The sequence below is a fragment of the Stomoxys calcitrans genome, chromosome 2 (genome assembly GCF_963082655.1).
Source record: "Stomoxys calcitrans chromosome 2, idStoCalc2.1, whole genome shotgun sequence".
NCBI lineage: Eukaryota > Metazoa > Arthropoda > Insecta > Diptera > Muscidae > Stomoxys > Stomoxys calcitrans.
The window spans coordinates 29,017,394-29,222,261 of NC_081553.1; the positions used below are offsets into that span (position 1 = coordinate 29,017,394).

The 204,868-nt window shown below is 34.5% G+C and overlaps 1 protein-coding gene across 8 annotated transcripts; it reads right to left on the reverse strand.

Annotated features, from left to right (window-relative positions):
• Positions 1-7,956: 7,956 nt before the first annotated feature.
• LOC106082599 (protein held out wings) lies at positions 7,957-167,033 on the reverse strand. Of its 8 annotated transcripts, XM_059362258.1 has the most exons (10): positions 166,892-167,033; positions 166,492-166,603; positions 164,487-165,101; positions 75,681-75,814; positions 39,616-39,732; positions 30,121-30,261; positions 29,027-29,129; positions 28,461-28,772; positions 17,592-18,225; positions 7,959-9,306 (listed from the first exon to the last, which is right to left on the reverse strand). In XM_059362258.1, exons 3-9 carry the CDS (start codon positions 164,716-164,718, stop codon positions 18,122-18,124), a joined length of 1,143 nt encoding a protein of 380 aa, XP_059218241.1. In that variant the 5' UTR covers positions 164,719-165,101; positions 166,492-166,603; positions 166,892-167,033; the 3' UTR covers positions 7,959-9,306; positions 17,592-18,121. The 8 variants fall into 8 exon arrangements, with proteins under 8 accessions (XP_059218244.1, XP_059218242.1, XP_059218241.1 ...); XM_059362259.1 differs by lacking the exon at positions 166,892-167,033 and having other exon boundaries at positions 7,958-9,306; positions 17,592-18,222; positions 166,492-166,862; XM_013245221.2 differs by lacking the exon at positions 166,492-166,603 and having other exon boundaries at positions 164,487-165,098.
• Between the last annotated feature and the right edge of the window lie 37,835 nt (positions 167,034-204,868).

A 204,868-nucleotide genomic window follows, 5' to 3' on the forward strand; every position in this document is an offset into this window, starting at 1 on the left:
AAAATGCATTAACTTTCTTTTAAAAAATCCGCAATTACTTTTTGGGCAACCCAATAATACCCTACACCACCTGGTGTACGTAGTACTTTTTATATATAGAACTTCCTACTGAAATATCAAATAGAATTCAAGATTTTTCTGCGATAGGACAGCAAATTTTGATTTCCACATCCTTAAAAGGCCATATCGGATAAAAGATTATAGGGGAGTTATATCGAAACCTGTGCCAACTTTGATGACACATACGTCAAATAGAATATCTCTCGCCCTATATTGTAGAGATGTGACCAAAGTTGTGACTTTTACTGCCTTAACAGTCCATATCGGATAAAATATTTACATTGGAGCTATATCTAAATCCGGACCGATTTTGAAGAAATTTTGCGCTCTCATTGGAACGTCAATTAAAAGGTTTTAAGCAAAATCGAACGAAAATTGTGGTTTCTACAGCCTTAAAAGGCCATATCGGATGTAAGAGATAAATGGGAGCTATGTCTTAATGTAGACCGATTTATATGAAATCTTGCACTCGCATTGGGACTTTAAATAAAACAACTCACGCTAAATTTTGTAGAAATCGGGCCAAAATTGTGCTTACTATAGTCTTTAAAGACCAAATCGGATGAAAGATATATATGGGAGGTATATCTAAATCTGAACAGATTTTTATGAAATGTTGCAAACATATGAAGACGTCAAATAAAGCACATCACTCCAAATTCGGTAGAGATCGGACCAAAGTTGTGGCTGCTACGGCTTTAAAACTCGATATCGGATAAAAGATATATATAGGTGCTATATCTAAATTTGCACCGATTTTAATGAAATTTTGCAGTCCGATTGAAACTTCAAAGAAAACAATTCGTGAAAAATTTTGTAAAAGTCCTACTAAAATTGTGGCTGCTATAGCCATAAAATTCCATATCAGATGAAAGTTATATGGGAGCTATATCTAAATCTGAACCGATTTTAGCGAAATGCTTTTTGCACACAAATGAGGATGTTGAATAAAACACCCATGCCAAATTTTGTAAAGATCGGACCAAAATTGTGGCTTCTACAGCCTTAAAATTCCATATCGGATGAAAGATATATATAGGAGCTATATGTAAATCTGAACCGATTTTGATAAAAGGCGTCAAATAAAGCACCTCACGCCAAATCTTGTAGAGATCGGACCAAAATTGTGGCTTCTACAGCCTTATATGGCTTCTACATATCGGATGAAATATATATATGGGAGCTATATCTAAATCTGATCCGATTTTGTCCAAAATCAATGGCATTCGTCCTAGGGCCAAAAAAGAGACAAGTGCAAAATTTCACAACAATCGAATAATAAATGCGACCTGTAACTTGATCACAAGAATACATGGACAGACAGACGGACATAGCTAAATCGAATCAGGAAGTGATTCTGAGTCGATCGGCATACTAATCAATTAATCTAGCTCTTCTCCTTCTTAGCGTTGCAAACAAATGCACAAACTTATAATACCCTGCACCACAGTGGTGGTGTAGGGTATAAAAATTATTTACAAGAAAAAAATTTATATAAAAAGCTATTTGCCAAAATCTCTTCTTTCAAAAAAAAAAATTTTGTTTATTTCAAATCATAACAACAACTTTAAAGTCCACATTATTTTTCAAACGCAAGAACCTGAATGCATTTTCCATTACCAAGGTTTTTTTCGCAAAAAAAAAATCAAATACCTATTCAGGGATGGTACTTAGCAAGTAACAGACATTTTTACATTTTCTCAGAGATTAAAGCACACCGTACTGAATAATGAACTGTTGTCATTCAATTGTTAAAAATACACACTTCTAAAAATGAATGTAACCACGGTAATTGGGTTTATTTTTATTTCGTCTTGATGCCTTGATTGTTTTAAATTTGAACCCTCACAAGACTTCTTGTTTGCTTATTAACTCTTTCCACGAATAAACCACCATTGTCCTTGAACTTTAGATTTTAACCCCACATCTACTCAGTGACTCAATTGCTTTGAATTCTATTTCACTGTGTACGTGAGTTAAGGATATGCATAACAACACCGTTGGCCAGAAACAAAAAATCCCTCCACTATCCCCAACAAGTTTTTGACGGCCATTAAAGATGTGACGCAGTAGCGCGGAAAAGGATTAGAGCAATTAAATGTAAATGAAAGAGTCCTGAATAAGTAAAAGCAAATGGTACTACATGGTAATAATTATAAAACTAATGAAAAATAATAAAATATTTTTTTAGCAAACAAATTTTTATGATAAAAATTTGGTAAAGACATTTTTAAAAAACAATTTCATAAAGAAATTTAAACAAAAAAAAAAATTATAGGAAAAATTTCGTCAAGAAATTTGTATAGATTAGATTCGATTTGCGATGGACGAAGGACTATATATTATTATGGACTTTTTACTTGTAGAGCTGGCAAACTACCGATAATCTCAACCTTCGATATTTTCGAATGTTTTAATAATAAATATCGATAGTAACGACACTATCGTTAATTTCCTATCACCTATATTTCATACTAAAATGGGAAGTTAAAATCAGGAGATCGATTTATATAGAAGCAATATCAATGCAGAGACCAAAAAAAACATGATTAATAAAGTCAGTTGGAAGTCATGGGAGAAATCATTGTACAAAATGTTAGCCTAATCAGATGAAAATTCCGCCCTCTATAGGCACAATGTATCTTAAAGGATGCATTGAGTGTCGGATTGTTTATTTTTGTTTAATTTGCAAAAAATTTACCATTTGCGATAGTATCAATCGGAACAAGTAAAAAGGAGTAAAGTTCGGCCGGGCCGAATTTTGGATACCCACCACCCCCTGTATATATGTAAACCACCTTTCGTTATAATGCGGTGAAAATGCATAATTTATGCCCTCATAGCAGCTATATCGAAATATGGTCCGATTTGGACCAAATTCGACATGGATATTGAGTGCTCTAATAAGTACCAGTCATTGCTCAATTTTGAAGAAAAAAATTGGTCTTTTTAGTAGCCATATTCAAATATAGACCAATCTGAACCATATACAACACAGATGTCGAAAAGCCTAACATAAGTCACTGTGTCAAATTTCAGCGAAATCGGAATATAAATGCGCCTTTTAGGGGACCAAGACTTTAAATCGAGAAATCGATTTATGTGTCATCTTTATCCAAATCTGAACCGTTCTTGGCCGAATTGAAGAGGGATGTCGAAGGGCCTAACACAAGGTACTGTTCCAAATTTCGGCGAAATCGGAAAATAAATGTGCCTATATGGCAGCTATATCCAAATCTGGGCCGATCTGGGCCAAATTGAAAAAGAATGTCGAAGAGCCTAACACAACTCACTGTCCCAAATTTTAGCAAAATCGGATAATAAAGGTGGGTTTTATGCGCCTAAGACCCGAAATCGGTCTATATGGGGGCTATATCAAGATATAGTCCGATATAGCCCATCTTTGAACTTAACCTGCGTATGGACAAAAAAAAAGAATCTGTGCAAAGTTTCAGCTCAATATCTCTATTTTTAAAGACTGTAGCGTGATTTCAACAGAGAAACGGACGGACATGGATAGATCGTCTTCGATTTTTACGCTGATCAAGAATATATATACTTTATAGGGTCGGTAATGGATATTTCGATGTGTTGCAAACGGAATGACAAAATGAATAAAAATATCAATCGATATTCAGTCAAAAAATTTAATATCGATAGTGCCATCGATATTTTGCCAGCTTGTGTTTTGGACTGTATAGTACTAAAACAACACGGCCGATACTACACAATAAGTACAATATTAATTTAAAACAGCAGCATGTTGCATACTTTTAGGCTATAAAATATTGGTTATTAAAGCTTTCATACCCAATTTTGCTTAATGTACAAATTGAATTATTTTTTATAACAGTTCAAATCCAAATCTTTACAAATCCGATAATCGTGCTTCAAGTATTAATTCAAGCGTTTTAATTCAATTTGACAAATATTGAAAAAAGTATGCTGATTATATGAATATGTCAACATACAATTTTCTAATCGCAGTTGTTCTTTAATCACATCAACTCTCTTATTTCTTGACAAACATTTTTCAATAAAAAAAATTATTATATAAAAATTTCGTCAAAAAATTTTTAAAGTAAAAATTTCGTCAAGAAAATTTCATAGCAAAAATTTCGTCAAGAAATTTTTATAGTAAACATTTCTTCAAGAAATTTTTATATTAACATTTCGTGAAGAAATTTTTATAGTAAAAATTTCGTCAAACAATTTTTTTAGCAAAAATTTCGTCAAGAAATTTTTGTAGTAAAAAAGCGCAGTAAGATGAAATTTAAATTCTAACAGCCAAGAGACATCTTATATCAACAACACACACAAAGCCAAAGACTTGTTATCCAGACGCTTGCCATAGAATAACTTTTCAATATGAGCACAGTAGCATCATGTAACGAGGCCTCTGGCAAAGGCCGAAATCGCGATCATTGCAGCCTGCCCGTTGATATATTTAACACCCCACAAATGTTGGCACTCTTTAAAGTGTTTTTGTTGTTTTGTTTTGAAACAAAAAAAAAACGCATTGGTCTAAACTGATTAAACCAACAATAATAAATGTTTATATAAAAATTTCATTAAAATTTTTTATAGTAAAAATTTCGTCGTAGCGCAAGATATGTGAAAAAATTTTTAAGCCAAAAATTTCGTAAAGAAATTTTTGTAGTAAGAAATTTAAATTTCGTTAAGAAATTTTTAATGGACAAATTTCTTCAAGAATTGTAATATCAAAATTTTTATAGTAAAAACATTATCAAAAAATTTTAATAGTAAAAATTTCGTGAAGAAATTTTTGTAGAAAAAATTTTCGTGGAAAACTTTTTTGAATAAATTGTTATAGCAAATATTTAAAAAGAAATTCTTTCATACCGTAAGCAGAAGCTCTCATAATTGTTTTTAATTATCAGCTTAGAATTACACTTTGTAGGTTAATATGGGAGCTAATGAAAGCTAGCGCGCGGCGGAACAGGGTAGCAGGTCAATATAGGCTATGTTTTATTGGGTTGCCCAAAAAGTAATTGTCGGTAATATAGTTGGCGTTGACAAATTTTTTCAACGGCTTGTGACTCTGTAATTGCATTCTTTCTTCTATCAGTTATCAGCTGTTACTTTAAGCTTGCTTTAGAAAAAAAGTGCGCGAAATTTTGTTTACATTTGTTTGTCTGGCGTCAATTTTAATATGGGTACCACATGTATTGAAAGAAATTCATTGAACAAACCGAATCAACGCTTGTGATATGCACCTTAACCACCTAATCCACCAAAAGAAGGTTATGCTGTCTGTTTGGTGGGATTGGAAGGGTGTGGTATATTTTTTTTGAGCTGCTTCCAAGGAACCAAACGATTAATTCGGATGTTTACTGTCAACAATTGGACAAATTGAATACAGCGATCAAGGAGAAGCGACCAGAATTGGTCAATCGTAAAGGTGTTATATTCCACCAAGACAACGCTAGACCGCACACATCTTTGGTCACTCGCCAAAAACTGAGTGAGCTTGGCTGGGAACTTTTGATGCATCCACCATAAAGCCTGACCTTGCACCATCAGACTACCATTTATTTATTTTGACCTTTGCAGAACTCCTTAAATGGTAAAACTTTCGGCAATGATGAGGCTATAAAATCGCACTTGGTTCAGTTTTTTGCAGATAAAGGCCAGAAGTTCTATGAGCGTGGAATACTAAATTTGCCAGGAAGATGGCAAAAGGTTATCGAACAAAATGGCAATTATATATTTGATTAAAGTTCATTCTAAGTTTTATTAAAAATGCATTTACTTTCTTTTAAAAAATCCGCAATTACTTTTTAGGCAACCCAATATTTTAATACTAGATAAACAAACCGTGAAGGACAAAAAAACACAAACAAAAATATTCAATGCAAGTCTTTTTGTTTGACATCAGGTGGTAAAACTGTTTGCCACTCTGCCAAAACAATACGAAGAAAAAGATTGAAAATATTTGTAAAATTTACAAATAAAATTTGCAAAACATGTGCGGGCACAGAAGTGAAATTAGTCATTACCAAATTCTATGCTGACATATCCATATTTAAAGAACTTTTTCCAACACTTGTTAAATTAAAACATAATAGAAAGCAAGATTATCGAGATTGAAAAGATTTGGATGGTTATGCAATTTTAGAACCTAAAAGTAGGCTACAGGCTGCTGTATTAATGTATCAATGTACTGTATAGTGCAGAACATATATTCATGATATCGACACCTAGAGGAATTTTGCCTAGGGCTTCTTGTTTTAGTACTATACAGTCCAAATTACATTTTAACTCATTATATCGATAAGTGAAAAAAGTCTGGCATGCACTAAAAGAAAAAACACGACAAGTACTTATCTTTTTTTAATTTGAAGTTTGCAAATGAATTTCTTACCTAAAGCCTAGTGCAGACTTCTTCTTTTCATACCAACAACTGTCAAAACGCACTATAAAAAATGGTGACGAAGATAATGCGAACACATTCCGCAAAAGTGGTACTGAGTACTATGAGCAAATTAGTAGCGACATGTCGCTGCATCGTGATTAATTTCGCACAATTTGAATTACAAATGTAATTAAATACTTACGAAATAGGCTTAATAAACTCTGCTTCACTACTGTCGTCTTTGTTGTGTGTGTTGTTCGATTTTTTGTGTGTTCTGACAAAGAAAAGGTCCCTTAAGACTCCGCAATAATTTAATAGGCATTATCGCTGTGAATGAAGCCAGTACTAGGCATAAGGAAGTTTAGGTAAGAAATATATACAAAGTTTGTCAAGCCGTTTGCAGTATATTAATTATCGAAAATAATTGTTCAAAGGATAATAGCGGAGCGGACCAGATTCAGCTAGTTTTTTTATAAAAAAAAAAACCGAATACTATAGATGACGTAAAGGGTTTAGTACCGTTTGGCACGGGATAGCTGTGAGCACCTCACAAGTTGAAACATTGAGGTCCGATATGTGTGGTGATCATTGCTGTCACGAGAAGCTTAGCTGCGAGCTACAAGTACATGAAGGATTATACGAGCGTAAAATCTTGAATACAATTTATGAACTAATTTGCGTAAACGTAAAATATCCGTGTCGTATGAAATTCTACAAACGCTGGGTTCACTAATATAAGGTTGTGGTATTTGTGAAAACCTAAAGTAGAAAAATCTGCCTATTGTGAATGTTGTCTTCAGTAAAAATTCTGACAAAATGCAACATAGTGTAATATGCTGCATTTTGTCAGAATTTTTACTACATAATTTTTCTTTTAAAAAACGGCTTAAAATATTTACTTTTTGTACGTTTTAATAATTCAATTTGAATGTGAACAAATGCACATTGCAAACAAGTAAGAAAAACATAAACAATGACAAGTTTGACAAGCTTAATGGGGAAAATTCAAACAATTGTATTTCGCCTGACCGCTTGCCATAACTTGTACACTTCTTATTTAACAAACACTTCTTATTTATATAGATTGTACTAAATCGATCCCGGTATAGATATGGTACCCATATATGTTAAAATGATCTCCCGATATGATTTCTGGGACCTTCTAAGGACCCAATTATTGTTCAGCTTGGCTTTATTTAGCATTTTGAGTTTTGTTACAACGTACAATATCCATTCAAGGTATGGCCACAATATCCCTATGACTGATCTTCAGATTTGACTTTCTCAGCACATAGTGATGAGTGAGTGAGCGAGGGATATAATTTAAGGGCAAATGAGAGTGGTGCAGACTTCAGGTATTGTATAAAATAAAAATGAAATACCAAACAATAGTTTCTCTTGTTATGTATTGTTATTATTTTAATAAAAGGTTTTTGTTTTACTTAAAATTATAAATGATTTTATAAGGTAATTCTATTATTGTAATATTGTTTCATTAATTTAATAATATTTGATATATTATGGTAATATAAAGAAAATATACAAATTGCTTTAGGTTTGTTTTTTTTCTGTTTAAAAAAATTGTAGTTTTTTCTGTTTTTTTTTTTAAAGGAAAAAGGAGAGATTTTCTTTTGTTTCTTGTTTTTGGTGGAAAAGGGCAGGGATCAATGATTACTTTTAACAAATCTATTTATGTTCTGTTTACAATTAACAACTAAATATGGCGATTTTTTGTTAAACAAAATTTTTTCACTTTTTTCTATATGTATAAATTTAGGTTTTTTTGTTTTTTTTCTGATTTTTTTTTATATAAAAAAAATTAATATAAACTTTATTTCGTTCTTTCTTCTAATTTTTTGTGTGTTTTGATTATTAGCTAATAAAAAAAAATCATAATAATAAACGTTAATCCAAAAAACGAGATTAAACCTAAACATTATAGGTACAGTTTTCGTTTCGTTATGTTAAAAATTTTAACAAAATATGCATCTGGTTGGTGTAAATATTAATGTTTTGTTTTTCTTGTTTTAAACCTAAAAATCTAAAAAATGTTTTAAAAAAATATTAAGTAAATATTACACTCAAGCGAAATCGAGGGGAGATGAAAAATGAATGAATATGAGATGCTACATAGATACGAGTCCGTGAGTGAAATGGGTGAGTGAGTGAGTGAGTTTTGGCAAATGAATGGATATAATGATTACAAAATATATGTATATGCATACTTATAATGACAACGATTGCTTTGTTTTGTTGTTGATATGGTATATGATTCAATGACATACATAATTGATTTCTTTTTGTGGTGATTTTTTGAACTTATGCAAAATAATAATTAAATATTTATATATAAACATATAGAGTAATAGGGGGTATAGTTTTTGCTTTTGTTTAAAAAGAATACACAAAAATTTGTTCGTTCTGTTATTAATTTTCTGTTAATAATCAAATACAACAAAAAAAGAGATTTAGCAGTAGATTGTTGTTGAGTCGAAGAGATTTCCGAAAATAAAATTCTTTTTTCAAGGCCTTAGGGTTTTGTTGTTGCTTAGATTCCTTGGTGTCCTTGGGCTAGGCTGGGCTGTTGAGATTCATTTTTGTTTTCTTATTTTCTTATTTTAATATGTTATAGTCTAAAAGAAAGACTTGAAATTGAGACTCTTCTTTCCATTTTTGATTTCCCTTTTTGCTACTTCAGTTGCGCTGTGTCTGCTGTAGTATAGCCAGGGCTGTGGCTGGACCCATTTCTTTAGAAATTTTCATTTTAAATGTCCTTGGAAACCTTCTGTTTTGATTTGCAGTATCGTTTACTAAGTTATTTTTTGGCAGCTTCTTAGAAACAGATATCTATTATGTTTCGTATTAGTCATCTACCATAGCACCCGCGAGTGATGTTTTGGTGTGGATTTTGGTCAGTTTATTTTTTGATTATGGATTTTTTTTTGTGGTTTGGATGTTAGAGAGCATGTAAACAACAGGTGACAAGAGAAAAAGAGGAAAAAAACAAAAATGTTGTTATGGTTAATAATAGTTAGTTAAGTTAATTTTTGTATTAATATATTAATTAGAATATTGCAAATTATTATATATATATTTTTGAAAAATAAATAAAATCATATCATATGTATTTGCAAATGGTTCAAACATGTAAATAGAACTTTAAAATGGAAAAAAGTGAAGGTCAAAAATAAAATGCAATAACAGCCATAACACTAATTTTTGGTTAGCGATGCTGTGAACGAATCGAACTATTAAATATAGTGATTTTGGCAGTGCATGTCTCTTTTGTTTGAAATGAGATGATAATTCCGTTTGTCAAACATTGTGGCTTAGCAATTCAATAAATTGTAAAGGGTGATTTTTTTGAGGTTAGGATTTTCATGCATTAGTATTTGACAGATCACGTGGGATTTCAGACATGGTGTCAAAGAGAAAGATGCTCAGTATGCTTTGACATTTCATCATGAATAGACTTACTAACGAGCAACGCTTGCAAATCATTGAATTTTATTACCAAAATCAGTGTTCGGTTCGAAATGTGTAAAGGACCTTCTTGTATTACTCGAAACCGAACGAACGAAGGCTGAGCGACAGCTATTAGTAGAGTAGATTTATACAACTGAAGGCATGTCCGCCTATGACGCTGAACGCCTGGGGCTGAATATCGTGATCGAATCCGCTTTCGTATCGAAAGAAAATTTCATCTCGTGTTTAATGTGTGTTATACCACTTGTATATAAATGTGTCGAAATTTTTTTTAATAATGCCCGATTTAAACATTTGCGCTCTTAAATTTCAAAAATTCCCATTCAAAAAAGAGTTACATAATTCACAATAGAGAGATTTCGAACGATTCACTCGTTCACGTATGCGGTAATTCGGACCCTGGGTTAGAATCTTGCCGAGAATATCAGAGCGTCACAAATGTCACGACCATCGCTTGAAACCGTTGTATGTGTTCCAAGCGGTCACCCTTATAGACGAACATGCTAAACAATTCGCCTTTGTGAATTATTTATAAATGCTCGCAAAAATCATTTGGAAATTTTTAAAGCCGAATTTTGGATTACGCTTTAGGCCTGCCAACGAATTTAATTAAATCAGCCACCGTAGCACAGAGGTAAGCATGTCCGCCTATGACGCTGAACGCCTGGGTTCGAATCCTGGCGAGACCATCAGAAAAAAAATTCAGCGGTGGTTTTCCCCTCCTAATGCTGGCAACATTTGTGAGGTACTATGCCATGTAAAACTTCTCTCCAAAGAGATGTCGCACTGCGACACGTCGTTCGGTCCCTTATCATTGAGCTTAAACTTGAATCGGACTGCACTCATTGATATGCGAGAAGTTTGCCCCTGTTCCTTAGTGGAATGTTCATGGGCAAAATTTGCATTTGCAATGTTATCTCAATGTAAAATTATTTGTAAAGTTAATTAAATTACAATACCGTGAGAAATTTCTTCAAATTAATTTAAAGTGAGTAAAATGCTTATGACACATTGTTATACACAGGTAATATGTTTTACACATATTACAAGTCTCGTCGCAAATCTAGATTTGCTCCAAGTTTAAACATGATTTTAGTTATCATTTAAGAATTATTCACAATAGTGCTTTATGGTGGCATATTTTTTAATAAGCGTGTTCGTGTTCTCAAAAATGTATGCACATTTGCACAAATTTTTATTGGAAGTCGTTTACGTACTTTTTTTGCCAGCAGAAGAGAGCGGGAGAGTGTGTAAGAGCAAGCGAAATTTTGAGAAGTTGGTAAGAGAGAGCTTGCAAATTTCTGCTGGTGATATTTTTCTCAGCAGCAATTTGCAGCATCAAACAGATGTTTTTTGAAAACCAGCTGTTTTATTCAAATAAATAGCAACAAAGAATAAAGGCTGTGCTTACCCTCCTGCAAATTTTTACTAACAATTTTTACTGGAAAAGTACGCGAACAAACCTAATAAGAAAATAACACCACTGATTGAGGTGATGTATTTACATTTTAAAGTAACTATTACACATAAATTTATAAATAATTTATTCAAACTGCACAATGCCATGTGCTATATACATAATTCTTCAGTTGAAAATTTGCCAATGATAAATTTGCCTTTGTTGTCACCATTCAAGCCCAGAGGTTCATTGTCATAGACGTAAATGCTGACATGTCCAGTAACAGGAATAATTATTTAGGTTTGTATTTGTATACAAGCCGATTACTGGCTTATGTGTATGTCCTTAGTCAAATGGGTGGATGGATATACACCTAAGCTAGTAATCAGCTTGTATACAAATACAAACCCAAATGATTATTACTGTTACTGGACATGTCAACACCGTATTGTCAGAGAAGCCGTTTACTGGCTTAGGTGCATGTCCTTACCTAAACTAGGGTTTGTATTTTTGGTTTAAAAAACGGAGAAAAGATTAAATTGGTCGGACTCAGCCTTAAAATGGTCCCTTAATGTTAACCTGTCAAACTTCTGTACACTTTCAAGTTGACATTCTAGGTTTTATGTGCACTATCATGTGCAGCAGACAGAAAATTAAATGATTTGTGATTATATACATTTCAAATCTATAATTAAAAACTTGGAAAAGAACCAACATGTGAACAAATTTACTAAAATCTTAATAATTAAATTGGCGTGTTAGTGGGATTTGACTACAGCACTGCAGTTGGTCCAGTTCGTCTGCAATTATTTACAGCGACACGTCGCTTCTATTTTGCTCATAAAACTCAGTACCACTTCTGCGGAGTGTCTCTTCTTCTTATTTCACCCTGACAACAGTTTTTGACTATTGTCAGGGTGAAGAGTCGAATTCAGTACTAGGCTTAAAGCAGAGGAAAATGTTTGCATTTGTGAAAGAACTGTTATGGGGAATAGTCGAATCATTATGTGTGTTCGTGTACTCAAAATTTGTGGAAATATGCACAAGCTGCTACCGGAAGTCGTTCGCGTACTTTATTTGCCAGCAGAAAAGAGCGAGCAAAATTTTAATACATTGGTAATTGAGAACTTGCGTATTTCTACTAGAGATTTTTTTGCAGCATTGAACAGCTGTTGTTACTCTCCTGCATATTTTTACTAGAAAGGTACACGAACAGACTAATTATCGGAGAGAGAGAGTAAAACTTGTTATTTAATAGTTTGGCTTACGTTATGCAATATAGAAGTGAATTTTCATCTTCTCTTTTAAATATTGTAGATCTTGTAATTGTGAATTCGTTTCAAAGTACATGCACAAGTATCACAGTTGATGTAATTGTTATTCACAATAGTGCATTATGGTGAAATTTTTAAATGAGATTATAACAACGCCGACTTAGGTGAAGGTTAATACGCGTCTCTTTCTTGAAAAAAAAATTAAGCATTGAAATTTTCTTCAATCATCAATGTTGAAAAAATGATGGGCGTTTCTGCAAATACATATGATATGATTATTAAATGAATAAAAAATATACATAAAAACTAAAAAAAGTATAAACATTCATATTTCTTCGATTAGAATATTTTTTTGAGAAATAAAAAATTTCCCTTTACTTGTTTTTTGTGGTGCAAAAGTAGTTAATTAGAAAAAATATGTTCAAAATTGATATTTTGTTTTTAATTTAAAGTAATTTACAAAAACATGAAATTAAATATTATATTAATATATTTTTGTTGTTGTTGTTGTAGTAAGATAAATTGTTTTTAGTTAACTTGGCCTTTGGTTAGTTTTGTTCAGTTCATTTAGCAAATAAATAATAATAAAAAATTATTTTAAATGTTTTTGATTAAAATCAAATCAATTTGTATGTAGTATTATTGTTGGTTGTAGTTGTAGATATTAATAAAGATATTATTTTGCTATATGGAACATACAAAAAAAGATAGAAATCCGAAAACAGACACTATATTATTATTATTAATAACATTAGAGTCGATAGATAGGTATTATGTTTCAATGGTCAAAGAGGTCAAAAGACGCAACAGAAAAAAGTCAAAACAGAAAGATAGGAAAAAAGAGAAAAGTTGAACAACATTTGCAGGTGCATTTCAAATCAATATTACATGGGAAGTGGTGGTTTGCTTTGAAAGAACAAAAAAAAAATGCATAAAAAATAATCTTTTTATGACAATTTTGTAAAATCTGGCATTTTTCAATGTAATATTTATATGAATAAGTGTGTTGGGTATATAGGGATAACATGAGTGTAATGATTTTGGGTGTTATTCTGAGTTTTATTTGGTTTGTAAGTGTTGCCTGTATGAGGAGGGCGGAAGTTTGGAGAAACATGTTTTTTGTTTGTTGTTGGTAGGTATGCCATTAAAGCAAATGCAGATGCAAGTTTTAGTTTAAAATTTAGTTTTACAAGAATGTGTTTACGTACGTTCATACATCTTACATCTTAGAAGACTAAGCAAAATGTTTTTTTTTTCGATAAAGTTAATAACATTACATTGCCTTAAGGTTAATTTTTGGTTTATTTTAAGAGACCACAACCAAATTATAATGATTATTATTTGATTAATATACCACTATAAGTAAATATGATTAGCCTAAAAATAAATTAGTTATATATAGAGGAGATAGGTTAAAAACAAATATTGATGTCTATTATTTGGTGCCTCGGTAGATGAAAAACAAAATTGGAGGATGGTATGTATTTACTTTTTGGTTTAATACTGCTTCTAAATCTAATGCACACATGATACACATTTTGTAAAAATCAACAAAAAATAAAAAAAACAAGGTTTAATTAAAAAAAGAATACACAGGGTGTTACAATTTTTAATAATTTATGTTAAAGTACGAAACCCTGTGTATATGCTATAAAAAGAAATCTAAAAACTTTGAATTTTATGGCCTTTTTCAAAAAAATTTTGGGGAAAAAAATTTAATAAAGTGCCAAATTTTTGTCTTAAGTTGAAAATAAAATTTTTGTGTGCCGGAAAATTTTATTTAATATTAAAAAACTTGCTTGAAGTCCAGCGCAAAGCATAAATCCAGCAATTATTCTGTAATGGGGGAGGTCGATCGGGAGTATTATCCTGAAAAAGCAGTCATTTTGGCGAATTTTTTTGTTTACTTCAAGAGGCTAGTAAAATAAACGCAAAACATTTACCGTCCAAATCATAAAGAAAAATTTTTACATTAAATATATTCTTGTTCATTATACATTTTACTTATTATTATATTAAACTTTTAGTTTATTTTTGAATACTTTTATAGGAAACAAAAGGAATAATTGTTCATATGAGATCCTAAGCAAGAGCTCCGATTCATTACATTAAGCCAAATTGCAACATCTGTCTGTAGGAACAGAAAAGGAGCATCCGGCGGCTGGGCAAATTTTACGGTTCACCGTATTAAAAAGGTTTCTGTTAGATAAGGTTTCCCTTTTAGTTGAGGCCGCCCTATATAGTTAAATCCACGTTCCTTTTTTTATTTAATTTTAAAGAGTTGAAACGTATATTTTAGTTAATGTTATTATTATATTTTATTTTGTTTGGATTTTTATTGAGATTTTTCAAAGCTTGTTGCTAATGTTCACATCAAAATACATATTTTGCAATACAATTGTTATTGAGAATGGTTCGAAGCATCAGGTCCGTTATCACAACTACTTAACTACCATTCACAACAAGCTAGTACGGAAATGTGAATTTCCCCTTTAAGGGTGGTACTATGTTCGCTTTTAACGAAATTTGATTTGTAAATAAATGAAAATCGAAAATATAGAAAATTACACTTTTAATTTAGTTATTTTTGTATTGTATTTTTATAAACTTTTTTTATATAAAGTATATTGCAATGTATAAGATTTTCTTGGTAGGGACATGTACCCTATTTCAACTACAAATTTTAAATTGCCGCTATAAAAATATAACAGCGTTTTTCATATGGCCACAATGACTCACCTTGCTTGAATATAATATATCTTCTAATTTTCAGTAAAAGTTGGGTGGTTTTGCTTTTTTGTGGCTTTTTGCTTGCAAAAGAAGTTTGTGCATGACTCTGGCTATAATTGTGAATAATCAAAATCCATTACAGTTATACAGATGTTAGCTACAAGGGCATTTGTATGATAATAGTTTTGTTTGCCTTTGGAACCCACCACCATAGAATGGGACGTATACTAACCTAGACATTGCGTTCGTAAGACCTCATAATATTGATCTTCGTCCAAAACGGACTATGATATAGCACGTATATTAACCGTTTCTTCCGTTTTGAGATCTGAGCCCCTGGAAGTCCAATTTAGCTGAAATTTTGCACATAGTGTTTTATTAGGACTTTCAACATCCATGGTAGGCATAGTTCAAATTGATTTATAATCTGACATAGGACCTTAAATTTTTGCCTAATTTGGCAGAACGTAATGTACATATATGCTCTTTTACTGAGTTAATTTGTGGAAATTTTTAGCAAGGGTCGCAGAATCCATGGATCCATGGTGGTGGGTTCCCTAGATTCAGCCCGGAGTAAAATTGGGCATCTCTGCAAGACGTTTATTCATTGATTACCAAAAGTTACGTAACGTCAAGTAATTCTTAAATTGCTTCATATATTTTCATTAACAATAAACCTATCTACCCAAACGGATGTATATTACCTAGAGAGAACAGGGCTCAAACTAAAAAAGTTATCAAAAGTTACTTCATAGGCAATCAGCCAATTTATGGGGTTATATTGCTAATTTTCTCCTTCCAAATAAAGTTTGCGAATGAAAATTTTTTCAAATTTTTTAAGTACTCAAACAACTGAACAGTTTTAGGTGGCCATAATTGTGAATTGCTAAAATCTATGCACAATTATGACAGTTGTTCAACTGACAATCACAATTACAATAATAACAGTATTTATATGTATGTACATTGTTCGCGTTTAAATTTTTTTTAGTGCAAAACAAAACCAAATACTTTACATATTCCAAAACTAGACTGTGATGGTGTGGAATAGAGAATCATAGCAAGATATGTCCTTAAAGGTAAGTCGTAAATTGCTTATAACATTTTCATTCACAATAAGGCTATCTATGGGGATATATTGTAAACATTTCAAAGAAAAGACTGGTTCAATGATTAGGTGCGAAAGCATACATCGTTTGAATTTACCATAAGTAAGCTTGTGTTCAGGTTTAATTTAAGGTTGATTAAGACCAAAGGAGCTCTTAAAAAGGATTTTTTTAATTTTACCCTATTATATTAATATTTTATGTACAATAGTATAATTTATTTGCATTTAAGCGTAGTTTGGACATGATTTATGTTTTATCCACGGTTTTTTTTTGTCAGATTTAAAATTTAAAAGAATAGTTCTCGTTTTTAAACTCTTGATTGCAATTATATTAGAGTTTTAATCCATTACTTGAATTTGATATTTTATTCCTTTATGACTTGGGCTGCATAAGTTTTCTTTTTGGTTTTTTTTTTGTTTTGTTTTCTTTGTCTGTTCTGTACAAATAAAATTGATCTTTATTTTCTTTGTTGCTAAAGTGTACAAAATTACTAATGAACAATTTAAAACATTTTCTTATTTTAAATTTTCATTTTGGAAAAAATACAAAGTTTCTTCTAATAATAATATATATAACATAACATATTTTTTTTGTGTACGTATGCATGTTTGTTTTTTCTTCTTTTTTTTTTTGATATCCTGTATGTATGTGTATATATGCATTAAAAAACATGGACATTTATATGATACAAAATATTTCTGTTTTTAAAACTAAAATTAAAACTATAAGTTTGATTTGTTTTTTTTTTTCTTATACAATCTATATAACTCATTTATAAAGATATTTTTCAATTTTTTTTTCTTTTTATAATATTTTTTGTTTTGTTTCTCACAAAATTTGCTAACAAAAACATTTTGCAAAGGCACAAGTCAACATTGAAACAATTGTGTAAAAAAGCTAATTTTTGTAAAAAAAAGGTGGGTGGGGGATATTGAAAAGATATAACCCCACCTATATCAAAGGGAAAATTCACTGGTTGGCTGTTTAAACAAACATTAGTGGTCTGTTTGTTTTTTTTTTAATACAAGAAGAAATATAAAAGTTTAATTTTTGAAAGGCTTGCTTTGTTTTCTTTTGTTTTATATAAATAATTTTAAATAATAATAGTTATAATAATAAATATATATATAAAGAGATTATAGAAAAACACAACTAACCTGTTTAAGCTGTAATTTTGTTTTTTGTTTTGTTTTAAAGAAAAACATTCATTTTTAGAGACACAGAGAGATAGAATGCAATTAGCCATCGGATATCAGAGCAGAGAGGTGGACTTTTTACAATACTTGAGGAGGGGCCCCAGCTGCAGGGCACAACAGACTCAGGAACGGTTTTTTAATTTTTTCAAAATAGTTTTGGTTTTGTAAATTTAGGACATTAAAAAAAAAATAATAAAAATAATTTGTTCGATTTCTACACTTTTTTGTTTTTTTTTTTTTCGTTAAAAAAAAATCATTTAAGAAAGAAAATATAATTAAAAGAATTCTTCTTTTCAAAGGCTTGTTTTTTTTAATGGATTGTGATTAGGTTTAGGTAGTTGGATGGGGGCGTTTTGGAGTTTTTTTTTTGGGATTAGAGAAGTTAAAAAAATAGTAAGATGTAAAACTTCACTTGTTTATTTGTTCATGCCCTCTTTTTCTCACATCGTCTGCAAGACTATGTTTTTCTTTTTGCTTGTTTGATTGTTCTTTCAATTGATCTCGATAAAGCCCGGCTTTGCTGGGACCCCAACTGTTGCTCTCTGATAAGGATGCTCACGAGTAGCCGCCAAACGTCGTGTTTTAATGGCTCCTACTAAAATATACACACATATATATAATTATTACAAATTATTTTCAAAATTTCAAAAAATTTATGAAATATTTAACAAAATAAATATAATAGTAGCAATAATAATTATTATAAAAACAAATGTAGACTTTTTGTTTTGTTTGTTTCATTAATAATTAAAATAAACTCAATTAATTCCTGGGCTACCACAAATACTACTATGATGATAGGGCTTTTTAGCAAAATTATGGGCATTATCAAAATTTATAAGGAAAGGTTTCTTTGTTGCAGTTAAGGAAATATATATATATATATATATATATATATATATATACATATAATTCCATTGTTTCACAAATTCTTTGGAATGAAACGGCTTAACGTTTGGCTTTACACATTTTTTTTTACATTGTTTGAAAAAAGTGATTTTTAATAATTTTTTTCTTTTGCAATTTTTTTTTTTGAAAAAGGGAGATTTTTCGTATTTTAAATGCTAATCTTATATAAAATAAAAATTACACCACTTATAACATCACTGCTGGTCTATACTTCATAAATAAAATGAAAAAAGGCTTCAATTTATTTTAATGATTTTTTTTCTGTTTAATTTTAATGTCTTGCTATTGGTTTGTTTGTAATTTTTTTGTTCTTTGACTAGTATATTGTGTTCATTTATTGCTGTTGATAATGAAAAATAGAAATTATTGGACGGATTTAACACAAGGATTAGAAAAAAAGGATTGTTTTTAAAAAGTTATCAAATAAAAAAATATGCAAACATGGCACTCAATACACTACACAATTTTCATACATAACACTTTTGTTGCTCAACCAAAATGCAGGAGATGTCCCCTTTATAACAGAAAAAAACACATGGTTTTCCGATGTTTGTCAACCTCTCACAACAACTATTTACATCTCTAGCAGGCAGGAGAGAGAAAATTAAACTTTCAAAACTTATTGGTAATTGCAATTGACTACAGTTATTAACATTATGTGTAGCCTATTGATAGAATAATGTTTGCAACAATCTCCACATTTTTTTCTTGAATCTATACCACGACATATTAACCCAGGTAGTGTACAGCAAATAGTTCAGTAAAATTTTTTCTCGCCAACTGCACTATCTGCCAACAAGTTTTAATAACGTTCATTGTGTATTTGCATTATAATTAAGAAGCATAACACACACAAACAACAAAAAATGGTGCAAACTAGCAGCAAACTCCAAATCACAGTTGCACTTGCACTTGCACTGTTTTTGACTTAATTTTTTGTTGTTGGGCATCTGCTACTACCTGCCAAGGTATGCTTTGCACAAAATAGCTAGACGTACTATTGTGAATGACAAACATTCTTTTATTGCTTGTAGCAATGCATTTTTCTGTTTACATATGAAAATAGTGTAGGTTTAGTTTATTAAATGTAAATCATTATGTCCATACATGTGTTTCCTACTATAAGCAAAAAAAAAAAAAAAAAAAATAAAGCCTGCGCTTAAAACTTATTAGAACTACAAACAAATTAATTACAAAAAAATTAAATAATAAAGGCAAATAAAATAATTTAGCACCTTCTTAGATTCATATGTATGTTTCAACTCATATTAAATTATACACGAACAACAGCCTTAGCAAACGAAACACATAAAATAGATAAACTCAGAGATATACCAGGGTTCACTAATAGAAGATTGTTGAAAGCGAACATACGACCGACAATTACTTAAATTTTAAACAATCTCACTCAACACAAAATGGTGATTTCTTTTGTTTCTTTCTTAGGGTCGGTGCTCTATTCGTCATTTGAAATAAACAACTTTCAAACAAATTTTTAGTGGAAATTGCTTGAAGAGAATAAACCCTTTTTTACGTTTGGGTTTCAAAACCAGCAGTTAAAAATATGTTTCCCTAGGAGATTTAGTGGACAAGATTGTGCTGATAAAAAATAATAAGTATAAAAAACTGAAAATTTTTCAAAATCGGTTGAAAACAAGCTTAATTACGTTCATTGTTCATTCACAACATCTTTGTTCATTCGCATTTCGCTAAACATTTTTTTATTTTATCTTAAGCTTTCGAAACAGTTTGGAAAAACTAAACAAATAAGATTTTTTTTAACTTAAAAAAATCTTTTTGTACAGCACAATCTTTCCTTGCACTAGGATTGATTATTTAATTATTATAAAAGTGATGTTTTAGAGTCCCAACCTTTAGTTTCTTCACTTGTTTTCTAATGTTTGCAAATTACAGTTTAGGAAAGAGTCCGACGTCACATCTATATGACCAATGTAAGGAACGAAGCACAAAATAACTTGGCTTGGCCTTTAGACTTTCTCTCATTTAGGGCATTTTTAACCGTCACATTTTTATATTCTCAATGTTAATAGGGCCTTCCCACTTTTTGTTTTCGCCAAGTGATGTAAGCTTCTATTAGTAAACCGTAGAAATTGTCACAAGTTTTGTTTTGTATGTCACAACGATTTCTTAAAGCTGTTGTTATATTAAAAATAATGTTAAAATTAAATAAAAAAATAATAAATTAATAAAATACACATAAGATATCTGTTCGGCATATTCTTGTAATGTAAGAGCTGAGCTGAGTTGTGTGTAAGTACTTCTAATAAAAAATGACTATTAATTGAAATAAAGTTTTTGTGTTTGGGTGTGTTTGTGTAATAACATGGCACAAATTGGAAAATTCAAACGGGTTCCTTACCATAAGACTACAACTTAATAAATTACATATTTATCTGATTTTCTAACAACTAATTCTATGTAAAATTTTTTCTTTTGCTGTATGGTGGTCAATGTTTTAAGTTATTATGGCCTTTTTTTGCAAACTACAAAAGAAAAAATCAATTATAGTAGGAGGAAAATATAAATTGTGAGTTAAAAAATTGTATAGACCTTTAAAATTTTTAAATTACTTAAAAAAATTAGAAAAAAAATCGAAACCGAAGTTACAACCAGGTGTTCAATTCTCTTTCTATGAAAACACAAAATGAAAAGTTTACGTTTTCATAACATTTTCTATTCTTGTTTTGGGTAAACATAAAAACAAAAAGACATTTTGTCAGCATGTTTTCATATGAAAACAAAAATTAAAATATTTTTTATTTCATGTTTTCATAGAAAGAGAATTGAGCCCCAGATATGTAAAATTTTACAGGTTAGTTGACACTTGGTGTTACTAAATTCCCATCGTTATATCTGTCAAACTAGAAATAACAGCTATATGATATTTGTTTTTTTACAACTTATTGTATTGTTTACAAGCCTCCAAAACGAAATACACGCCGTAGAGGCATTCAAAAAGCTAAAGATCTGAAAATATCCCTTGAAAGGATGCAAATTGTATATGAAGTAAAGGTGCCAAAAGGGGCGCAATCTTACGGCAAGCTAAAAAATTTCCTTCGAAAGAGCAAAGGGGCTCTGTTTTCCGAACATATGAGAAAAATTTCCAAATACAGAAATTCCTCAATTCCCAAAAGGAACGTAAGAAAGCGCAAGTAAGAGAATTTGAGCCCACAAACTGCCATCCGAATGTTCTGTCTTCAGTTATGGTAAGGGCAGCTGTGAGAGTTCTGCAATCTCCTTTATCGAGCCCGGCGTTAAAGTAAATTAGACGTGTTATCGGTAAAACATTTAGAAAGCTGCTTTCAAACTGTGGGCATGTAAACATTTCGGTCGTAGATAATGGACTTATAGACAAGACTTGGCACCGCCACAAAAAGCACGTATAGGTCAAGAATGGCACAAAAAACCATGTTCTGCACTTCATTTTGTCCACACAGTGGATTTCAATGCGCTTTTTGCCAATCCAGTGGACTTTTCTATTTGTCACGTTTGAGAGCAAGGTCAGGACTAAATTGGGTGAGCTGAAGAAAACCATTGTACGGGATAGGGTCAAAATACCGGCAAATTACATACGTGCAGCTTGCAACTATACAAATTTCTCTATGATTGGATAACAAATGAGACCTACAAATGAAACGGAATCGAAACACTGACAGACGGACTTGATTAAACCAAATCAGGAAGCATTTATGAGGCGATTGATCACTGCCACATTCGCAGTGCAGGGTACAGTTTGTGTTTCAACAATATGAATGCCATATAAATGTTTACTATGTTTACAAATTGCATTCTAGGACGTAAAATCCTTAAACACATCCCTTAGAAAATAACACATACCATTTTGGACCTGGAGGCTGAACATGTTATCCTTAAAATATAATTTGCTCGTCAAAAGGAAAAAAATGGAGAATGTGTTTCTCTATTTCCAAAAAATTATCTTATTTGCAGCGTGGGATTGTCTAATGGCTTTTTATATAGCGAATAGTTAATGATAACGCCCCAAAATATGCTACGCTTTTTGTTAAAGTGCATACCGACTTCAAACTGATCGAAACAGATTTTAAAATTTATAAATAACATTAAATATTGAAATAAATGAAACTAATTTGTAAAATTTCCTCCTGCCATATTCCCTATTTCCTTTGATATTCTAAATACTTTGACTTAAATCAAAGTATTGTATTTAGAATTTGCCGCTTAATTCTAATATTTTGAGACGTTATATGGCGATGCTTCTTAGAAAAGAAAGAGACAAAATCGAAAAAATAGTTCTTAGAAAAGACCCATAACCAAAACAGAAAAATAATAATAATAACTTCAATACTAAACTTAAATATAATAAAAAGTATATAATAGATATGAATACAGAATTGCAGCAAGTGCATGAGAAATAGAGAGAGAGAGAGTACAGTAAAGTAAGCCTATGAAAGCTTTTTAAATACTTTTTTCTTTTTTTAATATTTGAGTTGAGAACTTCCTAAATATAAAAGTTCTTACAACATGCAAGTATAACTATATATAATACATTACAACAAATAAAAAATCCTATATAAACACATACAAGGTTGTTTTTTAGATTTTAAAGAAATGTTTGTTTTGTTTACCATTTAACTAGAATATACTCATTTTGTTTTGTATTTAAAAAATATATAAAAAAAATAGAGAATAGGAAAGTATAGAAGATAAATAAAATACTAAAAAATTAAAAAAAAAAATCATCTCCCTTTAGGTAGAATTATAAAATACAAACCGGAAAAGAAAAATATAATAAAAATCACTTTTTTCCTAACAAGTTTCTAAATTTCAAAAGTTTTTCTTTCAAAGTATTTTGTTATAGAAGTATAGAAACTTAAATTTAAAAAAAAAATTGTGTATTTTTTTTTGCATTTCTATATATTGTATTGGTTTTTCTGCTTCTTTTCTCAAAAAAAAAAAACTATAATAAAATTACACCTATGAGTTTACGAGCAATAATTTAATAAAATTTATTATAGTGGTGGCTTTGTCTGTTGCTTGGTTGTCAGCGCCAAACAATTGAATTGAAAATACAAAACACTAATCCCTTGTATAGTGAATATTGTTTTGAAAAGATCGAGTTTCTTTTAAGCTTGATCTATAATCTGCGATATTTCAAATATAAAATTATATTAATTTTTCTATATAACTACAATGGAGCAGAGTTGTGTTGGTGTAGGGAAAATCTTGGATTTTTGTTCTTTTGTATTGTTGTTGTTGTAGTTTTGTAGATCAGAAAAACAATTATTAATTATAAATATTAGAATTAATTATTCTAATTGAAATCTATTTCAAAAGACGGAGCCGGCATGCAAATATCGACCAACTGCAAAATGTTTACACAACACAAAAAAAAATGGAAAAACAAAAAAAAGGAAATTATAATAATAATCAATCAACAGTTTTTCATTAGAGAATCTTCGTTTGTTTAAGTAAAAAATGGGATCAGTGGGAGAGTTGTTTGGTTGGTTTTAGAGTTGCTTTAAGTGGTTGATTTGGTGATTTCATTTTATTGTAATACAAAGCCGCTTAACCGATTATTATGATTATTGCATGAGTAGAAAACTAAAAAGAAGCTGGTTCCTTGATTTGTTTGCTGTTAAACTGTTAAGTTTCATAAAAAGCCAGGTTAAAAGTGCTGCAGTGAAATGATGATTATTCGAGAATGTAATAGTTATAGTGGTGTTGTTGGTGTCTACACTTAAAAACGTTTAAAACTGGAGTTGCTTCTAACCTTTCTTAAGAAAAAAGTAGTTCTAAATGTTATAGCGAAAAGAACAAGTGAAACAATTATAAGCCAAAAATCAACAAATAAATCTAATAAAGAAAACAAACACACACAAACAATTATGTGGTCATGGCACTAGTCATAATAATAATAATAAAAAAAAATAATATAAAAAAAAAATTATGGTCTATATAGAAAAAATAAAGCAAATAAATTAAATAAAAAAACGTGATAATTTAAAACAAACAACAAAAATAAATAATTTAAAAATACTATTAAAAATAAAATCTTCCGACAAACAACTATTTCACAGGGATATTGCGTTTTTTCCTATCTAGAAAAGAACAAAGGCCGTTGTTGATTTGCTGATTTAAATGCATTTTTTTTTCTTACACCATTATATTTGAATTACTTAATCTTAAAAACATTTAAAATTTTTAGAGAATTTTCTTACCATTTTTTCGTTACAATGTTTCTTTTAATAGCCTCACCCAATAGAATATAAGATCGTGGCCTTGGAAATAATGTTTAATTATAAGTTTAGCTGGGCAGAACATTGAAAGTTATCGGCTCTAGGTAATGTTAAGTGCTTGAAAAGTAGGTTTCGCCATACTGAACAAGGCTGTTCATCATTGTGAATGACAATGCAACAGCTGTAGGATAAAGCAGTAATATTCATTTCAAGTTTCTCCGTTCAACCAAACTCATTGAAACAAAAAAAGTAATTACATTTAAAGAGTCAAGGTTGTTCACCAAGGGTTCACAGCACCAAGCCAGCTTCGAGCCGCGATCCGATGGATAATGCTAAACGCAACCCCGCTTTAATAATAATAAAGATTTATTGTGTCGCCTGTAGTGACCTTAGTTATAATCAAACTAACAAAATCACCATTACGTTGCAAACAGTCTAGGCGAGAAGTTGTTGATGTTGCAGTGTGTTGTGTACTATATTTCGTCTGCTTGATTCTGTTGAGTGTCCAGATCCAGGAACTCTGCGACTAAGATTGGGTGCGTCCAGAGGGATCTGGGTCTGAGACGAGTGGGTCTGTTTGGGCAGTTAAACAGGTGACGTGTATCGTGCGGTCCCTGGTCACAATCGGGACATACATCTTGCACGTTGGCATCAGTCCTTGCTCTGTAGGAATTGAGGCAACTGCATCTGCCGGATCGTAATTGAGCCAGGACTATTCTGGTTTGCCGGGGGAGGTCAATTTCATCAGGTGCAATGGGAGGCGGTCGTTCTCCAATGCGTGTTACAAAGCTGACCGGACCACACTGGCGCTGCATAACTAAGCAGACTAGGCGAGAAGTATGTTTAAGTAGCTTATGCTTAAACAACAGACTGCACCAGTGTATATAGTATAACAATTAACATATATATGGCATGGGCGACGAGGTCCTTTGAAATCAGATAAAAATATGCGAATATATATTTGATTGGGCCGTATTTAAACAGAGTTAAAAATGTCAACTCGAGTCTGGTGAGACCATGCCAATTAGCTGTTCATAGGAATACAGTGAATAAATGATTTTTTTTTTCATTGTAAAAATACCCCTTATTCTATGAAGGTGCATTTTTTGCTTGGTTAGGTTAAGGTATTTTTTGGTACTTAGAGCGACGATTGCTGGCTTAGGTGCATGTTCATACTGGCATGGATCGGATTATAATCTGCACCCTCATTTTCAAACTTACCTAACCTATCTTAGGTTAAGTTAGCTTAGATTCTTGCCCAAACAACCAATTACAATTTTAGTCCATTGTAACACAACAGTTTTTTTAAGAGTGAACTCACAAACTCTCGAACAAAACATCAACTCTGCTTTCAGGATGCTGAGCTAATTTGTGTAAATTTGGTTTGCAGAATCCATGGAGGTAAAAATTCAAGGTTCCGCCTAGCAGAACTGGGCTCCTTTTTTGTTTTAACTTTTGGCCTTACAAAACTTTTTTTATTAACTTATAAATTATTTTTCCATATTATACAAGATTAAATTTGTAAATAAATCATATAACCAATATATCATACATTGCACCCTAATGTTTATTCCAGATTTGTACTCTGTTCCAAAATACCTTTCATTTAAGTCCCTTATATATTATACCGATTGCTCTGTATGCCGGTTTTGGTAGATTTTTTTTTTGACTGTTGTTCTATGTGTAAGCGACAACAATTTGCGAATAATATAAAATGACAATCCTGTAAATGAAGCTAAGTAGAACTTCCATGCCACGAGTAGCTAATATTTCTCTATAAAAATAACCTTCAAAATTATTATGTTTTATATCGTAGAAATGCAACTTCTGGTTTAACATATTTTCGGTTTCGGCCGCTGTCTAAAGTGTTTTTCTTCTTTTATATACTATGCTATTCACAATAGGCGTGGTTTACCAATATGAACATCTTCAGTTGATGCTGCCAATTCGTAAATAACATGGATTCCTAGGTCCTAGAAATTGAGAAAAATGGCACTAATAAGCTGTGCGGAACTTCGATGCTCCCCTTTATCTTCAAGTAGGCACCATTTTTTTATATTGTAGAAATTGTACTTTCATTGGTAGCCTCACAATTTCAGTCTCTCCCCGTTGTTTGAATCAGCTGATTTGTTTGTTTACATTTACAGGTAGACAAATAAAAGAAATTGCAAATTATGTTAAAAAATATTTTTAATTACAACATGATGCCTTCGATTGTTGTATAAATAGATACAAGTCCATGTTAAGTTATGAAACCTGGAATTTACGATATAATTTATATCTGAATCAAAAAAATTATTTAACATAAATGCCAAAATTACAGGTAAGAGCTATTGGGATAAAAAAAACTGGGCTCTAGGAGAACTGAATATTTTTGTCTTTGTCTCTAGCAACATGCAAGTTAATTATTCAAAATAATATGAATCTCCAGTGTTAAAGTTTGCAGGTGTTATTGACAAGCTTATGCTATTCGGTATCTGAGTTGGTAGCGAGCTCAGATTATCAGTACGGTCGTAGTGCTAAACCCACCAAAGGCTTGGTCTGTCGCCACTGTGGTATGCCAACCTATATATGAGCCACACTGGCTTCCAGGGGAAATGAATTAGGAAGCCCCTTAAAGTATGCAAAAATAATTAAAACTACCAAAGAGGCAAAAAATCGTTGAAGGAAACTTTTAGCATTTTAACAAAGGGAATCTGAAAGCACTTACACATTAATCGGTCTTTGTTCTTTTCATTTATCTCAGATTTCAAATCTACCAAATGGAAAGATTGTTTGTTGTAAAAAAATTCTTTATATTATAAGAAATGCGTATGTAGGTTTAAAAAATACTACTGTGCGGGTCAATGGAAAAGTTCTCAAAAAACATAAATAAAAACCGATACCCATATGGTAATAAAATTGTTCACTACTTTGAATTTCTACGTTGTTTTTTTTTTTTTTTGATGTTTTTAATATAAAATAAATATAAAATAATAAATAAATTAAATATTGCAACTATTCCGTTTAATTTTATGTGTAATAATTCCCTAGTGCAGGCATTATTTCGAAAAGCAAACAAAGATTGTAGCCCTAATAATAATAAAAATAATTTATAAAAAAATAACACATTAACCTCTCGTGCTCTTAACATAATAATAAAAAAATTTGATATAATATAATAAAAAATGATTTTCAGTAAAAAAAGAATGGTTTGTTTGCCATAATTATGTTTTTTCTTACTATTTGTTTTAACAAAACCATTAGATTATGTATGTTCATGTTTGTTTTTTGAGTAGATGTGTGGAGTATGGGAGGTTGGTGTGATGTATGCAGAATAAAAAAAATTAAGTATTAGAATATATATGTATGAATTATTGCTCGCTGAAAATTTTTTAAGAATTTGTTGATAAATGTTTTATATGGAATTATAATATTACTAATAAATAAGCTCCTTTAAAAAAATAATATTATAGTTGTTGTTGAGGGTTAAACAGAAATGATAGGAGCAAATAAATTAATCCAAAAATCATATTAGAGCCGATTCAATGAATTAATTTTTTTTTTGGTTTGGTTTTTTTTTGTTTTTTGTAAAATAAGATATTCGTTTTTGGTTTTGTAAAGTGATAGAGGAAGAGATTTTTCTGTTTGATTTGTTGGAAAGAAAATATAAAGAAAACTTTTGCTTATCTGGCAAACAACCCACCGCTATGATCTGCGTATTCCGTCAGCAGAGGATTTCCGGTCAGGGCGGTATTGTAGATATTGTAATCACCATAGGGGGCAAAGATCATGCCATGGGCGGGATTTTCAAAAGCTGGTGCTGGTGTTGCGGTACCCGATAATATACTCGCCGCCGATGTGGGCACTGTCATGCGCTGTGACAAGATCAAGGGTGCACCCAAAGGTGCCGCCTGGGGAGCACGCATCTGTGTAGCCAAGCCAGGCAGAGTAGGAGCCAAAAGGCGATTATCCGCTGAGGCAGCAGCCACCACACGACGCCATTCTTCATCACACACTGAATAGAAGGAAGAAAAATAAAACCAAAACAAAACATATTTAGATTTTTCAATTAAAACTCGAAAAGGGTAAAAATATCAAGTTCGTCTTCATATTTGTTTGTGTATCTTTTTATATATGGAGAGTTGTTTGAGTTGAAGTTAAGGTTAAGGTTAATTTTTTTAGCTTAACCGCCTTTTTAATTAATAACAAATATTATTCAAAGACATGGTAGTAGAGACCAGAAAAAAAATTATTTTGAGAAAGACATACCTTGAGCCATATTTTTCGCTGTGGTTGTATCCCTATATGTGCCATTAATTATAGCTAATTCCATAAGTTGACGCTTTTTAAGTTCATCTTCGCCTTCCGCTTGCTGTTTGTCGTCAAAATGTCATTTCCAACGATGAACGCGATGGTCATAATGACGATGTCGACGTACGAATGGGTTTGTTTCAACAACAATTGTTTGTGTTTTTGGTTGTTTGATGGCGTTGGCAGTGGCAGCGACGTTGGTTAGTACATTGATTTGGTTTGTTTTTTTTATTTAAATTTGGTTTTAATGCAGTTACCATTTGAGTTTTATTTTTTGGTTTTGGTCAGAAAATAAAATGAAAAGTAAAATTGTAAAAATTAATCAGGGTTATTTTCATTAAGTTCAATTAATTGAAGTAGGCAACAAAATTAACACTAGAACAAAAGTATTTAGAAAAAAAAAACTTATAAATTATATTAAAGCCAAGAGCTTAGAAGGCACAAACATGAGGCACAGTGATTTCAAAAACATAAAACAGAGAATTTATATATTATAATAAATACTCAAGTTAAATGATTTTAGGCATTGAATTTGTAAATGAAGATATCTTTTTTTGCCTTTCACTGTGCCCCTTTTGTCCCCGACTTTTCCATTTTAGAAAACAATTACAAAACATAAACTAATAATGAAAAAATTACGGCTTCTTGTAGGCAGGCAAAAGGGCAATACTGACGACTGTTTCCTGTGTTAGGGTTTTCCCTTTTGAGACTTGTTTCTTTTTCTTTTTTGTTTTTGACAAAGGACTCAAGACAACTTGCCTTTAAAAATATGTCTCTATCCTTGCAGCATAAACGAAGGCAACAAACAAATAAACATATAGAACGTTGATGAAAGTTTTTTTTTTAAGAAAAACAAATTCACAAGAAACATTTTTATTGCTTATTTTGTTTCAAGGTTATCATTGATATTTAGCGCGCACAGTGTTTGATGGGTTAAATGGGGGGGTCAGAGGATAGGGGGAAGTTTTGGGTGTTTTCTGTTTAAGTTTGTTATAGATATACATATCTAATTCATTTATGTTGGAGGATTTTTCATGTTTTTTTGAACTTACCGGTACAAGTAACTTTTGTACTTCAGCAACGGCCTGGGCCAATTTGATTTTGGCACGGTTTTCTGTATCTTCGACGGTAATGAGAACGTGTAATTCATCAGATAAATGTTCCCAATTAGGTTTACCTCTGTTGGCATCCTCCTGGAAGAATAAAAAAATGAATTAGTCATTTCGTTAACTTGGCGATAAAGAAAAAAAAAGGAAGAATAAAGTTTAACAATTTCTCTCAGTAATTTATGCCTGTTAATATTAAAGTTATTACTGTTTTTAAAAAACTTAACCCCAAGGACCGGAATTCGGTATAATAACCAAAAAAAAAATGGCAGCAGCTGTCTCTATTGTGAATGACAGCTGTTATGATCGGACATTACTTTGTTATAAGTACTGTATGAAACAGTTGAGCTTAAATTCACATTTTCAAGAAACATGTAGTCTACAGTATTGTAATTAACATAGATTGCGCTTTGGCTTTGAGGATCATAATTTTTGAGTTCTAAGCAATTTTGGAAAGTAATTTTAGCAACCGGCACTCTCTTTCATTTGGTACGTTGCTGCTGAATGAAGCGTTACTCTGTATGTTGCATGCATCGCTCCAATAGCAATTCGTCTTGATAGTAAAATGATTTTCCAGGATGAGGCTTCTGGTACCGAATTACGGATTTCGCAGCATTTTCAATAGAGTGGGCAATGGTTTACCATTGCGTCGGTATATCATCAAGACAACGATTGCTTTCATCATGCAGCTGGGTCGGTCGAGTGGAGTATGCCGTTGCTATCCGTTGCCCCGCTTCCGTGCAGTGTCAGATCGCACTTTTCTCGCCATGCTTAGACGGGTGCGCTTCTTTGCTGCAATAAGGTAATGATCCGAATCCATGTTTGTTCCTCGGATTGATCGTACATCTAACACGCGTTTTAGAAATAGTTTATGTTAAAGTGACAGTCTAAAATCAAAGCTACTATTACAACTTTTCTCCCATTGGTCGTGATCCTTACACCAAAAAAGTGTGGCAACGTCATACTAATGCATCTAGGATTGCCACAATGCTCGTCATGTGTTTGCTTTATCAAAAGTTCTCGTTTGCGTTAAACTCCTAGGACTCAGAAACCATTTTATTGTTTTCTTTTATTTGATGGTTTCTATAATAAAAAAAATTATGGCGATAAGTCTCCTACTTTTGACAGCAGGTACGCTTTTATGTAAAAGTTAAAGTCAAAGAAACAAGAAATAAAAACATATTGGTCTAAGCTGGTTAAAACAAAAAGAAAAAAAGTTTTCCTAAAAAAATTGAAATTACTACGTTAATATAAATGCCCGTAATAATGAATATATGAAATTTTAGTAAAATCGGAAAAGGGAATCGGGGGTCAGAAGTTAATCGTAAGTTCATGTGAAGGAGACAGTCCAGCCATAGATATATTTGAATCAACGCACTTGGATGGTTTACTACAACAGACTTGTAGTTGATCAGTTACTTATATCTTTTATGTTAAGTGTCAACGATAGTTGTAACACTTATCAAACATAAATCTACCATAATGACATGTTTATACATTTCATCACGTTTTTATTATATTTTTATCTATAATTTTTTTTTAATGTATTGACGTTACCAAATGGTGCTAAGGCACCTATAGCCATAGTAACATTAAAACATACCGTTACACTAATATGAACACCCTGTGTTAAGAACATAGGCAATAGCAAAAGCTATTGTGATTGATGATCAAACAGCTGTTAAGGAAATTGGATAACATTAACAATTCACAAAAATGGAATTAAAATAGCTCATCGCCAATAATAATAATACATTTGAGAGCCAAAAATATATTTATCAGTACAAATGTGATTGATATACGCAAGGTTAAAGATAATTACAAGGAAATTTCCAACAAAATACTCAAACAGATTACAAAATATTCTTAAAACCCTACAGCAAAAAGCGTTGGTGGTTGGCGTCAGGAAATCCTGCTACATTAAACTGGAACAATTTGGGAAATTAGTGGCTACATGGTTTAACCTTGAATTATTCAATCCCATGGCAGCCGATTGTACGTACCGGATTGACCCAGTAGAGTCCTTAATCGGCAAGGGCTGCCTCCTCAGTACATAACACACTGCTACAACAACAACATTGAATCCATTACTTGGATGTACATCTATGTACATAGAAGTCTTTCACGAAAAGACAATTTTATTTCCGAATTAAGTTGAATTTGATTTAAGTCCTCTTAAGTAATGAATGTATTCCATGGAGGTAATACTAATAATACGATTTGAAGTAGGTTTTGTTTTATAAATTAATAAATCTAAACCCTTCTTGTTCATTCTAGCAATCCATGATCGAAGAAAATAAATCCCAACATCTAGAAATGAGAAATGTCACAAGCTAAGGGTATATTTTGTGTCAGTAACGATTTTTGTACATTGTATAGAAAAAATAGGATCTGTTGTTGATTTGCCGCCTAGCATTGTCGTAGGCGACCAAAATAATTGCAATGATTTTTCTTTTTTGTATTTTAAGTAAAAATTAAAAATACAACAAGCGATAATGGTATATGCATATATACTACAAACGGATATGTGAAAAATGCAATGCACTTTCTGCAAATTTCTAGAGCAGAGTCATTTTAGCCACTCACTCAGTCAGCTAGTCAGTCAGTTAGTAAGAGAATGAATCCATTGGAAATGAAAAACCAAAATGTAGCAGCGACGTCGCATAAACCAAAAATATGGCATCCGTATGACAAACTTAAAATCCAAACAAGCCAATTTATGTGATGTGATGTGGTGAGTGGGTGAAATGCGCTGTTGCTACTGATGTTGGCATATTATAGAAAAAAAAAGAAAATGTCTCATTCTCCGATGATGGGCTTGGGCTGGCCAGCGAATGGACAGAAGGAGGACGACCAACCGACCACATAGATATTTTGTGGTTCAGTTTTGGCTTTAATTAAAAAATGCAATTTTTCCACATTTAATAATTTGTTTAGAAAGGAGGGGGGAAAGAAAGAAATGCACCAAAACGCAAATGCAAATTGCATATCATGGAGGACTTTTGACGCCATCATCAGCTTGCGTTGCATTCTGAGTATTAATGAATATACAAAAATTTCCTTTTGAATAATAATTTAAAATGATTTCTATCCAAAATAGATTTTAAGTAACATCAGATTGAATCGCATCAGCAGTCAGTCGCATTCACACTCATCGCTGCTTTGGCGGGGCTATGATTCATAATAAGACCAAGAGATTTTCAAAATATTTCTATTTTATTATTAATTTCTGCGTGATTTCAGAGGATTTGCGTAAACGGGAAACGAACTGTCAGCAGAATTTAAATCGCTATCATCATTTAGAGATATGATTGACCCACTCTATGCTTCCAATGATAAGGCCACCATCCCATCATCTTGCTATCTATCATACATACATAGATATATGTTTTCGAAAATAGAGTGTTGTGTGGAACAAATTGATAGACCGCAAGATTAAGTGAATATGTAAAACATTTTGTGGTCACATTATCAAAACAATTCATCATCATTCGTAATGCATTGGTAAATCTTTCATTTAAATAGGACTTGGATGTGAAATGAAAGTCATTTTTTATAGCAAGCAAGCAAAAACAAAAATTTCCTATAAACATGTCCATGGTGAAAATGGCAACTATATCTATAAAATGGTTTATGGATAAAACAAGACCTTATAAAAAAAAAAAACAGACTGAAAGGAGGATAGGCCCAAAGGCCTAGGAATCTATCTGTTCATGACAGCAAGCCGATTTAATGAGTTTGAGACAAACGAGTACAAGGGCCGAATTACCGCATACGTGAACGAATAAAATCGTTCGAAATTTCTCTATTGTGAATTATGTAACTATTAATTGAAAGGAAGTTTTTGAAAAAGACCTAGCTAGCTGACTTTAAGAGTTTGAGACAATAGTACAGGCTTTCCTTCTTGGAACGACGGGTTTTCCAATAAGAGTGATAAGATCCATTCCATGCTCCTCCGTGATATACGCCCTTTTCTTCTCTCTCTTTGGCTCATCTCTCTTCTTTAAAGTAACCTTTGAACTTACAATCAACCTAAATCTTACCTAGTTTTTTTTTTTTGGAAAAGTTTTTGTCATAACTGTATTTTCTTGAAAAAAAGTAATGGTTCCCTATTTTTTTATTGAAAATTTCGATACTCAAGATAATTTACTATAAAATGTTTTGTTTTTGTTTCTTCAAAAATGACTGCTTTATTCCAAGTTTTCTTATCCCCCCTTTTACGTTTAAGTGTCTTTATGTCTGTGCTACTTTGGCTTTACTTTACTCAAGATTTCATAAGCGGCAGCTGTGGCACATGTCCATCGTGGAAGTCGACACAGGCCTTCGACGTTGTGGCGTTCAATAAAGAAAAAAAAAAACCAAAAGTAAACATAGAGTAGTGACACATTTTGTACGATTGCCAATAACTTTTACTGAATTTCTTTTTAAGTGTTTGATGTTGTTGTCAATGCGACAACACATAAAACACAAGTGGCAACAGCAGAAGCAACAAACAAAAAATCACAAATTCATTGCAACGAATTTAAATAAAGAGGTCTTTCTATCACTTATACCCATTCTCTTACTTAGAAAAACTGTTCCTTACACCCTTGTTATCGTTGAACCTCAAGCGCTACTGTCTTTCGTAACATAAGTTTTTCTTCAAATTGAAAAACATTTCACCATACTCGTATAGCAATCAGTTGCAATAACGATGTACGTTATGATGATTATAGTAGCTTAAGTGTACATGTGTTGAACGTGACGTACCAATAAAGGAAATACGTGTAAGTAACTGAAACGGATGTGGCCACGGTAGTAAACACGAATTTTTCTTTAATCGATTATCCGCCCCCTTTAAGTGCGTGATGGTCTGTCAAAATACCGTTATATTAAATTGTTAATGTTTGTAATACTCAACGAAAGATAACTACGATAAAATACCGTGAAAGTGATATTAATTGACACAACTAGGAACAGGGCCTATTGTGAATGGTTATTGAACAAAGAAGACGAATGGATTGTAATTCAACAAATCCCTACAGTGTTTCTTTCTGGAGTATGGTTTATAAATTGACACGTGCCATAAAAATAATTGTTTTATTGTTTTTGTTAATAATTACAATTTGTTTTGTAACATATAACCCCATTTAAACTGCTGATTAAATCCGGATTTATTGCTCAGGTCGTTTGTATCTTTGAAAAGTGTTTCATTGTAAAATTTCAGTCATGGTAACTTTGTTGCTGATATTTCGAATATGGGAAAAAAGGAATCGTTTCATTACTTCGGGTAAAACTGAAATAAAAAAATCTATTGCGAATGATTAATAGTGGATGCTTTAAAACTTCACAATAATGCAATGAATATCTATTTTTCAGAAAATTTTCCTTAAAAATTTAATGCTGATGAGCGAATAAAACTGCTTAAAACATTTTAACCCTTGACACCAAAAGGAAATAAATGTCCAAAATTTCAGAAATTTCGAATTTTTATTCGAATACCGATTTCTTCTAAATATCCCAGCTGCTACTTATTAAAAATAAAAAATGAACAACACATCATATTGACTGCGGGAAAAATACCTTCGAACAATGCAATGAACTCCACCCCCTACTCAAGTGTGTTCCAAATTCACCAAAGTCCCCACCAAAGGCATTTTTATGTGTTTTTTTTTTTTCTTAAAATAGTGTCAGAAATTCAGAAATTTTTCTGATGCCTGTCTATGTGCGAGAGGATCAAGTGAGTGGGCACAGTGAACGAAGACGATTCTGGCGGGCTTATTCAGACAAAAAATTATATATACAGGGTGGCTGATGAATATTGCTACAATGATGAATATTGCTACATTTTTTTTTCGGTGTATGGAATACATTTTTCTTTTATTCATGTTAAATTAAATTATTAAATTAATTATTAAATTATTATTAATTAAATTAATTAATTAATTAATTAAATTAATTATTAAATTATTATTATTAAATAGAAAAAAAGTTATTACATTTTTTTTTGGTAGCGGCTTTCATCAGCCACCCTGTATAGGTATCTATCGTAATCCATAAAAATGCAATTTACCCAAATTTGTTTATCACACACACACACACCCAAATATGGTGGCAGTTGTTGGCGGTATTGCCAAATAAAGTAAATAAAAATAAACAAGACATCAAAAAATAAAACAAATTATTTGTTTCATTTTTGTATTGTGGCCACAGGCGAGAATTGTCTGTGATATGTTTAAAGTAAGATTTTAACAAAAAGAATATTAGAAAACAGATGTGAAGCTTGGTAATCTAAGGAAAGCAGAGGGAAGGGATGGCATTGTAAGCTGTTATTGTCCTTTCGAACCAACTAATTTACTTAAGGGCGTAACATTTTAAGTAAATAAATTATGCATAAGCTAATTATAGTAAATAAGATGCATTATGATATGTGTAATTCACAAATATTTTTAATCTTATTTGCTAATTGGTTCTTAAAAATACATCACATTTATAATTGGGAGAAAGTGAAATTGATGCATTTAAAAGGACAAGTCTAATATTACTACCATACAGGAAAGTCAATGGATGTGGATAAAAGCGTCAAAACAACACCGGAAGACTGGTTGAGTTAATGTGTGTGAATTTGTTTCAATCGCGGTCAATACAATCTAAAAAGCAAAAGATGTGTCGCATTGCTATTGAATCAAGTTTATTAAGATCTTTATATTTACTTTGAAAAATAATTGTGTAAGCCTTGACTTTTCCACTCACAATAGATGTTTTCTTCAGGTGGCCATACGTTTTTGTAAAAAAAAGCTCCTGAATAACGAAATGTAGTGGACTGTAGTAACATTTTAGCCAGCAAATTCACAATAAAACCCTTTTTTTTACAAATAATCGCTAATTGTTTATTTAATGTTACATAAAGAGGGCAAGAGGAAAACAACAATTAAAGGAGCTATTACAACACATGCCTTTTACGTATGTGCTGTCACTTTCTGTATCCACAAGAGTTTCCTTATGCATGTAAGAATAGAGCACTCTCTAATCGGCATGTATTGTATTTTTTCATTGACACGGTCTACGTGTATGTTCGATGAAATAAGAGCTCGCTTTAATCCAGGGTTCACTAAACAAGGTAACGTCAAGGGATCAGCCGGTATATATATTTTTTAAATTTTATTTATTAAGCTGTCAAAATTGTTATGTTTAAATATTCCAAGCCGTATTTTATAAAGCCCACCGTAGAGGGGGAGAAGTATTTACATGGCATAGATGAAATAAGAGCTCGCTTTAATCCAGGGTTCACTAAACAAGGTAACGTCAAGGGATCAGCCGGTATATATATTTTTTAAATTTTATTTATTAAGCTGTCAAAATTGTTATGTTTAAATATTCCAAGCCGTATTTTATAAAGCCCACCGTAGAGGAGGAGAAGTATTTACATGGCATAGTACCTCATAAATGTTGTCAGCATTGGGAGGGGAAAACCAACGCTGAGAATATTTTTCTGATGTTCTCGCCAGCATTTGAGCCAGGCGTTTAGCGTCATGGGCCCCACGCTGGGTTCAAATGTGTGCAATATGTTGCATTTTGTTGGAGAATAAGAATTTGCACTGACCTTTGTTAACATTCACAAGCCCTTTATGTTTTTTTGCAAGTGACTTCTGTAAGTGAATCCTGGCTTTAATCGAAAGAAATTCATATTTATTCCAAAATCCATTTTTCATATTAAATTGTGTGATGCCACCTTAAGTAAACAAGAATGTTTGATGACAAATGACCAATGTTCATTTACAATAGGTCGTATGCAGCATATTAGATCTGTTCGTGTAATTTTCCACTAAAAATTTGCCAGCAAAACATTGCAGGAGATTAACAGCCTTTACTCTCTTGTGCCATTTATTTGAATTGAATAACTTGTTTCAATAAAACTGCTGTTCGATGCCGCAAAGTTCTGCCCGGAAAACCTCCAGGAGTAATCTGAAAGCTCTCAATATTTTGCTCTCTCTCTCTCACGCACTCTTTCGCTCTCTTCCGATGGTAAATAAAGTACGCAAACGATTTCCAGTAGCAATTTATGCAAATTTTGCAAAAATGTTAGAGTTTGCGAAAACTCTTACTGTTTAATAGCTCTGAGCTATGTTTTGTACGCTTATGCATATCAGCAGTTTAAGCTTAACGCATACCATGACAATCTTGGAGACAGATGCCCTACATAAGTCTAGGCTGGAAATTTACCCAAAAGCTGGGGTTACTGGTACTATTTTTCCGGTGGACAAAATCCAGCTAGGGTCTGCATCAAAGCCAAATTTGTAGACAATAGTTTAATTATGCTAATGTCATCTCTAGACTACATATCACCTTTTGCAGTCACACACGTTCAGTTTGAATTCATTTTTGATGATCGTTTTATAATGACCCTTTCTGACACTCGATGAACATGGAGAAGACTTTAAACATTGGCAAGGCAATGTTTATTGCGTATGCAAAACTGAAATGGTACACTATCAGCAAACGCGTATGCCGTTGATATTGACATCATGGGCAGATCAAAGCCAAAAAAAAATGCATTTGAAAAAATTTGAGAAATTATCTTTTAAGGTGGGTCGTGGAGTATAAATGTCATATAAAAACCTAGCTCTCTGTGCAAGTGGTATTAATCAACTACAGCTCAACCAACCTAGCCAACCCAGTCATCTGGTAAATCAAAAAAATAAAAAAAATATATATATATATAAATATGCTAGGGGTGTGTACAATTGTCCTGTATGGTAGGGCAGCTCTAGTCTCCCTATCTATGCAAGTGATATTAATCGACTACAGCTCAGCCAACCTGGCGAACCCGGTCATCTGGTAAATAAAATAAAAAAAAACCGATTCTAGGGGTGTGTACAATTGTCCTATATGGTAGGGCAGCTCTAGCCTCCCCTAACAGATATTTCCGATTGACAGTTTGTTATACTACAGGCCTCCACGACTTCGTCATATGTGTCTGGGTAATCTGGCACTGCTCTTCTATTAAAGTGTCTTCAATATTGATTACAAGAAAATCCGCTTTAACGAAGCGATTCGCCCACCCCTTTTGAGTTTGCCCCGACTCTATATTGGAGGCCTTCGGCTTCTTTCTTGCCTATCTTATACTAGGGTATCACGAATACCTTCAGGAAGATTTTTATAATATTTATTAAGCAAAACTATATTAAAACAAATATACTAAAAGGCTACCATTATATTCAGCGCCTTCATAATCAATGGGGAGGCGACATTTGCATAGTTTTTATCATACAAATATTTTGACTTTTACCGCTTGGCTAAAATTTTATGGCCCATAAAATAAATGTGTCTTAATATCATAGAAAGTGTAGCATTAAAAAATATTTCTTTTCATTTTTTTAAACGACCGCATCATAAAAACCTCAACTAATTTCAATTATAAATAAATTGACAAGAAATTAATGAGTAAACAACATGACTTACCTTCTTTTTGTCTCTCATTGAGCCTTTGCCTCGGACCATTATTTTACAGCCGGTCTCTTGTTCCAATTGTTTGGCTGTCATGCCGCGAGGACCCAAAATTCGACCAACAAAATTGAACTGAAATTAAAGAAACAAACACACATAAATACTGATACACTTAACACCAAAAATAAAAAAATGAAATAAACTAAAATGTCAAAAGAAGTTTAGACCACAATGATGATTTATATTCCTTATATGAATGAAGCTCAATGCTCGACGGACAGATGCACAATCATACATATACTGTTGAATAACTCGTTGTTTGAATTTTTTTTCGAAATTTTTGCTTAGAATAAAGAGAATAAAACTAACATAAAAGCTGCTACAAAAAATGGCAATAGCAAAATATTCCAAGGTCTTCTCTCCTAATAGGTCTTGACTCAAATTCTCTACCAGCTCCATAGCCTTTAGAGATTTCAAAGGTAACATTGTCAAATTAACCTGTCAAAACTGATGCTGCTTGCTTGATTGGCTGCAGATACCGTATCTCAGCAGCCATTTATCTTGCAACACAAACAAGCTTCTAGTTGTATTTTCTTCAAAGTCAAAACAAAATTATTAGTTTTCAGTACATATCCATCGATAGGTAAATGCTTCTGACTGCAATTGAATAAACGAAATAAAACGATGGCGACATTTGGAAGAACATATCGAGTCAAAAGATACTCCAACGAAATGAATGGCTATGAACAGCGATGATATAAAGCTCGGCGGAAAAAACACACCGCATTTAAAAAACAATCAACATATTGAACCCAGAGGGCAAAACGCCTCAAATTGACACGATATGCTAACAAACAAACAAACCCAGCAACCAACCAAACAATAAAAATTAAGTGAGAAAAACCAAGTACGCTAACATCACCCACAAGGTGTCTGTCTATTCGTTTGCCAGTTTCTAGAAATTTTTGAAAAACCATAAAAAAATTCTTTTAAATTTAAATTCATATTCGATTTAAATATTTAAACATATATTTTAAATAACAAAAAATTTTGCAATTTTGTATAAGTAGAGCGTCGTAGATAATCATCAGTATACTAGCGAATACACTGATAAAAAAAGAAGTTACAAATTCACACAGACGTTGTTGAACATATTGTTTACAAATGTGGATGAATTTGAGACCTCTCGTTGTTGTTTATGCACCGACGGTTATGAACATCAACCCTACAAAATGTGTATGTATACCAACCTTAGGTTTAAATGATTCTAAAATATTGTACGTACATAGCCGTCTGGGGTGCAATGTGTTCAAGTGTTTGTAAACATTCAATGGGATGAATGGTACACAGGTTCGATACTCGATAAATCTGTGGACTAAACGGTGTCAGAATGTGAACGGGTGTGGACGTTTCATTTACAAAAACTGTTGGTGGTTTATGAAAATGTATGGTTGATCTGATAACATCTGTGTGTTGATTCACTTTTATGAACGAAAGTGGTCACTTTTTCAACTCCGTGCTTAATTTTTTCTTAGGGTGTACAAAAGATTAACTATAATGACAAACAAATCCTGCAGGCTTTTCTGCAAAGAAGTTTCCATACCCAGATAGAACGCAAGACTTGATAAGTTTTGCAAGGAATATCATTTTTTTAAATTATACTAAAGGGAAACCCGACTGGAATGGAGGGACAATGAGGTAATTCAAAGGTTGAAGAGATAAATGGTTCTAACCTTATAAGTCAACGGGGCTTAATAAAGGGTGATTTTTTTGAGGTTAGGATTTTCATGCATTAGTATTTGACAGATCACGTGGGATTTCAGACATGGTGCCAAAGAGAAAGATGCTCAGTATGCTTTGACATTTCATCATGAATAGACTTACTAACGAGCAACGCTTGCAAATCATTGAATTTTATTACCAAAATCAGTGTTCGGTTCGAAATGTGTTCATTCACCGTAACGTTGCGTCCAACAGCATCTTTGAAAAAATACGGTCCAATGATTCCACCAGCGTACAAACCACACCAAACAGTGCATTTTTCGGGGTGCATGGGCAGTTCTTGAACGGCTTCTGGTTGCTCTTCACTCCAAATGGGGCAATTTTGCTTATTTACGTAGCCATTCAACCAGAAATGAGCCTCATCGCTGAACAAAATTTGTCAAAATTTGAACACATTTCGAACCGAACACTGATTTTGGTAATAAAATACAATGATTTGCAAGTGTGCTCGTTAGTAAGTCTATTCATGATGAAATGTCAAAGCATACTGAGCATCTTTCTCTTTGACACCATGTCTGAAATCCCACGTGATCTGTCAAATACTAATGCATAAAAATCCTAACCTCAAAAAAATCACCCTTTAGATTATTTGCAGCGCTACAAGTATCACAAAAGTACTTCAACACAATCGAAACTCTATCAGTAACTTCCACACATACCCAAATCAGACAAAGCAATTTATGTGGCAACCAAGGAATATAGCCCAATTTTAAAAACTTATGGAACTTATAGTGGATAGCTCGGACCAATAGAATACGGTATAGATAATGAAACACCCCCATATGGTATTAAAACAACATCTCGTGGTATGGATACAATATAAAACGATAAGTACCGTTTCGTATTAGATTTATTACCAAACAGGAATTGCTTTTAGTACCAAACCGTTATTGGATATAATATAAAATTGAAGAAGGTGCACTCTACGTCATCTAAAACTTAATTGCGTCTCATAAGTGCACGCGCTAGAAGAGCATTTGTCCATTCTAGGTAGGTATTTCCGGAAATATCCACGGTATGTTTACATCCGAGTAACTTTATAGTTTACATCGCCGTGTCTCTTAGCTTTCCACATCCGCACATTGGGGTTAAATCGTCGCGTCCAACTGCCCCTGCTATCATTCATCCACACCTGTTGTCATCTTCTGATAGTCTCCTCTTACATGGCCTATGTATTGTCCATTTGAATCTTCCCTTCTCCCATATAGGGGTTGCAACACGCGGTGTAGAGCCTAGCCTGATCCATGGCCTTCAGGTATAGTGGGACCATTCCTGCTATTACAAATGCTGCCGTCGTCCGTACCGAGAGCAGAGACTTCGTTCGATGCCGTCTAACTCCCATATAAGGTCTGTTCACGTACTTTACCAGTAAAAAATTGCCAGTGAAATTTGCAGAGCGTAAGAAGACATTTACTCTCTTTCGTTTTTTATTTGAACAAAGCAGGGACCGAATTATCGCATACGTGAACCAGTAAAATCGTTCGAAATCTCTCTATTCTGAATTATGCATTTCTTTATTGAACCAAGATTTTTCAAATTTAAGATCGCAAATGTTTATATCGATCATAATTCGTAAAAAATGTAATATTAAAATGTTTATAAAAGTGGTATAACATCCTGCATTATATACGAAATGAATTTTTATTCGATACAAAAGCACATTCGATCACGTATGCGGTAATTCGGCCCCAGGTGATTTTCACAAAATATCTGTTCAAACTTGCAACTTGCAGCTGAGGCAAAAACCCCAGCAGAATTTTGCAGGATCTCGATTATCAAACTGTCAACATTTTGCTCTCTCTCACGTACTCTCTTCTACTGGCAAATAAAGTACGCGAACGTAAAAATTGGTGCAAAATTGAATTGTGCTGTTATCTTCGCGGCCTTTGTCGTCGCATGATGGATTTGGTCTGCATAGGTTAGCTTTGTATCCATTCGGATCCCAAAATATTTGACCGATCTCTGGAGGTTGCCCTCGCGGTATAGAGCCTGGCCCGCTCCATGGCTTGTTAGTTTATCGGGAATATTACGAGTTTTGCGAGCTCCGCCTCTGTTCGATAGGATGATATAACCCTAAGAACCGCAGCGAGAGCGGGGACTAAGCGCGGCATACCGTCTGCAGGAGCATGCTGTTGCATTTCTACAATAAAAGACCCACCAGTTTGCCCCTGCTCGGGAGAGGCCCACCTACGTTTGCCATCAGTCGACTGAATTAAACTGGTTTCTTCGCGATCTTCGTTAGTGCATGCCAGATTTGATCTGCATAGGTGGGCTTTGTATCCAGTTGGGATACCTAGATATATAACCGACCCCTCCACTAGAATATTTCTTTTCGTTGGGAGCAACAACTCTGTATTGTGCATACCAAGATGCAAGACGTGAAAAGCCAGCCTGTGTTTGCTCTTACCATCACTTGGCGTAGTTTGGACAATGCCCTTCCGTGTCACATGGCATAATTTGCAGTGTCCCTTTCGTGTCTTTTGCCTTGATGTCGTTAATATATCTTACTAGAAAGCTTCCGTCTGGCCTCTTTGTTTGCAGTATTCCATTATAAATGGCATTCCAGAGATACGGTCCAAATATGGAGTTCTTCGCCGCACCTGATGTGACCTCATATTCACTTGTTCCATCTTCAAAGTTCTAAATTATTACCCTGGTAATGTCTCATCATTCTCATTCTTTTTATGCCCGAAAGACGTCAGACTACTTAAGGCTATTAAATACGTTGATTACATCCAGTGTGGCCAAGAGGACAATTGTGCTTAGTAGTCTCGATTACCCCCATCTCATATCTGATGGCTCCGATTGTGGACATTTCTGTCCGAGAGCCAAATTGTTTCAGTGGGAGTGCTCTTCCCTCAAATATGGCTTCATGGAGGCGTGGTGTTGTGAGTCACTCCAAAAAGTTTGCTTGTCCATCATACAAAGTGGCCTATGATGGTCGGGAGGTGGGGTCCCCTTTGCTTTTACTTACATCCGGAAGAACTCAACCCAATAGGCACCGGTGGAACATTCTCAGAAGATAGTCTGTATGTGATTACCTCAGCCGAGGGCTTTTCTACACTGGAGGTCAATGTTCAGGGTTGCCATCGTATGTTTTTCACAATTTAGTGGAGCCCACTGAAGTAATACATCTAGAGCGAATGGTGTAAAAAATTTGATCGATTTGCAGTGCCGCACGTGTTTTGCAAGTTTTTCTTTACAAAACAAAATTATCAAATTTAGAAATATTTAGCTTTTTTCCTTAAATTGCTTTGACAGGTTGGTAAATGGGGAATTGCAAGTAAACGGAATTGCACTGGATTTATTCTGCATTTATTTTTATATCTCATGGCTTGCGTTTACAGGCACCGCAATATAGGCACCGGTTGATCATTCGCAGAAGATGGTGGGATATGTTATTTCAGCTATCTGTCTGATTACCTCTGTCAGTATTATATAGGGAATGAGTTCTTTTCTACACTAGATGTCAGTGTTGAGGGTTGCCATTGTATGTTTTCCACAATTTATTGTGGCCCACTGAAGTAATACATTTATTGTGAATGGCATACAACATTTTATCAAATTTAAGTACCCCACGTGTTTCGTAAGTTTTTTTATAAAAAAAAAAAAGATAGTTATATTAAAAATATTTTACTTTTACTTTACAAATGGGGTTACCACCGCACGCCAAGTAAACATAATTGCACTGGATATATTTTCTGCATTTATTTTTATACCTCACGGCTTGCGTTCACAGTGCAAAAATACTACACAGCTAAAATTAGAGATTCAATAAGGTCTATAGGGTGGTTGACATAACAATTTAGTTTGAGGGCAACAGCTGGAACTTTGCACTTAAGCTCTTTGCCGTTTTATTTAAACAGCTAATATAGTAAGGTTTGTTTGTATAAGATTTTATTAAATTATTTGAAATAGTTTTTGTTCTAGTGTATGATTCTTACAAATTTTAGAAACTACCATGTATTCATTTTTCAAGACTGATTTAACATTAAATAATTTTTTTTTATTATATTTTGCTACAACTAGTTTCCAAGTAAACATGACATTTTGAAAAACATTTTCATAAATTTGTTAAATTTATTTTCATTTTATACAAATTGTTCACATTCTAAAGATGTGTGTACCCACCACGATTTCTTAATAAGTGCGGTTGGCGGCTTCTTCTCAGCAATGTGATGATGAAGCCTTCATCGCACCGCTACAATTGCTTTTTTACACTGTTTGTGTGTGAATGTGGGAGTGTTTGATATCATTCTGTTTTTCATATTATTAAAGTAGAAAACTCGTGTTGTATGAGAGCACAAGCCAGCTACAGTCTCATTTGTTGATTTTTATTAATTTATATTGGTGATAATTTATGCACACACTCTATTAACTTAATTACTTAGGAAATTGATATGCATGCATGTTTGACTGTGTGTGTGAGTATGAAATGCATATTCCATAGCCTACACTGACACACAAAAGTTTAAATGATTATGGAAAAAAATCAAGTTTTCGTATTGATCAAGCTATCCACCTACACATTGTGAAACCACACCCACATTTAGTTAATGATTTAGCCATCATTTGTATGATGACACATAGTTTTCTTCTCAACTGTATATCGTTGGTCCATATTAAGTATTTTTCCATTGAATAAAATTAGTTTCTGTTGGCCCACTTGACACCCACCCACTTCGCCCACTTAGTTAGAGTTAGTGGGGGTCACCCTTCTTCTTCAGTCTATAAAACAGTTGTGCGTTTTTAAAATACTTTTTTTGAATCCATCACTATGAACATTTGAACATTGCCGCCGTGTCAAGTGTGAATGGAATATTTATGTAAATGAGGGAGTTTGTGTTGTGATTGATTGCTAACAAGACAACGATGCCGCCGACGATAGCTCATATCGTCATTATGGTCATGCAACTGCAAACAGCAGCCAATTTAACTTTGCCCGCTGGCTATCTAGCAAGCGACACCACTAGCACCGCATATAATTGTTAAATTGGCCACAAAACTATTTTTTGTCTTTGTTTTCGCTCAACGTGGTGCATGGATACATGTTGCATTATGGTCTCACATACATGACTGCATCCATGGAATAACTCAAAAAAATGAGAAGAACCACAAAAAACAAAAAGGAACAAGAAAATCAATTACACATGACTAGCTGCTGAACATGACCTTTTTTCGAAAAATTGTTTACCATTTAACTGAGTTTGCTAGAATTTTCATATATGTTTTTTATGGCAGCCACCACCATTACCAGGTTACCTCTTGCGTTGAAAGTGTAGGTTCTTAGAAAAAAAGTCTCGAGCTGAGAACAAGTTTAAATAGTTTTTATCGAACCATATCTCGATGAAGCTCCCAAGTTTTTTCCGATTTGGATGAAATTTTAAAAATGTTGCTGGTTATATTTGTGCCTTCTTTAAAAGTCTATAATTGTTACTCTTTTTTATCAAAAACATAAGCAACCTACCACTATGGGTTGCTAAAAATCACATACTCTCTTTTTTTTCATTTTGCGAACTGGCTTGGTAAATTTAAGTGAATAGTCAGAAACACAACAGCTGACCACATAAAATTCACAATGGAGTATTTCGTTCACTCTAAACAACTGTGATTGAAGTCAATGTCGTTGAATCACAAAGTAACATACAGTTTAGCTGACACGAAGTGTTACCAAGTTCTGTCAAACTAGAAATGACAGCTACATGAAATTTGTTTAATTGACAGTTCGAGCTTAATAATGAGAATGCGTTATATTTCGCTGGAAAATCATAACCGGCTATTGTAGATGAACTCAAACATTTCAAAGTGAGCAAATTGTTTATGGTGTGTTTGAGTCACTCCAAAAATATTTAAAAAAAATATATAAGAAGCGTCGTCAAACAACATGGGGGTGATCTAAAAGAAACCGCAATAACACCTAAATTAGTTCGGCTAGTGAAAGCTCAAATTCAACTGAAACCATGATTAACACCTCGACTGATAGTATGGGCAGCTGTGAACGCCGTTGGCCGCACTCCAATCGTTTTTATCGAGCCTGGCGTTAAAGGAAATGCTGTTTTGGAGCCATGGGCACGTAGATATTTCGGTCATAGGCTATGGACGTATCAACAAGACTCGGCACCTTAACATAAACCACGTGTAAACCAAGCATTGCTGACAAATCATGATCCGCACTTTATTTGGTACACACAATTCGCCAGATGCAATCCATTGGACTTTTCAGTTTGTGCTATTTTAGAGAGCAAGGTAAGGATTGCAAAATATGCCATTAAAGATACACTAAAGAAACCCATTGTATGGTAACTGGCTAAAATACTGGCAGATTACGTTCGTGCAGCTTGCTTTTTTGAGCCCTATATTGTAATGATCAGTAAACACTTCCTATTTGGGTGGTGTTATGAGGGTGAAGTGGCTCCATTGACACTTTTCCCGAATATTGATATCAGATTCGTGCGTTACTCCCAAATACCTTTCGTTTGAGCCCCATATTGCTATGGTCGTAATTTTGTCCTCTTTTGAGGAATGTTTTTGGAGAGGGGCAACCCCTCAAACACTCGGTCAATCATTTGGATATCAGATTCGTATTCTACACTCAAGTACCTTTTATTAAAGCTCCATATTGGCATGGTCAGAAAATAAGTCTTGCGTGGGAGGTGTTTTGGGAAAGGGGTGAGCCCCCAGAAACTTGGTTCCAAATGTAGAATCTGATTCGTATTCTACTCGCAAATACCTTTCAGTTGAATCCCATATTGCTATGGTCGGTAAATATGTCCGATTTAGGGGTGTATTGGGTGTTGGGGTAGTCCTCCAATCACTTGGTACGACAATTTGTTATCAAATACGTTTTCTAATCTTAAATACCTTTCATTTGAGTCCCAGAGTCCCATATTGTAGTGATTGGTATATATGCATATTTGGTAGGTTTTGGGAGTGGGGCGGGCCCCCTAGGCACCCCATCCGAAATTTTGATACAAAATTTTTGTTTTTAGGTTACTATATGAGAGCACACAAAATTTAGCTTAAATCGCACCACCCATTATTATACCCAAAATTAGGGTAAGGGGAAGGGTCCGCCCCCTTCAGATATCAAAAAATTTAGTACGCTATTTTCACCACGGGATCATTATGCACCATCAGTGAAAATTTCATGAAAATCGATTCAGCAATTTTTGAGTATTTAAGGAACACTCAAACAAACAAACACAAATTGATTTTTATTTATAAGATTTGAATCACTAACAATATTTTCACACAAAAAAGTGGTTGTTCAAATTGGTAACACTTCGTTTTATCCACCCTGCAATTTAGATTTTTTTTTTAATCTTTTTATTTTGCGAAACATATGTATGTTCGCCGGTTTTGTGTATTTTAGTAAACACAACACAACAGCTGACCACAAACAATTCACAATAGAGCTTTTGTTGTACTTTAAACAACAGGGGCCGAATTACCGCATATGTTAACGAGTAAAATAGTTCGAAATCTCTCTATTGTGAATTATGTATCTCTTTATTGAACGGGAATTTTTGAAATTTACGAAAGCAAATGTTTAAATCAAGCATTATTTATAAAAACTTGGACAACAAATTTATATACAAGTGGTATAACACCCATTAAATACGAGATGAAATTTTATTCGATACGAAAGTGCACTCGATCACGTATGCGGTAATACGGCCCCTGAAATATAAGTATGGCTCAAATTACAATTGAAGTCAATGTCGCAGTCCTAGGTAAGGGCGTGGTGACGAATGTGCATGCAACCCTGTGGAAAAGTGAAACGGTCAGTAGGACGGCGAAAATCCTATGGGGATACCGATCTTGAGAAGACGAGGTTATTACTGAAAAGAAGTAAGAAGAAGGCCAGTATAGCTATTGGTATCATAACGGGACACATAGGACTACGAGCTCACTTATGTAAAATCGGTGCCGCAAGTGATAGCATGTGTAGGTCATGCGGGGAAGATGATGAGACGTTGGAGTATTACCCTTGTCATTGCCCGGCTTTCGCTTCTAACAGATACCGGCACTTAGGTGGGGACACAATACCAGACAAGAATCAACGTAGGGGCGTGGCATGAAAACCATTAAGGGTTTTGTAAGAAGCACGGAATTCCTAAATTAGATTTTCTTTTCGAGGTTACTTTTTTTTTAGTAACAACAAGCCGAATACTGGCTTAGGCGTATGTCCATAGTGGTATAGTGAAGAATAACATCCGCATCCTCTTTTTAACCTAATCTAACCTAACCTAACATATACATATATGAATATCCATTTTCCAAAAGGGCTCTCTGTACACATGTACTCCGATTTGGATACGTTAAGAACAAAGTAGGCTTTTTCCATTTGTTTTTTTTTAGGATGGGGTCACACTAACTTTGTCATTTCATTTGTAATACCTCGAAATATTGGTTTATAAGACTTCTAAAGTGCATATATTTTGATTATCAAGACAGTTAAAGTCAATCTGGCCCTGTACGTCTGTCTATACGCTGGTCTGTCGAAAGCACACTTAATTAGTCAGGTGTGTTTCTGGCTGGTGTTGCACGTCCATTTGCACATGATCTTTTAGAAAGACCACGAAATACCGTATTATTAAATCTAAATAATTTATAGTTACGTTAAGTTGTAAGGATCTATAAATTAATTTATCCAGCAGTAAGTTCAACTTAACAATTTAACTTTAACTAATATTTAAAAAATTATCGACACTTATAAATGGCCCCTTCGTGAGACACTCTTAATCAAACAATTAGTTATTATTTAAATATATTTTTGTACAAGTAATGATTGAAATTAATTGACCTCTTGTGATTATATCATAAAAAAGCGGGTGAACGTGTTGCATATTTTTGCATAACAAAATCTTAGTCTTCACACCCATCTGCTCGAGCATAGAAAAATTCCGTCACGCTACATACTACTAGGCGTTACCATCTATCTGCTTGCCTGTGTGCGTGCGTGCTAACCTTAAACTAATCACTGCTGCTGCACTGGGTTTATGCGCTGTTTTATGAAGTGTGTCTTTGGTGGATAGGAACGTGTGCTTGCAGTTATGTTGCACACGAACAGTATTGTAATGCAAATCATAGAATATTGCCCAATTGCCGCCGCCAATTATGAGCATCACATTAGCAATAACACAATGTGTGTGTTTGATATCAAAAGGTTAAAGAGAAGCACACACACTCATATAAATTGTCATTATTGGAGAAGATAAGGGCACGAACATTCCGTTAAAGGCCAGGGGATATTTATGTCATATCAATGAGTGCAGTCCGATTTAAGTTTAAGCTAAGGACCTCATTGTTTGAGAATACGAACGGCATGCCGCTTAGCTACAACTCTTGCCGAAAAGTTTTAAATGGCATACCTCACAATTGCCGCCAAAATTAGTGTGGGGATAATCACCGGTAACTTTTGGTTTTTATGCTCTCTCCGTGTTGTGAACCCAGCCGTTTAGTGGCACAAACGGATATGCTAACGTCTGCGCCACAACGTCCTTCAGTACGTATTTTTATTTGCGCAAGCGAATAACCATACGTACTGAAGGATTTTACTCGTTCATGTATGCAGTAATTCGGCCACAGATCTATTACAATTGATTCAAACCATTCAGAATAGGCTTAAACCATTCACAATCACTTACTATGTCACTCACAATAGATGTAGATCTTCAGTTGATCACACTTAGATTTAAAAACGTAAAGACCAGTTGAAGTGCACAAGTTCAGATTACTTATTTCAGTAATCCTTTCAGTTAAACAATCGCCGGGAATAATTTGAGCCCAACTATTTAGCGTCAAGGGCGGAAATGATAGCCTTTCCGCCACAATGGCCTTATTTATGTGCTACGTAGCTGAATCGAAGAATTACCAATTTATATTGACCACATTTTCCCTCAACTATTGCTCTAATAAATAAAAAATAAAAAACTAGTTGCAAGCTGCACGAATGTAATCTTCCGCCATTTTGGCACATTCTCGTACAATAGCTTCCTTCAGCGCATTCATACTGGCATATTTTTTTTGACCCTACCTTGCTGTCGCCCAAATAGAAAAGTCCATCGGATTGACATCTGGCGGATTGGATAGAAAATAAAGTGCGGAACATGATTTTTAGCAATTCTTGGAAAACAATTTATATTTGACGTTGAGGTCGTGTTGATATCTCCATGGTCTACGACAGAAATGTTTGCGCACTTACAGCTTCAAATCAGTTTTCAGGCGTTGTTGCAATTATTTTTTTTGGACCACCACCATGGCTTTTTAAATAAAAAAACACGAATTAGTTCAAGCAGCTCATTGCAGTGATCCTTTCCGTTTACCTATTTCGTTTTCTAACTACACTATTCAAGGTTTAATAGTCTATCAGAATCCTTGTAAAGAGGCTCAACTTGTAATATTTTTAACACATTTTGTTTTTGCTCTGCAGAAACTCTATATTCATTTATACTCTTCTACGTAGTTTAGGTACACATCTATCATATATATAACACACAAATTCAAATCTATCTATGTATACTTAGGATACTCAAAAGACTGATGTTAAAATATTCAGTTAACACTTTCTGTTCATGTGAACAAACTTCCTCTATATTTGATATGTACGCTCGCTGAATTTGAATTTCCTATACCGCTAATAATGAACATAGCTCGGTTACTTGTATTTTTGAGTTCTGCTAAGGTTACAAATTCCTCCTTAAAGATGGGTATTAACAGTTTTTACAGTAAATCTCCATATAGAGAAAATTAGTAAAAAAATCTGTGAAGACAATTTCATTTGATGTACTAAGTTATTTATTGAGTGGAAATTTGGCATTCATTATAAGGCGTGGACGAAACGACTCTGAACTTGGGCCAACATGATAAAAAATTAATTTTCGTCGTATTGGCGTTGCAATTTTTTTAACTTTCTTTTACATAAATAACAATTGTCAGCAAATATAGCTCTTTCACTTTTATTTTTTGTGATAACACTACGCAAATAACACAATTTACCAAAATAATACGTCTGTTCAGTTACTTTTCCAGTAAAAAATTTACAGTAAACATTTGCTGGAGAGTAGGAACTGCCTTTACTACCTTTTGCTGTTAACTTGAATTAAGCAGCTGTTCGATGCTGCAAATTTCTGCTGGAAAAAAACTCCAGTAGATATATGCAAGCTCTCACAATTGTGCTCGGTCTCAAGCACTCTCCCGCTCTCTTCTGCTTTCAAATAAAGTACGCGAACGATTTCCAGTAACAATTTGTGCAAACTTGCACAATTTTTTGAGTACGCCATATCATATGGTAAAACATATGATGAGGGTGTTGCCTATATGTCTCTGTATTGGAAAAAAAGCTTTCTTGAGGATTTCTAAAAAAGCAAACAATGTCTTGTGAAACTTTCCACAGTGAACGATCTTAATGCCTGCCTTAAGGCAGAACTCGTTCACTTTTCTTCGTTAAATCGAAAACCCATTAAGTGTTTTCTGTTGGAGATATTACTTCGGTTTTTACTATTAATGGCAAGAAATTGTAGTCGTCCCATTCGACATAAGTCCATCATTTCGATATCCCCTAACATTTCGCATTTGTTGTTTAAATCTATTTTAAACAAAAACTTTTAGCCATCCTTTTTAGTAGCCATCATCACCACCCTAACCACCCTAAAATATAAAATAAAAATGTCAAGGAAAAATAATTAAATGAAAAGAAAAAATCTTGGAAATTTTTAATAGAATGCAAGTGTTTCTCTTCACCTCAAGGCAGTATAGCAGTATCCTTTGTTATCCAATGGAAAATATTTCATCGCAAAAAATATTTTGTCATTTCAAGAGAGCGAAAGAGACCAACACCAAACATTTCAATAGCTCAACTTCCAGATGGTCATTTTAGCGAAAGTGATAGCCAGCCTAAAAAAGACCTAAGGGTCAAATAGCAACCAGATTTATTGCGTTGGTGTCTTTTAGGCTTAATGATTATTACCCAACTTAACAAAAGAGGAAACGTGAGTCTATTTTATAAACATAAAATAAAAAAATAAATACTTCAAAAAAAAAAACCCTGACTTCATTCATAAACCGCGTTATCGTGATTGGCAAGTGCAGACATTAACAAAACCATGTCCAAAGGGAAAAAACAAAAAAAGGTTAAAACTCGCTTAAAAAAATCAACAACACTTGGCGGCATACCCCCTGAAGCTAAATGATACAACAAAAAATTGTGAAATTAATTCTTGCGTTTAAATGGGGTAAATTAATTGCAAAAGTGTCATTGATTTTGTTCTGCCGCAAGTCTGCAAAGTAGACGGGAAGTCCTAAAGGATTTAACAATTTCAACGAAAAAAGATTATAAAAATAAAAATGTTTGTACTCTTTTGCTAAGACCACAAGCCATTGTACGTTTTATTATGACTCAAAAAAGTCTAAAAACAAACCGGCGGGCAAACAACGAAAAAACAACACAATTCACAAAAAATAGAAACAAAAACAAGTTATACTAAAATAAAACTAAATTGTTACACCAACACGCATGAATGAATGAGTGAAGCCACCCCACCTTATTTTTGTATTTTTTGACATAGTCTACAAAACATATATAGGGTTGATATGAAAAGTGTGGGGAATTAATAATATATAATGGAAAGAGGTTTCTGAAAGAGAAAGAATGCGGACAAATTCACAGTCTATTTACTGAAAACGTTCTTAAAATAGTTATGCTTCGGTCTAGTATCTACTGCTTTTGAGATTTGATCTTAAGTCGAAAAATTGTATATTCAGATACTTTATAGCCCCTTTTGTGTACAATACATTGAATGATTTTGATGGTATGTTTTGATAGAGGGTTGCATCATTTGCAGAAATCACAAAGTAAGAAGGCCCCCAACGCCGTTGCCATCCAATGTCAAATACACAGAGTAGCACTGCATTTAAATGTGTATCTGGCAGAGAAAAAATGATTTCCATCTTTACCAACCACTTAGACATTCCATCGTCTTTTTCGCTTGATTAATATGGGAATTATATATCATTTTCTCTAATGGCTGGTACTATATTCGTTTTTCATCGGTGAAAACACATGTTTTTCACCGTTACTTTTTTGAAACACTCTAAACTCTCAATGATACCAATATACTTTTATTAAATTTTTTCATAAGTAATGGGGGAATGGCCTTTTAAATGAAATCAGCTAGTTTTTTTGCTTAAAAATCTATTATCTAAAAAAAGTAATCGTGAAAAAATTTCGCTAAAAGCGAATATAGTACCGCCCTTAAGTCAGAACATGTATTTATACAGGTATTTAGGTGGCTTGTGAGGCTAAAGAGGATTAAAATAACAGAGAAATTTTTTTGCTCTCAAAATTTTACAGCAAATGTCAAGCTTATAGGTGTCGGTAATTATTTTATTTTTCTTCAAATTATATATTAAGCCATAAATTCGGCTTGCGTCATTTTCTTAGGTGATTCTCATTAATGTCTATTCACAAGCGCCACCAACCAGTCTATTTGTGAAGTTCAAATTCTTTATCTATGACCAGGGTTACCGATACCAATGAATTTGTAAAAAATATTTTTTGTCGCATTATTAGTTTCCTAATAATGGAAAATAAAGTAGAATTTTAAAACACATAATTTCTTCGACCCTCGTATAAATCGGACGAAAGAAACAAAAAAAAAAAAAAAAAAAAAAGATTCAGAACAAAACTCAAAAGTGTGCCAAAGTAAAAAATAGACAGACACAGTAATACCGCCGACCGAATAACGTCAACAACAATGCCGCTTCTAAAGGTAAGTTAGAGAGGGAAAATCGAGTCAACGACAGCCGTGGGCTGAACACCAAAATACATTTTGTAAAGAATTTGAATTTTCAGAAAATGCTTACTGTAAAGTTAAGAACTGAAAAAAAAAATACAACCCAATGCATAAGAACAAAAATATGAAAATTAGTAGAATAAAAGAAGGAGATATGAAGTAAGGGAATATTAATAATTATGATTTGTTTTAATTTCCGGTATGAAATTAAATGTCATGCAACAATTGATGGTGTGCTAAGTGTTGGTGTTGCTATTGAGGTGTAATTACACAGCAAGCAGTATTTGAAAGATTAAGAATATAATCAAAAAAAATATTTTGAACGCAAAACAAGTCATAAACTAAGAGGCTGCTGTAATAATGTTCTTTAGCAATGAACCAAACTTCCCTTTCAAATAAATAACTTTAAGTTAAAACTTACAACTTTCGGTCTTTTCATTACACCAGTAAAAAAGTGGAACAAGTTAAAAAAAAACACACACTTGAAATGCGTCCCCTCATTCATGTGTGGTAATCGATCTTCAGTTGGCTTATTCATGATACAGATAAAGTATAGCCGCAAGTAAAATTTGTCCGTGATTGATTTACGATTGCAACAAATAGTAAAAGTATGTGAATGAGCAAAAACAAAAATAAATTGATTTGATCTGTGGGTTGCTTGAAGAAAAAATGTTCCCATATACACGGAGAATAAAAACAATTACGTACTAAATAGAAAAAGTAAAGCAATCATTACAATCTGTCGTTTTACACAACAAATAAAAAGTTAAATTTGAATTCAGAAGCATGCATCTTCCAGAATTCACTTAATTGTGGAAAGCAATGAACACCCATATAATTTTTGAATTTTTAACAAGTCTCATCATTGGGGATGTCAAGTTTCCCTTTATTTACATACATTTTCTGTTTACGTTTTCTCCTGGATTCACATAATAAGATTGTGTCAAGCGACCAGCCGACATAATTTTTTTTTTTTTTGATTTTTAAGAATTATTTTTTTACATTCACATTTTGTTTAAGTTTTCTCCTATTTGTGTAATTTTTAATCGGCACATTTTGACATCCTTAATGTTGCTGGCTATTACTGAAAGGAAGTAAGTAGGTCAGTATAGCTTCGGTATCATAAGGACTACGAGCTCACTTATGTAAAATCAGTGCGACAAGTAGCATGTGTAGAGCGTGCGGGGAAGATGATGAGATGTTGAAGCATTTTCTATGTTATGCTAGGCTTTCGCGGCCAGCATAACATAGAAAGACAGACATGAACCAACTTAAGGGCGTGGCTTAGAAAACAATTTTGTAAGTAGCACGGAATTATTAACTTTGATTTTCTTCTTCGGGGTTACTTTTTCAGTATTTAGAGCGCACAACAAGGCGATTAATGGCTTAGGTGTATGTCCATAGTGGCATGGGACGGGTTAATATTCGCACCCTCTTTTCAACCTAACCTAAATTTCAACTTTCTGCTTTCGTCAAGTGACCTAAACTTCTTTTATTCAGCCATGGTGTTCTCCTATTTGTGGCTTTCTTAAGCGGCACATTTTTACAATCATATTGCTCCTGGGCCTTCCTATATTTGGTTTTCTGCAAGTGACGCAAACTTCTATTATTGAGTCATGCCTCACAATAAGCTTTCTCACGATGTTAGATACATATTAAATTTTCATGGGTCCATCACATCCAAAGATATGTTAGACAATTTTTGGGACTTTTTAAAAAAGCAACTTTAGTATTAAACGTATGTGAAGTCACCGCGGGGCACAGGTTGATCATTAACGCCTGAGTTCGTATTCTGGCAAAATTAAAACAAAAATACTTTTCAGCGGCGGTACTCATTGACGAAACATTCAGCAATATAAAAACCCTCTACGTAAAGGTTGAAATAAAACTTAAACCGGACATCAATGACAATGATATGATATGCATTCCGTTAAGGAACAGCAGGATCCTTAACGGAATGCAAAACAAACATTTTTACAACGATATGTATAATTTAGAGCCAAGAAACAATTTTTTACAAATGTAGAACAAAACTTTTGAGTTAAAGCATTTCGTAAAATTCAGAAAGAAAAATGAAAAACAAGTTTTTAGATTACAAATAATTCTGGACTCATATTTAATACAATTTTCTTTACTTTATTATTCCCACACGCGTAATCAAAGGCCGCTTCAACCAAACGGCACATAAAATAAATTTTTTGCTAATTTCTTATTTTCTAGTTTATGACATTGATTTGTATTCCACAACACATTGTCTTTTCCAAGGTATTGTGACCCATTTTTTTTAAAGATTCATCTTATTTAAATACAATGGCCACTAGCCATTATTTTACTTAGGCATTTGCAGAATATTAAAAAACTGGAATGCATTCGTAAATTAAAAATAAGTTGGCGGTTAACATCAAAAACCAATACAAAAAACATGACAAGTATTTGTTTAAACATTAGAGAGATGTTCATTCATGATGATGGTGATCCATACAATGAACGAACAATCAGAGATCTTTGAAAGCTACAAACAAGACATTCAGACGAACACCCAGAACTATGTGAAAACGAGAATAACGTTGTCAGCCACAAAAAGGTGATAAACCCTTGCGCATTTGTCCGTCCATTCGTGCGTCTGGCTTAGCACATTTAGCGACAGCACAAATGCAATGTAAATAGATTATTATAATATTTACAAATTAATAGATAATTAACACACTGAACGGTCGAAAGAAGATGAAGAGAAAACGCTACTCGATGAGAAAAATTAAAATAACCATAACAAAAAAAAAAAACTATTAAATTACTTAAAGTCATCAGCCAAGCCGCATGTTTGAATTGTTTTTTGTGGGTTGTTGTGGGCCCGCATTGATTGCGGATCATTCGCAAACAATTCATAAGCATTATTCTTTTGGTGGTTTCATTGTTTGACAGTTTGAAGCTAAGGCAGGAGAAAGAATGTAAAAAGGTTATATCATTGATGGATTAAGTTTTAATGTGGCAGGATACCTCATAAATGTAGCCATTGAAAATTTTTATGATGTTCGCACCGGGATTTGAACACAGGCGCTCGGCGTCATAGGCGGACATGCTAAACTCTGCGCCACGGTGGCCTCCACCTTAAGTGAACTTAAAAATTTTAAATAACAAAGATCCAATGGGTGGCTTCGTACGAAAATAATAACTATTGAAATTATGCAAAAATGTTCTCAAGTGTAAAAGACCCTTATACACAATGATTAGTACTTAAACTACATTATAAAACCACCAGAAACTCAAGAAAACAACAAATTTAACTGAAAGTTTCTGTTCTATAGATCTCAGGATTTATTACATAAGGTTGTGTTATAAATCCTAAGCCGATATAATTATTTTTTTTAATTTTTGACAGTACTTGCCATTGAAGATGTTAACTTGTTTTCTTTTACATTCATTATTTCCTTATATTTTCTCCTATTTATCACATTTTTAATCGGAATATTTTGAAGTCCCCAATGTTCCCAATGTAACCTCCTATTATTGAGCCATGCAAATACATTGCGTTATATTTCAAAATACTAGGATCCTTCTCAACCAGGAATATGCTGGGCAAAGAAAAACTAATAGTTCCATCACACACAAAAAAAATAAATTTATGATTAATTAAGGATTTTTATAGAGAGATACAGGGACCTGTGTTTGGGGGGACAAGTGGAGTTTTTTTTACCAACAAGCAGCGGATGTGATCTATGAATGCAGTGCATTGTGTTGGTAAGGGAGAGTTAAGGATCGGAGGGGAAAAAGAGGGTGTATTGTTTGTTGACATTTGTTTTAAATGTCTGGAGGTTATAGACAGGTGGAAAGACATTGATAGGAAGCCTATTCCACATACGAACTGTTCGGAAAAAAAGAATTCTGTCTGTAGTGAATGGTCCGGTCAGCTGACCAATCAATAACAAACGGGTGTGAGTTCCTAGTCTAGAAAGTCTAGTATTTCTGACGAACATCCTTACTTCAGGAATAAGAAAACTAATATCTGTGGAATACACACCATGGAAGTATCGATAGAACAGAGTCACATTACCGTCGCCAATCAACACCAGCGCTCTTCTCCGAACGCGTCCAGAAGTTTCAAGGATGATTTGGAAGCTGCAGTCCATATAAGTTAATTAAATTACATCTTCGGTCTGATGTAGGTAGTATAGTTATTGAGAAGATAAGAGGGAGTAAAGAAATTCCTGCACCGCTTAAGAAAACCTAAACACTTGAATGCTTCTTTCGACACTTCAAATACAGGGTTTGACTAACGGACATCAAATTGTATCTTCATGACCAAAACATTAAGAGAATCGACAGTTCAACATATATACCGTCGATAGATATTGACGATACGATTGAGTCAGCGAATCGTTTGTGTGACAACAACCCCACTTGAAAATAGCCAGCATCGCCTGGAAGAGTGTCACATCCATAATACGCCTTCTGTGTTCAGTTTCCCGAAGACTTGGTCAAATGAGTATGAATGACAAAGGCACAAAATGATGTCATCCGCAAATGAGGAGATTGGATTCGAAATCTAGCTCAATAGATCGTCAATGAAAATGAGAAAATAAGGCAGAGAAAGGACAGAACCTTATGGTACACCTGTGGTCAGTTTGTATTCTATTAAAATAGGTTTGTTTGTATTGTGTAAGTTACACAACAAGCACACGCACGCATCTGACGGAATTAGTTAACCAATTATTAACTTTGAACGCGTTCCAGGGCACAAAACATATGATTTGGATTTGTTTACTGTTTAAAAATAGTTTTGCAATCTGTAAAATCAAAATTCTTTTATTACAATTGTTTTAAACAACATTTAAACATTATTGAAAATCTGCATTGAAATTAACGTTGGAAATTACATAAATAAGCTGATTTTTAGAAATTCGTATGCAACCAAAGGCTGCTAAAAGAACGCATGTGGGCGTAATTGATTGTTTAAATACGCATAAGTGCTGCGTGTGCTATGTAACTCCAGCTTAAAAGAAGCTTATGCGAAGCTAATTAGCTTCTGAAGGAATATTTTCGATCATGGCGCAATATATACAGCATATTAAAGACTTGCATATACACCAAAGGTATAGCAAGACAAAACAAGTTATGTAACGCGCCAAAAACCTTTAAGGTCAATATGCATTGTTCTATATGAGTTAGAGAGGTCCTTTGATGCTATTGTATTGACAGTGTGCACTGACATTGAGGCGGCCTTTAACAATGCGGGCATTGACAAACTTATCTAATCCTTAAACCAGTTTCAGGTGGACCAGACACTCAGAGATTGAATAAGCCACATGCTAAAAAATAGATGGAGAAAATGTGGCTCTCATGGCATTAAATTAAGAGACTGAATATGGAGGTGGCGCTGCAGAGGGTATTTTACAACTGCTTTTGTGGGTGAGTACTAGTCCACAAAGGACTTCCACCAATCAGGGATTTAATCCTAACGCCAAGTTAGGATTTGAATCTCGAAGAGGAATTTGAAATGAATGCTGAGTAAGGATTTGGACCAAATTTTTTCAGTACCGGGGGTCAGACCCGCGGGTGTCAATGTTCAACCTGAGAAGATGAAGATCAATTTCCATCTGATTTAAGTTTGACGCAAGATTCACTAATAGAAGTTTAGGTCACTAATAGAAGTTTAGGTAGGCGAAAACACAAAAGTGGATATTTCCCATGAAGGATTTCATATCTGTCGATTGAAAATTACATCAAATAGGAGAAAAGGTAAAAATGAATAAATCAATGTAAAAAGAGATCACGTTGATATCCTCAATGCAAAGTACTGACAAAAATTAAAAAAATTTATGTCGGCTGATCGCTTGACTTAATCTTATTCAGTGAATCCTGAGTTTGACCCTGCAAATTATCAAGCACCACTACGGTACTGAAGATAGCACTTACCCTGCTTGAAACGTATGCCGAAGGCGTGTTGTCTTTGATCAAATCCATCTGTTGTCTGGCAATTTCTATTCAGCAATCAATTAAATCCTTCAATTTCTTGTGGTATTCATTCTTATGGTCATTAGCTCGACTGACTCCTCTTTGGGAGAAATAACGTAAAAATATAATTGATTGACCGGCTATAATCGGCAACCATAACAAATGGACTGAGCCTAGCTTTACGAAGGGGTGGTAAGGCCGATTTTCAGATACGCATCGCATAAGAGATCTACACAGACTTGGACGCTAGAGACAATTTAGGAGCAACATTTTGTCACTCGATTCGGGGGATAGAATGACGGAAGTTTTGGATCGGTTACGTTAGACGATTATTTAGGGATCAAGTGTCAAACGGAATGAACCCTAGCACAAAGTAAGCCTGGTAGCTGCATATATGGCTTGAAGCTAGGGGAGAGAATGGGTTCAGATTAAAGGCACAGGTTTGCGTGTGGTGTTAAATAGTTAGAAATGAATCTTAGGTAAATCATCACAAAAATGTTCATAGAAGTTAATGTTGCTGGTGACATTTATGAGCTATTAAAAAACTTTTATACAGAGGAGTCAAAGGCTTTCGGACTCGGTTACAAAAAAGTCTTATATCATTGAGATAAAACTTGAATTGAATAGCACTCATATTGACATGAAAGAAGCCACAACGCTGTTCCACAATGCGATAATTGTGAGAATATTCCTATTTGAAAGATTTCATAAACAATTTTTTCTTAAATATTTGTTTTTTTCTAGCCACTTTCATCACCACTGTGCTGAATGCTGTGATGAGCAGATCATTTATTTCATTCATTTGTTTACACCCAAAATTATGAGTAAAAATCACATGAAAATATTGATTTGTCATACACGGCACATTAGCAAAACAAAACAAAAAAAAAAACATTTTTTGGCTACAGTTTACAAATGTACCCACCCCCTTTTTTCTATAAGAAAAAAACGTGAATAAATGAGAACTTACAAATTTTATGGTATGCCACCTTCACGAAGCCAAATAAAATAAAACAGAAAAAATATAGCCATGCCAATTTCTACAACAATGTTGTTTGGGATTCTTATTAGAGATGGCATTACCAAATTCTAATTAACCAACAATTATTTTCAATAGGAAATACAGACATGATAAATTTTAAGTTTAACATGTAAGGTAATATGTCATTGGTAGCTACGAGGTTGTATTTTTCATTGAGCTGGAATCGGACAGCACTCATTGATATGAAAGAAGTTTGCCCCTGTTCCTTTATGGAATGTTCATGGGCAAATTTGCATTTGCAACTTGACGACAAATATTTTTTTCATTATTTGGTCATGTTTTCTCTTATTTGTCAGACCTTGTCAAACGGCACATTTTCACAATTCTAATATTTTAAGGGGAGCCTTCCACTTTATGATTGGTAGTTGTACCAAACTTTAACAATTCCCTTAACGGAAAGAGGAAGTTTTAATTCGAAAAAGCTTAACCTTCTATTCTAATCGTTTATCATTACCACTTTATTTTTCTTCAGGTTGGGCGCCATTACAAATTGCATGCAAGTTAACAAATTATCAACATTAACTTAATAGTATACTCCTTCAATTCGGCATTCAGCTGCAAATGCACGTTCTTTAATTGGCTTATAGCAGTCGCATTATTTGAATAATTACATTTTGTGAACTTCCTTTCTTAAATACAGCATTAACTTCCCAACAGCAAATACATATCTAATAATCTGGCAAAAACACTCATAGTCTCATAGTAAATCCAAACAAAAGTTGTTCAGACAAAACAACTTTAACTAATGTCTGTAATCTAAAATTAATGTCAAAAGAGAGAGAGAAAAAATCGTCATAACTGAACTCGTAATGGAAATGACAAACGAGCGATTAATCTTTTTGCTCGCCCCAGCATTTTCTCATGTGCAAATATTTACTAACGCACCAAATATGTGCATGTGTGAGAGAGCTCCTCATTCATATGCGGCGAACAATGTTTTCAGAAGTTGAAAACTGAAATTAAAACTGCAGAACAGAAAACAAACAAAAAACCAGCAAAAACAAATTTTTAAAAGTTATTATTAAGCTTTATTATTATTTGCTCAAATCAGAAAATTCACATGGTTGCACCATAACATCATCGTCTCATTGTTATGAAATGATGTTGATGATCATATCGGTTTGCTCTATTGCACAGATTGATTTTATACGCTGAAACTGCCCCTGAAACTCTTTTTAGTTTTCTCGCTGACGCACAGATGGTCTGATTCAATTTATGTTTTAGTTTTTTTTTTTTTTTAAATTGATAAACAAATTACATTTGTTAAAAAATATGAAAATTAAGGAATTTCAAATTAATTGCTCAAAATGAAATACAAGGTGTGAAATGTCTATGGGTTATTTATTGATAAAGGTAGTGCCCAGGGTAGCAACGATAGCAGAGAAGGTTACCTGATCATCAGGTGGAGGAAACATTTAACTTCTTGCGATCAAAACAAAACTTATTTCATTTATTCAATATTTAATGGTTTTAAATCACATGTGGCCACATGTGTTTTTAATTTCCCTTTTCAGTTCCCAAAATTCAAGTCAAAAATTGTCATGGTATTACCATGAAAATATCAAAAGACTCGATGACAAATTTATTGCAACACTGCAGATGCCCAGCTGGCTTTTATTACTTTTGGAACTGAAAAAACACATTTGTACAAAAAAGTAGTAGTGGGGGACAAACATTTCCATTCTTCACAACCCATAAAAAGGGAGACATCAAAGAAAATTTTTCGAAATTAAAATTCAAATAAAAACTCTTGTTTTTTTGTATTTTCTTCCAAATCTCTAATGATTTCAAAATGTTAATGATGAGCTATATAAACAGGTGAGTGTAGGTGGTGGTGATCATATGGCCCCCCTGCAAAAAAAACACTCACACACACATACACTTATAATAAGGAGCGTGTAGAAAGATGGATGATTTAACTGCATCTGCATACAGATATATATTGGGTTGCCCAAAAAGTAATTGCGGATTTTTCATATAGTCGGCGTTGACAAATTTTTTCACAGCTTGTTACTCTGTAATAGCATTCCTTCTTCTGTCAGTTATCAGCTGTTACTTTTAGCTTGCTTTAGAAAAAAGTGTAAAAAAGTATATTTGATTAAAGTTCATTCTAAGTTTTATTAAAAATGTATTTACTTTCTTTTAAAAAATCCGCAATTACTTTTTGGGCAACCCAATAGAAGAAAGAAATTACTCAGCCTCTCATTATAGGTTTGAGGGGGGAGGGGGACAAAAAAAACAAACTGTCTGTCATACCGCCAAAGGCAATTTCTGCAATTCAAATCAAGTTAGTCAGTCAAAGCAACACAATTACAATTTACCATATGACTAATTGTTGCTTCATTCGAAACATTCAACATTCAACTCGTATGCAATTGTTCTCAATACCACATGTCCATCCCCCTTCTCTCTCTCTCTGATACCTGTGCCTCTTTTGTCTTATTTTAGTATATTGTTTTCTAGTATTTTGTTTTAATGTTTTTTTCTTATTCAGCTCATGCCAAGACTAAAACACACCGGCGGCCATCACAAAACAGCAGCCATAGTCACAGCCACCGAAACCGTCACCACCCACACTTGAAAAGATAAATCATTAGTGATGCTATACTCGCACAGTGTGACAAACATCACCACATTTTGCACTTTTTGACATTTTGATTTTTGTTTTACATTCCCTCAGTTTTCGCAAATAATTAATCAATTTTGATTATCACTGATTTATAAAACTTTTAAGCAGAAAAGTCTGCCTCAGACCACAAACTTTCACACACACGTATTCTATCTTACTTAAGTAGTTGGCTGCTGGGAAACGGTAATTATTAAGAAGAAAAGAATTGAATTGTCTTCCTAACAAAAAGAGAGAGATAATGGAATAAGACGCAACTGAGACTGTGACTACAAAAAGGTTTATCAACTACATGAAAGGTTAATCAATTACATATCGATTAAAAAATAGATAAATTGAAATATATATATATATATATATATATACAGCGGTCAAAAAAAGTATTCATCATTCAATGTTTTTTTTTTAATAAGTCTACAAAAGACAATTGGAATAAAAACATATTAAACTAATGATGCAGTAGTGCTTGTGTGATATATATGTACACAATTTCATTGTTTTTAAAGAAAAAAATAGTATTTATTGGAACAAAAAGGGCCATTTTACAGCTGAACACAAAAAATTAAACAAAAAAAGTATTCATCATTGCAAAAAAACAAAAAAATAAATAACATAATTTAAAAAAATTAATACTTTGTTAATCGACCACCGCGTCTTATAACTTCTTTTAAACGGTTTGACATCGATTGGACTAATTTAGCGGTTATATTTTGGTCTATATTAGTCCATTCCTCCATTATCACCTGTTGCATTTGACTCTTGCTCGAAAAATTGCGCGTTCTCAATTTGCGTTCGAGATGTTCAATTGGGTTCAAGTCGGGACTTTGAGGAGGAGTTTTAATGACTTTGGGGCAGTTATACAGCATCCACATCTTGGTATTTAAAGCAGAATGTTTGGGGTCATTATCTTGATAATATTGAAAGTTATTACCAAGCCCAAGTTTTACAGCACTATCTTTTAAATTCCTCTTTAAAATGTCAATGTAATACTTATGATCCATTACTCCATTAATAATTTCAAGATTTCCCGCTCCTGAAGCCGCCATACACCCCCAAACCATTAAACCACCTCCACCATGTTTTACAGTAGCAACTGTGTTTCGTTCTTCAAGCTCTGTATTTGGTTTTCTGTACACTATGACCTTTCCATCGCACCCAAAAAGATTAAACTTGCTCTCGTCTGCAAAAATGACTGTTTTCCAAAATGATTCGGGCTGTTTTACATACATTTTTGCGAAGTTTAGCCTTTTCACTCGGTTTATTTTATTTATAAAGGGCTTCTTACGTGCAGTTCTTCCTCTGTAACTATGCCTTTTGAGTGTATTTCGAATTGTTTGTGTAGTAACTTCCTTCCCTAAATATTCCATAGTGTTTTTACGAAGAATGGTCGCATTTGTCTTCGGAGTTTTCTGAACTTGCCGCACTAGCCAACGCACATCTCCAACTGAAAGTGCTTTTGGTCGACCAGATCTTGGTTTATTGTCAACAGTTTTCGTTTCTGTCCACTTTCTGATGATGGATTGTATAGTAGATCGTGGTCTATTTAATATTTCACTGATAGTTTTTTGAGTTAAACCATTCCTGTGGTGTTTTATTATCAAAACTTTTACCTAATCAGAAACCTCGTTTTGCTTACGACCCATTTTGACAAAAACTATATTTTCAATGAAATTAAATATTTGCTGTCAAGGGCAAAGCCTCCTTTACTAAATAAAACAGAAAAGGGGGATTCCCAAATAATATTTGAATTTGACTTTGATGATAGCACATCAATGATGAATACTTTTTTTGTTCTGTTTTTGGTGTTATTATATAAAATTGCATTTTTTGCGCTAATTAAATTTATTTTTTGAATTTATTTTAAAACATATTACGAAAAATAAACTATTGCATAAAACTGCATTATTTGTTTACTTTAAATTTTCTTCAATTACCCAAAATAAGTGAATTTATTATCAATTTTGCTAATGATGAATACTTTTTTTGACCGCTGTATATATATATATAAAAATTAAAAAAAAAAGAAAACAAAATGAAAAAAAAATTAAATTAAATGAAATAATCAACCTTTGACCAGTGCAGCAACAAATAAGTTTTCCATATTGTGTTTGTTTGGTAAGTTGGATTTGAATAAGGAAAATAAGATTTTGATTGTCTCCTATTGCGCTTGTGGAGCAAGTCGTCTTTAACAGCCCTGCTCAATGTGTGCTTTACCAACTACTCAGATCAATCAGAAATCGCTATATACTCCAATCAGAAATCGCTATACTGGTAGTCTGTCAAATGCGTTTTAGCAACATAACACATATGCCTGACTTTTAAGCGTTTTTTGCTGTGCTATTCTTTGAATAGAAAGCATTAAACAAAATGGCCTATAGCCGGACAATATCCTGCAATGGAATCTCAATAATAAAATGAAATGAAATAATATAAAATAAAATACAACAAAAGTAAATATTTAAACAAAAATAAAATAAAATAAAATAAATAAAAAAATTTCTTAAATAAGATTAAAAAAATTAATAAATTATAATAAATATTTGTTTAGTAAAATTAAAAAAGCTGGACAATATCCGTATCTGATCCGGATATTGTCCGGCTGCAGACCACATGGTGATCTGTTTCTATTACAAATAGAACACCAAAAAAACCTTTTTTATTTTTTTAAGTTAGGAAGAAAATGTGTTTTTTGCTTTGCAATAGCATTTGACTGGTTTCCGTAATTAAATTATTTATAATGAAATAAAAAAAAATTAAAATAAACAAAAATAAAAAAATAGTTATATACAAAAATTTATTCAAAAGTAAAAAAAGTTAAACTAAAATAGAAAAAAATTAAATAAAATATAAAAAAAATTAAATAACAAATAATACAAAAAAAAAAAGTAAAAGCATGCAACCATATCCGCACCCTCTTTTCAACCTAACCTAAAAGCGTGCATGGTTTGGGCCAGGCCGAATTTAAATTCCCTCCACCATGGATTGCATTTGTCGAGTTCTTTGCCCGATACCTCTTTTTAGACAAAGGATAAAAATAAAATGAATAATAATTGCTATCGTTTTGGAGCCATACCAAGCTATGGTCCGATTTGGACCATAAATAAATTGAAAATTGAAGACAATAGTAGAAGTCATTGTGTTAAATTTCATCCAATTCGAATAAGAATTGCGGTTTTTAGAGGCTCAAGAAATAAAACCGGGAGACCGGAGCTGTATTGGGCTACACACCGATTCAGACCATATTTAACACGCATGTTGAAGGCCATTGGAGAAACCTTTGTACCAAATTTCAGTCAATTTGGATAAGAATTGCGCCCTCTAGAGGCTTTAGAAGTATAATCGGGAGATCGATTATATGGGTGCTGTATGAGGTTATGAACCGATTTAGACCATACTTGGCGTAGATGTTGCGAGACAAAACAAAACACTTTATGCAAATTTAAGCCAAATCGGATAAGAATTGCGCCTCCTAGTGGCTCAAGAAGTCAAGATCCCATATCGGTTTATATCGCATCTATATCAGTTTATGGACCGATTTGAACCTTACCTAGCGCAGTTCTTGGAGGTCATAACGAAACACCTCATACGAAATTGCATCCAAATCGGATAAGAATTGGGCCCTCCAATGACGCACGAAGTCAAGACCCAAGATCGGTTTATATGGCAGCTATATCAAAACATGGACCGATATGGTCCATTTACAATCCCAACCGCCCTACACTAATAAGAAGTATTTGTGAACATTTTCAAGCGTTTAGCTTTACTCCTTCGAAAGTTAGCTTTCTTTCGACAGACAGACGGACGGACATGGCTAGATCGACTTAAAATGTCATGACGATCAAAAATATATATACATGTAAAATTTCTCTCCAAAGAGGTGTCGCACTGCGGCACACTGTTCGGACTCGGCTATAAAAAGGAGGCCCCTTATCATTGCGCTTAAACTTGAATCGGACTGCACTCATTGATATGTAAGAAGTTTGCCCCTGTTCCCATCCTATGGTGGAGGGAATAATAATAAGCCTGGTGAAAGGTCAAAAGAAGAATTTGCAATACTTCACATATGTCCCCAGCATTACGAGGGGATATCTACCACTAAAACTTTTTCCGATGTTTTTGCTTGGATTCAAACACGGGGATTCAGCGTCATATACGAACATGCTCATCTTTGCGTCACGATGGACTTGATAGGCTTAAGACGTCAAAACAGGAGGTCGGTTTATAAGGGGGCCATCCCATACATCGGTATCGATCTAGGATCACTCTAAACTAAGGAACACTTCTCTTCGTAAATCTGCAGCTACAACAACCACCCATAATACAATTCGAATATTTTCCATTTTTGAACTTAACGTGTCCAAAAAACAGTTGGGTAGGAACAGGGGCAAACTTTCTCACTAGACAAGTCGATTTGTTTACCTTTTTATACATTTTAAGTAGAATTCAATATAAATATTCACTTAGTATTGATATTATTTAGAAATCAACTAATTAAAACCACCAAAATAATTAATTAGTTTTACTTTAGCACCTAATGACTTCAGCTTTTTTCAGAAACAAAAACCATTAAAAGCATTGAAATTAAAAATGGCTCCAAACGTGGGTAAATCATAAAATAAAATGCGATTAGTCTCGAAAACCTTATAATTATTTGCCATTCACAATTGATTCAATACAAAATCCTATTACTATTAATTTTCTTCGTTAAGACTATTAAAAAGCAATGTACACCTCAGTGCCCTCGCAATGTTCAAAAATCCTACGCAAATATTTGCAAGGATAATTTTTAATAATAAAGTACAATATAAATGCACACAAATATATACACAAGCACTCTCGTCTGCTAACCAACCAACTACCACCCCCACTATTCCCTTCAATCATCCCTTTGGATTCGATAACTTATTAATTCACTAATTACTTCTCTTCACTAGAGCACATTTGTTTTTAAGAGAGGGAGAGTTAGACTGGTCGCCACGCGTCTGTGAAAGAACAACAATAAGCAGCCGTTAAACATAATAAAACATTTATCTTTATTGTTGTTCGTTTAAGAGTTACTTATGTCATACACAATGTTGTTTTTTTTTGTATTAAACAAGTGAGCGACAGCCACACAAACCTCCATATCATCTACATAGATTTAATATAAGTGTAAGTGCGTTTGAGTAGAAGCATTCATTTGAACTAAGTACAAATATAAATACATGTATCTACATATTCATACATTGTTCTACTATTGTTCATCATCTTTATGACAGAGAGTTGTCAACATGTCTGGTGTATTTGACGGCTCAATTAAATTGAACAAATTCCTATATGTTAAACTTGTCTACGTATTGAGGTGCATCTGTTGTCTGTTCAAATGTGTGTTGGCACAAATTTGCAAAAGAACCACCTTAAACCCACTATCTTTTATAGTTTATATCAATATATTATGGTTCTGTTCCTATTTCTTTGACGACTGAGAGGTACACGCTCTCTTGAGTATAATAATCAATTTTGTTGGTATTATTGTAATCTTTATACATTTAATATAATTTATATTCACTAGTATGCATTCGCACATATGTACTGCTCTCTCGAATACAATAATCAATGTTGTTGGTGTTATTGTAAACTTCATAAATGTATGAATTTTATTCACTAGTATACATACGCACATATAAAGGTTTGTTACATGAATCTAGATTATTTTACATAATTAATTACCGTATTGTCTCATCTGAAAATATGCATAATTTTTGTTTAAGGGTCTTGTACAACAAAAGTGTTTGAACTTATTTATGAAAGTTTTGTTCTACTAGAGGACTTTAATAACAATGAAGCACAAACAGGTTTTAAACAATAATTTAATACAGAATAAATGCTGCATAATTTTCTTTGGATCTGCAAAGGTCAATGGAAAATCGTAGTGATGTTCATTCACAATAGTACAAAAAGATAACTGTAGCTTCAGTTTAGGCGTGCAAAGGTCAATGGAAAATCGTAGTGATGTTCATTCACAATAGTACAAAGGATAACTGTAGCTTCAGTTTAGGCGTAGCAAAATCAATGCTGTGGAAGGATCTTATAACTGAGTTTGTAGCAAGATCGGACTAGCTGTGCGGAGATCGTTGCTTCGATTCCCAAACAGACCTTTAATCTTTAAAAAAAATAATAAAGATACATATGGCTTTAAGAAATCATTTTACACAAAATAATTGCCGCATCATCATGTTTGGATCTAAAAACATCGTTGAAAAATCATGCAGATGTTTGTTGTTCATTCACAATAGTATTTAAAGATACCCGTATTAAATGTGACAGAAGCCAAAGTTTGGGTGTATTTATATGGCTTGTACTGTATTTTGAATTTTGTTGAGATTTTATTAGCTTTTCGCCTTTTAAAATATTAAGGGCTAAAAACTATCTTGTTTCTTACGTTAGGCGCCAGTTTCAGAATATGAAGAGCTCTTCATGTCTTAGTTTCATTGAAAAATAAGTATTAAGAAAATGTTTTATTTATTAAATTTTGCAGTATTTGTTCTTTAATTTTTTCCTACTTTTCTTAATGCCTCATCTAATTACTTTTTAATTATATATTCCAACTCCGGCATGTGTGTGTGAGTGCGTGTAAAACAGACTTCGTATGAAATTTGTCCCTTGTACAAATGTGAATTTTTTCAACTTAATTTTCTCGCATTAGATCAGTTTCCGTTAATGCGAATTGACAAACCCAGTCTTTGTTATATGAGTAGCTGTCTGTCGGCCTATGTACTGTCTGTCAGTCCGTCTATTCATATCCAATACGCCCGCCTGACTAGTTGTCTCCTTCAATGGCATTTAATAACATTATTTTCTATTGTTTTTTTATTTTCCCGAACTTGTAGGGAGATGCGTTTGTTGAGGAAGGGTGTTGAGTGAGGGAGGAAGAGAGTTTCATCGATGATGACTGCTGTAGTAGTAGGTAATACGGATGAAGGTGGTATTGAATATTTGTTTGTGTTGTACATTTTTAAGCTCAGTGAATATCTGGTACACCGGAAATCACTTTTAAGGTGTGCCCCCAGCGGTGCGTTCGTCGTCGTTTGTTGCCGTTTATGCCGTCACATTTTTAACGGATAGCATGGATAGTTTTCAATTTCAGTTGAGATTTTCTTATTGTCTTTTTGCTAGGTTTATTTTTATTTGGTTTTTTTCTTCAAATGTTTAAGCCAATATTGTTGACACAGTAACAAAAAAAAAAAAAACAAAACAACAACAGCAACACTAACAGTTGCCGCCTGAGAGCAACAATAACAAAACAAAAAGAAAACAGTTTCTTAATGGATGGCAGAAGTTAAAAAAACTTCAAATAAAATAAACAATCTAAGAAATAATGGTTTTTGTGATGGTTTTTTGATACCAAACTTCATTTGTTTATTATAATTTTTTCCTATTTCATTGGCTCTTTAAGTTTCTTGGCCCCATTTCAATTGTTATTTGAATATATTTTCGATTTTGTTTTTTTTTTATTTTGGTTTCCTGTTACAAGCCAAGTGTTAACAATGCATTTACATAAACCATTAATATTTCACGCAGCTACAAAACTGGTCTTACGTTTCCAACAAATTGTGCCATATGTGTGCAATACTTGTGGTATCATTGTGACTCTGCCTAATGATGATCATCAACACCCTGTTGGTGATGACTCTGAGAGGGAGCTGTGTTACTACTGTTCGAAAAACACTCCCCTTAAAATCAACCAAAACGGTTGTGCTTCATTTCACTTCGTTTTCATTTTCACTTTAAATCGGCAACACATTTTCCCAAAAGCTCTTGTACGCTTGTACATGAATAGGCCACTTTTCAAATTCTATCTGGCATATTGTGGGCACTACACACCAAAGCTATTTGTTTTTGTGTCACACAAAAAGTTTATTCCCCATTACATTTTTCAAAGTAAAATCTTGCAAGTGTAAATTAAAAATTTTGGGCATTTTTCAAACATTTTATGATGCTTAGAGTGAAGATTCTTGTCAAGAATATATAAGCTGAATAACTTGTAAATGGGAATAAAATAAACAAATTGATTCCAGATTGTACAGAGAAGCAAACGATTGTCATTTTGGACAAGTTTTATTTCAGTAGCCTTGAATGACCAAAAATGTTAAAGAGTTGAACCATGCAATTAGATTCTTTGACGTGAATTGGTAACGCGGTTTGTCCACAAGTGTGACATTGCAATGGAATAAACATTTTTAATATTTATGCTAAAAGAGTATTTCTACCATTCACAATATGCAGCCTTAAACGCCCTGCAATGAAAGTTTAAAATGCCAGGGTACCATTCAAAGGTAATAAAAAGCTACCTGCTACTCTAGGAACAATAAGAGTACAGATGACGTAAGGAGCAGCTCAGAGGTGCATCGGGCCGGAAAGCAGAGGACGCCATGATCCGCTAAAAATGCAATTGGATGCGCGGCTCAACTGAGCGGACTTATGAAAAACATAGAGGGGCCATTAACTAAAAAGGGGAATCTTTTAATGGAAGTCTATAATAGCATACTTTTATACAGGTGCAAATCTGTTCAAAAAGTCTGCTTGTCAAGCACAGAACCCAACAACTGATCAATGTTTCTTGACAGCCATACAGGGCCAATACACGTATCGGCAGAAAATGTTGCAGACAGGACAACTGGAATGGAGTAGCAAAGTATTGCGAGTAAGTCCTTTGACGGGAGAATACAAATCTTTTTGGATCATAACGGATCAAAATGATGGGAGCCTAGACGCAAGCTAATAGAACAGACGAAGGTGTAAGGTCCGATTTAAGAACCACGAAGTAAGGAGTGGATTTAGCTCTCAGTGATGATAAGGAAGGTTTTTAAGCGGTACGGCAAAACTGTAAGCCCGACATAAGAACACACATGACGACTTACATATGTGAATGTAGCAAGGCATTTTTCCATCTTAACACAAAAAAAATACAAAACATACCTTAATATGAAAAACATACATGTAAACCTTAAATGCACTATTGTGTATGTACAATAAGTTTTGTGAATACCAGCTAGAATTTTTGGGATAGGCATTCTCAATATGAATATGAAGAGATTGATCGTCGGACACTGTGTACGACGTATTTTCAATCTTCACAGACGGCTCAAAGATTAAGTCGAAGAGCTCTGCTCTTAAAATTTGATCTGCAGCAATATAATTCAATAAAAATTATAAACGTTTAGGTATGTAGTTTTAAGAAAAAATAGCCAGAAAAACTATAATTTGCCATTCACAATAGATGTACAATAAAAAAATTATTGCAATCCAAAAAAAAAACGCTGAGCTATATAAGACTCCTCTCATACACAATAGGATCAGGAACGGAGTTATTTGTTCTTCACGGTATTTCAGACAAAATTCAATCCCAAAATCGAAATTCAGAAGGGGAACCTTCCACTTTCAAAACTCTGTATTTATGTGGGCAGCATGACAGCGTTCAAGGCCTTGCATTCAGAAAATGTGATACGGAAAAAACTTCCAAACGCACGACATAAACTTGATTTGGGTATTGTGTACAGAATAACATTTCATGATATGAAAAAACTGACGAATTTGTTAGGATTTTTTTGTTGGTGTATGTAAATTAAAGAATAATTCGTTAAAACATTACGTACTCGTCTTTCATAATAGAGGTTAATTACGTTTGTTGTACTAATTAGTATATTCGTTAGCTTAAAAGAAATTGTTTACCCATTCATGAAAGAATCTTCAGAATACGTATTCTTAATAGAAAGAAGGAGTCGGGAAAGTCTTCCACAATACCCTCGATTTCAACATATCATTGAGATTTGCGGCCATGCGGTTTAACTGGCATTCAAAGTACTGGGGAGGAAACTTCGTGACTCAAAACTCGTGATATATGTGGACCACACTGTAGCACCGTGGTGCCACCGAAGCTCAGAGGTAAGCATGTGCGACGCTGAACGCCTGAGTTCGAATGGCGAGACCATCAGAAAAATATTTTTAGCGGGGGTTATTCTCTCCTAGTACTGGTTCCTTAAAGGAATGCTCATGGGCAAATTTTCAATTTGTTTTTTAGCACTCAAGGCCTTGAAATGTAGAACGCCGGGGTCAATGTGTGCGATGTCATATTTAAACCAGCTCCAAGCACATAAAATAAGGTTGAGTTGGGTGCTACGACAACATTCCATGAAATGAGAAAGCAGGTGAATACTCCAAAAATGGCTCAGAGTCGTACGTGAATAAGTGACTAACTAACGGTAACTGAGCTCCGCAATATTCAGCACGCAAGGAAATCCCGATGTATGGAGACTGCAGGAGCTGCTTTGATGTGCATGAGGATAAGAAGACATATCGCTGACTTGGGTAGCTGGCCATATTCTAAACTATAAAAAGAGGAATATGTTAAAAAGGCTTGGTTTCGGCGAGTGAACCACAGACCAAATTGCCTTTGATTTCTGACTATTGCAAAGGAAGTTATCTGATGATTCTGTGCGATAGTCGCTAAGACAGCAAAGTTGAGAATCACGCATAGCCATTAATAGAGAAGTAGCCTTGTTGAGAATTAAACGAACGAAGACTCCCTTTGTTCATACCTTTTGCAGGAGCACAGACTCTACACCTTGGGGAGGCAGTTTTTTCTGAACTGAAATACAACGGAAAACTTTTAAGCCTTTCTTTAAATACATCGACAAAAAAATGATTCCGACAAGGGGCAAGATATAATCATCCTACAAAGTGTTTGGATTCACAGGAATATATGTATATACATAAGTGTAAACATAGTTTTTAGCCTTGCTATTCTGGCTTCTTAAGAACTCAATTTGGCGACCACGTTGGGCTTTATGCTCATATATTATCTGTTACAACTTATGAAATTGTTCAGTTTTTTAGTACTTACATCTGGATGTTCTCGCACAGGTACATAGACTTTTTCATTTAATGTCACCGCTGCACCCTCTGGTTCAGGCAACATCAGAGGTTCTTTTTTTACACCATTTATTTGAAATAGTGAGGCACGAACACGGGCAATTTCTGAAAGATAAATGAATAAATAAAATAAATGAATTAATAATATGGCATATTTACAAATGTAATAAAATTAAATAAATTGCTACTAATATATTTTTTAAATTAAAATATAAAAATAATTGAATTTTAAATTGATTACTACATACAAAGTAGCTACTATACATTTACAATTGGTTTTTAACTAAAGAAGATTAAATAGATGTTTTAAGTAATTAAACATCTAATGAAGATCTCCACTATTTGTCATTATTGTTATGTTTCTCAACCCCCAGAAACTCCTCAACAAATTATTTTTCATAAATTTGTTATGTGATGAATGGTTTAATTAAAATATAACTGAACAAAATAAACACGGTTTACAAATTGCCTTTAAATGGAGCTTAAATTCAGCATTACAACCAACATCAGCACAAACGCTATTATCATCATTTGTGGACTTACCAACACTGAAACCATGACAAAAAACCCCTTAACCATTTATGGTCATTTCTCTGTGAAAAGCCTTAAGGTGGTACTCACAAAATGAATCACCCTCAAATCATCATCGTGAATGAATGATTTACATCAGTTACTAATGCTGCTGGTTTTTCGTTTTATTTGTTGAGCTGCTATTTTTAAATGTAGATTAATAGGTGAGCAAACAAAATAGCATAAATTAAAACTTGTTACAACTTAATAATATAGAGACTGCTAAAATATTAGACACCTGAAATATGATCTGAAACGCGAGAGAACAGATACGAAGACAAAGCTGCATATAAAAATGAAATACAAATTGCCATTTTATAAAATTTTAGTTTAAAGGAAATTTTGAAAAGAAATAAAAGTTCAATTTAACGTTGCATGAAAACAAAAATAAATCGGATTTTTCAAATACTTGTAAGAATCGCTTTAAAAGAAAAATTATGTTCATAATATTTTAAAACCCTTTAAGTTAAACTCTTTTTCTTAAACAACGGCATTAGTCACACTTTTATCCCAGCTGGGAAACTTAAAGGGAATAGCTCTATTGTGAATTATTACTTGACAGCTGTTATGGTTTGTTACGACTAACCTCACCCATTGGCCTGTTTTACTGAAATTAAATTATGAATAAATTTTCTGTTAAAAAATATAATTTTATAGTTATTAATCGGGCCTGTTTTATCTTTGCACCAGATATGCAAGTCTTAAAGAACGAAAGAACATGAACGGAAGACACGTAGGAAAATGGGATACCCCCACAAGGATTGCTGTAGACGCTGTCTTTATATGGATGAAGATGAACATGTCGAGTACTTGCTTTGTATGTCCTGGTCCGCTGCAAAACAGGCTCTCTACATCTCAACGTATAAAGAGATCAACAAGACGGAATATGTCACCAGCAACAAACAGAAAAAAGCATTCTTCTACATGGTTCGTAGCATAGACGCTGTCTTTATATGGATGAAGATGAACAGGTGGAGTACTTGCTTTGTATGTTCTGGCCTGCTGCAAAACAGGCTCTGCACTCTCCCCGTATAAAGAGATCAACAAGACGGAATGTTTCACTAACAACAGAAAAAAGCTGTCTTCTACATGCTTCGTATTTAGACGCGCAAGGATAAACGGAGATATTGTATTCGCAAATAAAGAAAGAATTAAAACAATTACTGAAGTACTTTTGTTTTTATTAACCATTCAATTACGCTTGAACTCCATAAACTCATAAGCAAATGCTTTTGCTGGTTTGTAAACAATATGAAACAAACAAACAATATCAATAAAACAAATATCATTAAGCTGACATTTTAAATTTGAGAGATATACCAGTGGGAACTTGGTAACACTTTGTTTCAGCTACCCTGTAGATTAATATAGGGGTTTTATAACGCTTTTACTTTACGAGTTGTACCAAATGTCTGCGTCATTACATTTCTATTGCTTATATATTTCTACCATCCAATATATTTCGTCACAATACTATATTTCGCAAATGTCAAAATTCGTAGTACCACTACGATCCATATTTTTGCGAATTTCAGATGTTGGTAATCAACGTCTAGAAATTTTTCAATTTTTGTTAAAGCCTAGTACTGACTTTGACTTTTCGGCCGAACAACTATAAAACGCATAAAAAAAATTGTGATGAAGAAAATGCGAAAACATTTCGTAAGTTTTACTGAGTTCTAGTAGCGACATGTCGCTGCGTCGGTAAAAAAAAGTCACTTTAGTCAATTGCAAATGTAATTCAATGGTCACGAATCACTTCTGCTTCACTGCTGTTATCTTTGTTGTGTGTTGTTGTTTGACTTTTGTTTGTGTTCTGGCGAAAAATAGAGTCCGTGGGATTTCGCAATAATTTAATAGGTATTTTCGCAGCGAATGAAGTCAGTATTAGGCATAAGTGTGAAAATTCAAAAGCGTCAAGGACCTTGTTCTAAATACTGAGGAAATAGTTAAGAGTTCCAAATAGGGTTTTATTTCAGTTTTGTTGGAGACGATACCTGGTCGACAGTTCAATAGGGATGGAGAGCGATTTCGCTTAGACATTCGCCAACAAGATTCCGTTTATTAACCTACGAATATGGTTCAAAGAGAATTCATGTAAAAAACCATGTTCAGTTATTAAACTTAGATTGACATTATTACTATTTCGTTTTAGTGCTTTCATAACTATGAGCTTACGTTTCCAGTGGCTTATGTTTCGTGTTACATATCATAATTTATAGTTCACTTGAGTTCATATTTTTTTTTAACTATTTTTAACAGACCTGAATGCCCCACGAAACCAACTCGCAAATACTTTTCACTTCAATACCACATGGTCCTCATGGGGTTTCATGTCTTCTCGAAGTATCATGAAGATGACCCACTTCAAATTAAATATAATTTGTCTATACTTTTATATTCTTGATTATACATATGTTTAAAGTGCTATCATTAAATAACAAAATGACCCATATACCTATGCTAAGGCTCTATTGTGAATGGTTGTTTTACAACTGCTAAATTGTTGGCAGGCAAATGAATAGTTCACACAAAATAACACTGCAATTTACTCATAGATGGATGATTTTATCTTTTAATTTCAATTAAAATAATTTTCTTTTTACAAAATTTGTAACAAGACCACCAATTGGTTACTTAAAAACACTCGCAAAAAATAGTGTTTATTATTATTTATTTTTTTTAATTAATGATCCTCAAGTTGTTCAGTTGACCTGAATCCAACCACACACCTGACTTGGCTCTTAAGAGAATTACCTCACCGTTGGGCAAGTCATAAAACTTCAACAATGTCGTCGGTAAGATTCTTGATAGTGTGGCGATTGGCAACTGCATTATCGTCACAATCGGTTGTTCGATAAACAGGTCGGCTGGCAAGGCAAACTCAAGCACTTGCAATTAATTAATGCCATGTGTCATACATGCACAAAGTGATTTGTTCAAACGAATATCGACTTTTTCATATTAATTTTCAATACTAATGTTTTAATATTCAAATTTATTTACAATTGACAATTTATTGAGATATTACTTACAATTTACACCCTCTGCCCAATCACGTTCTTGTGTGAAACACTTTATTTATTTTCGATTTTTTATTCGATTGTTTGTGTTCTTTGAATAGAGCATACCTTCTCCTCTGAATCATAGAATCAAGTTGATGACAGTAATGCTCATATTGGTTTCCTGTTTCTTTTGACAAATTGCCCGTTTAGTTAGCCAAATGTCAGTGTCAGTTGGTCGTTTTTAGTTTTTTTTTTTAGCCCCTGAGAATGAAATTGATCTTCTTAAAAGCAAAAGGCGCCAGAGTGTGCCATAAATTCTTGAAAACTTGTCAAATGAACTTTGTTCTAATTGGTGATGTGGGGAGAAGGAAGGGCTTCAATAATACTGGTTTAGTTTAAAATGAAATCTAAAACTGTCAGTTTCTTTGTTAGCTTAAATTCTTCAATCCAACACGTGGAAATACAAAATGCGTTCTTCAACAATGTCACATTAATTTGAATAATTGGGTTCGTTTTCGATCAATGAATAATGAGATTAAAATGTTGATGTGATAATTTAAAAAAAAAAAATTACCAAATTTTGTATTATTTAAAATGAATGGTTTGGAAGCCTTTACGATTATTACCATTTTGATAACCGCTACTAATCTACAACAATTTTTAAGAACTTTTACCCAAGCAATAGTGGATCAAAGTTGAGCTTCCGGTTTTTAAAGACAAGCTTTTATTGTTGGTCACTTATTAGGCAAACTTCCGATATTGTCATTAAAATTTGGAATTTCAATTTTAAACCTTAGGGCTGCGTTATGAGTGATATGTCATTGTGCAGACCTAGAGCTGAACCCTAAGGCCTAGGGACAATGTCTCTTGCTATTCTTTGGCAAATATTTTTTTTTGTTTTTAAACCCTGGATAATTATTTTTATACCCTCCACCATAGGAAGGGGGTATACTAATTTCGTCATTCTGTTTGTAACATCTCGAAATATGGGTGATACCCCATAAAGTATATATGTATGTATATTCTTGATCTTCATGTCATTTTAAGTCGATCTAGCCATGTTTGTCCGTCTGTCGAAAGCACGCTAACTTTCGAAGGAGTAAAGCTAGCGCTTGAAATTATGCACAAATACGTTTTATTAGTGTAGGTTAGTTGGGATTGTAAATGGGCCAAATCGGTCCATGTTTTGATATAGCTGCCATATAAACCGATCTTGAGTCTTGACTTTTTCAGCCTCTAGAGGGCGCTATTCTCGTCCGATTTGGCTGAGTGTAGTGTTTTAGAATCACTTCCAACAACTGTGTTAAGCATGATTCATATCGGTTCATAATCTGATATAGCTGTAATATAAACCGATATTGGATCTTGACATCATAAGCCAATAGATTCCGCAATTTTCAATCGATTTCACGGAAATTTTGCATGATGTGTTTTGCCATGACTTCCAATAAATGTGCTAAGTATGGCGCAAATCGGTACATAACCTGATATAGCTGTCATATAAAACGATCTCGGGTCTTGACTTCTTGAGCCTCTAGGGGTCGCAATTCTCATCCGTTTTGGCAGAAATTTTGTACAACGGCTTCTCCTATGATCTTCAACATACGTTTATAATATGGTCTGAATCGATTGATAGCTTGATACAGCTGCCACATAAACCTATCTCCCGATTTTGCTTCTTGAGACTCTACAAGGCGCAATTCTTATCCGAATGAACTGAAATATTACACAATGACTTCTACAATGTTCATCATTCATTTATGGTCCGAATCGGACTATAACTTGATATATCTCCAATAGCATAATAGTTCTTATTCATCATTCTTTGTTAGCCTACTCGACAAATGCGATCCATGATGGAGGGTATATAAGATTCAGTCCGGCCGAACTTAGCACGCTCTAACTTGTAATTTTTAAAGTCGGAATGGTGTGCTATTGAATAGAATTTCAGATCAATGACTTCAATTGATTGCCAATTTTATTGCAAACGACTGCTTCTTTAAAAATTCATTAAAACCATATTAATTTATTTTTAATGGTTCTCATCATAATTGCTTTTAAGTCGTCAAATTAGTGATAGAGAACATATGGTCGCCTTCCATAGGAATTGCATCTTCTCATTGCCCACATAGGTTTTATGTGGTGTGGTGGGGTAGTCAATTTGTATGGTGTTAGATTCAAACTACAACAAGTGGCTGTTTTGTTGGTGCTGCTGCTGCCGATACGTATCTATTGAAAAATCATGCTTCTAAAAACAATTACCGCAACAATAAACATGAGGTTTTCTTTTGTTTTGGACTTGTTAAAGAAACACACCAAACGCCAACAGAAAATGACACCCACGCAGCAGCGATGCAATCTTTCCCCTCAAAGTGCCACCAATAATTCAGCAAAGTAAAACGAGCAAAAACCGAAACGAAACTAACAACAAAACTACAAACAATAGAAACTTTAAGAGCTTTATGAATGGATTACATTCATTAGATATGGAGGACCTCTGAAACGAAAAGTCAGAGAAGACAGAGGTCTTTAAAAAAAAACTATAAGCAGAAACAATTGAAGTCGCCATCACCATCACCAGACACTTAATTTTGACTTAAAAAAAAAACAATGTACGATCTATTGATCGCCAGATCGTATAGAAATGATATAAAGGCTAATTTTAATGGGAACAACAGCAACCAACAAATGCCCAATGGCTTCTAGCTTTCAAAAAGGTGCTATAGGTGATCTAATGTCAATTATTATGAAATGGAACAAAAAAACCCCCCTAGATTGAAAGGCTGACTGGGCGCCCCCATCAAATGTCTCATTGGAACATAAATCTAGAAAATTATGTTCTAAAATTATGACCAACAAGGTGTTAAAATTAAGTCTAAGCCCCAACAAGATACAAAAGATTTCGAAAAAAATAGGTCATTAAATATGTGAAACATAACAAATGTAATATCTACAAGAAATGATGTCAGATTTTGATTACTCTGAGTGATTAACAAGCAATTTCAAAGGTAATTCGAATGCATGCCCAGGGTCATAAAATTTTAAAATATTTTGTTAACAAGACATATAAGAAAGAAAAAAATATTAAAGCCAAATGTTAAATAAAAATAACATGAAGGGGGTTACAAGTTTTTTAAATTCTGATGATAAATTTTGTTTTCAGATTTATCTTAATACGTCTTTAACCCTTCGAGTTAAACACATTTATCTGCTGACTAAATGGCAGAACATTGCAAGCCCACAGAAAAATGTCGTAGTGATCAGAGGATCACCACGGCTCATTTTTATGCCAACATTACACCGATCACTTCTATAACCCTTTGATATCATAACGCCACTGCTAAAACTAGAGTGTGTATGAATGGACAATTTTGATATGTTTGTTCAATAAGTTTAAGAGAAATTTATAGTTGCTTTTATAAAATTCATATGTATTGTGAATTATATAAACTGTCAATAGACAACACGATAATTGTAGATTGTCCACTATTGGACATGGAAAAACCCTATCACCTTTATAAGGGTTTGTCGCTCGAGGTGACGAATTGCCACCATTCGAACACTGTAGGATAGGTCCTCGGACAATTCGAAAAGGATGAGTAAACTTTGCAAGTATTTTTAAGGGAGATAACATTAGTTAAAAAATAATTAAGAATCATAAGTTATGGCAATTAAAACTTTTAATTCTATTTAGGATATGTCCTGCGACAGGTAACTAATTATCCAGTATAGGACCGGTATATCTGGGGCAATTGACTGAACAAATTGACAAAATCAACGAAATTGTGAATTACCTATGCAATTTTGAATTACCAATCATATCTTCTGATCACCACGCTTATCTTTATAATGACATCTATATAACCTCTATGATAGTCTTTCAATTAATTTACGAGGAATTTATAGTTTTATATGTTTATAAGTATTATGAATCATATTACCTGTCAATTACAAGCTAACGTGAATTATTTCTATTCCAAATTTTGCTGCGGTAGGAGTTGCAAGCCAGCAATTTTATACAAAAAATACTTTAATTTAAATTGATTAATAAATACACAGCATTATTTATTAGAATAAAGTTTGAGGAAGTGCACAATAAAATTCGAAATTTTTTTTCCAAAACTTTTATTTTCTTCTATTTTGAGGTGCAGTAATAAACTGACCGAAATATGGAAGACCTTAGAATATATCTAACCTCCATGTCAAACCTGCCTCCTCAACCTCAACCTCAAATCCAAATTTCCTATTAACATCTATTAAAGGAACTGTGGGGATTTTTTTCTTATATCAATAAGTGTCCAATTCAAATTGAAGTTCAATAATAAGGAACCTCCTTTTTATTACCTAGTTCGACGGCGTGCCTTAAAGCGACACCGCTAAGTATAGAAGTTTTACACGGTGGAATACCTCAAAAATGTCTGCATTAGAGGAGATAGCCACCGCTTGAATAGCGATATCACCAATGGTGATATCGCTATTAAAGTTGAAGATGATAAGGGATGATCTCGCCATTATTCAGAACGCCTCCACTTATTTGAGAAGATTTACACAGCGGAATACCTTACAAATGTCATTACATGTCAGCATCCCCAACATTAGAGTGGGGATAACTATCCCCAAAATGTTTTCGCAAGGAAAAACAAAAAGAATACTGAATGCTGATAACCCTGCAATGTTTTGCTCGAAAACAAGCGATACAATGATTTGCCTCTGGTGGACTGGAAAGGTCTGGTTGCATTTTGAAATGCTTAAAAAGAATAAACCGGTAACTAAGGACCCGTACTTGGGCTCTTATATAACATCGAGTAAAAGCTCAGGTGATCGTTCTTGATAACATCGCCACGTTCTACTTGGTAAATGTATTCAATACCGCCCCCAAGAACTGGAATGCTAGATTCATTATCTTTTTCAGAGCTCAAGAAGTCAAACCAGCAGATCAGTTTAATCAGACCAATGTCAGTTTCTGAGCAAATTAAAACTCTACTTGATATGGGTGTTAAAAGAGTAACAGAAGTTATCGAAGAAATGTTCAGTTAAATCGGATAAGAACTTCACCATATAGTGACACAATATGTCAAATAAGGTGATCGCTTTATGGAGAACTATATTCAAACATGAACCGATTTGGTTCTTTTACAACCTAACTTTTGAATGATTCGTACTATACTTTCACCCGGGCACCCGCATATACTTCTCCTCAAATTCGGGGATATTTGTGGGTCAGGCATCCCACCTACAATTGTGAGTACTTTGTTATATCAGGTCCGCATACCTATCATATTTTGGGTTATATTTGGGGATTTGAGCCCTCCAGAGGCTCAAAAGGTCAAACTAGGAGACGGGTTTATATGGCAGTTATATCAGGTTATATACCGATTTAGACCATACTTGGAACAGTTGTTGGAAGTCATACCAAAACGACATATGGAAAATTTCAACCATATTGGATAAGAATTGGGCCCTCTAGAAACCCAAGAAGTTTAATCGGGAGGTCAGTTAATATGGCGGCTATATCTGTATATGGAGTGATTTAGACCATATTTGACTCAACTGTTGATAGTCAAAATAAAACACTTCATGCAAAATTTCGGCCAAATCGGATAAGAATTGCGCCCTCTATAAGCTCTAAAAGTCAAAACCCAAGGTCGGTTTATATGGCAGCTATATCAAAACATAGGCTGATTTGGCATTTACATTTATAAACCCAACCGACGTACACTAATAAGAAGTATTTGTGCAAAATTTCAAGCGCCTAGCTTTACTCTTTCGAAATTTAGCGACAGACGGACGGACGGACAGACATGGCTAGATCGACTTAAAATGTCATGACGATCAAGAATAGATATACTCTATGGGGTCTTAGACTAATATATATCGAGGTGTTACAAACGGAATGACGAAACTGGTATTAGTATCCTATGGTGGAAGGTATAAAAAATTATATTATTTTCAGTGGAGGTTTAACATTTCGTAAAAATTTCAGGAAACCATTTTTGAGCCGATTGTCTTCAATAATGTAAAAAAACTGGAATTGAAAACTAAAAGCATTTTTACATTAATCATTAAAACACGTTTTAACGGCTCAGTCATCTGCTTTTCCTTTATAAAATCAGCTCACGAGGACCATAATTTCGTATTTAGTGAGCAATGTAAACGTGCTTTGAAGCCTTACATCCTACTGTGATTTTTTAATCGATTCGTACATAAACCGTTACTTTTGTGGAACAAACAACGGCTGCTGTTTACACTATTGTGAATGATCTTTAAACAGCTGTTAGATGCTAAATCAATTGATGTTAATAAAGGGAATAGAACTAATGTTTTTATCAATATTAAAAAGTTAATATATAAAGATACAATTGATATATTGGAAATGAGAAAACTAAAATTTAATGGTGCTAACAGCTACTTTTTTCAATTTAGCCTTTAATTTTATATAAAATTTTATAGCTTCTCAAGATTTATCGAAACTTTAAATCCATAAATCTCATATATGTAGTGACCCATTCAAAATTTTGTCAATATTTACTCACCAAATACTTCAAATACTTAAAGATCACAACAAGTCACATTGGTGGTAGGTTATAGCTACCACCAATGTGACTTGTTGTGATCTTTACAAAAAAAATAACAACAATAATGTGTCATAATTTTTAAAGCCAATATACACAATGACATATATGGATATTCATTTTTATGACTTCTAACAATTACAGTGCACATATAAGAATAATAGAAAATAAAAAAAAAAAAAAACAACTCCAACTACAACTACAACAGCAAACCATTAAATAAATAAATCGAACAACATCTCAAATGGCGATAATAATAATATACGAGTAGCAAACAAATTGACAAGAAGTTTATCTTTAGAGGTCAACAGGATTAAGGTGAAAAAAGTGGTGATGGCAGCAATACACCATCGGCCTTACCTCCCACCCACCGCCGCCATCGTCATCATCGTCGCTTGTCATATGTTAATTTTCCATTTAATTCCATGACGTTATAAACTATGGAACACTGCCACTATAAATGTCCATAAAAATCGAGACAAGTTTAGCGCCACTTTGGCAGCATGTTTGGTCTTTGAAGCAGCAGGCCACATGGCTGGCACAATGGTACTCATTGTGAGTAATTGCATCATGATCTCTTTGGCTAGATGGCGACACCAAACGTGCCAAAATGAGCTGAATCAATTGTTATGACCATTTATGGCTGTTCGGTTCTGTGGCAATCGTGATCACGGTGACACAAACTCCAAGTGAACATGCAAAGGAAGTTATGGGCGTTTTGCTTACAACAACAAGTATGCTATATGGGAAATAAAGAATTTCCTATCTTTTTGGTAACATTTTTTTCCTTAAAAGCAAGATTTTAACTATTTATTTATTTTCTAAACTACCTGAGCAACCACGTGAGATTTTAAAAGCTCAAATTTTTCTAGATCAAGCATCTAAGCCTCTCTCGAAAACTTGAGCAAAGGAGTTTTCTTTTGATCAGAAAAGTAAGAACTTTGATATCGGTTGATTGTAGCCAAACAATTTCTTTTATTTTTGCTCCATTAATTTATTCTCTGTCGTGGTTAACCCCCAAACTATTGCGGTTCCAAAAAAGATAATCAGTCCCTTACTTTGTTCCCAAAGAACATTTCAATATCGCCGATTTTCAGGAAAAAGTCATCAAATGATGACCCGACCAATTCCTAGGCTTTCATGGAAAAGGTTAATATCACCGATTCCACTTTCCAGGTTATGTTCACATACTTTAAATAAAACTATTCTTTTGATTTGAGATTTCCTTCTTAATTTCCATATTTGGTTCTCCATTCAGGCTAATAAGATCAACTGAAGATGCAACCACCCTAAATGAATTTTTGGAACAATAAATGGTTTCTGAGACATTCAATGATACAGACCTTAGTATAAAAATATACTGAACATATTTGTCCAGCTAACACTGAACATCTAATCATGATCATTCACAATAGAGGCTATTAAAGAATTGGCGGCGTCACATTTGTATTCTTGTCATCGCGCCAGAAGTGTTGATGAGCTTTGTACTTAAAATATTGACGGCATTTTAAAGTATTTGTTAAACAAATAAATAAAATATTTTAACATAATTTTTGTACGTAAAAACCTGCTCAAATGCTAGAAAGCGGTGAAAATGGAAATAGTGAAAATTGTAAGGACATTCTACATCAAAAACATGATAGTCTCTTGTGTGGAAAACGATGTTGTGTTGGTGTATTCATATAAAAACCACATCTGGAATCAATGGATATGGAATGGAATTGATGAATTCAAGGAATTGAAGTTGGTAATGGTAACATTGCTTTTTGTAAATATTAAATAAATAATTGAAATAAAGTTAGATTAATATTTTTTTCAATGGTTTTTTGGTTTGGTTCATTAGGGGTAACGGTCTGGTGCTAAAACCAATAACAGATTGGTATTTAAACCAATACCAGTTCGGTAATAAGGCAAGTGCCAAACGGTACTAACCATTTTGCGTTTCATCTATACCATCCGGTTTTGTTTTTGTACCATACGGTATTGCTTTACTATCAATACCGTATGATACTGAAATAAGCACGTTTGATATCAACTTTTCTCTGGGTGTACTTTACATCATATCCAGCTAACACTAAATGATCATTCACAATAGATTGAATGTAGCATATAGTTTCACAGGTCCGAGCAGATTTGTACGCATATTCAAATCAGCTGTTTGGGCTATACTCTTAATCTTGATCATATTCACTAAAATCTTGATCAAATTCAAACCACCACATCGAAGAGACATTCCCTATCATTTCAGTACTATTTATCACATGCTGAGTAAATGTTGCCTCTTTTTGGCTAAGCGGAAGTTGAAACAGCTTCCACCATTCCGCTCCCCATACGTTAACGATCGAAATACCACTTTAATTGGAACAAGGGTTTCCGAAGTAAAGTTAGAATTTAAACTAAAATTCCAAATTGGGATAAAAGCTCTCTGCGTCATATGTAAATGTAAAAAAGATGAAAAATTAATTTTTAAAGTAATCTTTTATTGAAGTTTGTAGGACGGTAGTGACTTCATTGACGGCTGAATGCATATTGTAGCAAGCGGACTACTTCATATAACAAACAAAATGGTATTGCCATTTTATCTTGGCAAATGAACGGTTCTTTTTCTTATACGATTACATTCTTTCTATAATCGATTAAATTTTATCGATATACACATATAATACATTTTATTTATCTTTCCATTGCGGTTTACACTGTTGCCAAAAAGTTTTATAATATATTAAGCTGTCATTATTGCTTGTCTTTCCAACCTTGATTCGCCATGTTTAATAGACTTGAAATGCCTAATATGTCACCCACTTCTTATTTTTACCTACATGGTGGGTTTGCATTATTCTCTAATCACAATTTTATGTAAATTTATTTATTACTACAAAATAACGTAGGAGTTATAGAAAATTTTCAAACAAAAAAACTGAGTATAAAAAAAAGGCAAGCATCCAACACACAAATTGTAATTAAAAGTAATTTTAAATATTTCAAAGCATTAATTATATTGAATTTCTTTGAAAAATAGCGCATACGGCTTTCTCAAAACCTGTTAGCTCCTTTTAAGGGCCGACCGACCGACTAAGCACCAATCACCAACCTTTTCCATTCGCGACATGTTGTTTTCACTTTGCTTAATGAATGACGGGCAAATGAATGAATGAATGGGTTAGAGAGCGAAGCGTATGCGCCTGCGCGCATGTTAGCATTAGCAGTTTTTGTCCGTTTGAAAGCAGCTGATGGTGGCGATGGTGCTGGTGGGTGTTATAATTGTCTTGTATTGCTACACCAACTCTAAGAGGCAAATATGGAGGGTAGTCGAAGTGGAGGAACTTTAAATTATGGTTGTTTTGATACCATCATGGTCATACTTTATTTTTAATTCGTTACTGTTTGATAGTGTAGTTTCTTTGTTATATTTCGTTGTTTTAGCCAACACTCACACCAAATTATTCAATGCTACAGCGGTTATTTTACCATTTTTTGCGGAGGATTTCATTATTAGTGTTTGTGGTGGTACATTGAAAAAAATATATAAATATTAGAAGAAGTATTATTGTGGCGGTCAACGGCAAACCATCCGTAGGTTATAGAAAAATGCTATGCACTTATTTCCAGCTGATGTTAACAATGATCATTCACAATAGTAAGCTAGGTTTTGTACGCATATTTATAACAATTGTTGTTAAAACACAGTGTGAAAACAAAAGATGCACTGCTTCCAATTTTAACAATTCCAACGGTTACCATCAATACAGGATTCACTGATTAAGGTTAAGCCAAGCAGTTTTGGCAGTACTTGGCATTGAGGATATCAACTTGTTCTTTTTTTACATTCAATCTTTGTTTACGTTTTCTGCTATTTGATGACATTTTCAATCGTCATATTTGACATCCTTAATGATATTCATGGGACACTTAAAGTTTTCGTAAGTGACCTGACCTTCTATTAGTGAATCCTGCCATCAATAAAAATTATTTAGCTGAATTTGAACGTTTTCGTCCATTGTGATATCACAGGAACAGAAGATGGAAGATGCCTTCTAGTTCCTACCGTTGAACCATCCAGATCGTTTTAAAAAGCTCAATAACTTGCGAATGTTCACATCCACTAAATCAGACAGGTTTTCAAAGAAATGAGAACCTAAAGTGGAACTCCTTCTAACTGCTAGTGCGGGACACACACACTGAAGGTGTTCTATAGTCTCTTCGTCCTCGATGTCCTCATAGCTTCTTCAAGTGTCGTTGCTGGCAACCTTTAGTCTGCCAGCATGTTTTCCGAATAGACAGTGACCTGTCATGGCGGACACAATGACGGAGACATCTGTTCTAGCCAATGACTGCAAAGCAGTAGACCTTTCAAGTGTAGATGAGGCCACATAGTTTTGGAATGCTCACAGCCCCCTTTTTGTGACCTTCTATCATTCGTTGCCCATCGGACCCGGTCCTGAAAACATAGCTTACATGTCGCTGAAGGCATGCCCGCAGATTCCAGTGCCCTGGAGTATGTAAGGTAGTTCCTTGCCTTCCCAACATTCCCTGGATATCTCTGTGGCACGGCAACCAGAACAGGTGAATTTTTAACTGTTCAGCCATCTCGTTGAGATATCTGCGACAGTCGAGGGTGGTTTTTGTGTTCAGAAATATGTTCTCCAGGGATTTAATGGATGCCTGGCTGTCTGAAAAGATATTTATGCCAATCGTCGTAATGACATTATATCTTAGCCATTCCACCACTTCCTTAATTGCAAGGATCTCTGCTTAATAGAAGTCTATGTAACTTCTGTTACCAGGAATAGCGTAGTTCCAATCGGCTCAAAAAGCGGCTCATGTAAGGTGTAATCCACACTGCCTGGAACATCAGATATTATATCAAGGATAATACAGTGTCCATAGCCGCCACATGACCAATGAGAAAGCTCCCTTAACCTCACGGCAGTGGTCGCTGCAATTTGGGTAGCCACAATGTCCAGAGGCATAAGATGTAGCATTAAATTCAGTGCATCAGATGGTGTCGTCCTCAGTGCGGCTGCGATGCACAAACAAGCCATCCTTTGGATCCAGTTAAGTATTGAGCAGTAGGTGGATTTTTGAAGCGCCGTCCACCAGACCACAACATAATATAGCATAATAAGTCTGACAACTGCAGTATATACCCAATGCATGACACGCGGTCTAAATCCCCAACTTTTGCCAATGGCTCTCTTGCAGTTGTACCGGGCAAAGAACTTGACAAATGCTATCCATGGTGGAGGGCATATAAGATTAGGCCCGGCCGAAACAAGCACTATTTTATTTATTTTATACCTCTGGTTTTTTGTTGTTTATCGCAAGAAAATCAAGAAAATTTAACAAAAACATGAAATAAAATAAAACATGATATACATTTTTTTCCAACTGACGTCAATAGTAATCATGCACAATAGTAAGCTTTGTTTTGTACGAGCTGGGTTTTGTATGCATATCCATAACAAAGGTTGTTTAAGCATAGTATGAAAACAAAAATGCACTACTTTCAATATTGAGAATATTTTCTGATGGGTCTAACTTTACCATTATCAGGAAGTATTATCTGTGCTTCAAATTTTCCAAGGCGAGTTTCTTTAGCAGATGTTACCAATGATCATTCACAATAGAAAGCTTTGTTTTGTACGAGCTGTGTTTTGTATGCATATCCATAGCAAAGATTGTTTAAGCACAGTATGAAAACAAAAATGCACAACTTCCAATATTGAGAATATTTTCCGGTTGGGCTAATTTTACCACTATTAAGAAGTTTTATTTGTGCTTAAAAATTTCCTAGGTGACTTCTTTAGCTTCTGCAAACATTGGTCCTAAACTAATAATTTCTTATAATTTTTCTTTAAGTGTATTTCTGGTGATAACGTCATTTGAAACTTGGTTTGTTGAAATATCCGCTGCCTAGTAGGTTTGCGTTTTAAAGTCAAGCTATTAGCACTACGATTTGTCTTGTCTTTGTGTGCGTTTATTTTTTTTTGTGTTTGTTTTATTTGTACAATATAAGGGGGGAGCTTAAGTGTTCAAATCCCTTTTTTGGCATATGGCAATACCATGTTTGGGAGCTTGACGCTTCTTGAGGTAAAACAACAACGGATGGAATATGTGGGCTGGATTTGTATTTTTTTTTTTCATTTCGTTATATGGTGTTGAATATTTTTCAGTACGATTCTCAGTCCGTCTGTCTATCTGTCCGTCCATCCATCCGTTTATTCATCGCAATGACGCATTCGAACATTGAGCAACATCTAATCAGATTGCAGTTGATTGTTTTTGAGAACATATAGACAAAAAAAAAATCTAACAAAAATCAAACACATATGTATCTTGTAAAATTTCAAATTTTTGTGAAAAACATTTTTCACACTCATCACAAAAAATAAAATCAATATTAATTTTTGCTTCAAAGATTTCTTAAAAAAAAAATAGATTGATCTTTTTTGTGCAATTGCTAACATCCATCAAGATTGTAGATTTGCAAAAACTCATTTTTCAATATTCTTGAGAAAAAGGGTTTACATCCCCCCTTTTGCCTTTCTATTTTGTTACAGCAGCAGCTTTGCTGCTATGCTTGACCGCCGCCACTGGGCATTTGTTGGCATTTATTAAAAATGAGCACTTAAAATATTTAAAATTAGCCTATTTGCTGTCAATAAATTGTCAAATTTATGCCAATAGAATATTTCAGTTTTTCTCGTTTGGTACATGCCCAAGGAAACAGAAACAAACAAAAAATTAAAAAATAAGAATTATGGATGCCAGCAACAACAGCATGCTGCGATCATAAATTTTGAAATTTGCCACATAACCAATATGCACTTATATAAAAAAATTAATAAAATTTATTTAGATTTGATGGAAATTTTAAGATAAAGATGTGAAAAAAAAATTATATAAAAAAATTCATTTTGATAAAAATTAATATATAATAAAATGAAATAAATTTTTTTGTCCGTATCGTCCCACTGTGAGTCCTTGGGTTTGGATTTGGTTGTAATCATAAAGGTATAGGTTTGTGAGTACGGCAGCATATCTATTTAGATACCTAAGATATCAGACATATCTATTTACTTTGCTTCCCAATGACAGTACACATTTTTATACCCACCATCATAGGAAAGGGGGTTTATTCATTTAGTCATTCCGTTTGTAATACATCGAAATATCCATTTCCCATCCTACAAACTATGAATGTTTCGGATCGTTGTAAATTTCTAAGTCGATTTAACAATATCCGTGTGTCTGCCGGTCACATTTTGCACATACTCGTATTTCTTCTATACGCAGGATAAGTTCTTGAATGGGCCATATCGGACTATATTTGGATACTAGCTAAGCCAGGCTTACTCTGCTGCGTCCGATAATCCCATGTTGGAAAGAACTCCAAATTTGGATATTTCTGCCTAATTTCAGCTGGAAATGTATTCCCATATTCCTGTGGATTTTTCTTCTCTCAAATACATTTTTTTTAATCTCAAATAAGTAAAAATCATGTTTAAGGGTATGGTGGATACACACAGACTTGGTCTCAGATTTTGCTACCAAATTTTTAAATTTAGGTTAATGTAAGTGTGCCAACAAAATTTCGCTCAAATTGCGCCAGCCATCTCCGAGATCTGGTGTTTTTGAAAATTATTGTTTAGGCCCGAAGATAAATGCTGTACGTTCAATTTTGACCACTCTGCCCTCTTTCTATTCATATTGGCTTCTCTGAATTAGCGCAATTTACTGGCCGTTTTAGATCAACTAAATCCATTTGAAAGCAGCCTTTGGAAATAACCAGTAGATGGCGCTAACTTAAATGTTAGTGCTACTACTCGCTTGGAGTGGCTTAACGCCTATAACATTGATCATCATGTGGTAGTTGTCTATAAATGACTATAAAACTACCTATTAAATAGACATCATTAAGTATTTTTTTAAACCATATCAAATTGCCATATTAAACGATTTTCTGTGGTAAATAACTAATTTGCCAGTCTACGTATTTGGTGCGGTGGCGATAGTTCTTACTATTAAACTATGTAAAACTTTTGAATAGCAAGTGTTGCCCAGCAGCACGTCGTTTGGTTTTGTCTATCGATAAGCTAAAAATGGTTGCAATCTTAATGTTTAGGTCATAATTTTTGGGGTATGGCGGCCCAAATTTATTTGTGAACCCACATATTATTTAATTAAATCACACAATGTCCTGTGTCATTATGATTGATCGACTCCTTTGAGGTGGTCCGCCACCTAGATTCTTGGACATAAAGTTTAATGTCATATTCCTAATCAACACCCAAATACCTTTCATTTGAGTCTTATATAGCTGTGATCCAGTAAAATTCCCATTTGGGGGTGGGGCGACCTGCAATTACTAAGACATAATTTTTTTATGTCATATTCGTAATCTTCTTCCGAAATCTTTTCATTTGAGTCCCATATTGATATGTACGTCCAATATGTTTGTTTGGGGAACTTTTGGGGTTGGAGTGGCCCCTGGGTACCTTGAACCTAACTTTTAATAATCGTATTCTAGTCTCCAATACCTTTCATTTGATACCGATAATGTCCCGATCGGTCAACCTTGATTTTGGATGGTGTTTTTCGTCATTATCGTCCAATATGCCTATTTGAAGGGATTTTGGGGTCGGGGTATCCCCCTAGGTACTTCGACCCAAATTGTGATATCAAATTTGTATTCTACTCACGTATAACTTTCATTTGAGTCCCATATTGTCCCGATCGGCCCAATTTTATTTTTGGGTGGTACTTTTGGGGTAAGGGAGAGGGTCCGCCTTGAGATATCAAAAATTATATAGCATATTGCTCCTTCCGGACCACTCCCCACAATCTGTGAAAATTTTAAAGAAATCGGTTCAGCCGGAACAAAAAAAATTTAAAAACCAGCAAACAAACACATATTCACTTATATATACATACATATATGTATACCACATAGGCCGATCTGCCGGTTTCGGGTCTTAAGCCTATAACAGGCGAATTCATTACTCGATTTCGCTGAAATTTGGAATAGTGAATTGTATCACGACTCCCAACATCTGTCCCGAATATGGTCTAGATCGGGCTATATTTTAAAGTATAGCTGTCATAGAGGTTAAGGGGTTTAAGACCCATAAAAGGAGCTTTATTCTCCGATTTTGCAGAAATTTATAACAATGATTTGCACTAGGAGTTTCGACATCCGACCCGATTTCGCTGAAATTCAGAACAGTGAGTTCTGATATCCGAATCAAAAATGGTCCAGATCGGAACATATTTGCATATACCTACCATATATTGGGTTGCCCAAAAAGTAATTGCGGATTTTTCATATAGTCGGCGTTGACAAATTTTTTCACAGCTTGTGACTCTGTAATTGCATTCTTTCTTCTGTCAGTTATCAGCTGTTACTTTTAGCTTGCTTTAGAAAAAAAGTGTAAAAAAGTATATTTGATTAAAGTTCATTCTAAGTTTTATTAAAAATGCATTTACTTTCTTTTAAAAAATCCGCAATTACCTTTTGGGCAACCCAATAGATATAGCTGTCATATAAATCGATCATCTGAATTAGGGCTTAATCAAATGAACGGCGCACCTATTATCCGATTTCGCTGAAACTTTGAACTGTTACTTGTGTAGATCTTCTCGGCACCTGAACAATTATGATTAATCTCGGCCTATATTTGAATATTAATATGAATATAGTAATGTTATAATAAATTTTGATAATAAATATATTCATGGTGGTGGGTATCAAAAGATCGGCCAGATCTGCTATCTATGAAGCCCATGAAATATCCTCAAGATATTCGTTTGCTCAACTCATTTACAATGATTTAATAGAAATTTATGTAAATTTCTGTACAAACATTTGTATCGATAGTTGTCGTGCGACAAGCATGCATACCCTATTATACCATACCATATCAGACATACATACATATATCATACATAAAGTCGAACAATTATCTCTCTCCAAAAATAGATAAAGAAAACGATCAACCAACTAAAAAGTTAAGGCCTTATTAGACAGACAATCAAACAAAAGATCAGATCTCTAAAATAGAAAAGTAGCATTTATTTTCGATGGTGATCAAATTGGAAAGATTTTTTAAAATGTCTAGAAACCGTGGGATTTTTGGGCCAATTACTGCACACATACACTAAGAGCATTATTAGATTGACCATATGGAATAGAGCTGTTGTTATTCACCCCTTTTGTGAAAATTTATGGCTAACTTTTGAAATATTTGGTGCAGGTTCTTTCATTTGAGTCATCATCTTCTTATATGTGTTTTTTTTTTTTTTGTTAAATGCAAGATAAATTCAAAAAGTTTACACTGTTTGTTATTAGCATGATTTATTATGATTAGAATAAATGCAAAAATAAAAATTATGACCTCCTTAGCTTATGGAAAATGTCGAAAAATTTTACGATATTGAAATAAAGTAACACACATATGGATTTGGTTGACTATTGGTGAAATTATTTGAATGATTATTTTTTACAAAATAGGGAGCTGGATTGATATTTCCCCATGGCAGGCCATTGTGTAATAGTTTCCAATATTCTTCTGTTGTTCGAAGAGAAGAAACATATCCAGCATGAGACTATAAATCAAAGTCTAATTGGAGACATGTGTGATATTTTGTATGTTATTTTGCTTAAAATAAAATTTTCCAGCAACCATGAAAATGCTATAAATGAAAATTTACTTAAGTAAAGAAAAGTCGAATTTGAATTGTCAATTTATTCTGCAAATTGAACATTTTCATCATGCTAAAGTGCACCAGCGAACAACGTCTGCAAATCTTTAAAAAATTTACTACCGAAACGCAGAGTTTGTGACCGCTACTTTCAGAGGGTTAACTCTAATATTATTTTTGGTTCGTCAATAAGCAAAATATGTATCCAATATTGGTCAGTTGAAAATCCACATGTGCTTCACGACATCACAGGACATATGGAGTAAAAACATAATCCCAAATGGGGGATCTGGGCTTAGAATTTGAGAACTCAACGTGTTTTCCAGTTTTTTTTTTATAAAAAAAATGCTATTTTGAATTATATTTCGCACGTTTATGTTGACATATCTTGTTCAAATTTCACTTAAAAATCATCCTCTTCACAAACAAAAAGAAACAATTAAGGTATATAAGCAAGTTTTTTCAATAAAGACTAATCGGTGATAATACTATGTTTGACCAAAAAATAAAAAAATTCACATTTTTTAACTTCTAAACTGTATAACTTTTAAATGAATACTAAGAGGAAGACAGTTTTTGCAGCAAAGTCGTTTTAAATTTTGTCATAAATCCAACTCATGCTTAACAATGAAAATGGAACTACAAATGCGTTCGTAAATTGCAAAATATGAAGCCAATCTAGGCCAAAATTGCAAAAAAAAACAGAAACCGCAACTAGAGGTGAAATTGTATCCAGCAAAAAGAAATTTTAAAATCGGATCACAAATGAAGATTTGGCAGCTCGAACAATTTTTCGAAATGCCGAGGTGCTAATTAAGGGGCCTGCCAAGAGGCACCCGGACCTCAGCTTTAACCATCTCAAATTTCAAGGAGTTAACTTTATCCTCCTTAAATAGTTTTTTTTCGATTTTCTCCCACTGTGCAACGTTGGAAGAGCATAGAGCCAACATTGAACGGGAAACAACGACCGTTTCGGGTGAAATGTATGGCCGGGTCATTGAAAATTGGGTCCAACGTATAGACAGATGTATTAAAAGGACAAGCATGTCCGCGGCGGCCATATGCACGAAATCGAGTTTCATTTATATATGTTTTGACTGTACTTAAGTATATCGGAAAAATTTCATCAAAATCGGATATAGCTCCGATATATATTTGCGCTTAAATCGCCGATTTGCACTTAAATCGACGATTTGCGCCGTAGTAACAACAATTTTCAAACTATCTGTTTGAAAGTGTATTGTATTGCCCGAATTTATAATTGTAGGGTAGGTGTAGGTATTATATAGTCGATTCCGCCCGACTTTTGCCTTTCCTTACTGGCTTTCTCCGACAAAGTGCAGCATCCTTTTTTTTACATCTCTTTAAAATATTTCGATTTTGTATATTTTATTTATTCAATTTAAATTAGCGCCTGACCCTCGAGTTTCTTGTCCGATTTTGATGAAATTTGATATGTTAATCGTTTAGAGCATAAATAACGACGAAAAATGTATTTAATGCACCACTTTCTTCAAAAAAATTACTTAATATTTTATGAATATTAATGACTTTGACAAAAAATCGCATCTGCTGTCAAAATTTGTAGGTTTATCGCCATAAATCTATTTTATAAATAGAGAAACCATCATATGCAACAAGACGTTAAAATGATTTTCAGAAATATCACTTCTAAGAATTTTGAAAAAATTTTGAGTTCAACTTTCGACAAGCCAATTCTTCCTAGAAACATGACTTTATATGACGGGAAAATTTTTTAAACAAGTTTCATTCGTCTCCGAACTAACTCGATCTAGAATTTTTCTAAAACAGCTAAATTTTTGGGATTTTTCTACCCAAACTTGTAAAGTAAATCCTGTCAATGAACTTAAATTTAAATCCTACAGCATTCATTGGTGTGGGAAAAACTCGAACCCTGTTCGAGCTGAAGAAAATATACTTATCGTGAATGACATCCACCATTCACAATAGGTATATTTTCTTCAGTTGGCCACACTAAATTGGTTAATGGTTAAGTTCTTGAACGGGCAAAATCGGTCCATATTTGGATATAGCTGCTATATAGACCGATCTGACGATAAAGGGTCTAATGCCCATACATGCTTTATTTTTTATCTGATTTCGCTGAAATTTGAAAAAGTGAGTAGCTAAGGGTTTCCCTATTTCTGACCCAAATATGGTTCAGATCGGACTATATATAGATATAGCTGCCATATAGACCGATCTCCCGATAAAGCGTCTGAGGCCCATAAAAACTTTATTCTTAACCGATTACACTGAAATTTAAACGAGTGAGTAGTTTAAGGCCTCCCGACATCTCACCTAAATATGGTTCAGATCGAACTATATTTAGATATAGCTGTCGTATAGACCGATATGCCGATTAAGGGACTGAACCTCACAAAAGGTTTATTTATTACCCGATTTTGATGAAAATTTAAATACAGTATTCAACAGTGACTTATATTTATTACACCACTCAATGTCAACTTTCACAAGATTGTGACAAAAGGAGTTTAATTTGAATTTTTTTAGAACATATTTTTATGTGATTTATTTATTTGAATTTAAGCAATCTCTTCAGAAATTACATCTATTCAACAGAAAATGAATTAGTCATAGCAACAAATACAAAATCATTTGAATAAATAATGCATTTCTCTGCACTGTGAAGAGAAAAACAAAACAAAATATCATTACATATAATTAGCGATTTTTACATTTCAAATGAATGACGATATCCTAGTAATATGCCAGGGTTTATTTTGAGGGTTCTAAAATGATCATTGAATTAAGAAAAAAACGTTTGAAAAATTTGCTTAAACGGTTAATTAGTCACTATGTTATGCGCTCATCTGCTGAACTTTAGACAAATGACACATTGCGAGTACTTACTTCATGAAGTGGTTTCGATGTCGACAATAATCCCAATGATGATGATGATGACCTTAAGATTAATCTTTTCAACAGATTCAAATCACTTGGGGGTGGTGTTATTGTTGACTGTTAGCTGCTCAGCATGATACTATCGACATTTTATCAATGAATCTCAGAGGTATTGCATTCGAGTTTAGCATATCTCTTGAGAACATGTGTTAGTTAGTCTTATTCAGCTTGTGTTCGAAATTAACAATGCAAATTTGTTTTCTAGTGTATATTTATGTCATTCAACTTGTTTCGTATGAAGAAATGCAAATATTGAATTAATGGCGACCAACAATCGATTTTTAAGCATCTTGCCTATATCCGATATAATATCAATTTATGAATGTTATCCAGGCATAATTCTTCTATGCCTTTAATTTAACCCAATCGTAATCGCAATCTCAGCGCAGCCGCGGCAATTGCGTCAAAAAGTTGTAGAGTATGTGGACTTGGCAATTTGTTGATTTTTATTTTTTGTTTATTTTATTTTTAATTTGTTTTTTTCTCTATTTGCAAATTCACTACTAAAATGCTCTTGTTTAAATTGTTGGGTTTTCTGGCACGGGGGAGAGGGGAGCTGGAGCTGGCTGGAGTGCAGCTTTGTGGAGGAATTATTTGAAATATATACAATTTATTTATTTTTTATTTTTGTTTATTTTTCATTGAACAATTCTTTCTACCTGGTGCATACCAATTGCTGGCTAGCTAACTGGCTGCTAGGTAGCGCGTTGTGTTCTGACCACTTGGCTACAGGGTATGTATATACAAAAGTTTTGTTGTACGCGCATACCAGTCAGACAAGCAGGTAATACGTTCATCGTTCTTTGTACATTTAGCCACACGATCCCAAAGCCAGACAAATGATTTGTTTAGAAGACTAATTAATTCTTACATAAATAGTACAATGCAGCTAGGAGAAGATATGGGAGTGTGAATGCGTAGTGAGAAAGAAGGTCAATTAGAAGCCTCACAAAACAAGTATTTGCATATAAAATTTATGTTATAACTTGCGCATTCAAGCAAATTATCGCCTAATCGGTTTATGCAAGGTGCATGGATTTGATTTGACTTTCAACTTCTGTAAATATATATTTTTGTTCGATTTGCCTGGAACTATACATGAGATTTTCTATAATGACTTCACACACCCATTTCTTATGTAGCACGAATCGTTACGTATGTTTTATATGGATCTAATATAATCTCATCTTACTTTTCGATCCCAGTTTTTATACAAATGAAAATCCTACGATTATCCGAATTGTTATACAGCCATGTAAACATATTTTTGTAATATTTTTTTATTTTAACAAATGAAAATTCTTATTGATCAATGGGCTAAATTAACAAAAAACCAATTAATGCAATTGCAACCGTTATACTATCATAAATTAAAATATTTTTGTTATATTTATTTTAAAACAAATGAAAACTCTAATTGCTAAGCATAAATTCAAAATTAAATTTTTAACAGTTAATACAACTATTCGAGAACTGTTATACTGGCGGTATACGTGAAAATATTTAGCAGTCATTTTTCTTTTAAATACAAATAAAATTCTCATTAGGTTTGGTGTAAACTAAAAAATGAGTTTATAACAGTTTATGCAAAATTGCAACAAACTGTTATACGTAAAACACATAAATTTAAATAGCCCCTAATCGAAAAGAATTTGCATTGATAAAAAATAAATTGCAAAATAATTTACCAATGGTGTCATTATCATAAACAGGCGTTGTTGCAAATATTTTCAACATGCGAAAGTGATTTTTTGTGAACGCACGTTGTTGATTTCATGCACCGACCATTTTGAACATCATCGATTTGAACATCATCCTCCGATACTTAGGAGCAAATAAATAATTTTGCAATCTTTACAAAAAAACTGTGCACTAGAAGTTGTCAGAATGTGAACGACTGTGTACAATTTTTAAACCTTTCGTTCACAAAAAATTGTTGTTGATTTATGAACATTTGTACGATTGATTCTCTTTTATGAACCAATGGGACCAATGCCGTCTATAATTTTTTCTATGGATGTGTGCTACTCTAGAAAAAACTCAAAACTTATTAATTACTCGGTTCAATACTTAAAATTGTAAAGACTTATTGAAGTTTTTGGTCACAATGCGACACCCTTTACTATTTTATTTGAAAAAAAAAATTTTTTTTTTCATTTTTTACTAAGAAATAACTTAATTTCATATAATTCATATGCATATGATGCTTTTGTTTTTTGGTTAATTCAAATTTTTACTTTCATTTTTTCAACATTGCTTTTAATGATGAACATGTCATTGGAAAGAGTTCAAGTTTTTAAAAACAATTGTTTTAGGCTTTCGTTTTTTTTCTCGTCAACTCTTAAATAATGGTTTCAAAGAGGAGATAAAGAAGAAAGAAAAAACCAAAGCCACTCTTGAATTCGCGTGCTTATAGTTGGTCTTGGATTATGTTAATGCTGGGAAATGCTTTTTTTTCCTTGAAAGAGGTTTGGTATGTTGCCTCCCCACTTGCTATTCAACACATTTTAAGTGGGCGGTTGCGACGATGACGTTCATGTGTAGTATGATGGCTATGGTGATGAAGAGCTTAGGTTTGCGTGACTGGCTTTTATCTAATTTCTGCACTAGTTTTTTTTCAATCTCCATCATGATATCATCGGCTGGTTTTACTCAAGCGGTCTCGACCATCACACATGCATGTATTTCCTATTGTTTTCTTAGAGTTATTTAGCAACAAAACTATAATAAATTCCAGCAAAAAATATTTATATGGGAACATTTTCCACATTAAAACTGGGTTAAATTCAAATAAAGAAAGAAAAAGTGGTTGTTTTTACTTTTAAAACATATAAAACATGTTATGGAGCTTAAAGTAAGAAAAAATGAGTTTGGTAAAAAAATGAACATAGAACTCCAGGGAAAGAAATTCAAAACTACGAAAAGTATTCCTGACCCTTATCCACAAAAATGTCAAGTTATTCCAATGGACCGAAACTCCCCACCATAATTGGTGAAAAGTTGCAAGTTACCAAAGGTAGATTCAGTTTCTAAAAATTTGTGAAACCTCTTTTTTTGTTTTCTTTACATTTAAGGTCACTTGAGAGTGACCTACAAAATGTTGGTGACTTGATGTGGTACAACAATTATCTCAAGGGGAATTCATCTGGCCATATGTTATACGTGTAAGGGAATTGAGTTTGTTATTGCAACAAGTCTTGAATGTTTTTTAATCAAAATAATTGGAACCTACACAAATCTCATTCAGCACACACGAACAACACTTATGTGAACGAAACCCCCAGTAACCTTTCATATTAACCCAAAAACAAAAAAAACAAAATCATGCAATTGACAAAATTGAAATTTTATGAATGCCAACACCGCCCACTGCCTAAGCTGTTAAGTGGCCAAAAATGTTGCAATGGAAGGTTATTCAGAGTGTGTAGCAACAGCAACAAAGAAGGAAAACTAATGGCCAGCTTAAGTCATCATTATAGGTAGTCAAAGATAAGAGAAGAGGAGCCAGGTGAGTTACATAAAAATCTGAAATTTATTTGAATCATCCATCCACTCAACAGCAATGTCCTTCTCCTTTTTGAGTTTATTCTATTATTTATTGACGCACACGGTTTAAAAACATCATATTTTCATTCATATGATGGATATCGTTAATCATATGGTGTTCCCATTCTCCGTGATTTTCCACCAGCCAAAGAAACATAAAATTTTTATTTGTTAGACTGTCATAGGTGTATTTGTTTGTTTGTATGTGTGTTGTGAAAACTTAATTCTATGCTCTAAACAATTTTTCTAAAATGTTCAAACCCAAAAAAAACAAAAAAAAACCAACCAAGAAAATCTTGTATTCTAAATGCATTTTTCATCTAAAATCACAAGCGAAAAGAGAAGAAAATTGCCTTAGTTCCCACCAGATAACGTGTAACATTTAATATATATAGATACACATGTTTAAATGTATGAGTAAAATTGAATGATGATGATAAAATGCGAACAAAAATCAAATTCAATCATCAGTATTATAGATATTCGTTTGCGAACACACATACACACACGCCAGACTTTATTCCATATAGATTTGTCACCGACCATCGAACAAGATGTCAACAAAACAACAATTTTCCTATGATCACCAATACCTAGATATCTATAGAAAAGCCCAAATAAAAAAGAAAAACACAACAGAAAAACACACTTGGTGACGGAAATATTCGTCATGGAATCTGTTTCTTAGTCTATTTTTAAAATGCAATCAGAAAATGAGTGGGTGTTTGGTTGGGGGAAGGGACTATCACAGGTGGCCGCAGATCATACATTATTTCACCAATAGGCACACTTCAGAAAATGCTCACAAACAACTATTTTGAGATTTTTCTTTCATAATCCTACTAAAGTCTTTGATGTTTTTGAAAATAATCTCTGATCTCAATTGAAATTGAAAAAAACACAAAATAATTGAAATAAATACCTGTGGGGTATTGATCGTTTTATTAAAAAAAAAAAAACAACCAAAGCAAGGTAAATGTTTAAATAAGAGAGTTGACAATACCGTTTGTCAAACATCAAACAAATTGTACGTTTAAAGAGCGAAAATAGCAATAGGCAAATGTAAAAAATCTTGGCCTTTTTCTGCCATTCACAATAACAAATGGTTTGCCCAAGTTTTCTAATATGTTAACAGCATACCTTGACAATTCTAGAAGTGGATGTACTAAAGGGTGATTTTTTTGAGGTTAGGATTTTCATGCATTAGTATTTGACAGATCACGTGGGATTTCAGACATGGTGTCAAAGAGAAAGATGCTCAGTATGCTTTGACATTTCATCATGAATAGACTTACTAACTAGCAACGCTTGCAAATCATTTTCAGTGAATGGGCCCTAGAAAAGTTGGCAGAAAATCCGCTTTTTTATCGACAAATTTCTCTTTGACACCATGTCTGAAATCCCACGTGATCTGTCAAATACTAATGCATGAAAATCCTAACCTCAAAAAAATCACCCTTTACATAAGGCCGCAGAATCTATATAGGTTTTCATTGCAATGCCTTTTCTATGCAGTTTTTAAACTTTATATAATGCATGTCAGGTTATTTGATGTTATTTGCAAAAAGGGAAATTACAAAAATATCCATACTGAATAAAGTAAAAATGGCCTAGTCCTAGTCAATCTTCTTTAATTATATTTCCTCTGTACCATTCACAATAACAAATTGGTTGTCAATATTTCTGTAGCTAAAATCATGTTTACACTGATCATTAAAACCTGTTAAGGATGAGCCACTTAGGCTCATCCTTAAATCCGGTTTTAGTGAGCAATGTTAACAGCAACTCTTGAAGTTGGAGTTTTACATAAGACTCCTTAAAGGCAAAACCATCGAATCTTTTATACCCTCCACCACGGATCGCCAGTTTTTTTGCCTGTATCCCTTTATGGGCAAACAAAGGGTAATGGATAAAAATTGTCGTGCTATTGAAGTCTACCGTAGTGTAGATGTTAGCAAGTCCGCCTATGACGCTGAACGCGTGGGTTCGAATCCTGGCGAGAACATCAGAAATATTTGTCAGCGGTGGTTATACCCTCCTAATACTGGTCCCTATTCCTTAATGGAATGTTCATTGCCAAACTTACATTGAAGCTATATCAGGGGCCGAATTACCGCATACGTGATCGAGTGCGTTTTCGTATCTAATATGGATCGATCTATACATTTGCGCACTTAAATTTCAAAATTTCGCTTTCAATAAGGAGGTAAATAATTCACAATAGAGAAATTGCGAACGACTTTACTCGTTCGAGTATGCGGTAATTCCGCCCCAGGTTTTGGACCGATTCAGACTATAATTGGTTTAGATGTTGGAGACCATAGTAGAAGTGAAATCAGATAAAAATTGTGCCCCATGGGGGCTAAAAAAGTAAAATCGGGAAATCCGATCCGATTTTAGAGGATTTAAAAGTATTTTATTCACAACTGAAAGATTTTGACCGATTCAATCGGTAATGCGGCTCCTGGTTAGGTGCATGAAATTATTTTGTCAAACTCTTTGGCATATTTAAAAAGCGGAAAAATAAAAAATTAACTTCTAAACTCTTCTTCTACTTTATTTTCTCTATCACTCACAATAACATGAGGATTGGTAATATCAGCATACCACATACAGAAGTAAAAAACTTGCACTGACAATTCTAACGGTAAATGCGATGCAATAGCCCGCACTGCAAAGCTATTCAAAACTTCACTAGACTTCACTAAAGTACAGCAACTTTTTTATCGATGTAATTGTAGAACTTGTACTCTCTAATAAACATAAAAGTGGCCTATTATTTTATTTTATATGTTATTATAGGCTGTAGGACAAATCTTAAAAATAAAGCTTTAAAATAGGTTTATTTGACAATTCTATAAAGGAAATCTGTCAAACAAACCTATATTTAGTTTTGTGAATACCGGTGTATATGTTTACTTGTCATCCACAATAATATGGGATTTGCCAATATTTATTCAGTTGACCACACGTAAAAGTAAAAAAACATAATTTGGCAATTCTAACGGTAAATCTGCTACAACAGCATTGCAAAACTATTCACAATTTCCGAACACTATTTTGTTGTCTTCTGTAAAGAATTTTATAACTGTTGCACTCTGTAGCGCAAAAATACATCTCGCCTTATATTTTATTAACAAATTGAAGAATAAAATGCATCGGATAAAGATATTTAATCTAATGATATTCTATACAAATATAATATTATTGGGTCTATCTGACCCAATGTCGCTAGTTCCGCCCTACTTTAAACATTTATGTTTTCAAGTGTCAAAGTTCAGTTTTCGAAAAAACTGTTGACAATTCCCCCGCGACCTCCAAATGCTTCCTTGCCTCACCCTGCTGAAATTGTGCACAAAATAGACTATATGGTATTCAAATTGTAGCAAAGAAAATAAATACTTCTTTGACAAATTTACGATATGAGTTTCAGCTGAAAGCGTGTCAAATGGATGGAATCTACCCCAAGAAGTTGCAAGAAGGCTTTGAATGTCTGACTGACAGTTTCGGGCTTTCATAAGCTACTCTTACATACCCTTGACTCTTGGAAGGTACGTAGGGTAGGCAATGGAATTGGACCAAGGATTTTAAACAAATTAGGTTATGCTTTTTCTTCATAAAAACATTGGAGATGATTTTAAATGTTCATATAGAAGGTAAACTGCGAGCGTTTAACTTCTCCAGGTGTAAGCATTCATAGACGTCATGTCTGGTACCATCCTCTACCAACCTTACTTAAAATTCCCTGAACTATTTTCCGCCCAAAGACAAAAATATAGAGCGATTTTTTTTTTAATTTTTCAAATGTAAAAATATTTTCCTAGGGTTTTTTTAGTTTTTGAAGACTATGAAGGGTTCATCATAGGAATTGGTATACTTAGGGAATTTTCTGCATTTTAAAATGAACTTCCACTAAAAGCTGAGTATGCACCTCTAGCGAAATTTTCGGTTGCAGTCAAGACATTTATGTCGCCACTTAAAAATAGTTGTGTAGAACACAAGATGACGACAAACATCGATTTATAATTTTGGCCGAATTTTTGTCTAAGAAAGTACGTATGTGCTGTAATTAATCGTTTTTACTTGCAAATAACTTAATTTCATATTGCATGGAGCTATAAAAACATACATTTTCATTTGTAGTTGCAAGAAAAAATTCACCAATGCGTACAATGTCACCCTTACGCAAAGAAAAATTTCTTTTGAGCTGCGTACCTTTAAGCGAAATTTTCAGTAACAGTACCGGTAACGAAAATTTCGATTAGGATATGTCAATTTATTTCTTATGGTAACAAAAATTTCGCCAGAGGTGCATACTGCGCTTAAACGGCAGCATAGACAGCTGTTATAATTGTGTTTGTGCTTTTATTGTGAATCACTAATAAAAGTACGAATTTAATTTTTTTAAATTTTTTTTTCGATTACTGATTCCACAAATAAGCTGGCTAAGCCATATAATTCCAAACACTTTTCTGAAAAATATTTTTTAAATTTTTCTAATTTTTAATTTATTAATCTTTTTACTTTAGCCACTTATGTCCACCATTGTATACTTCACTCGCATTTGATGGCGTTTTGTGTTTATGTTTTACCTTTTATAGCCACAAATTGGACCATGTTACACATGTCACCGTTGACCACATCGACATTAAATGTTTGTTTTACGTTTATGTTTTTTTTTTCAAGTTGTCATAAAAGCATTTACTAACTTTTATAATGTGGTCAATTTGAGAGCAAGGAGGGAAAAGAATAGGTTATATTTCAAATACAAAACGCAGCAGATAAGTCGCGAGAACTAGGCGAGACAAAAACAAACAAGTCCAAAGGCAATGATCACTCGATAACTGAATGAGATGTGAATAAGTACATCGAAGGAAAGTCATTAGTATTTAAGCGCATCTTAAGTACAACCATTTTTTATCAACTTAAAGCTAAGATTGGGTGATATAAAGAAAAAACAAATAAAGAAAAGCAAAACATAATAGTTTTCCTATTATTACATAATTAAAAATTGTATCCATTTTATCCACTGACTTCATTGAAATGTAGTCTTTATAAACATTTTGACTAAAAATTTGACTTTGGAAAATATATACATATATTTTTTAATTTTTGTGTTCTTTTTAATAAAAGGCTGAATTTATCTTTTTTTTGATTTTTAATTGGAGTTGTTTGTTTTCGCTAGCTTCATTGTGAAATGAGTTGCCATAAAGCCAATTATAATATAAAAGCTGTCCACTAACAATTCACAATAGAGCTCTTTGCGATATTGGGTCAGTTCGCGTACTTTTTCAGTAAAAATTTGCAGGAGAGTAAGAACAGCTTTTACTTTCTTTTGCTGTTTATTTGGATAAAATAGCTGGCATTCAAAAACACCAGTTTGTTGCTGCAAATTACTGCTAGAAAAAAACCTCCAGCAGAAATTTGGAAGCTTTCAATTACCAAACTTTAAAAATGTTGCTTGCTCTCACGCACTCTCCAGTTCTCTTCTGCTGACAAATAAAGTACGCAAACGACTTCCATTAAAAATTTGTGCCAATATAAACAAATTTGCACAAATTTGTAAGAACATGAACACACTTATTGTCATATGCTGCAGCCTCAATATGGGTCATGCTGCTGTTTAAGTTCGAACTGATCTTAATTTCATTAAAAATTTGATTTTGTAGAAAGTTTTATGGAAATTTTATCCTGAAAGAAATTTTTATAGATAAGTAGGTATTTTGTCTTAACGGAAAATGTCATGGAAATTTTCATATAACTCGAATTTCTGATGTGACTTTTTGCTGTCTTGAATTTATAAGAAAATGCATTTATTTGGACCCTTATGTTACACTCAAAAACAATCTATTTCCTAAATCACTCCTTTCTTCCCCTTACTTATTAAAACCTGCATGTTTCGCTTCGAAATGATTTGTTTTCTTACTAACATTTAATAGGGTGGGTTTCACTATTAACTTCATTGTTGTTTTGCCATTTCCTTCCGTCGGTTTATAAGTCTTATCTGTTTTTTTTTTTATATCATAAATTGACTAGAAATTCATTGAGCCAATAAAAATCAGCGAAATGTTCAAGAATTTATTATCACTAAAAAGGGGTTTACTACCAGCACTACCTATCGAATATCAAGCAGGCGACGACGACATCTACAACAACCAAATAACCAACCAGCAAACGTCAGTCCATACAACACCTTTGTCAGAGCGAACATTTAAAGATAATGGGTAGTGGTGTTGGTGGTGGTGAGAGAAGAATACAATTGAGCAGCAAAGTGTATGCGGGTGGCGGAATTAATAGAACGCCATGACGGCTTATTTGTTTGTTTTATAATTTTTTCTTTACATAAATTAACCAAAACCGCCAGTACCGACGGAGGCGAATTAATATTAAGCCACCAACAACTACAGCGGGGTTTGCAATTAAAATATTTTCATTGGCTTGACAGCCAGGTAGGTAGACGAAAGGCTTATTCTTCTTTTTTTGTACATTTGCTTTGTTCATCAGTCAGTCAGTAGGTGAATTTTTTTGTATGCAGCTGATAATCACTGCATCATAATTTGATATCAAATCAAAGCAACAATAATATAACAAAAACAACAACAAATAATTAATTATAAATACGTGATAATCATTTACTTAACCACCAATCAGCAAACAGTAAATGGTAGGCGACAACCTTTATTTAGTTTCTTTTGTTGTTGTATAGATAACAACAAAAAGATCTATACAATAACACATATGTGGAGATATTTACCTGCAAAGAGAGCGAGAGAGAAGAGAGAGATTTTTATTAGTACTGAGAAATAATGTAAGACAAACTTTTTTGTTATGAGAAATTTGTGGGTTTATCAGGCGAAACTTTTAAGATGCCGTTTCTTGGTTACCCATTTGGTGCAAGTCTTAGGGGCTGCCTACCCCATACGAACCGATGAGGACAATATGGCAATGAAATGAAAAGTATTTTGTAGTATAATACGAATCTGATACAAAATTTACGACAATATTGAACTCAAATGAATATATTCATGGGACCTTCCCACTTTTTACTTTCCGTAAGTGATGTAACCTTCTATCGTTGAATCCTGTTATTTTCTACCGCCGCTTGAAATTTTGCGCAAATACTTCTTATTAGTGTAGGTCGGCTGGGATTGTAAATGGGTCATATAGGTCCATGTTTTGATATATCTGCCATATAAACCGATCTTGGATCTTGACTTCTTGAGCCATTAGAGGGCGCAAATTTATCCAATTTGGCTGAAATTTTGCACGAGAAGTTTTGTTATGATCTCCAACTACTGTGCCAAGTATGGTTCAAATTGGTTTATAAACTGATATAGCTGCCATATAAATCGATCTTGAATCTTGAATTCTTGAGCCATTAGAGGAAATAATTCTTATCCGATTTGGCTGAAATTTTACACGACGTGTTTTGTTATGTTTGTTGCCAACAATTGTGGCAAGTATGATTCAAATCGGTATATAACCTGATATAGCTGTCATATAAACCGATCTTGAATCTAGACTTCTTGAGCCACAAGAGGGCGCAATTTTTGTCCGATTTGACTGAAATTTTGCACGAGGTGTTTTGTTATGATTTCCAAGAACTGTACTAAGTATGGTTGAAATCGGTCGATAACCTGATATAGCAGCCATATAAACCGATCTTGAATCTTGACTTCTTGAGCCTTTAGAGGACGCAAATCCAATCCGATTTCGCTGAAATTTTGCGTAACGTGTTTCGTTATGACTTTCAACCACTGTGCTAAGTATGGTTCAAATCGGTTCATAAGCTGCCATATAAACCGATTTGGAGTCTTGACTTCGTAAGCCTCTAGAGGGCGCAAATATTATCTGATTTGGGTAAAATTTTGCACAGCGGCTTCTCACATTACTTTCAACATACGTGTCAAATATATCTGAATTGGTCTATAGCGTGATATAGCTCCCCTATAAACCGATCTCGCGATCTCCGAATCGGACCAAAACTGTCATATATTTCCAATAACATAGCAATTCTTTTCTTATAACCTTTGTTTGCTTAAAACGAGACATTGGGAAAAGAACTCGACAAATGCGATCCATGGTGGAGGATATATAAGATTCGGCCCAGCCGAACGCTTTTACTTATTTAATATAAAGTTTTACATGTTCTCAGTAATTTGAGTTTAAAAAACAAAAGTGCCGACTACAGCTATATGACGAACTTAGCAGCACTTACCCTACACTTAATTAATTAATACTTTCGACCTATATTTCCCTCGTTATGCTTTTAATTAGACCAACTTTTGAATTCAAACTTCACTACAAATTCATTGAGAAAAATCCCAGTGAAAGTCTTCATGGCCTTTTATAGAATACCTCATCATTGCCGAAGCCGCCGCCGCCACCACCGCCTCAGTGTAGTTTCAAGTGATCACAAAAATGTGGACAGTTATGCACGAAGTGTTTAAACACGTCTTAGACCATAATAAGCGTTTATTGTGCCGATTTGTAATTGCTACTTATGGCATCCATTATCTGTCAATGATGGCAGCCAGATAGTTGGTTTTTTCTTCTTTTTTGTTTTTTAAATTCTTCGTAACGATTAAATGAAAATATGATGCTTTTCTATTCGGACATCGTGACTATGTCTATTGGTGGTTGATCCCATCCGGACATCATCATCCTACTATAAAGCATTTGTGCCCAAGTTTATTGGTGGCAGCATATTATGATATTTCCTCATAAGCGGCATAGTGGCGGCTTTATGGCTAAAAAATGTGGTGACTTGTTGACTAAAGACAACAAAGTTGCATGGGACCTTTGGTTTGGGTCCGGCTGCCTAGTCTGTGTCAATGGGGGATGAAATTTTCGTTAGAGATGCCAAAAATAAGAGATGGGAAAATTTTAGTTTAAAAAGAAACAATTATGTTTGTTTCTCTGTCGAGACGAATTCGGACATTTTCTTTGCATATGGAAAAATTTATGGTAAACTTTGTTAAGTCTATAATTTGTCTAGATTCCAAACGCATAGAGCTTTCTAAAAAGTGGTTATATACCTGATAAAGTAGAGAGAATGTTTTTGGGATTAATGCAATATTGGACTTAGACCATGTGTTATGCACCCACTTTCCACATATGATACCCTACAACAAGTAGTACTTTTTAGACTTTAATTTGGGTACCCATTAAACTTTCAAATAAAACTTTGTAAGATTTTTCTACGATAGGACATCAAATTTGGATTTCCACATCCATAAAAGGCCATATCGGATAAAAGATTATGTGGGAGTTATATCGAAACCTGTGCCAATTTGGAACAAATGGAACATCTCACACCCTATATTGTGGCTTTTTCTGCCTAAAAAGTCCATATCGGATAAAATATATATATTGGAACTATTTGAATGAAATTTTGCGCACGTATTGGAATGTCAAAATAAAAGTCACATGCAAAATCGGATGAAAATTGTGGTTACTGCAGGATAAACTCTATTTTGGATGAAAGATATATCGGGGACCTATATCTAAATCTAAACCGAATTTTATGACATTTTGCACATGTATTAAGAAGTCTAATAAAACACATCGTACTACATCTTTTTAAGATCGGACTAAAATAATGGCTTCTACAGCCTTAAAAGACTATCGAACAAAATATATATTTGGGAGCTATGTCTTAATTTAGACCGATTTATATGAAATTTTGAAATCGCATTAGGACTTTAAATAAAACAACTCAGGCCAAATTTTGTAGAAATCGGACCAAAATTGTGCCTACTACAGCCTTTAAATCCAAATCGGATGAAAGATATATATGGGAGGTATATCTAAATCTTACCAGATTTCTATGAAATTTTGTACACATATGAAGACTTCAAATAAAGCACCCCATGCCAAATTTGGTAAAGATGGGACCAAAATTGTGGCTGTTAAATCCATATCGGGTAATATATATATATGGGTGCTATATCTAAATTTTAACCAATTTTTAAGAAATTTTGCAGTCGTATTGAAACTTTAAAGAAAAAAACTTCGTGGAAAATTTTGTAAAGATCCTACCAAAATTGTGGCTGCTATAGCCATAAAACTCTATACCGGATGAAAGTTATATATCGGAGCTATATCTAAATCTGTACCGATTTTGGCGAAATTTTGCACACATATGAGGACGTTGAATAAAACACCCCCTGTCAAATTTGGTAAAGATCGGATCAAAATTGTGGCTTCTACAGCCTTAAAAGGCCATATCGGATGAAAGATATATATGGGAGCTATATCTAAATCTGGACTGATTTTGACGAAATTTTGACAACATATGAAGACGTCACATAAAACACCCCATTTCAAATTTAGTAAAGATAGGACCAAAATTGTGGCTTCTGCAGCCTTAAAAGGCCATATCGGATGGAAGATATATATGGGAGGTATATCTAAATCTGTACCGATTTTGACGAAATTTTGCACACATATGAGGACGTTGAATAAAACACCTCATGCCTAATTTTGTAAAGATCGGACCAAAATTATGGCTTCTACAGCCTTAAAAGGCCATATCGGATGAAAGATATATTTGGGAGGTATATCTAAATCTGAACCGATTTTTATGAAATTTTGCACACATATGAAAACGTCAAATAAAGCACCTCATGCCAAATTTTGTAGAGATCGGACCAAAATAATGGCTTCTACAGCCTAAAAAGGCCATATCGGATGAAAGATATATATGGGTGCTAAATCTGAACCGATTTTGTTCAAAATCAATAGCGTTCGTCCTTGGGCCAAAAATTATGCCAATCGGACCTATAACTTGATCACAAGAATGCATGGACAGATAAACAGACATAGCTAAATCGAATCAGGAAGTGATTCTAAGCCGATCGTTATATTTATCAATGGGTTTAGCTCTTCTCCCTCTAAGCGTTGCAAACAAATGCACAAACTTATAATACCCTGTACCACAGTGGTGGTTAGGGTATAAAAATAAAAGTATTGTGTTATCATTAAGTGAAAAACAAACATAGTAATAGCCTATAAAAGCCCATTTTTTGAAATAGTTTGGCATATTTTCTACACAATTCTTTTGCACTTTGGCAATCCTAGACCATGGAATGAATACATGTGCGAATTTTTTGCGGTATTAACGGCCGGTAACTTTTTGTTTAATTTTTAGTTTTCAGATTTTTAAAAAAAAAAAAAAAAAAAAAAAAAAAAAAAAAAAAAAAAAAAAAAAAACATTAAATGGCGTCTCTCGGTCCGCGCCGTTATAAAATAAACAACAAAAACTTTGTTTTTTTTTAATTTTTGTTTTATTTATTTACTTAACAAAAAAAGTATCTATTTTAAGACAACTGTGTTGTATAGTGCTCAACACGCCGAGTACTATTAGACGAAGGAAGAGAAAAAAAAAACACAAGTTTTCGTTTAGGGAAAATGCGTTTTGTAAACTCTAGGCGGCAGCAGCAACGCGTTTAAATCGAAACATGCCAAGCCAAGCAAACAGTCGGTGTGGTAATCAGCTAGTCAAACCCAACGAGTCAACAGCAGCAGCAACAGCTATCATCACACATGCCGAAGAATTTACCGAAAAATGCCAACGAAAAAAAAATGAGCCCCCACCAAAAAGAAAACGAAATCGTGAAAAACAAAATGTTAAAAGATATGAAAAACGTGGCCACCACCACCATCATCATTATTCAAAATCTTGCCTTCCAACCAAAATTTCGGAAAAGGCAAATAATGAAATTAAAGACAACCAAGCGACTACTGCATCTACCCCATAGGAGAAAACAAATAACAAAGATTTAAATTTTTCTTACCAATTGTTTACAAATAAATACGATTTATTTTGTATAAGTTTTGAATGTAAAACATCTGTTGCTAGTCACACAGCAATTGAGGATGCCAAAACTGAGCTTTTTTTTATTTTCATTTTTCTGATGGTATGATTCAGCATTGATGGCCCGCCGTCCGTTTGGAAGGAAATAGCGCGAAACATTTTTTAAATTACAAGGAAAAAAAATTAAATGTTTTAATGAAAGACATCTTAAATTCCACTGAATATTGTTGGCACTCGACAAAAGGTAATTGACAGGAAAATTTAATATATGTAGAAAAAAAATATAAAACTATAGAAAATTATGTCAAACATAAGAAATACATAAATGACACTGTGTGTGAGATGGAAAGAATTTAATGTCAAAAGAAATTATCTTTTCTTACTTCGTTTTATCTGAAAGTCCTATAGAATGAGAGTAAATTCTAAAAAAATTGAAAAAAAAATTTACAAAATTTATTATAGAAATAAGTAAGTGCGTGCTAATTCCGGCCAGGCCGAATCTCATATACCCTGGATACACCATGGATCCCATTTGTCGAGTTCTTTGCGCGGTATCTCTTTTAGGCAAACAAAGAATAATGGATAAGAATTGTTATGCTATTGGAGATATATCAAGTTATAGTTCAATTCGGACCATAAGTGAATTGAATGTTGAAGATCCTATTAGAAGTAATTGTGTAATATTTCAGTCCATTCGTATAAGAATTGCGCCTTGTAGGGGCTTAAGAAGCTGAATCGGGAGATCGGTTTATATGGAAGCTCTATCAGTATAAAGATCGATTAAGGCCATATTGGACACGTATGTTGAAGGTCATGGAAGAAGCCGTTGTACAAAATTTCAAGAAAATCGCATAAGAAATACGCTCTCCAGAGGCTTAAGAAGTCAAAATACCAGATCGGTTTATATGGCAGCTATATCAGGTTATGTACCGATTTGAACCACACTTGGCACAGTTTTTGGAAGTAATAATAACACTTCATGTGCAATGTCAGCCCAATAGGATGAGAATTGCGCAGTCTAGTGGTTCAAGAAGACAAGATCCAAGATTTGTTTATATGGCAGCTATATCAGGTTATGTACCGATTTGAACCACACTTGGCATAGTTTTTGGAAGTCTTGACAAAATACTTCATGCAAAATTTCAGCGAAATCGGACACGAATTGCGCCCTCTTGTGGCGCAAGAAGTCAAAACCCAAGATCGGTTTACATGGTACCTATATCAGGTTATAAACCGATTTGAACCATACTCAGCACAGTTGTTGTGATACCAAAGTGATACCAAAACACTACGTGCAAAATTTTACCCGAATCGGATAAGAAAATTTTCAATTAAAAAAAAATTGTATATTCAATTAAAAAAACGAAAGAATTTTTTTTTAATTTTTAATTAATATTTTAATTGATCCAATTAAAATTGATTGAAATTTTTTGAAAATTCTAATTAATTTTTATATTTGGTACACAGATGTTTACCACCTGGAACATAATCTTGAGGTGCGTTGTGTGGGCAAAGGTCCGTGGGCCACCGTATAAACCCACACCCATTTCCCACCGAGGAGATTGTTGTTGTTATCCTAGCAGTGCTTTGTACATAGATTGATCCTCCACCGTTGAACGTTAGTCGTGAATTTGCCACCTTCTGATGTTAAAGTCACTTCGGTTATGGTAACAATTTTATGAACTTCATCTGTGGTAAAGGATGACTTTTTAACACAAAAATTCAAAACATCTTCTAAGCAAAGAGTGCTTCGTAAACACCAAAATTTTTAATTTCTACGATTTTTTTTATACCGAAAAAACTCAATAACGTTAACTTCTAACAAAATGTTCTATGCATATTAATTTTCACAAAATTTTCTATAATAGTATAGGAAAGCATTTTCTACGGCAATAAAATAATTTATTTTATTTTAACATTTTTTTGTAACATACTTATATTTCTTTGCAAAACACCAATCTGTACCATTTTGTACTTTTGGCCTTAATGCCAAATGAGACAGCTCTAGCTACATTCAATTAAAAAAGTACCCAATAGGTACCAATTGCGACATTAAGCCTACATTTTCCACCTCTGGTACGTTTTTTCTTTTTTTTTTTAATCCTATTATCTCGATACGCTTTTCATATTGCGCCCAATTTCACAGTCCTATTCCGTTCGCACTGGTTAACCATTCACAATTTTGTACTTTTTCGTACTAAGAAGTACTAATTTTACTAAACCACGTGCCCATCACTCGTACCGATTGTCATGATTCTTGGTTTATCCGTTTGGTTTGGGCGTTGAACAATCAGACAATCAGCCAAATAGCCGGTCAAACGACCGATCAAAGTGGAACTAAAGACATCCGACATGCACTAGCAAACTATTAAAGTGGACTACTAAAACTTGAGAATGTTCAGTTCTACGCATCTGTTGGACCCCATGGGACTCAGCAAAGCAAAGCTGCTACATATATAAGTGTTACATGATCCGTGCCGGTTAAACAATTGTAAACGCAACTTTTTAGTGCGTCACCCTTTACTATGTTGGTATGATTTTATTGATAACCTGAATGACTTAAAAACTTAAGCGTTGGCCCAAATGGCACTTGTTTTTTAAGTAAAGTAGTGTAAATGTACTAGCCTCACAAAAAACTCCAAGTGGGTTTCAGGCGTTTCCTGCAACTTGAAAAATCAGATTTGGGCAATATAAGAAAAAAAATTGCAGAAATGTTTCATACCTTTTTAATAGGAATGCAAAACAATGGCAGGCGACACAATAATTCTAAAAGTACAAATGAAATGACATTGAAAACATAGCAGAGTGTCACCAACCTTTCCTTCCATACATTTTTTCATTAAAAATAAAATTTATGTAGGATGGTCCACCACCACAAAATATTCCCATATCAAGCCAATGAAAAATGTGCTATAACCAAAAACAAAATACTAAAGAAAAAAAATATACTTTAATAAATATGGTTGGAGAGAAGGTTAAGGTTTGTGTTGCATACACCAAACCCAAATGGTATTACATGGGCGGCAAAAGAGACAAATAACAAAAATATGCTTTAAAATAAGTTCAACAAGTATTTCTCTCTTTTGTCAATAAAACTTTAAGTAGGCTGGTACGATTATTTTTATGGTTCGTAAGGCCTTACATATAACAAAAATGGAAACTTTAACGTGGGGGTATTTGGAATTCCACAGCACGTTAAGGCATTACCAGTTTCCATTTTCACTTTTTTACTGCGTTTTTTTTTTTCTTTTTCAGTTCAATTATTATACAAAATTCAAATATTGGCATTTGTACCCAATTCTTTTGGGATTTAAATGTATACCCACCCAGTTTCAACAAAACTATATAAATTTAATGATGTTGGCAAAAAAAACCAAACTCAATCTTTGATAAGGCAAGAGAAGAAAAACTGGCGCCCAACATAAGGGAAAAACAACACAAAATTAAGATTTCATAGAAAATAAATTCATAGAAAAATGAATTTTTCATAGAAAAATAAATTTTTCATAGATTTTAATTTTAATTTTTTTTTAGAGAAATGAAATTTTCATATAAAAATTAATTCTTTATAGAAAAATGAATTTTTCATAGAAAATAAATTTTTCATAGAAAAATGATTTTTTCTTAGAAAAATGATTTTTTCTTAGAACAATGCATTTTTTTACCGAAAAATTGTTTTTCTTAAAAAAATTAATTTTTTGTAGAAAAATAAATTTTTCATATAAAAATGAATTTTTCTTAGTAAAATTAATATTTCATATCAAAATGAATTTTTCATAGGAAAATGAATTTCATTATTTCATTGAAAAATGAATTTTTCTATGAAAAAAAAAATCAAAGAAAAATTAATATTTTATAGAAAACTAGATTTTTCAAAGAAAAACAAGATTTTTTTAAAGAAAAAAATAATTGTCTGTTTGCGCTTTCTTTTATTTTTGGTCATAAAATCTTATTGAGATTCCATTGCTGGGTATTGTCCGGCTTTAGGCTATTGTTTAATGCTTTTTATTCAAAGAATAGTATAGCAAAAAAACATTTAAAAGTCAGCAAAGAGTGTGTTGTTGCTAGAAGCATTTGATTGGTTTCCTGTATCGCGATTTCATTTTCGACCCAGAAAAATCATCAGCAGGAGATGTCAAATTGATCATGGTGCTTAACAGCCATTCCAACTAGAGTAAGTTATAAAGCACACATCTGAATTTGAACTGGGCTCTTTAAATCGACTTGACTCATAAGCGCAATAGAAATCAAATCTTACTTCCCTTATTTAAATCCAACTTATCCAACGATGCTAATAGCAACAAACACAAACATCTCTTGGAAAACACTTTTATTCTTCGCACGGCGATAGCCCAACGGTTGATTCTGCCAGTGCTGTTTTGTGTATAGATAGTGACCTACACCACATGCGACGTACCTTTCGTTTGGTTTGTCTGTTTGCGTTTTCCTTTTTTTTAGCGATTTTCATTAATTGAATTTTTCATAAAAAAAAATATTTTTTCATAGAAAAATGAATTTTTCATAGCAAAATTAATTTTTCAAAGAAAAATAAAATTTTTAAAACATTATATTTTTTCATAAAAAAATAATTTTTTACAGTAAAATTAAATTCTTTATAGAAACATGAAAAATTAATTTTCTTTGCCAATTATTTTTTTTTTTCTATGAGAAATGTTTGTAAGTTTATTTTTTTGTGTCACCATTCTTCCTTATTCTCCATATTTTTTAGCTCCATGCCACCTAACCACCCAAAACTCTTAAGAAATCAAAGCTATGGCAACAATGTTTATTCTATTCCCCAGTACATGTTTATAAATTCTATATATCCAAGAATATGATCTAAACTCAATGTGGCAGCATTTGGAGAAAAAACCTTGTTGTTTTCACTTCCAATAGGAAAAAAAGCAAAGACATAAACGCAACTATTCGAAATATAAACAAGATTAGGAAAAAAAACAAAATCACGAATGCCATGAGAGATTTTCCCCAATTTTCCACGTCAAATAACAAATTGAAACGGAATCTGGGCTAAATATCGGAATTTAGGCAGCATGCCACTCAAAATGTGATAGTGGAAATGGTATGGAGCCATTTTCAATGTAAACAAATGTTTATTAAACAAAAAATAAATTTTTAAATTTGAATATTATTTTGCTTTTCTGCTACGTTTACATTCCTTTTTAAGCAATCTTTTAAGAAAAATAGCAAAACAATTTTCTTTAAAAAAAAAATACAAATAAAAAACAACAACATAGAATGAAATTCTATTGTCCTTGAAAAAAAAAGTATTGTCAAATTCCAACATCCTTCAATTGCCCCTTGAGTTTAGCTATGAGAAGATTTTTTCAAGTGGTTTTACCATTACACATGTTCTCAAGTGGTATTCCTAGTCACTGTCCATCCTGAATGCCTTCCTTAACATAATAAGCTGAATATCTTTTAGGAGTAGCATTTCGCCTGTCAACAAATTTTGTTCATAAGCATTTACAAAGGAAAAAATACTTGAAATCTTGATGCTTTAACTAATTGTAATCGGAGATTTTGAAGAAATGTCACCGAAGGCAAAAAGAACGAAATAGTTATAAAATGTTTTTCTTTTGCTCCACAAGAGGGATAAAAAAGAAATTGTAATCAGTTATCAGTGTCTGATATAACATATTTACATATTATGCTAAAGGAAAAAAAGAAAATTAGCAAAAAATTTCTTAGAACTTTTTTCTGGGTCCATCAAAGGTTTAAGAAAAGGTATTAATTCAATTACAAAATTCCTGACTGTTTCTATTTTGCAACCATTAAGAAGGTATAGTGTTTTACCCAACAACAAAATAGTTTACGATAAAACTCTGTGGGGATGGGGGTAGAAATTTCCATTCTTCTGTCAAACTTCGGTACTGCGTCAAATTAGCATTCTGGTTTTTATGGGTTGGTCTGGACTGGTGACTTTACCTTCTCAATTGTACGATGTTTACAATGATGTTTGACTCCAGTGCAGCGATGCCCAAATTAAAGATGTGTTGTATGCGTGAAATACTCTCTTTAAATTTTTTAAATTCTCTCAACAACGACTGAAACAAAGAAAATAAGTATACGTCTGGCTTGCCATCAACGCTACCGTAAAGGACTGGGCATCGCAGCTCTAGTTAACCAAAATTCGTTGGTTAACCAAAATTCGTTCGTTGGCTGCGCTCTGCGTACAACTCAATATGACATAAGCTGCTACAAAGTGCGTTTCTCCTTCTTTTTATAACTGTACAATGATAACTCAACTTAACATTAGAACTAGTTATCACTGAATTTGAATTACAATGTAATAGTATAGAGAGCATAAGTATTACATATTTTGAAAGCAGGTAAGGACATAGTGAAAGTTTTGGGGTGCGCCCAAAACACCCCTGAAAATATATCAGTATCGTGCTCTACTCTCAAATATCATTTATTTGAACTCCATATTGCCATTGGCCTCAATATTGGATATCAAATTCGTTTTCTAATCTCAAATACCTTTCATTTAAACCCCTTTTTGCAAAAGTCTGCAAATATGTTCGGTTTAGGGTAGTTTAGGGCCCTAGAAACTACCAGTATCGAAATCCACTCACTTTAAGACCCAAAATTGTAATGGTCAACAAATACGTCCTATTTGGGCGTTGAGGGGAGGAACGTCCCTTAGGCAGTCCCGAATGTTGATATCAGATTCGTGGTCTACTCCCAAATACCTTTCATTTGAGTCCCATAGTTCCATAGTCGGGAAACATGACCGCTTTCGGGGGTGTTTTGGGAGTTGGGGCGGCTGTCTGACTGACTTGACACTGACTTGGCCCTGAAAATATATATCAGATTCGTGTTCTACTCTAAAATACTTCTTATTACAGCCCCATATTGGAATGGTCAGCAAACACACTTTTCACGAATATTGATTTCTCATTCGTGCTTTACTCCCAAAGTACTTTAATTTGGGCCCCATTTAGCTACTGTAGTAAATTGGTCCTGTTTGGAGTTGTTTTTGGAAGGGGCGGCCCCCCCCCGGCAGACACTTGGTCCCACATTTGGATACCAAATTCGTATTCTTCTCGCAAAGACCTTTCATTTGAGTCCCATATTGTCAAGGTCGGTAAATATGTCCGATTTAGGGGTGTTTTGGGGGTTGGGGTGGTCCCCCAAACACTTAGTTCGACAATACGTTTTCAGATACAGATAGGTTTTCTACTCTTAAATACCTTTCATTTCAGTCCCCTATTGTCATCATTGGTCTATATATATATATATTTGGGAGGTTTTGGGGGTGGGGCTGCACCCCCCCCCCCTCCCCCTCCCCTATTTCAGTCATCCGAAAATTTTAATTTTAGGTTACTTTAAAACACAAAATTTTGCTTAAATCGCACCACCCATCACCGAGATCTGGCGTCTCTGAAAATTAGGGAAAGGGGGAGGGTTCGCCCCCCCTTCAGATATCAAAAAATGTAGTACCCTATTTTCACCACGGGATCATTATGCACCATCTGTGAAAATCTGTGAATTTCAAGAAAATCGATTCAGCCGTTTTTGTGCCTATAAGGAACACACAAACAAACACAAATTAATTTTTATTTATAAGAAGATATTTAGGATAGTAGGTTCCATTGCGATTTTTTAAAATTCAGAACAGAAAAGTCATTATTTTGTTGCAATTTTTCGTTACATTCTAATAATGCTAGTCTCTCATACTACCCATGTACTCATACATAATATCTACAATGATCAGATAACACTTCAAAGCCAACAAAGAAAACAGCCGACTACATAAATGTCCACCTGAGAGTTTGGCATAGATTTTAAGTGCTTTTTGTGTAAAATGTTTGCCTAAAACTTTGGAATTTGGCAAAATTTATTAATAAATAAATGAAATACATCAAAAGGACATAAGCTTGAGCAAAACCAATGGGAATATTCTCATGAAATGAAAACGGCTGGTGGTGCATTTAGACATTTGCCAGTTTTTATCTTTCCCCCAAAATGAAAACGTCTACAAAAACATACAACAACAAAAAATTAGGCTTAATACATACGATAAATCCTCGTGGCGAGTAAGTACATTAGTATCACTAGTGTATAAGCTAATAATGCTGGTGGTGGGGTTTGCGGTGTATGGCAAATTGGCAACACTTTTTGTTCTGTATGGCGCACACTTTGCAAGTCCATGATAGGTTACCAGCAGTAATAACAACATCCACAATAGGCGTGTTTTATTTACCCTTTAAGCGGATTTTCTCGCTTAGTCTGTATGGAGAAAAAATGTTATCCCCAAATAGCTAAGCGGCTAATCTTCTCGTAGCTTACTATTGCCGTTTATTGAAACATATGGTGGCATAATTCAATTTGAATAACAAAACTTAAAGAGGAATAACGTAACATATTTATTCAATGATTAAACGTTCTGGAATGGCGAAATTGCTTAGGATTTTTATAAATTCACATTTATGAACTCCGTTAATTATGAAATTAACATGACGTATTTTGTTTGTTTTGTTTATATTTGATTACTTCGGATGTGTGTCAGTGCTGCCAACGTTAAAGTGGAAATGAATAAGCGGGAAGAGCGTTTTATTTATCCATAAACGAATCTGCTAGACTGGTAAATAAAACAACCCAAATATCTACCAACCCACACTACCCACATAGCAGCAACAAGCGACGCCAGTGTTCTGCAACACAATGTATTGAAATTGGAAAAAAATAACAAAAACCAGAGGCAAAGCGCATGAGTTATTAATTTACTTTAATAAAGAGCCTGACAGAGATATAGATTAAGAGAGTATTTGAAAAATAAAGTATCGAAATTGAATTTTAAATGAGATGAGGAATTGCAAACAGTGTTGCCCATATGTTGACAAATAATAAATAATAAATCTGATTCGAAAATAAAACAATTAGAAAAATGAAAAAAATAACATAATGAAAAAACTAAAATAATAGCAATAATAAAATAATAAAATAATAAAAAAATTAAAGTAATGAAAACAATTAAAATAACAAAATAAAAAAAATAAGAAAATAACAAAAATTTTTAACATTACAAAAATTATTAAAATTACAAAAATTACTAAAATAAAAAAATGAATAATAAATATGACAAAAATATTAAGAAAAATATAAATTAAAAAAAAAATGTTTTGGGCTAAATTTTTTTTTGCTTGGAATAATTCATGCAATCGGATATTGTTCGGCTGCAGACCATAGGGTAATCTGTTTCTTTTACAAATAGAACACAAAAAAAACTTGTTTTTTAAAGTTAGGCAGAAAAATGTGTTTTTTGCTTTGTAATTGCATTTGACTGGTTTTCTAGATCGCGATTTCGTTCGGAACCACCAAAACTCTTCGGTAGGATTTGTCAAAAAGGTTTGTCTTCTAGGTTCAAACTGTGCTCTTAAGAGTATTTTCATTTGTAGCGCAGCATGAAAGAAAATTACTCCACTTCATATGTTTTTACCAAATAAAGACATCCAACTATTACAAACAAACACACTTTGTACGTATTAAAATAAATAAAATATATAACATAAAAAATAAATATCAAATCCAGAGAAAATTTAAAAAAAAAAAAAAAAACAAATTACTTTTAGTATAATTTTTTACCAAACTTAACTAAAAAAATATGATAAATGAAAAAAATATCCAATAAAAAATTGGATAAAAAAATAATAAAACAATGAAAATAAAATAGAATGAACAAAAAATTTACATCTATAAAGCCTCAAATTGGGGACATATGTTTATATATGTACCATGATTGACGTCGTGATTGGTTCCAAAAAATCGCAACATAGATCGTTAATACATTCAAATTGCTCATGCTTACGAATACCAATTTTATTATCTGAGTAGAGTTGACAATGTTTTGGCGATATTTGAAGAGGTTTCTGCTTGATTTTCCCAATATCGTAAAAAACAAGCGTTAAATATAAAATATTTTGGGGTTTTTCTGTTTTGATTTGGGCATTTAAAAGAAAAATGAAATATCGTATGGTAATGCTAGCATGTTGTGTTTTGAACTTTTGTCATTTGCGATCGCGTAAATCGCACTAAAAACACTTCTGTAATCAAAGGCTCATTTATATTAAAAGCCTTCTCACCACGGTCACATCGGCGAAGAATTTTCAACTTTGTTTTGCCACACTTTTATTCGTTGAACTAATTTTTCTAATAAGAAATCACAAAAAAACAACAAACGGGTAAAATTGAGATTTCCTCTGATCAAATAAATAAACACGCATATCAAAAGAATGGGAATTCCCCGAAATAAACAACGATAATAACCAAAACAGCACATCGATCGGTTTTTGCTTTGAAACTAATGAGACGACGTAAATCGAAACGACTTTAACCCAGGTATTACTGTAGGTAATTCCTACTGTCCTAGGTGTTTGAAACCTATAAATACATATTGTACTTATACCAAATTTCAGCCAAAAATTTGAGCTTATGGGAAATAAAATCGGAAGATCGCTTTATAAACTTAAGTTGCCTCCCATCTACATCCTTTTGATGATTTCGGACATGGCTAAATCTGAAGGACAGACATGGATAAATCGAATTTGAATGCCGAGAATATATTCGCTTTTAACTTCTACGCTGAAGTAGAAGTAAATAAGTAAAAGCGTGCTAATATCGGCCGGCCGAATCTTATTTACCCTCCACCAGGGATCAAATTTGTCGAGTTCTTTTCCCGGTATCTCTGTTGTGCTGTTTTAGGCTATAGACCGATGCTGTTTCAGGCTATAGTCCGATTCAGACCATATTTGACAAGTATGTTGAAGGTCATGGAAGAAACCGTTGTACAAAATTTCAGCCAAATCGTATAATAATTGCGCCCTCTAGAGACTCAAGGAGTCAAGATCCCATATCGGTTTATATGACAGCTATATCAGGTTATGGACCGATTTAAACCATAATTAGCACAGTTGTTGTAAGACATAACAAATCACGCCACGCCAAATTTCAGCCAAATCGGATAGAAATTGCGCCCTATAGAGGCTCAAGAAGTAAAATAGGGAGATCGGTTTATATGGGAGCTGTATCAAGCTATATACCGATTCGGACCGCATATGACACCTACATTGGAGGTTATGAGAGAAGCCGTTGTTCAAAATTTCAATCAAATTGGATAATAATTACGTCTTCTAGAGGCTCAAGAAGTCAAGATTCCAGATCGGTTTATATAGTTTATATGATTTCATAACCTGATATGAATCATACCGAAACACGTCATGCCAAATTTAAGCCAAATCGGATAAGGATTTCGCCCTCTAGAGGCTCAGAAGCCGATATCGGTTTATATGGCAGCTATATCAAAACATTGAGCGATATGGCCCATTTACAATCCCAACCGACCTTCACTAATAAGAAGTATTTGTGCAAAATTTCAAGCGCTTAGCTTTACTCCTACGAAAGTTAGCGTTCTTTCGACAGACAGACGAACGGACTTGGCTAGATCGACTTCAAATGTCATGTCGATCAAGAATATATATACTTTATGGGGTATTAGACGAATATTTCGAGGAGTTACAAACAGAATGACGAAAGTAGTATACCCCAATCCTATGGTGGAGAGTATTAAAAACGATCTTTTAAAATGTCCGTTTTCATTGCATTTCAATCATATGTAGGCAACATTGCTCACATACATACATATGTAATTCTCTAATGAATACATTTTTGAACTGGTCAGCAGTGAGAAGGAGGTTTTGTCATCGATAAACTGTGTCAGTGTGTGTTGTTGTGTTGTGAGCACAAGTGGTGACCGCACATGTCTTGTGAAGCAGAGGGCTGGCAAAACAAACAAAACCCATCGACCAACTAACCAATAATTCATATGATTCACTTTTCTGATGTTTGCTTTTTTTATTTTATTCAACAAATTTAATTCGAAATGAAATCAAATTAAAAATCCGTCGAGTATTTTAATGGCAATTTTGCGAATGAATGAATGTTTCACAAACTGCAATTATGTGTGCATAACTTGTATACAAATTGTTTAAAATAAAGCAAAAGTATATTACAGCTCCTCCCCCTCACCCCTTTTAAAGAAGGGGCCAATTAAAACAAACTGATGATGATGGGATTTGTTTTTAAATCGACAGTAATTGCTAAATGCTCACTCTAAGCTTGAAATATGAATTCACAATTATAGGTGGTATACTGCGATTAACGATTTAGATAATCGATAACGATTATTGCACAAAAAAACACATTAAAGTTAAGTATTTATAAAAGCAACATGTGAGATTAAAGTTTTGGCAAATTAGTACAAGACAAAACTGAGGAAGAAGATGAAGTAGGTGGGTTTGAATAGGATTGCACCCCAAATACTATACTAGACAAGCATTCCAATTTTACATCTGCTGTCGAGAAAGCATGAAGCACTTGATGTTATTGTGACCTCTACTTCAACATAAATTAAATTAAATAAAATAGTTTAAAAGCGGAAACTTCTCACATATCAATGCGTGCTGTCCGATTCTAGTTTACAGCTGAGTCCGAACGGTGTGCCGCAGTGCGAAAAAAAATATTTCTGATGTTTTCGCCAGGATTCAAACCTAGCGTCATAGGCGGACATGTTAACTCTGCGCTACGGTGGCATCCAAAATAAAATAAAGGGTAGGATGACAATTATGACATTTCTTTATCATTTATCAGCCAGAACAATTATTAAAAACATTTGGTTAGTCTTTGCTCTCTATTACTTCAAAGAGAAATTAAAACTAGGGACTCAAGAATACAACTATTCATTAAGTCATTTCTGTGAACTAAAAATAGTCAAGCAGCAGCGCCATTGACATTAGGTGGGCATTTATAATGGAATCATAAGAAAGTTGTATAATTTCACCTAATTAATTTTTACGACTTCCTGCTTTGACGACAAGCAATTCTTCCTTTGGTCTTCAGGAAAGAAAACTTGAAATGGTTTTTTTAAAGGGGAAAGAAAAAGAAAAATAATCATTTAAAGAAAACTAAAGGGGATGGTAACGAATAGAACCAGACATAAAAGAAATAAAAAGAAAAAAAACGTTCATTTTCATTCTCCCAAGACAATTTCCGCTTTCTGCGGCAAAGGAAAACAAAACAAAAATCAAATACAACATTTTCAAGGTAAGCGAATGTGAAATTAAATCAATTTTCAAAAAAAAAAAAAAAACAAGAAACTAGTAGGCAAGTCAAAGTAGTGTAGTTAGTGGTCTGAAACTTTTTTCAAAGGCTTTGCTTAACAATTTACCAAGATTGAGTGATTTTCTTTGAGAATTTGTGCTCAACATAAAAATCATTAGATGCGATCACTTTCGAGCGGTGGGGGTAGAAAAGAGGTTTGTTTGCATCGCTTGATTGGCTATGGTTTTTGTCATTGTTATATACCCTTTTGTGGAGTGTACTGAACCGACAGCTAAACATCAGGCCTTCTATAGAGCAACCAAGCTAAGTAAAAGCGTCACTGTTCATTTCATTCATTATACAGTGAAAAGTGGGTGGAGTAGCTACTCAGCCAAACAGCCAGCAAGTCAGTCGTTAGGGAATAACTTATGACGCGTATCTCATAAAAATCCCAATCCTCCATATGTGGTACCCCATCGATGTGATGACTGTGATTATGACCGACCTTTCCCCTGCCTAGGCGACGCGACTCGACAGACAACGCCCGCCTAGGTTTCATTTTTTTGTTTTTGTCTTCAAGTAGCAAAAGCGATCTCGAGCGTCACCAAACATTGGGCCGGCCATTGCTTTGAGCATCATCACAAACTGCTTACGCGTCTCTTGCTCTCTTTTGAAGCCCGAAAATAGCGGCACGGCCATTAAACCTTGGATTTATGGTCATTACATACAAACACCACATAAATATTTTGTACTCTTTTTTTTTGGGACAAAACTGGGGGTAGGTTGTTGAGTCAACACAAACATGGATTGTTATGGATGGGAATACATGAATCCAAAAATAGAGAAAGATACTTGGCAAGTTTGGGAGAAAAAAAAAACTAAAACTATTGGCCCATGAACAATCAATCGATCAAATTGAACGATTTTACAATTTGTGGCATCCGCAAAAAACGAAAGCGAAATAGAGTTGGCAACCCCTCTGCCCTCTACAGGAGGGGGTTGGTCTTATGCAGTTTTTGCATAACTCAGGCCTGGCTTTAGGAGTTTCTTTTTGTGTTTTAAACAAATTGAAAACTAAACTATAAATTCAAGCTTATGTGTTATTTTGTGACGGCTTGACAGCAGCAAGCAATCGCTCAAGCATGTAATTGCGTCATGTAAACGCTTAACACTACAGAATTATATTTCATATCCCACAACAAACTAACTTTGGATACAAATACATTTGATACAACATTCATTCTTTTTCTTTTTTTCTCGGCTATGCTCGATATAGTCGTCGTCGTCGTCATCCATTATCATCATCGGCAGCGTCGTCATGTCAGTCATTGTGATCATCTCCACTAAGCTAACTTTGCACATGTCTCTCATCTCTGTGTTTGCAACCAAATAATTCACCATCATATGTAAATACATGCAACTTCATACAATTGGCCACTTGTGCACTTTGCAATGTTGTGTCCCATTTAGGGAGAGATTGTTGGGCATCTCCAGTATCATATGCGATAGCCGCAGATAGATAGATGAATGGACATGGATCCAAGTGACATACAAAATATTTTATTACACATGTTTTTGCTTGTGTCATGATGGATCACAACGAGGTTGTTCCAATTGATTGGGAAGAGTGGTACTTTAGACCTGAATGTAAAGTCAAACGAAGATATCTAGACATTACACGTAGGACTACACAGAAAAAATTGCTAATTTTAAAGATTTTTACTAGAATTTAAGATACCTATATTTTCAAATTTAAATGAAAAGTACTTCGACGAAAGTTTTTTTTTTAATTTAAGGAATTTTTAGCTTATATGGTATATATATACTTAACTTATAACTTCAACAAAAATCGTGTAATGAATATTAATATCGCTCGGAGGGATAGAAAAATGGCAGTACGATAAAAAAGCTTGGGTTCGAGTCTTGGCTAGAAAAAAATTGTCATCGCATGGCTAGATAAAATTGTCAGCGGTGGTTACCCCGCCACATATTTGTAGCGGCATTTGTGAGGCCTTCTGTTTTTTATGCTGTACGCCAAACGGGTAAAGGAGCTAAAATTTTTAATAGGCAATTCTGTTTGGCTTAATTTGCGTTTCCAATTTCCTACCAAGTTCAGTTACACATATTCCAATAGCTGAACATCATGGTTTTCATAAGCGTAGGTCTTTACAATACAAAAAACATGGCATAATGCGTTCCTCGTAATCTTGACTCCGAAGATTTCCAAGACGGTCAATTATATTTCCCTATTTGAGAGTATCGCATATAGCGATACCCAATTTGGGGTTATGTATTTTGAATGTTTGCTATCTTTGCATAAGTCCTGCCATCTCTTTGAAATGCAAATGTTACTTCGAGTAGATGCTACTACAGAAATCGATACTGCAGCTTCTTACTCAAGCCAAATACAGGATGCTTTCAAAAAGTAAAAGGAGTCTAAAGGAGTCTTTTCCGAACCATGAATTTATGTTATTCAAAACTACCATTGCTTTTCCGACGTGGCAGAAAATACCTAATTTAGACCGCAACGATACCAAAGTGTTGGCAGGGGAGTCTAATACAGTCATAACTGCGTTTAGTGCAGGTATGTTCTCATAAGGTATAAACCTGCAGCTTCCCGAACCCTGGATATATATGTTTCATAACTACCACAGCCCACAATTAACCGTATAGTTAGATTCGCAATATTAAGAGTTATGCAGGCAGGAATGACTGTCTTAGCCGCGCAGTCATGATGAATATGGCTGTTAGGAGGCGCGAAAGCTCTGGCTTCCTGTTATGTGAGATCGAGACTAGTCCTGAGATAAAAGAAGCTTTAATTTATAATAGGGATTGCTGTCAAACTATGCTTGTCCCTGATGACCGCATGGCCTTGGGTGTGGACGAGTTAGCCAAATAATTCACAGATGAGTGTTAGCCATTCTACGGAATCCGTGAGATCAGCAAGTGGCGGGTTCTGCAATGACTACACGAATAGTGCGTTACAACGAATTTAGCCAGTATCACGATTTCTAGGCCACCCAAATGATTGATACGATTATTTAAGCATCTGTTCTTATGAGAAAAGCTGATGTTGACATACAAGCGTTCTAAAATCATTCATTTTCCGTGACACAAAGTTTGTGGGAAATACGGTTAGGCTCTTTGGCTGAATTTATTATTGACTTTTTTGGGACTGAGATAGCATGACCTCAGTCTATTAACAGAAACCTTTACTGTTTCACTGTGATTATTGTCAGACAACTAATTGAAATAGAAGACATCACCTTACTCTCCAGAAGACATCACCTTACTCTCCAAAAAAGGGTCTCGCCAAAGTCAAACTGGGACCAGTATATTCCTGACACTCCATGGTACCAGATTGTATCAACAATTCGATATGAATACCAGTGATCTTCAAAAAAAAAAAGACACTAATGTGCCTCGGAACACTTATCGTCACTCAATTAAACATAAAATTTCCAAAATATTCCAAAAACTATGGAATTTTTAAAATTTTTTAATAATTTTCAATTGTTACCATGCTTATCATACAACCCCCGTTCTAACACATTTACATTCATACTATTATATTCACTTGTTGTTTCCTTTTGAATTCTTTCTAACACACATCTGTGTTTACAATGGCAAACATTACAAATACTTTCCTTGCACCACTGGACCTCTGACTAACTGAAACACGAACAGCAGTTGTGTTCAAAAGTATGATATACATGTTTGAGGATGTATGTAGGTCGCATTCTTTGGACCAATTGATAATGTTTTGCCAGAAAACAAAAGAGATGATTTCTTTATCGCATATGATATTTACCTGAAAAGAAAGAAAAAATAAAAATAGTCATAAGTAAAATGAACATCTTAATATATTACAAATAATATGGAAAAATTAATTGTTCGACTAATGGAAAAGATTTTTATCAGTTTGCAGTTGGCCTTTTCGAACTTTTTAAAAGGAATTTAGTTTCACAAAAAAAATATTGGCGTGGGCGTTAAAAAGGGTTAAATAAAAAAGACAGCAAAAAAACAAAATTAATAACATAAAATAATCAAAAAACAAAAATAGGAAAAAAGAAAGTTACTAAAATATGGAAAAAAAGAAATTTTTTTAAAAATACAACAAATTAAAATTTTCCTGTCTAAAAACACATAAAAAAATAAATAAAAAATAATAAAAATAAAAATACTTTTGTATTTTTAAGACAATAAAAAAAATTTAAATTAAAGTGAAAAAAATCAAAAAAATGTAAAATGTAATAAAAAAATGAGAAATAAAAAAAATATTAACAATTTTTTTTGGAAGTTCACCTCAACGTCACTATTGCCAATTATATTATTCCACAAGTTTCATAGCAATTGCAGAGAAGCATTTCTGATAACAATGAGTGCTCTCCAAACCAAATTTTTGGCTTAATAGTAAGCAACCTCTCTTTCATAGGCCTGTTTCTAAGGAATTTTGAATGGCTTCTTCTCAATGAACTTGTCTTGTATCTTATCCGACCTTTTGGCGCCATACACGTACATTCTAACCTATATACCACAATTGCCTCTTACAAAATTTGCTATGAGAATATAATTTTTGTGTAATAAACGTTTTTTTTTTAATCTAAATTTTGTTTTACCGTAATATTTTATATGAAAACATTCTTCATGAACACCTTAACCATTTACTTTTAAGCTTAAGTGTATCGAATGCACTCTTATTATTATTGTTGCCATGCATTGAATTTCATATTCATTTAATTTTTTGTGTATATTTATCTTCATCTCCTTATGTATCATGCAAAACACACAAAAGTGCTCTGGTACGCGTATAACGGCTTCATTGGTGCATTGTTTGTCTTTATTGTTGTTATTTTCTTAATGCATCTTAAGGTTTAATTAAAATTGAATCTAAAGTTTTAATTTTCAATTGATAAATACGAACAGACCCTGCCAGCAGCCAATGACGGAGTAAAAAAAAATACATTTGGACCTTGTGTTTGTTATTTTAGAAGGCACAGTAGAAAAAGAAGAAGAGCAGAAGCAGGAATGCCATGGCATCATCATCAGCAGCATCATATGTGTCGTTGTACAAGCTGGCCTTATTATTTTGAATCGTTTATTATTGTTTTAATCGAATTTGTTGCCACTGTCTGTCTGCCATAGCTCTGTCTGAGGGAATGAAACATGCCTTTTGTTTAAATTAAATGCTTGAAAAAAGGCTAGTCGGCTGGCTGGCTGATGCTTGGCACATATGGCAAGAGCACGGGACACTCTTGATCAAGAATGAGTAGCACAACCATAGGATCATTTAATTTTAATCATTCTAATTGATCAGTTTTTAATAACAAACAAAAGCCACTTTAAAAGCAAGAAACAAAAGTGTGCGGAGGGTGGTAGATGATTGAGGGTGCACAACACCCTCTTGTTGGTGGAATTTTTGTTAGAACGGTACCCTGCCCTTTTACAACCTCCCCCACCCAATATCTCTCTCATCAAGTCTTATGGTGAGAAATGCGGGCTCTTCTATTTACAGCCGAAATAATATAATACACACACACTCATATACTATTATTTAGTATTCAAGGCAATAATTCAAATTGATGTCTACCTTTTGGGCTGCAACATTGTAATAGAGAAAGAGAGAGTAAGAGAAAGAGACAGAGTTACACCTTTTATTTATTTTTACAGTTCATTGGATCACTGAACATCCCCATCGCCATCTCTATACCACATCTCAACAACATTTGAAATTAGAATCACCACAAAATGATATGCGTTAAGTTGACATTAGTCACTCAAGGGGTTTTCTGCACTCTTTTCTTTGGCGAGAGTTTTTCTGTTGCCGAGCACATTCGAAAGAAAGTGAGTGTGTGTTTTAAAGTGTATTGTGTTTCTTTTTAAAGAATGTGGTTTTTGAGGTCATCGCACTAAAATATATCGAATATCGAAAAGTAATCGCGCATATTAAAACAAAATACCGCAAAAAAACTAAATTTTTTGTGTTAAAATTAAACAATTAAATAATTTTGAAAGCAAGAGAATAGGGATTATGAAATTGGTGAAATTAAAGAATAATAATCGGATTATAAATGGGCCTTATATGGGTTCAAGACCGTAAATCACCAGGCAACTTTTGAACGGTTCAAACAATTTTTGGTGATTCCCATTAGACGATCAGACAAGACATATGTAATTTCAAAAATAGCAATTCTGAAAGTTGTAAACATAGTGTGATACGTACGACAAAAATTGTATGTGACAAAAAGATTTTGGAAGAAATATGCAACTTGTTTGATTTAATCGTGCCTTTATTTCATCGAACATGTATATAAAAAAAGTACAGTAAATATGAGAATACATGCCGATTACAGTGCGCTCTATTCGTATTCGATGTACATAATACTAATCTTATAAATACAGAAGGTGGCAGCTCATATGACATGTCTTATCGTTTAATGGCAGCTTTAAGTATAAAGTCCGTGATGGGGATTCCTCGATTTATCTCATTGATCCTAAGCTAGTGTCTCCCTATGTCCGTTTTATCTTGTGGAAGATGCCCATTCATCAAAAGCGTTTACATGTCCTCGGTTATTAGTCGCAAAAAGCTTCCAAGTTTGACCCTGATCATCTTACTGTACTCTCAGAGCTGTGTGTAATACTCGTCCCCATAATCTGTAGATCTTTTATAATATGACCTGGTATAAAGTATAAAGAACTCTATACAACGTTGTGAATCTCCTCCCATATAAAGATTATAAAATATAACCCATATATGATTATTGAAAGATTTTATAGATGCAGATTTAGAAAGATACAGATCTTTAGAGTTGGATCATTAAGATCAAGTCTTTCCTTTCTAACCAAAAACAAAAACATATTTTGACTATATTAAATTTCATGCATGCATGTACAACTTTGCCACTGCTAAAAGTTTCAACATTAAATTCACTGAATTCATGTGCTACCCGAAAGTTCACTTTCTGTTCAAAATATTCAAATATTTTGTTTTATTCTAAAAGTTTATGTCACGCATAATAAAGAAGCTCCAATTCTACCATAAAGCGCAAAATAATTCAAATTTATTTCAATCGAAAGTATTTTGCAGGTGATATATTAAATCACATGAAAAAATTATTATGCCAAATTATCTTAGGGACAAGCTGGTAGAGCCGGTTCCGAAAAAATTCCTTAAAATCAAAATTAAAACTATCAATTTTTCATTATTGTTGCCATATTAAATCACAATATACCACTGACAACATGTTTGGCGCAAAAGACCCCTTATCATTAGATTGAACATCTGCTTGATTTGGTAGTCGCAAAGAAAAAAACTAAGATATTCGTACTCATCACAGACACACATTTTTCTGATGGTGTCTGAGCACGATGCGTCATGAGATTTCTGGCGAAAATTAATTGACATTTTTTAACTGTATTCTTTTGTGAAATAAAAGAGAATAAATTAACCATAATTTGTTTAGAAAAACACACTTTTTTGCTTTTGTTTTTTCGGGGTATTGCGAACAATACAAGAACAAGTACTTTCTTGTTATACCTAAATTATGGTAATCCATCAAAATATTAATTATTATAACGAGGTTGATTTGGTAGCAAAGAAAGGAAGGAAAGGAGAATATCATAAATTAAGAATTAAGTGTATGTGTATGAGTGTGAGTGTGAGTGATTTTATGATTTCCTTTATGATAATTAAATTTAAATTAATTATATTGTGGCCTTTCTAATTTTTAAGGTATTTGTTGCATTTGGCACACAACTTTGGTTTGGTTTGAAGCCAAACCTTGCAATAATAGAAATAAATTGAAAAAAAAAGTTCTTTGAATTACTTTTTCAAATAGAAAAACACCACCTCTAAAATTTAAGGCAAATCGAGTAATAATTGCGCCCTCCAGAGGCTCAAAAAGTCAAACTGCGAAGTCGGTTTATATGGCAGCTATATCAGGTTATATATATTTAGACCATCCTTGGAACAGTTTTTGGAAGTCATACCAAAACGACATATGCAAAATATGAACCGTATTGGATAAAAATTGAGCCCTCTATAACCCCAAGAAGTCTAATCGGGAGATCGTTTATATGGCGGCTATGTCAGAAAATTAACTGATTTAGACCATACTTGACACAGTTGTTGGAAGTCATAACGAAATACGTCATGCAAAATTTCAGCCAAATCGTATAGGAATTACGCCCTCTAGTGGCTCAAGAAGTCTTATCAGGAGGTCGGTTTATATGGCAGCTGTATCAGGTTATGGACTGATTTAGACTATAATTGGCATAGTTGTTGGGAGTCACACTAGAACACTTCCAGCAAAATTTCAGACAAATCGGATATGAATTGCGCCCTCTAGAAGCTAAGACCCAAGGTCAGTTTATATGGCAGCTATATCAGGTTATCAACCAATTTAGACTATACTTGGCACAGTTGTCAGAAGTGATACCACACCACTACGTGCAAAATTTCAGCCAAATCGGCTGAACCCTCTACGAGCTCAAGAATCGAGATCCAAGATCGGTTTATATGACAGCTAAATCAAAATATGGACCGATATGGCCCATTTACAATCTCAACCGACCTATACTAATAAAAAGTATTTGTGCAAAATTTCAAGCGCCTAGCTTTACTCCTTCGAAAGTTAGCGCGCTTTCGACAGACGGACGAACATGTCTTGGTCGACTTAAATGTAATGACGATCAAGAATATATATACTTCATGGGGTCTTAGATGCATATTGCGAGGTGTTACAAACAGAATGACGAAATTAGTATACCCCCCATCCTATGGTGGAGGGTATAAAATTGCAAAACTACTATTACTTTTACTTAATAAAGATACAAGAAAATCATCAAATTGTAATCAAATCAAATAAAAATATGCCTCCAAAGGATAAAGTCAACCAGGAAGGTTTATTTATATGGAACCTTTTTCTAAACATGGACGATTTGGTAAATTTTAAATTCTACTGATCTAAGAAGTATTTTACTTGTAAAAAATTGAGAAACTTAGTTTATTTGTTGTCATAATTTAAGTTTATTTACACTTCTAGTAGTAAACTTAAATCATATAAGAATTATATTTTCTTCATCTGCCTAATTTTATAAAAGCAAACTTAATGACAGAATGAGGATATACTTGCCTAATTTTTGGTGCATACTGTAGGTACAATGTGGATATGAGGTTACTGAGGAGATTCTAATGAAGCTCCATAATGTACGATGTCTGCAATATGAACGAAGCACTACGTTGCTGAATCCAGATAATGACACAAAACGTTAGGTTGAACAAGTAAAAGCGTGATAAGTTCGGCCGCGTCGAATCTTGGGAATCCACCACCATGGATTCTCCCAAAAATGTATAAAGAAAAAACTTAGTTGAAGGGCATAATTTTATTCTACATACCAAACTTCTGTCAAACTAGCAAAAATTAAAGCTTCTAGGAACCGAACAAGGAAGATCGAGAGACCGGTTTATATGGGAGCTATATCAGGTTAAAAACCGATTTGGGCCGTACTGGGCACAGTTGTTGGAAATCGTAACAAAACACTACATGCTTTACTTTAGCCATATAGGACGAAAATTGCTGCTTGTAAAGGCTCCAGAAGTCAAATCGGTAGATCGGTTTATATGGGAGCTATATCAGGTTCAAGACCGATTTGAACCGTACATGGCACAGTTGTTGGAAATCGTAACAAAACACTAAATGCTATACTTTAGCCATATCGGACGAAAATTGCGGCTTGTGAAGGTTCAAAAAGTTAAATCGGTAGATCGGTTTATATGAGAGCTATATTAGTTTATAGCCCGAAATGGACCGTACTTGGTACATTTGTTGGAAGTCTTAACAGACACCATATGCCAAATTGCGGCTTGTAAGGGCTCACGAAATCAAATCGAGAGATCGGTTTATATGATAGCTATATCATGTTAAAGACCGATTTGGACAGCGCTTGGTACAGTTGTTGGAAGTCATAACGGATACCATACGCAAAATTTCAGCCAAATTGGACAAAAATTACGGCTTGTAAGGGCTCAAGAAGTCAAATCGGGAGATCGGTTTATATGGGAGCTATATCTGGTTATAGACCTATTCAGACCGAACTTGGCACAGTTGTTGGAAGCCATAACAGAACACTACATGCAAAATTTAAGTCTGACGGACGGACTGACAGGGCTAGATCGATTCAGAACGTCGAGACCATCTAGAGTATATATACATTGTGGGGTCTTAGACGCATATTTCGAGGTGTTACAAACGGAATGACTAGATTAGTATACCCCCATCATATGGTGGTGGGTATAAAAAGTATGAAACTGAGACGTCGTATTTATTTATTTTAACTTATTTCTTAATTTTTTCATATATATTTAAATACACCCTCCACCAATGGAGGCCACCGTAGCGCAGAGGTTAGCATGTCCGTCTATGATGCTGAATGCCTGGGCGAGACGATCAGAAAAAATTTTCAGCGGTGGTTTTCCCCTCCTAATGCTGGCAACATTTGTGAGGTACTATACCATGTAAAACTTCTCTCCAAAGAGATGTCGCACTGCGGCACGCCGTTCGGACTCGGCTTTAACTTGAATCGGACTGCACTCATTGATATGTGAGAAGTTTGCCCCTGTTCCTTAGTGGAATATTCATGGCCAAAATTTGCATTTGCATTTTACACCCTCCCCCATAGGATATACTAATTTCGTCGTTCCGTTTGAAATCGAAAAATTGATGTCCGTGCGTCTGTCCCTCAGTTGCAGTCACGCTACTGTCTTTAAAAGTTGAAATTTTGCACAAACGCAGATTAAGTTCTTGATTGGGCCAAATCGAACTATCGGATATAGATTGATCTGGCGATTTAGGCTCTTAAGCCCGTAAAAGCTGCAACTCAAATGTGATTCAGATCGGAGCATATTTAGAAATAGCTGTCATATAGACCGATCTGCTGATTAAGGGTCTTAGGCCCATAAAAGCCGCAATTATGATCCGATTTCGCTAAAATTTAAAATAGTGAATTGTTGTAAGCCTTTCGTCATCCGACTAGATATAGTTGTCATATAGACAGATCTGCCGATTGAGGGTCTTAAGCCCATAAAAGCTTTATTTATTACCCGATCTCGCTGAAATTTGAAACTGAGTGTAGTTTTAGACCTCCCGACATGCGACCTTAATATAATTCTGATCGGACTATATTTAGATATAGCTGCCATATAGACCGATCTCCCGATTAAGGGTCTAAAGCCTATAAAAGCTTTAAGTTTTAACCGATTTCGCTTAAATTTGAAACAGAGAGTAGTTTTAGGCCTCTTAACGTCTGACCCAAATGTGGTTCAGATCGGACTATATTTAGATATAGCTGCCATATAGAACGATCTGCCGATAAAGGTTCTGAAGCCCATAAAAGCTTTATTTATTACCCGATTTCGTTGAAATTTCAAACTTTGTGTATTGTAGTTTTAGACCTCCCGACATCCGACCCAAATATGGTTCTGATAGGACACTATTTAGATGTAGCTGCCATATAGACCGATCTGCCGATTAAGGGTCTTAAGCCCATAAAAGCCGAATTTATAACCCGATTTCGATGAAACTTGAAACATTGTGTTGTTTTAAGCCTTCCGTCGCCACACCTAAATATGGTCCAGATCAGAAAATATTTAGATATAGCTGCCATATAGACCGATCTGCCAATTGAGGGTCTTAAGCCCATAAAAGCCGCAATTATTATCCGATTTCGTTAAAATTTTAAATAAAGAGTTGTTCAGAGCCTCCCAACATCCGATCAGCATTTGGTCCAGAGACTATATTTAGATATTGCTGCCTTATAGACCGATCTTCCAATATAGGATCTTAATCTCATAATCCCCAATTGCATATAACTATGGATATGGTAGTGGGGTTGTTATAAAAGAGTATGGTTATTTTAGCCATGATGGGATACACACCACCAGTTCGGCGCGGGCGAAATTAACACGTTATTACTTGTTTTATTTATAGTATTTCTTACCTTTTGGTTAATTAATTTAATTTATTTTTATGCTTGTTTGTATTTAATATACTTTAAATTTTTTTAAGTTTTTCTATTTTATATTTTATTTATAATTATTTTTTTATATTTTATTTTTTTTTTTTTGTTTTTTTATTATCGTTTATTTTTACAATAGTTTGTTTGGCTACTTGTTTGATGTTATAGCTATACGAGTATTATTATCTTTAATTATTTTATAAAAAAATTTTGTGACCTATTTATGAAAACTTTTCTATTATTATTTAATGGCCCTTTATTTGCCTCTTCATTGTTCCTACTTTAAACATAAGAAAAACAAATTCGACCTGATTTTGTTCTTTATAATTTTCTACACTGAATGAGTGACAAGTCACAATTTACAAACACTTCTTAAAATGACGACCTACACAAGTTATTCACACAAAATGTCAAACACACAATAAATGGCACAAAAGAACAGTTGAAAAGGCCCCACTTGATGTTTTCTGTATATTTTCTGACAAATAATCATAAATAATATAAATTATATATGACAAAAACTATAAAGGTGTCACCAAGAATGGTATCATCGGCCGCAGTTTTGTGGGGGAAGGGAAAGGCAACTCAGCGAAAGGGACCATACCAAAAAATCACTTAAAATTAAATGTGAATTGGTACGTTGAAGAAAGGCAGATGAGAATGAGAAAAAGAAAACATTCTTGTTGTAGAAAATTTAAATAAATTGACAACAGATTTTGAAAAGTTTGACGTTTTGGTGTCCCACAATGCACAATACGGACGTACATCAGAACCGTGGCTGATGGGTTTTGGTTTAAATTTGATGAGGACCACTCATATTTAAATGAAGAAATAACACCCACATACACACAAATCAGGGAGAGAGAGAAAACCCATGAATGCAAAACAGCAAAATGGTTTTTAGAAAATGATATTAGTTTTCCCTTCTTATTTTGGTGGGGAATACAGTAGAACCTTCGTATAAACCAGCAAAGGATATTTTCAGAGATTGTTTTTCCTATAGACTATACCGCCCCCAATACACAATATCACTTAAATTTTCTTTTTTGAGTGTGGTCATTAAATGTTTGCCTTTAAATTACGTTTCAACTATTTTCTTTAATAAACACATACTAAAGACACACAATGGCAGTATGTGTGTTCTTATTGCTAACAGAGGGAGAAGAAGGCCAGAGGCCTTTTGAGTACAAGTACTACCACTTTGAAATCCATATGGGTTGTGTCATCTTTAAGATCATAAAATTTTATTTTATTTTTTTAGAGTAACACCAGCAGCGGCAACAAAAATCTCTGGCGTGGCAATAATAATCATTTAGGTTTTTACTATGCACAGCCAAAATATTGGGGCCAAAAATTCCTTAAACCAAGCGAAGGAGAAAGAAAATTTCCCTATATTTTAATGATTAGATTTTAATGCAGTTGTATGCTGTGTAAGCAAAACATAAGACATCCATTATGATGAAAAATAGGGGAAATAAATAAAAATGAGCTAAATGTGACGGGCTGAATAAGATTTTCTATGGGAATACTTAAATTCATACTTGAATTCAGCCTGGCTGAATAAAGCAACCAAAGATCTAATTTGGAAGCTTGTCTCGCTAACCCGCCAAACATTGCTGAGAACGAAATCCATCAGCTTACAAAACATCTCCTACTCTCTATCATTCACCTTTCGCAAATAAAATGAAGATTTTAAAACATAATTCTAATCAACATTTAATTAATAACAAGTAAAAGCGTGCTAAGTTCGGCCGGGCCGAATCTTATATACCCTCCACCATGGATCGCATTTGTCAAGTTCTTTTCCCGGCATCTCTTCTTAGGCAAAAAAGGATATAAGAAAAGAGTTACTCTGCTATTAAAACGATATCAAGATATGGTCCGGTTCGGACCAAAATTAAATTATATGTTGCGTTAAGAATTGCGCCCATTGGGGCTCCCGAAGTAAAATAGAGAGAACGATTTATATGGGATCTGTATCGGGCTATAGACCGATTCAGACCATAATAAACACGTTTGTTGATGGTCATGAGAGGATCCAACGTACAAAATTTCAGGCATATCGGATAATAATTGCGACCTCTAGGGGTCAAGAAGTCAAGATCCCAGATCGGTTTATATGGCAGCTATATCAGGCTATGAACCGATTTGAACCTTATTTGATCCAGTTGTTTAAAGTAAAAATAAAATACGTCATGCAAAATTTCAGCCAAATCGGATAGAAATTGCGCCCTCTGGAAGCTCAAGAAATCAAATCCCCAGATCTGTTTATATGACAGCTATATCAGTTTATGAACCGATTTGAACCATACTTGGCACAGTTGTTGGATATCATAACGAAATACTTCGTGCAAAAATTCATTCAAATCGGATAAGAATTGTGCCCTCTAGAGGGTCAAGAAGTCAAGACCCAAGATCGGTTTATATGGTAGCTATATCAGGTTATGGACCGATTAGAACCATACTTGGCACAGTTGTTGGGTATCATAACAAAACACGTCGTGCGAAATTCCATTCCAATCGGATAAGAATTGCGCACTCTAGAGGCTCAAGAAGTCAAGACCCAAGATCGGTTTATATGGTAGCTATATCAGGTTATGGACCGATTTGAACCATACTTGGCACTGTTGTTGGATATAATAAGAAAACACGTCGTGCAAAATTTCATTTCAATCGGATAAGAATTGCGCACTCTAGAGGCTCAAGAAGTCAAGACCCAAGATCGGTTTATATGGCAGCTATATCAGGTTATGGACCGATTTGAACCATACTTGGCACAGTTGTTGGATATCATAGCAAAACACGTCATGCAAAATTTCGTTCCAATCGGATAAGAATTGCGCACTCTACAGGCTCAAGAAGTCAAGACCCAAGATCGGTTTATATGGCAGCTATATCAAAACATGGACCGATATGGCCCATTTACAATACCAACCGACCTACCCTAATAAGAAGTATTTGTGCAAAATTTCAAGCGGCTAGCTTTACTCCTTCGGAAGTTAGCGTGCTTTCGACAGACAGACGGACGGACGGACGGACGGACAGACGGACGGACATGGCTAGATCGACATAAAATGTCACGACGATCAAGAATATATATACTTTATGGGGTCTCAGACGAATATTTCGAGTAGTTACAAACAGAATGACGAAATTAGTATACCCCCCATCTTATGGTGGAGGGTATAAAAAGTATTTTATCTAGGTATAAAATATTCCTTCAGGGAACAGAGGTGCCCTTATTATACCCAACACCAAAGGATGGGGGCATATTTTGTCATTCCATTTGCAACACATCGAAATATCTATTTTCGACCCTATAAGGTATATATTCTTGATCAGCGTAAAAATTTAAGACGATCTAGCCATATCTGTCCGTCTGTCTGTTGAAAACACGATACAGTCTTTAAAAATAGAGATATTGAGCTGAAACTTTGCACAGATTCTTTTTTTGTCCATAAGCAGTTTAAGTTCGAAGATGGGCTATATTGGACTATATCTTGATATAGCCCCCATATAGACCGATCCACCGATTTGGGTCCTAGGATCATAAAATCCACATTTATTATCCGATTTTGCTGAAATTTTGGACAGTGAGTTGTGTTAGGCCCTTCGACATTCTTCTTCAATTTGGCCCAGATCGGTCCAGATTTGGATACAGCTGCCATATAGACCGATCTCTCGATTTAAGGTCTTGCGCCCATAAAAGGTTCACTTATTGTCCGATTTTGCCAAAATTTGGGACAGTGAGTTGTGTTAGGCCCTTTGACATCCTTCGTCACTTTGGCCCAGATCGGTCCAAATTTGGATATAGCTGGAATATAGACCGATCTCTCGATTTAAGGTTTTGAGCCCATAAAAGGCGCATTCATTGTCCCATGTCACCGAAATTTGGGACAGTGAGTTAAATTAAGCCCCTCGATATACTTATGCATTATGGCACAGATCGGTCCAGATTTGGATATAGCTGCCTTATAGACTGATCTCTCGATTTAAGGTTTTGAACCCCTTAAAAGGGTGCATTTATTGTCCGATATCACCAACATTTGAGACAGTGAGTTGTGTTAGGCTCTATGAAATTTTTATGCAACTTGGCCCAAATCGGTCCAGAGTTGGATACAGCTGCCATATAGACCAATATCTCAACTTAAAATCTTGGCCCCATAAAAGGCGCATTTATAATCCGATTTCACAGAGATTTGCCACAATGACTTATGTTAGGCTTTTCGACATCCGTGTCGTATATGGTTCAGATCGATTTGTTTTCAGATAAAGCTACTAAAACTATCAATTTGTTGTTATACACAATTGAACAATGACTTGTACTCATTAGTATTTGGTCCAAATCGGAACACATTTCGATATAGCTGCTATGGGGCATAAGGTATGCATTTTTCCCCGGATTTTGACGAAAGTTGGTTTACATATATACCCTCTATACTTGTTTTGTTATTTATTGTCCCACAATGATTTTAAAAAGCTCTGTAAAAATTTATCACTGTGTGTGTCACTGTCATCCGCGTTGGGCGCCAATTAGTTTTTTTTAAATAATTAATATATAGCCCCCTATTGGTCTGCCCGAAAAGCTTTTAATAACATTTTGACACTTTAAGATTTAATCTCTTCATAAATAATTCATTTCTAACCATTTTTGTTTTTCATTTCACAAATGTCAATGTTTCGTAAATGTCAAAACTCAGTTTGAGCTTTAATTGTGCCCCCACTCCGACTTCTCTAAATATCAAATAACATAAACAATTTAAATTATAACCTCGAATTGAATATGTACACAAAGTTTTATACATATTTACACTTTTAATTCTTTTCCTTTACCTAAAGCCAAGATTGTGGGTTAAATATTTGTTGAACAACAGAAAGAAAAAACAAATCAACTAAGCTTATTTCCATTGTTGGGGTTGTATGGAAAAAAGAAACCCATTTCATGCCTCAGTATAAATAAATAATGACAACAATAAATAATACTCTTTTTTATTGGTGTCCGCATTTCAAGTCAAAGCTTAAAATAGTCTTTAAATAAAACTAACAATACATTTTTGTAACTTCTAAACCTAAAACAGAGATTGAAGTGCATTAAGTCAGTAAATGCACTGAAGAAACTGCAAAAAACTAAAATTGAGAAAGAAAAAAATTTAACAAATTTTATTGTTGACACACTACCCCATAGAATAATAGAGACGAAATCTGAGCTGCTACTTAAACTACACCACCAGAGGCGATGGACAATTAAGATTCAGACAACGCGTTAGGCAAATGCAATGCATTAATATAAGAGCTACTTTAAGCTAAGACAGTTGAGATGTGAAGTGGACACCGTTTCAAACAATAAAAAAATTAAAATTAAAGGCTTGAAAACAAGTGGCGCCCAACATGGGAGAAATTTTTAATGTTGAAATTTAAATCGTTCTTTGGATTTTTTTTTAAATGTGACTGGTTCATTGAATACTAATCAGTACTTTCATTAAATGTAAATAAAATTTAATTGGAAATTTGGCGCCCAACGTGGTGCTCATATGTATAAGCCAATATCCGCAGCAGAAGGAACAATTTAGTTGTAAAATCTAAACCCCATTGTGGATCAATTAACTTTACATACATCTTTGTAAATTGGATTAAAATTTAATTTAAAAAAAATGGCGCCCAATGTGGTGCACATTAACAAAAGCCACCGTCCAATGCAGAACATTAAATTTGTTTTTTCGTATAAAACTGAGATTTTCTGAAAATGATCAAAGACTTTTTGAATCGATAAGAATGAGGTAGAGACGATCTAGGAGACAAAGCCGAACATAATCTGCAACCTGTACGGTCGTCCTGGTTACAATGTGTTATACAAGAATCTGACACAAAGCGGTTGACTTTCGCGATTCACCATTCCTACCAGAAATATATGGGTCTAGCAGTCAAGATTGGAAAAGCTTCATTAGTCTCTGCCTACCACGAATGATGATATTCTCTCCTAGGTAATGACCAGAGGGGGGATATCTGAGGAATCGAAGAAGGAGAATTTGACCGGAATGGAAGAGTTCCTCCGGAATTGGGTTTCACAGAGTAATGGCATGTTTGCTGAATTCTGAACCGACTCCAGATAAACTTCGACACAGACTTAATTCCAACTATGGGTAAGTTACAATTCCAGGGAAATTCTTCGACTCCCACCTGACGACTCTGCAGTTCTAGTTGGAATGACAGCATATTCCTATATGGTGAGATAAAGCTAAATACTGAAAGAAAAGGAAGCTGACCAATTCGACCCTGGGCGCCTACACGGAAGAAATAGGACTTCAGTCGCTCCTAGGCAAGTTAGATGTGGCTAGCGAGTCTGCGTGCTAGGCATAAGAAGAGCACGATGAGACATTGGAGCACTTCCTATGTCAATGTCGAGCTTTCGCAGTAGTGCAGTCGGATTTGAAACTGTCTGCAGTCAAACTCTTCGCTTCCTATAAGTGAACTTCGAGTCAGTACCACTGGTTGGAAGAACATCAAAGGTCTTATATAGGAATTAAGAGCAAAAGAAACGAGACCAACACTAACAGAGAATGAGAAGCAGATCAGCAAGACCTGTAACTACACGAGACACATAAGTTTATAGGACCCTGTGCAGGACATTTAGAGAGGACGACTGTTCTATAAACCGCCGCAGGTTGTCTGTAGACCACCTTCATAATAAGACGGAGATCCTCTCCGTGCCAAGACACAATTATATGTTGTCTGAGCAGTACCTACAAAGATGCTTTATAGCAGTCATTCAAATAACCACCTCGTATATAGCCAATCACCGCCCAGAGACGTCAAATTAGATCTTCATGAACTAGAGAGATATTTAAGGTTACAAAATAGCGAATCTATATCAAGAAGTGTATCACGCAGGTTTATACAGTAAGCATGAGGATACAGAAAATCAGAACTGTTATTATTGAGCCTTAACTTGAATCGGACAGCACTCATTGATATGTGCGAGGTTTGCCCCTGTTCCTTAATGGAGTGTTCACAGACAAATTTGCAGTTTGCAAAGGTGGCAATTACATTCTAATGTTATCCTGATCTGGACCATACATGGCAAGTATATGTAGTTCAGTGTTGCCACGAGAAGCTTAGCTGCGAGCTACCGGGCACGTCCAGAGGTTGCGGATAGTGAAATGCTCCATACCGAGTAGCTGGAACGGCAGTCGCTTACAATCAGCGTTATCGAGCGGAGAGTCACAGTGAAGGGTCGGATGGAACCGGCTCTTGAACAAATACTGAGTGCCTACGTACTCGATGTGATAAAACGGGTTATTGACACTTTAAAATAACCAATGGCCACCCCGTTCCCTGAAGCGATCGTTCCTTCAGACCGGAACGAACTTGACGAGTATAGCCACCTCCACATGGAAATGTGGCCATTACAACAACAACGGTGCGATCTAGACGTTACTCTGCATGGATATCAATGCGTCAAATACGACACGCAGTACCAAATTTCAGCGAAATGGGTTATAAATGCGCCTCTTATGGATCCAAGACTTTAAATCGAAAGAAAGAGAAGCCTCATACAAGACAAACCCGAAGACCAGAGAGAAACTTTGATAGGCGAGAGCTTTGCTCAAGCAATTACTTCAGGTCTCAACCATTAAAGACAAGCACTATAAAGGTGTTCATCCCTATTTTGTCTTCTCAATTAAGTGGCCATGACACAAATATTGCTCGAGCGTGTCTATCTACTAACAGTCACCATAGAACCTGCAGAAGTCCGCCTATGTCCACGGCAACGTCATAGAAGGCGTTGAACTTCCAACCAGAAACCAGAGTGGTTCTGGCTCAAATACGTAGGGACAGATGCAGCCGCACCAATTTCTATGTGTGTGTGTTAGATGTGTTTCCCGCTTGTAACCAGGGACCAGACCGCACACTTTACCTGATTTCATCTCAATCCAATCCCATTCAACTTAAAACCAGATCAATTTAGATGCAGCACCCAACCTAAGTTGCAGATCTCCCATTTCTATTCTTTGGTTCTAGACAATATACATCGATAGCCGCTGGTAAAGGGCAATATTGGAAAATATTGGCGTGAATATTAAACTGTTTTCTTTCTTTATTCTTACTTCTCATATTTATTTTCACTTGGAAATGGTGTAGCTTTAAGATTAAGCAAATACTCAAAGTATTAGGGAAAAAAGTCCATTAAATAAAAAAACATAGAAGGAAGTATAAGTCAAAAAAAAAAAAAAAATTGAAAAAGTATCTCTTTGAGAACTATAAAAAAGTCAAATAGAAGATTTAACTCAAAAAAACGGCAAAAACGCTCTTATTTGTTTAGATCCATAACAAATACAAAAGGTAATACAAATCCAAAGACGAGTACGGCTGCAATAGCAACAACAGCAACACCAGTTCCAAAAGCATGACAAGAAAGATATCCGACAGCTACAGCAATAGATGGATGGATGGTTGGGATGGCTGGCTGGCTGTTTGGCTGTTTGGACTGTGCAAGATGATGACTATGAATCACATGAAATATGTAGATTACGGAACACTTGCGTCCGCATTCGCGTCGTGGATGACTTCGTCATTGTCTGTTGGACTCACAGAGCTGGCCGCTCGAAGAGTAGATAACTGGGTAGATAGGTATATTGGTCTCTAGAATAGCCATAAAGAGAGTAAAACAACACTTGGGGGATGGTGGGGCTAAGCCAACAACAAGAAGAAACAAAAACAAAACCAAAACAAGAAATCAACATTAGTAAAAAAAACAAAAACAAAAACTACGTTAAGCAGTCATCGTCGTGAAACGCCAGCAACGAAATCCATAGAAAAGAGTTGCGACAACGAAACGCTTCACAAAATAGAAATAATTCATGGCCAATATTTAAAGTTGGCCCAAGTTGTTGATGTTGGTGTTGGGTTTTTAACAGTATTTTAAGTAACTAAAACAAAACAAACCACCAAAAAGTGTAACAGACTTGGGTTTGAATGTTTAAAGGCATGGACGCTCCTACTCAACAACAACGACAGCAAAGACAAAAACAAAAAGTGGCAACAAATATCCATTAAGTTCAAAAAGTAAATCTTTTTTTTTGCAAACAATCCAAAGGCAATTGAAAAGAGAAAGTTGAATAAGAAAACAAAAGAAAATCCAAGAAAACTATACAAACTTCTGTGACTCCACTGGCTTTGCTGGCTATGTATGCCCTGCTCTCTATGAATATCTGTAAAAGATGTGAGCTAACAAACGAAATCAGCCAGCCAGCCATCTAACGACCAGAGTTGGTCACACTAAAACCAAAAAAAAAAGACAACACCTAATGACATTCATCTTCTCCACTTTGTCTTTTGTTGTTTTTTATAGAAAAAAGCGGAAATTATGCACAAATAAATGTCAGACCTTTAGAACGAGAAAGTCATAAATACTCACATAGCTACATACCTATTAGCGGCTTTTGTAGTACAAACCACATTGAAATTGGAAGCTGGCCATAATGAGTTAGGTGTTTGTCTTCTCGATTCTGTTCTGTTTTTCACTTTTTATTTTGTTGGTGTTTTTTGCTCTGTATGGATAATCATGGTGCTGTAGTTTGGCACAATTATACGCGATTACCGTTAACCTGAGTATTCATTGAAAATTTCAGTTTCTTAATTTTAAATAAATGATTTAATTGCAGTAGGTTGAAATGAGTTTTGGCTTTTAGTAGGAAAGAATAAGTCAAAGTATCGGTAGGGATAAGTTTCTAATTGGTGAAAGAAAGAAAGTTCACCAACCAGCAGCTCTTGCAACACTGACAAAGAGTCCTTGCCAAACCCCTCTCTGAATAAGAATGCCTTTCCTTACCTTAATAGTAGCATGGAGAGCTTTCTCAAACCGAGGTATATTTGTCGCACACAAAGGATTCTAGATAAATCCAATTGTGAGAAAGACGTTATTGTCACTTTTTAGAAACCGTGCAGCTTTACTACAGCAAAATACTAAAAAAGTAGGAATTTTAACGTTAGAAATTTGCAAAAATGTAACCACATTTTATCGTTGGCATATGGTTTATAACTACAGATGTTGCTACACAAATAATATACTAAATGTAGTGACCTATAGGCGAAAATTATTTCAAAGTCTTAAGAGAAGACCTTAAGCTTCAATCAAATAGAACCTATGGATTGTCAGGCCTATCAAATGCACGTGTGATTTTATTATTAATGTCATTGTAATAAAGCCATAAATATATTATAATAGCTGAACCGGGCCCGCTTCGTTGCGCCTTCTTTTACTAAATTATCCTTTGAATATTTATTTTCGACAATTAAAGAGCTTTTAGTGAAATAACATACTACGAAAATAGTAAATGCATATCGCTTGACTAACAGTATAACACTAAAAGTGCCTTTATCTGTATCCCATATGATCTCTATTGTACTACGAATTCGCTCGGAGGTTTAAATGTCATTTAAGTTTGGATGTTAGATGTACTCCATTCTCAAAATACTTCATTTCAGCCCGATATTCTCATTATGTCCAATTTAGGGGTGTTTCCGGGGATCTGGTGGTCCCCCAGTGCTCTTCTCTCAAATACCATTCATTTAGTTTTATATATAGAGTTTATAGGCGTCCCCCAAACACTTGGCCCAAAAATGGTTATCAAATTCGTTTTCTAATCTCAAATACTTTTCATTTGAGCCACATATTGGCAATGTGGGTAAATTTTTACCCAAATGTTCCAAATTCATGGTCCCACATTTGGATATTAGATTCGTATTCTACTCCCAAATACCTTTGAGTCCAATATTGCGATAGTTAGTAAATATTGGGTTGCCCAAAAAGTAATTGCGGATTTTTCATATAGTCGGCGTTGACAATTTTTTCAACGGCTTGTGACTCTGTAATTGCATTCTTTCTTCTGTCAGTTATCAGCTGTTACTTTTAGCTTGCTTTAGAAAAAAAGTGTAAAAAAAGTATATTTGATTAAAGTTCATTTTAAGTTTTATTAAAAATGCCTTTACTTTCTTTTAAAAAATCCGCAATTACTTTTTGGACAACCCAATAATTGCTGTTTGTGAAGTAGTTTGGGCTAGGGCTACCCCCACAGAAAATTGGTCCCAAAAGTGGGTATCAATTCCGTGCTTTATTTTCCAATACCTTTCACTCGAAAACCACATTGACATGGTCGGTAAATATGGCCGATTTATGGGTGTTTTAGGGAGTGGGTGGTGGGGCGCCACACACGTATCGTGCTCTATTCTCATATATCTCAAGTACCTTTCATAAGAACCCCATATTGACATTGGCCTCGAAATTGGATATCAAATACGATTTCTAATCTCAAATACCTTGCATTTAAACCCATTATTGCAAAAGTCAGCAAATTGGGGTATGGGCCCAAATAACTATCAATATCGAGCCGCACTGTCTTGAAGACCCAAATTGTCTTAGTGAGCAAATACGTCCTATTTGGGGGTTGTTATTAGGATGGGACGTCCCCCTCTATTTTCACTCACCACGGTTTCATTCTACTGTGAAAATTTCAAGAAAATCGGTTCAGCAGTTTTTGAGTCTATAAGGACCACACAAACAAACAAATAAACACAAATTGATTTTTATTTAAAAGATTTGAACTTTGCACATAAACAGGTTGGTGGCGCTTGTGAAAATAGATAAATGATAATTACCTAAAAACAAGCCGCAAGCAGAATTTTGCTCTCAAGGGCATGCAGTTTGAGTCGTTTGCATTTTCTAAATATGCATTATTTCCTTTCCCATGAAGAAAACTATGGCGTAATGCACGTATATAGGGTTTCGGTAGTCGTAGCTTCCAATATGTGTATCTTTCTTTCTTTTATTTCTTTTCTTTTTGCTGTTATTTGATTTTTTTTTAATTTTTTTCAGCAGAACTGCTTGCTTTGGAGAAAAATAAAATAATTACCGCTACCTATAAGCTTGACATTACTGTAAAATTTTGAGAGCACAAAAATTTCTCCGTTATTTCTATCCTCTTTGCAAAGTGATAAGCAAAGGTGCCAATTTAGTGCTTTTCGCACTACATTGAGTGTTTTTTAGCTCACCAAAAACGCGAAAAAGTACCACCTAGTGCTTTTAACAATTTATAGTTAGTGCTTTTGACTCTTTTTGAAAATCTGAGGTTTCCGCTGGCGCTTTTTGTGACGGGGAGCATTATACTAGCCCATTTTATTTAACATAAATGTTCTCACAAACATTCCATTTAGGAATAGGAGATACTTCTCTCATATAAATCTCATATCCGATTAAACTATTAGCCCAATTATCAGGGACCACTTTCGCTGAGTCCGAACGGCGTGGTGCTTTAAAACACCTATTCTTGGAAAGCTAATTGCATCACTTACGAGAGGAAAACTACTACTGAATAAAGGGAAAACCACTAATACTGGCTGAATACTTTTTCGGAGGTTCTACCCGTTCTGAGGGGTCAACCAAATCCCAAGGCAGCCGGTTGTACGTACCGGATTAACCCGATGAAGTGCTTCATCGGCAAGGGCTGTCGGCTCAGTGTACAACACACAGCTACAACAAGAACAACCAAATCAACAGCTGGTCGATCAAAGCAAAAACATTCGATGGCGACGCTAAGCTACGAATTTTCGTTTAAACTAAATCAAAGTAATTTTTACTCTTTTTTTACAACAAATTTTACTTCTTTTGACCCTTTTTATAATTTTTGTTACGCATTTTGCTGGTAAATTGTTGGCATCACTTATGATACGTATTAAATCTATGCACTTTTACTGCAAATCTTAAAAAAAAAGTTTGATTTTACCCGTTGTTGGTGTTTTTAAGCGTATACACAGTAATTCAGCATACCCCAAAGACAATTTTTAAAATTTTAACCCGTCTGAAGCCAATAATCTCAGCGCACAACATATGACCAGTTGTCCTGCTTAATGTTTATTGGTGTTTACTTTTCAAAATACGAAGCCCGTCCTGGGGCTGATTTACAGCATACGTGATCGAGTGCGCTTCGAATCGAATGATATTTAATCTCGTATTTAATGGATGTTATACCGCTTTTATAAACATTGTAATGTATTTTTTTTTAAATTATGATTTACTCAAAAATTTGCGTTCCTGCCTAAATGTCAAAAATTCTCTTTGAATAAAGAAATGCATCATTCATAATAGAGAACGGTTAACACGTTCACATATGCGGTAATTCGGCCCATAATCTATTCATGATTTTGTCTATTTTATAGGGGTTTATTATCTTCCGCAGAAGGCGCTAATTATACGAAATTGGCTTTAATTTTCTAAAAAAATTTTTTACCGTGTCACTGATTAACTTTTTAACATCCCTGTTTTACAAGGTTATATTGTTAGTGACAGCTGTTGGCTGGTTCATGGATTCACTATTGTGAATAGTCAGTTAAAAGAAACACATTTTAACAAAAATTAGGTTGAACAGCCTTTTGTTTAGGTTAAAAACAACTTGCTAAATAAAACATCCAATACATAACTAAAAATAAGAAGTATATGTATACTGAGAGAATATAAATTTCGTCATTATATATCTATTACCTCAAAATTATCTTCTAACATTCCAGCAACATCATTCCCAACAAATGACATAATAAAATTATCTTTTGGACAAGTGCTACTACCTTTTCTTAGCATAATAACGCAAATGAAGTTAGATAAACAAAATATTCCATTATTTTAAGATAGAAAATTTCTAAAGTTTACCTTTATCTTCGGGTTTGTTTGTCTTGTGATTAAATTAGAAAAAACCAAATGCAAACATGCATGTACTCAAAGTTATCTTAAAAAATAAAGGTAGTGAGCAAGAGAGAGGGGATATTATCGGACGGGCTAGTTAATGGAAAGCTTGACACTATGAATTATTATTTTTCCTAGCCCAGATGCAAATCAAACTAAGGCATACCCAAATTAAAGAGCTACCCCTTAAGAAATAAACTTGAGTTCTGTTTGTCTAGTTGAGGAGAGGAAAGGAGAATTTTGGGTAAGATGTTACGTTATTTGTCGTTTGTCTTTCCCCACAATCTCATATTTATTCATTGATAATCTTCAAGTGTTTGCATGCAACAGTAAAGACAAAGCAACAACGAAGCGTAGCAACTGGTGGTAAAAACCAACTCGCCTAAATGTTTTCTTTTCCAAAACGTAGGAAAACACCGAGGGAAGGCGGTTCCCCTGAAAGAAAACAATAAGCAAATTAAGGAAACCCTACATAAATATTTTCCAGCATTAAAGAAATAAATCCCATTTTTGTCAATGAATGTATGAATGGGCCCTATGTCTGTTTCTCTTGTTATGCTTATAGCCCCCCCTAAAGTCATTTCAATATGATGGATTTTTAAGCCTAAAGACAGAAAGGCAAAACGTTTACCAAAATATAAACAAACAAAATGTTGTTTTTGACATTTACTCACATATCCCCAAAGCCAATTTTGAGGTAGCAAACTAAATTGAGTTCTTAGGCGTTTGGTTTTTCACAAACTTGCATTTGAGAGCTACAATACGTTCCTTGTGCATAAGCTGGCAACAAAGAAAAATACCTTAAATTGAAGACACCTTAAAGTGATTTCACTTTTATCTCTGCTGCCAAGAAGCTACCTACTTAAACCACCTACCTGCCAACATATCCATCGCCACCAATACCACCAGCTAACTACCTGTGGGACGAAAGTATTTTTGCGTTTTTTTTTTTTCAATTTTCATACATTCTTGTCTGTCGGCCTGCGCACATTCTCATCATAATATTCGCGTAAAAAATGCCATCAATTTCGGCAGATTGCATGGCCGACCATGTGTGTCTAAGCTCTACCGCCACCAAGACCCAAAGTCGGCACATCTGTGCAACATATGCAATTCAATAGTTGTAATTTGTTTTGTTTCTTTTCTTTATGCAGCATATGAAAATGATTTAAAATATGTCGGTCTATGCATACCCCACCACTCTTTAGGTGACTTTTTTCAAATATCTAGAGACAAAATTGCTAGTTATTAGCAGGATGTTAAGGCAGTTGCCAATATTTAAAACCTGTTTTGCTTAAGCATTGTACAGTTGGATTGATTACAAACTTTTAAGATATTTTTCTATTATTTATAATAAAAAATAATTGTATAAGTTTGTGCAAAAAAACGTTTAAAAATTATATTTCCACATCTTTGTCAAAATTTAATTTTGGTAGAAATGCTATTTTCACAGTATCGTAAAAATATTGTAAAAACATTTTTAAAAATTAGATTTGTTTCGTCGTTTTTTTATTAAGGAAAATTGTTAAGTAAAAAGTTTGTAAAAAATTAGAAAGGGAAAGCCAGATATCACAACACAGCAAACACTATAGGACATTTTTGGGGCAGAGGCTTTTTGGAGTGAGTGGCAACCCACTATGATTTGATAACGTATTTGTATTCTGCTTTTAAATACGTTTCATTTCAGCCTCATATTATCGATCGGTCAGTTTCGAGAGCCGCCATCCCACAGAGGCTTAGCCCCAATTTTGCATATAAATGTTTTTTTCGACTCCCAAATACTTTTCATTAGTCCCATATAGTACTGATCGTCGAGTCGGGCAACCTTCGGGTCGGGCTACCTTCCGGAAAGTCAATGACGTCTATTATTGCTTCTAGACGATCCTACAGTTTCTGTAAATATTTCAGGAACATCAGTTCAGCCTTTTTGCTGTTTATGCGGAGAAAAAAACTAACAACCATAGCTCTCAAGTAGCTCAAGCAGACGGTGACAAGTTCCGGGCACTGGAACCTAAGTGGAGACCACTGTGGCTCCCAAAAAGCCCCGTAGCCATCGCGATGGGGAAGGCGATAGCTAGGAAAGGTAAATAGATTCACTCTTATGCTAAAGTAGGCAGGAAGCACCCCACCGAGGAGCTGCACAAAGTCAATGCAGTCTTGGATACAAATAGAACTTTCTGTAAATCCCCACCCAATTCATTCAAAAAATGCTTCCGATATAATCCCCACAGATTACCGATTACATCTCACAACAGCCCCCAAATCCTGGCGAGGGACCACCTATATAGATTATGAGCTGCAAGACTCGGCACGGGATGACTATGAGCACCACATTTGCTACAATTATGAGCTTCTATCTTTGTGGTGCTCATTGTTTTCATGAGAAGCTCAGCTGAGAGCTACCACAGCTTGCGAATAGTGGAACGACGAGTGCAGTCCGGTTCAAGTTTGAGCACAATGATAAGGGGCCTCCTTTTTATAGCTGAGTCCGAACGGCGTGTCGCAGTGCGACACCTCTTTGGAGAGAAGTTCTACGTGGCATATTACCTCACAAATGTTGCCAGCACTAGGAGGGGAAAACCACCGCTGAAAATTTTTTCTGATGGTCTCGCCAGGATTCCAACCCAGGCTGACATGCTAACCTCTGCGCTACGTTGGCGGTGGCATGTGTGAGAGATATAGTGAAGTTTAAAGCTGTGGAATTATTATGGGCATTTTACAAGACTCCACCGCTGACAAACATCAGATTCGATATATGTATGTACATGATCTAGAGAGAGATGGGTCAGCCTCACCAGAGACAATTTCTAGATCAAGCAAAGAAGGTTAGGTTGAAAAGAGGATGCGTGTATTAATCGACCCCATGCCACTATGGACATGCACCTAAACCAGTAACTAAATACTAAAAAAGTAACATCTAATAAGAAAATCTCAATTAGGAATTCAGTGCTAGTTACAAAATTCTTAATTGTTTTCCATACCACGCCACTAAGATGGTTCATGTCTAGTATTGTGTCCCCACCCAAGTGCTAGCAGCGAAAGGCGGGCAATGACATAGGAAATTCTTCAACTTCTCATAATCTTCCCCGCATGCCCAACACATTCTATCCTATGTGTCCCGTTATGATACGGAAGGCTATACTGACCTCCTTATTACTTCCTTTCAGTAATAGCCTCTTCTTCACACAATCTGGATTTCTTCATAGGATTTTCGCCGTCCTATCGACCGTATCCCTATTCCCGAAAGGCTTCGGGTTAACCAAGTTTATTGACAGCATTTCTCTGACCTTCTCTGCCAAATCGTCTGCTTTCTCATTCCCAGTTACACCGCTAAGGCCCGGCAACCAGACGATGCTGATCGTGCCATCCTCAGATAAGGCATTAGCCTCCTTCTTACATTCCAAGATTGTTCGTGATCTTACCGTCCTGGTTGTTATTGCCCTTATGGACTGTTTATCAAGCAGGTCTAGACAACATTCATGTGAATGAAGTCCTTGGAGAAAAACCGCCTCCCATTGCACCTGAAGAAATTGACCTCCCCCGGCAAACCAGAGTAGTTGTGGCTCAATTACGTTCCGGCAGATGCAGCCGCCTCAACGCCTACAGAGCAAGGATTGATGCCGAAGTGCAAGATGTATATCCCGTAGTAACCAGGAACCGCCCGATACACGTCAACTGTTTAATTGCCCAGCCAGACCTAGATCCCTGTGGACGCACCCCATCTTAGCCGCAGAATTCCTGGGTCTTGACACTCAACAAAATCAAACAGACGAAAGAGAAAACACAGCAAACTGCTACAACAACAACAACATGGCCAGGCATTCTAAAACCCCCAGGCCCAATCTGTCCCCTAGCTTTGATCCATACGTGTAACATGATCTTTCATGTGGCAATACTAGGGTTCCGTCAATCCACGACTGTGCAGCTGGTAGCAGTGCCTCGCACTCAACCTCAAGTGACGTCTCAGGTAACCGATCGGAAACCTCTTCAATTCCTTATAGGCTTTCTATCGTCGCAGCTCTTATCCTCAATCCATTCTCCCATCGCCTTAAGTCTCATAACCGCAATGACTGCCTCACACTTAATCTGTATATCCATGGGTCGGATATCTAGAATAGCCTCCAGTGCCCTAGTGGGCGTGGTCCCCATGGGCGCTGGAGCACCGCAACCCATAACACCTAATGAGGTTAACCAGTTAATCATTCCTGTTGTTATCGATCCATTTGAAAATATCATAACAAAAACTGTAGTTACAACTGCAATTAGGTTCTAAGAGGTTATAATGGCACATTGATAAAAAAAAATTTTAAACAATCGATTTTTCATGACTGTTTAGTGTTTTAAAATCTCCCTTTGATTGTTTTACAATCATTTTATGTGGATTATCAAGAATATATAAAAATCCTTACAACGGTTTACATGGAGGACATCGTAGACATCGCTAAACGCCCGAATTCGGTTCCTGGCGAAAACATAAAAAAATTGTCAGCGGTGGTTATTCCTAATACTGGCGGTATCTGTAAGTTACAAAACTTATCTCCAAGGAGGTATCGCACTGCGGAACACCGTTCGGACTCTGTTATAAATAGGGGGTTCCATATCATTGAGATTAAACTAGAATCGGACAGCACTCGTTGTTATGTAAGAAGTTTGCCCCTGTTCTTTAATGGAATGTTCATGAGCAAATTTGCATTTACAACGGCTTACTCCACACCAATCTAAAGCTACTGAAAACTTTTGTCAACGATTGGGATTAGTGTTTCTAATAACTTTTATCTGTCAAAAATTCAAGACAAATATTAATCATATAAGCTATTCATAAAATCAATTCCAATTTTAATTCCTATCACAGCTACAGATAAATATGAATAAAAATATATTTTTTTCCTGTTAAGCCCTATTCTAGAAATGATTTCCTACAAACGCCTCTTAGGGTGATAGTAGTGGTAGTCATGCATTCAAGTATCTATGGGAATGAATGATGGTTAAATGGCCACTTATGGATGTGCCTGAAGTACCTGGGCTGTGGCTAATGCAACAATACCTGACAATAATGCAGCAGTTGTCATTATCATCATCACCATCGTCGTCATCATTATCATCCATCCCTGCAATGTCTTTGTTTTTTGGGGGTATTGTTAGAGTTTTATTTCATTTCATTTAGTAATCGATTAATTTATATGCAAGACCATGTCGTCCGCCAACAACTAAATGTCTCGCGCACTGTCAATGATGGCTGTTTGGCTGCGTAAGCAGGCAGGGATTGTGTGTGCACACACAAGCAATACATGAACGGACAGACACAGGAGAGATTTTCCGTGTGATTGTCAATAATGGAAACAATTTTGTTGCCATCATTGCGTTTATAGTGAATTGTTAGCTAGCTGGCTGGCGGGTTGCTGACTGGACGACTCCATGCAAGACATCGGATATTCAGTAGCAGCAAATGGCCCATACATACATACGTCTCTTCTCTGCAGTCAATGGTATGCTCTACTCTGTTGTTGGTTTAACTTTTGTATTTGGTAGCCTCCACTCATCGGCAAAGTACAATGTGAAGAAGGCAACAACAACAGTTTCTGCCACACACAGAAACTCTCTTTATGGGCACAACAACAGAATGAATATCCAAAGAAAAAGGAAAGGAAATGATGGAAAAAAGGCAAGAAAACCGAAAGAAAGAAAAGAAAAGTGTATTTATGTATTTTCTACTTTGGTATATTTAGGTACTTGTGTTTGAATGGGTTCATTTCTGGGCAATGCGCCGCCTGAATGCTGACGATCTGATCTTCAGAATAGCAGACAATTTTCAGTTCATTACACTCTGTTTATGTGTGTGTGTGTGTGTATATGTGCATGTCAAAAGACATCCCAAGTAAAAGGACCAATAAACTCTTGAACAGAGGGGGAGTAACAGTAACAGTTAACAGGCAATGGAGAAGCCTGCTCAGCACTTTGCCCCAGCAATTCTAAACAAATAAAAACTGAAAAACATTCCCTGGTTTCTTTGCCCAACATGGGGAATTGTCGGAAATGAAAAATGTTGTATTTTTAGCCAGCTTCCAGTAGTGTTACACTTCAAAAATAGGAACACATGTCTGCATATCCATCGAAAAAAATTCCATTTTTTATTTGGCGGTGCCATGCCTTTGCATTGTTTTCTCCATGTCCCTTCTTCACATTGGAAATACAACACTTCTACTTTAATTTTAATTAAATGTGTATTTTTATCGTTCTTGCCTTTCATTGTTTAATTGAATCCGTTCCTGTCTAAGAATAATCGGAAAAGAATCTAAAATTCTTCAATGGATTGTTTTTTATGGCATTGGGGACGAAATGTGGTCTAATTTGTAAGTTTTCAAGACAACATTTAGGCTAAACCTATTCCATTTCGGTATAAACGGACACCAAACTCTGAATCCAAGTGACTTGATAAAAAAATACAAACAAAAGCCTTTGATATCATATTGGCATGGTAAACTGTTGGAATTATTGGTTGAGGCTAGGCAATTAATATACCATTTTGATAACTACACCAAGCATATGCCATCTGCGAGTATCTATCTCAGTTGGTACGGTTAGGTTCCCATTCCTAGTTGTTGTTGTAGCAGCATGTGTATCAAATAGTATGCCACAATTATGTTTTTATAACCATATGATCTCAACCTTGTCATTGAACTTTTATAGCTAGCCTAAGTTGAGGTTATTTTACATACTTATCTCAGTAAGAACCACAAGAACAGTCACAAACTTCGTACACTGGATGTTGTATAGTTTTACATTATACGCCAAATTTCAGTTGTCCCTTATAGACCCTAGACACTCCATCAAAAGAGAATCCTGATAAGACAAATTCATCTACTTTTTTATTTCCCTGATTTGACTTATGGACAAGTAACCAAGGCGGAAGCACCTAATACCAAGACCACCACCAAAAAAATTGAAGTTGCGCAGTTGGCTTTCAGAACTGGATGTCGTAATAATCCATTTAATTTTACCGCAGTAAACACACAGAACTGGCACCAGTGCTCTCTTTGACATGTGCAAGTTTCTGTTTGCCAACGTGTCAAAACAATTCACAATAACAAAAATTATGATATTCACAATAGAATAATTGTCTGAAGAGAACACAAACAATATTTATTTGCTGTGTGAATATTGATGATGTTGTAGTATCTTTAGGAAAAATGCTAAGTCCTTTGGGGTTGATGGTACTCCTTCTACGTTTCTTTCCTTTAAACTCATTATGATATTCACAATAGAATAATTTTTTGTTGTTGGCTACAATCACAAAGAAAGTGATTGTGAGCTGGGCATAAAATTGTTGATTTCCAATATGAGTTTGGATCAGGTCACATCACGACATCTATTCTGCTTCATCTTAGTGAGTCTTTACGGAAAGTCTTAAATAATGAAAATAATAGTGTCCTTTTGTCTCTTAACTTGTAAAAGGCCTTTAATTATATTTGCTGTGAGGCTATGTTTAAGAAATTAAGGAATAACTTTAAGTTTTCTAGATCTGCTGGTGGGCTTGTTATGTCGTATATGTGCGGTAGGTGCCAATTTGTTGATTTTATTGGAGCTGGATCTTACATTATTCCCCTTTCTTCAGGTGTGACGCAGGTATCTGTTTAAGGACCTCTTCTGTTTATAATCTTCGTTGATGATTTTTCTGAAATTTTTAGACCCTACTTGTGTGAAACCTTTCTTTTTGCAGACGATATATATCTTCTTTTTAGTACGAATCGTGGTTTTGCCAATATTTTGGAAACGAATTTTAATGCTTCTGCTAGTCGAATCTTGTTGTGGTCTAGCCTTAACTCGTTTCTTTCAACTCTTCTATAACTAAAGCATTACAGTTTGGATCCCAGGTGTAGCTTGGATTTGATATTTTTGTGGAGAATTATTTGTAAATTTTGTTGACAAGCTTAAATGTTTGGGAATCGTAATTGATAAAAACCTTAATTTCGTTTGTCATATTCACTCTCTCCATTCTCGTGTACACCCTCATATATAAAAGCAAGTCTCTTGCTAATGTATTAGGGTGTACACTCGATTAATTGTTATTCGATTATTCTTGAACTTTCAAATAAACGAACAATTGAAATTGATTTTTTTTTTTCAAATAAACAAATAATTTCGAACGGTTAATCGATTAATCGTTTTGGTGAACTGACTCATTTTCTGCATTTTTTTGTGTTCTTTAGTTTAACGGCGAAGATCAAATAATCCGGGTCCATTTGCCCAATTTACCATTTAAATCGACATACATTATTTGAAGGATGAAATTTCAAAAATATACTGTTTTGTTTCTTGGAGATACTTCATTTCGGTTAATTGATTTATTGAGAGCCTATTTTTATATTGTTTACTTAAAATCCTCAAATCCTTGTCAAACAGCACTTGGGGTATGGACAAAGAGACATGAAGTCGGGTGGTCTGTCCAGCCAGACCCACTCGACTCAAATCCAGGTCCCAATGGACACAACCACCTTAGTCGCAGAGTTCCTGGATCTGGATGTTCAACAGAACCAAGCAGACGAAAGAAAGCACACAACACACTGTTAAAAATGCAAAAGGCATTATGAATCACTTATAAAGCGATTGACCACCAAGTAGTGAATTACGCAGCGCAAAGAACGAACGGTCCCTAAGCACCATCTCGGCCTGCATACAGATGAAAAACGTCGACCATCCACACACAAGGAGACCAAGATCCATAAAGTTAAAGATCATAGAAATCTGTCCCTGTGATCTATGCAGTATATCCTATGGTGCCAACAAGAGCATCAGACGAACATGTCGAGACGAATATCTGGAAAATTAAAAAACATTTCCTGATTTCCGATAACATTTCCTGATCCACTTATAAACTCCTTTTAAAGAAAGGGCCTGCAAAATAATTACCAGCCAGTGCGATTTCATCATACCAGCCCAAATGTAGCCCTTGATGGACGCTCACTACCCATGGCAGATGATGAGAAAGATCTGCTAAGAAGAACCAGAGCTGCTCTGGTCGAATTAATATTAGACGATACTAATAAATCGCTCAGTTATAGACGACACTAATAAATACAAAATTTCTTATGTACATTCCACTAAGGAACAGAGGATACTTCTCTCATATCAATGAGTGCAGTCCAATTAAAGTTTAAGCTCAATGATAAGAGGCCTTCTTTTTTTGCTGAGTCCCGGCGGCGTGCAGCATAGCAACACCAATTAGTAGAGAATTTTCCACATGAGAGGATACCTCACAAATGTAGGCAGTATTAGTAAGGGGATAACAACCGCTGTAAATTTTTCTGATGTTCACGCCGGGATTTGAACCCAGGCGTTCGGCGTCATAGGCGTTCTCTCAGCTTACGTGACTACAGCGACAAGTCTCATTCAGACCGATGTTGCAGATGTATATTTGAAAACATCATTTCATATTCTTTTGGTAATCAGCAATCACGAAAAACACGTTCACTCCCGATAATAAAACTGGTACATTGTAACCCTAAAGCTAGTGCAAATTACAAATTTGCCCATGAACATTCTATTAAGGAAAAGCGGGGATACTTCTCTCATGCCAATGAATGTTGTTCGATACAAAGTTAAGCTCAATGATAAGGGAACTCCTCCCGAGTCCGAACACATTACCGCAGAGCGATTACCTAAGGTAATTACCTCATGGTGTCGCCAGCACTAGCAAGGGAAAATACTGCTATTTTTCCGGCTATCTCGGTACAGGATAGCTGTGTGCACCACACAAGCTGGAACTTTGAAGTTCGATCTGTGTGGCGTTCATTGTTGTCACGAGAAGCATAGCTGCGAGCTACCGGGCGCTTCCACAGATTGCGGAGAGTGGAATGCTCCATACGGAGTAGCTGCAACGGCAGTCACTGACAATCAGCGGTATCGAACGGAGAGTCTCAGTGAGAGGTCGGGTGGCACCGGCTCTTGCATAAATACTGAGTGTCTATGATGCTCGATATGACAAGGCGAGTTATTGGCACCTTTGAATAACCAATGGAAACTTTGTTTCCGCTGAAGAAGCTTGACGAGGATCGCCACCCCACATAAAATTGTGGTTACAACAACAACAACAACTGATAAACACAATCCCATGGCAGCTGGTTGAACGTACCGTACTGATGCAACAACAACAACAACTACAGAACATTTTTTCGATGTTCTCACCGGGATTTGAACCCAGCATCATTGGAGGCCAGTCTAACGACTGAGATACGGTGCCTCCATAGATTTGATGATATGGATTTGTGAATAAAGCCGTAAGTCTCTAACCTTTATGGCACAATAGACCCTCCCGGTCGTTTAATATTTCCATTTGTAGTTAAGTTCCCCCAACATTTCATCACGAATTTGCATGGCAGATTTGTACTTTACGCCCAAATGCCCTCTGCATACTTTTCCCCAAATTAGTTTGACATCTGTCAAATCTACTTCCAAACGTATTTTATATGAGTCTCATATTGTTCTCATCGATTCAAAAATTCACTAGAAAACAAGATTTTCTTTAATTTGAGTACAACTCTGCCCACAATTTTGGCTCTGGGTGAAGTGTGTACTGGCATTAACCCACAACAGTCCTTATATTCGAATTTTTGGGACCACCTTTCCTCAAAAATTCACTTCAATCCAATATTCGTTAGATTTCTATACAAAAATCTACATGTGAATCAAAATCTTTAAAAATCCTAGAAACTAAAATTAAATTATTTTCTGTTATCTTATATCAACCAACACTTACCTTCATCGAGCAGACGTTCCACGTGATTGAAGACATTGGGAAATGCCGCCAATTGTTTGCGATCCTTAAGTAATTGAGCCAAATAATCAGCAATACTTTGTGTATTCTGTTGTTGTTGTTGTGGCGTTGGAGCCTGCTGTTGTGGCTGGGTTACAACTACTGGTTGATGCTGTTGCAGGCTTTGCTGTTGGAGCTGCTGCTGCACAGAATTGTTATTTTCACACACACTCATGATGTAATAAATTTTGTGTTAGTTTTCTTGAACTTCTTGTGTGATTTTCACTTAATTTTAGTTTGGTTCTTTTTGTAGCAACTGAGCTTAGCTTTAAAATTGCAATTTGTAGTTTTTTTTATCGTTAAACGATTTGCTTTTTTTGTTGGGTAGTTGTAGTAGGAAGTTGTAGTGTTTTTTAAACTTTTTGTTTTGTATAGGTAGGTATATATTTTGATTTTGAATTATTGCACAAAAATTCTACGAAACTTTTTACTTGATCAGCGTTTCTTTCCTTCTTTGCTTTTTTTTACTTTTACAAGACAGCGCGTTCTTTTTTCTGCTTTACTTTCTGTGTTATTTTACTATGTTGAAGTTGTTGTTTTGTAATTACGTTTGAACTTCTAGGGAAGAAAGCAAAAAATCATGGAGAATTTTTTAATTAAAATCTATTTGTGGGGTTCTTTGTCATCGACATCACCATAAGCATCATCATCATAATCGTCTTTACGTCGACTTCTTGGATTCAAAGATGACAAAACTTTGTATTGAATTGGTTTGCCGCTTCTTATAGTACTACAATGTGAATCGGCTGAGAGAAGGCGTGAGTGTAGAAAGTCAACAACAAAAGCACACAAAAAATCTCACCTACAATTTAACACAACTCAGCACTCTCAATACCATGAATGCTACTCTGGCTGCTGTTTCTTCTTCTTCTTTCACTTACTACATAACGACGTGGTGGGGGAAAAAGGAAAAACATTTAAATTGGAATTTTAGAGAGAATTTTAGAGGCACCAAGCTAAAAATATCAATTGATTTAATATCGAGAAAAACGAGCAGCAGCAGCGAAATTGTGTAAAATGATTAATCGAATTTATTGAAAAAAAAAAAAATATATATATATGCACAGCCACTGAAGTCAAACACTAGACTACTTTACCCAAGATGCGGCAATAACACAAACGCTTGATTTCAGTTGGGAAAACTGAAAATGTTTTCTTCCCAATGGGTAAAACAGAGATAGCAAAAAAAGGGGAGGAAAGAGTTTGTAAGACCATAAACAAAACAATAATATAATATTATAAAATTCGATTGGAAATCTTTGAAAAATAAATTAAAGAAATAAATTTTTTTTTATGATCCTTTTCTTAACAAGGACCTTTTTTGTTTTAAGAAAAAAACTCGCAACTTTTAACACATTCATAAACGATCCAAATCCATTATTTTATTTTATTTGTTCACAAGGAGGGGGTTTCTTATGCCGCTCTCTCTTTCTAGCGTTCTCTTGGTGCTCACACTGGCCCTCTTTGATTTTATTTCATCAAAGTACATACGTTTACTACGAGAATAGCCAAAACAAGAGGCAAGCAGCGGGCAGCAAGAAATAAAAACAACTATAACACTAACGAATACAACGAACCATACGAGGAAAAGGGAACAAAGACAAAATGTCATAAATTTCTCTAATTTTGGAATGCATGAGATCAACACAACCCAACGCAATGGGATATGGATATTTATTTTTAGCTGAACATTTCTCAAGACTATTCCTTTTTCCGAAAACGTTCTTCTGCGTTGCTTTTGCTCTCTGTGGGTGTGTTATGTATGGCCATACAGAAATGATGGAAAATGAATTCTTCAATTCCTCTTGATGTTAATGGTATGTTCTTGCAATGTACATCTTGCCTCCATATTCAATACAAATTTTGTCACTTTTTCTCTCCAACGTTCATGTTACACTGTGTTGTGTATTTTCTTTTATTTAATTCGTTTTTTTTACACTCAACATACTTGTTTTTTTCTTGATTATCGTTGCTGCTGTTATTTCTATTTCACTTTTTTTATTCAACTTGTTTTCTATTTTTGCTTCTTCTTCTTGAAACACACACAAAATCGATCGTGCCTTGATTTGAGATTGATTTCAATAAAAATTAGAAAAAAGGTAGGTTTAAAAATTTTCTTTCGATAAATTGGAAATTCTTGTTTTATAGTAAATGCGTTGTTGTTGTTGTTTATAACTATTCTCAATTCATCCCTTCTTTGTTTCTATTTGTCGTGTTTTTTTGGTATTTTTCTTCACGCAAAGGATAATGTCCCTCGACGAATTGGAGAATGTATTAATAGTTCTCGACGAATATGAGAATGAAGTAATGCAATAACAAAACACAATAGGATAGTGAACGATACAAACCAAAAAAAATTAACTTTTAATAACAACTTAACACGGGGTTTAGAGCTGAGTTAGTTTCGAGTAGAGGGAGTGCACGGAGTGTTCACCGACCGATATAGCGAGCTGCAAATAACCGAATAACGAAAAATGGATTGAATGCTGCTCGTACAGCGAAAAGTAGAAAAACAGAAAAAGCAAAAACAATATGATATGATCATCGCTATGAATGCAACCATGAACAGCGTTGCTTATTTCGTACACTCCAACACTGGCAATGGTACTAAGGCATGACAAGCCCAGATAGTGATGGCAATATGTGAAGCATCAACCTAAACTACGTTAGTTGCTGTTGGCGACTGTCGAAGTAAATTTATGAAGGAAATAAAGGGTGATTTTTTTGAGGTTAGGATTTTCATGCATTAGTATTTGACAGATCACGTGGGATTTCAGACATGGTGTCAAAGAGAAAGATGCTCAGTATGCTTTGACATTTCATCATGAATAGACTTACTAACGAGCAACGCTTGCAAATCATTGAATTTTATTACCAAAATCAGTGTTCGGTTCGAAATGTGTTCATTCACCGTAACGTTGCGTCCAACAGCATCTTTGAAAAAATACGGTCCAATGATTCCACCAGCGTACAAACCACACCAAACAGTGCATTTTTCGGGATGCATGGGCAGTTCTTGAACGGCTTCTGGTTGCTCTTCACTCCAAATGCGGCAATTTTGCTTATTTACGTAGCCATTCAACCAGAAATGAGCCTCATCGCTGAACAAAATTTGTCAAAATTTGAACACATTTCGAACCGAACACTGATTTTGGTAATAAAATTCAATGATTTGCAAGCGTTGCTCGTTAGTAAGTCTATTCATGATGAAATGTAAAAGCATACTGAGCATCTTTCTCTTTGACACCATGTCTGAAATCCCACGTGATCTGTCAAATACTAATGCATGAAAATCCTAACCTCAAAAAAATCACCCTTTACATCAAAGGTTTATTTAAAATAAACAGTTTTCGTTTGTTTCACTTCCGAGACGAGCTCAATGATCGCAGATTTTCTTTGCAAAGGGAAAAGGAAACGACTGTATGATATAAATACCACATCAACCACGCTCGACAACCCTGTCTATTAGCTGTACACTTCCCAATGCACTACACAGCACACAGGCTGGAACATTGATGTCCGATTTCTGTGGTGTTCATTGGTGTTACGAGAAGCTTAGCTGCGAGCTACCGGGCGCGTTCATAGGTTGCGGATGGTGGAATGCTCCATACGTAGTAGCTGCAGCGGCAGTAGCGGACATTCAGCGGTATCGATCGGAAAGTCTCAGTGAGAGGCCGGGCGGCACTGGCTCTTGCACAAATACTGAGTGCCTACGATGCTCGATATGGCAAGGCGAGTTATTTGCGCCTTCAAATAACCCTGTTCCCGCGGCTATCAGCTCGTCAAGAAATTTTAATACTAAAAATTTTGCTAAGAAATTTTTTCTTTAAAAATTTTGCTAAGAAATTTTTTCTTTAAACATTTTGTAGAGAAATGATTAGAGTAAGATTTTTGCCATAAAATTTTTATAGTAAAAATTTCGTCAAGAAATTTTTATAGTAAAAATTGCGTCAAGAAACTTTTATAGTAAAAATTGCTTTAAGAAATTTTTATAGTAAAAATTTCGTCAAGAAATTTTATATTTAAAATTTCGTCAAGAAATTTTTATAATACAAATTTCGTCAACAAACTTTTATAGTAAAAATTTCGTCAACAAATTTTTATAGTAAAAATTTCGTCAAGAAATTTTTATAGAAAAAAAATCGTCAAGAAATTTTTATGGTAAAAAGTAAAAATTCGTCAAGAAATGTTTTTAGTAAAAATTTCGTCAAGAAATTTTTATAGTAAAAATTTCGTCAAGAAATTTTTATAGTAAAAAATTCGTCAAGAAATTTTTATAGTAAAAATTTCGTCAAGAAATTTTTATAGTAAAAATTTCGTCAAGAAATTTTTATAGTAAAAATTTCGTCAAGAAATTTTAATAGTAAAAATTTCGTCAAGAAATTTTTATAGTAAAAATTTCGTCAAGAAATTTTTATAGTAAAAATTTAGTCAAGAAATTTTTATAGTAAAAATTTCGTCAAGAAATTTTTATAGTAAAAATTTCGTCAAGAAATTTTTATAGTAAAAATTTCGTCAAGAAATTTTTATAGTAAAAATTTCGTCAAGAAATTTTTATAGTAAAAATTTCGTCAAGAAATTTTTATAGTAAAAATTTCGTCAAGAAATTTTTATAGTAAAAATTTCGTCAAGAAATTTTTATAGTAAAAATTTCGTCCAGAAATTTTTATAGTAAAAATTTCGTCCAGAAATTTTTATAGTAAAAATTTCGTCAAGAAATTTTTATAGTAAAAATTTCGTCAAGAAATTTTTATAGTAAAAATTTCGTCAAGAAATTTTTATAGTAAAAATTTCGTCAAGAAATTTTTATAGTAAAAATTTCGTCAAGAAATTTTTATAGTAAAAATTTCGTCAAGAAATTTTTATAGTAAAAATTTAGTCAAGAAATTTTTATAGTAAAAATTTCGTCAAGAAATTTTTATAGTAAAAATTTAGTCAAGAAATTTTTATAGTAAAAATTTCGTCAAGAAATTTTTGTAGTAAAAATTTCGTCAAGAAATTTTTATAGTAAAAATTTCGTCAAGAAATTTTTATAGTTCTAACTTCATCAGAAGTTATTATATTTCATACAATCGGATATTGTCAGGCTGCCGCGTTTTCTGTTCCTATTGCAAATGGAAATTTCGGCACGAAATTTTTGTTATTCAAATTTCAAGATGAAATTCTTATCATAAAAATTGTAGTTTTTGTGATATAAGCACATACAAATAATTATATAATTTTAACCACAATAAAATTGTTAATCATAACCTTTAATTTTAGATCTATACTCATAGTGAAATCTTAAATTACCTAAACCCCTATAAAGCTTTCACATATAGCCAAATTTGTTGTTGGTTTCAGTAAATATTTTCTGTTTGTCATTTCTTGCGGTAAAGTTAATAAAATGCTGTTTTTTGTTATTGTTTGTTTTTCAAATTTAAAATCTTATAACGGCGGTGTAGGATGTTGTCTCCATACAAATACGACTAAAATTTCAATATAAACTTGCATAAAGGCATGTGCGTGAGTGTGTGTGTGCCTAGCTCAAAAGTGTCTGTTCCAACCCAAAATCATGCAAATTATCATACGTGGACCGGTATATTGACGATTTACTAAAATCGTATGCAAATGATCCTGCATTTAATCTCAAATCGTCAACCAGACGGGAAATTCTGATAGACACTTTTCCGTATATGAGTATAAGCGAAGCAAGCTAAACCTAATTTCATGGAGGCAGAGGGATGGCAAAGTCAACTGTCTCACAGATGAAATGAGGTTGCCGTTCCACCCGTTTCCGTTTCATGAATGAATTGACAATAAGGCACTTAAAATAAGTGGGTATATTAGAATATTAAAATTTTAGACAAATTTAATGATTAGATTATCCCAAACAAAATATAACACCCATTCATTAAACTAATAGTTTGTTCGATTAACATTAATTAATAGACCCCAAATCAGATATGTTCTTAATTTGAATTAACAGAAACTAAAATCATTTAACTAGTCTTTGATATCGACCCGAATAATAAAATTGTTTGCCATAAAAATGTCAATAGAAGAATTTGTATTACATATGATCATGTCAACAAAAATCTGTTATCATGATAATAAGGAATTTTTAGTGTGCTGTATACATAATAATGACAAAATTAATTCTACAAAATTTTCTTGACGAAATTTATTCTACAAAACTTTCTTGACAAAATTTTTACTATAAAAATTTCTTGACGCAACTTTTACTACAATAATTTCTTGACCAAATTTTTACTATAAAAATTTCCTGACGAAATTTGTACTATAAAAATTTCCTGACGAAGTTTTTACTATAAAAATTTCCTGACAAAATTTTGACTCTTAAAATTTCTTGACGAAATTTTTACTAAAAAAATTTATTGACGAAATTTTTACTAAAGAAATTTCTTGACGAAATTTTTACTAAAAAATTTCTTGACGAAATTTTTACTAAAAAAATTTCTCGACGAAATTTTTACTATAAAAATTTCTTGACGAAATATTTACTATAAAAATTTTTTGACGAAATATTTACTATAAAAACATCTTGACGAAATTTTTACTATAAAAATTTCTTGGCGAAATTTTAGCCATAAAAAATTCTTGACGAAATTTTTACTAAAAAAAATTCTTTACGAAAGTTTTACTAAAAAAAATTTCTTGACGAAATTTTTACTATAAAAATTTTTTTACTAAAGAAATTTCTTGACGAAATTTTTACTATAAAAATTTCTTGAAGAAATTTTTACTAAAAAATTTCTCGACGAAATTTTTACTATAAAAATTTCTTGACGAAATATTTTCTATAAAAATTTTTTGACGAAATATTTACTATAAAAACTTCTTGACGAAATTTTTACTATACAAATTTTTTGACGAAATTTTAGCTATAAAAAATTCTTGACCAAACTTTTACTAAAAAAAAATTCTTTACGAAAGTTCTACTAAAAAAAACTTCTTGACGAAATTTTTACTATAAAAACTTCTTGACGAAATTTTTACTATACAAATTTTTTGACGAAATTTTAGCTATAAAAAATTCTTGACCAAACTTTTACTAAAAAAAAAATTCTTTACGAAAGTTCTACTAAAAAAAATTTCTTGATGAAATTTTCACTATAAAAATTTCGTGAAGAAACTTGTATTATACAAAATGTATTGATAACATTTTTGATACATAAATTGCTTTACGAAGTTTTTACTATAAAAATTTCGTCAAGAAACTTTTATAGTAAAAATTAATTTTTTTTGTTATTTTCCAAATTATTGTCTTCGGTTTCCATTTTTTCGTGTTAACACCTGGTTTTGTCACTTAATTTTATATGCGTAGATTTGCATCAGGAAAACTTTGTCAAAACCAAATCCGGGGGTGCAAGTGCGTTTTTTCTTAGCCATAAAAAATTAAATTTTATCATTTTGACAAGGGGGCGATTATGCATTTAACCCAATTGCATTTCGTTTTGTTTTGAAATGGAAATGATTACAACGGTGGCTGTTCTTTCAAACATAAATCAATTCTGCCAAAAAAAAAGCAACAAAAACACTTCAATGAAAAATTGCATTTCGGCAAATTTGTCGGCGACAGAAACACCACAAAATTTGCATACAAACGCATGTCAAAAATAAATGTCTTCGGTATGGGACCCCACCAACAATGTTGGTCAACAACAAGAACAACAACCACAATGCCAAACCCATAACCAAGTCCTGTCTTGCCTTCTTTCTCCACCGATATGCTTGGATCGAAATGAATCTGATTGAGTTAGGCTTCCATCCACTCAATGATGGTGGTGTCTCTCGAAATGTGGCTGTCATTGTAATGTCCCCAAAAGGAAATTATTGATAGTCGATTGTTTTGCGTTTGAGCATTTTATTCGCGCTGTTTTCGGTTGTCTCATGGCAGCACTTGAGAGGGGTTCCAAAAACAAAGTTCCAACTAACGCCAACACCATCTCCGCCGGAGCATAGACAATGAAATACTCAAAAGTGACATGGATCAAAGTTATTATGAACATATAATGATCGTGGGTATTTGTGTAACATTCGTTTCAGAATAACGAGAGGAGTATGATAATTTAATTTTAGCCTAAGTCACTTGAAAGTAAACATTTCATTAAGAAATTGTTGTTAAAAAGTTTCGAAAAAAATTATTATTAAAGTAAAAATTTTGTAAAAATTATAGTAAAAATTTCGTCAAGAAATGTTAAGTAAAATACGAATTTCGTCAAGAAATTTTTATATTAAAACTTTCGTCAAGAATTTTTACAGCAAAAATTTCGTCAAGAAATTTTTATAGTAAAAATTTCGTCAAGAAATTTTTATAGTAAAAATTTCGTCAAGAAATTTTTATAGTAAAAATTTCGTCAAGAAATTTTTATAGTAAAAATTTCGTCAAGAAATTTTTATAGTAAAAATTTCGTCAAGAAATTTTTATAGTAAAAATTTCGTCAAGAAATTTTTATAGTAAAAATTTCGTCAAGAAATTTTTATAGTAAAAATTTCGTCAAGAAATTTTTATAGTAAAAATTTCGTCAAGAAACTTTTATAGTAAAAATTTCGTCAAGAAATTTTTATAGTAAAAATTTCGTCAAGAAATTTTTATAGTAAAATTTCGTCAAGAAATTTTATAGTAAAAATTTCGTCAAGAAATTTTATAGTAAAAATTTCGTCAAGAAATTTTTATAGTAAAAATTTCGTCAAGAAATTTTTATAGTAAAAATTTCGTCAATAAATTTTTATAGTAAAAATTTCGTCAATAAATTTTTATAGTAAAAATTTCGTCAATAAATTTTTATAGTAAAAATTTCGTCAATAAATTTTTATAGTAAAAATTTCGTCAAGAAATTTTTATAGTAAAAATTTCGTCAAGAAATTTTTATAGTAAAAATTTCGTCAAGAAATTTTTATAGTAAAAATTTCGTCAAGAAATTTTTATAGTAAAAATTTCGTCAAGAAATTTTTATAGTAAAAATTTCGTCAAGAAATTTTTATAGTAAAAATTTCGTCAAGAAATTTTTATAGTAAAAATTTCGTCAAGAAATTTTTATAGTAAAAATTTCGTCAAGAATTTTTTATAGTAAAAATTTCGTCAAGAATTTTTTATAGTAAAAATTTCGTCAAGAATTTTTTATAGTAAAAATTTCGTCAAGAAATTTTTATAGTAAAAATTTCGTCAAGAAATTTTTATAGTACAAATTTCGTCAAGAAATTTTTATAGTAAAAATTTGGTCAAGAAATTTTTATAGTACAAATTTCGTCAATAAATTTTTATAGTACAAATTTCGTCAAGAAATTTCTATAGTAAAAATTTCGTCAAGAAATTTTTATAGTACAAATTTCGTCAAGAAATTTTTATAGTAAAAATTTCATCAAGAAATTTATATTTATATAAATATTATAAAAATTTCTTGATAAATTTTTAGTAAAACTTTTTATAGTGAAAATTTCGTCAAGAAGCGGAGGTGCGGACCGTCCCCCTAACCCTAATATTCAGAAACGCCAGCTCTTGGAGAAGGGTGGTGCGATTTAAGCGAAAATTTGTGTGATCTTTTATAGTAACCTAAAAACAAAAATTTGATATCCAAGTTCCGGATGGGGTACCTAAGGGGGCGCCCCACTCCAAAACCTATCAAATATATATATATATAGACCAATCACGACAATATGGGATGCAAATGAAAGATATTTAAGTTTAGAAAACATATCTGATATCCAATTTTAGGACAAAGTGTTTGGGGGATCACCCCAACCCCCAAAACACCCCTAAATCGGACATTTTTACCGAACATGATAATATGGCACACAAATGAAAGGTATTTGCGAGTAGAATACGAATCTGACATCCAAATGTGGGACCAAGTTTCTGGGGTCTACTCCTTCCCCAAAACACCCCCATACAGTGTAGAATATGAATGCGATATCCAAAATATCCCTTCGCCAAAAACACCCCCAAAGAGGACAAATTTACGACGAAAGCAATATGGGGCTCAAATGAGAGGTCTTTAGGAGTAAAGCACGAATCTGATATCAATATTCGGGAAAAATGTCTATTACGCAATCCCACCCCCATAAAACCACCCAAAACGGGCGTTTTTGCTGACCATTGCAATATGGGAAGGAAGAGGTATTTCATCCCCCAAATCGGAAATGTTTGCAGGCTATAGGAATATGGGGCTGAAATGAAAGGTATTTGGTAGTAGACCACGAATCTGATAACATTACGGATAAACTGTCTAAGGGACGAACCTTATCCATAACTACCCCTAAATAGGACGTATTTGCTCAGAGAGTGGAGAGTGGAGTTCGATATTGATAGTTTTTAGGGCCCAAAGCCCAAACCGGACATATTTGTTGACTTTTGCAATAAGGGTTTTAAATGAAAGGTATTTGAGATTAGAAAACAAATTTATTACCCAATTTTGAGTCCAATGGCAATATGGGATTGAAATCATATTTTTGAGTAGAGCACAATGCTGATATATTTTCAGGGTAAGTGATTGGGAGACCACCCCACTCCTCAAAACACCCCTTAAACGTTTAAATTTACCAACCATGTCAAATGAATGTTTTGAAATTGATACCCAATTACGGGACCAATTTGCTGGGGTCTACCCTTTTTCCAAAACACCCCACAAACAGCAATTATTTACTGACCATCGAATTATTTACTCAAATAAAGGAATTTGGGAGTCGAATACGAAGGTGATATCCAAATGTGGGGCCATGTATATGGGGCACCGCCTCTTCCCCCAAACAACCCTCATAGAGTGAGTACAAATTTATCGAAAATAGCAATATGTGGCTCAAATGGGAGGTATTTAGGAGTAGAGCACGAAATTCATACCCACTTACGGGAGTCCACACTAAGGGTCAACACCTTAGGGGGTGGGAATATCGGGCTCATATAATGAGCCAATAAAGATAATATGGGATTCAGATAAAGGCATTTATATTGTTATGCTATTAGTCAAGCGATATACATATACTATTTTTCGTAGCAAGGTATTTTACTAAAAGCTCTTTAATTGTCGAAAATAAATTTGCAAAGGATAGTTTGTTCCATATTAAGTTAAAGAAGGCGCAGCGGAGCGGGCCCGGTTCAGCTAGTATAATATAGAAGGGAAAAGTGAGACTACCCGAATCATCAACCTTCCTTCTTCGGTATTGGAAACCTTGCCAATTACGCGAGTTATACAATAAGTTTGAATGGTGTTATGAAAAACAAACCAAAGGTGTTAAATTCAAATGCCTATCGTTAATTTTGGTTTTTTCTCTTGTTTAACTGATATTTTAACTTATCAACTTTAATTTGCAAAAAAACATTTGCAATTTGAATTACAATGCATTGTAAGAAGGGGTTAAATTATGCTGAAGAGGGGTAAGAGTATGGCCAAAAAAGTTGGACTCATACATTTCAATAAAATGCGTGAGTGCGTGTGTGCGTGCTCATAGATGATTTGTAATTCAACAAATTTTCATTCAATATTTTTAATGGAGTGGAAAAGCCGTTGTCGTAACATAACAAAGCCAAAGCCAACCTTATGAATGTTACCATTGTTGGAGTGTTGGAGTTGCTAGCCAGTTGAAATGTATGTGGGAAAATTGCTGTCTAACGATTTCCATTTAATTTAATATTAAGCTCGGTCTGTTCATTGTTTTTTTTCAAGTTTTTTCGCTCTTTATCGCTGCTGTCGTTGATTTCAACAGAGGCTACCAAGTCATTATGCCAAAAATGTGTGATCAACTTTTACTTTTTTTGTGTAGATATTTCTATAGAAAATTTTATTTGCTGGAGTCCCAAAAGCCAATGTGGCTGGATGATACACGGTGAAGAAAATGGAAAAGCCTGGAAAAACTTGAGCTCATAGTGCCAAGTAAAAACTGTTATTGATTAGTATTTGAGGTCATTGATTGGTCGGGATTGAAGTAGAAACGAAGTCCTACTGGATCCCTACTCAATGAAATAAAGGACGTAATTGATAGAACCTTCTCTATTATTTTTAAAAAATTTTTCGATTTCGTGACAAATTCGATTTAGATCTCTAACAAGCTTTTGCTATTCTTTAGGATAACATATTTGACTCTTTATATGAGTTAGTTACTTTAAACACATACTAGTACGGGTATATTTATATTGGAATATTTTCAAAATCTATTGCGGTGCTGCTTAAAGTGTTCATTCCTATTATTTCTTTCGCAATTGTAGTGACACCAAAACACAAACGAAACAGACAGCCTGCAATGATTTTTTGCAGTGCCTCACGCATGCAATGAATGCAGTGATTGACAAACGTGTCGCAAGTCATAGTAAATACCAGATACCAGAATTTTGTGACCATAAAACACCCGCATTGGAATTCCATTAGATCTTTATTATGGCTGATAATTCAAGTTACACCGTCTGTCCGTCTGTCTGTCCATCTGTGATCTCTGTCTGAAATGGAAACCCGGCAAGCTGGCAGGCAAACGGACAGACACTAAAGATTTCATGGTATCCCAATGATAACAATGCAAGCTTTGAAAACATCAGTGGACATGTCTACACTGCCTGATTAGATAGCGAGAGACAGAGAGAGATGTGGGGAAAATTTGCAAAAACTATTTAATGGATTTGTATGCATATACATGTATCATTATTATTTTAATATAGACATTAAAAGTGCTAGCAAATGAGAGCAAAGTTGTTTTTGAAAATTTGTAATAATGTGATTTTAAAAGCAAATTATCCGTAACCTTTTGATACGAAGCCCTTCTTTCCTTCGCGGGCCTTTCACTAGTATTGAACCCAAAGCATCACATGTTATCGATAGCTATCCAGTGCAATGTCTTATTTTTAATCCATGACTTACAATTGACACAATACAATTTGATGTACTGGGAGTTAAGACCGAGGTCTTCACCCTATCTGAAAAGTCTGGGAAATGGGTAGAGAGAAAGAATTCCAACAGGGGAATTCTACAGTTCGATTTCCTTCTCCCCAGTAGCTAAGATATTTGGATAATCGCATAGATTTCGCAAATTGCACAGCTCGATTCCATGGCACAGGTCAATCAGTGGTCAAACAGGTTTTTGATACTGTCTGTCATGTCAAATTTTTTGAGCTCGTCCCCAACACGTCCTTCCGGCCGGGGCTGTAGAATCACCAGTCGAAAGTGGGTTCTTCGTCATACATATAAATGTTTAAATCTTGCGCTTGGTTTGTTTGTATGAATCTAAAACAACTGCAGCAATTTTTCTAAAATTTTCACATATTGTTTATGTTACACCTTTTCCTGCTATGAAGAAAAAGTGCAACATAAGGACCATACAACAAGTTCAGAGAACATGTTGTCTTGGCATAGGCGGAGCGATGAGGACCACGCCCACTAGAGCACTGGAGACTATTCTAGATATCCGACCCATTGACATACAGATTAAGTGTGAGGCAGCCACTGCGGCTATGAGACTTAAGGCGATGGGAGAATGGATTGCGGATGGGAGCTTCTCATACCATCGTGGTATAATCGAGGCGACGATAGGAAACTTGGAAGGAAGTGAAGAGGTTTCCGTGGGATACATGAGATGATCCTTGAGGTCGAGTGCGAGACACTGCTGCCAGCGACACAGTATTGGATTGACGGAACGCTAGTATAGCCATCTGGAAGATCATGTTACACGGATGAATCAAAGCTAGAGGATAGAGTGGGCCTGGTGGTCTACATTGAGAACCCAGGTACTGAGATCTGTTTTAGACTGTCTGACCATAATACGGCGTGGGCAATGAATGCGCATGCCTGCGAAACGGTCGATAGGACGGTGAAAATCCTATGGGGGGATGCAGATTGAGAGATGACGAGGCTATTACTGAATGGAAAAAAAGAAGGTTAGTACAGCTATTGGTATAATACCGCGACACATAGGACTACGAGCTTACTTATGTAAAATCGGTGCGGCAAGTGATGGCATCTGTAGGGAATGGGGGGTAGATGATGAGACGTTGGAGCATTTCTTTTGTAATTGCCCGGCTTTCGCTTCTAACAGTACCGGCACTTATGTGTTGACACAATACCAGATATGAACCAACTTAGGGAGGTGCCATGGAAAACAATTAGGGATTTTGTAAGTAGCACGGAATTCGTAACTAAGATTCTTTTTCCAGGTTATAGTTTTTAGAGCGTACAACAAGCCGATTACTGGCTTAGGTGTATGTCTACAGTGGCATGGGGCAGATTAACATCTGCACCCTCTTTTCAACCTAACCTAACCTAATTTTATGATATTCGAAGGGGACAGGTGGACTTTAATTTTAAAAATCGCCGGATCGCAATATGAATTTAGGCTCAAATTCAAAATTTGCGGCAAAAATTATATACAATCAAGCTAGCGTTTCCAAATTTAGTGTGTTTTATCAACAAAGAGGGTTACAAATGATTTTGGAAAAAATCGGTTCAGATGTAGACATTTTACCCGATATATGGTTCTAGTAACCATAATTTTGCTCCGATCTGTTTCAAATTTTGCATGAGATATTCTATATCCATCCAAATCGGATCGGATTTAGATATATTGTAGCTTCCATATATATCTCTTGTCAGATTTGCCCTTTTTGGCTGTGGTAGGCACAATTTTGGTCTGATCGATACAACATTTGGTACGAGGATATCTTATTGATGTCCTTATAAGTGTGTCAAATTTTATTAAAATCGGTTCAGATTTGGAGATAGTTCCCATATATATCTTTCCTCCAATATTCATTTTTTGGCCATCAAATAACATTAAGTAATTTAAAAATGTGCATGCAAATTTGAAACCATGTAAAACTAGACACTCACTCGAAAAATAAATACTCCAAATAAAATTGAAAAAATGTTAAAATTTTCACAAAAAAAAACATCACAGTATAAATAAAAATATATTGAAAATGTATAACACATTTGTAAAGTACTCACCTCTACCATTAGAATCCATATAAAAAGTTATTGAAATTCAAACTCCTTAAAAGAAAATATAACCAACGAAATACTTGAAATTTCAGCTCTGTTTGCTGCTTACCGTTTGTTTAAATTTTGTAAACATTATCAGCTGTTTGCTACTAATCAGGGTTGCCAAATTTTAAAATTACTTGTGATTCTTACTCTCCAGGGTGTTCTAAAAAAAATTCAATTAGAACATTAAAAAATCTCATTTTGAAAAATTTACTTTTTGCCGCTGTTTTACGATTTGAGCCCATAGTGCATTGGTAGAAAAGAGACTTTGCAAAATCATGCTCTTATGGTGCATAAACGAGCATATTCAAAACAAATAGGGATAATTTTTTTCATCTGCCGACCGTTATGAACATCATCCCTATACTGGTAGAAAGACTTTGAAAAATCTTGTACCAATTGTGTAGTTACCATTAACTGACGTTGTTGAAAATATTGACAACGCACACGTCCAATTTTCAGTTGCACACAAACACTTTTTGTAATCTTGACAAGTAAAAAGTATTTGGTTTCGACCGGCCGAACTTTTTGTACCCACCACCAGAGACGTAGCCAGGATTTTATTTTGGGCCCACCCCACATTTGATGGTTTCTACATCAAAAAAATAAATTTATGGCGTTAGGAAAACAGGTGCTATATTATGTAAATGTGTAATAAAATCCACCTTTTTTCGATAAATGGTTATAAAATATTAAAAAAAAATATTTTTTTTTGTTGTAAATATTGGGTTGCCCAAAAAGTAATGCGTATTTTTTAAAAGAAAGTAAATTCATTTTTAATAAAACTTAGAATGAACTTTTATCAAATATACTTTTTTTACACTTTTTTCTAAAGCAAGCTAAAAGTAACAGCTGATAACTGACAGAAGAAAGAATACAATTACAGAGTTACAAGCTGTGAAAAAAATTGTCAACGCCGACTATATGAAAAATCCGCATTTACTTTTTGGGCAACCCAATACATTAACCACCTATCGTCTATATACGGTGTAAATGCATCATAGCCATAGCCAATATATGGAAAAAGTATCGTCCGATTTGCACCAAACACAACGCGGTTGTCGATAGCTCTAATGCAATTCACTTTTCAAGACGGTAAGACAGAATATTAATCTGTAAGGCAGTTGAACCTAAATATAGTCCGGTCTCCACCATATTCGGGAGGGATATATAAGTGTCTAACACAACACATTGTACCAAATTTCAGCTAAATCGGATTATAAAATCGCGTTATATGGACCCAAAAATGTCAGCTATATCAAAATATAGTCCGATTTGAACCATATTGAGCATATTGGACGTCGAAAACCCTAACACGCCAAGAACTTAAATCGGAAGATCGTTATCTTGATATCTTGGCCATTCTCGGTACGAATGTCGAGGGGCCTAACCAAACTCATTGTGTAAATTCCAACGAAATCGGATAATAAATGCACTTTTTATGGGCCCAAGACCTTAGATCGGTCTATATGGGATCTATATCAAGATATGAATAAAAATAAAATCTGTGTAAAGTTTCAGGTCATTATTTCTAGTTTTATATCCACCACCGTAGGATGGGGGTATACTAATCTATTCATTCCGTTTGAAACACCTCAAAATAGTGATCTAAGACCCCATAGAATATATATATTCTTGGGGTCTCTCGACATTCTCGGTCTATCTGGCTATGTCCGTCCATCTGCCAAAATCACGATAGCGGTCGAACACGTTAAGCTAAACGCTTAAAATATAGCACAGATACTTCCTATTGATGTAGGTCGTAGGGGATTGCAAGTGGGCTACAGCGGTTCAGATTTGGATATAGCCCCATATAAACCTTTCTCCCGATTTGATTTCTTGAGCCCAAGGAAACAATTTTTGTTCGATTTAGTTGAAATTTTGCACATAGTCTTTTGTTATGACTTCCAACAATAGTGCCAAGTATGGCCCAATTCGGTCTATAACCTGATATGGCTTCCATATAAACCGATCTCCCAATTTCATTTCTTGAAATTTCGTCCGATTTGGCTGAAATTTTGTATGTAGTGTTCTGTTATGACCTCAAATAACAGTACGGTTGGAATCGGTCATTTACATGATATAGCTCCCATATAAACCGATTTGACTTCTTGAGCCCTTACAACCCGCAATTTTTGTTTAATTTAGCTACAATTTTTCACGTAGTGTTTTGTTATGACTTCCAACAACTGTGCCAAGTACGGTCCGAATCGGTCTATAACTTGATATAGCTCCCATATTATTAAACATACACACACGCGAAGGATTTTTATATGACATAAACAAAACAACGATTTGTGTGATCAGTTTATCTTTTGAAAATGACAACGAGACGCTTTCATACGACTTAGTGTGCAGCGAGTTATTTCTTACATATCCCTGTGGCGGCAATGAATTCGATTTTCAAAATTATTTATTGTGGCTTGGAATTCATGTGGTTTCAGCGGTTACGAGTTCTGCAAAGCAGTCACCAATGAATTTTCTTGTGCAGGCTTTTGATTGATAAGCCAATAAAAAGCAACAAGTGAGCGACCGTTAGAAAAGAACCTCTCGATGGTGAAGGCCTCCAGCTCCGTAGACCAGAGCATGAAGGCAACTGACTGGAGAGAAGAACAAACTTGGGGACTTCCCCCTCCAAATGCGACCCATTGAATCACCGCCCGCCCGGGAGTTTTTTTCAAATAAGTAAGTTTCTCTGGCACAACTTGTATATATTGACGTAAATTAAAATATAATGCCCTGGTTTTGAAGTCTTTCTTCGCGAATCGTTCTCAACCAAAATTCTTTGATCGAAGAAAATTTTTTAATTTTTGATGCTAATTCTCTTTGTGTGGACTGCCTGTAGTTTTTCAGCTGTCTGAAAGTAATTAAATTCTAGTATTCAGATTTCTTCCTTCAAATTGGAATTATTATGATTTTTATACCCATCACCATAGGAGGGTATATTAAACTACTTATTCCGTTTGTAACACATTGAAATATTGATCTGCGACCCCATAAACCATATATGTATATTCTTGATCGTCTTGACATTCTAAATCGATTTAGCCATGTCCGTCGTCCTTGTGTACGTCCGTCTGTGGAAATCACGACAGCGTTCGAATGCGTAGAGCTAACGGCACGAAATTTTGAACAGATACTTCTTGTTGATGTAGTTTCTTGGGGATTGCAATGGGTCATATCGGTTCAGATTTGGATATAGCACCCATATAAAGTGATCCTTCGACTTCTTGAGCTCCTAGCAGCTGCAATTATTAACCGATTGCCCTGAAATTCAGCACATAGTGTTCCGTTACGACTTCCAACAATGGTCTGAATCGAACTATAACCGATCTCCCGGTTTGACATCTTGAGCCCCTAAAAGCAGCAGTTGTTATCCGATTGAGCTGAATATTGCACGTAGGGTTCTGTTATGACTTGCAACAATCGTGACAAGTATGGTCCAAATCGGTGTACAACCTGATATAGCTCCTATGTAAGCCGATCTCCAGATTTGACATCTCAAGCCTCTCGAAGCCTCAATTTTTATCCGATGGAGCTGAAATTTTTTACGTAGTGTTCTCTTTCGACTTCCAACAATCATGTCACGTACGTTCCAAATCCTTTGTGTTAAACTTTTAGCAGAATTCATGGTGGTGCGTTTCCAAGATTCGGCCCGGCCGAACTTGGAACGCTTTTACTTGTTGTTTTGAATATTAAGACACAGGAAAGTAAAGGGTCTTTAATACTGCCATTACAATATAAATTTCTTAATGTCAGCCAAACAATTTTGCACCAAAAAAAATTTTATCTTAAAAAATTAGAAAATTGAGATTTATTGAAAAATTTAGTACAAAAAATGTTTAAATCAAAAAATGTATTGATTTGTATTTGTATGAGTATGTATAGATATATGTGAAAGTATGTATTTTTGATTTTATTGCTTCAATTTGAAAGTTTCATCACTGATATTAAGAAAATGAAAATTGAAAGGGGGCTGAAAAAAGAACAAGGAAAACAATCCCATAAGCACTGTTAACAAGCCCTCAACAAAATCTTACACACAAGCAAACATATGTTGTAATGCTTGTACGTACATACGAGTATGAGAGTGCAATTATGTTTTAATATGTAGGTACCCACTTTCGCTTACAACCGAATGACAGTATGTTTAGATGGTTTTTCTTTTTTCTGCATTTTAAATGACTTCTAGATGGCGATGAGGCGATATGTTAGCAGCCACATTGAACTTTTAAGGCTAAAAACAGTGATCATTGAGATCAGGTGGGTTGTAAATCGCTTGGTTTGGTCTGACTTGAACTGCTCGTTCGTTCGCCTAATATGCTGAAATTGAAAATGAACGAGCTATGGTGATCTCTCTATGAGTGAATGATGTACACCTACAGATTTTGTTTGTTGCGTGAGCGCGAACGTTGTTGTCATTCTTAGAATTACGTCTTTCTGAACTTGAGTTGTAGTCGCTGTTTTTTATATACATATATAAAAGCTGCCACAAACGCACAAACTACACTTTCATGCATAACTCGTTGTCAACCAAAGGCCAAGATTTTCCATCATTCGAAATATATCTACGTCGTATTTAACCAGCACAAACCTAAGCCATACCTACCAATATGTTATGTGTGTGTGTGGGGGGTAATGTGTGTCCGTCCATGTCATTCTTTTCCTACGTGCCCACCACCACATGCAAGACACTTTCTCTGGAAACTAATGACCATGGACAATAGTCAGTTGTGACCATGGCCATTTGTGTGGTAGTACGTACCTACATCCATTTATTGAAAAACAAAGGTAATATTTAACCTTAGAGATAATGTGCCATGGCCCACAATTGAGTGTGATATTTTTATGTTAGACCTTCTTGGCTTTTGTGAAGGGGTCTCTAATAAAATATTCAGTATTGTTGTATCTGTTTATATCCGCAACGACATCGTTAAAATTAAGTTGGGATTTTACAGAAAGCCATATTTTTGGCTTCATCAATTTTCCCATTTTTAGGGAAAAAATTTCTTTGGAGACAAAATTTTTACTTGCTATTAAAGAATTTCTATCCTTAATGATAGTTTAATATATCCTTGACTTAATATACCCTTGGCGTCTTCCTATTAAAGAAACCATCTTTAAATTAAGGTCAACATATCGTTGAAGGTAGGAAGGAAATTGGCTTTGTTATAAGGACAACATTGTACTTTAGTTAAAGATACTTAACAGCCTTACAAATAGGAGCGTCATTAAATGCTTACAACTAAAAATACTGAGGTCTTTGCCAAAAATCTTCGATCAAGGCAAAAATCTTTAATTTTGTGTAACTTTTATTAGTGTGTGGCTATTAAAGCTGTTCAAACGTAGTGATTTTCATATACGGACGGACATAACAGTTTCCATTTGCGCACAAAATTATCCTGGCACGGAATAGCTGTGGGAACCGCACTGGCTGGAACATTTAGCTCCAATTTGTGTTGTGTTCATTGCTGTCACGAGAAGCTTAGCTGAGAGCTACCCGACACGTCCACAGGTTGGGGTTAGCGGAATGCTCGCGGACAATCAGGGGTATCGAGCGGAGAGTTTCAGTGAGAGGCGGGGCGACACCGGCTCTTGCACAAACACTGAATGCCTATGATGGTCGATATGACAAGGCGAGTTATTAGCACTTTAAATAACCAATGGCCATCCTTTTGCCGCGGCGATCGATCCTTTGGAACGAGCTTGCTCATCTACAGGAGCTTGACAAGGATCGCCACCTCCACATGAATAGTGGCTACAACAACAACTAATAAATAACGTTTTGTTCTTCTTCGATCAAAGAATTGCGGTAATGGTTCAAGGCAAGAAAAGCAAGACTTCAAAATAATATAATTGAATATAAGAAGCCAACTATTAAAGAAAACAACCTTTAAATTCGAATTTCACTCCCTGGCTGAATTTAAATTTACAAATAACGTCGCATATATTATTTTTCGAAAAATCTTAAACTCAGCACCTTTACTTTGAATTATAACGGCCTTATTCACAAAACTTTATGAAACCTTAAAATAGATTTATTTGACAGTTCTATGAAGGAAATATGTTAAATAAACCTATTTCAAATCTATATTACGTTTTGTGAATAAGCCCGTAAATATGTATATTGGACCTATAAAAAGATTTTTTGTTTACTTAGTACTGTACATTTTTGTCCTTTTCCTAAAGTAAATTTTCTAACCCTTAATGATAGCTTTACATTAATTTAAAGATCTTTTACTTTATTGTAAGTCGCAAAATTAAGGAAATGTTATACTACTTTTACTACCATTTAACCACCTTACTTGTAAGTATAAAATCTTAAAAATTATAATAATAAAAAAATTGAAAAATTAGACATTTTTAAAGTTAGTTTAACCAATCATTGAAGTTAGAAAAAATACATTTCCAGAGATTTCTTAAAATCGAGGATTAACGAAGAGACAAGCGATCTTCTTCCAACCTTATGTAACAAACTATGGTGGTGGGCATAAATCTTCTTCTATTACCAACTAAGATAAAAACGTTTTAAATTTATGTTATACATCTTCAATATAAGGAAATTTTGTAAGGATTTTCTCTTCACTGTGCAACTTTGTCCTTTACCTAAAGTAAGTTTCCTAACGTTTAATAACATTTTGACCCTTATTCAAATATATTTACTTTAAAAATAAGTTGGCAGCAGGTTAAGGATCTAGTATACTACAATTAAGGACAAAAATGCTTAAAAATAAGGAATATTTTCCTTAAAAATCTGGAAAATTTTGCATCTTTAAAGTAAATTAAAGAAGTAAAAAGCCTTTAAGTTCGGCCGGGCCGAACTTTGGATACCCACCACCTCGGGTATATATGTAAACCTCATTTTGTCACAATCCTGTAAAAATTGGATAACTTAAGCACCCAAAATCGGCACGGACATTAAGTGGTCTAATATATATATCACTATTAAATTTTTAAGAACAAAATATTGGTCTTTTTGGAAGATATATCCAATTATAACCGATCTGAACCATTTTAAGGGCAGATATCGTGAGTCACTGTTTCAAATTTCATCGAAATCGGGTAATAAATAAAGCCTTTATGGGCTTCAGTCCCCTTGATCAGAACCATATTTAGGTCGGGTGTCAGGAGGCTAAAAATAACCCACTGTTTGAAATTTTAGCGAAATTGATAAAAAAAATAAAGCTCTACATGACATCTATATCTAAATATATCAGAAACATATTTTGGTCGGATGTTGGGAGGCATAAAACTGCGCACTATTCCAAATTTCACCGAAATCAGGTAATAAATAAAGTTTTTATGGCCTTCAGGCTCTTTATCGGGAGATCGGTCTATATGGTAGCTATATCTAAATATAGTCCGATCTGAACCATATTTACGTCAGTTGTCGGGAATCCTTAAACTACTCACTGTTTCAAATGTGGACATTAGACCTTTTATCGGAAAATCGGTCTGTATAGCAGCTATATCCAAATATGGTCCGATTTAGCCCATTCAAGAACTTAACCAGCGTGCATAAAAAATTTTAGTTCAATATCTTAATTTTTGAAGGCTCTAGAGTGACTACAACAGGCGAATGGACAGACACATGGACATTGTTAAATCGTCTTAAAATTATACGACGATCCGAAATATATACACTTTGTAGGGTCGGAAAATGATATTTCGATGTGTTGCAAACGGAATGACTAAATGAATATACCCCCTATCCTACGATATATATATGGGTATAAAAATCATTAAACTTAGTACAATATTTGTTTTTTTCAATGAATACTTAATAAACATAAACTTACAAACATGCTGCGATAGCGGTTGGAAGTATAAACAAAACATTTAAATGACAAATTTGCTTAAAAAGCATTTTATAAAGTCATCACCATAGGATCGGTACCCTCATCGTTTGTAACACGTCGAAATATTGACATGTGACCCCAAAGAGTATATACTATTGATCGTCTTGCCATTCTAAGTCGATCTAGCCATGTCTGTCCGTCCGTATGCGAAAATCACGATAGCGGTTCAACGCGAAATGCTAGACGTTCGAAATTTGTGTAGATTTGGATATGTAAATTTGCTCATGAACATTCCATTAATGAACAGGGTCAAACTTCTCACATATCAATGAATGCTGCCCGATTCAAGTTTTAAGCTTAATGATAAAGGGCCTCCTTTTCATTGCTGAGTCCGAACAGCGTGCCGCAGTGCGACAACTTTTTCGGCGGTATGAAATAAAGCCCCAGTGCAATAAAACCCCAAACGGAAAGTGAAATAAAAACCCAAAAATGAGGCTTTATTTCATAATGAAATACAACCCCAAAAGATGAAATGAAATAAGGCCGCAACGAAATAAAAAAACGTTCCAAACTAAAATGAAAGAGGGTCCGAAAGTTTGGGGCATTATTTCATATGACATAAAGTCCCACATTTAAAATGGAATAATGCCCCAATAAGTGGGCGATTGATCAATGACCGTGAAATCTTTCGAAATGTGCTGCTCTCCGTTTTATTTTAAATGTTTATAAAACGGAATAAAGCCCCAAAAATGAGATTTGGGTTTTTGTGTCATTTGCAAATTTGGGGTCTTATTTCATACGAAATTAAGCCCTAATTTTTAAAATAAAATAAAGCACTAAAAAAATGTATGAAAGTTTGGGATCTAATTTCATTTTCCGTTCGGGGCTTTATTGCATGGGGACTGTTTTTCATACCGCCGTTTTTAAATAGCTGCTATGCCAAATGGTACAGTACCTCACAAATGTCGCCAGCATTATAACCACCGTCTACATTTTAACCACCGCTTAAGTTTGTTATGACGTTTTCGCCAGGATTCAAACCCAGGCGTTCAGTGTCACAGACGGACATGCTCTGCAAATTGGCAAAAAAAAGTTACAGTTTGGTGCGCTTTATGGGCTGGTAGCATCATTGGACCGTACTTCTTCAAAGATGATGCGAATCGTAACGTAACTGTGAATGGTGAGCGCTACCGCTAGATGATATCCAACTTTTTCCCACCAAAATACAAGAGCTTGATTTGCATGACAAGTGGTTTCAACAAGACGGTGCCACATGCCACACAGCACGCGTAACAATGAACTTATCGAGAGGCGAGTTCGGCGAACATTTTTTTTCACGTACGGGACCGGTCAATTGGCCGCCTACATCGTGCGATTTGATGCCTTTAGACTATTTCTTGTGGGGCTATGTTAAAGCTCATATCTCTACAGACAAGCCCGCTTCGATTCAAGCATTGGAAGATAACATTGAAGCATTTATTCGTGAGATACCAGCCGAAATGTTGGAAAGAGTGTACCAAAATTGGACTAACCGGATGGACCATTTGATTTGCATGAAATAATCTTCAAACATTAAATTATATGGACCGCATTATCGATTGGAGGCCACCGTAGCGCAGAGGTTAGCATGTCAGCCTATGACGCTGAACGCCTGGGTTCGAATCCTATCAGGACCATCAGAAAAATTTTCATCTGTGGTTGTCCCCCTGTGCCAAAGAGGTGTCGCTCTGTGGCACGCCGTATTGTCATTGAGCTTAAAATTGAATTGGATCGCACTCATTGATTTGTTAGAAGTTTGCCGCAGTTCTAATAGTATGTTCATGGGTAAATTTGCATTGTACTATCTTTTCAAATGAAGATTTCGTGCACTTTTCTGAATTTTATATGTTTTTTTTTAACTTTCCTATATTTTTTAAAAATCATCATCCATCTGTAGAAATCACGATAGCGGTCGAACGAGTAAAGTATGTATGTCGTTGGGGACTGCAAATGGATATACATAACTCTCATATAAATTGGTCCTTCGACATGACTTCTTAAGCCCCTGGAAACCTCAATTTTTATTCGAATGGGCTGAATTTTTATAGGTGGTGTAACAATCAACAATCGTACCATGTATAGTCCGAATCGGTCTATATAAACCTCCCATATAAACTGAACTCCCGATTTGAAATCTTCAGTCCCTAGAAGCCTCAATTATTATTCGATTGAACTGAAATTTTGCATGTAGAGTTCTGTTATGTGTACCAATAATCGTGCTCAGTATGGCCCAAACCGGTTTGTAACCCGGTGTAGCTCCCATACAAGCCGATATTCCGCTTTGACATTTTGAGCCACTGTAAGCTAAAATTGGTAACCGATTTGGCCGAAACTGTTTTGTTTTGTTATGCCTTCCAACCTCCATGGCAAGCATTGTTCAAATCGGTCTATAACCTAGAATAGCTCTCATATAAACCGAATCCCCCATTAGCCTTCCACGGCGCCTAGAAGTTTTAATTTTTGCCTAACACATGTTTTGTTAAGAAAATCTAATTAAATATCATGAAAACAATTTCGCAACATCTCTATGTTTTATTGTCCATCCCAACTATATGCACATGTATGTAGTCATCCCTTAGCATTACTTTATGTTTTTCATGAGAAACTCCAAGGCCTTCGCCATTTGGAGATGAAATTGTGTTGTGCTTAAAACCCAGCAACTTACCAACCAACTAACCATTCGGGTGCTATAAGTTTATGTTCGCTATGCTAGCATGTGTCATGCAACACCATCTCTTAACGCCATTGTCATGAAATGCTCTTATTCTACGTCCCAATTTCAATTTCATTGATGATGTTTTTACGATTCTTGCTGTAGCTTCTGGTCTGCAGTTGTTTGTGATGGTAGTAGTAGTGGCGTTGGTGGCGTATTATTGTTATCAACCAACTTGTTGCCTTGCCATTTTTGGCTATAAAAAAACATAACCAACACGCACACATGTCTTCCATGAACATGGTTAAATTGAATTTGAAGCAAAGCCAAAAACACGAAAACAACAAGTGTATTAGAGTGGATCTTAATGAAATTGAGTTAAATACAAGGACGAATAAAAAACCAAGTAAAAAACGTGCCAAGTTCGACCGGGCTGAATCTTGTGAACCCAGCACCATGAAATCTGCTAAAAATGTACACAAAATGAACTTAGTAGAATAATGATCGGTGTATATAGGAGCTGTATAAGGTTTTGCACCGAGTTGTACAATACTAACAACAACTAACATATGTGCAAGATTTCAGCCACAACAATTGTGGTCGCCAGGGGTTCTTCACGACTTGAGCCCCTGTGATGGGTTTAAATCGTACCTGTATCAGGTTATAGACCGATTTGGTTACCTACTTACCACGGTTACTGGAATTCGTAACAGAATATCACCCAAATCATATAACAATTGCGGCTTCTAGGGGCCCTATATGACAAATCGGGTGATCGGTTTTTATAGGAGACTAGCCGAACCGGGCCCGCTCCGCTGCTTCTACTTCAACTCTAATATCTTTTTAGGTTGGGGACACTTCGCCTTAAATTCGGATATCGAATTCGTGCCATTATAGCGTTCGAATCCTGGCGAGAACATCGGACAAAGCGGTTTTTATCTCCTTTTAATGTTGGCAACATTTGCGAGGTACAATGCCATGCAAATGCAAATTTTGCCTATGAACATGAAATGTTGCCATCATTAGGAGGGGAAAACCACCGCTGAAAATTTTTTTCTGATGGTCTCGCCAGGATACAAACCCAGGCTTTCAGCGTCATAGGCGGACATGCTAACCTCTGCGCTACGGTGGCCTCCATGCATGGTCATTTAATAAATTTTCTGCAAAGGTACACTGGCACGCCGTTCGGATTCAGATTGGAAAGCACTCATTGATATGTGAGAATTTACCCTTTCTCTGTTCCTAGTGGTAATATTCTTACTAACGGCCTCATTAGGGGAGGGATGGCACCTCAGACATTTCGACTCAAATATGAATTTCAAATTCGTTCTGAACTTCCAAATCTCTTTAATTTGAGCCCCATATTGCCATGGCCGGCAAATATGAACCGTTTGGAGGGTGTTTTGGGGCTGGGCGGCCACCGGCACTTTGCACTGAAAATAGATATCAAATTCGTTTTTTATTCCCAACGGAAATGAAGTTCAGTTTAGGGGGTGCTTTAAGGCGTACCCCAAAACAATTGGTTCCAAAATTGGATATCAAATTCGATATCAAATCCGCCTACACCCAATATCTAAAAATTATGTAGCCTATATTTCTCTCCACACAAACGTACACAATCTTTGAAAATGTTGAAGAAAATCGGTTCAGCCAAGTACCATTTAGTCATAATGGGTCTAATGGCGTTTATGAGGGGTGGCCTATACTTCGATCTGATTTTGTATGCCAGATAAGAAATCTACTCCCGGATACCTTTCATTTGAGTCCCATATTGAAATGAACGTCCAATATGTCTGTTTGGGGGAGTTTTGGGGTTGGGGCGGCCCGAAGGGTACTTAGTCTCAAATTTTAATACCATATTCGTATTCTACTCTCCAATAACTTTCATTTGATACCTATATTGTCCCGATCGGTCTACTTTTATTTTTGGGTAGTGTTTTTGACATAAGGAAGGGGGTCCGTCCCCCTTCCGTCCTTTCCGGGGGGTCTGTCCCCCTTCCGATACCGACAAATTATATAGCCTATGTTTCCTTCCAGACCATCCTTCACAATTTCGAGAAAATCGGTTCTGCCGTGTTTTAGTCTATACGGAACAAACAAACCGAGTCCCATATCTCCTTGATTGGCTAATGTATCCATTTTGGGCGTTTTTGTGGGGGTGGGATGAACCCCTATACTTCGACATGAATTTGTATACCAGATTCGTTATCCACTCTCGCACATTTTTCATTTGATACCCAGTCCATTTTTGAATGTGGGTGGTGTTTGTGGGGTAACGGTGGGCGGACCCTCCACCACCTTCCGTTATTAATAAATTATAAAGCCTACTCCCACTTCCTGGCCATATTAGTAATCTACTTCCCAATACCTTTCATTTGAGTCCCATATTGTGATGATCGTCAAATAAACCGATTTTAAGGGGTTTTGAGACTGGGGGAGACCCAGGGACTTTGACCCAACTCTTATTATGAGTTTCGTACTCTACTCTCAAATACCTTTCATTTGATACCCATATTGTCCCGATCGGTTCACTTTTATTTTTGGGTAGTACTTTTGGGGTAAGGGGGAGGTTCCTCCCCCTCCCGATATCAAAAATTTATATAGCCTATGTTTCCTTGCAGACCAACATACACATTCTGTAAAAATGTAAAGGTAACCGGTTCAGCCTTTTTTGAGTCTATACGGAACAAACAAACAAACACAAATTGATTTTTATATATAAGAAGATATAACAGGTTGTACACCGATTTGAACCATACTTAGCACGATTGTCGGAAGTCTTACCAGAACTCTAAATCTAAAATTTCAGCCTAATCGTTTAAAAATTGAGGCTTATAGTGGCTTAGAATTCAAGTCGAAGGACCACTTTATATGGGAGCTACATCTAAATCCGAACAGATTTGACGCATTTGCAATCCCCAATCACCTAAAAAAGTAAAATTTCGACAAAATTCATTTTTAAATCAGATTTCCATAAAACCTCCAAAATCCAATCTAATCTAAGCTAATTTCCATGAATATCAAATTTTAATTAAAATTTGAGTTTAATGGAATTTTCATAAAAATCGCATTCATACCCTAATGTACCAAAAGTAATAATTCATGGTAAAAATAACATACGTGCAACATCATTATGATCGGCGAATTCGCCACAAAGCATTAAAAACAACGAAATATTGTCATTTGTCTTTTTGTGGTTGGTGATAAAAAACGAGTCATACAATTGATCATTGATCACATAGATATTTCACTAATCGTAAGTAAAATGAATAGAAATAAGTAAAAAGGCACTAAATTCGGCCGTGCCGAACCATTTATCCCACCACCATGGATAAATTTATTATGGTATTTTAGTTTAACTCTACCATATCCATATTGATATCCAAATATAGGTTGACCTAGATCATGTTTAGTTCAGGTGCGAAGAAGTCTTATACAAGTCAAAGTTTTAAATTTCAGAGAAATAGGTTAATAGAGGAGACTTTTATGGACCCAAGACCCTAAATCGAGAATTTGAACTATATGACAGATATATCAAAATATGATTCGGACCATATTCAGTTTGAATGTCGAGAGGCTTAATACAATTCACTGTTTTCAATTTTAGCGAATCGGCTAATAAACGCAGCAGTTTAGGGCTTAGGACCCAAAATTGGCAGAAGGAAGATATAACAGCTATATCTTAATAAGTTATAATGTAAACCATACTCGGTTCGGATATCAGGCGGCCTAGGGCAGCTCACTGTTCCTAATTTCAAGGAAATCAGATAATAAAAGGACATTTTACGTGCTTAAGACCCCAAGACGGCAGATGAGTCATTTTGACATATACATCAAAATACGGTCCACTACGGAACTGTGGCAAACTTCTCACATATCAATGAGTGCAGTCCGATTCAAGTTTAAGATCAATGATAGGGGGCCTCCTTTTTATAGCCGAGTCCGAACGGCGTGCCGCAGCGCGACACCTTTTGGAAAGAAGTTTTTTAACATAGGTGATAGGAGGCCACCTATGACGCTGAACGCCTGGGTTCGAATCCTGGCGAAGCCATCAGAAAAAATGTTCAGCGTTGGTTCTGGCAACATATGTGAGATACGATTCCATGCAGTATTTCACTCCAAAGAGGTGTCGCACTGCGGGACGCCGTTCGGACTCGGCTATAAAAATAAAAAGGAGGCCCCTTATCATTGAGCTTAAACTTGATTCATATTGCACTCATTGATATGTGAGAAGTTTGCCCCTGGAATGTTCATGGACAAAATTTGCATTTTTTTGCCTAATATCGGACGAAATTTGCCTCGTCGATCTTTCGATTAGATTACTACAGGCAAAAGTAGAAAGAGAGACTTATTTTTATTGTAATGAGTGATTTTTTAAGAGCTATAGAAATTTTTTTCAAAAAATACACATAAAATTCAGAAAAATGCATCAAATCTTTATTTGAATCGATAGTACGGTCCTTACAATTTAATGTTTGAAGATTATTTCATGCAAATGTTGACTGTGGTTGCGTCTCAAATGGCCCATCCGCTTAGTGCAATTTTGGCAAAACTCTTTCCAACATTTCGACCGGTATCTCACGAATAAATGCTTCAATGTTCTCTTCCAATACCTCAATTGAAGCGGGCTTGTCTGTATAGTTATGAGCTTTAACATAGCCCCCGTTAAATCGCACGATCTAGGCGGCCAATTGACGGGTCCCGAACGTGAAAAAAATGTTCACCGAACTCGCCTCTCAATAAGTCCATTGTAAAGCGTGCTATGTGGCATACGGCACCGTCATGTTGAAACCACATGTCAAGCCCTTGCATTTTGGGCAAAAAAAAGGTGGATATCATGTCACGTTAGCGCTCACCTTTCACAGTTACGTTACGATTCGCATCATCTTTGAAGAAGTACGGCCCAATGATGCCACCAGCTCATAAACCGCACCAAACTGTGACTTTTTCTGGATGCATTGATAGCTCTTGCAATGCTTCTGGCTGATCTTCACTCCGCAATCAATTCCGCTTATTTACGTAACCGCTGAGCCAAAAATGCGCTTCGTCGCTGAACACAAATTTCCGATTAAAAAGTGGATATTCGGCCAACTTTACAAGAGGCCATTCACCAAAAATTCTGCGTTGCGGTAGATCTTTCGGCTTCAATTCTTGCACCAGCTGTATTTTAAAAGGATTCACACCTAAATCCTTCCGCAAAAATTTCCACGTTGTTTAGTAACAGAGGCCCAATTGCTGCGAACGGCGATGAATTGATAGTTTAAAGACTTCATTAACACTGGCCGATACCGCTGAGATATTTTCTTCAGTTCGCACTCTACGTAAGCGTGTTGGTGGTTTAATGTCCAACAATGTAAATTTGGTTTGGCATTTAGTCACAATAGCCCGAAAAGCGGCTTCAGTGGGTCGATTAAACTGACCATAAAATGGAAGAAGCGGGCAATGAACTTTCTTAACAGAGCATTTTGATAATAAAATTCAATAATTTGCAAACGTTGTTCGTTTGTAAGACAATTCATGGCTAATTTATAGACCAAACTGAATCCAATCTCACGGCAGCCGGTTGTACGTACCGGATTGACCCGATGGAGTCCTTCATCGGCAAGGGCTGTGGTTCATATTTTAATATTTTTAGACCCATATGTCTAAAGAGATGTCGCTAAGTGGCACTCCGCGCTTTTTGATCCACGTCTTGTTTGAATTTTGGTATCTTCTACGACATTTACGATTTATAAAATTATCGGATTCGGATTATGGCAGGCACTGAAAAACCTTCCATACGAGCAAGAAGGGTAGTATTAATCACGTTAGCGAAGTAAGGCTCAGCTAAAAAGGGTAATCAGAACTTTTTGTTGTTTCTTTTCATTGTGTAACCTTGATTATGTAGTGGGTTTCCTGAAACATTTTGTAATGTATAAGGCCTTCCCAGTTTAACTAGATGCAGGTCATATTCATCGTTGATTGGATATACTTCTTGACAATGAAATACCCTTTAAATAACTTAAAAGGGTTGTATCTTCTTTAGCAAAGGTTGAAAAAATTCAAGATGCTCTTAATTGTCAAACTTGGTTGGATGACATGGCGATCGAGGTATAACGTATGCTGGACACATGCGTTTAAGCGGTTTTAGCGAATAGACGTGGGATAACAGCGTCATTTTTTTGGAGAGTTCATATCGTTAAAAAAGATTACGACCTCGATGTTGGATTGAAAAGATATGTTTAGGTGTAGTCGCTTAAATAATAAGTCTGTTCGACTTTTAAATTCTTACATGATCTGAGTTCAATTCGGTGTTGTTGAGTTGAGTCTTTTTTGCTGTAGAGCTTTCTTAAAACGACACAACTGGAATTAATAAATATCCTTCTTAACTATTTTGTTCTTGTCAAATATCTTGTAATGCACCAGCCCCTCTCAGTGCAAATTTGCCCATGACCTTTCCATAAGGAACAGGAGCCAACTTCTCGCATATCAATGATTGCGCTTCAATTCAAATCCAAGCTCAATAATAAAGGGGTTCCTTTTACAGCCAAAAGTAACTAGGTTATAGAATAGAGAGAGATTTCGAATGGTATGTATGGACGCATGTTGACAATCTTAAATTTTTTATGAAGACAACCCCAATCTGACTTTTGTGGCCAAAAAATTGTCCATTTGGCATCAAATTGTACCGCAATACTATTCTTATCAAATTCTAAACTAATCTAATTAATTTATCTCCCTAACTTCAAAGCTCAATCCTAACACTGATTACTCAGTCATATGTGGTTCTCTCTTCAGACAATTTCACATTTTCTGCTAACTTTGTTCCACGTCAGACTACTTAGTCTGCTTACAAACCTTTCTCACCCATTTGCTATTGTTTTGGAGATTAATTTCTTTTTATTAGGGATTGGGGCCATCATAATTTCGGTATTTCTATCGATTTGCTTTGTGCTATTTCAATATTTATACACCCACTACCACCAGAAGAAATACCTTCATGGCGGTTGGTAGGGTGGCAATTGGTTAATAGTAGGTAAGACTGCTGTGTCTTTTTTCCCCAATTGTTAGACGAGAGAATATTATGACACTATACATCATAGTTGTTTAGATCATTAACTTGGCCTTTTTGGTGATGACCATAAATGTTAGCTGTCTCAGGCTTAAAGCGTGGGTACATGAGATTCATGCCGCTAACCGCCACCACGACGCTTGACTTGGCGGGAATATTGATTTATTTCTTATGCAGGGTTTCATTATGGCCAAATCTTAACCACAACAAAGTTTGAAATAGAGTGAAGAAATAATAATTCACGATTCAATGACCAAGTTGGTTTATTTCATTCATACACAAATAATCGTTGGTTATACAAATGTTTACAAAATAAAACAAACAAACGTTCCCAAGCATATAAAAAAAGTTAATGTAAATATTTTGGAAAACTATTCTTAGAATCTTAGCGGTTGTTTGCATTTGACAGCCTCTAAAACTCCTTTGCTTATTGCACATAGATCCGTCCACATATTCACAGCGGGACTTACCCCCTCATGCCATTTATATTTGGAAAATTTGAATGAGGGTGTTCGCCTCATGTGTCTAAAGCTGGTTTATCTCAGCTCTTGTGCATGTTTGTTTGATTCACTTCAAACATATGGCGGACGTCCTTTTTGGGCCGAACATTTAAACGTTTGAACTGTTGACATTCAAATGTGTCAAGACAATGATGTTGATAGACCATATTTGGCCGGTTTGCTCTAAACACTTAAGAATAAAGTTTTGTGGTAACGAAACATTATATGTGACAGTTTATTTGCCCATTAATCTGAGGAGATCAAAGATTTCCAAAAGGCATTGAAATAATGGCATGATCTTTTTTGATTTCTTTCTTTGCAAGTGAGCTGTGGGGTGTCCGGTAATCTTTAACATCTTATCCCCTTACAAATAGAAGAGTTAATTGGGAGAGCCAAGAGGTAGAAACCCTTGGCAAACCCAGAAGACGACACCATGAGACTGTATGAGGGAACCAGAATAACTTAAAATGGTTGTATCTCGTGACAATATAATGTAGATACCCTGCAATTTTGTCCGTCAAATGTAAATGTCGGTTACTTTCAAACAACATCACTTGGATCTTCATTTTTTAATTCATTTGAAGCGGGTTCAGTTTTAACATATGACGAGGTTTCTGCCTTGTGATGAAAAGGGATTTCCTGGTCTCTTCTGTTGTTGGGTCGGGTTTACCGTATGTAACTGGACTTAATTGACCACTAGCATCTCAACAGTTTTTTTTCTTCTTAAACATCACATAATGCACCTATCAGACGCAGGTCATCATATTTTAAGCGTGGATTGATTGTAGATGGTCTTGTAAACAGAGCCAGATCTTTTTCTGTTATGTGTCCGTCGTTATTTAAATGTATTCGAAGTTTGTCTTTATCGAACTTTTATGTGACTTCCGGGACTCCCTTATTCATCACTTCAATTTATTTAATCAGGCAAATCACTGTTTTCGGAGATTCAGGACTCTCCATAGCGATGACAGTTGACACGAATGTTTTCAAGCTCCCATTAAGATACAGATAAGGAGATGCTGAATATGTTTTTTTTACCTACGGAAATTAAAAAATCAATATAACCATATGGGTTGTAGTAAGCATACCGCTTTAAACGATTTTACTTCCTTGGGATTGGTTTAAAACTTGCATGGCACACGAACTAAAGATAAAACTCATTAAAATCCTAATATTGATTGCCGTTTCATCGACCTCGGGACTCTTATATTCGTGCCCATAAACAAATATTCTCATACAAAGTCAAGAATTAAACATAGAAGACAATGTTTTGCGGCTGGTGAAACTATCAATGTCTGCTGCATTATATGACCCTTGAGAAGAAAAACGGTGCTAAAAAGGACCTGAACGAAAGACTCAACAAAAGATAATGGTTTTCAACACGTTTTGGTCACATATCGCATATGGCGTCAAATCCCGATTATCCTCGCGCCAATAGATAACCATCACCTCCGCTTGCCATCCATCGAACGAAATCAGTCGCGTAATCTTCGGCAATGAGGAGGATCTCAAAAATTTCTTTAAATTCAAACCAGACGATTTCAAAGAAAGTCAATAGCTGCCGACTTGCCATATATATTTACTAACTATAATGAGTTATTTAAGAAAACTCTTCCCGACCTCATTGGGAAGCAGGAGAACAATGAATAGCTACTGGAGTGCCAACTAAGACAAAAATGGCAAAAACTTACTTTATAGGGCGCCCCTCCGATTTCGTTGAAATTTAGTATGTAGATGTGGGTTGACCCCAGGAACACGAACCTTTTTTTGGGGAAAATGACCCTGGACCCCAACGAAGACAATATGGATATCAAACAAAAAGTAGATTACAAAATATGCAAAAACATGTCCAAAAATTGGTCCCGGGAAGGACCTACGGAGTGTTGAGAAAGTTGTAACTAGTAGACTGCCAAAGATATGCAAATTAATTAATAAACTCTGAAAGATCTCTAAAGAAAAAAAGAAAAATTTTTCGCCAGCGTCGCATAAAAATACATGTTTACATAAAAATAAAAATATTGCAAAAAATGCCATATTTAGATAATATTTTTCACTTGCGGCGCTTTTTGTTTTTTGAATCAACAAACAAGTGCCATTTTTTATTTTTTTAGTACCTATTACGTTAAGTTTATTAAATATAACATTACCATATTCCTGCACCTATTACATTAATAACACGCACCGTTCATTCAATTCTCACTTCTGATTTTGATTTCGATCGACATGGACGTAATTTTATAAGCAAGAATGGCACAATATTTCCGAAAACATAGTGACGTGGGGGTTGAGGGATATTGGTAGATAAACTGGTGGAATTCGGTCACGGTCACGAAAAGTATTAATTGTGACAAATTGCGATGCTACTTAGTCTATTTAATCACGTGTTCTTCCATATTCGTAGTCCACTCGTCAATAGCATTCATTTGACACCCATATTACCTATGTATGTTAATAGGGTTCAAAATTCTCAAGACCCCGTACGTCCTTCCCGGGTCCAATTTTTGGACATGTTGGACATAGTCGTATTCTTCTCGACAATACCTTTCATTTGGTACCTATATTTCCTAGGTTGGATCACATTCACCAAAGGGGGGTTTTTGGCCCCCAGGCGAGCCCAGGAGCCTTTGTTCCAAAAACGGACTTCAGATTCGTGTTTTTGAAGTCCAAATTATGGGTCCAAGCCTGTGTGCGCGCTATAAAGTGCATTTTGAAATGATTCTGAATAACTGCTACTAAACCTAGATACAACGATTAAGCTAGGCGCGCGAAGAAAAACAGTAACAAACAAGAACAAATTATCTTTTTCACCTTAATGCTACGTAGCAAATTTCGGAAAAATTGTTATACTCACAGACCTGGCGCCACCAGACCTTGCCGTCCATATTAATAAGTGGCCATATCCTACACTGAAGGAGATACAACCATTTTAAGTTATATTAGTTTTTCACGACGTCATTGTGAAACAGAAGACCGAATGTAAAGCTGCTGCAGTGAAATCGAAGACAAAAATCAGGTAGTTTGGTGGAACTGGGAAAGCCTGGTGCATTCTGAAATGATGCTGAGAACCAACTACTACTACAAAAGAGAATATGTGATCGTTTTCACCACAATGCCAGGCACCACGTACTAAATTTCGTAAAAATCGCCATACTCACAGACCTCACGCCTCCAGATTTTGCCGTCCAATTAAATTTGTGGCGATAATATAAACTTAAGGAGATACAGCCATTTTAAGTTATATTAGGTGTATTCCAAAGAAATTAACTTTTGAAAACCAGCTACAGCACTCCTATTAGGATGAAGGCTTTTTACTTCGTCACCGTTTGTTTCTCCTTGAAATATTGTCCTATGGTATAAAAAGTATATTTATATTCTTGATCGCTATGAAAGTCCCAGTCGATCTAGCAATGTCCGTCCGTTTGTCAAGAGCACGCTATATTTCGGACCAACAACGCTTCTATTCGGCGTGAGTCGTTTGGGAAAGCAAATATCAATATTATGTTAAATCAGTAAAAGTGCGTTAAGTTCGGCCGGGGCGAATCTTCTATACCGTCCACCATGAATGGCATTCGACGCATTCTTTGAATGACTTTTTAAAATACATAGGAGCTACATCTACAGATGGACAGTACTTGTAATGATTATTAAGTCATAAAAATATCACGTTTAAAATTTCAGCGAAATAATTTCAAACAAATAGAGGCCTGAGAAATAAAATTGGGCGATCGGTTTATATAGGTGTTATACCAGGTTACAAACTTATGTGGCTGTTAACAAAACTTTATGTGTGAAATTTCATTAAAATCAAGTGTTAAATGCATCTCTAGAGTCTCCAGAAGTGAAATTTGAAGATCGGCTAATATGGCAGGTTATGAATCAATTAGAGGCATACATAGCAAACTTATTGCAATTCAAAACAAAACATCTTGTGCAAATTCTCAGCCAAATCGTATAAGATCTGCTCTCTTTAAATGCTTAAGAAGTCGAAATCCGAGATCGGTATAATGGCAGCTATACCAGCTTATGAACTGATTTGGACCATTCTTGGCAAAGTTATTGAAAGTCAAAACAAACAACTCATGCGAAATTTCAGCCAAATCGGATTAGAATTGCGCCCTCTATATATTCAAGAACTCAAGATCCAAAATCAGTTTACATGGCCGCTATATTGAGACATAGACCAATATGGCCCATTTACAATCCCAACCCACCTACATTTATTAAAAGTATTTGAGCAAATTTTCAAGCGCCTAGCATTACTCTTTCGAAAGTTAGCGTGCTTTCGACAGAGAGACAGACAGATGGACATTGCTAAATTGACTTGGAATGTTAAGACGATCAAGAATATATATATAGTTTGTTTGGGTCTCATATCAATATTTCTATGTGTTAAAAACGGAATGACGAAATTAGTATACCCTCATCTTATGGTGGATGGTATAAAAATAATAAATCCCCATTCGTGGTATCCCATAGAACATCCTAGCATTAGCAATTGACTTCCATATGCAAACACTCAATTCTATTCAATTGCATTATCATGACTGATGATTATCTTAATTGAATTTGAAATCCAAGTAAACATGTTAAACCATCTTTAAACTTGTACATTAAATATGTCTGCTCCGATGCCATTCTCAATATTTAGCATTTGTTGAAAAGTGTCATCAGCCTTGGTTTCATATGTACGTCTAGAGCTAGAATTGAGATTTGGGCAAAACTAAGCTACAAAACTGAGCGTTACTTTGCCTGTCATGTCTGTCAAAATTTAAAATTGCATTTGAATGGGAACACATGCGTTTTATGTCCAATTAGAAGTTTCACGATTACAAGACTGGTTAACTAGTCTCTCAATCGGCGATCAATTGCTGGCTGGATCGTTGATGGTTGTCAAATACTTCTTACCAACTGGTTGTTTGTTTTATGGCAGAAATCCATTTCCATAGACTTGCAACCAGCCAGGCGATCGATCGGCTAATCTAAGTCAAGACGTTAAACGCAAAACACCAGACTTACCTAGACATCATAAGGGGTGGGCTGGTTCATTCATTAGTGAGTGGCCAAAAACAAAAAACTATCTCGACCGGTTTTCTTGGTTTCATATGACGCCACATGGTCATTGGGGCCCGTCGCTGTTGTGGTCGTTGTCTAAATCGCCTTTATTCATCCATTCATAAATTTGATGCAAATTTATTATAAAAATTACGGCGACAACGTAATGTGGGTATTGATTAGCGATTGTAGTTTGCTGAGGTGTGCCTTATAATGCGAAACTAACATAGAGCTCTTTTTATGAGTGTAACTTAAAATCAACACAGATGATAACAGAGTACAAAGGTGTTCCTCATTTCTCTCCATCCATCTCTCTTTTCGCACTCTTGGTTTATGAATGAATTTGCTGCATATTTCATTAATGTCTTACTCTCATTAAGCTTTGATTTGACAGAAGTGCTAAGCATGTAAACGAATGTAAGTTTCGAGGTTAAGTTGAGAAGTGTTTATACCAGTTATACTAAGGGTAATATTACACGACATGTGCATTACATATGTTCAATCACCATCTGTATCCGCATGAATTTCCTTAAGTTTTTTAAAAACGAATATGAACATGAACATTCGTTTAATGAAGCGGGAATACTTCTCTCATTTCACTGAGTGCAGTCCTATTCAAGATTTTTTAGCTCAATGATGCGCCGTTCGGACTCGGCATAGAAAAGCAGATAAAACTTGAATAGGACTGAACTCAATGATATGAGATAAGTATCTCCTGTTCCATAATGGAATGCTCATGGGAAAATAAATAAGGAAAGGCAAAAGTCGGGCGGAGCCTACTATATAATACTTTACACCTGCCCTATAAGTGGAAATTGGGACCTATATCTTATGCATAAATGTGCTTTCGGAGGATCTAGAAGTGAAAATCTGGTGAAATATGTATATGAGAGCTTTATTTAAATCTGTCCGATTTTTATGAAATTTGTCAGTAATATCAAGAGTTTTTAGAAGATCCTCCCTTTCAAATTTCGAACGAATCGGTTAATTAGTGACCCCATTATTCCACTATTACCTAAAATCGGACTAACATATATATGGGAGCTATATCTAAATATGAACCGATTTCGACTAAAATTCTTAGATATTGTGGTTGTTGTCGAGGAAAGCGTTGTGCAAAATTTTGGGAAGATTGGTAAATAAATGAGCTTGCAGTGGTTTTGAAAGTGATATATATATATATATATATATATAAGAGAGCGGGGGATATATATGTGAGAGCTACATTCAAATCTGAATGAAATTCAATGAAATTCAGCAGTAATGTCGAGAGTCATAAGGAAATTCTTTCTGCCAAATTTTGAGAGAATCGGTTAACAAATGACCAAATTATCGGACGAACATATATATGGGACCTATATCCAAATCTGAATCGATTTTTTCCAATTTCAGTATTCAAATCTGAATCGATTTTTTCCAACTTCAGTAGGCCTCGTCTCTTGGCTATAAAAAATGCCTGTGCCAAATTCAACAAGTAAAAAGGCATTAGGCTCGGCCGGGCCGAACTTAGGATACGCACAACCTCGGGTATATATGTAAACCACATTTTGCCATTATTCGATGAAAAATGCATAGTTTATGCCCCCATAGCAGCTATATCGAAATATTGTCCGACTTAGACCAAATTCGGCAAGGACATTGCGTGGCCTAATAAGCACAAGTCATTGTTCAATTTTGTAGAACAAAATATTGGTCTTTTTGGTAGCTATATCCAAATATAGGCCTATCTGAACCATTTACGACACTGATGTCGAAAAGCCTAACATAAGTCACCAGAAAGAAGGATAAGTCCCTGTGTAAAATTTCAGCGAAATCGAATTATAAATGCGCCTCTTAAGGGGCCAAGATTTTAAATCGAGAGGTCGGTTCATATGGCAGCTATATCCAAATCTGGACCGATCTGGGCCAAATTGAAGAAGGATGGCGAAGGGCCTAACACAACTCACTCTCCCAAATTTCGGCGAAATAGCAGAATAAATGAGCCTTTTATAGGCCCAAGACTTTAAATCGAGAGATCAGTCTATATGGCAGCTATATTCAAATCTGGACTGATACGGACCATGTTGAAAAAGGATGGCGAAGGCCCTAACACAACTCACTGTCCCAAATTTCAGCGACATCGGACTTTAAATGAGCCTTTTATAGGCCCAAAACCATAAATCGAGAGATCGGTTTATTTGGCAGCTATATCCAAATTTGAACTGATCTAGCCCAAATTACAGAAGTATCTCGAAGAGCCTAACACAACTCACTGTTTCAAATTTCGGAGAA

What these genes read in the sequence shown, in the direction of transcription:
- LOC106082599 (XM_013245221.2), bottom strand. Translation starts at nt 164,718, where the DNA reads ATGAGTGTGTGTGAAAATAACAATTCTGTGCAGCAGCAGCTCCAACAG. An exon ending in TACAAAAGTTACTTGTACCG is followed by an intron (nt 29,130 to 30,120) that starts GTAAGTTCAAAA and finishes GACGACAAACAG; the next exon opens with CAAGCGGAAGGCGAAGATGA. An exon ending in AGCGAAAAATATGGCTCAAG is followed by an intron (nt 28,773 to 29,026) that starts GTATGTCTTTCT and finishes CCTTCTATTCAG; the next exon opens with TGTGTGATGAAGAATGGCGT.